General features: G+C 39.1%; 2 protein-coding genes across 2 annotated transcripts; one reads left to right on the top strand and one right to left on the bottom strand.

The window, feature by feature from the left end:
* The first annotated feature begins 81,261 nt into the window (after nucleotides 1-81,261).
* Nucleotides 81,262-219,389, top strand: GTF2F2 (general transcription factor IIF subunit 2). Its single transcript, XM_058548201.1, has 8 exons — nucleotides 81,262-81,543; nucleotides 94,304-94,377; nucleotides 105,448-105,466; nucleotides 106,648-106,792; nucleotides 162,294-162,375; nucleotides 193,727-193,826; nucleotides 205,587-205,730; nucleotides 218,720-219,389. Exons 1-8 carry the CDS (start codon nucleotides 81,478-81,480, stop codon nucleotides 218,837-218,839), a joined length of 750 nt encoding a protein of 249 aa, XP_058404184.1. The 5' UTR covers nucleotides 81,262-81,477; the 3' UTR covers nucleotides 218,840-219,389.
* Nucleotides 147,649-148,517, bottom strand: KCTD4 (potassium channel tetramerization domain containing 4). The gene has a single exon (XM_058548200.1). It carries the CDS (start codon nucleotides 148,515-148,517, stop codon nucleotides 147,738-147,740), a length of 780 nt encoding a protein of 259 aa, XP_058404183.1. The 3' UTR covers nucleotides 147,649-147,737.
* Nucleotides 219,390-242,683: the final 23,294 nt, after the last annotated feature.

Raw genomic sequence — 242,683 nt, 5'->3', positions numbered from 1 at the left:
ACTAGAGGGTATGGAGGTTTTGTCTGTTTTGTTATCAGTTTGCTTGTTTGGGCACTCAGGGCTTTTTATTTGTTGTTTGGGTTTTCTGGTTGTTTGTTTTTAAGCCTGAAAGAGGGACCTCTGTGTTATCTCATGTGCTAAGGAAAAACTATTTTGATTTTTCCAACTTTACTATGTATTTCTAAGGGAGGCAGTCTGAGGGACAAGATATGCCATCACCCATTAGCAGTGTCATGTCCAAGACTGCGTCTCTGTGATCTCAGCCAAAGCTTTCTAAGTCTTTAAGCTTTGCTTTGGGATGATCTTACTTCACCCATTTATATCTAACAGATTTTAGCGAATTTATTGAGGACAGATCTTTTGTATCAATCATGAATAGCCTTTTTTAAAAAAGTCAAACTCATAATCCCTGAATAGAAATGGAATGTCAGTAGGAACTCTGTTATTGTCACCACCCTAATGGGAGTCTGATGAGTTTGTAATGCTTTAAGCACTGCGTCTTAAGATGTTACACAGGAAATTCTAAATAGTTAAAGCCTAAATTCAAATTCTCTGGGTTATATTTTCTTACAGATGAAGCCCAATTGTTCTGCTAGATCTGTGTTCTCGTTTTGATGAAGCACGGGGTTTTAATGGAAAAAGATTCTGAGTCCTAGTTCATTTAGGCCTTATAAAAATTGAGTAAACTGTCCAAACTATGGTACAAATGACTCTCCTTCTAATCATATCAGTGCAACGATACTTTCCGTAACATCAATGTAAACAGTAGCCTACTCAAGGAGTGTTGCTATTAAAAAGATGAATTATTGGGGCCGGCCCGGTGGCGCAAGCGGTTAAGTGCGCGCGCTCCGCTGCGGTGGCCCGGGGTTCGCTGGTTCGGATCCCGGGCGCGCACCGACGCACTGCTTGGTAAGCCATGCTGTGGCGGCGTCCCATATAAAGTGGAGGAAGATAGGCACAGATGTTAGCCCAGGGCCGTCTTCCTCAGCAAAAAAAGAGGAGAATTGGCGGATGTTAGCTCAGGGCTGATCTCCTCACAAAAAAAAAAAAAAAAAAAAAGATGAATTATTCTCCTAAGCAAATTGAAAACGCTTCTAGTCTAAGCAGAATTGAACAGAGCTACCGTTTGCCTAAAGACGTTTTGTTTTGTTTTGTTTTGTTTTGTTTTGTTTTGTTTGTGAGGAGGACTAGCGCTGAGCTAACATCCGATGCTAATCCTCCCCTTGTTTCTTAAAGAAGATTGGCCCTGGGCTAACATCTGTGCCCCTCTTCCTCTACTGTATATGGGACACTGCCACAGCATGGCTTAACAAGCGGTGCGTTGGTGCGCACCCAGGATCCAAACCTGCGAACCCCGGGCCCCCACAGCGGAGCGGGCACACTTAACCGCTGCACCACCAGGCTGGTCCCAAGATGTCATTTTTAGTGCGTGATATTTTCTGAACACAGAACTTTGTACAAGAGCATCTGTTGCTTTCATTTAATTTTGTTATAATTTTTCACCTGATGGAAGGAAGAAATATTTTCTAGTTCCTCATCCTTATGTAAATTCTTAACATATATTTTTGGGAAATTTGGTATTTTTTAAGGTGAACATGTCATCTTTGGATACTTATTTTCGCTTTGCTCTCATCTCGAAGGCATAGGGATATTTCTGTATTACATATTTACTATTTCTTCCCTCCCCCCTGGAAGTGTCCATGACCTTAGCAAAAGGGAGAAAGGCCTCTCCTGCCTAATCCTTTCCATGAGTTACCACCTTACTGGCCCCTCAGGTCTGAGGCTCTTTCCTGCCCCCCTGACGACAGTTTTAACAAAATGGAAGGCCAGACTGGGGAGTTTTTGCCCCATGGAGAGACTAAACCCAATATAACAACATTGACAATAAAGAACAAAGTAGCTATTGGCACAGAATGAAAGGTGTTCTTCATTTCATCCCCTCCCCTCTTCCAAAGCTGCAAACTGCCTGATTAAATCAAGTCTCCTATCCACCTGGCAGAAAATTGGGATTGGTGACGTTTTCTAATAAGAACTTTTTAATTTCCTACACCTCTTGGCCAAATTTTGTAGAACTGATACCTCTTCTGAAACTTAAAAATGAAAAAGAAAAAAGAGTAACACTAAATTCAAAGGTTACTTGAACTGTTGAAGGTGACATTTAAGTTCATTGTACTGAAATTATGATTTTGTCAACTCTCTAAATTGTTATCTCAGATTTAGATGCTTCAAATAATAACCACATTACTGGTAAATAAATGGCGTTAGCAAGTAGAATTGGGAGGGGAGACAACAGGTGAGAGATGGTGGCTACACCCATAATAAGACTGTTTTATCAGGTAAATTAAATCCTTTTGTATTGGGCAAAACATCATAAATTAAGCCCTGCTCTTAAAAAAAAAAAAAAAAAAGCCATAGTCTTCTAAGAGTTTTTAATCTTGTTTGGATGTAGCAACCACTTGACATTTAATTTATCGCTTGAACATTTAATGGTTCTTTGAAGTAATGATTTTTTTTAGAAGTGAGGTTGAGATTTACATGGTAGTGAGGCTTACATGCTCCAGAATAGATTAATGGCTATTACGTAAATTATTTGATCCCAAAACATTATGGCACTTTTTGTTTCTATTATAAGGTGGATAATGTTAATATTATTACTCAGAGAAGTGGGATCATGGGAGATAATTTTTAGACTATTTACGAGAGCCCTTATCACTTCTCCTTTTGCTTTTCCATGGTAATGATGGGTATTGTTAGGAAAAAAATTCTCTGTTGAGTTATATACCTGTGAGGAAGAATTACCACAGAGGGAAGTGGTTAGAGATAGGACCCATGAACATCACCACCAAGTCTTCTGTTTCAGGATATTGATTTAACTTTGGCTTTTGATCCCATCTTGTGATTTAAGTCTGCAGGTACAAAGGTCATGCATTTCCTATTATGGGAGAGGTATGTTTTTTGCAGCTTGAAACATTAACTGTGATTATATTATGTACAAAATTAAAAAGCTATACCCTGCCCCTTTCAATCTTTTCATTTTGAAATTTACAACTAAAAGATGTTTTTAGAAAAGAAGAATTCCTGAAGTGTAATTTTTTTATGTATAAATAAAGTTTCGTCTATATCTGAAAAGTTGTGATCTTTTCCTTTTGTTTTGTTTTAATATTATTAGCTTATCTGAAGCAGGCAATATTGGTAAAGAGAATATCCTGTAAAGATTTATTCTGACCAACCAGATCATTGGGTTATTGTGAAAAAAAAAGTTCTTACCCCAACTTGCTTGCCAGATTTTCATTATCCCAGTATAACTGCAAATATTAACAATTTATTTAGAAATGTAAGCAGTCAAGTTGGAAATGCTCTTAAGAGTACGATGGCAAGGGCCGGCCCCGTGGCTTAGCGGTTAACTGCGCGCACTCCGCTGCTGGCGGCCCGGGTTCGGATCCCGGGCGCGCACCGACGCACCGCTTCTCCAGCCATGCTGAGGCCGCGTCCCACATACAGCAACTAGAAGGATGTGCAGCTATGACATACAACAATCTACTGGGGCTTTGGAGGGAAAAAATAAATAAATAAAATCTTTAAAAAAAAAAAAGAGTACCATGGCACAAGAGGGGCTGGCCCTGGGACATAACCAAGGTTCCACTGTTCTACATATCATAGGGTTATGTAACAGTTGGTGGGTTTTTTCTGGATTGGTTGATTATGAGCTTTTTTCTTTTTTTTTTTGCTTTCTCTACTTCCCAAATTCTTTCAGAAAGCATATATTCTATTATAATTCGGGGGGAGGGGGGGCCGAGGGATAGCCTCTTTTTCTTTTTTTAAGTCCTAATTTTTTATTATATAGGGTCAGAGTTAGAAACTCAACTACTAGGGAGACAGGACTGGGGGTTTCCCTCTTCCTTAACTGGGAAAGGGACTAAAGGAGATACTTTGCAATACAAAAGCTAAGCATTAAATGATTGGAATCTGAACATATGGGATCAAGGACAGAGAGCCCTTGAGTTTTCAGATCATTTCCCTATAATAAGTATTTCTTGAGGAAATAGTGTGTGTTCATTCATTCAGTAAACATTTATTAAATGCCTGGGTGTGTGCTAGGTGCTAAGAACACAGTGGTGAACCAGGCATTCATAGCCTCCTCCTTGAGAGGAGATTCTGTGCTAGTCTCTACAGGGTATTCACAGGTAAGTGCAGATTCCCTGCCTCGTGATATTATATTCTAGTGGGAGAGCAGAAAAAGAGCTCAGTAAAAAAGATCAAGTAAATGTACAACATGATGACTATAGCTCACACTGCTGTATGATACATAGGAAAATTGTGAAAGAGAGTAAATTCTAAGAGTTCTCATCACAAGGAGAAGATTTCTTTCATTTTTTCTTTTCTTTCTTTTTGTTGTATCTATCTGAGAAGTTGGATGTTAGCTGAACCTGTTGTAATCATTTCACAATATATGTAAATCAGACCATCATGCTGTACTCCTTAGACTTATACAGTGATTTATGTCAATTATTTCTCAATAAAACTGGGGGAAAAAAGATCAAGTAATTGCAAATTATAATAGGTGCTATAAAGAAAACAGAGTAGTGAGAGCCTGTAACAGGTAGTTGAGGGTGGGAATCCTATTTAAGTAAGGTGATAAGGAAAGTCTCTCTGAAGAGATGTCATTTCAGCTGAAACCTAAAAAATAAAAAGGAAGCTGGCAGAGTGGAAAATGACTGACCACATATGCCGAGGCCCTGAAGCATTAGTTGTGTGCTGTTTGAAGAACCGCACCAGTATGGGCAGTGTGGAGTGAGAAATGCTCAGGGTTGATCCTTGCTACTGACACTCAGAAGCCCATATGAGGGCATTTTAACCCAGTTCTAGAAGGTGGAAGGAGCCTCCCAGAGGAGAGTACTTCTTTGCCAAGTCATAAACATCACATAGGAGTTGGCTGGATTGGGCCTAATATCAAAGGTCTACCCTACTGGCTTTCCAGAATTCTCCAAACATATCTGAATTTATGCCTTAGGCCGTTGCTCTGAAAACCTGTATGTAACCCACTAATAATAGTCATCAGTTATCAGAATATTAGTACATTGAATTTCTGCTTATAGTTTATCACCAAAACTGCAATAATTTAAGTAGAGCTGTTTTGGGTTTTGTTTTGTTTTTCTTTTTTTCAGAATTTGTTATAAATTATTGTTCACTTCTTCCCCTTCGGCCTAATTATTGAGGATTATATACATTCTTTTTAAGAGCTGAATAGCACCAGATGAATTCAACTGATACGAATCTATTGGTTGACATCAATTAATCTTTAGAATTCTAGGACATGGCAAAACCTTTTCATTTAGGGCCTGGAGAATATAGTAGATCTGTTTCTTAATTTGTAATTGAACCTCCTCCATCAGAGTCACCTGGGGAGCTTGTTTAAATGCATGTTCCCAAACCGGGCTCTGTTGAATGGGGTGGGAATCTTTGAGGTTAGACTTGGGAAATCTCCATTTTTCACAATGATACCCTGTCGTTCTTTGTCAACTCCAGTTTGAGAATCACTGCACTTATTATATATGTTCCTATAAACAGTCCCCTCTCCTTTGTCTTATGTTTCACTTTGCTGTATTAAATATTCTCAAATACATGATCATTTTATGTTGCATAGCTACAATCACCAGTACCAATAATATTTGCATTATGAAGAGTGGATTATCATTTCTATCAAGTGAATTGATGCCGGAAGGTTTTCATTCTTCAAACATTTTTACCAGCTAGCTGCTACAGGGCTCAAGATTCTACTGTCAATGGAAATTCAGTTTCATTAGACTCTGCCTTCTCTTAGGCGCTTTTTAAAATGGAAAAGTCCCTGGGTGGAATGGTTAGGTTACAAGATCCTTGTCCTTGGCTGACTGGGGCCCCCTGAGGTCACTGAACACCCTGCAAGTGCAGAACATTAAAAGGGTGAGGAGGTGCAATGGGATGCTGAAGATGAGCTCCAAGGGTGGGCTCTGCCTTGTAACTGTTTTCCTTGGGAGAATTAATCAGTTGATGTTACTGAAGTACTCTGAGGTCTTTGGCAGCTAAGGTATTATTTTAACTAAAGAACTTCAAAAGCTAGTGAGTTTACCTTTAGGTGTCGGTTTCCGCATTTGCTAATAAGAGATAACAGATAAAAGAATGTCAAAAAGCAAAGGTACGTGATTGTTTTCAGACTCAAAGATTTCAAGGACCTATACTAGAATATTGACAAACATTTCAAAGCTCATTTTCAAGTCTCTCTGATGACCACCTTTCCACTGTCCAGCCCTTTATAGAGCTTCCATTTGGTTTCCTTAGGATGGGGTAATGTTGGCCAAACAGACCATATGGTAAGATATTCAGTCCTAATGTTTTCTCTTCAATCAGTGCTCTGAAATGAAAATAGACTTGCTCCTTTTATCCTCAGGCACAAAATAAGAAATGGAGTTGCCTATGTAAATAACTTACGGTAATTTTTATCTTTTGGGGTAATGGCTGAAAGCAACACGTTTTGCTCACCTAAGAATACATAGTACTGGGGGACGGCCTGGTGGCACAAGTGGTTAAGTGCGTGCACTCCGCTGCAGCAGCCCGGGGTTCACCGGTTTGGATCCTGGGCGCGCACCGATGCACCACTTGTCAAGCCATGCTGTGGCGGAGTCCCATATAAAGTGGAGGAAGATGGGCATGGATGTTAGCTCAGGGCCAGTCTTCCTCAGCAAAAAGAGGAGGATTGGCAGATGTTAGCTCAGGGCCGATCTTCCTGACAAAAAAAAAAAAAAGAATACATACTACTATAATACCTCATCCACACTACACACTTAAATAAAGCAATTTATTAACCTAAGGTTGCTACTTTTTATAACAGGTACAGTCATAATTAATTTGATATTGACCAGAAAATAAATCTCGAAATTGTGGCTATTCTTGTCTTCATTTTAACTGGATACTTTATGGTCTTTTATATTAGTCTTTTTTTCCCAACAGCCTTGTATACTGGTTAATAAAATTGTCATATTTGAAAACAGATTCTTACAGTTGAAAATGTTTGCCAATCAAACCAGTTTATCAATAAAGACAAGGTTAGAACTCACCTACCAATTTATAAGATGTTAGTTGACCCATTATACTGTGATGCTTCTAAGAAAATAACATGAAAAGATGGGATTCAGAGTCTTTCCATTTATCTGCTAATCATAAAGAGCTTTTTAAAAATCACATTTATGTTCTTTCCAGTGAGCACGTATCAACACCCAGAAGGACTGCATCTTTTGTTGGGCATTTACCAGAACTGAGTAATACCTAGGTTTAGAGGGATGAGGGACGATAATTGAACAAACATGGTGTGGACCAATTTAGTCAACAAAAACCTCTAAGTCAATGTTTTCCAAACTTTTGTATTCATCAGAATCCTCTGGGAACTTATTAAAAATACAGATGCCCTGGCCTTATTATCAGAGATTTTGATTCTATCTATAGGTTTGAGGTTGGGCCAGGCATCTATTTTTGGCAAGCTACCCGGGTACTTCTGATGCACTCCAAAGTACAAGACCCAAACTTGATCTGGTCCAAACATGGCATATTCATATTTCTAGAATCAAAGTCAGATTGCTGTCATGCTGTGGCCACTGAGCCTCTTGATTCAAAGGATAGAAGGCAGAACTCATTTCCCAGCCTCTCTTGCTGCTAGAGCACAGGTATGTGGCCTGGGCTCTGCCAATCAGATGCACCATGTGGGACTGGGATTCCAAAGGGAGAAAAGTGAAGAAACAGGCATTCCCAGAATCATCTGGTGGGCGTGGTGGTGGAGGTGGTGGATCTTCAATAGCAGCGGAGGTGGCACTTCTGGTACCCAGTCCCAAGCATCACTGGTATGATGCGCTATGTTGGAGACCCATGCCATGGTTTGGAGTGATGGTGATACTGGTGCTTCACTAGAGAAGCACTGCAGAGTGATTGGACATATCTCTGGTTACATAGCTTCCGGGCCTGCTTACACTGGCCAGATACATTATTTTGTTTGCAACTAAGAGCCCTGACTACCATAAGGGAGTTATACTGTGCTAGTTAAGAGCATAAACTTTGGAGACAGCAGCCTGGAATCAAATCCTGGCCCTGCCATTAGCTGTGTAAACTTGAGAACGTTTCTTAACCGATCTCACCTGTAATTTCTCTTGAAATGGTGGCAATAACACTTTACAGGGTGTTATGAGGATTACATGAGATGACACATTTAAGAAATTAGCACAAAATCCAGCAATAAATGATGGTTGTTATTATTGCAGACCCCTGGATAATAGGCCCATTCAGACAATTTTTATAGACAGACCCACTCATTTCTTATGACTTCAGAAAAATTCCCATATTTATTGGGACTCTTGTTAACAAGTGATAGAAACCTAACTCAGGGCCCCGCCCAGTGGGGTAGCTGTTAAATTCACACGTTCTGCTTTGGCGGCCTGGAGTTCGCCAGTTCGGATCCTGGGCGCAGACCTACTCACTGCTCATCAAGCCATGCTGAGGTGGCATCCCATGTAGAAGAGCTACAGCTCTACAACTATGAGACACAACTATGTACTGGGGCTTTGGGGAGAAAAAGGAAAGAAGAGGAAGATTGGCAACAGATGTTAGCGCAAGGCCAATCTTCCTCAAAAGTAAATAAATAAATAAAAATAAGCTATTAACTTCCATCATTCCAGACCCTTAGATTACTCAATTTAAAGCAGCACTGAAAACTTATATTAAAAAAAAAAAAAAAACATAACTCAAACTGGCTTAAGCAAAAAAAGATAATATATTCACTTATGTAATAAAAAGTCCAGAAGGTAGCCCTGGTTTCAGGTACAACTGGATCTGGATGTCCAAATTATGTCATCAGGATTCTGTCCTCATCCCCTCAACCTGCTTTCCTTTGTGTGGACTTCGTTTGGTGGCCTTCCCAGGTGGTGACAAACGTAAATAACAGCACCTCTAGAGCAACATCCTACCAGCTTAGCAACCCAATGAAAAGAAAGCTTCTTTCCCACTAGTTCCAGCCAATGCCCAAGGACTGATGCTGATTGGTCCCAGCAACTGGTCACTTGTTCACCACTGAATCAATCATATGGTCAGGAGACACAACACCCGATAGCCCAGGCTGGTTCACGTTCCCGCCTATGGAGCCAAAGAGTAAGTTAAATCCTGTCTAAACCCATGGACTGAGAGCTTGGGATGGTAGTTCTCTAAAAGAAAGTGAAAGTGCTATAATTGGCAACAAGGGAACACATGCTACAAAGGCATCCAATGCTTGCTCTAGCCTCCATCTCATTTTTTATTCCCACCAATTTTCCAATGAGAATGCCAGTATTTTGTTTACCAAAATGGGATATCGCCCACCTACCTGTTAGTTCACCCCCGGTTACCAATGTGAGTGTCTGGCCATGTGAATCCTCTTTTCATCAGGTATCTTCTAGTCCAGTTCTCATGGTTATGAGTCTTTGTGTGGAGGGGTATAGGGAGGGAGCATGCACACACTGATGTGCTTTAGAGATAACTTAGGGTGGGTTCTGCGAATAAGACAGTACTGCTTGTCACCTACTTATTTGCTTCCATCAAATCCTCTGACATCGGGAAGTACTTTTATCACAAAGTAGATGAGAAATGAGGCTGTCACAGTTTATTCACCCCACTCTGCTGCAATTTATAAATCACAATACAATCCAAGATGATTTATTTAGCCTCTCCGTTTACAAACAAGACAAGACAAAAGAAGAAAGGGAAATAAAAAAATATGAAGAATTGCCAGCTTCAACCCAATCAATAGCAAGGAAGCTTTCCTGACATTGCCAATTAATCATGTGTCTTGGATAGAAGGTGTCCAATCTCTGAACCAGCCCTCAAGAGAGGTTAGGCAAAGTCAGGGCCACCAACCACCAAATCACATAACTAGGTGGAAGCAGGAAGGGGAATGGGAGATTCTCAGATTCATTTCCTGAGCACCTAGAGATCTGGGGCTGGAGGAGTGCCAGAGGCAAGTGTAGTGGGCTGGACAGTGCCCCCAAAGACATGTCCACCCAGAACCTCAGAATTTAATGATCTCAAGATGAGACCATCCTGGATTTAGGGTGGGCCTTACATCCAATGACTGGTGTCCTTATATTATACGAGAAAGGAAAGGGAAATTTGAGATGCAAAGACACACCGGGAAGAAAGGCATGTGAAGAAGGTGGCAGAGATTGGAGTGATGCTGCCACAAGCCAAGGAACTCTACAAGCCACCAGAAGCTAGAAGAGGCAAGGAAGGATTCTCCCCTAGAGCCTTCAGAGGCAGCGTGGCCTTGCTGACACCTTGAGTTCAGACTTCCGGCCTCCACAACCATAAGAGATAAATTCTGTTGTTTTTAAGCTACCAAGTTTGTGGCAGTTTTTTGCAGCAGCCCTAGGAAACTAATATAACAAGACAGGAACCAAATTTGCCTTCGCTTCTTCAAGCCCAAGACAGGGCTTAGTGTTAGCAACTTCTAGTTAAGCGTCATCATTGACTGAGGGCACTGGTAGGCCACTAGATTCGTCAGGTGCTCTGCAGATGTCTAGTCTCTGTGCCATAATGGTTCCCTAAAGGAATCTGGAGGTATTGTCACCAAAAGAAAGGAATCTATTCCAGGCAGGCATAAATGTGGGGGAAAAAACAAAAACACTAGAATCAATTAAAAAAAGGCTGACATGGAGTAGTTAGAAATGGATTTTTTTAAAGTGTTATCAAATGGAGGTAGTTCTTTAATAAATAGTTGTTTAAAATTAGCAATCAAATCTTTTCCATAGTGCTCCTTGTATCATTCTGAGAGAATAAAAGGTGTTTTTTTCTCACATAGCTGACTATTCCTTCATAAATGAGCTTTGTTTGCACTGCCTTGCAAGCAATTGAGCTTCAGTGTGGGCAGTAATGACATTAATCTAGGCGTTAATAATACAAATTATACTTATTAGAGTATGAGCTTTGAGTTCTCAGTTATAAAGCAGAAAGGGGTTCAGGAGTCATTATACCAACTCAGTGTGTAGCTGTAGCCAAAAAAAGCTGGTAGAGTATTGGGTACTACAAGAGAGAAAAGAAATACAAGAAGAAAAAGTTGTGCTACATTTAGACAAGCCTATGGCGTATTTACCTAGAGAACTGTTTCCTGTTCTAGTTTCTGTACCAAGAAAAGACATAATAGAGAAGAAGGAGGTCTAGGGAAGAACAACTAAATTGATTAATTCCTGTCTACAAATACTTCTCGAGCTCCCGCAGTGTGAGAGACACTGGTCTAGGGATACAAAAACAAATAAGATGTGGTCCTTGACTTCACAGCCTGATGGGAGAGACAGATACACAGAAACGGCTATAATAACGCGGTGCGGCAAGCACAGGACAGAGAAGGCACAGGATGTTATGAGATCCCGGAGGAGAGGCACCAGGCCCCGCTGAGGGGTGAGCTGAGAACAAAACAGAGAGAGGGCAGCGAAAGGGCTTCAGGTGGTGGGGTTGCTGTTGTTATGTGTATGTTGAGGAGTGAGAGAGACCAATTTGATAGGAAGGAGCGGTAGAGGGCAGAGGTGGGGTAACTAAGAGAAAATAATCTAGCTGAAAGGCTGGAGCTGAAGGATGATGTATAGGGGTTTGGCCTTGAATAAACAGCAAGAGGAATCCCACGTCCTTCAAAAGGAGATAAAAAGCAAATGAGCCTGGTTATGGGTGTAGGTACATTTTTAGGTAAAGGTCAAAAGGTTAAGGGAGATTATACCCGGCATACTCAGTTTGCTGAGGTATAGGTTTTTTGACCTTTTGGGGTGTTGAGAATCTGATGAAAACTATGGATGTTTCACCTCTCAAAAATGCACATTACTCGAATTTTTACGTATAATTTCAGTTTCCCAACCTTCTGAATCCCAACCATGGACTCCAGTTGAGAACCTGCATGCCGCCCAAATGAGACAGGTCATTTGCTGGGGGCCAGGGGTCAGAGGCTGGAAGGTTTGGAATAAATACTGAGAGGGACCTAAACAGAGATGAGCAGAAGGCAAGATGAGTTGTAGCCTTGACCCAGGTTGGGGTGTTAAGAGAAGTAGAATGCCCACAAGGGAACACAAGGGATTAACACAAATTCCAGACGGGGTGGGGAAGAAGAGAGGCCAAGAGGGACTGACAAACTGGGAGGGAGAGCTACCTGAGTGAGAAGGGAAGCTACCTCACATTATGCAAAAAACCTGCCTGAAAACCCCAGAGCACATAGCCCCTTGCTGGAGGCTGGCACACTCCTCAGCTCCTTGGTTCTGCCATGAATTGTCCCAACCAATTTCCCTTCACAGCCCCACCTATGCCTCCTCCACACGTCTCCTTCGCCACTCGCTCTTCTCCCTCCACATACAAACATGCTCAAGTCTCCCCTATATTTAAAAATGAAACAACAATAACAATGAACCAATGAACCTTCCTTCAAGGATAAGGTCAGGAATGGAATTAAAGCTCATCTGAAACAGACACAATATAAAGAAGGCATTTCAAATCAGTGGTAGTGAGGGGGGTATAGATTACTCAATAAATGGTGTTGAGACTACTGGGTAGACATGTGGGGGAAGAATAGGTTGGATGTCTGTCTCACACTGTAGATTAAAATTAATTCCAGATAGGTTGTTTTTTTTTTTTTTTTGGTGAGGAAGATTAGCCCTGAGCTAACATCTGTTGCCAATCCTCTTTTTGCTGAGGAAGATTGGCCCTGGGCTCACATCTGTGCCCATCTTCCTCTACTTTATATGTGGGACACTTCCTCAGCATGGCTTGATGAGCAGTGCATAGGTGTGCCCCCAGGATCCGAACCTGCAAACCCCAGGCCGCCAAAGCAAGTGTGCAAACTTAACCACTACACCACCAGGCCTGCCCCAGATTAAATATGTTTAAATGTAAAAAATTAAATCATAAAAATGGAAGAAAATGTGGGTGAATTTATTTTTATAATCTCAGAATGGGCAAGGACTGCCTAAGGATAACATAACAACTAAAATAAAGCTCAAGGGGCCGGCCCCGTGGCTTAGTGGTTAAGTGCGCGCTCCACTGCTGGCGGCCCGGGTTCAGATCTCAGGCGCGCACCAAGGCACCGCTTGTCCGGCCATGCTGAGGCCGCGTCCCACATACAGCAACTAGAGGGATGTGCAGCTATGACATACAACTATCTACTGGGGCTTTGGGGGGAAAAAAAATAAATAAAAATAAAAAAATAAAAAAAAAAAACTACGATGTCCCTAAAAATAAATAAATAAATAAAATAAAACTCAATAAATCCAACTATTTTAAGGAAAAATTCCACATAGAAAGCATGGTCAAAAGAGAAATGAATATTTGCAACTCACGTCACAGACAAAACCCTGATTTCCTTAGCATTTGAATAGCTGATAAAAGTCAATAAGAAAAATTCAACAAGAATAAAATCAGTAAGGCGATAGATAAGTGGGCAAAGACATAAACACAGGATTCACAGAAACGAACTGGTTCTTAAGTATATGAAAAGAAAACTCAACCTTACCCATAGAAAAGAAATGCAAATTAAAACTACAATGAGAAACCACTTTTCACCTAATAGATTAACAGAAGTTAAAAAAAAAAAAAAAAAGTGTTAAAACACCAAGAGTGGTGGGAAATGAATTCTCTCATACACTGCTGATAGGATTATAAAGTGACGTGGCCTCTTTGGAGGGCAATTTGTCCATATCCGTAAAAATTACACACAACACAATTGTAATTCCACTGCTAGGAGTTTATCCTGCAAATACACTCACACAAGTGTAAAATGACCTGTCATTTTTAGTTGAACATTTTTTGTAATCGCAAGAGGTTAATGCCCCTCAGTAGCGGACTGGTTATAAAAAAAAAATTGTTGCCTCCATTCTGTGAAACACAACAGTGCTGTCTAGAAGAATATCAGTTCTATATATCCTGATATGGAACCATCTCCAAGACATATCAAGTGAAAATACTGAAGTACAGAGTAGTGTGTTACCAAAAGAAAAAACAGGGAGGGAGGGAGGGAGGAAGGAAAAAGAGAGAGTGTGTGTGTGTGTTACTCAGAATATCTTTGTAAATGTAATCCAGAAACCCATGAGAGTGATTGCCTCTGGGCCTCTAGGGAGGAAAACTGAATAACTGGGGTACTAAAAGGAGATACTTATTTTTCACTACATACTTTTTTGTACCTTTTCAATTTTGTAATTTTAATTCATAACTTTAAAAAAGAAACCAGTATATCCTTAGTGGATGAGCCCTATACTCTCGTAAAACTTTCATAATGTTAACATAAAAACAAACCTGCTTCAATTTGGCATCCCTAATCAGTCCATTAAAAGTGTTGTCATTAAGGTTTTCAGTGACCTTTTTGAGGCTAAATCTAAAAGTCTTTTTCAACTGGTATGCAACATTTTTGGAGTGATCATTCACTTCTTGAAACTCTTACCCTTTTGCTTCTGTAACCCCACTCTCTAGCTTTGTCTTGGTATGACAGGTATGCTTGGTCTAAGTTTTTACTAGTCGGTACTCTTGTTAGCAAGGGGGCAGAAACCCAATTCAAACTAGAAGATTTTTGTTGGAGAAACCCTGAGTCATTCAGAAGCTGGAAGGAAGACGTGAACACAGAGTTCAGGAATGGCAAGGATCCCTCTGGGCTTCAGGAGCCACTGGAATCAGGGTCTCAAGCCCTCAAGACTCTTTCTGTTCTAACTTGCTTCCCTCTAAGTTTCTGTGTCATCAGTCACAGTCCCCGCAGGCTGATCTTCTCCACGTCGTAGAGAGCATGGCCATTAACAGCCTTGAACTTGACATCTTGCAGCTTCAGCCACACCAAAAAGATTGGCTCTTTTTTCATTTCGGCATGAAAATTCCCAGAGAGGACAACCTGGCCCTCCTTCAGCTCTTCTCCAGGGCTTAGTTAGTGGTGCATTCCATCCATGCTGGTGCTCTGTGCTCTATGCTGTGGCTGTGGCTCATGTCACTGGCTCATCTCCCAGGCCCCAAAGACCTCAGATGAAGCGGAGGCGGCCTTTGGGAACATGCTGCAGAAAACTTGGCTGCTGGCAGATGAGGATCTCAGGCAGCACCTCCTCCATGATAAGCTTCCCAATTCCACCCTCCCAGAGGGCTTAGAGCTGTATCCCCAGCTGCCCCCCGTGCATCAGAAACACCTCCAGAAACTGACCTCAGTTTCTGGGGTGACCTCAGGGCTGCTCCAAAATGGGGTATCAGAGACCTGGTATAGCTGTTACATATGGAAGGAAGATCACGTTCTCCTGGGCTTCACCAACAGACCTGCCCACCTAGCCAGATGGAGGGCTTCGTGTCTTAAGAGAGGGCAGAAGACAAAGGACAGAAGGCTTGCCTTCCTGGGAGCAGGTTGTTTGAGCTTCTTTGGAGCAGAATGAGCCCTGATATCTGGATCCTGATGTTTGGAGCTCAGGATCTGGGCCTTCTGAGGTCTCTGCTGGGAATGAAAGGTGACTCAGCTATTTACCCGCTCCTTGTGGACAGGGCAAACTAAGTACACCCCCCTCTGTCCCCAGGCCAGGGCATATGAATGCTACAGCTGTGTATTAAAATTTAAAAATATTTCGTCTCCTAAAAAAATAATAATAACCCCTTGGGAGGACTCGGGCTTGGCCTGGGTCAGCTGCCCAGCCCTGGATCAACGAACCGTCCCTGGAATGGAAGGGGCATTTTTGTTCTTGTTTGTGTTAGGGGCCCACCAGGCTGGATGGGGTTGAGGGTGTCAATTCAAAATAACTTGGCACTTTTTGCGATAAACATGGTATGGGGGCAGTTCTAGAAGAAGGAGTGGTGTTGAACCACAGGTCCACTACAGGCATTCATGGGTGTCTGTTTGTCTACCCATCACTTAAATATAGATGTTCATCAAAGTTGTCTTCTCTTCTCATTCTGCTCATTCTCCTGTGACTTTGCTTTTCCTCTAGATACCCATGACCCTGAAAGCTAAATCTCTAGGCAGCCTGCTTTCATTAAGTCCAAATCCCTGCCGGCACTTCAAATACATGACCAAAATAGAATTCATTATTTGCTTTAAATCGAAATGTGCTCGTCGAAGCAAGGAATACCTGTGGGAGAACACACAAGAAACCAGTAGGTGTAGCTGTCCTGTTCCAGCCTCTCCTTGTATATCCCTCTTTCTGTGCATGGGCACCAACATCAATGAGGTCACCCAATCCAGAGCCCGGGAGTCATTCTTGAACTTGTGGATGTGTGAATACAATGCCATAAAAATGACCTTTGTAATATACACATTTGATTATATCACTATCCTACTTAAGAACTTTCAATGACTCCATAGCCTTCAGATTAAAGTGCCGTCTCTTCTGGTTAGCTCACAAAGCCCTCCCTGCTGGTAGGGAGGGGTATGTGTCCGTGCCTTCCTCCTAGCCTCTATTTGTGCCACTCTGCTCACACACACACCCCATCATCTGCCCAGTGAACAGCCTGGTCCTTCTAGGAGGTGCCTGTCATCTCTGCTCTGGGTACCCATAACTGTCAGCCAACGGTGCTGTGCTGCATTTAGTCTAAAATCGACAGCTTCTTCCCAGGTGTTCCCACCAGCGCTGTCTTCTGACTGCAGTACTGCTTTATTTAATTTTTATTTATTTACTTTCCCCCCAAAGCCCCGGTAGATAGTTGCATGTCATAGCTGCACATCCCCCTAGTTGCTGCATGTGGGACGCGGCCTCAGCATGGCCGGAGAAGCGGTGTGCCGGTGCGCGCCCGGGATCCGAACCCGGGCCGCCAGCAGCAGAGCGCGCGCACCCAACCACCAAGCCACGGGGCCAGCCCTGCAGTACTGCTTTGAAGGTAGCAAGCATATGGACCCAGGTAAAGATAGGTGTTACTACATTTTATACTTGGCTTTATTTTGATGACAGAATCCCCTGTTTGATGAAATATTGTCATTATTTCATCTTACAACCTTAAAGGACAGGATCTTTGAACACCCACCTCAAAAATGTCTTCTAGTTTGATAGCTTACACAGCTTCCCCTCTGTCACTCTCCCATGAGCTCTTTGTACTATCAGGAGCTGTTCACTTGTTTTGTCCCCTCCCCAGACCCAGATTGTGAACTCTGTGAAGGCAATAGCCAACCTTTTTATTAGTATTATTTCTAGGGTCTAGCTGAAATATAATAGATACCCAGTAAAGTTTGTGGGAGGGAAGGAGGAATGGATGGGTGGATACATTAGTCCATGGAGAAAGACCATTTTTGCTTCTTAAATACTAGCCATTAAAAATTCGTGTTTTTTTTCCGAGGGTGAGGTAGAGCTGGAAATGTTAGAGATACCACAAGGAGGCACTAGAATTCCACATGGGTTTCCTCTGCCAAGAAAAGCCAGATCCAACAAAGTGTCTTGACCTGGGCTGGTGCCTTGTAACAGATGTCTGATTGAGCCAAAATGGGCCAAGAGGGATGATTCGAAATGAGGACTGTGGGGGAAATTAATGCAAGGACGCTACAGCGCTGTTATGGCAAAGAGGAATGATCACTTTAAAGGGGCTCTAACACAGCCGAATTCCCCTCCACCTCTGGACAACATCCCACCCCTGCCCTGGGAGCCATATCCAATCAATAGCATATTGTTCCCTCACCCCAGGTTTCTTCCTCTGCTAATGAAGCGAAATACCCAGGCTCATAACATAGGGATTTCATTCCACTGCCACAATATCTCCCCCATTGAATCCTCTCTGCCTCATTCAATGATAGATTACAACTGCCGTAAATAGTTACTATTTCCCCCTTTCTTCCCAAGATGTCACTGAGACTTTCATCCCAGACTTTCGGACCCTAGATTTCTGTTAGGCTGGTGAGAGAGAAGAAAATCCTTTGAAATTTCGAATATATATATCTAACTCCTGTGAGGGACTGGGAAATGTAACCATGGAAACTAGAGCATGCCTGTAACCATGGAGACCCACCTAAACCAGCTGGGCCATTACTGTCTAGAAGCTGGTAGGGCTATGGCTGTTAGAAGGACAGTTAATACAGTTGAGGGATTTTGATTGTTTAGATGAGGGTTTTACAGACATTTAGGTAATTTCTGGGTATTGCTAATACTTTAAAATGTTAGAGAGAAAGCCTTTTGATAAGACTTCCTCTGTTAGACTGATTTCTAAAGGATCCCCAAATCTTTCTCCCTTACCACACCTTACCACACCTCCAGAGTTGTCACTTAATCAGTCATTCATTCAGCATACACATGCTAATCACCTTGGTGTGTCGGGCACCGTGCTGGATCCCACCATGAATGTAACCTAGATAATATACGTTATCTGTCCCATCAATATTCAGAGACAAGTCCCTGAATAAAGGGTCCCTTTATCAAAAAGCTTCTTTACCAGACTCCATCAGAATCTGGCTTTGTTTCCAGTAAGTGAGATGTGAACTAGCAGCCATTTTTCATTTTGAAGGAAACTTTCACTAGCCAATGTCATAGAAGAATTGCTTCACAAAGTCAGATCATTCTGTTTATCCCATTTCCTTGTTCTTTCCCTGTGCGCATTATAAGCCCATCATCACCGCTGCAATCACAGCTTCAAAAGCCTGATGACAGTCTGGTTGGTGACCTGCTCTGTGGTATGTTTTGTACAGGACTGTGGTTGAAGGCAGATGGCCGGAGTCAAATCACTTGTGTCTGCCTCTTACCAGTGTGCGACCCTCGGCCCTCTCTCAACCTCAGGTTTTCTCATCCGGAAAAGGGAAATAAAACCTACCTCTTTAGGTGATTCAGTGATAGCTTCACACGGCTGTGAAGATTTACACTGCTTCAAAGTTTTACCTCTGGTTGTATCTGTATCCCCCAGTATCATTCATTAATCTTTCATCTTAGTCTCTTCTCCTGTTTTACTCAACAGCTGGTCCAAATCTTTGCAACCTCCAACCATGCCAGAAACCTTTTGGCTCAGCAGATAATTAATGATAGTGGAGACAATGATAATAATAACAGTTGTTATATGGTACTTATTATACATCAGGCACTGTTCAAAGCACTTCACATATTTTAACTCATTTAATTCTTACAGCAATCCATTGAGGATTATTATCATCTCCATTACACAGATGAGGAAACTGAAGCACATGGCAGTTGGGTAAATTTCTCAAGGTAATAAGCTGGTGAATGGCAGGAAGAGAATGTGAACTCCAACAGCGCCCCTGGAGTCTGCCCTCTCACCTCTGGGCAATAGTCACCCTCTCTCAAATGATTATATTTCCTAGCTCACTGCGAATACAGAGTCCAGGGGCATGGACTTCCTCAAATGTCTCCTGTTAAACCTGTTCGCTCACCACTACTAACCAACATCTTCATCAGCACCCATCCCAATGGCCTTCCTTGACATTTCAGAGGAAAGGATCAGCCTTCCTTCAATCCCCCACCCCACCCCCACTTCAAGTTCCTTGCTCCTCAATTATCCCCTTTTTTCCTGATTCTCAGTCCTTCCTCTCATTTGGCACCTTCCTCTCAGCATGTCACTAGGTCCAAGTCTGTCCTATCTTATTAAAAAAAAAAAAAATGACTCTCTTTGCTTGCCACCCTTTCTCTCCTTTTACAGCCAACCTCCTAGAAAGTTCTCTACCTTTGTCTGTAGGCTTCCTGACTCACCACTTTACTGTAATTGCGCTCCCAGTGGCCTCTCAAAGTTCTATACTAAATGGTCCTTTTAAAATCCTGATCCTGCTCCTCTCTGCAGCATTTAACTCTATTGATCACTTTCGCCCCTTTAAAACTTTCACCGTGGCATAACCTTCTCCTGTTCTTTCACTCTCTGGCTTTTTCTCCTGTCTCCTTTGCCAGTTCCTCCCTCGCTACCTATTCCTTACATTTGGGCATCTCTGGAGATCCTTAACCTGTGTCTCCTCTCTCTGGGGACTGTCAGTGTTGTGTCTGTATCTTTAGCCAAAACTTTCTTCTGAGTTTCAGAGCAGTAGATAAAAATGACCATTAACCATCTTGGGGCCGGCCCCGTGGCTTAGCGGTGAAGTGCGCGTGCTCCGCTACTGGCGGCCCCGGTTCGGATCTGGGGTGTGCACTGACGCACCGCTTCTCCGGCCATGCTGAGGCCGCGTCCCACATACAGCAACTAGAAGGATGTTCAGCTATGACATACAACTATCTACTGGGGCTTTGGGGAAAAAAAATAAATAAATAAAATTATAAAAAAAAAACAAAACAAAAAACCATCTTGACCTGGAGAGTCCGTGGGCTCCTCATCCTCAGCTCATCACTGCCATCCACTCAGGAGCCCAAGTCTTCAAACTGGAAGTCATCCTCCAGTCCTTCCCTCTCACCCATAGAATCAGGACCTCTTACACGTACATCTTAAATATCTCTTCTCTCTTTTCCTCATTCCATCCCCCACCACTGCCTTAGTCCAGGCTTTCATCCTTTCTCTCCTAAAATACAGATCTTCCTTGACTTACGATGGGGTTACATCTCAATAAACCCATTGTAAATTGAAAATATCATAAGTCAAAAATACATTTAATACATCTAACCTCCTGAACATCATAGCTTAGCCTAGCCTACTTTAGATGTGCCCAGAACACTTACATTAGCCTACAGTTGGGCAAAATCATTAATACAAAGCTTATTTTATAATCAAGTGTTGAATATCTTATGTAATTCATTGAACACTGTACTGTAAGTGAAAAATAGAATGGTTACATGGGTGCAGAATCGTTGTAAGCAGATCAACAGTTTACCCTTGTGATCACATGGTTGACTGGGAGCTGCGGCCCACTGCCGCTGCCCAACATCACGAGAGAGTATCACACCACATATCACTAGCCCTGGAAAAGATCAAAATTCAAAATTTGAAGTACAGTTTCTACTGAATGTGTATAGCTTTTGCACCATTGTAAAGTGGAAAAATCCTAAGTCGAACCATCGTTAAGTTAGAGACTGTCTGTATTAAAATCACTTCCTTACCAGTCTCCTTCTACCTTAAGCCTCAAACTCCAACCATAATGATACCAGCAAGGTCTTTCTATTATCCAAATCAATCCATTGCTCAAAATTCCCCAAAGATCCTCAATTGGCCAACATAATGAAAACTAATTCCTTTGCATAACAAGAGTTCAAGACCTGACTCCTGCCTCTCTCTGCAGCCTCATCAGTTGCCTCTCTGCCTCGCTAAATGTTACTGAAGCAAAGTGGGTTTGCTTCTTGATGAGTTTAATCAAAGTCTTCACCAAAAGTAGTTGTCACACGAAGTAAAATTTAGTTGCAGCAGATAAAGAGACCACGGGGAATCACTTCCAAAGCCGTGGCCCCTGAGCAAGGGAAAACAGGTGCCTTTTATTTTTGGTAGGGAATGAATATTCAAAAGGGAATGTTTGTCATCATGTGCAGAGGTGGGTATTTGCTCACGCAGGAGCAGTTTGAAAACATGCTTCCACATACAACGCATTTATGTAATAAGGCCCAAGCTCCTCCTGGGGTGGAGATCTTAACACTAAAATGAAGCCAGGGGCTGGCCCGGTGGCGCAAGTGGTTAAGTGCGTGCGCTCCGCCGAGGCAGCCCCGGGTTCACCGGTTCAGATCCCGGGCGTGCACCGACGCACCGCTTGTCAGGCCATGCTGTGGTAGGCGTCCCATATAAAGTGGAAGAAGATGGGCATGGATGTTAGCCCAGGGCCAGTCTTCCTCAGCAAAAAAAGAGGAGATTGACAGATGTTAGCTCAGGGCCGATCTCCTCACAAAAAAAATAAAAATAAAATAAAATGAAGCAGAGATAACTCTTGGGCACTTCTCAGCTCGTCTGCACAGACATTGCTCTTGGGGTGGGGTTCAGATGAGTTCAGGGCAGTTGGTGATTGCATCTCTTAACATAACTAAAAAACAACTCTGAGAAACTATTAAGTGCTTTTGAAACCCCCTTTGAGTTACTTGGGGCAGTTAATCGGTGACATAATCACTGCCTTTCTAGCTCTGTGGCTACAATCCTGGACCAGATGTAGTGACCCCAAGCATTCTGCTCACACTTCCTTGCATGGCACATTCCTTCCCTTCTTTCCGGAACTGCTTTCCCAGTTTGTCCATCAGGAAAACTCCTCATCCATATTCTCCGATTCCTCTTTGCCACGGCCCCTCTCCTCCATCTCCTCGCAGGCCTGGCTTCCCCAGTGCTTTCTGCATATTCCTATCCAACAGTTATCTTATTGTACTATAATTGTTTGACTGGTCTATCTCCCTTCCTAGACTTACTTCCTTAAAGGCAAATACTATTTATTTTTTGTTCTGGTATTTCTGTCCCTCCAGTGCCCAGCAAAATGTCTTCACAATAACAGACGTTTATTAAATATTAGATATTAATGTTGTTATCTAGAGGATGGCAGAGAAATTTACTTGACAGCTAACACTTTCCACTATTAACATCAGAAAGCGCACACCAAATGCTGCTGATAACTGAACAAAGAGAGTTGACCATGTAGCAGCGGAGAGTCAGAGAGAGGTAACAGTATAAATACCCACATGTATGACATAATCCCATTGGCATACAGACTTCATCGATTCACACACCAGGTGAGAGGTTGCACTAGATGACTTTTAAGGTCTCTTCAAACTCTGACATTCTATGAGTGAAGGCATTAAACCGAGACATCTGGTCAAATCAACCACCAAATGAGTCCCTATTATATGCAAGCAAATTCACTAAATGCTGTAATGAATGGATAGGAGTGAACACTTACCAGTGTTTAGATCAAAGATAAATATAATTCAAGGCAATTTAGACTTGAGACTGGGGTGGTTAGGTAGGGGGAGACAAGGGAGGGCACTCATTCAATTTGTTCAGCTAACCTTTGTTAGGACCCAGCTCTTGGCCAGGTTCTGTGCAGGAGCTGGGATACAACAATGAAACCCTGTGCTCTGTGCCCTCGGTGTGCTCATGCCCAGCAAGGCAGACAGACAACCATCAAATGCAAAACACAGGGGGAAAGTGCTGTGATTAATTCTGCCTAGGGAGGGAACACAGACTGGAGCACAGGTCTCAATGAACTTCCCAGCTGTGGCATTTGGTCTGGCTCTTAACAGGCTAATGAGTTCTTTCAAGTGGAGAAGGGAGAGTAACACAGCGAGGGAACAGAATGAACAGAAGCACATAGAGTTTGAAGCTGAGGCACCTTGGAAACCATTGATTTTTCTCCAGGACACACAGCACCAGCTGAGCTGCTTGCCCGGAACTCAATAGGGTATTCCAGGGCCTGACTGTGATGTTGTTACTGCACAAAATTGGGGTTCTCTCACCTGATGCGCATTTAAAAAAGCAATTATTACGGCATCAGCTTTTAGGAAAAGAAAAGAGCTTTATTGCTAGATCAATCTGCAAGGAGACAGAAAGCATATGCTCTTAGATCTGTCTTCCCGATCCAGGGCTTAGGGCAAAATTTATGGATGAAGGGCAAGGTGGTCTGAAGTGTGGCGATAGATGATTGGAGGTAAGGAGAAATGAGGTAAGTGACGATCTGCACAAGCGTGGTCAAGCTTCATGGCTCTTCGTAGGACAAATGTTCATAAAATGGTGGTGCTGGTATGATCTGAAGGTGGAATTTTCAGCCTTTTGACTTGAAAAAGGTCCCTTATCGGGCATTTGCACAGGCCCAGTTGATGGGTTGGTGGTCTGAACAGGCCTGAAGTGGACAAGGAGTCATGTCTCAGTTCCTGAAAAACCACTCTTGATTACTCCGTTGATAGGATGGGGTCAGTTGAACTGGTCCCCGAGGGCCCCTGGTTACAATGCATGCGTGGTACGGGGGAGTGATGAGCCGTCTCATGTGATGGGAGCACATGATGTTGGTTGAGAAGTGGAGAAATATAGTAGGGTCACAAAAAGTTAACTCAAATCATTTCTCAAATAGGCGAAGGAAAAATAATTTTTTGATTTCCTCTCTCACTCATCTAGCCTTCCTTTCTGCCCTGCCCACAACTTTGCCAGGAACAGAAGTAACTAAATATCTAATACAATAACTTGACAATCCATGTAGGTAATATTGCACCTCTCAGATAGCTCACCTTGCCCTCTGCTTCTCTTCCCAAAGGAGCGTTGAGCACTATGGTTTTTACCACCTCATGATGGCTGGGAAGAGTTGGAGACTTCAAGAAGCTGGCACAGTATCTCTTTCCCCTGGGGTGCTGGCATCTGAGGCTGAAAGTCCATGCCCATTCTGATCTAAATCAGCTTGACCCAGCCCAGTGGCCCTCCCTGGTCTATCAGCTCTCACTGTTCCCCTGGCCCCTCACAGTTCTGGGGTCCCTCTGCAACACCCGATCAACCCTGGCTTGGGTGCTATTCCCTGCACAGGTCTTTGCTGTAGAACTACTTCTTCTCCACCCTATCAAGCTCCTCAGCTAAACTCGAGATTTTATCTGTGCCACACCGAGTCGAGGGAGGCTTTGGACAGCTAAACCACAGAGACTCCCTCTGCCTAACCAAGATGAAACGGTTGCACCTAAGAGTGATTCAAAATATTTAAAAGCCCTCGAAGAGATATCTGCACTCCTATGTTCATAGTGGCACTATTCACAGTAGCCAAGAGGTGAAAGCAACCCAAGTGTCCATTGAGGGATGAATGAATAAACAAAATTTGGTATACGCATACAATGGAATATTATTCAGCCTTAAAACGGAAGGAAATCCTGCCACGTGCTACAACATGGATGAACCTTGAGGGTATTAAGCTGAGTGAAATAAGCCAGATGCAAAAGGACAAATACAGTAAATATGAGGTATCTAGAATAGTTAAATTCGCAGAGACAAAAGGGAAAATGGTGGTTATCAGTGGCTTAGTGGGTATAGAGTTTCAGATTTGCAAGATTTATAAGTGCTGGAGATCTGTTTTACACAAAGTGAATATACTTAATACTACTGAACTGTACACTTAAAAATGATTAAGATGATAAATTTTATGTTATATGTGTTTTACCACAATTTTAAAAAATAAAAAATACAATGAAAATATTTAAAAGCCAGTACAGCACAAGCACTGTGCAATCCAAATGGACACCGGTCCTTACAAACCCCATCAGGCAATCAGAACTGGCTGCAAACTCCCGGAATGGCTCTATGAGCACACACTAGCACAGGAGCATCCTCTAAGGAGGCCTCTGTCTCCCCAAGTCATCCATCTTCCATCTCTTCAGGCACATTTCTGCCCCCTGTTCTCATGTCTCTCACTCCTCGGATTCCTCTCTCCACAATTCCTCACACCTGAGAAGGCTTTTATTTCATTTACCCCTCCTAATTTTTAGGTGCAAGGAACAGAACCGACTCGGATGGAGTGAAGGAGCAAAGGAACTCATCAGAAGGACATTGGGTAGCTTGCAGGCTCCCTGGGAGGGCCAGAACCGGGCACCGACACTCTGCAGCCAGGCACAATGCCCACGATGAGGCCTAGAAACAGTGCTGTTGCTACGGGCGCTGGAACCCACAGGTTCCTCCGCTGACAACAATACCGGACACTGGATGCTGCCAAGGTCACTGTCATCACCCATCACCAGAATAGGCGCTGTGCTGCACCTGCTTCTTCCAAATACTAGCTTACCAGTCAAAGTTGGGGCAGATGTATCTGAGTGGCATGTGCCCTATTTATATTCAAGGGTGGTTGGGAAGCAAGTATCTGGTACTTTCTGATTCTCTTGTGGGTGCAAGCTCTGTTAAAATAGAGAAAAGGGCTTCAAAGTTTGGATGGCCAGTATGACTAGCACGCTCTGTATTTCCTTCACATCTTATTCTCCTATTACACAGTAGTATACTATATAGTACTACTTGCCCAGCTGTCCTAGACCTTAGGGGTGGGACTGCCAGGTTTAGTAAATAAAAACACAAGATGCCTAGTTACATTTGAATTTCAGATAAATAGCGAATAATTTTTTAGTATATGTCTCATGCAATATTTGGAACACACTTATACTAAAAAAGTATTCACTGCTGGGGCCGGCCTGGTGGCACAGTGGTTAAGTGCACGTGGTCCGCTGTGGAGGCCCGGGGTTCACAGGTTTGGATCCCGGGCGCGCACCAACGCACGGCTTGGCAAGCCATGCTGTGGCAGCGTCCCATATAAAGTAGAGGAAGATGGGCACAGATGTTAGCCCAGGCCCAATCTTCCTCAGCAAAAAAGAGGAGGATTGGCATTGGATGTTAGCTAGGGCTGATCTTCCTCACACACAGAAAAAAAAGTATTCACTGTTTATCTGAAATTCAAATGTAACTGGGCATCCTGTATTTTATCTGGCAACCCTCCTTAGGAGTATCTTTTCTATACTACAGTATGCTTTTCTACACTATACCAGGACCTGGTTCCTGGCTATGTTGCTAAAGTACAAAATCTATATTCAAGACAACAGCCTAGCTCCCTAATCCTGGTTTTGAATGCACCAAATCAGAAATAACCCAGTCTTTCTCTCTGCTTTCTTCCCTTAACAGATTTTCATCTCCTCCAAATCAGATGTATGCCTAGAGCCAACTTAGGTGAAGGTTATGGCCTTGGGAAAGCAAAAGAGAGAAGCATATTAATATTTAAAAAACAATTACCCAGTTGCAATAAGAAGGAGAGCAAGCAGTGCAGAAAGATTTCACGATTTTTTTTATACTGGGTTCTCTCAAATTCTAAGACCTCAAGTTTACAATGACTCACACTTAACGGGGCTTTAATAGGAGGTGAAACTACAAAGTCATGAAAGTGATTTTCATGTGCAGTGTATGGAAATGGGTCTCTGAGTCAACAGTTGCCGTTGCTCTCACCTCCCACGTGGCAAGGCAGATCCATTACCCAACTGCCAATTTGTTCCTTTAATGCAAAAAGGCAAATGATTCTCAAAGCTACTGCATTTCAATATATTATAGAAAATTATGGGACTATTTCCTAACGTGACTTAAAATCATAAATAACACAAACACATAACACAAATCGTAATAACACAACTTTGCCAAATTCTTCTAAGGCAACACACACAAAGACTTTACTCATTTACCCAGGTCCTAGATGAGGAATAATTAGGCCTTCCCAAGCCAATGTCAGCATTCTCTGGGCTGCCAGACAAACCACAGTGGGATATTTCCAAGGACGGAAAATAAATGCTGTCTTTTAGAGCTGGTACGCACATTAGAATGTGTTTCACTAGCCAGCCTCATTACCTTGGGAAGAGAACTGATTTAAGTATTTGTTTAAATTAAACTTTTTTTCAATTCCTCAAACATGCCTTGTCCCTGCCATTTTGAGGCCTGTGTGCGTGCTATTCCCTCCTCCTAGAACCCTCTTCCTGGCTTCATTCAGTTAACTCCTTTAGATCCCTGCTCAAAATCATTTCCTCAGGAAAAAATTCAATTCCCTGACCCCCTGGAGTAGATCAGGGCTCCTTTTTATGCTTTCAGAGTTCATTCTACCATTCCTTCATAGGCTTTCTCACAGTTTATAAGGATATAGTTGTGTGATTTGGGGATTAATGTCTAGCTCCCTGTCTTCTTTAGTAATGGAAGTTTTAGCTGGGCACACAGCAGCCAGAGACCACATTTTCCAGCCTCTTTTGCAGCTAGGTGTGGCTGTATGACTGGAGTCTGACCAACGGGATGGTTCAACCTCTGAGTGTAGCCCTTAGAAGTAAAGGAGCATACCCTCCCTTGCCTTTTTCTCCCTCTAAAAGCCTGGAAAGCAAATACGTTGACGAATGGTCTTCACCCTTTCAGGGATGAAGGGATGATAGAACAGCAGGATGAAAAGAGCTCCCATCACCACAGAGCCACCAGACTAGCCCTCAACTAACGATCAGGATTATTACTTGGGAAAGAATTAAACTATTTTCTTGTTTAAGCCACTGTATTGTATCTCTTATTAAAGCAGCCTATATCCAGTAAATGCAAATTTGAACCCAGGGCCACTTGATCCTGGATTCCAAGCCTTGAACCACCACAACATGATGTATTTGCACACCATCCACCTCTTGTCTATTGCACACCTTACATCATATATCACAGATCATGTAGTAGACCATTTTGATGAAGGTGGTTCTTACTTTCTGGATCTATGTTAGATCCTAGAGTGAATAAAAAATGATACCCTCCAAGAATTTTTTCCATACTTTTTCTTCTCCCTCAATTTTCATACGTTTCTACCTCTGGAAGCCTCTTGTAAGGTCCTCAGGACCATCTTAATTTCTATTATTATAAATAAGTAATTTGGCTCCCCACATGCGAGGCAGCAGGCCCTTCCCCATCCCAGTTAGGAGAGGAAAACCAGCCATGATCAAGAGACTTGATCTCTCCTAGAGGTCACTATCACTCAAGGCTGTCTCATCCCTCTGCCATTAACATGAATGTTTCAGAGATGATGGAATCACAGCTAAAGAGCAGCCCCTTGACCTGAGGAAGGAAGTAGTTAACTTTTTCTGCATAATTTTTAACTTAATTTTTTCTATATCACATATAATTTTACATAAATGCAAATCATGTGCTTTTACTATTTTGGTGCAATGCTTTTTCTTTTTCTTTTCTACTTGGTTTCCTCCTTCCTTTCCTCTTCTCCTTCCTCCCCTCCAACACTAGCCATTCCCACACCAACACACACAGAAGCCAGATCACCAACCAAGTCTGCCTTCACCCTTATTTTTCTCCATCTTCACAAAATTGCATATAGAGATTTGGAGGATTTTTGTCATTTTTTTGCTTTGCAAAAGTGAGATCATATTATATACACTTTTCTGCATCTTTCTTTTCTCATTCAACAATACCTCATGGAAATCTCTCCAAGTCAACTGGTTTAGATTTAATTAAGTCTTTTTAATGGCTCAATAATAATTCCTGGGGTTGGTATGCCATAAATTATTCAGCCCTGGGCTTTGTTTCCAGCTTTTTGTCACAACAATAATGCTTCAATAGCATCCATGGACGTGTGTTTTTATGAACTAGTGGTTTTATCTCTGTGGGACAGATTCCCAGGTGTGGGCTTGCTGGGTCAAAAGGCACATGAATTTTTAATTTTAATAAATGTTATCTTCAATTGCAATTGCTTGCTTCCCTAGAGCCATCCTTTCTTTCCCCTTCACTGCCTACAATTCTCCTCTTTCCCTACTTCCCTGTTTCATCCTCTCTCTCTTTAATTTTCTACAACAAAAGGCTGACATATGCATTTTAAATCTAATCTAATAAGCTAAAATGTAAGTTATTTGTGCTAATCTCGAAAACACAATAAATATTATTAAATAAAATTCATCGTTCTTTTAAAAGGCTCAGTGGGAAGAAATCTTCTTCTGGAGGGGGCCAACTGATTAAGAATGTGACTACAAGTGTGTAACGGGACACCTATTTTTCCTCTTTCTATATTTAATCAAGATGTATGTTCACAAACAACCAAGTGCTATGGCAACTGAATATTATCAGTAGCAAATTACGCGATCCCCTGCCAATGTTTCCTAGGTAATTCATTATATGGTATACTGCTTTCCTGAGACATACTCTGCCCCCAAATCCCAGTCCCAGGATTATCTATTCACTTGACAAATATTTATGTAGTTACTGCTATGTGCTAGGCACTATCAGAGATGGTGGGCTTATAGCAGTGAATGAGATAGACCAGATCCCATTCTCACAGCTTCTCTTCTAGCTGAAGGGGAAGATATTAAACAACTAATTATAAATGTGTTTGGATAATTTTTTTTATTGTGATAAAAAACACATAACAGGGGCAGCTCTGTGGCGGAGTGGTTAAAGTTCTACACACTCCCCTTCAGCAGCCCGGGGTTTGCGGGTTTGAATCCCTGGCGCAGACCTACTCCACTCACCAGCCGTGCTGTAGAGGCATCCCACATACAAAATAGAGGAAGATTGGCACAGATTTTAGCCCAGGGCTAATCTTCCTCAAGCAAAAAAATAGGAAGATTTCCAACAGATGTTAGCTCAGGGGGAATCTTCCTCACCAAAAAAAAAAAAAATACAACTTGTTTAAGCCACTGTATTGTGTCTCTTATTAAAGCCGCCTATACCCAACGAACGCAGATTTAACCTTTTTTTTTTTTGAGGAAGATTAGCCCTGAGCTAACATCTGTTGCCAATCCTCCTCTTTTTGCTGAGGAAGATTGGCCCTGGGCTAACATCCATGCCCATCTTCCTCTACTTTATATGTGGGATTCCTGCCACAGCATGGCTTGACAAGCGGTGCATAGGTCGGTGCCCAGGATCCGAACCTGAAAACCCCAGGCTGCTGAAGCAGAGTGTGCGAACTTAACCAACGGGCTGGTCCCCAGATTTAACCACTTTTGTGTGTAAAGTTCAGTGGCATTAAGTACATACACATTGTTGTGTAACCATCAACAACATACATCTCTATAACTCTTTTCACCTTGCAAAACTGAAACTCTGTACCCATTAATCAGCAACACCCCATTCCCCCTCCCCTCCAGCCCCTGGCAACCACCATTCTGCTTTCTGTATCTATGAATTTGACTACTCTAGGTAGCCTCAAGTAAGTGGAGTCATACAGTATTTGTCTTTTTGTGACTGGTTTATTTCACCTAGCATAATGTCCTCAAGGTTCATCCATGCTGTAGCACGTGACAGGATTTCCTTTTTAAGGCTGAATATTGTCTTATTGTATGTATAGACCATATTTGTTTATCCATTCATCAGTGGACACTTGGGGCTGCTTCCACCTTTTGGATAGTATTTTTAGACTTTATTTTTCTTTAGTTTTTTTTTGAAAGAGGTTTAAGCTTCCACACAAGACTTATAGAACTGGTAAAGACTGGCAAATGATTTCTCCCACATAACTTCCACTACACATTCCCAGACAGAGTAAATATATGTTTGACCTACTATGTTAAAAATGTTAACCAGTGTTTTCTCTCTCTTGCTATTTCCTTTCCTCTCCTCGCTTTCTCCCTATCAAAATAGTGAGGCTGTGTTCATTGCTCGAGAGGAGGTGTGGCAGGGTAAAAAGCTTTTCCAAGGATCTCTCTGGCCGCTGTTGTCCAGTAGGCAAGGTACTTAAGGAAATAAAACCAGATAGGGCTCTAGGTATCTTAACAGATAGCCTCATGGACAGATAACACTAAAGACAAAGTGGTCACCCTCAACACCTTCCTTTCCTCCTCTTCCTCTTTCCGACTATAGAACCTTAGTCCTTCAGAACTGTAGAACACTTTGAGATCCCCAAATTGACTGAAATTATATTTCTACCACCAGGATTGAATGGGATCTTGAAATATAAATTAATTAAATTATATTTCTGGCCCCCCTGAGCTATGGACTAAGCTCTCTACTCCTATACACAATGAATGATTTAATTGCAGTGGTATTACATGCTGCGAAAGAAAGACTGGGTTCTATGAGAGCCTATGGCAGGGGCCTCACCTGGATGGGGGGAAGTGGACGGCAGGTGATCAGGTTAGGCTTCCTTGAATTTGAGCTGAGATCTCAAGGATGACTGTGAAGTACTTGATGAAAGATATGGGCCAGGCAGTCAGTCCCATCTTATCTCCAATGCAGCTAGCCCCCGACATTCCCATGTCCTTTCCCCACGAAAAATATTCCCACCATTGCTTTTTCATCAAGAAAACTTGTCCTGCATATCCCCTTGCAATAACCTTAGTGTCCCAATTCTTAATTGGTATTGTTCAGATGCCCACAGCTTCATGTGGATGTCATCATTTTCTAGGAGTTTTACATTGAGAATTCTCTAGATGTTTTAAGACGCTATCTTGATCTTTGCAGCATGTCTGCTAAACACCTGAGCATTCTTCATACAACACAGACATATCAGCTCACATATTTTTTCCCTTGTAGTACTTATATTTGCTCCTAGCATTCTATCCTTTATCGTACAAAGCCATCAGGTTGAGAAGCAAATAAAGGAAAAATATTTTTCCCACATTAATTACTCCATTTTTAAGCTGACACAAACACTTTTCCTCTTTGGCTTTGAAACAACTACTATGGCTGCCAGCTGGGACTCTTGGGGGCTTTAAGAGGGTTAATTACCAGAATAAGCTTTGTTCTTTTTAAGAAAAATAAGACTAATTTAAAGGCACACAGACATTTTTCTCCCAGTTAGAACAGACAAAATTTGGTGATTAATTTCTCATATACCCAGCAGTAATCTTTTTCCAGTTACTATAATTTTAGTAAATTTTTATTGAAATATAAGCAAATTATAATTTAACTATATAGCCTAAATCTATTTTCTGAGCTCCATTATCCATTATCTAGCTCATGGCCAATTATCTACTACATCTCCCCTTACATATCTTGTGGGCATCTAAAAGGAAAAGAAATTTTTTTTATACTCACAACACTTCTGACAAAAAATGCATGGGTTTTTTTTCCTCACCAAGCAATTTTCCACTTCTCTGCGGACACTACTGGGCGTCCAACAATTCAATTCCATTCTGACATTATCTACCTGGAGTCAGCATCAGATCCCACAAGTTAAGGGCTCAGTCCCACAAAACTGTCCCCACTTCAGATGCCCATCACAAGTCCCAGATTGCTACCTGTACTTCTGACCAACTAGCCATAAGTCAGGGGTTCTCACGATCTCCTCCTCAGGTTTGATAATTTGCTAGAATGGCTCACAGAACTCAGGGAAACATTTAACTTACTGGTTTATTATAAAGGATACAACTCAGGAACAGCCAAATGGAAGAGAGGCATAGGGCAAGTTATGGGGACTTGGGGTGGGTGTGTGCATGGTGCCAGCATCCCTCCCAGCATCTTCAAATGTTCGCCAACCCGGAAGCTCTCTGAACCTTGTCGTTTAGGGTTTTTAAGGAGGCTTCATTACACAGGCAGGATTGATTGATTCATTGGTCACTGGTGATTAGGATAATCTCCAGCCTCTCTTCCCTCTGTAGAGGTGGTGGGGGCTGAAAGTTCCAACCCTCTAGTCTTAGTTGGTTTCTCAGGCAACCAGCCCCCATCCTCTGAGAGTCATCTCATTAGCATAAATTCAGGTGTGTTGACAGGGGCTTATTATGAATAACAAAAGACTCTCCTCTCATCCCTATCACTCAGGAAGTTACCAGGGTTTTAGAAACTGTGCCAGGAACCTGGAGCAGAGACCAAATTCATTTTTTATTTATTTTATTTTATTTATTTATTTTTTTTTGGTGAGGAGATCAGCCCTGTGCTAACATCTGCCAATCTTCCTCTTTTTTTGCTGAGGAAGACTAGCCCTGGGCTAATATCCGTGTCCATCTTCCTCTACTTTATATGGGACGCCGCCACAGCATGGCTTGCCAAGTGGTGTGTCGATGCGCGCCAGGGATCTGAACTGGCGAACCCCGGGCCACAGCAGTGGAGCGCTTGCACTTAACCGCTTGCGCCACCGGGCCGGCCCCCAAATTCATTTTTTATTATGTCACAGCATCTCAAGGTAATCATGTCCAAAACTGAATTCTTGGTCTTTCTCCCCAAATTAATAAATATGGTCAATATCCCTTATTTGCTGTTTCCAGACTCTGGAAGGCTAGCCTCCTTCCTAGAACGCTTCTCCCCACTCCTTACCTTACTGGCTTCTACTCATCTTTCAAACTTCAGCTTAAATGTCACTTTGTCAAAGAGGCCTTCCTGGACCCTCTCCCAGTCTGAATGATATCCTCTCATGTTCCTTACACTTCTCCTTCATAGCGCTTTTCACGGTTTTAATAATGTGGTTGATAATCATTTGCGATTGTCTGGCTCCCCAGCTGGTGTCTAAGAGTGAAGAAATGGTGGTCCTGACTCTTCCTATGAGTGCCCAGCAGGGTGCCTGCTATGTGGTGGGTGCTCCTGTTTGTGGGAGGAATGAGTGAATTGTCTGTATCTGTGTTTCTTCAAGTAAGGGCCACAGAAATTGTTCTCCTGGATGATAATATATGTTTCCTAACAGAAGTATTCTGCTGTCAAATAAATTTGATAAATAAATGAGTTAAATAAGTTAAATGGGTTTCTGTACTGCAGGATTTCTCAGGGCCTATAATTTGTTAAGGAACACTGTGAATACAGTACTTGAAAGAAGAAATGAATGTGAGGTTTCTCAAACAAGTTAAATTGTAGAACCCTTCTATCATAGATTGTCTTTCAAGATGAGTGTTCTGTGGATCATAGCAGGGGAAATTCTAGCAAGCAGTAACTATTTAGCATTTAACTTAAATGCTCCTTTAAAAAATATATGTATATATACTCATTTTGTGGTCACTATCTAAGCCTTCTGTATGCGTTATTTCATTTACCTTTTTTTTTTGAAACAATTTTTTTAGAGCAGTTTTAGTTTTACAACAAAATTGAGAGGAAGGTACAGGGATTTCCCATATACCTTATGTTTCCCCACGTGCATAGCCTCCTCCATGATCAACATCACTTACCAGAAAGGTACATTTTTTTTACCAAAGATGAACCTACATTGGCACATCATAATCATGCAAAGTCTGTCTCCACAGTTTTGCCTTTTCCAGAATGTCAGGTAGTTGGAATCATACAGTATGTAGCCTTTTCAGATTGGCTGCTTCTACTTACTAATACACACGTAAGACTCCTCCATGTCTTTGCACAGCTTGACAGCCCATTTCTTTTTAGTGCTGAATAATATTCCATTATCTGGAGGTAGCACAGTTTATTTATCCATTCACCTACTGAAGGACATCTTGATTGTTTCCACGTTTTGGCAATTATGAATAAAGCTGCTATTAACACCCATGTGCAGGTTTTTGTGTGGACATAAGTTTTCAACTCCTTTGGGTAGATACCAAGGAGTAAAATTGCCAGATCGTAGAGTAAAAGTATATTTAGTTTTGCAAGAAACCATCAAACTGTCTTCCAAAATGGCTCTCAGCAGTGAATGAGAGTTCCTGTTGCTCCACATCCTCACCAGCATTTGGTGTTGTCACCGTTCCAGATTTTGGCCATGCTAATAGGTGTGTATATTTCATTTACTTTTCAGAACATCCCAAGATGGTATGTAATTTATGGACATCTAACAGCTTATAAGAGGTGGAGTCAGGATTTAAATCTGGTCACTTAGACTGCAAAGCCTGAGCTCTTAACTGCAACAATGCAGACTCTCAAAAACATCCTCCAGAATCTTCCACGTTATCTGTGCATATAATCTCCTGACATGGACACAGGTGCAGCCCCACATGCAATACAGCATGTCAGACACAACAGCTTTCTTGTATTATTATTGCTCTCTTTTCATGCATGTAGTAGTTTTCTGTTGCTGTGTAACAAATTACCACAAACTTAGCGGCTTAAAACAACCCTCATTTATGAGCTCACAGTTCTATAGGTCAGAAGTCCAGACAGGCTTGATTGCATTCTCTGCTTTGGGGTCTTATGTGGCTGATATTAAGGTGCTGGCCCAGCTGCATTCCTTTCTGCAGGCTCTGGCAAAAAATTCACTTCCAAGCTCATTCAATTTGTTGGCCAAAGTCTGTTCTTTACGGTTGTAGGATTGAGGTCCCTCTTTCCTCCATGGCTGTCAGCCAGGGGTTGCTCTCATCTCCTAGAGGCCACCCACATTCCTTGCCACGTGGCCCCCTCCGTTTTCAGTGAAGAATCTTCCTCACGTTGAATCCTCTTCACACTTTAAGCCTCTGACTTCTCCAGTCTCTGACCTCTAGACACAGATTTACAGGTCTGACGTGATGAGGTCAGGCCCATCTGGATAAAATCTCCCTATCTTAAGGTTAACTGATTTGGGACCTCAATTACATCTTCAAAGTCTCTTCATGGCAGTACCTAGATTATTGTTTGATTTCCTAACTGGGAGGAGGTGTGTGTACACCGGGCACTGGTATCTTGGAGCTATCTTAGATTTGTGCCTACCACAAAGCATGTGAGGTTTCTTCACCAGATGGTAAACCATCCAAAGGCAGGAAGCATATTTTTGTTCTCTTTGTATCTTTCCTGTTAGCACTTAACATAGAGAAGGCACTCACTTAACATTTTTTGATAGTTATCACCATCATGCTTAGGATCCTCATAGTAAGTTTTTTGCCTTTAACCTTTCCTTAATTTATTTTGCTATGAGTGATACTTTTCAAAATAATGACAGAAAAGTTGAGTTCTAAGATCTAAATTCTACTTCTTTCAGTAATAATTACCAGGAACTTTGGTGTCAATACTATAGGAAATAGGGAGGAGAGTTTCAAAACTTGATGAATTTTTCAGAGCATATCTGTGGACCAAGATCTAGAAAATTCCATAATTTCTTCCCTTGGCTATTTTAAAGTAAAAATGTCAGGGAAGAGGTGCACTAGTAATTACAAATTTCTCTTGGTGGGTAGACAAAATATGCCAATATAGGCAAAGACTGAAGTCTATGAATAGGTGATAAGTAGAGAGAAGAACACACTACGTGCTTCCATGATAACTTTCTGTCCACAAAATCTGGTGCCTCCCGCTAAATCCTGTGACACGCAAATTGATAGATGCTGCTCTGTTGTGACTGGGTGACTCGTATCCCTGAAACTTCTCTCTCTTCTCAAGAGTACTTTTCACGACAAGAGGAAGTGACAATAATAGCATCCCTATGTGACACATATTGGATCATCAGTACCTGACAGCGACTCTCCAACTGAATCTGGGAAAACTGAAACAAGAGACGATCTGATAGTAACTTTTTAAAGACTTAGCAAGCTCGAACAGCTGAAAGATTCCACATGGAGACCGCCAAATTTTCATACTTGCAATTTGTGGTTGCAGGCCATGCCCAGCCGTGTTCTGCTCCTTATTACAGAAATTAAGAGAGGAAGTGGAGCATGAAGCCAAAACGAGGACAGTTTTCAATTATGACAAAGCTAAAATGACTGAGGCGGATAAAGAGGTAAGAAGGGCCAAGAGGGGCCCTGAAAACTTCATCACAAATGTGCGCTACATGCTATCGTGGCTCCCTAGTACCCCTGAAGCTCAGTTTCTACGTTTAACCAAATGGCCTCTTTTTACCTCCACTCCTCACATTTCTTTGGTCTCCTCATACCTCTCTTTGGACCTGACCCAGTTCCACTACTTCTTTCACAGAAGCAGCACTGGAAGCCCGTTGTGCTTTCCCAGGAAGGCTAGAGGTCCAACCGGGCCTAGAACCATGTCTCCCAACTCCCAGTCTGTGGGCATTGGCTTGTACCAGGCCCCATGTTTTTCCCAGACCATATTCACTTCCCTTCACAGCAGCACTTTGCTCAGACTGTAGCCAGACATCTTCCGTTTCATCCTGATTCTTGGGAACTCGGTTCTATTTCAATCCTGCCGAGGAATGACGAAGAACATTAACATTTAGAGGGTAAGTAGAAGGAGAGGAGTCCATGAGAGTCACTGAATAAGAATAAATAGCTAAAGGGAAAGCAATTAAAACATTTTTTTTAACTTTGGGTGAAGAGAGAATTTTAAGGAGGGCGTGATCATGGTGTCAAATGCTACATTGAGTACAAGCAAAATGTGTCCATTGCATTTGGAAATTGCAGCATTACTTTCAGTAAGAAGAAATCAAGAGGAAATTAGAAAATACTTTGAGATGAATGAAAATAAAAAATTTGAGGGGCCGGCCCAGTGGCGTAGTGGTTAAGTGCGTGCGCTCCGCTTCGGCGGCAGGGGGTTCGCAGGTTCAGATCCCAGGCACACACCGACGCGCCACTTGTCAAGCCACGCTGTGGCGGCGTCCCACATAAAGTAGAGGAAGATGGGCACAGATGTTAGCCCAGGGCCAATCCTCCTCAGCAAAAAGAGGATGATCGGTGACGGATGTTAGCTCAGGGCTGATCTTCCTCACAAAAAAAAAAAAGAAAATGAAAAACTTGAGCTTGCAAATTTGCTTAGAGGGAAATTTCTACCAGTAAAAACATTTGAAAAAGAAGGGGCTGGCCCCCTGGCATAGTGGTTCAGCATGCTCCTCTTCGGCGGCCCAGGTTCGCAGGTTTGGATCCTGGGTGCAGACGTACACTGCTCGTCAGCCATGCTGTGGTAGCGTCCCACACATAAAATAGAGGAAGACTGGCATAGATGTTGGCTCAGGGCTAATCTTCCTCAAGCAAAAAAAGAGGAAGATTGACAACAGATGTTAGCTCAGTGCTAATCTTCCTCAGCAAAAAAAAAAAGAAGAAACCTAATAACCTAAGCTTTCACCTTAAGACATTGGAAAAAGTAGAGCAAACTAAACCCAAAGCCAGCAGAGAAAGGAAATAATGAGCATTAGAGCAGAAATTAATGAAATAAAGAATAGAAAAACAATAGAAGAAATCAATGAAACCAAAAGTTGGTTCTTTGAAAAGATCAACAAACTTGACAAACTTTTAGCTAGATTAACCAAGGAAAAAAAGTAGATTCAAATTACTAGAATCAGAAATGAAAGCAAGGACATTGCTATTGACCTTCCAGAAATGAAAGGATTATAAGGGAATACTGTGAGCAGCTGTATGTCAACAAATTAAATAACTCAGATGAGATGAACAAATTCCTAGAAACACAGGAAATATCAAAACTGTCTGAAGAAGAATTAGAAGTGAGGCTAAAAGCCTAATGGGTACCTGGGAGGTGGGGAGGTGCAGATATGCATGGACTATTCTTTGAAGAAGATTTGCTGTGAAGGGAAAGAGAGATATGTTTATTATAGGAGAGTGGGGCCCACAGAGAGTCAGGGTTTCTTTTTTGTTGTTCTGTTTTTAGGATGCAAGTAACTTAAACACATTTGCAAAAAAAAGACCAATGGAGAGGAGAGGTTGAGGACATAAGAAGAGGAAGAGGAACAGGGTGCCTGAGGAGACAGGAGGTCGGTGGTATCCAGAAGGGGAAAGCCAATACCCTGCCTGCCTGCAGCCAAAAGGAGCTGGGGTGTGGGAGGACTGTAGGAAGGCCGTGTCTCCAGGGAGAGTCAGGCTTCTGTTAAAGTGAGGAGGTGCAGAGGGTACAGACTGAGAGACTGCCTTTTCAAATGAACAGTAGTCTTGGAGGAAATAAAGAGAATTATTAAAACAGAGGCTGGTAGTAGCAGTAGTAGGTGGAGGTACATTTGGGTCTCATCACCATAGAAGCCAAACAGAACTGTATTTCATTTCAACCCTGGGCAGAGTATTGTCCCCCAGGGTCTTTCTTCTCCCTGGTACTCCAGACAGGGTTGAGCGACCCTCGCCTACACACAGACTACCCTGTGATACTTCTATTACAGAAGTTAATTGCATTGTATTATAAGTGCATGTTTACTTGCCTATTTCCCCACTAGACCATGACAGTAATTAGTATAATCTTTACATAACAGTTTTTTCAGTTTTCTTTTCTCACTTGTTTTTTTAGATCTCCAAGTCAGTAATTATAAAGAGGAAATTAAAAAAAAAAAACTTTTATTGTGGAAAATTTTTAACATATACAAAAGTGTAGGGAATACTATGATAACCCTCCATGTTCTCATCACCCCAATTTAACAATTATCAATTGGTGGTCATTCTCCATTTATGCTCCCTCTCACTCCCCCACACTGATTCTTTTGAAGCTTATCACAGTCATCATATCATTTCACCTGAAACATTTTAGTATGTTTCTAAAAGATAATCCTCTTTTTAAAAACATGACCACATACCATTATTTGTGTCTGGTGTTTTTACCATAAGCATCTTTGATGTAGACATTTTTGCTGCAAACATGTTCCCCACATAACTAATTGGCCATAAAGCAATTTAGCCATAAAAGATAAAATAACTGGCTGACAGTTTGGTTTCAACTGGTTGGCAGTGTGGTTTCATTTGTCCATTGACGCAGTACTCCCATTTTTATATTACAGGCATACATCACTTAACGATGGGGATACATTCTGAGCAATGTGTTGTTGGGCGATTTCGTCATTGTGTGAAGATCATAGAGTGTACTGAAGGAAAACAAAATTTGCCACCCCAAAATATTTCTCTTTAACATGAGGATTATTTTAGGCTGATTATTTTTAAGAAACAAAAGACTCAGAAATTTTTTCTTGCTACTTCCCCCTTAACTGCCTAAAAGAGTTCAGATAAAAAAACCTTTCTCAGGAAGTGAGCTATCACCTTAGCATAATGTGAACTAGGTGGTAGGCAGGGAGGAACCTAGAAAAGCCTGTTTGTTGGGCTCCCCTCTGTATTCTTCTGTTGCTTTGCGGCCAAACACTCGTTTTCCAAACATTTGCTCTTTTTCACCCACCTGTGAATTGCCTTCCTTCCCTTTGAAGTCCCTGACTCTCCCCACCCCCAACATCTTCTTTTGTCTTTAGCTAAGGATGGTATTTAAGGTGAGGGCTTCAGCCATTTTGGCAAGTTACTCAGTTTTCCTCGGTTTCTCCCATGTATACATGTTATTAAACTTTTGTTTTTCTCCTCTTAATCTGTCTCATGTCAATTTAATTCTTAGAGCAGGCAAAAGAACCTAGAAGGGTAGAGGAAAATTTATTCCTCCCCTACAGTACTTACACAAACCTAGATGGTATAGCCTACTACACACCTATGCTCGATGGTACTAATCTTATGAGTCCATGTTTGTATATGTGATCCATCATTGACTGAGACATCATTATGTGGTGCATGACTGTATCTAAATCTTAGCTCCACATTTCCCACAGAACTTTGGAACATCTATCAGTGAACATGTGACAACATGCCAAAAACAAACAACAGTATAGAAGACTTTTCACAATGCAATACAAAGCTCAGTTACAAATATGCAGCCCAGTTTTTGGAAACTGATACCTCTCTCAAAGAAGGAAGAAACTTTAGCAAAAACAAAAAAGTGTGATGAATGCCGAACAAGGAGACAAATCAACAAGCCAAAAAAAAAAAAAATGTATACTACTATAAATGAAAGACTTTGAAGACAAGCATCTAGGTACAATCGACCCACAAAATAAAATCAGTTATTTGTGCAGTATTGCCATGAATCAAATATGTTGTGTTTCACAATAAAGTCTTTTTAATTTTGTTATTGATTTTTTATGTTTCATTATGTCCTTTTTAACATCCCTCTTTCATTTTTCGTTATTTTATCTTTTATGGCAAAATTGCCTTATGGTCAATTAGTTATACAGCAAAAACGTTTCCAGCGAAAATCCTTGTGACAAAGATGTCTACGGCAAAGCTGCTTTTAGTGAAAGTACCTAGAACCACCGCTATTATATATTAAAAAACTAGCAATTTCTTAACATCATCAAATATCAAGTCAATGTTCAAATTTCCCCAATAGGCTTGTAAAAATGTTTACATTTTTTTTTTTAAAGATTTTATTTATTCATTTTTCTCCCCCCAAAGCCCCAGTAGATAGCTGTATGTCATAGGTTCACATCCTTCTAGTTGCTGTACGTGGGACTCGGCCCTGGGTTGGACGGAGAAGTGGTGCCTTGGGGCGTGCCCGGGATCCGAACCCAGGCCGCCAGCATCAGAGCGCGCGCACTTAACCGCTAAGCCACGGAGCCAGCCCTACATTTTTTTTTTTATCACCACAGCTGGTTGATATAGCTTTTAAATCTCTTTTCATCTGTAGGTTCCCTCACCCTTTCCTTATTTCTCTGTGCAATTTATTTTTTGAAAAAAGTGGACCATTTATTCTAAAGAGTTTCCCACATTATGGATTTTGATGATTACATCCCCATTGTGGTGTGTTACATATTCCTAAAGAGGATTTTCTTTTTAAATTTAGTTTACCCTGGGCCGGCCCCGTGGCTTAGCGATTAAGCGCGCACGTTCCGCTACTGGCGGCCCGGGTTCGGATCCCGGGCGCGCATCGATACACCGCTTCTTCGGCCATGCTGAGGCTGCGTCCCACATACAGCAACTAGAAGGATGTGCAGCTATGACATACAACTACCTACTGGGGCTTTGGGGGAAAAAATAAATAAATAAATAAAATTATAAATTTAGTTTACCCTGTTGAAATATACAGTTTAATCCTCATAATCAGTTATTGATATGTTATTTTAGGACCGTGTGGCTGCAAATAACAAGAAGCAACTCAAGCTGGCATAAGCAAAAGGATGGAACTTCAGAAAGTAGCAAACTAGCAGAGGCTGCTGCTCTCCCAGTCCAGCCCCGCCCTGATAAAACTGAATTACAATAATGATTGAACAATTTTACAAATTTACTAAAATTAAAAGAGCTTACATTCTAATAGAGGAAGATAGATAATAAATAAGTAAAATATATAGAATGTTCGATGACAATAAATGCTACAGAGAAAAAGTGCGTAGACCTGAGACCTACAAAGACTATGAGAGCTCTTCTCATCTCCCTCGAGGGAAGGCAGGGAAAGTGGTTGTGATCTGGTGCTGGGGGACAGGCTGAGGGAGGGCTCTTTTCTTTCTTCTGGTGATTGTAATCTAGAACTAAAACCAGGTGATACCCAGCATGTTGGGAGGGAAGCAGGGTTGACCAGAGACCAACCAGAGGAAAGTATCATACTTGTCTTATTTGGGGAGAAAATAAAGATTTTATTCAAGCAAGAAAGTGATGGGAAAAATAAATATAATTAAAAGTCTTAATTCAATCTACCCAGTGGAAGCCTGGAAAGGAGAGATGAATCCACAAAATTAAAGTATAGAAAATATAAGATAAAATGGCAAAAAAAAAAAAAAAAAACCCAAACCAGAGAGAAATAAATGCAAATGTTGAACTTACCATTCAGAAGGTAGAGACCCTCAGAGTCTTAAAAAAAAGTAATAAGATCCAGTAATGCTTTAACCACAATAAGAGACACACTTAAAACAAAAAAGATAGGGCCGGGTGGCCTAGTGGTTAAGTTCAGCATGCTCTGCTTCGGCAGCCTGGGTTCAGTTCCCGGGTGAGGACTTATGCCACTCTGTTAGCAGATATGCTGTGCTGGTGGCCCATATACTAAAAAATAGAGGAAGATTGGCACAGATGTTAACTCAGGGTGAATCTTTCTTAACAGCAACAACAACATCAAAACACATACACACACAGAAAAGGATAGAGACAGGTAAAACATAAAGAGATGGAAAAAGATTAAGGCATGGGAACTAAAAGATAACCGAGATAGCAATTTTAATACTAGAAAAAATAAGATTAAAAGTTAAAATATCATAGACAATAAAGAGGGATATTACATATAGGAAAAAGAAACAGTAGACCAAGAAGACATAATGATCATGAATACATTGTATACAGCAACAATAACTCCAAAATATATAACGCATCATTGGACAGAATCCCAGCTATATCAACAGATATATCAACAAATATATATATTTTTTTTATTTTTATTTTTTGTGAGGGACATCAGCCCTGAGCGAACATCCATGCCAATTCTCCTCTTTCTTTGCTGAGGAAGATTGGCCCTGAGCTAACATCCGTGCCCATCTTCCTCCACTTGATGTGGGACTCCTCCACAGCATGACCTGACAAGCAGTGCGCCTGTGCATGCCCCGGATCGGAACCCAAGCCGCCAGCAGCAGAGCGTGCGCACTTAACCGCTAGGCCATGGGGCCGGCCCCACAACAAATATTTTTGGAGACTTTTAACACCACATCTCTAGAAACTGATAAATCATACAGGCAAAAAAATTAAAAAAGTAAGATTATTTGAAAAGTTCATTTAACAAATATTTATTGAGCACGTTATGTGCCAAGTACTTTAGATACTGGGGACATACCAGTGAGCAAAACAGTCAAAGTCCCTCTCTTCCAAATTTATTTATTTATTTTTTTAAAACAGTTTTATTTATTTATTTATTTAAAACAGTTTTATTTATTTATTTATTTATTTATTTATTTATTTTTGTGAGGAAGATCAGCCCTGAGCTAACATCCATGCTAACCCTCCTCTTTTTTCTGAGGAAGACTGGCCCTGAGCTAACATCTATAGCCAATCCTCCTCCTTTTTTTTTTCCCCCAAAGCCCCAGTAGATAGTTGTACGTCATAGTTGCACCACCTTCTAGTTGCTGTATGTGGGCCGCGGCCTCAGCATGGCCGGAGAAGCGGTGCGTCGGTGCACGCCCAGGATCTGAACCTGGGCCGCCAATAGCGGAGCTCGCGCACTTAACCACTAAGCCACAGGGCTGGCCATCTTCCAAATTTATAAAGACAGAAGCAGACCAGTGGTTACCTAGGACTGGGGTGAAGTGGAAATTAACTGTAAAGGGGCACAAGGAAACTTCTGGGGTGATGAAAATGTTCTAGACATGAGGATGATTGAACAATTCTATAAATTTACCAAAATTAAAAGAACTCACATTCTAATGTGGGGAAATAGACAATAAATAATAAAGAACTAAAATATATACTATGTTTGATGGTAATAAATACTGCAGAGAAAAATGAAGCAGGGAAGGAGACCGGAGAGGGAGGAGTTGCAAGTTTAAACAGAGTGGGCAGGGAAGGCTGGCTGAGAAGGTGTCATTTAAATGACAATTGGAAGGAGGGGAGGGAGCTTTGTGGAGCTCTCTGGAAGAAGACTTTCCAAGCAGAAAAATAAGAAAACAAACAATCAAAACCAAAATACTGAAAACAAATGAGCTTAAGAAATCAGAAAACAAGCAACAGGTCACACTCAAAGAAATCAATAAAAATAAAAGCAGAAATTAGAACATCAATGAATTACACAACAGAGAACATTAACAAAACTAAAAGCTATTTTTTAAAAAAAGAACTGGCAAAATTAATCAAGAAAACAGTAGACAAGTAGCAACTAAATCACAGAATAGAAAAAGAAAAAGAACTGCAAACACAACAGAGTTTAAAATAATAATAAAATGAGTAGCTATTTGGCAACCTGGATAAAAGAGATACATTCTGAAAAAACATAAAATGTCCAAATTGATACAAGAAGGATAAGAAATTTGAAGAGACTAATAATAATTTAAAGAAATTGACATGATTATGAAGGACATTCCCAGCCTCACCCCAACGAAAAGGCGCAGCTCCAAATGATTTAAGTGTTGAGTTCGGACAATTTCAAGGAACAGAAAACAACCATTTATATAAATCATTCCAGAAAGTAGAAAAAGAGGGATAACCTCATTTTTGAGGCTGGTACAACTTTGATTTCACACCTAGACAGTGTCAGGACAAGAAAAGGAATTTATGGGCCCTTTGCACTTCTCAGTATGGATGCAAAAATCTAAATAAAATATTAACGTCTGAATCCAACAGTATATTACAAATAAGATACAATGTGATCAAGTAGTGTTTATCCTAGGAAGGCAAGAATGGGGTAACATTAAACCTCGATCAGTGGGTGGCTGCTTGGCACATGACAAATGCTCAGTAAGTATTAGTTATTTATTGGCTATAATGATGGTGGGTGTACAAACTAGTATAATGGCTTTAGAAAACAGTTTGACGTTATCTTGTAAAGTTGAACAACGTGCGTAACCTCCAACTCAGCAATTCTACTCCTAGAAATATATACCCTAAAGATTCTTACTTATGTGCAACTAGAGACCTATACAAGAACGTACTTAGCTTTCTTTGAAACAGTAAAAAAGGAAACAAAAAAAAAAAGGGAGCGACCCAAATGTCCATCCATAGGAAAACGGATAAATAACTTGTGTTATAATCACACAACGAACTGCTACTCAGCGGTGGGGTTGCCAGTAGCAAAGTGGGGGTTGAAGATGAAAGAGGAAAGGTAATTAAAACCAGGAGAGGGGATTTGCACTATCAAATGCACATAATGTGCTATAATGTGCAACTGAGTAGGGAAGAAATTAAAAGGTGAGGATTTATTATAATCAGACAATGTTATTTCATGGACTACAAGAACAGGAATGTAGCTGGGCTGTGCTTCAGAAAGGAACTGAAATTAAGGCCTGAGAAGCTTCCGGGTCTCTTTCTCCTTCTCTCATCTCTGCCTTCCATATGGATTTGTTACACTCTTTTCTCTCCATGGACTTCTTTCCTCTGCATCCCCTTCAGGGTCACAGTGAAGATGGCTGCTACACAGTTGTTAATAAGTTGCAGTTCAACCACATAATGAGAATGACCTAATTCTTCCTGCATCTCAATTAAAAATTTCCAGAAGAGACAATCTTACAGGGTGTCAAGCACTAGCCCTAAAAACTGTAGGTTCTATGATACAAATGCAGCTGCCAGAAGCCCGTTCCTCAGACCTGTGGGTCTAGGTGGCAAGTCCCAAAAGCGGGCAATCCTTGTGAGCTGGGCAGGTCTCTACTTGCAAATGGCCAATGTGAGAATCAAACTGACATCCATGTACAGGTCAAAGGACAGGAGCTTGGCTCGGACTCCCAAAATCTGGGTTTCCAAACACAGTCATTTTGTCTACACCCCCAACCCACTCATCATTTGAAGTGATCCAGAGGAGTTTTCTATGTAGAGTGGTAGGACAGTTTAGACAGAGGAAATAATATTGCTAAAAAACGAGGGGGCACTAAAATGGGCATCCTAAATAAGGAGTGGCAGGGCCACTGATGTGGCTACTGCACTGATTCCATATTGGGACCCCAAATAGGGGGAAGAAAAGCAGGCAAAGTAGGTGGGGTCACATTGTGGAAGATTTGTATGCCAGACATTTGAATTTAATTTTGAAAATAGAGGGAGCCACCAAAGGTTCTAGAGCAGAGAAGTGTCATGTGTCATCTATAATTAAGAAAAATAAATCCGGAGAACAAAGCATTAGTGCAGTGTGTAGTCACTAATGTTAAACTATTAAAATCAATCATGGTGACTGATGGAAATTATTCTTGAATTTATTCTGGTCTTCACTTAATTTGTACTTATTAGCAAATATCTCACAGATAAATCAGAGAAGTTGTGAAGCAATTGTTGCCCTGGGCAGTAAATAATGCAGTTTATTCACAGACTCCTCCTCCTCACCACCTGCAGAACAGAAGGCACAACACTGCACCTTCACCCATAGCATGGTTGGAGGACATTATAAATAGAGTCCGTGGGGAAGGTTCATTGTGCCTCCCAGGAAAAACCAGCACATTGCAGATTAAAGGCAGTCCGTTTACGGACTATGAATAGGAGATGCTCTGAAAGTGAGTGATACGAACGAGCCATACTTTAAGGAAGATGTTCTAAACGTGCTGCACTTCTTCTGTCTGAATACCAGTATTTCACCCTAACCCATTTATAAAGGTAACCTGCCCTCTCTATGCTGCTCATCTTTCCACACCAATGCATTTAACCAACATCTGGTTTCAATAAGGTTTTGTAGCCCATTGACTTTGATGAGCCAATCATACTCCCATGGTGATAATATGACCTATGTATACAGGAACTCTTCGTAGAGTCCATTTTTATTTCAACTACTACCACAACAATTCATGTGCAGCGAGTCGCTGGAACAGAACTTGATTTAATTGTGCGGTTCTAAGTAGCTGATGCACGGTCATGGTTCATCAAAGGGAAAAGAACCCGAGCAAGAACAACACATTGGTGGTCGGTGGACAAATAGGGCTGTTAAGACCCCTTTATGCACAGCTCTGCCACTTGTGCATGTGGTCGGCAAGAAACATCTCTTCCTTTCTTTTTCCCACGCATTTCCTCCTGTCAAAGGCAGGAGGGCAGTTTATGTCCCCTTAAGTAGTGAGGAAAGTCAAGAAATACGGATGTATTCTAAAAATGGAAATAACAACAGCCTCCTTTCCTTCCTCACTGAGTTATTGTGAAGATCCGATGAGAAGTAGTTGAAATTCCTTTGTAAGCTGTAAAGGGCAAAACTGCTCTGGTCACAGCCTTGCCTAAAACTCTCCCATGTCTCCCTCAGGACCTTGGAATGAAATCCAGAGTCTGTGCTCGGCTTGAAGATTCTTCCTGACCCAGGCTCACCTCTGCAAACGTCTCCTGTCTCTCAGCCACCTCCCACTTGCTGCTTCACCTTCTCAGATCCCTCACAGGCCCTGGTGCCCCATGGGCCTTTGCTGAGGCCAGTCCTTCTCTGTACCCTTCCTTCCCTGCTCCTCTTTTCACCTCATTTGGGCGGGAGCTCCTCCTAAAGGCTCCCTTAGCACCTCTTGCTTTCCCCAAGGCAGCATTTCTCAACAGCAGCACCACTGACATTTGGGGCTGGGTAGTCTGTACTGGGGAAGGCTCTCCTGTGCATTGTAGGGTGTTGAGCAGCATCGATGGCCTCTGTCAACTAGATGCCAGCAGCACCCTCCTCTAGTTCTGACAACCAAAAATGTCTCCAGACACTACCAAATATCTGCTGGGGAGCAAAACTGCACCAGTTGAAAACCACTACTCTAAGATACTGCTTATATTGGGGCCAATTATACTCCAGATACGTTCAGATGCTCCAAAAACAAAAAAGAAGCTTTCTTTATTTGCTAATAGTAATCTCATCTTGCATTCAAGCCCCGATCACACTAGTGAGAGAAAACACTTGATCTTGCTAATTAAAGGTACCTTGTTCTCTTCTGGTTGAAAATTCTCTCTTTCATTGTGTAAAATGTGAAAAGTTCTTCTCTGAAATTTGATTTCATGTTTACTCGTGAATAGCAGCTGCTTGCAAAAGTTGTTCACTTTAAAGGAAATTATGTTTGCCTCTGAGTACATAAATATCCTGAAGATTTATTTTGTTTTGTGTCTCAGGAGAAGTAAGTGGGACCGAACGAGCTGGCTGTTGATAAGGATGCAGACAGTAGCGCTGGGCAATGCAGGGAGAGGAGGGAAGGGGACTCTATTTCTGGCCCTCCCTCTGCCTAGATCCATTTGCAGCTTCCTGCCTAAGCAAGGTCATGTTAGGTTCAGCACTTTTCCAAGGCACTGAAAATTTCCCAATATTTCCCTAAAGAAGAGAGGAACAATATCCTCTATTCTGATATCCTCTATCCTCAAAAGTTTTGTGGTTATTTAAAACCTCTTCCTCTCCTCCCGCTTGGGGGAGGAAGAAGGTGGGGAAAGACAAGGGCATGTGGGTTGCCCCCTCTGCCTTCTTCTTCCTCTGCCTCTCCTCTCAGAACCAAACAGGGTTTGTTTTTCCTTCCTAGCCTGCCCGGAAGGGATTCCCCCCATGTCATATCCTCCCCCTCCCACATTCTCCGTTCCCTTCCCTGTGGCATAATGGCAGAGGGGCTGCAGTGAAAAAATCATGCTCACTGATGAAGAAGTGACAAGAGGAGTAATTTGAAAGTACTACCCCTTTACTCGATCATCAGACAGTAGTAGGTCATCTATTTCCTTCTTCCTGTTCCTAGCAGGGCAGAGTTGTGTTTGCCTTGTGACCATGGTATCCCCAGCACTTAGGGTGATGCTGCATAACAAATTTCCTGGAATATAGTGGCTTAAAATAACACACATGTATTATCTCACAGTTTCCACGGATTAGGAGTCTGGGCATGGTGTAGCTGGGTCCTCTCCTCAGGGTCTCACAAAGCTACAATCAAGCTGTCAGTGCCATGAGATGGGGTCTCATCTGGGGCTCCAGGTCCTCTTCTAACCTTACATGGTTGCTGGCAGAATTCATTTCCTTGCAGTTATAGAACTCATGGTGGCTTGCTTCAAGGCCAGCAGGAGCATCTTGCTGACACTTTCAAGGCTTTCATCTGATTCTGACCGACCCAGAATAATTTCCCTTTTGATTAACTCAAAATCAACTATTTGCAAAATTCCTTAAACTTTGCCATAATACACAGTCCCATCACAGGAGTGACACCCATCATGGTCACAGATCCTGCCCACATTCAAAAGGAGGGATTATACAAGGGCCTGGGTCACTGGGGGGTCATCTTAGAATTTTACCTACCAGAGCACCCCAAAATATTTATTGATAGAACTTATGAAAGAAAGAATGAAGGTATGCATCCCATTTGTCTCCACAATAACCCTGGTGTAGGTAGTATCATCTTTAACTTATAGAGAAAGTCATTCAATCTCAGAGACAGCAAATGATTTGCCTTTGTTCAAAGAGGTAGAAAATGCAGGATGAGGCTCCAGACTGAAGTCTGTCTGAGTCCTTAGTCCTTTATGCAGTAAAACACTCTCTTAAACCTCAGGCCTGCCACCCTGTCCCTCGCCAGAGCCCTGACACAAGCAGATTCAGCCTCTCTGCTGCCACTCACCCGGCTAGAGCAGGCCACGTGGTGAGGCAGGATCAAAGGGGCCAGGACACTTTTCATCCTCCCCATAGATGGAATCTCCAGGCACTGGGCCACCCAAGGGCTCCAGAGGCCAGTCTGGACTATGCCAGGGCTTCTGTGCACCGAGAGAGAGCCACATCAGCTTGCTCTTGCCCACAGGTTTTGCCGTCCAGTCCTTGCCTAGACTTTGGTACCTATAGATTCTCTCTGCTCCAGCATTCTCCCAGGATGGAGAAGGGGAAGCTGCTGAATGATGTTCTCTTCACTCCCTCCTCCCTTTCAGAGGCTGAGTAAGCTGTGCCCCTTCCTCTGGTGGGAATGGTGGTTTCCAGACCACAGAAAGGCAAGAATCCTGGAAATCCCTAGCAGAGGTTATGGGGCCAGTTTGGAGGGCAAATGATGGTATTTTATACAAGTGAAAAAACAATTTGTGGGAGAACAGTAACAAATGAGACTCCTCTTTTGATCTGCTTCCCAATCGCCCCTTCATTATGTCCCTTTGATTAGGCACCAGATATTCTGCATCTTCTCTGCGTCTGGCACACAATGACTTCTTTTTCCTCTCTCCCCTTGATTTCTCCAGTCTATTTATGATTCTAATAAGCAATACTCTTTTCATCTGCCCTTGTGGTGATAGACTTACATTTTTATTACATGGAAACTCCATACTACATATTAAAGTCCCTCCATTATAGAATAATATGCATAATGCATAGGCAATCATATCCTACCACAATTTCACAGCATGCCAGGCATAAATCCAAGGCAGAAGATGTTTGTATATTTCATAATCCACTTCAGGCTTTAATTACAATGAGGCACTAAAAGAAAGATATGAATACATCGATCTTGTGGCTGGCATCTTTGTCATTCACTTCATGTTGACAATTCCCATTGAAATTCAAGCATTTCTCCTCCTCAGCTGCTGTTCCTCAGTCTACTAAGAGCAACCAAAACAAGTTGTCTGCATCCTTATGAATATCCAGCTCATTTGGTCTCACTTACTTCTCCTGAGACACAAAACAAAATAAACCTTTAGGATATTTATGTGCTCAGAGGCAAACATATAATTTACTCAAAAGTGAACAACTTTTGAGAGAAGCTGCTATTCATGAGTAAACATGAAGTCAAATTTCAAGAGGAAACTTTTTACATTTCACACAAATAAACCTTCTAACTGCGATTTGTATAGCAGACGAAATGGTAAACGGACCTCTAGAATGTAGCTAGATTGTCCAAAAGAAGCTTTTATTGATGGAAATATGAACATCTGGAACCAGAGCCTGTTCATCTTATCCACTAAACCTGCTCCCAACGACCACTCTATTCGATTGAGTTTCTTCCCAGAAACCAACTTGATTAATTAAAACTGAAAGAGGGAACTGCATGTACAAAAGCATGGCAGCATGGAAAAACCTTTCTTGTGTAGAAATGAAGGCAATGAATCACACCTCGAGGTCAGGGGAATAGCAGTGATGGGAGTTGAAAGAATGTGGAGGCGTGATCATCAAAGGCCTTCAGTTAAGAAGCTGGTTTTCTTTCCCAGAGAACCTCTGAATGGAGTGCCCTCTGTTATAGGTTGAATGGTGGCCCCCAAAAAGATATGTCCAAATCCTAAACCCTGGAATCTGTGAATGTTACCTTATTTGGAAAGAGGGTCTTTGCTGATGTAATTGATTTAAGGATCTTGAGATGAGATCATGCTGGGTTATCCGGGTGGCCCTAATTCCAAAGACAAGTGTCTTTATAAGTGACAAAAGAGAAGGCCACATGAAGACAGAGGCAGAAATCGTGAGTGATGTGGCCACAAGCCAAGTAAGCTGGGAACCACCAGAAGGCGGAAGAGGCAAGGAATGGAGTCTCCCCCAGAACCTCCAGAGGGAGTGTGGCCCTGCCGATGCCTTGATTTCATTCTTCAGGCCTCCAGGACTGTGAGAGAATAAATTTCTGTTGTTGTAAGCCACCCAGTTTGTGGTCAGCTGTTACTGCAGCCCTAGGAAACAGATACACGCTTCCACACTCTGGTCTTCATGGAGATCTACTGTTTATCTTTCAAACGTAGCTCAGGTGTTGTACTCTCTTTGACGATGTCCCTGGCCAGCCCAAACAGAGTCAGGCCCTCTCTGCTCTCAGCTTGCCCAGGCTTCCACAGTGGCTCTCACGCTTCCCATGTTGATTCTTCCATTGTTCTTCTGTCATTTTCTGGTGACACTCAGCTGTCCTTGGTCTCCTCTTTAGCACAGCTGCACAATACCTAAACTCTTCAGGGACTGTAGGCAAAAATTCACAGACCCCTTTCCAGAGGCGTGACTAAAGCCTTGGGACTCAGCCTCACATTTAAGTGACCCCCTCACATGGGTTTTGAAGTGAGGGTAAAACAGATTTAGATCTGTTACCTAAAACAGCACCTAGAGCAAGCCTTTGGTTATGCTTTCTTATCCATCAGGGGCAGCCTCTCCTCACCTTCCTCCACTCTTGCCATCAGAAATTGGCTCTCCTGACTTCTCTTCACTGTGTTGAAACAACTCATGAAAGCTGTACAGCTGCCTTCCTGGGAGAAAGGCCAGAACTAATCAACTCACAAAATCCCTAATAAGAGGTTAAATACATATTTTGAGGCACAATTGACACAAAAAATGGAATTTTATGAACTCTAGGAAATAGTACATTTGCTTCCAAAATCCCTTTCTACTTGTACTGTGTTTACCTCCCTGTCTTTCCCCATCCCAGGCTCCTTATCACTGGCTTCTGGGGCCTTCCTCTTGGAGTCCCCATCCCACAGGCCAACTTCCAGTTCTCCCCTCTGTAATGCAGAAGGTTCAGTTCCGTCTCAGGGCTTATCTGAAATGCAAGCTCAGAAAAGCCAGAAGCCCATCCTCCTGGGGAGTTACTCATCTGAATATTCCAGGTGAGAACCATCCCTCACCCCACACAGCTCATCTACGTAGCTCATTTAAACACACACAGTGCTTTCCCTGATGGGTCAAGTGAAAGAAATTTTCTCCATCTCCTGAAATATATGTAACTTTTATAATCAGAAAAAAGAAACTTTACAAAAAATTAGACGACATATGTGAAAGTTTAATATGTATCATACTAAGGAAGAGATAAGTGTTGTTAAGGTATGGCTCGACTGTTGATAGAATTTTGGTGTCAGAACAATCTTGAGGAAGTTGGCCAGGATCTATCAGTGTTTGAATATACTCTCTCCTAGACCTGGAAATCCTCCTCTTAAGACTCTATGCCATAGAAAATCACTCAGAAGTGTACTTGGATATACGTACAGGGTGCTGGTGTAACAGCAAAGTACCAGAGAGAAGTCGTTTACCAATAAATAGGAAAATAGCTAAATAAATGACAGTTCATCCACACAAGGAGTGCTGCAGCTGTCACCAAGAATGCCTTAGATGTACATGTTCTGACCTGAAAGGATGTTTATGGTACATTGTTGAGTGTTTGTTTATTCTTCACCATGTCAGGGTTGTGAATTCACTCACACCACACTCAGGTGTATAAATAGAATGTTACGCCATTATGTCCCATTGCAGATCTGCTCCTACGCACTTTCACCATCTAGGGTAGCAAGGGTGAAAACTTAGTCCAAAATCACAATCTTAACCCAATCCAACGATCTCAACAACCATTTCAATTACTCTTTCTCTGCTTGGATAACTCAGGCAAATGCTTGGGCCTAGTTCTCTCCAAGAGGAGGTCTGGGTCTATGGGGAGGGGTGTGGTTTGGGGGACCTCCTAACACTGGGGAAAAGGGGTCTGGCCTCCTGCTGGCTTTTGTGGGGTCTCACAGAGTATCTGCTGAAGTATGGTGTGTCCAGCTCTAATCCCTGGGCTCTTTGTTGACATCAAAGGCTCCCCTTCCCTCCAGTCGGCACCCTCACTGCAGCCGGAGTGGCCTTCTCAGAAATGCAAATCTAATCATGTCGCTCCTTTCTATGGCAAACCTTAACACCCCCTCACTGCCCTTAGGAGAAAGCCATAAACATGAAGACCATCCCCGGACCTCTGCATGTGTCACCCCTCACTTTCTTTCCTGTCTCAACCTGCACAACTCACCCCCACCCCAGTGCTCATGGCCCTTCTTTCAGTTCCTTGAATATGTAAGGCTTTGAAACTTCCATCCTCCTATGTCCCCTTCCCTTTGTTAATTCCTGTTATTCTCTGATCCTTGCCTCAGGTACACCTTCCTTGATCTCCTTTATGTTCTCAATACCCCAATTACATGTCACAGTAGATCTCTCTTCAAAGCCCTTATCACAGTTGTAACTTTATATTTATTTGTAACATGTACCCCTGAGGGAATGCCTGTTATCCTGCCAGCTATTTCCCATTTTAGATTCAAAGATGAAATTCAAGTTTATAAAGCAGTTAGTGAATTTTGGTCAGAATGAGTCAGCTCCCCAAGACCCAGTTGCATATGACACTGCAAAGTTGTGTTAGTTTCCTGGGGCCATGGTAACAAATTACCACAAATTTTGATGGCTTAAAACAAAAGAAATTTGTTCTGGAGGCCAGAAGTCCAAAATCAAGGTATCAGCAGGGCCATGCTCTCTCGGAGGATTCTTCCTTGCCGCCTCCTAACTTCTGGTGGTTGCCACCAATCATTGGCATTCCTTGGCTTGAAGATGCATCACTCCAATTTCTGCTTCCGTCATCACATGGTGTTCTCTCAGTGTGTCTGCGTCCAAATTTCCCTCTTCTTATAAGGACACCAATCATTGGATTCGGGCCCACCCTAATCCAGAATGACCTCACTTTAACTTGATTAACTACATCTGCAAAGACCTTACTTCCAAATAAGGTCACATTCTGAGGTTCCAGGGAATATGAATTTTGGGGGACACTATTCAACCCAGTACCCATGCCCATAAGTCATCATTAAATATGCCTCTACAGGCATATTAACTTGCTACAACCAAAGGAGCAATAAACAAAGGATTCCTTTCTCTAGGCCCAGCACACGTGAGATAAGAGGAGATTATGAAGTCATGGAATAAATCCCAAAACAAACTGAACTCTCCTTTAGATATAACAGTAATAGCATTTCGCTGACATGAAAGAATGTTGGTGAAACGTTGGTTAGTATTTTTTCCCCTGTGTCATAGCTGTAAATTCACTCCTACTAGACTCAGATATGTAAATATAGTGTTATTCCATTGTGTCCTATTAACGTATCTGGTCTAACGAACTCTCACCCACAGCCACTGTGATACAAAAAAGAAAAAATTGAAAGAAAAGAATTGAAAAATAAATCAAAAGAAAAAACATCTTCAGTCTACAGACTTGTCTTCCTTGGTGTGAGCTGAGTACTCATTATCTAATTCCTTGTGGCTTGAGTTTTCCTCTTGTTTGCTTTAGACGTAATTTCTTATGGCAAGTATATTTGAATTTAATACTTTATATTTGGTTAATGATGAGCTTTTTCTTACAAACCCCGAGGGCTAGGTACTTTCTTATTTGCATTGCAAAAGAGAAAAATCAAAGCACAGAGAGGCCTTGTGCCTTGGCTAGAACTTGGCTGGAGTGATCTATAGGAAGAGCCATGTTCTGAGTCACCTGTAGTGGTCTACAGTGGTGAGGGCTCTCACTGCTGGCATAAGAATGACTCTAGGCCCTTGGCACCTAAGCCAAATATTTCTTCTTGACAGACTCCCAAGGTCAATGTTGAAGATTGGCACTTTCTTATCATACCATTTCTTACTATTCAACCTTATGAACTCTTTGCAATAAAAAGAGAGGGGACATAGCAGCTAGTTACAAATATCTGATTCTGGATTAAATTTTGGTATGGACAAATTAACTTGAGGACATTTCTGGGACAATTAGGAGAAACTGAATGTGGACTGGATGTTAGATAATATTAAGGAAGTATTATTAATTTTAAGGTGGTGATATTATTTCAGCCATGTAGGAAAATGTTCTTAAACTTGCAGCAATGCATACTGAAATAAACAAAGAAATTATTTTTAAGCCACATTTTGAAGTTCTAAAAATTCTAAAAATCAAAATGTTAAAAACAGTTATTTATGTTGAAGGAGTTGGAGAAGACTCAATTTTTCAATATTTTACTCACTTGTCTGTTTGAATTCTTTGCAACATGCATGTAATATAAATATTTAAAACTATCCCCTCAAGAAACACCCAGATAAATCCAGATTGAGAGACATCTTGTAAAATAACTGGCTTGCATACTTTAAAAATGTTAAGGTTATGAAAGACAAAGACAGACTGAGGAACTGTTCCAGTGAAGGGAGACTAAACTGACTTGACAACTAACAGCAACTTGTGAGTCTGAATTGCATCTTGGACCAAAAAAAAATATATTTTTATTTCTGCTATAAAGGACATTATTGGAACAACAGGCAAAATATAAAGTCTGTAGATTAGAGGGTAGTATGGCATCAGTGTGAAGTTCCTAAGTTTGATCATTGTATGGTAGTTAGGTAACTGAATGTCCTTGTTTTTAGAAAATACACATTGAAGGGGCATCACGTCTGCAACCTACTCTTAAATGGCTCAGAAGAAAAAAAAATACAGGGTGTGTGTGTGTGTGTGTGTGTGCGCGCGCGCGCGCGCGCACGTGCACGCGCGCGCACATATATATCTACAGAGAGAAAGAGAGGATAAAGCAAATGTGGTAAATTGTTAACAATTGGGGAATCTGGGTAAAGGGTACACAAGAGTTCTTTGTACTATTCTTGCAATTTTCTGTAATAAAAAGTTAACCCCCAAATCCCTTCTCTACCTTCAGAAAAGATTGGAAAAGTTGCTTCCTCATCTGCTAAATAGAAATAAATAATAGTACTTATCTCTTGGTCATATGATGATTAAATTAGATAATGTAAGTAAAGGACTTAGCATGTTACAAGGCAACCATTGAATTGTCAACTTCCAAGACAGTTGAGAACAGAATCTTATCTAGTTAGTTTAAGTACAAATGGGTTTACTGAGGGGTATAAAGAGTTCACAGAACTGTTACGAGGGGAAAAAAAAAAAAAGCCCAAAACCTATACTCACAAACCCAAACCACACTAACCAAAGAACTGGTCTTCCAAGATGGCTGCTGCTCCTGCTGCTATTAGGAAGCTGCAGACTCAGGAAGCCACAAGCACAACTGCTGTCTGATTATACCGCCTCCGCCATCATCCAAACCAGCCAAGAGATGATTCATAGCCTGCCTCTCCATAGTCTTCATTCCAAGTCAATGTTTCATGGGAGTTCATCTAATAAGGGAAACCTAAAATACACCTAGATGCTAGCCGCAAAGGATTCTGGGAATGCAGTTTTGTTTCCCAGGCTTTGCTGTGCACACAGCCATGCCAGCAGGTGGTTGAAATGGATGTGGAGAGTCAATATCTGCAACAGTCCATAGGTGTAGCTACTCAACCTCTGAACCTTCTTCTTACAGTACTTAAATTTCCAAACAACAAAATACCTGCTTAACCTAAATCTCTCTCCTTCTCCCTAAAATGGGAAGCCCAAAGTCCCATAAGTCCCTGCATCTATCTCTAGGGGATTTTTATTTCTCTTCTAGATTGATCGCATCCTGTCTTGATATCCTGTAGCCTGTGAACTAAATTAAATTTTTTTTTTTGCGTGAGGAAGATCAGCCCCGAGCTAACATCTGCCATTCTTCCTCTTTTTGATGAGGAAGACTGGCCCTGAGCTAACATCCCAGCCGATCTTCCTCCACTTTATACGGGAAGCCGCCACAGCAAGGCCTGACAAGCGGTGCGCCTGTGTGCACCTGGGATCCAAACTCCGGCCGCCAGCAGCAGAGCGCCCGCACTTAACCACTACGTGACGGGGCTGCCCCTAACTAAATTAAAATTTAACCAAAACCAAAACACATATAAAATAGTAGAGAAAATTGGGGTGGGGGATGGGAGGAAAATTAATTAATACGTATAATACATACAAAAATATATACCTAACAGAGTTAGCAGATACACAAATTAGCTGAATGCTTAGTGGCCAAATGTTGAAATAAATTCTTTAACAACAGCAAGACCAAAGCTAAATATTACAATCATAGGAAGAACTTCTGGGATATTAGAATAAATCTAAAATATTATCAAATGTTTAAATTATCGTTATACATTTTAGTGGCCTAATTAAAAGTTATTATAGTGCAGAACAATATTCTCAGCCCCTGGGTTGCTCCTGTGGTGACCATACCGCACAGTAGGAATACTAAATCGTCACTTGCTTTTCACTTGCTTTCAACTGAAGTTGAAAGAGGAGCATGACTAAAGTAAAGACTTATTTTCAACTCCTGGTCTCGAAGATCAGTAAATAGATCAAGATAATGCAATTTCACTGAAACAGTCTCACAGACTGAAGCTCTGTGTACTGCTTGGAAACGCTTTCTGCATATTTTTAGAAGTAGACATAAGACTGTAGCAGTGATATGTGCTCTCCCATTTCTAATGTTTTAGCTTACGCTTTCAGCTTCAAACAATCACTTGAAAAAATTTTGTCCTTAAATCTTGGAAGTAGAAATTTTCCAGTGGATAGTCTAGTTCGTTCGATTAGTGAGAACAAAACGTTTTGGATACTTCTGTTTCTCCACCACTTTCTTCTCTTCTTCATACTTTTTCTATTCTTTATCACACACGGATCACGAATGATTGTCATGCTCTATGTGATTTTGGGGGATTTTTTGCTTGTGAAATATTGAGGTGGCAAAGTTGATATTCTACTTTAAAATTAAAATTTAGCCTCACAAAATGTGAAGAAATCTCTAATAGAACATTTTAAAAATAAACCCATGGCCTAAACTTAATTAAATGCCAAAAAATTATGTAAATTCATAAATGCATTTGCCTGCCATCATGGTTCAGCCCATTGCAGGAGGGCAACATGAGAGAGAGGGGACAAAGATAGCCAGGGGACAGAAGGCAGCAAGGCAGACTTGGGCATGGTAGATGGTCAGACATCCATCCACGGGGAACCAGATTTTGGGAAGCACTGAGGTGCTGAGCCTGCACTTGAGAGTAAGTGACTCCTTAAATTTAGAGCCTTGAGCACCTTGCTTGCCTCACGGTTGTTTGGCATTCTGAGTTTCCATTAGTATCATGGAGCAAGGGCATAAGTTGTGAGACAATGGTCTTCTGTGGGGCTTGTTGTGGTGGGGCAAGGTGACCTTACAGCAGAGTCTGGGGATGTACTACAGGGAAAGGGTGTGGAATAAAGGACTTTGCAGAGATTCAGGGAATGGGAAGGGAGACTGAGCCAATGCTCCTCAAGAGCACTTTTTTCTCTTGGATTCTTCCCTCTAGCAGCCTTCCATCCTCCTGCTCCCATGTGGACAAGTCTCTCGAGCCACATGTAGAGTTGTCACTGTGTGTCTTTCCACACAAAATATTCTTCTGTGCTGGGGCCCCTCTTACCTGATCTCAAGTGTTTCCTTTTATTGGAGTACTAGTAGACAATTTTGGAGAATATTCTCCAATACCTCCCTGAGAAAAGGTGCATGGGAGGTTACCTCTTGAGATTTTTATATGGTTGAAATTTTTTAAACTTTATCATCAAATCTTATTGATAATTTGGCTGGGAATAGAACTCTGGGTTGAAAATTATGTCCTTGCAGAATGTTGAAGGCAATGCTCCATTGTCTTCTGTTTCCAATGTGGTGATTGAGGAGCCAGAGAACATTTTTATTTCTTGTGTTTTATTTGTGACCTGTTCCCCACCTCTTGCCCTGCCCCAGAATCTCTTAGAATTTACTCTTGGTATATACCATTGTATATTTATTTTGCTGGGCAATCTGAGAATATTAATTAAAATATTTAAAGTTTTCTCTTAAATTCCTCTTTTTTCTAACTATTTGTTTAGGTCTCTGTGTTTCATGTTGGAGGCTTTAATCAAATTCTTAGTGATCCCAAGCTGTCCATTCATATTAAAGAGTGAGGCACTAAATCTGATTGGCTTCCTCTCCTTCCAGCTACGATGAAATAACAGTGACTAAATTTACTCTTCTACTTGAAATAAAACAAAAAACAGAAAAATATATAAAACAATGGTTTTCAGACATTCAGCATCAGGCAGGAGTGGACAATGATTCCTGAGAACAAGAAAAACACATAATATAAGCCCTATAAATGTCCTACCTTATTGGGTGTAGCAAGGTTGCAGGATACAAGTTCAATACTAAAAAACCAATTGTATTTATATATACTAGCTATACTCAGAAATTGAAATTTTAAAACAATACCATTTATAGTCACTTCAAAAATATGAAATACTTAGGAATAAATTTGTCAAAAGTTGTGCAAGACCTGTATACTGAAAACTCAAAACGTTGGTGAGAGAAATTAAACACATAACACAAATGGAGAAATAAACTATGTTCATTGATCAGAAGACCCAATATTATCAAGAAGGCAATTTCTTCCAAATTTATCCATAGAGTCGATGTAATCTCAATCAATATCCTAGCAGATTTTTTGCAGAAATTGACAAGATGTTTCTAAAATTCATATGGAAATGCAAAGGGCCTAGAATAGCCAAAGCAATTTTGTAAAAGAAGAATAAAGTTGGAGAACTTCCAGTACCTGATTTCAAGACTTATAATAAACGGCAGTTATAAAGACAGTGAGATGTTAGAGTAAGATATACATATAGTTCAATGGAACAGAATAGAGATATGGTCATTATGACATACATGGTCAATTGATTTTTGACAAGTTGCCAAGGCAATTCAATGGGGAATAGATAATCTTTTCAATTAATGATCCTGGAACAAATGGATTGCCATATGCAAAAACACAAAAACTTTTATCCTTACCTAACACCATAAATAAAAATTTACAAAAATTAATCATATATCTAATGTAAGAGTTAAAACTATAAAGCTTCTGAAAGAAAGTGTAAGAGAAACTCTTAATGACCTTGCATCGGCAAAGAGTTCTTAAGAGACAAAAAGCATGAATTATAAGAGAAAAATTTGTTAAATTAGACTTTATCAAAATTAATGACTTGCTCTTCAAAAGACACTGACAGGCGTGAAAAAGCAAGGCACAGACTGAAAGACAGTATTCACAAAACACATATGTGATGAAGGATTTGTATCTAGAATATACCACGAACTCTTACCACTCAATAACACAAGACAATCCAATTGAAAAAAATGAGCAAAATATTTGAACAGACACATCACAAAAGAAGATATATGGATGGCAAAAAAGTATATGAAAAGATGCTCAACATCATTAGTCATCAGGAAAATGCAAATTAAAACCACAATGAAACATCATTACATACCCACTAGAATGGATTAAAGTATAAAGACTGATGATACCAAGGATGTAGATCAATTGTAACTCTCAAACAATGTTGGTAGGAATATAGAATGTAACAACCACATTGGAAAACAGTTTGAAAGTTTCTTAAAAAGTTAAACGTACACCCTACCATATGATCCACCCATTCCAGTCTTAGGTATTTAACCAAGAGAAATGAATGCTTATGTTCATACAAAGACTTACCCATGAATGTTCATAGTACTTTATTTCTAATATCCTGGAAGTCCATCAGTTGGTGAAGTGTGGTATATGCATATAAAGGAACACTATTCAGCAACATAATAGAGCAAATTGTTAATATATGCCACAACATGGATGAATTTCAGAATAATTACAGTGGGTGAAAGAAGTAAGACAAAAGAAGTGTATACTGTGCAATTCCATTTATGTAAAATTCTAGAAAGTACAAATTCATCTATAGGGACAGAAAGCAGACCCATTTTGCTTGGGCACTGGGGTGGGGAACAGAGAGGACCGGATCACAAAGGAGCAAGAAGAAACATTTGAGGATGATCGAATGTTCATTGTCTTGATAGTGGTCTTGGTTTTACGAGTGTATACATATGGAAAAACTAATCAAATTGTACATTTAAACGTGTGCAATTTCCTGTATGTTAATTATACTTCAACAAAACTGTAAAAAACAGCTGATGGGGTTCACTGTGTTTGCAAGTTGACTCAAAGGCTCGTTGTGTGGAACTGTCTCTAGGAATTTTCCTCCTGGAGAGGACTAGTCACTGTTACTTGCACTTTGTGTAATTTCAAATTTATTAATATTTCAGTAATTAATGTTCCTTTAAGTATTCACAAACTACTTATGCAACTAATAAATCAAAGTCATAATTTTACAAATGAGTTTTCTCTAAGCATTCAAATATTAGTTGCAAATTTAGTCAATTAAATTCTTTGCAAGTCTAATGTCTTAGATTCCTTTAAATGCAATAGTTACTTTAAAGGCAAGCAAAACATTTATATAATATTTCAATGATGAAACTGATCAAAATACTTATAACAAATAGGATGAAGGAGTACTCAGACTGCGGATTTAAATTTATTTTTTCATTATATCTATGTTTATTTATCCTTCTCCATACCTACAGCCTACTTCTTATTTTTATTTCTTCCCTGGGCACAGTTTTAATTATTTAACCCACAGAAGCCATGTTTATTCTCAGACAGGCCAAGCTTGTGGATTCAGGTTGATGACTGACATTTCAAGACTGGGAACACAGTGCCTGGGAGGCTCTCCCAGGATGATTCTGTAAATCCATCACCCAGTCATCTAGGTCCCTCATCACAGGCCATTACATCAGGAATTTTATGATTGGTCCTGACCGAACAGAAAGTGTTTGATTTTTTCAACCCTAGTCTTTTTTTTGGAAGGCCTTGTCCTGAACGTCTTCCCTAGAACACAATCTAAATAGCCTATTTCACCACTGCTTTTTTTTGAAATGGGCCTGATTTGGTTTGCTTAAATCTTAAGCCTTTGGTCAAGATGTTTCATGAAAATTCATAAAAGCAGTAAGTAGAATGGTGGTTGCAAGGGCTGGGGGGAGGGAGAAAAGGAGAGATGTTGTTTGATGAGTAGAGAGTTTCAGTCACGCAAGATGAAAAAGTTCTAGAGATCTGCCATACAAAAGTGTGAATATAGTTAACAATACTGTACTGTACACTTAAAAATTTGTTAGAGGGTATAAGTTTAAATTGTAAATATTTTACAATTAAAAAAATAAAATCACAAATTTTCTTTTTCATTAACACTTAAGATTTATAAAAATGACAGTGACAGGCAGTATCAGGAGATCTGTTCTCTGAGGATGTTCCTTTTCCCCAGGAAGGGAACCTTCGGACTCCTTCCTGGATGATATACATAGCTGCTGGCAATCCGGAAGCAGGGCAATCTCCTTGGGATGCCCTGATTCCACATGCAAAATTACCCTGAATCCTCCTCATTTTGGGCTCGGTCTTCACTCTTACCCTCTGCTGAGCCTGGTGTCCTCTGATCCAGAGCCTCTTCCCTTTCACCTTCTCTGGAGAATGGTTCCTGTCTCCATCAGGGAGAGAGGGAGCCAGGTTGAGTGCTGGCAGGATGGGTGTAAGAGACAATCTGCAGAATGTCCACCTGGTTTGGCAACAGGTTTTTAAAAAATTTTGAGGGTTTCGGCTTGCTTATCATCACTTCCACAGGACCCGATGCCTTTTAGGTAAATCACTCACCTTTTGTCAGTATCCACAGTCAACATTGTCAGATACCTACGCAATATCTAGTGCCCCCCGTTCCTTGCTAACAGGACATCAATTGCTTTTAAGATAATCAAGTGCCCATCCTCAGGTGAGGAACTTACTTTCTCAGCCTTCCTTGTAGCCACAGGAGACCACATATAACCACTTCTGTTGTAGGCAGAAGTCTGCTGGAGAGATTTAGAAAAGTATTTGTTTTCCCAATAAAAAGGGACAAATGTGACTGCCATGAGGCTTCTGCTTTCCCCATTCTTCCTTTGATGCAGACATGCTATCTGGAGCTGCAGGGATCAACTTGTGACCATGAAGCAAACAAAAGTCAACTAAGGATTGCTGAGCAGAAAGATAGAGCCCAACATAGGTGAATACCTGAACCACTACTGGCAACCACTTTCCTCTGGACCTCTTGTGATATGAGAAAAATATACCCTTATTTATTGGTGCCTCTGCTTGTTATATATTCCATTACTTGCTGCTGAACACATCCCTAACTGATGCAGAAGTCTCTTTCCCCAGGCTCTTAGATTGTAACTTTCTCCATGTTGGTGAGTTGTCTCCACTATTTTCTAGCTTCCAAATGGTGCTGAATTCTCCCTCTTTTGTTGTCTCTCCCATTAGTCTCTTTGTCCCTTTTTTTTAAACATGTGGCATCATTTTAGTAGGAATTTGGGGGAAGTAGAAATAGCAGATAAGTCTGTAGTTAATCTACAGTGTTTGACTGGAAGTCCTTCAATAACCTCCCTGCTTCTAGTCTCCATCTGGTCCACATTCTAGTTTGAGAAATCTTTCTAAATTGCAGGTCTTACCATGGTACGCATCTGCTTAAATCCATTTATTTTTGTAACATAAGAGTAGCAGTGAGGGCTGGCCCCGTGGCTTAGCGGTTAAGTGCACACGATCCACTGCTGGCAGCCCGGGTTCGGATCCCGGGCACGCACCGACGCACCGCTTCTCCGGCCATGCTGAGGCTGCGTCCCACATACAGCAACTAGAAGGATGTGCAGCTATGACATACAACTATCTACTGGGGCTTTGGGGGGAAAAAAATAAATAAATAAAATCTTTAAAAAAAAAAAAAGAGTAGCAGTGAGTTGCTGCACGACTTGAAAGGGAGAGTTTAAACTCCACATGGAATGGGTGTGATTAGCTGTTTGTTCCAAAATTGCAATATATTGCCCTGAGAGGAAGAATGAGCCTGTCTTCCCACCATTCCCACCTGGGGAAAGTCATAGGTGCAAAAAGCCACTATTTCTAATAGACATGTGTTGTATCCCTAGATGTCTTGCAGATAAAAAAGTAGTTAAGAACCACTGTTTAAAGAGATTTGTGCAAAAGTGAAGAGGAGTGGAGCCAAACAGAGGTGAACAAGTGAAATGTGAAGTCAGTATTGAGCTTGTTATTTCTGCCTGACATCAAATAGCTGGACAGAATAAGTTTTCTCGTTAGGGAGGAGCGAGAGATAATAGCAGTGATTGTGATGTCCACTGTGATGTGCTACCTGCAGACAGCCTTCAGTGAATCAGCTCCTGCAAGGATTACCTGAGTTGCATAGGCAAAGGTCGTGCCCTTCTCTGGGGCAGCCCACATCCAGTAACTGATTGACGGAGGATGTCTTAATCAGCTTGGGCTGTTATAACAAAATACCATAGACTGGGTAGATTAAACAACAGACATTTATTTTCTCACAGTTCTGGAAGCTGGAATTCCAAGATCAGGGTGCCAGCAGGGTTATGTTCTTGGGGAGGGCTCTCTTCCTGACTTGCAGATGGCCACCTTCTCCCTGTGTCCTCGCATGGTGGGGAGAGAGAGCTCTGATGTTTTCTTCCTCTTATAAAGACGTACTAATTCGATCATGGGGCCTGACTCTCATGACCACATTTAAACGTAATCACCATCCAAAGGCCTCGCCTCCAAAGACCATCACATTAGGAGTTAGGGCTTCAACATATGAATTTGGGGAAGACACAAACATTAAGTCCATAACAGAGGGGAAAAAAGCCTGACCATCTTAGCCCTATTTGGGACAATCCTGAAGGCCCATTATAGCTTCAGAGTGCCTCGTAGCGCTCACTGAGGCTATTGTTAGGTCTGCAGACATTCACAACTTGAATTTTCCTTCTACTCATCCTGCTTCCTTCCACGGGTGCTGATCCTAAGGGCTCCTTAGTAAACATGCTGGTGGCTAAACTCCTAAGGTTGGCCAGAAGGAACCTCCCCTGGAAGAGTAACTTACACCTGCTTTGCAATTTACAAGTAGCTTTTGACCACATGTTCTCATTACGTTCTTTAATCCTCAAGAACAACGTTGTGCGATATCACTGTCTTTCTGTTTTCAGGATAAGGAATCTGAGGTTGAGAGATAGTACTTGCTCAGGGCCATACGACTTGTTAGAAACAAGGCTAAAATTTAATCGTGATCTCCCAACTCTGACCTTTAGAGGGGTGAGTAGCTCTGGAAAAAAAAAAAAACAAGTTTGTGCCACAGGCTGAGTTGGAATTTGGTACCCAGAGCCTGACCACTCATGCTTCTATTTTCTATAACAAAGCTGCTTTGTTACTCCTGAGAGTGTACTCGTTTAGATGCCAACATATTCACAAGTTATACTCCAAGGCCAGAGGCACTCAAAACATTAAAGAGACCAGTGGAATCTTAAAATGTTGGCTGCCCTAATGAGTTTTCAGGTTTTCTCTCTGGGAAAGTAACAGGCAAAGCTGCTGTAATTCTTTCCAAGCAATATGGCACCCAGGACACAGAGATGCCAATAGTATCCTTAGCAACCACCCAAAATTGAGTTGCTGGAAGATGAAATCTTGATCTCTATTCAGGCAGCCGATCACATGGGGTCAGGTACTGTTTTTCTCTCCAGCAGAAACCACAAGTCACTGGGATTTTAATTGCATCCTTAAGATCAGTAAGAAAAGAAGTAAACAGGAGAAATGAGAGCAGTTACTAATGAGCATGGAGTGAACTTAAAACATTCAGCTGGCTTCTTTGAAGCATGTACTTTTGTAAAATATGCTTCAGAAGCCATCGCTTACACACACACACACACACACACACACACACTCTTCAGGGCTTCAAACACTGCCTTCTCTTCATTACAATTGTAAACTCAAATCTAGCTCATTATCTGAAAATTTGCTTTAGGAGGAATTTTCAGATGCATAGTCATTTGACCGTTATAGGTTTGCTTCATCCAGCATTGCTTTTAACAATCTCGCTTCCCAAAAGACCATAATATTGAGCAATCCGGGAGTCAAATCAATGTTATCCTTTTTCATTAAAATAGCCTTGCTGAGGTAGCAGGTGGTGACTGGTCATACAACCAACTGCTGAGTCCTTGTCAGATGGGGGTCTAAATTACATTTTCTGTTGTCTTTCTGAACACTATTTCATTCATTTATTTATTTAACAAATATTGATTAATGTGTTCTTGATATTAATATGTGTCAGGCGCTCATTAAGACTTAAAAGTACTGATACACAGTGGTATAATGAGTTTAAAGAAATTTCTCCACCAACAAATAACCTGAACCATATTGTTTAATCACATTTATGTAAATTTACAGGACTCGAGACGTTACAGCAGAATAGCATCCTGTTTCTCACACGCATAAAAAGAGTAATATTATTTGCAAGGGTGAAAAAAGGAGCAATTTTATAAAATTGACTAAGTATCTTGTCTTACAAGTCAATCTTTTCCTTCAACCTTTAACAGAGTCGCTTTGGAAGTCTGACCTCTGAGGGAAAGGAAATGCCATTGTAAAATAATAGCTTTAGCTTTTTCTTTACCGGCTGCTAAATGAAGGCGCTAGACCAAAGGCAGGCAGCCTGGGGCACTGGGGACCACCGAATAGGAGGGGAGCTTAGTCCTGATAGTTTTCTACTTCTCTCTTTCGTCTTACTTTCCTTTTTCTGTTCTTTTACTCTTCTCCGCATTTTCTTTTCTCCTCCTTCAGGTGGAGAAAATTCCTATTAATGGAATTTAAAAGATAAAAAGGTTTCTAGCTCATGGCTGGTGGCGCATATCAACAAGTTTTGGCTTTACCATCACAGATGAACCTCTGCCACTTTTTCTAGCATGCCCCACGGGTTATTATTAGAGATGCAACTTCAGGAGACACAACAGTGGATGCTTGACATGCTGTCAGAATCTCACTGCTTCCAAAATACTGTGAAATTTCCCAGTGATTTGTGGAGCAATTTTGAAAGTCAGATAACCTTGGAATCCTCACGGAGGCAATTTGTAGCAAGCTGTCGGCGGCAGCAATGGGTGTTTTAGTGTAGGCGCATATATTTCTACTCCAATTTTAGGTAAGTAGAGTTCTGATCTTAGGGAATTTTCCCCCCACTTTCTCTGGTACCTGTCTTCCTTTGCAAAGTTGCATGATCCTGTAACTACTATCATGTGATGGTAGGAGAAAAGCCACAGAAAAATAATTCTGCCTGTCAAGGAATTAGAATATAAAAATATAAAACTTTAGAGCTGACAGGGAATTGAATTTCTGATTTGCCTGGTTCACTGCTCTATCCCCAGTGCGATGAATATTCAAAGAATATTTATTGGGGCCAACCCGGTGGCGCAAGCGGTTGGGTTCGCACACTCCGCTGCGGTGGCCCAGAGGTTCGCAGGTTTGGATCCCGGGCGCGCACCGGCGCACTGCTTGTCAAGCCATGCTGTGGTGGCATCTCATATAAAGTAGAGGAGGATGGGCATGGATGTTAGCCCAGGGCCAGTCTTCCTTAGCAAAAGGAGGAGGATTGGCATGGATGTTAGCTCAGGGCTGATCTTCCTCACACACACCAAAAAAAAAATAAAAAAAAAAAATAGAATATTTATTGAATAAATGAATGTTATGAATTAGCCATCCCCACCCCACCCCATTTTACAGATGGGAAATTTGAAGTCAGAGGATGAATGACATACCTTCAGTTTCACAGTGAAGTGGGGGAGACTGATTTTAAACCAGGCTTCTCAAACTTGTGCATATGGATCACCTGGGAATGTTCTTAAAATTAGATTCCGATTCGGTAAGTCTGGATAGAGCTCTAAATTCTGCATTTCTAACAAAGCTCTGAAGTGATATAATATTGTTAATCTAGGAACCACACTTTGAATAGCAAGGTTCTAAACCATACATTTCAAACTTCCCGTTAGTATTTCCAGCTTAAACATACACAACTGAATTTTCCTATGGTAGCAGCTATTTTGTTCATTAAAGTAGAGATTTTAAAATTAGATTGTATTATAATTGGCCCTGTTGCATTACAAATGAGTATTTGTGGGACTGTATACTAAATAAACTGACTTATCTAGTTGCTAAGAGGCATGGTTAAAAGAAGAGGTTTAAATCTGTTTCCATGTAAGAAATTGTCATTTCTTTCATATATACGAAACTTTGGCTGGTTCAGATCTCTCTGGGTGGATACTCCTAGAGCAGGCACGCTTACTTTCCTAGCTACTATCCCACTTGCTTCTTGAGTGTTAGGAAGAGATTTTGAAGGAGCATTGGTGGGGGAGGTGTTTCTACCTACAGCAGTACATCTACACATGGAGAGGAAGAGCCTGTATTAGTTATCTGTTGCTGCTTGCCTCTGCTCTGTGATGGCTAGGGCCCCAGCTGGAGGCCTCAAAGACTAGAGGGCTGAAACCATCTGAAGGCTGGACCGAGGCCAGAGGAGCTGCTTCAGAGGGGAATCCTTCACATAGCCGGCTACTTGGTGGTGGCAAGTTGGTTCCTCTCCACGTGGGCCTCTTTATACATGAACATCTCTACATAAAGACACCTCCACAGAGCTGATGGAATGTCAGTATGGTGGTTGGCTTCTCCCAGAATGAGTGAGCTGACAAGGACAGACACAGATCTTTCCCCCTTTTACCTGAACCTGCTGAACAGGCGGGTCCTCCAACACGATCCTTCAACTTCCTATTCTTTGTCTCATGATCAATTAGCTAAGATTAGAACTGTTTGTCCTCCTGAAACCAACTCACCACAGAAAAAAACCTTTCCTCTTCAGATAAGTGATTGAGACTTCTCCTGCTTGCAAAAGCACCCAAACTGTAAACCACTCCTCCCTATAAAAGTCTAAGACAAAACCACCCTGCTGAGACACTATCTTCAGATCTAATTGTTCTCCTTATTGCAATAGCCTGAATAAAATAATCTCCTTATGTGTGTATGTGTGTGTGGGTATAAGACAGAGAGAGACAGAGAACAGGTGGAAAGCTATGCTTATTATGACCTAGTCATGGAAATGATATAACTTCGTTTTCACCACACTCTGTCTGATATGAGTCACTAGGTCTGGCCTGTATCAAGGAGGAGGGGTACTAGGCATTTTTAAGGAAGGAGTATCAAAGAATTGGGATATATCTTGAAGCCACCGCAGAGTCATAGTTAATGGCAGCAGTGGGAGTTACCCATGAAGATAGGCAGTAACTCATGTTTAATAGTAGCTTGTTCTGGCATTCTCTCAACATAAGTATTATAGTTTTCACATTTCCTATCTGGTGGAATTTAAATAATACATAGAAAAAAGTTTATCTAAATTCAAATAGTATTATACTAGATGCAACATATTTGCTCTAGTCTGCCTCTTCACACAAGAGGATATTAATTAAATCTGTCTAGATAGGGAGAGGAATTTTTATACTAACATTTGTCTCTCTACCACCTGCCAACCCCACCACCACAACCAATACAGAAAACTGGGACTATTAGGTACACTTTGCAAATTATCAGTGACACATGCTTTGTGCTGAACAAAGAATGAGAGAGATGTTTTAGTCACTGAGGGAAGAGATTCTTGGAACGAAGCCTCATACAGATAACCAAGATAATGAATAAGCTGAGTTTAAAGATTTGCAGTAATTATTTAGAAGATGTTAGGAGAAAAGAAAAAAAAAATCTCTTGAAAACAAATTTACCTTAGAGTTAAATTTAAAATGCTCAATTATAACTCTTGTAAGACTAATGGTTAATTCTTCATCTGAGTTCTTAGTGGCTGTTGGATTCGTCATATACAAAAATGATGTTTGACCCCAGGAAAAGCAATTAACATCTCTTTCACAACAAAGCATTCACTGCTCAAGGTCTCTGAAAGCTGGAAGGAGTTGTAAAAGAATCAATATAATAAAATCAATTTTAAAATGTGATTTACATAACGCTCTTTGGATTCAGGAAATAGGCAAATTCTGATTATCTTATTAATGAGGGGAACATAGGAACAAAAGAATATAAAATGATAAGTAACTGCTAAGGGCTTTCTCTCCAGCCATAGTTAAATCTGAGCCTTAAAGCCAGAAAAATAAATAGCAATGGAGCAGAAATGTCACTATCTACTGTCTCCTCTTAGGAGTCAACTCCATCTCTATCAGTTCTGTCCTCCCAAGTAGAGTTTGTTTGCTGGTCCTGAGGCATTACAGAGATGTATCCACATGAGGCAGCTAGTAACAGAGCAAAGACTTGTGACCCAGCCCAGTTTATCTCCACTTGGTGGCCACCCCAGTGAGGTGCCAATGTCCACAGAGGCTGAACTTGTGTGCAAACTGAACGGGGTTACTCGGCACTTGATTCTCTTCGTATAGCAATCACGGTAGAAAGACAGTACCTTTCTTCCTGGATGCTTGACAGGCAAATGCTATAGAAATACATTATATCTAGGAATAAAAACAGTTAGGCAGTCAGCCAGTTGCAAATTTGGAGGCTCCAATTTTAACAGGCTATGGGAGCTCTTCTTGATGGGGGATCAAATGTTGCAGTGGGAAAAATAAAACAAAAAAGTCTCTGGCTTTGAGGTTGAGAGATTAAGAAGATGTGAGCCTGGGAATCAGAATATTACTGGTGGATTGAGAGCTGATCTCCCCAGGGTACTCTTCCAGTGTTCAGGATGTAGTTTTGAATCTAAGTACTCTTGGCTACTCAGCCTTCACATGATGAAAACCTCACACTACCTTCACTCAGGTCTATGCCAGAATTAAGTCTTTATTGTCTATCTCATAGGAATGATGTTGGGAAAGTGTCACCAATGAAGGAATGACAGAATTTAAATAAACAGTTTTGCAATCCCTAATGAATTACTGGGTCTGTGCAATAATCATCAATGACTGCCGAAATTATAAAAAGAAAGAAAACCAGATGTAACATATCTCATGCTGGAAGTGCACAAGAGCATATGAAGTAAATAGTCTTCCCCTCCACCAAAATCAAACCTGAGTCTGATCATGCCTCATAATCTAATTTCTGATTTATGGGAAATAAAAGGGAAGGAGAAACATCATAAAATGACACTCTGGGGATGTAGTTAGCAACATCCAGAATGTAGAAAACTGTACAGGACAACTAATCTAGTCTTTTTTAATAACAATAGAGAGAGAGAGAAAGAGAGAGAGAGAACAAGATCTCAAACAGTCACAATGTATGGACCTTATTTGGATCCCGATCCAGACTACAAAAAATTTATTTTATTTTTAAAAAATTTTAGCTGTTTTTAAAAATTGTGGTAAAATACACATAACAACATAAAATTTACCACCTTAACCATTTTTGTGTGTGTGTGTGTGTGTGTGTGTGTGTGTGTGTGTGTGAGGAAGATCAGCTCTGAGCTAACATCCATGATAATCCTCCTCTTTTTGCTGAGGAAGACCGGCTCTGAGCTAACATCTATTGCCAATCCTCCTCCTTTTTTTAACCCCAAAGCCCCAGCAGGTAGTTGTATGTCATAGTTGCACATCCTTCTAGTTGCTGTATGTGGGACACGGCCTCAGCATGGCCGGAGAAGCGGTGTGTCAGTGCGCGCCTGGGATCCGAACCTGGGCCTCCAGTAAGTGCGCGCACTTAACTGCTAAGCCACGGAGCCAGCCCACCACCTTAACCATTGTTAAGTGCATTTTAAGTGGAAAAATTCAGTGGCATCAAGTACATTCACATTGTTGTGCAACCATCACCATGATCCATCTCTCGAACTCTTTCATCTTGCAAAACTTAAACTCTATTAGTTAAACAACAACTCCCCATTTTCCCCAAGCCCTTGGCAACCACCATTCTAGTTTTTTTTTCCTACCATGTTTTTCTGAATTTGACTACTCTAGGAACATCATATATGTGGAATCACACATATTTGTCCTTTTGTGACTGGCTTATTTCACTTAGCATTATGTCCTCAAGGTTCATCCATGTAGTAGCATGTGTCAGAATTGCATTCCTTTTTAAGGCTGAATAATATTCCATTGTATGTATCTACCACATTTTGTTTATCCTCATCTGTCCACAGACGCTTGAGTTGTTTCCACTTTTTGGCTATTGTGAATAACGCTGCTTTGAAAAAAATATTTTTAAGCTCTGGCCAAAGTGATGTGTAATCCTTTCCCCTTTCTCTTTTCCTGTTGGTTGGAAAATGCAGATATTGTGGTCCACCATGTAGACAAGGACAATAGCTCAGAGATGGTGAAATAAGACAGAAGGACCCTAGGCTCCCAACAACTTCGTGGAGCAGAGCCATCATCAACTCAGTCATTTACATGAGCGAGAAGTAAACAGTTCATTGACAAAGCTACAGCAAGAGCTCTACTTGTAGAAAAGAGTCGTGAACTGAACTTTTCTCGACTCCACTCATTGACGGGGCAGCCACCTCCTTGCTTTAGCTAATATTTTCACCTAACCCTGCATGTGAAAACTATCCTGCCCCTAATGTTTGTGTATTTGGGTAGGAAGTTTGACCCATCAATATGGAAGCCCCTAGCTTTTGCTCGTAGCAGGAATGTGGACATAATTCCTCATTGATATTCAGCACATATGGCTTCTCTGGCTTTGAAATCTGAACACTAGTGAGGATCCATCTGTTTAATGTGGTATTTTAGGACTTGCTGTTATTTGTGATTTTTATCTGGGCACTTTGATCAAGTATTTCAGTGCTGTTTCCTAACTATAATTTTATTTAATATATAAAGTATTATATAAATGTTTTGGTAAATTATGTACGAAAACAAATTGGATTTCATTACAGCAATGACAAATTAAATTTTCTCATGCTTTATTTAACACTTTATTCCCAGAGTAATCCCTAATGGGCAATTAAACTGACTTACTGAGAGTGAAGGCTTTTTGCAGGCCACAGCAGCCATATGTTACATCAGACATAAGGCACTTACCAAAAGCAATTCAACTGAATTATATCATCCATCAGGTGAAATATATGCAGAGTCTTGTCTGATCTCCCAGAAAGAGCAATGCTGTATGTGTGTGTTTTGCTTTATTTTCTTGTACTGAATTATCACTCGGTAGATGGTCCTATTTTGCTACACAGCAAGGAATCACGAAGCCTTGTCAATTCTATCTCCTAAATCTATATGTTTCCAATTCATCCACTTCTCTTCATCTCCACTGCCACCTTCCTAATCCAAACCACTGTCCTCTCCATTTGGATTCGTGTAACAATGTCTGAACTCATCTCTTGTTTTCCATTCTGGCCCCTTCCAACCCATTTTTTTCCACAGCAGCTAGAGGGATCTTTACAAAAATGTAAATATGATTATTTCATACTCTTCTTCAAATTTACATTTGCTCTGAACAAGGCCTCCAAGGTCTTTCCCGGTCTGGCCTCCCATTCCTTCTCCAGCTGGTGGCAGTGTCCCTGCTCCCCACTTACTCACTGTGCCTGGCCCACTGGCATCCTCTCTGTTCCCCAGACACCAACACTCAAGGTCCTTCTCCCTTCCGGGTTTGCAGATACTAGTCCCTTTTTCCAGAACACTAATGAGTAAATAAATTATATTTAACACAAAGGTAATTAAAACTCAAAACTCATCACTTCCTAATTATTTTATAGTTTTTTACTATTATCTATGCTCTTGAAGTTATTTAAGTCTAATGTATCCATATGGTAAAATTACTATGCAATGGTGTGTTACTATGCATTTCTTCCAACTCCGCATTCAGTGATGTCATGTTGGTATGATATGTTGAAATGGGCCATCGTAGGAGTACTTATACCACAGGAATTGGCAAACACTACAAAGCAGGGCTTTTTTTTTGGGCAGATGGGTGGGTGGGAAAGCCAGTTGTTAAGACATTTACCAGCACTTCACTAACTATAATAAATCTTTTGTACTTCCTTTCAATTATTTGACCCAATGTAATTAATGCAGTTACCAAATCATTTTCATATCATAGTGTTACATCCTTTTGATTTGTTTTCTCATTCAATCATGCAAGAACTCTATGAGGTAGGGATAATAATTCCATTTTATAAGCTAGGAAATAGGTGCAGAGATGTTAAAATAATTAGGCTAGGGGCCGGCCCCGTGGCGTAGCAGTTAAGTGTGCGGTCTCTGCTGCTGGCGGCCCGGGGTTCGGATCCCAGGCGCGCACCGATGCACCGCTCGCTTGTCAGGCCATGCTGTGGCGGCATCCCACATAAAGTGGAGGAAGATGGGCACGGATGTTAGCCCAGGGCCAGTCTTCCTCAGCAAAAAGAGGAGGATTGGCATGGATGTTAGCTCAGGGCTGATCTTCCTCACACACACACACAAATAATAATAATTAGGCTAGTATGCAGCAGAGCTGTGACTTGAAAATATGTTGGACTCCAAAGCTCATGCCCTCTACACTAAACAATATGGAAACTATTTTAGGGAGTATTTTTTTGTTTGTATATGACTGAGGAAACAAGGAATCTCCCAGGGAAGGTGACTACTCTGTGAAAGAGAACTGTTGGAGTGAAGGGGAAGGCAGGGAGAATGAGATGGGGTGTTACAGCCTTGGTGTGTTATCAAAGCAAAATTATCTACTTACGACATCACCAATGTAGATGAAATCTAGTTAATTACCACTAATTAATCTACTTAATTTGTAATTTTTGAATGAAAATCTTAAATTAGTGACTAATAAATAGTAAGTTTGCTTTATTAAGAAGGACTTTGTGGTGGTGTTTTTTGCCTATGTGAATATCCCTGGAGGTAATAGTTCCTGTTGCTAGAATGTTTCTGAGTGCACACGAATAAAGAAAATCTTTGGCCTGGAGAGACACTGGACTCGTGTGTTACAGCCAAGGACAAAATCTGAGAGCGGACTCAGCTACCTGTTAATATCATTCTAATTCCCTCAACTCACTTATAACATCTCCTTTAATGACTTTGCTGCTTATGGTCTAATGGCTACATGATAGAATTGTGGTGTTCTCAATTTACAAGGCTTGGGGGAATTCTAGCTGTCAGAAAAATGACAAAGAAAAAAATTTCTGGTAAACTTGTGGGCCTCAGACATTGGAGTCTGGCCCAGTTCTAATAAACTCTATCAATGTGGGATTAGAACAATGATTCTCAGATTTTGGTGTGCCTAAGAAATACCCAGGGAGCTTGCTAAAATGTCAATTTCCAGACCCACTTGCAGAATTCTGATTTTGTTCACATGGATTGGGGCTCAGGTGTCAGTGTTTTTAGTGCAGCCCTCAGAGGATCCTAATAAAGTTGTCTAGGAACAAGAGGCTGAGAACATTCATCTCGAATGAAGCATGTTTGGTGATACTTGGGGTTGTTGGGGGGGATTTGTTCCTGCTGCAGCTAGTCTAGAAGACCAACAAAGGAGAATGTAGTTCTGCATATTAAGCAGGTAGGGCTGCCTTGAGATCTGAACCAGAATCTAAGCCCTGGACTAACGGTGGAGTCATAGGTAGTTCTAAGAACTACTAAACTTCTTGGACAAATCTCAGCCAGTAGGGAGTTCTTGAGCCCTCCCTCCTTGACTTGCATTTATGCCTTAACACACTGAATAAGAACTTGACTAGTCAAGGGCCAGCCCCGTGGCATAGTGGTTAAGTGTGCATGCTCTGCTGCTGGCAGCCTGGGTTCGGATCCCGGGCACGCACCGATGCACCGCTTGTCACGCCATGCTGTGGCGGCATCCCACATAAAGTGGAGGAAGATCGGCATGGATGTTAGCTCAGGGCCAGTCTTCCTCAACAAAAAAAGAGGAGGATTGGCATGGATGTTAGCTCAGGGCTGATCTTCCTCACAAAAAAAGAAAAAAAAAAGAACTTGACTAGTCAATCATCTGGGAGAATAAAGAATTTTGGAGTTACATTTTTGGGCACTGACCTCTGCATCTGTGATGGTTAATTTTATGTGTCAACTTGACTGGGCCTCAAGTTGCCCAAATAATATTTGGTCAAACATTGTTCTCAGTGTGTGTCTGTGAGGGTGTTTCTGGATGAATTAACATTTGAGTCAGTAGACTGTGTAAAGCAGATTGCTCTTCCCAGTGTGGGTGGGCCTCATGCAATCTGTTGAGGGCTTAAATAGAAAAAAAAAAAAGGTTCAGTAAGGGAGAATTTGCTCTCTCCACCTAACTGTCTCCAAGCTGGGACATCAATCTTCTCCTGCCTCCAGACTAGGACTCAGGCTGGAATTTACACCATCAGTTCTCTTGCTTCTCAGGCCTTTGGACTTAGACTGGAAGTACGCCATAAGCTCTCCTGGGTCTCCAGCTTGACAGTTGCATATCTTAGAGCTTCTCAGCCCCATAATTGTATGAGCCAATTCCTTATAATAAATCTCTCTCTCTCTCTCTCTCTATATGTGTGTGTGTGTGTGTGTGTGTGTGTACAGAACTCTGACTAATACAGATTTTGGTACCTAGAGTTGTTCTAGGGGAACAGAATGTTAAAGATGAGTTTTCTGGCCGGCCCCATGGCTTAGCGGTTAAGCGCGCGCGCTCCGCTGCTGGCGGCCCGGGGTTCAGATCCCAGGCGCACACCAATGCACCGCTTCTCCTGCCATGCTGAGGCCGCGTCCCACATACAGCAACTAGAAGGATGTGCAGCTATGACATGCAACTATCTACTGGGGCTTTGGGGGAAAAAAAAATAAATAAATAAAACTATAAAGATGAGTTTTCTAAATTGGTTCTGGTGTTTCTGAAATTAGCTCTCTAATCTGATTCAATTTAAAGGTGATAATGACTCTATTTCCAGTAGTAAAGAGAGCACTGATAGTCCCTGATGTGATTGGGCAATAGAAACACATAAAATATCTGCATTGCATACACCTAATCAACCACTTATAAGAAGCAAGGGGGCCGGCCCAGTGGTGCAAGCGGTTGAGCGTGCGCACTTCGCTGCGGCAGTCTGGGGTTTGTGCGCACTGACACACTGCTTGTCAAGCCATGCTGTGGCAGCGTCCCATATAAAGTGGAGGAAGATGGGCATGGATGCTAGCTCAGGGCCAGTCTTCCTCAGCAAAAAAAAAAAAAAAGAAAGAAAAGAGGAGCATTGGCAGACGTTAGCACAGGGCTGATCTCCTCACACACACAAAATAATAATAATAATAATAATAATAATAATAATAATAATAAAAAAGAAGCAAGGATCTAGGTGACTGTGTGTATGATACTTTTGAACATTTTTGGAAAGCTAACAAATATTTGAACTCCCAGCCTCATAGGTTGTCTGCTGTTAAGGAGAGAACACTGATTGGGAAAGAATGGGATTCTATAAGTTGGAATGGGGACAAGTGGGAAGACTCGGATAAAGCTGGGGACGCTGAGACCCTAAATTCTGATGAATCTTCTTTGCCAGTGGAAGTGGCCTCCCCACCCCCAGTAGAAGCAAGCAGCCATCCCACCTCCAGTGGTACTGACTCTTCCCCCCTAAATCCGCCCCCACCATTAACCCTACACTGTCTGAGGACACTGTAATGGCTTCCTTTAAGGCAGTTGCCTTGCAAGACAATGCTAATTCTCCTCAAGACCCACCACTTGTGGCCGGCCCGGTGGCGCAGGGGTTAACTGTGTGCGTTGTGCTGCAGTGGCTGGGGGTTTGCTGGTTCCAATCCCGGCAAGCACTGACGCACCACTTGTCAAGTCATGCTGTGGTGGCGTCCCATATAAAGTAGAGGAAGATGCTCACAGATGTTAGCCTAGGGCCAGTCTTCCTCAGCGAAAAAGAGGAGGATTGGCAACAGATGTTAGCTCAGGGCTGATCTTCCTCACACACACCACCTCTTTTTGCTTCTAGACCTATAACTAGACTCAATTTCCAGCAGGCCCCAAGGGTGAGGTACAAAGTGTGACCCATGAGGAGATGTGCTATACTCCAAAAGAACTACTTAAGTTTTATAATTTATACAAACAGAAATCACAAATTTATGAGAATGGATATTAAGGTTGTGGGATCATGGTGGAAGGAACATACAGTCGGATCAGGCCAAAATTATTGATGTCTGGCATATAATAGGCCCTTAGGAGGGTGAAGAATCTGCCTGCAATGTGTTACCCTGTTGGTCTCCAGAGCATATCTGTGAATCTGCCAGAGCCCATGTCTTCCTTTTCTCTCCAGCTCCATAAACATCCCTCCTCAATCTGGAAGAGGATTTGAAAAGGACCAATAAGGGAAGTTTGTTCTTTGTTTAACAGTGTATGAGGAAAAGGTGCTCAATCAAGAGTTTTTCTTTTTTTTTCCTTCTTCCCTATATAATTTTTAAATCTTCACTCTTTCCTCTCTTCTCTAGCCATTGCTTCTTCTTTAGCCATTTGTTTTCCCCCAATCCCTGTAAACACACACACACACACACACACACACACACACCCACCTGCATTTTAAGGCTTCCCATGACCCACAGATAGAGGCCAAGGTCTTAATCCTTTAAAGTCCATTACAATGGTGCTCCAGGCTATGTTAATTCACTTCTCCCATGGTCTTGTATTTCAATTGATTCTTTCTATCTGATCAAAGCTTCAAGTAGCTCTTTTGTCCCTTCTATGTTTTAAGGCCCTCTCCCACACTGCGACACAAGAATGCAACCTTCCTTTTCAACATGTGCCTGGTCTCTCATTTGTCCTATCAGTTTTCCTAGCGATCACAGAAACCTCACGGCTTTTCCCGACCCTGTGCTGCACAGACACGGAATTTCTTCAATTATATACATGGCTTTGATGTGTGATTCAATACATTACTCGTCATTCTTACAATATCTTACTGTTTCTCTTCAGCGAGTGTTCCTTCAGCCAAAGCCTATTGAAATCTGACAGTGTGTCAAATACTGTGCTAGATGTTGTGGATATGAAGTGAATAAAACACTATTTCCACCTACAGGAGCTCATAGGCTAGAAAGCAAAGGCAGCATGTAAACATGTATATTATAGTGCAGCGTGCTAAGTATCACACACTGTGATGTGAAGAAAAATGAACTTCCTCTGTGGGAGTTGATAAAACTTCTCATAGGAAGTGACATTTCCATTAGTCTTGAAACCTAAGTAGGAGTTTGCCAATCAGTGGACAGGGGAGAGAGTGAGGGTAAGAGAAGAATAGGGCATCTGAGTAAAGGAAATTGAGGCTCAGGGCAGAGGTTCTGAAATAACTGAGGAAGATTCTGATGTGTTCATGATACTGACCCTCTTAATCTCAAATTTGTGTGCCGGATGTGCAATAAGCCAATCACTGAGACATCGTGCTTGGAGATGGAAAAAGATTTATTCAAAGTGGCCAAAATGAGAAGGTGGGAGGATAGGTTCTCTCAAATCCACCAAAGCCCCAATAGATAGTTGTATGTTACACTTGCACATCCTGCTAGTTGCTGTATGTGGGACACGGCCTCAGCATGGCCAAACAAGTGGTGTGTTCTGCGTCGCCGGGATCTGAAGCCAGGCCACCAGTAGCAGATGTGCACACTTAACCGCTAAGCCACCGGGCCAGCGCTCAAATCCACTTTAACAAGAGAAGAAAGCAGGGGGTTTTATAGAGCTAAGGGGCTTGGCAGGGGGAGTTTTGGAGAAACAAAGGGTAATCCCTGTTTCTTTCACACCTAATAAAGCCCCTGGGCAATCTGACTCCTGAGCGTCCACAGGAGCTGGGGGCTGGTTATCTGTTGATCCTTGAAAGCATTCTTTTTCTTCTGCAAAACAAGCTCATAAATCCTTGTGACCCCTGAATAACCCCTCAGGTAAAACAAGAAAACAGCAAATTGACAAGATTAAGTTCTTTTCATCTATGTCTGTGTTGGGAACAAGGTCAAAAGGTAATCTTATTGAACATTTACAGTAACCCTCAGGTACCCGGCTTCCTTCAGAGTGTTCTGATGGGTTCCGCGTTGTTGGATGTGTGCAGCATTGAGTGGCAGGGATCAAATTGAGAGGGCCTGGGTAGAGAGAATTGAATTTTATTCTAGAACTAAGAAGAGAGAGAGGAAACTATTTAAGCAGCGGAGTCTGACAGTCAGCTTTGTCTCTTATATGTCCATTGTCACTGCCCTAATAATATGGACTCCTGGTTTTGGAGTCTGAAAGGGGGTGTGGTCTGCTTGCTTAATCAGAGGTGTTCAGAGTAGCCTCTCAGTTGAGACATTGCTTTTTTTTCAGGTCTAGAAAGAGCTTGTTTTCCATATACCCAGGGCTATTCAGTCTAATCCCAGCCCTCACTTCTGCTAATTCACTTCCTCTATTTATTACTCTGACATTGTCCTCCTAATGCTGTTTCCTCTCCTTGGCCAGAGTTGGACTTATACTGACAGCCTTTGTCTCTTTGAATCCCATTTTTCTGTTTTGATACTTTTTTTCTTCAGTTAAGTCGACCTAGTCTTTAAACGTATTGGTGACGTTTTGGCCCATGCCACCCTATGTTTTAATCACTGAGACACAGCCTGCGCTAGTAGCCACGCCTACTGGAGAAGTTGCCAAACCAGGAAGTTTGTCCGCACTAGCGCGCCGTACTGACAGTGGCAGTGCGCAGGCGCAGTTCCCGGCTCCCAGCGGCGTGTTCCTTGTTCCCCAGGTTCCCAGCGTCCTGGCAGGTGGACGCCGAGTCTTCCAAGTCTGCCTCCGGCCGCGGCTTGTCTTGTGCTCCAGTCCCTAACTCCGCAGCCCCTCAGCTCCCTGGGCAGCTGCTGTGGCCCGGACGCCTCCACCGGCGACAGACCCATGGCCGAGCGCGGGGAACTCGACCTGACCGGCGCCAAACAGAACACCGGAGTGTGGCTGGTCAAGGTAATGTTCGCGCGGGTTCCGCTTGCACTCCTCCTAGTATAAATAGTTTAAGTGACTTGAGACCGTCCCATTCCGTGCGCCTTTTAAAGCTCTTTACTGCCATCTCGTTAGAGCTTCACATAACTTGAGAGGCAGAACTTACTGTTATGTTCGTTAGAAGACGAGAAAATTAGTTTAGGACACATAGTGTCTTTACTCAGTTAAGAGTCCGGACTTGCCTGGAATGGATCTCTTTTCCCCACGACCTGATTTTGCTGGGCCCCTGTCTTGGTGTCCCCCGACTTGAGCGGTGCATTTTACCCCACACTGAAGAATTTCTGCATCTTGTCTTGGTGAAACTGATTTTAGTCGTGAGTCTGTAGGAGGAAGTTGAGGGTCTGCTTTCTGTACAGTTTTCTCGGTCAGAAAGTAGAACTGGTTCCTGCGTACCCTTAAAGTGTTTCCTTTGGTTGATGGCCCTTAATGGAGTTCTCAGGAGAGCGAGATAGCTCTGAACTCGCGGAAGGAGAGGCCATTGGACTGGAGTGTTCTTTTAGGGCACGACTGGGTCTCGTGACACTGGCCGTCAATAAAAGTTTTTTTGTAAAAACAGCAATCTTGATTAGTCCTTAGCACAGTATTTGTGCTTTACTTTTTCATATTGGGGAGTGTTATCTCTTAGGGGAGTTTCATAAGACATATGTATGTTCAAAATGTGATTATGACAGTCTTTGAACCTCAAGCAGAATGTAGGGACCTTTGGTTTGTTAATTTTTTTAAAAACTTTTACCACACGGCTGAGTTTTCATCAATTAAATCTGAGAGGCCTTTCCTATCCACCTCTATAAATAGCTCCCTTATAATCATTCACTAGCATGTCAAACCTGTATTATATTCTTCAAAGCGCTTATCATACAGTGATTCTATGTTCATGTGTTCGGTGTTGGTTACTTCCTTCTCCCCAGCGCTTGCGCGTGCGCACACACGCACCCACCCACCCACAGTCACCTTCCATGAGAATAGGATCCTTGCCTGTCACACCCAGAATTGTGTCTGGCACATGGTAATTGCTCAACAGATATGTGATGAATGAATGAATACTCTCTTATTCTTCATCCCTAACCTTAGTCTCGGGCACTCATTTGACTTATCCCAGCTATATGAATATGACTTAAAAGGATGGAGTAAATGAGCCTTTCTCTCTCCTACTGCATGCTAAATGGAGGAGAATCGTTAAGGAGATCTCCCTTGCAGACTGAAAGAGCGAGCTTGAAAAAATGGTGGAATTTGAGACGATGCATTTGTGCTTGGAGCATTGTAGATGCTCAATAAACGTTTGCCTTACAGGTTTTGGATGGGTAGACAGAGGCATAGCATAGTGTACCATAGAGAGTGGAACAGAAATGCAAGACTGAAAATGCACATTAACATGGTATGTCCTGGAAAACAGATTATTATGCTTAGAGCAGAGGGTCTGTGTGAAAAAGGTTGGGACCATATACTCATTGTCATATCGTGAAATGAGGATGTCTTAACCTTAGTCTGCAGGAAGTAAGGAACCTTTTGGAGGATTTTGAGTAAGGCAGGGGTGCAAATGATTTTTTCAGGGAAAAAAAAAAAAACTTGAGGGGAAGATAACCAGAGTCAAAATTAGAAAATTATCACAGGATCATGGGTGTATGGTAATGAAGTCTGAGGAGGGAAACTTTTTCAGTGAAAGTTGTCAGGATTTGTTGACTAAATGAGAATGTGAAAGAATGTAATGAATCTAAAATGAAGAAGTTAAAAAATTTTAGGGCTCTCATATATGGCCATTTGAATACATTTTCTCTCTTTAAAAAGAACTCAAGGGGCCGGCCCCGTGGCTTAGCGGTTAAGTGCGAGCACTCCGCTGCTGGTGGCCCGGGTTCGGATCCCTGGTGCGCACCGAGGCACCGCTTCTCCGGCCATGCTGAGGCCGTGTCCCACATACAGCAACTAGAAGGATGTGCAGCTATGACATACAACTATCTACTGGGGCTTTGGGGAGAAAATAAATAAATAAAATCTTTAAAAAGAACTCAAGTGAAGCCAATGATTTGTTCTCGTTTTCTAAAGGTAGTTGTAATGTTTTGATTATTTATTGTTTGCATTGTCATTGTTTCCTCATATCAACTTGGCATACAGTGTTTCTTCTTTGTCTAATGTTATGTATCAAAGAAAATAACAGGCTTGCCAATACATCTCTCTGGGGTGCAAAAAGACTTTCTTGCCAGTTCTTGTCATCTGACAAGGACGAGGATTGCTAACAAATACTTTCTGTTCTAAAATCCATTCATGTTCCTCCTTTATTTGACAACTTTTATTTCTGCTCTAGTTAAAGGAGTCCCAGGGGCCAGCCTGGTGGCTCAGTGGTTAAGTGCGTGTGCTCAGCTTTGGGGGCCCGGGGTTCGCAGGTTCCGCTCCTGGGCGCGCACTGACGCACCGCTTATCAAGCTGTGCTGTTGCTGCGTCCCATATAAAGTAGAGGAAGAGGGGCACGGATGTTAGCCCAGGGCCAATCTTCCTCAGCAAAAAGAGGAAGATTGGCATCGGATGTTAGCTCAGGGCTGATCTTCCTCACACACACACAAAATAAATAAATAAAATGGAGTTTGATTTGCACATTTGTCAGATAGTTTGAACTTGTTTCATTTGCGCTAGGGTTAGCATCCAATGTGATTTTCATGCCCATATCTTGAGCATACTTGGATTTTCATCTCTGAATTGCAGGAATAAATTATATGAGTGAATCAAATCTTAATGGTCAGGCTCATTTTCAGCTTTTTTTGTGTGATATTAAAATATAACATGTTGCTTAGAAAGTGTCTTCATTCTTATCCAATCAGAGTTTGTGAATAGAACTACATACCAGTTTCGAGTCTTTTCTCTATACATTAATATTTCTCATTACAAATAATACCTTGAGTTCTGATCTTTGAGGATTGTCGCAAAATATATGAGTTTCTTGCTAGAGTATTTCAAAGTTTATGGGCCATCTTGTGCATATTTTATTAATTCCATCACTAAACAGGTATAGAACAGAATAAATACAGTAAGAGCTATACATATAAGATCTCTGAGAGTTTTGGACAGGAAAAAAATTGGCTAGCTGCAACAGGAAAGACTTCATGGGGAAGGTGACATTTAAGAAGAGCCTATAGAGTTGATTAGTTAGAAAAAACTTCCCAGCAGGGCCGGGGAGAACTAGAGTGTGTTCAGGTTTGGAATGTCTTAAATCTACAACAGAATGATGATCCGAACAAGTTTTGATAGGTAATAGACGTGATTGGATTTGACTTTACGATAGATGTCATCTGCCAAAACATACAGTCACAATTTTAACCTTGTTAGGGAGCTCGTCCCTTGTAGTTTGCATTACCCTATTCCTATTGGTCACTTGGTGCCAGTGTTAGGTTGCCAATTGGTCACACTGCTACTACACAGCCTATACTAAATCATGATTTAAAAATTGGTGATGTTTAAAAATATTTTAGCATAGTTCTGTTGTTTGGCTTCCAATATTTAGACTTCTGGTAAAATGATTGTCTCTAGTTAAGGTTGGCGGAGGTACATGATGGGGAAGAGGAAGAGATAAAGCTGCCAAGGTTGTTAGGAGCCGTGGGATTTTTGTAAATCGTGAGTATCATCCTGGGGCCTGAATTATAAGAAATGTTATTTCTTTTCTGGGAATGGACAGGTGGAGGTACTGACAAGAGCTGTGGTAGGTCTAACCAACAGCTTTCTAGCCAGCAAAAAGATGTGTTTCTAGTCCGCTCAACCCTCTTGTAAGCATGCTGACTAATGTTTGTGAGAGGAGAGGATCAGGAAAGGAGGGATGGACATCATCCCCTCTGAATGCTGTGTCTTTTATTCAACTCAAATGCCAACAGGCTCAGCTTTTTTTTTCACAGACAGGTAAGCAGTTGGACATTGACAGTCAAAGAGAAAGCTATAGAGAAAGCTATATACCAGGGAGAGATGAAACTAGAGTGGGTGATATCTCAAAGCCTTGCAGATAGTAGGGGAAAAAGGAACTTACATTTCTTATGTATGCAGTATTGTACAAATTAGTACCTACTTCATAGGTACTAATTATCTTTATTTTTCAGATGATAAAATTGAGGCTTAGCGGGGCTAATTATCTTGCCCAAGCGTGGAACAGTGATTCCAATTTAGGTCTGTTTGGCTACAGAGCTTATGCCAGGAATAGAAAATGTCTTTTTTCCTCTTAAGTCTTTTTAATGAGTTATCTCCCTCGAGAACAGAGACGAGGTGGGGATTTCATTTCTCCGTCCTTGGATCTTGTCAACTCCATATGTTGACCTTCAAGAGAATATGATAGAAAAAGCTGCCTGTCATAGATTGGGTTCCCTGGGAGCTGATTCTGAAATGGAGATTAGCATGCAGGGGTTTATTAGGGAGTGCTCTTGGGATCACCACCTGTGGAAGGAAAAGGACTTAAGCAGGATGGGGCAGAGGGTATGATGCAATCTCAGTGGAAGCTAAGGACGATTCCACAGGGAGCCCTCCGGAGCTATCCTGAGTTGGGGCAAGGTATACCCTGTGTCTACCAATCATTGCATGTGGTTTGCCCCAGAAGAGTGCGTGATCTTGGCCAAAGGGCCTCTCTTGGAGGCAATGCCAACGAGAACTTAACAGCTGAAGGCTATTAGCCACAATCCTGGCAGCTGAGGGAATAAGGCCTTCAGTCTTAAATGGGGATATGGGTGTCACATCACAGTGTCTACTACAGTGCCCTTAATTTGCTTGTATTCTGGGAGCTTGGAGACTGGTAGTTGGGGAACTGGATATTTAACGAACCAAAGTTGGCAGAGAAGTTTAGGGGAGTAATATCTGTACATATCACCTTAGCACCTTGACTTCAAAGGCGTAGTTGACCTTTCTTATCTGCCCAGCCTGAGTGAACAGGTGGGTGGATTGATTCATCCAACAAGCTTTCAATGATTGCCAGTCATTGTGCTAGGCTCCGAGAACATTATGATGAGGAAAAAGAGACATGGGCCGTGCTCTGTAAACTAGGATTTACAGTCTACTGCAGGAGACAGACATCAATCAAATATTAGTCCTAATGAAAACAGTTACAAACAGATAAAGACCCTGAAGCAAGGAATATTGTTCTGTGAGTGTGAATAACAAAGGAACTTGACCTAGGCTAGGGAGTCAAGGGAGCTTTCCCTGAGGAAATAATGCTTAAGTGAGTCATTTTCTATCACTTTCTCTGGTCTCTGGAAATCCGAGAAACATCCCATTGTACCTATTATCTTGTCTCCATTTGATTTTCTTTAATGAATGTGGAGACAGTGGAAACAACACAGATATCTCACAAGTGACGTGTTGACAAGAGTGTTTTGGGGAAATTTACTAAGAGAGTAGATTTCGAGTGTTCTCATCACACACAAAAGTTATTATGTGAGGAGATGATATGTTAATTAGCTTGACTGTAGTAATCATTTCACTATGTATGTCAAATCATCATGTTGTACACCTTAAATATATAAAGTTTTATTAAAAATAAAATGGTTTAATTAAAAATATCATTTGTCCAAAAAAAGGTATTTTGGAGTCTTGGCACCGTATATACCATTATTTTTTCTTCCCCTTCTCCCTACCTTTTTTCAGACTTAATGTTAATGGGCTAGAACTTCTAGGAAGCCCATTTATAAACTCTTGATATAGAAAGTTGTATATGATTAACATACTATCCTCATTGTAGTCTATTTTTCATTGCAAGGGTATAGTATTTTGGCAACCTTTTGAATTAAATAAGCTGGTGGGCTTACCTAGGAACCTACAGTTTTATTGTAATAATGATGACAATGCAAATGAGTTCCAAACTTGTTTTTATCAATTAACTTATGGAACGTAATCTTTTTTTAAGTTGGCAGTTGCTTATATTAGGTACAATTTATTGTACTGAATTTGATTCTTAAGTTTGTTTTAGTGTTTGATTTGTAGTTACTTCACTTAGAACTGCTTTCTTGTTGTTTGGCCTAAACTGTAGTCTCCAGCAGTTTTATCACAGAATCTTCTGACCTGGTTACTGTATTGAAGAAGTGTGGTCTCATTCAAGAGTTCTGAGTTCTAAAACATTGTCTTTCCTATATGTTAACAGCATTTCAAAGAACCAGCAGTGAAGGGACAGCAGCAGGTTGGAAAATGCTCCAGCATTTAGCGTTTTCCCCTCTTCCCCCTTATTTTAAGGTAGATCTCTGAAATAACGTTTCCCTCTGAGAATGCAATGAGGTTTATTAAAATTAAATTCTTTTTTTTAAAAGATTTTATTTATTTATTTTTCCCCCCAAAGCCCCAGTAGATAGTTGTATGTCATAGCTGCACATCCTTCTAGTTGCTGTATGTGGGACACGGCCTCAGCATGGCCAGGAAGCGGTGCGTCGGTGCGCACCCGGGATCTGAACCCGGGCTGCCAGCAGTGGAGCGTGCGCACTTAACCGCTAAGCCACGGGGCCGGCCCTTAAAATTAAATTCTAAATCCTAGGTATATCCCAATAATACCATTATTATCATAACATTAGCTGATGTTTCTTCAACAATATCCAGTCATTAAAATAATAACTCTGCCCCCACTATGTGCCAGGCTATTTTAGATGCTAGGGTTATGGCAGTAAACAAAACACAATATATCTGCCTCCTGCAGAGTACATTCTAATGGGGAGGGAGAATAGACAACAAATACATATAGAGCAGGTGATAAGTGCTCTGAAGAAAAATAAATCAGATTAAAAGGTATAGAAATAGAAAGCAGCTAAGGGTGCTAATTTAAATAGGGTGGGGAAGGACCTTACTGATAAGGTGGTCCTTGAGCAGAGACCTAAAGGAAATTATGGGGCATGCCCTGCAGATATCTGAGGGAAGAATATTCCAGACAGAAGTAGCAGTAAATCAAAGGCCCTCAGATGGGATGGTGCTGGGCATGTTCTCAGATCCATGTGGTTAGAGTCAAGTGAATGAGAGAAAGTAGGAACTCAAGGGTGGGTTTGGAAGCATTTTTGTTAAGGAGACACAACCAGCAACCACCCTGAAGCTAACCAAGCCTCCCTGCAAGAACTACGCCCATGACCTTGCCTTATTTTTAATGCAGAGATCTCTTCCGGAGGAGATTAAGCGTCATTACCATAATCTGAAGTGTGCCTGCCTCTCCCTTTTGAATATTCATTCCCCAACTGAAATAAAAGTTCCTGCTTCCCTTTGTTTGGGGATGCCATGACTTTGGAAATGATTCCTCATGGCCTGTTATTTGCTGCAAATACACTTTACTTTGTGAGACAACTTCCACTGGTGTAGAGTCTTATTTAACTCACCAGGAGGTGAGCCCACTTGGTTTGGTGTCAGTAGGAGATGAGGCCATGGGCTAGCAGGGGGCTGAATCATTTAAGACATTATAGGATTTTTACTTTGAGTGACATGGGAAGCCAGTAGCCATAAAGAGGCAGTGTGGCATGGTGTTTATGGAGCTAGATGCCTAGGTTAGAATCCTGACTTTGCCACTGGTAATTGTGAGACCTTGGGCAAATAATAACTTTTTGGTGCCTCAGTTTCTTCCTGTGCAAAATGAGATAATAATAGAGTTGTTATGAGGAATAAGTGAAGTAATATTTGTAAAGTGCTTAGAAAAGTACCTGTCACATAGTAAACACTATGTAGATGTCTGTTAAATTGAAAGGCTTTGAGCAGAATAGGATCATCTGACTTATATTTTAAGATGGTCACTTTGGCTGCTGTATTGAGAATAAACTAGGTATGGACAAGAGTGGAAGCAAGGAAGTCAATTAGGCTATTACAGAATTATACAAGAGATGATGGTGGCTTGGCCTTGGATGATAACCTGGAATTGGTGAGAAGGGGCTGGAATCTGGATATAATATGAAGGTGTTGCTGACAGGATATGTCAGTTGATTGGATGTGGAATGTGAGAAAAAAGGAGCTATTCAGCTATTCTGAACTCCAAGGTTTCAGACTGAGTGCCTGGAAGAATGGAATTGACTTTTACTGAGATATGGAAAATTGCAGGAGGAGCAGGTTTATGAGGGAGAAATGAGAGTTATAACGTGGAGATTTTAAGTTTGAAATGTCTACTGAATATTCAGTTGGAAAGTTTGAGTAGGCACTTGGCGATATAAGTTGGGACTTGAGGGGAGAGCCTGGACTTGCTGTAAATTTGGAAGTTGTCACTATACAGATGGTATTTAAAGTCATGAGACTGGATGAGATTACGTAAGGTTGAGTGTGGCTACAGAAGAGGAGAGGTCTGAGGACTGAAACCAGGGCCCTCAAGTTAAGACATCAGGAAGATGAGAATGTAGATGTGTGGAGAGCAAAAAAGGAGAGTCCAGGGAAGTAGGAGGAAAATTAGGAGAGATTGTGGTGATTTGAAGCCAAGTGAAGAAAAGTGTTTGAAGGAGATGGAAATAGTCCTTAAATATTGTTGATAGGTATGTAAGATCAGGGCTAAACATTGACCTGGCAATATGGAGATCTTTGGTAACCATAGTCATCAGTTTCAGTGGGGTGTTAGAGAGGAAAGCTGATCTAGAGTAAGACAGAATGGCAGAGGGGGAACTGTAGTCGGCCAGCAGAGACAACTCTTTCCAAGAGCTCTGCTCTAAAGAGAGACAGAGAAATGGGACAGTGGGTGGAAAGAGTTAAAGAGTGCCCTTTTTAGGTGTATGATCTTTAGCAATTTGCTAAACTCCTTGTGCCTCAGTTTCCTCATTTGTAAAATGGAGAAAATAATAGGATTGTGTGAAAATTAGATGTTTAATATATTTAAAATGTTTAGTGTACTTGTCTCTTAATATATTAGTTATCTATTGCTATATAGCATATTACCACAGGCTTAGAAGCTTAAAACAACACACATTATTATCATATCATAGTTTCTGTGGATCAGGAGTCCTGGCATGGCTTAGTTGGGTTCTCTGCTTCAGAGGCTCTCACAGGTTGCAATCAGGGTGTCAGCCAGGGCTGGATTCTCATCTGAAGTTGTGACTGGGGAAGAATTGTTTCCAGCTTCTGTCTTCCCTCCAGTGTTGTTGGACCGAGGGCCTAAGTTCTTAGCTGGCTGTTGGCTGGAGCCTGCCGGTAGTTTCTTGCCACCTGGGCCTCTCCAACATGGCCGCTTACTTCATCAAAGCATGCAAACTGAGAAAACAATGAAAGAAGCAAGAGAGAAGTTACAATCTTATGTAACTTAATTATAGAAGTAACATCTCATCACCATTGCCATATTGTATTGATTAGAAGCAGGCCACAGGTCCTGTTCTCAAGGAGGCAATTACACAAGGATGTGAATATCAGGAGATGGGGATCCTTGGGGGCCATCTTAGAGTCTTCCTGTCTCATTACTAAGCTCTCTAAGTGTTAGCTATCATCATCATCATCATCATTCTGGTGGGAGAAATGATTAAGTAAAAGGGAATGGAAGAGAGGAAAGGTAGAATTGAAGGAAAGATGTCCTTGATTAGACTACAGGGAAGGAAATTCAGTTTACAAGTGGAGGGATTGGCCATAGTTCATCTGTTGTTTTAAGAGGGGAAAGCAGAGTAAAAGGCCCCAACTGTGGCTAAGTGGTAAATTTAGAGGTTCTCTTTTGATGGTTTGTCCTCACTGCAGAGGAAGTCAGGTTATCAGCACAGAGGAAGGAGGAAGGAAGGGGTGTTATAGGTTTGAGGAGTGAAGAGAACGTGTGGTTCATCTGCAGTGGTAGAGTGGATTGACTGGGGAGATGGAGTTACAGTGCCGGGCAACTTGAAGGGCTTACTTGATGTTAGTAGCCATATATTTCAAGTGAGACCATTTAGCATGGTTGTGAGTTTTTCTTCAGTGCTCAGGTGCAAGTGTGGAGGAGGAGGAGGAATAGCACAATCAAATAAGATAATAAATAGATAAGTAAATAAATTAATAAAATAAGTAGTAATAGAGATTGGCTTTAATCGGGATGAAGGTTCTGCCAGGCAAGTATGATGGAGGGAGATAGGGGCAAGGGAATGGTTTTAGTGATGGACTGTGAAATGTAGGTCTGTTAAAGACAGAAGTGAGGTTAAGCATGAAATGTAGGTCTGTTAAAGACAGAAGTGAGGTTAAGCAGAGGAGCACAGTGTAAAGATGTTAATTAGAGTCAGTGATTTGAATTGTTGGAGTTGAAGTACTGAGGAGAGAGCCAGGAAGTTAGGAGATGGTGGTTGGAATGGTTGCTTGAAATGCAGATTTTAGAAGAGATACTGTTATTGATAATGAGAAAGTCTTACAGTATCCAAATATAGGTCTCATTTGATCCAGTAACTTGGAATATGATGAAGAAAAGACACCATCTTTCTGGAACCTAAGGACTTTCTTAGGGAATATAGCTTGTGATTGATTGGTAGAGTAGGCTGCTATCTGTAGAAGGTAATTTTCTCTTTGCATTAGAGAATTGTCATGAAGGTTCCCTGGTGTTAAAAATCAAAGATAAAGCAAGAGTCAAAGGCTAACTTGTTAGGCACTATTTCAAGATTGAGGCCATAAGGTAATAATTACATAGTCCAAGGATTCAAGGTTTTATTTGATGTTGTAACAGTATTTGTGCAGATTAGTTTTAGAGCTTTATTTAGTTCTGACAGGTAATGTTGTGGACATTTGCTTCTTTGACTAACCAGTATCCACTTACTCTGACACTGTAACAGCACCCTGGTTTTCCTTTGTGGAAACCACTGCTCTGTCTTTTCAGTCTGTGTGATTTTAATGGTGTTGACTACCCGTCCCCAAAGGTATCATGGACTCAGGCTGGGCAGTGAAAGAATCTCGTCTCTGGGTTCAGTAATAGGCCAACGAAGGACACATGACCTAGTCAGAGCCATGAGAGACAATTATGTTGTGCTGGGGACTTTTGAGAAGGAGAACTCTCGCTCTTCAGGAGCTGCTTTAGTCATCTTGCTACGCAAGGGGGAAGGCTGTCAAACAAGTGAGTCAACTTGGTGAGGAGAAGAGATAGTAGATGGTAAAAGAAGTCCTGGTAACATCATTTGAGCTCATAATTTGAGCCTCTTTAAAACCACCTCTGGAATTTTTAGTTAGGTTTGTCAATAAATCCTCTGTATGTCTAAGTGGTTTTCTTCTCACCTACCTCCTTTTTCATCAAAGGAGACCTAATAGGTAGATACAGTTATTATAAGGAGTTTGCCAAATCCTCTAAGCTTGTATGAGTAAGTGGAGTGCAGTATAGTTGAAACTTGGTTAAGATGTGGAATCTTCAAAACTCTCTTCCCCTTAGATCTCCTATATACTCTTCTTTAGTGGTGTAGCACAGAGAACATCAGACCAATCTGGAGTCAAGTCCTGGGTCTGATACTAGCTAACTGTTATTTCAACCATTTAAGCCTCAGTTTTCTCATCTATAGAATGAGAAGAATGAGAGCAATTTTGTGAGGTGATTGGGAGGATTAAATGGAATAATGGATGTAAAATGTCTAGCATGGTACCTGACATTGTTGGCTCCCTTTCCTCTTCCTCTTTTCCAAATTTTTAGCAGACTGTCTGACATGTAGTAGTTGAATAAATTTTAGTGTAAAGAGTGCATACATAATTGAACAAATACCATTTGGGTCTGCTTTTGTCCCTTTTATTCCTGAATTTTTACTATTTTCAAAGCACTGCAATTTGACTAATAGTCAGGTGGTTCTTTTTGCAGATGAAATCTTACTAAATAGAATTTTTTTCCTTTCCAGCTTTAGCAGCTCTCTCTGACCCAGTTATACATTCATGTTCATATTATCATTCCAGGATTACTGTGGGGAATAATAATGACACCTGACACTCATTGAGTACTTGCTTTGTGTAAGGCATTATGCTTTATGCTTTATAAGTAGTATCTCATTCCTCACGATAGAATAACCTTAAAGCTGTGTGCTGATTCCAGAGTTCAAACTGCTTCTTAGAAGAAATGAGATAAGGTATGTAGTAGAGATTCAGCATACATTCCCATAACCTTTTTGAGAATTAAAACCCTTCTGATTACATATATCTAGATAGTTACAGACACAATATAGTGTATTGGTTAATGGCATAGATGCTGGAACCAGACTGCCTGGGTTTGAATCCTGGCTCCATCATTTACTAATTATATAACCTTGGCTAAATTATATAATCCCTGGGTGCCCCAGATTCATCTTAGAGTGGGGGTAATTAATAGTACTTACCTCATAGAGATGTGAGGATTAAATGCATAAATGTATGGAAAGTGCTTATAACAGTGTCAGGAGAGTAGTAAGTATTATATAAATATTAGCTATTATATTTAATAATCTCTTTTATTTCAGCAGATATTGGTCAGAGTTACAATCTTATACATAATAAAACTTGACTTTTGAAATCATCTTAAACTCAGTGGTGTCTCTAAATATCTTGTCAGAGTGTTATGCTCCTCTGTGAAGCCTTTTCTGGTAGCCTTTGTTATCTCTGAATTTTTATTGGACGTTGGGAACATAAGTTAACGCTTCATTGTTAAGTTATTTGACCAGTGTTAGTTTGTGTCACCAACTCAATTGACTTTAAGCTCTTTGAGAACTAAAATAATTTCTTACGTATCTTAGTATCCCTTATAGTGTAAAATATATAATGAGAGCTTGATACTTAATGATCAGTTATTACAGGCAGAGAGTAAAATAGAAGTAGTATATCATTTTATGTTTAAAAAGATTTTTTAGCATCTAAAACATAGACTTATTAGTGTTTTACTTTGTTTTAGGTTCCTAAATATTTGTCACAGCAATGGACTAAAGCCCCTGGAAGAGGTGAAGTTGGGAAACTGCGGATTGCCAAGTAAGTTATTTATGTATTTTTGACATTTTAAAAAGCTGTGTTTTGGAATTTTTACAAGTGCTTTTAAATGTAGTTACAGTTCTTTCTTAGGTAAAGAATTTACCTGGAAAATGAGAAGTAATGAGCATGTCAAGGCTTGTCAACAGATGGTTAGGTGCCCTGTAGGGGTTGTGTGTGCACATGTACACACACACATGCATCCCTCCGGTGACAGGTATAAATGTAAAGTCAAATTTATTGGTAAAACTTACTGGCAGTGAAGCAGCAGAGTATATAGTTCTCTTTTCCCCCCATCCTCGCCACATCTTATGAGGAGGTGTGCTTGAGTTGGACATAACTGGATGCACCAAGTTAAGTGCTTCAGTAGAAGGATTTTGCCACTGTGCCACCATATCTATTTATAGAGGTGTTGGAAGAGGTAGGGAACACCTGGTAAACAATCTAAGTGTAGTTTCCTGGTTGAAGAAATGGCCTTGTTAGGGAGGGAAGCCTCCAGAGCTCAGCCCATGTCAGCCAGAGGCCTTGTGTTTCATTCTATCCATTCTTAATCCAACTTTAATCAGATTTCCATTCCTAGTACTCCATTGAAATAGCTCTTGTCTGTCACTAATATCCTCCTCTTTATCAATTAGCTTTTGCTTCGTAACAAACCACCCCAAAATTTAGTGGCTTAGAACAAAAACTGTTTTATTTGCTTATAATTCTATGGGGCAGTTCTGGTTGGGGCTAACATGGCTGGTCTTCCTGGCTAGAATGGCCTCACTCATGTGTCTAGTGGCTGGCTTGCTATCAGCTGGGGCAGTGGTCATGTGTGTTTCATCTTCAGCATGCTCATTCACATGATGGTGAAAGAGTTCCTAGTAGCAAAAGAGAGGGAAGCCGCAATGCACAAGCACTTTGCAAGCCAGTGCTTACATCATGTTTGCCGAAGTCCTGTTGGCCAACGCAACTCACATAGCCAAGCCCAGATTCAAGCGTGGAGCAATAGACTCCACCTCTTGGTGGGAGTTGCTACAAAGAATTTGTGGTTCTTTTTTGCAGTCTACCACATCCACATTCCTAAATCTTAAGAGTCAGCTAGCAGCCAGCCCTCCACTTAATTGACCTTCAAGAGAATTTCACGTAGTTGATCATGTCTATCCTCAAACCCTTTTTTTCATTTCACTTCTGGGACAGCACTCTCTTGATTCTCCTCTTCCCTCACTGGCTGTTCCTACTTAGTCTCTCTTGCTGGCTCTTTCTCATCTTCTCAGTCTGTAAGTATTATTTGACCCCAGGGCTTAGTCTTCAGTTCTTTTCTCTCTCTCTTGATTGACTTCCTAGGTGGTCTCACCTAGTGTCATAGCACGTACCAGGTGGTATTTAAAGATGTATCTCAAGCCTGGTCTCTCCCCTGATCTCCAGACTCGTACATCTGACTGCCTCTTTAGGTTTCCACTTGGATGTCTCAGAAGCATCTCAGACTTAATAGTCGCTATTCCTCTGTTCCTTCTCTCTGGAACATTCTTACTCTAGATATCCCCATGGCTTGCTCCACACTTCTTTTAGGTGTCTGTTCAAATGTTAGCTCAATGAGGCCTTTTCTGACCACCCCATATAAAATAGCACCCTGTGCCCTCTTATCTCCCTTATTCTCTTTTTTCCCTCTGTAGCGCTTACTACCATTCTTTCATTAGTTGATAAATATTTATTCAGCTTCTACTGTGCCCATTGATATACTGTACATTTGCTTGTGTTGTCCGTCTCTCCTGCTAGAGCACAAGCTCCACAAGGTCAGGAGTTTTGTCTTGGTGACTGTATAGCTCCAGGGTCTAGAGCAGCGCCTGGTGTAGTAGACACTCAGTAAATGAAAACTGCTATGACAAATTTAGTAACAATAGCTATTTTATTCTTTGATTTCCTTAGGCTATAATTCCAAAAGTGAGAGAGTTAGAAAATCAGAGCGTGACATTTTTCAGGCTTAAATTTTTCCTGCTTGCTCTCCCTAGACCTCTTTTTGCCTAAAATACCCACTATCTCTATGCAAAGCTTATACTTTTGGAGAGATCATTTTAAAGTTTCCTCATTAAAGCCAGTCAACTGTGGAGTTTGGATTTGGTGAACTCCTTTTGGGTTTTGTTCTTTGGAGGAGCAATGCGTATTCTTGGATGATGTCACATCTTTAAAGTAAGAAACTTTGATGCCTTCATGTGTTTATGCCCCAGGTATTTTGTTCTTTATCTTATTTGTCTTCATTCTAGACATATCTTTTCATTCTTCATTTTGTTTTAACAAGATATTGATTGGAAACAGGCATGCTTTTATATCCAAAGTTCTAAAGTTAGGTAGGGACAAGTAATATCTTCTTTTCTCAAGAAACAACAACACATTTAATAGCAGAACCAGGCTTGAATTCAGGCCTTTGAGTGATAAGAAAACTCCAGCAGATTCCAGTTCCAGCTCTGTCACTATCAGTGAGACTTTGTACGAGTCACTTAATCTTTTGAGTTTAGATTCCTTATCCCTAAAGTTGCCTATTTTGCAGGCCTTTTATATGAATTCAGTGAGATAATATGGAAATGGTTGTCATTTATTTGTATATTTAACTTTATAAAATGAACATATTCCTGGAAAGTTGTAGATAAATCTTTTTTTTTTTGAGTTGTCATACTTTTGTTGAAAGAAAAAAGGAATGCATACTTTTAATTGAAATCTGTGGTGATCTTTTTTCTTTTTCAATGTGGAATCCTTTGTAATGCAGTTAATTATGTACTTTTTCTGTTGTGGACTTCAGAATTTCTTAATTGGTTTTACTGGAAATGGGAGCCACCATTAAAATAAAATCTCAGAAGTGTGTCACTGAGGAAAGGCCAGCTAGAGTGTGTACATGATGAGCCATGTGGTATTGTGGAATGACCACACTAGAGCTCAGGACCTGGGTTCTAGTCCTGAGTGGCTCTTGATAGTTGTTTGGCCTTAGGCCTTAGCCGTCTAAGCCTTAGCTTTCTTGTTTCTAAAATGTGAGTAATAATGCCTTCCTGACCCATAGGATTTTTATGAGACAAATGAACTAGCTTAGTGTTTGTTAAAATGCGTTGTAAACTCAAATATTCTCCTTTCCCTGCCATGACTATTGCCTTCCTGAACCTCTGTGTAAAGAAAATGCCTGGTTGAGGAATGTAAAATTTTTCTTTCAGTGTGGGGAGAAGGGGCTAGTATGAGGAAATAGAGGAAGAAGAGCTGAGGTTCAGGGAAAATGTAAGCCCTAGGTACTACTTTAATCCCTAAAGTAAAATATTAAAGATAGCATGCTAAATAGCTAATAATGGATGTGCTGCAATTTTTCTTTATCACCCTTTGCTTGGTAGAAAATTTCAAGCTCCTTTTCTCCCTTAGTTTAAAGCAGATGGTTTACATAGTTGCATCTAATGTACATAGGGTGGCCATACCCCCAAATTTGCCTAGAACAGTCCCAGTTTACATGTTTTCCCTGTGCAATTAATAATGTCCCCTCTTTCACTCTTCAGAGTGTCCTGGCTTTGACCATAAACTATATGTTTGACCCTTAATATTAACAGATGTCTGTGTGTATTTTATATGTAGATCTAGTAGATTTTCTACCTAACATGATACATAATCTTGTAGAAGATCTAGATCCTTTTAATGATGAGAGCAGATTTATAGTTATTAGTAGTGTAAGATTGCTGTGGAAATGCTTGAAAACAGCCTGTTCCATAGTAGGTTGCTGGCTATTTTGTTTATGTTACTAATTTACTTAGCTTTCATTGCTTTTACTGAATTACTAAATTCACTGTTAAACAAGTATAGGATGAGTGAGGAATAGCTTAGCAGGGAATGTGACTAGATTATCAGGATTTTAGTTGATTTCAAGCTAAATATGAGCCATCAAGGTTATGTGGCTGTAAACAAAAGGCTCCATTAATAGGTGTTTGTTTAGAGTGAAGTGGGATGATAATCCCATTCTTTTCTTTGCCAGTTAGCTTACAATGCAAACATTATGTCCATTTCTTTGTGCTGCGCTTAGAGACAGGGACAAATAAGTTCATTCAGTGGAGTGAAACTAGGATAGGAGAAAACTAAAAAAAAATCAGTGTCCTATGAGGAACATAGAAGGTACTATGGCTGTTAAGAGAAGATTTAGGGCAGACCAGGTGAAACTGTCTTCAAATATTTTTAAGACTAGAAGATGTATAATCAACTACTGGTTCTTAGAGAGGCAAATTAACCAATTTTGGGGGGTATCTGTGTGGGTAAAAAAAGTATATTTGGGTAAAAAATGAAAATGACGAAGGTTTTAAAAAAGCAACGTGGCATATTGATTATGAGTATGGACTCAGGAGTCAGTGAGCTCTGGGCTTTTTTTGTCACTTGCTAGCTATGTGACTTTGCTTACCCCCTCTGTTTCTTTATCTCTTAAAAGGACGTGGCATTAATACCTCATAGGTTAAATGCATGTAAAATACTTATAAGTGTTCACCTACTGTCATGCCACACATACTACGCAGTACAGACAGTAGACCCTGCATTGTGTCTGATGTCATGGTGAGGGGAGGTCCCCTCCCCGTCACATCTCCCAGAGTTAAGCAGCAGCAGCTTGCTGTGCAACAGGCCAGGAGCTAGGAAGATCTACTTGGTGTTTGTTCATTCCAGCAGAGGCAGGACTGGGAGAGACAGAGGGGAGCGAGAAAACATGCAGCTGGGATTGCAGCTCTTCCGAAATTTGGTTCTGTTTATACCTGAGAAAAGGAGAGTCCAGTTATGAATAAGATGAGAGTTAACAGCTTATTTTAACAGTTGGTAACATTTGGGCCATTTTTGGCAAGCAATTTATGTGATGTTCTAAACCATTGTACTTGGATTATTTTTATACCTTTGGACATCTAATGTGTACCGCATTTTAGTTAGTTTATAATTTTGCTTTAGCTTGTTTAATTTCAAAACCGACCTGTCTACATCACCATCCTGCCTCAGAAAACTTCAGTTTTCAGTTTGATATATGTTGTATTTTACTGACAGTCATGCAGTCCGTACTAATGGCTTCTCTCAGAGACTCTTAGTTTTTAGCTTTATTTCTAAACACGTTTGACATTCAAGGTCATAGGGGGCCCACTAATAAAAAATATGCAAACAAAAAATCAATGAGATAATTTTTCTGTTATAAAATTAATAAGTTTATAACAGTGTTATACTATTGATAGGAGTTTAAATTGGTACAAACTTTCTGAAGGGCAGTCTGGCAACATACGTATGTATATATATACATATATGCATGATATAAACACACATAGACAACAGTTGCTCAGAACTGTTTTCTTCCCGTTAGCTCACAGTGCAAGCGTTATGTTCAGTTCTTGGTGCTGTCCTTATAGAAAGACACAGACGGACTCATCCAGCAGAGTAGGACTGGAATGATGAGAAGGCTAGAAAAATTAATAATAAAATATTCATGCTTTTGACTGAGCAGTTTCATCAATTTCTAGGATCTTAGCCCATGGAAATAAATCTTAGTGATGCAAAGATTGATTATACAAGGATATTCATTTCAGCATTGTTTGTGATAGAGAAAAATTAATAATATTCTCAAATTCCTTAGTATGGGATTAATTAAATAAACTGGGCACATTTTTAATTTATTTAATACTTTTATTTTAAAACAATCTGAAGCTACAGAAAAGTTGGAAGAACTGTATAAAGAACTTTTTTCCTACAAACAAAGACATTCTCCTACATAATCACTGTAAACCCCTCCAAATCAGTAAATTAACATCAAATAGTACTACTGCCTAATCCTTAGACTTCTTTTAAGGTTTGCCAGTTGTCCCAATGTTTATAGCAAAAAGATCCAGTCTACAATCTTGCATTGCATTCTGTTGTCAGGTCTCCTTAGTTTCCTTAAATTTAGAACATTTGGAAGTCTTTCCTTGACTTGTATACTGTATAAACACCAACATTCTTGATGTTTACAAGGCGATTATTTTATAAAATTTGGGTTTGTCAGATGTTTCTTCATAATTCGATTCAGGTTATGTATCTTTGGCAAGAATATCACAAAAGTGAATCTGAGTTCTTAACAGTATTTTAGCAAGGTTTGAATGTTTTCATTTTGTCCCCTTACTGGTAGTGGTAACTTTGATCATTTGATTAAGGAGTGTCTTCTAAGCTTTTTCACTGTAAATTCACTCTTTTCCCCTTTGTAATTATTAAGTATTCTCTGGGGTTGTACTTTGAGACTGTATAAATATTCCATTCTTCATCAAAGTTTCCACTTTATTTATCTATGTTAACATGAACTCATGAATTCTAGTTTTATTCAGTGGGTCACAATTTGTTACCATTATCATTTATTCTTATGTTCAAATTATGCAAAATTTAGCCAGTGGAAGCTCCTTTTACCTGGTTTTTGTGCCCTTTTTTTCTTTATTGTGGTAAGAAACACATATAAAATTTACCATCTTAATCATTTTTAAGTGTACAGTTCAATAATGTAAGTCCCGTGTCATTTTGACATGTCCTCATCATTCTTTGAGCACTTTCTTTTTGGCATAGAAAGATGTTTTAGACTCATCTTGTACATTTCTGTCTAAGCCCTGGAGTCAGTCATTTCTCTAAGGAGCAGTGGTTCCTTCTAGAGGAGAACAGTATTTAAAAACTAAGATCTAGATACCGCAGGTGCTCATTGCTGCTCCCAGGGCCTCTTGGGGCACAACTAGAGCTAGGAAGTGTATGCACACACACACTTTTACATCTATATTTGTTTCTATATCTACATATATTGAAAATCCTGAATTTACACCAATATCCAATTCTAGTTCAACACCATAGGGAGTGCTCCAATTTTCTCCCTTTTCACATTTGTACCTCTTTTCTGAAGGTGAGAAACCTGATCCTGTTATCCTTAAGATATTCACTTATTTGTTCAGACCCCTTCCCCCCCCACCAACATGTGAATGTCCTCCTCACCCTGCTAGGGCTCTAGCACCCCTCATTAGTCTGCTACCTTTGCTGTCCTCCACAGAGACACTCCTCAGCCTGTTCAGTCTTCCATCCATTGTTCTGAGGCTGCCCTCTCCTCATAGGCATGCCTCCTTACCTCCACTCCATGTGGATGCCCTCATCCCACTAGGCTCTGACACACTTCTTGTTGAGCCATTCCTTTATGGAGGATGCCCTTCTTATCCCACTGGGCTCTGAAACCTTGCCCCAGGCTGCCCCCTCTACCCCAAGCCCTTCCTCTCCACCCAATTTGGGCTGTGACCACGCTTCTCAACGCACTCTGCAGTTACTTACCTTGCTGGGCCTCACGTAATGGTTTTTGAGCTGAATTGTTTAGGAAGGGGACTTTATGAATAGAAATTAAAACAAAACAAAACAATAAAAGTCCCTGGAGAACAGTTAAAGGCTTGGTATTATTTGGTTGGTTTTCTTACCCCGGTAAAGGTGGTGCTTTATTGGCTATCAGTGATTAATGAAAAGTCTGGCTCCAGTGGTGTCAAATCTAAGAAGTATTTAAAAAGTGTAAGAAAAAGGAAAAACAAATGATTAATTAAAAAAAAAAAGGCAAGAAGAACAAGACTGGAGTCTAAAGACGTAGCTGTGTGATACTGAGAAATGGGCTCAGAGTAATGAAGGAGAAACTGCATGGTGTTAAGAGGCATTCAGTGAAAGGATGGGCCGGATGTTTACGTCATTCATGTCTGAAGATATTACTGTCTTTTACGATACTGGATGTTTATAATTTTAACCACAATTCATCATGGAAAGGGTGTATTTTAGTTGTAACGTAGAACAACAAAAGGTCATTTATACTTCACACTTTCACACACCAATGCAAAAGAATATGTAATCCTTTTTCAGCAAAGTCAAATACTGTATGATCTCACTCATAAGTAGAAGATAACAACAACAACAACAAACAAACACATAGATACAGAAATTAGATTGGTGGTTACCAGAGGGGAAGCAGGGAGGGAGGAGCGGGGAAAGGGGTGACTGAGCACATGTGTGTGGTGATGGATGGTAATTAGTCTTTGGGTGGTGAGCATGATGTAGTCTACACGGACATCAAAATACAATAATGTACACCCGAAGTTTATATAATGTTATAAACCAATGTTACCTCAGTAAAAAAAAAAAGAATACGTAATCCTTTTAAAATAAGTCTTAAGTCTTCAAGGATTAATTTTTTTCTAGAAAATTAATTCATCCAGAGCTCATCAGTCTCTTATCATTCCAGCTAAGATGCCATTAAATTATATATATGAAAATGAAGTTGTCTTCCCCTCCTGTGTTCCCTAATTATATCTGGGTGATTTTCTTGTCACCCAGACTGGAAATGCCAGCATGATCTTTAATCCTCCTTTTTCCTTTGCTGCCCACTTCCAGTCATTGGAAGCTCTGGCAGCTTAAAGGTGCTGCTATACACTCTTCCTTGCGTTCTACGACTACCTGGTTCCAGCCTTCATTACTTTTTATATGGGTTTTTGCGTTAGTCCCAATTCAATTCAGTAAACATTACGTAAGTGCCTTCTGCATTTTTGCCTTTGCTTTGCCTACATCACCTCTGTTTTAAAGGTAGCTAAATTAAATGCCTCTAGAATCCAAGTTCAGGGGTGACAGGGAAGGGCCCCTAGTGAATTCAGTGCCTGCCTATCTAGGCATGTCAAGGGGATTGTTGTCATGCTGAATTAGGGGCACACTATTGCCAAATCTTCCAGTCTTGTAAGAGAAGCTGGAGATTCATATTTTTATGTGAAATCTTAAAATTTTTTCACTTCTGTTCTAGATACTTCCCCAACAAAAAGAAGATTGACGTTGCATTTTAGTATCTGAAAGACTCTGAGAAGTCCTGCAGTAAACAAATCTGTTTAAGATTCTGGACCCTTTAGTCTGGCCTAAGAGGCTCTTTACCACTTGACTCCAGCCTACCTTAGTAAGAATATGCTAGATACCTTCTCATTTCTGATATTTAGTTGGATTATTCTCTTAGCCTGGAATGCCCCCTTGTTGTTGACCTCAGCTTGCGCTCAATTCATGTTTTCTTAGCTTTCTTGTCTGTATTTCCATGACAGTATGTTGTACCTCTGTCATAAAGTTATCCTGTTTATAGTTGTTCATGGGTTGGATCTGTCTTTCTTCATTAAACTGGAATCTTCTTGCGGTCAATGACCTATACTCATACTATATCATGCACTTAGCACAGTGCCTAGTGGATATGTAGTAGACAGTGACAGAGTGAATGATTGAGCAACTGAATGAAGGCAGACTGGAATTTAGCCTGGAGTTATGGAGAAACAGTAGTTTTCTAACTGGTCTTTATATCTGTTCTATATATATTTTCTGGTGCAAGTTTCTTGGAGCATATCTTTGTACTTCGTACTTATTCTTTTGTTCAAACAATACCTGTGGCTCTCCATTGCCTAAAGAATGAAGTCTGTCCTCTGTATTGTGATATTTAAAATCTTCCATGGTCTAGCCCCAGTTCTCCTTTATAGTATATCTCCCACTATTCCTTATTTTGCACTCTCCCTTCCAGCCAAATCTGATCACTTTTTCATGATTAGACTCTTCCATGGCTTTGCTCAACTATTTACTTCTGATACTATACTCTCATCTCAGTCTGTTGAAATCCCAGTACCCTTCAAGACTTAGCTCAGAGCTGCTTCTTTTATCGAGCCATTCCTTAACTCTTTTTTTTTTTTTGAGGAAGATTGGCCCCACGCTAACATCTGTTGCCAATCTTCCTCTTTTTCTTTTTTCTCCCCAAAGCCCCAGTATGTAGTTGTGTATCATAGTTGTAGAGCTGTAGCTCTTCTATGTGGGACGCCGCCTCAGCATGGCTTGATGAGTGGTGAGTAGGTTTGCGCCCAGGATGCCAACTGGTGAACCCCTGGCTGCTGAAGCAGAATGCGTGAACTTAACTTCTACGCCACCGGGCCGGCCCCCCTTAACTCTTAAAATGGAAGAAATGATGTCTTACTATCTGATCCTGGCACACTGTGGCTCTCTTAAACGTTAAGATTTATCTCTTTTTATAGTTATGAATGTAGCTTTTGTATCTTCCTCTGGTTGGGGACAGGGACCTTACATTCAGTATTTTGCATATAGTAGGTATTTCATACATGTTTGTTTGTTTAAATTAGGCTGTTATATAGGGTGTACATTGATTTCATATTTGTAAAAAAGTAAAAAATATGTAATTCAAATACAGTGATGCACCACATAACAATGTTTCTGTCAATGATGGACCGCATATACGATAGTGGTCCATAAGGTTAGTACCACGTAGCCCAGGTGTGTAGTAGGCTATACACTCTATGATGTACTCTCTATGATGTTTGCAAGACGATGAAATCACTTTTTTTTAGTCTATGTGCTGCCGAAGTGAGCACGATGAAATCACTTAACGATGCATTTCTCAGAACGTATCCCTGTCATTAAGTGACGCATGACTGTATACAGAAAACAGTCTGAAAGGATATTTATTGTACAAAGTGTAACTGGAATTATGGCTATTTTAAAACTTCTTTTGGCTTGTTTGTATTAATAATTAATGTTTGTATTAATGTTTGTATATGGGCATATATTTTTATAGTGGAAAAAATTGCATATAACTTAAAAATATTATTGAATTTAACAGTTTTTGATCTTTAAGCTTTTGTTAGGTAAACGAAACATTCGGCTAGACAAAATAAATAGTAAAGTTTGCTGAAGTACTATATATCTGGTGTTAAATATGCATTCACATGCTGCTGAATGCGAAATATGCTCAGAAATAAAGATAAGAATTGTAATAAGATCATTATTTGTATAAAATATTATTAGGACAGGTTATAATAGTGTTAAGTGACACAAACTCATAATATCTAAAATACTCATGTGGGATTAATGTGACTTTTTTCCTATAGGATTACAAATAGAATAATTGAGGAGAGCCAAGAATAATTATTAATCTCTATAAATGTAATATTTTATGTAAATATGAAGTGATGTTATTTCTTTGAGTGTTTAGCTTAGATTTGAACAACACATGAAATCTAAATAATTTAAAATATTTCCTTTTCTCTCTTTTAGGAATCAAGGAAGGACTGAGGTAAGATTATTTCTACGAAAATTTTATTTAAAACATGAGATTATTTTACTATGCATTAACAATAGTAAAGAGAGAGTGGTGTTTGCATTCTGGAAGACTCCACATCAGACTAGTGGCTGGTGGTCAGGAACACGTAATAGTCTAAATGTACCTCTTGTCTGAATGAGTGGACTCCTTTCTAGTTGTTCGTTCTTGGCATTTTTCTACTTTGACCTAAAATATCCCCTCTCTCAGTACTATGAAACTTAGTGTTGTTTCAGTAATAACTTTAACATTATTTCAGTGTGGCAAAAGGCATTTGATTTGGATTTTTGAGGGTTTTAGGTTTTGACCCATTAAGTCCAGGACTTAATTTGTGGTACCTATCACATAGTGGAGAGAGACTTAATAACTACTTAATCTTCCTGTGTGGTTGGGAGATCAGTGTTTTATAAATCCCTTTGATGTAAAATTTGATGTTCTTTTGGGGGATCTGGTATATAGTAAAAATCATTTTGAAAGAACACCGACTATGTCTTTTTATTCTAAACCTCAGTATTGAGTTATCTTTGTAAATATTTAGTTGTATTTGTTAAAATATTCAAAAATAAAACAGCACTATGTACTCATACAGTAGTCATTAAGACCTAAAAAAGAAATATATTCTCTGCTTATGGGAGTGTTTAAGCTTTCTTAGTAAATAGCTCACTTCCCCCACTTCACGTATAATTGTTTTCTTAGTACTCTTGAACTCTTCACTCATTCAGCAAATACTGTTTTCCTTCTATGTGCCAGGTCCTTTGCTAGGATATGTATATATAATATATATATTTAAGGATATATATTTATATATTTAAGGATATAAATGTAACAAGACATGATCCTGTGACCTCAAAGACCTTTGGAAAGTAAATTTCATTCCTATTTTGGAAATAGAATTTCTTCAGACCAGAGAAGACATTTGAAAGCTGTCTATCTTTATAATGGATTAGCCCTGTTATTCTGACAAATGGGAATAGATTCTCTTTTTATGACTAAGTATTAAGGATTTTTTGATCAAGTTTTAGAAAAATGTTAATAAAATGACTAGAAAAGATTAAATTTTTTAAAAAGTATTTGATTTATAATCAGAATTTCTATACAAATACTTTGAATACAAAAGTCTGTTGTAATAAGCTCTGGTTAATGTGTCTGTCTGTTAGGTGTCATTTACTTTGAATGAGGATCTTGCAAATATTCATGATATCGGTGGAAAACCAGCTTCAGTCAGTGCACCTAGAGAACATCCATTTGTCTTGCAAAGTGTTGGAGGACAGACATTAACTGTATTTACTGAGAGCTCATCAGGTAAGTGGGAATAGTATTACTTAATGTGATTCCTGTACATGTTGTATAGATTTTCTATCTCAGCATACACTGTAAGGTCATTACCAAGGCTGTTTTCACCTATTGTTTTGTCTCTCTCTGCTATTCATATCCTGTTACTTCTCTGCTCTAAGTACTTTCCTGTGATTGATGAAATTTTGGCTGTTACTCAAAGGATTTAATTTCCATTTGGGGCATGAAGAAACAGAACAAAGCAGATGGAACAGTGTGGTGCATCAAGCTGTCTTTTAGGATGTTGAAGAAACAGTATTCTGAGTTTTGCCAAGATAAGGTCATACTTGGATGTTTTGGTAAATTGATATTCAGCAACTATAAGTTGTGTTTTAAAAAATAACTGCTTAATATTAGGGAATATTTTAATCTGAATTTTTGCTCTTGTATGCTTTCTATATTAAGAGGGGCTTTTCAATGCATAGAGATTAATATCTTTTAATTGGTATTATAAATTTTTTGTGTTTGCTATCAGATATTCGAACAGTTCAGTGAATCAGGAGCAAGTGTTTCAGTTTGTGAATTAAATACGGAGGAAACTTTTTTGTGGCATATATATATATATATTTGATTATTTTCATTGTTTCTTGATTTTAACCTTCACTGAATTTAGACTATTACTATTAAAGCAGCAGGCCATTGCTGCTTTAATTGTAATGGAGCTAATTTCTCATATCCGATTCAGAAAGTTTATTGGTTGTATAAAAGAAAAAGATCTGTGCTTTTGTTGTATTTTCACTAAACATTACAAAGAAAGCTGTAAGAAATTATAGAATGTTAACAATGTTGTGTTTTTTTCTTTTTTTTTTTTTTTGTGAGGAAGATCACCCCTGAGCTAACATCCGTGCTAATCCTCCTCTTTTTGCTGAGGAAGACCAGCTCTGAGCTAACATCTATTGCCAATCCTCCTCCTTTTTTGTTTTCCCCCCAAAGCCCCAGGAGATAGTTGTATGTCATAGTTGCCCATCCTTCTAGTTGCTGTATGTGGGACGCAGCCTCAGCATGGCCGAAGAAGCGGTGTATCGATGCGCGCCCGGGATCCAAACCCGGGCCACCAGTAGCGGAGCGCGCGCACTTAACCGCTAAGCCACGGGGCCGGCCCAAGAATGACATTGTTTTAAAAAAAGGAATATGTTCAGATACATTTTTTGTGGTGGTTCTTGGATTACCAATAGCTGCGTAAACTAATCTTAAACAAGTTAGTCTTTTTCTGTTTCTCCTCTGTGAATGTAGAATCTAACAAAATGGTAAATTATAACTTTTCTGTCATGTGGTTTAAGGTGAAAGATTTGTTTTATTGTGTTATTCTGATGCTATAATAATTTGTAGTGTAGTAGTATGGGGGGTAGAAAATGTTAAACACATGAGTTTTCTCCTGGAGAAGATTCAACCATTCAGCAAATATTTATTGTATGCTACATTGTGCAGGGCATAGCATAGGCACATTCAAGGAGTCTGAAATTTGTCTTGTGATTGATGGGATTTAATAAGACCTGTTGAACCTGTGAGGTTTTCTCTACTTTGGTGGTTGTCCCTGGAGTGGAAGAGGCATGGCACCAAGATGGTAAAAAGGAGGCAGAGCCTTGAAAAAAGTTTGAGGTAGGGAAATTTGAACTTCCTTTGTAGAAAAAGGTACCCTATTTCAGATTTAAACTCTTATTAAGTTGCTGATTTTTCTAAAGCATGGTTTATTCACTGGTACTTATACAAAAGATAGTGATTTAGAAAGCTAAGGTTTGTTATCCTCAAAATTAATCTTCCATTTTTAATCTTGTAAATCCTTTAGTTAGTGTCGTGCTCTTTTTGAACATTTTGTGTTCACATTTCTGGTTACAATGCACTCCAAAGTCAATATGGTATTATAAGGATTATCTTGGCAGGGATATGGAAAATATCAAGATTGTCATCCTTCTTCCGGAGTTTGGACAATATGTTCTTGCTTTGTAGATCTGTGATAATACAAATGCAGGTCTAAATTGCTATTAGGTGGTGTACACTCTAAGGGAATTTTTAGCTTCTTAATGTCATTAATCATTTCTGTTTCATGTCATTGTTCCTTGACTCTCTTTGCACCTTTCTGTGCTTTAATTTCCTTATTTGTGGAATGGGGATAATAATTATTTACATTTATGTATAAATATGAATATATTTAAAACAGAACAACATTTGGTACATACTAAATGCTCAATAACTCTTAGCTGTTATTACTATTATTAATATTAGATCTTATTTTTAAACACTTTAGGTTTCAGGTTTAAGGCATGTGCATAGCTCTTCCTGGGTGTATAGCACTTGATAAAATTCAGCCAATGGGAATTTTTATATCAGTGTTTTTTGATTGCCTCAATCACTGAGAAAAAAGCTTTCCAGTTGTTATTGACCGTTTATTTTCTTTTCTGAGGAGCCTTACATCATTTGCTATTTCTACTCATTAGCATCAGTTCTACAACTGGGTTTTTTGGACGTCTGGGAAGTCATAAATAGCAAGGGCTGTGTGACTGCCGTGACTTATTTAAAATGCTGGATATATATGTATATTAGCATGTTTTTCTGTAGGACAGGACCATAGCTTTCATTGGAATCTCAGTGGGGTCTGTGACCCAAAAAAGCTTCAGAGTGACCGCTCTGGTGTTACCTTGGTTGATCGTGAACCTGCTAAAGTATAAGTAACTGAGCCATTTTACATTGAAATATACACGAGGCAAGCATTATCTTGAATATTTTTACATTTTCCCTCAAGCATAGAACTGTACCTGGTTATAAAAAATTGCTTTTCTAGGCTCTTCATTTCTTTTTAATAGTGTACTGGTCTGTAAAATGTAGACTTTTGTAAGAAAAATTAAAACTTCACTTGAGTTCAATGTATTAAGAGTTTAATTTTAATAACTTTATTCCTTCTGTTAACATACTTTTGCTGGTTTTTGAGAGACTCCTTTTGAGCTAGTTTTTTTAATGATTGAATTCTACATATTTGAGTATCTTTGGAGAAGATGGGATTAGAGGGAACTGATATGTCTTACAATGCTTTCTCCTTAATTAAAACAGTCTGCATTTCATGAGTGTTTTATGAACACAATTAATTTGTTTCTAGTTGAATGTTCCTGTCTGAGAGAACATGTTTTATTTTTAAGAGCTATTTTGGATTAGCCCTTCTTCCACCTCCACATTTCTCTATGAAATTCTAAATAATCTATTTCTCTGGTAATTATTTTCATGGGGATCTGTATTAGCTAGTACCCTTAACTAAGCAGAAATGCCTCATATGTTTAGCCTTTATTTTTTGCCCCTTTGGGTCTTTAGTTTATATTTTTATCGACTCTTTGTTAATTAGATAATTTCTATTTCTTTTGTCCTTCGCATCCCTACCTTTGTTGAAGCTTAGGTTTTCTTCTTTCTAATTGCCAATTCTAGACTAAAAGTTGTTCATTCATCTGTTCAACAGATATTTTTGGTGCTAGGCCCTGTGCTAGAATAAGATTAGACTCCTGTCCAATTGGGCAACTGGTATGTGAAAAAATAATTGTTACAGAAAGTGCTCTAATGGAGCTATGTACAAAGAAGAAAAAAAAAAGTATGTACTTTGCCTTAAGGAACTGGGAAAGGCTTCAAAAGTGGAGATAATATTTGAGCTGGACCTTGAAGTATATGAGTAGGGTGCATTGAATAGGAGGAAAGAAAGTGAAAATAAACTTCATTTTTCTTGCCTTCAAGTATCCTATTCTTCTTCACTTTGCTTTCTCCTGTCTGTCGTACTCTGTCATATCTATCTAAAATCCTTTAAATAGTCCTGGTTAGATCAAAGCAAAAAAGCTCAGTTGTGGACTTCATAGTCTAGTTTAGAAATGAAAAAGTTTTGAACTAGTGCAATGGGAGTGGAAAAGAGGGATCCTGTTCTAGAGATAGCGGTGGTTTTGACAGCTTTTGCTAATAAATTGACCGTGGGGGAATTGGATGAGTGAGAAATCGAGAATGATTTCCAATCTTTTTTGGCTTGAGCATCTGGATGAATGGTAAAACCATTACTGAGTTAGAAAATATTGGAAGAAATGGGCAGGGTTAGAGCTGGATAGAGGTTAGAGTGATAGAAACATGATGACCTTTTTGCTGTAAATTTTCATTGTCTTTGACCACTCTGTAGCAGTTCATTAATTCAACAAATTGATACTTGTGTCTACTTTTTGTAGTCCCTCTTTTATTTAGGCTTGGGATACTTTAGTGAGCAAAATCTCAGCCTTAATGGTGCTTACATTTTAGTAAGAGGAAACAGCAACAAACAATAAACATAACAAGTAAATTGTATCACAGTTTAGAAGGTGGTAAGTTCTCTGGGAAAAAAGCAGGAAGTGGGGTCAAGAGTACTAGATTGATGGTGGGGCTTGCAGTTTTAACTGGTGTGGTCATCGTGGGACCGGTTGAGAAGATGGGATTTAAACAGAGTCTTGAACTCGTTTAGAAGAGTTAGCTTTGTGGAGTTAGTTAGCCAACTAGGAGTTTTCAAGGCAGAGGGAACAGCAAGCCAGGCATGTTCCAGGCATAGTAAGGAGGTCAGTGTGGGTGGAATAGATGGGCAGAGGGGACGAGTAGTAGGCTGTTAGGCCAGAGAGGAAGGAGGTTGGTGGCAGCAGAGCATGAAGCAATTTGTAAACTGTTGTAAGAATTTTGGATTTTACTGAGTGAAATGGGAAGCCACTGGAAGGTTTTGAGCAGAATAGTGATTTGATCTGATGCTGTTTTAAAGGCTTGCTCTGGCTGGCAGCTTGAGAAGAGACCATCAGGGCAAGTGTGGAAGCTGGACGCTATTGTAGTAATCCAGGGGAGAGATGGCAGAGACTTGGACCAGAATGGTAACAATGAGAAAGGTCTAGTCTCAACTGATGTCATGTCTCATCTTTAGTTGTCTTAACAGACAATCCACTTAGATTTCTTATCACCAGAAACTCAGAAGATACAAAATCAAATTGATTTCTCCATTCCTTTATTCTCCATATCTCCCTATTTCCGTCACTGATACATCATTCTTCTGTTTTCTTGGCTCTAAGAATTCTTAGCCTCCTCTCACTCTCATTCATCAGTTGCCTCATTTGGTCATTTCTGTAGTAGAAATCACACATATACATTTCTTTTTTTCCCTCTTTTTTGTGAGGAAGATTAGCCATTGCCAATCCTCCTCTTTTTGCTGAGGAAGATTGGCCCTGGGCTAATATCTGTGCTTATCTTCCTCTACTTTATATGAGATGCCGCCACAGCATGGCTTGACAAGTGATGTGTCAGTCCGCGCCCGGGATCTGAACCTGCGAACCCCAGGCCGCTGAAGCAGAGCGCACAAACTTAACTGCTACACCACTGGGCCGGCCCCCATTACTTGGTACTGCTTAGTCCAAAGTGGTCCTCTGAAAACTTCACCCATCCTCTCCACCTTCCTCTAGTCTAGTCTGCTGGAATCCCTTATCTTTTACAATAGCTTCCTGGCACCTGCCTCTGGTTTTCCTCTGCCAGGGATTTGTTTGCCTTTTTCAGTCATAACCACCCTTACCTTTACTGCTCTAGCCTTTGTTGATTCTTCCTTCTCTGGCCTCATATGGCAGTAAGGACTCTAAAGATACTTGGCCCTGTGGTAACATCTATTGCCAAGCTTCCTCTTTTTCTTTTTTCTCCACAAAGCCCCAGTACATAGTTGTGTGTCATAGCTGTAGAGTTGTAGCTCTTCTATGTGGGACGCCGCCTTAGCACGTCTTGATGAGTGGTGAGTAGGTCCATGCCCAGGATCCGAACTGATGAATGCCAGGCCGCTGAAGCAGACTGCACGAACTTAACGGCTACACCGCTGGGCAGGCTGGCCGGCCCCTAAAGATAACTTTTTAGAGTGGTGTTTAAGTGAGGTGGCTTGTCAGTGACAAAAGGATGGGTTTTCTTCCTTCAGAGTTAATGATCTTTTTCTTAAGACTCTTGAGGTTCAAAATTGAATATAAATTCCTTTGTTCCCCACTTTATTTCTTCCTCGTTATATTTTTATTTTGGCACAGGTGCTTCTTGTACTTTCTCTTTGCTAATCAGAGTAGTTCAGTACTGTGTGCTGTGACACTTGGTTAACCACCATATGCATTATAAGACATATTCCCCAGATAATATAGCACCTGAGATAGTGGGAAGTATGTGAGAATTTATTTGGTGGTGACCTGCCTTATTTACTTTCCAGCTTGAATTTGGTAACATATACCAACAGACATATGTCTTAGAATGTATTAGTTTGTATTTGAAGAAAAATGTGTATCTATGGGAATGCTCTTTGAAGCTGCCGAATTACTAGTCATTTTGGAAACTGAACTTATATTGTAGAATTTATAATCTGTTGCGTGGACTTCCTGCAAATGTGGTAAATGAAGCATAAATAAATGTAGTGTTTTCATTTTTAAATGTTTATGGAAAGCATTAACTTGGTGCATTTCCCCCCTTTGTTGAGAATGGGATATCTGTTATATAATTTTCAGAGGTTTGAATTAAGCTTTATATATATGTATGTGTGTTTATTAGCGTTCAAACTACAGCTGTTTTTTTCTTCGTTGAATTTTTTTTTATCACTGCTTTTAAACATGAGTTACACCCTGTTGCCTAAATTATCACCATATGCTTATTACTAGTTGCCATGCACCGAGATTCTCTGAGATTTTATTTAGATTTATCTATCATAATTGTAATTATTTTGTATCACTTTAGTGTTGTGGTTCTCAAACTTTTTGGTCTCAGGGCCCCTTTATACATTACATGTTAAAAGAAACTGGGGCCGGCCCCGTGGCATAGCGGTTAAGTGCACGCAATCTGCTGCTGGCGGCCGGTGTTTGGATCCCAGGCGCACACTGATGCACCGCTTGTCAGGCCATGCTGTGGCGGCGTCCCATATAAAGTGGAGGAAGATGGGCACGGATGTTAGCCCAGGGCCAGTCTTCCCCAGCAGAAAGAGAGGAGGATTGGCATGGATGTTAGCTCAGGGCTGATCTTCCCCACAAAAAAAAACAAACAGAAATAGCATACTTATTTAAGAAAAAAACAAGCCCTATTTTCCAAAAAAAATTACTAGGAAGAGTGGCATTTTGCAAATCTCATTAACGTCTGCTTAAAAGACAAGCTGAATTCACATATTCATTTCTGCATTCGGTCTATAGTGATACGTTATTTTGGATGAAGTATCTAAAGAAAATCTCACCTCTTACAAATACGTAGTTAGAAAAAGCAGGAGTAATTAATAGCATTTTCATATAATTGTGGATAATCTTTTGATATTAGACCAAAACTCTACAAGTGGTAGTTTCTTAAAGGTTTGTTGCAATATAGAATCTGAAACTTTATCAGTGCGCTTTTTATACCCTGTTACATTGAAATCCACTGGTTTTATCTTGTACTTTGAATGGATCTTTCACCTCATATTGTGCGTCCATCATTTGGAGAATATTGGTTCACTGAGTTATGCAGTTCTTCCACATCTTGACACATTTCCTTATACAAATATCAAAATTTAGCATTCATTAACATCATTGATTTAATCAGAAAGTCTTTCAGTATTGGAGAGCTATCAAGCTTGTGGTGGGTACAAGTTTTTCAGAACTTCAAATTTTCATTTCAAAGGTTGAACTTTATTAATGGCAACAAATACTGTTAGTTGTTTCTTTGAAAGGGTGGGCTTATTGTGTTCATTTTTGAGAAAAAATTTTAAAGATATCTGGTCATAATAATTATAGTTTGTCTCAATCATTCTTTCAGGAAAAAATGATCTTCCATGAAAGAAGTAGCTAGTTCAGCTCCCAGCTCAATCACACAAATGCTTTTCTTTGAGACAGGCATTCTATGTTGGTATCTAGCAGAAGTGCTTTATGTGTACTTCCTATTTGATGTCACAGAACATTAAAGGATTTGTGTCAAGGACCAAAATTGAATAAAATATAATTCTTACTCCTCATCAAGGACATTCTTTTTTTTTTTTTTTTGGTGAGGAAGATTGGCCCTGAACTAACATCTGTTCCTGATCTTCCTCTATTTTGTATGTGGGACACCACCACAGCATGGATCGATGAGCGGTGTGTAGGTCTGCGCCCAGGATCTGAACCTGCAAACCCCAGGCTGCTGAAGTGGAGTGTGTGAACTTAACCACTACGCCTCTAGGCCAGCCCCCATCAAGGACATTCTTAGTGAAACTGGCTTTTTTTTTTTTAAACTGTGAGTGTGAGGTGGTAAAGAATGCAGTTTGGTACAGTTGGGTACCACTGCCTTGACTTGTAGTGGCCCCAGAAATTTTACCTACTATTGTTTTTGCACCATCAGTGCAAATAACACAGTTGAAAAAGGCAGTTGAATATTTTAATGAAAATAGTTTTGACCTTGGCGACACCCAGATGATCTTGAGGACCCCCAAGGGTCATACTCTGACAGGGTCATAGATCATACTCTAAGGAATGCTGATTTAGTGTGTTGTAATGAGAAAAAATTGCAGGTTCCAGTTTGAGATGTCCTGTGGTGTATCGAACCCTTTGTATTGGCTGTACCCTAATAGAGACACCTCTTCCCTCTAGTGCTTGTTAGGGCAGCATCATTCGTTGCAATGGATTGTACACTTGTTTCAGTGTTTGTAGCTGGTATTGAATATAGTACCTATATTTTTACTGGATTTGAACCTCTGTTAAACTATTTCCTTTAAGTATTTACTTATTACACTTATATGTTGGTGTATAACCTGCCTTCACATATACTATTTTCTTTAATTCTCCCCACAATCCCAAGAGGGAGAGACTTTTAAATTAAATCTCCATTGTGCAGATGAGAGAACAAAAGCTCTAAGAGAATGTGGGACTAGCCCCTCTGTATTTCCTCATATTTAGAAATACATTTTTAAAACAATCTTTTTAAAATAGGTAACAGAAATGCTGCTAGGTCTTCCTGGGTAAATGTCTGCTTACTGAGCTCTGATGAATTCTTGGCAACTCCAGGTTGTCTCTTGCCTCCCTGCACTACACGTGCAGCCATCTCTAAATCCCATGCACTTGAGCAACCACACCCGGCTTTCCAACGCTCCCAGTGAATTATGTGCAAAGGCCCCTGTGGAAGGAGTAAGGAGCTCTGTTTTTTGCTGACTGTAACAGCCATGCTACTAAATATTTGGAATCATACTAGTTTCTGGCAATCTTATACTTGTGAGGAAGAGCAAACTGAAACAAAAATGTATGACTTGACTGTTTTGTATATTTCCTGAACTGCCACCAAGGTTTGTGGCTGACTGCAGAGGTTCAGCTTTGAAGTTTACTGCCAACTGCCTGAGCCATGTCTACTCTCTGAAAAACTAAACCTAATAGCAGAAAATGTTCCTTTATTCCTTCATTCAGTGGCTGGAAAGAGAGTACAAGGCATGTTTATGCATACATACCTGAATATGAAAAGAGTATAAATACGTGGTTGGTGCTTTAATAATCTGGGATGAGGGTGAGAAGGAGAAGAAGAAAAAACTGGAGTGTAAGGGTAATATTAAGGTTTGGAACCACAGGTTAAATTCATTAAAACTAATGATTTACTCTTCAGTTTTTTTATAATGAAATATTTCAAGCCTATAGAAGAGTGTAGAGAATAGTGTAATCTGTGCCAAGCAGCTATATTGATCAGTGTTGATATTTGTCATATTTTTTTAAAGGAAATAAAGCATTTTAGCTACAGTGGACATTCCATTTTTCTTTTTCCTGGTCCCACCCCCACCTCTCTTTCCAGAGATAACCATTGTCCAGGAGTTAGTGTGTATTGTTGTGACTCATTGTGATGAGTCTGCAATTGCCTACAACAAAATCTTTGCAATTTAACTGGAGAAAACCAACAAAGTTCTTTAGAGATGATTTAGGCAGTGTCCTCCAAATTTCTAGCAATTACAGTGCTTAGATTGAGTAGAGATTTTTCAGTGTAGGGTATATCATGACAAGCCTTTTTTTTTGTTTCTCTTGTTTCTTTAGTATATGAATGGTTAAAAATTTCCTGGAATTTTAACATAAATTATGTGATCAAATGTAATTATTAATGAAAAACTTAAAAATTCAGCCCCATGTTTTCTAGTGAGAAATACTGAAGGATCAGTGAAGAGTATAGGGTGAAAGATGTTTGAATTCTGTTTCAGTCTTGCCACCCATGCATTTTTGTTTTGGTAATGTAGTCTTTTCTATATCTGTATTATAATAATCACACTGACAATGTCTTGAATATAAATTAGGTAATATTTATAGTACTGTTCCTCAGAAGAATTGATCTATAATTTATGCAAGGAATATGGCACATTTTTTTTTATCAGTTTTAGTCATTGCTATGACTTTATTAAAGTAATCTAAACTTCCAGTTGTAGTACCCATGAATTCCACTTAAATTTCATTGCCTAAAATTTACTCAAGTTTGGGTTATGATTTCTATTAAATAAATAACTTTATTTTGGACCTCTGTTTTCTGTATATCCTTGTTTGTGATTTTTATGGAGAATATCAGAAAGCATCATCAAGTGTTTACCTTTATTACATGTTGTGTTTGCCTATTCCTAAAATTCTGTGATACTCAGCTTTTATCATCAAACCTATTCATTTCCTGTTTTGTAAAGCAGTTGAGAGGAGCTTAGGGAGTTTTTATTGTACCTGGAGGGAATGACAGGCTGTACAAACATGTTTCTGTTTTTTCCTTTTGATTTTCTGTAGCTCCAGGTTGTGAAGTTTGTTCTTTGTTTTGATTCATGTGCACTTAAGATCTTAGGAAGAGCCTGGCTTCTTTACAAACCAAACACAGCATAGTAAAATCAAATCAAATAAATTACTTACTTGAGGTATTAAAACTAAGTCACTGAAACAATTTTAATTTAAAAATATTTTAATTTTTAATAACTCATTTTCTTTGGCTTTTTCAAATAACTTTATTGCTATTGTTTTTTTAAAACCTCATTCAGAGTTTTTGTTGTACACAGGCATGGTCTCCTCTAGTTTTTTGAGCATAAGTATATTATTCTTATATCAAAATTTAAAATGGAGAAAATGCCATGCAGCTGATTTTTCTTTCTCTGCCACATACCCTGTCATTGTAGAAATAGGAGACATGTTACTTGGTTGGCTTTATACCTTTATTGCTTGAAACTGTATTTTGTTGATATAAGGGAATAGTACTAATACAGTAATTCCCTACGGAAAAAAGAAGCTAAGACTGTAAAACGGTTTATTACTTTAAAAAGCAATACATATTCTGTATTTTAAAAAACACACATAGAGCATGGAAGCCTTTCATGTAAAAAAGTAGCAGCCCCTTCTCCCATAGCCTCACTAGTCCCACTGTCAAGTACCCAGTGCTGACAAAAAGGTTATCTGACAAAAAGCTACATCACAGCAGAATAGGAAGGGCTACTAAAGTGAATTTGAAGCCTGTACCTGAACTATATTCTTGATTACATTGGCTGTGATACAGAGTGCCTTGTATCACTTTTCATTCTTGTAACTATTTAGTTTGGAGGAATTGGAGGAACTTTTTATTAAGGCATATAAATTTGCAGTGTTTACATCTTTCTTATCGTTAAGCAGTGATAGTTAGCAGAAATAGGTAACCTATTGAGCACTTATTTTTGTTCACTATGGTGAGCACTTTACATGAATTAATTCATTTATTTCACACAACAAGCTTATGAGGTAGGCACCATTATTTTATTTTATTGATGAGAGAAATGGGGTTTATATAGGATATAACTTGACCAACATCATGCAGTTTGTAAGCCTGTGCCCTTAGTCATCATACCACTGGTTTTCAGAGTATGGATGCAAAGTCAATTTCATGAGTAATAGGCAGCATTAAAAAAAGAAAGAGAGAAATAGAGTGGAAAAAATTTAATTTTTATTTTGGAAGATTTCAAACATACACTGAAGTAGACTAATATAATGAACTCTATATGTTCCCACCCAGCTTTAGGGATTTATGGTAGGTATTTTAACGTACTGTTAGTGATTGAGAGCAAATTACTTTTGTAAAAAGATGTAATTTCACTTTATTCACATATATTTCTACCTATCCCCCATCATTATTGCCCTGCTGAATTTGATCTCCTAAGGCTCTATAAGGCTATATATCACTGTGATTTTATCCTAGTGTGGTGTGTGTGTGTATATATATATATGTATATGTATTTATCACAGTGATATATAGCTTCATTTATTATAAGCCTCAGTTCCTTCATAATTTCGTAAATTCCCTATTGGATTTGCCCTGCAGAAACAAAAATTGTCTGATGATTGCCTGAAGATTATGAATGTATTTTTAACTTGCCACTTTCTAGGTGTATATTTATATTTATATGTTGTCAACTGCAGTGGTTCCCACCTGGGGGCAACTTTAGCAGAGTCTGGAGACATTTTTTATTGTCACAACTGGGTGCATGTTACTGGCATCTAATGATTGGGGATGCCACTAAACATCCTGCTTTGCACAGGACAGCTCCTCGCGACAAAGAATTATCCAGCCCAAAAGGTCAGTAGTTCCAAAAATGAGAAACCCAGGTCTGATATAAGAGAAGCTGTTATTGTTAGTGGACAGGCTATTTGGTGTAACTACTGATGATATTAAAATTATAAAATAAATGTTTTTTTGAAGGAGCCAACAGGAGTGACCAGCTGTTCACCTCCCCAGCAGCTGTTTTTGTTCTTCTCCTGCTCTTCCCCTCCCCCTCCTCCTTCTGCCTTTTTTCTTTTCTTTTGTTGTATCAGAAGACATTTGTGTGCTCTTAGGAGACTACTCTTGAGGTTTTATCTTTATACTGATTTTTTAAATATCTACTCTTAAGCACCCTATTTTTTCACCAGCCATTGTTTGTCAGATTACTCCTTTAAAACAATTTGGGGTGTTTACCACAATCACAAAAGCACATTTTCTTATTCTGTGCTAATCCTGACTGAAGAAAATTCTTAGAGCAATAAATATGGTGTTTTAAACATGACTTTGTACTGCTCTTGAGAAAATTCTTACATCTAGAAAGGTTTGTCCTCTCTGCTTCTACCTCACCCACTTTAATTCAAGCTTGATTTAATTCTTTTTTTTTATAGTGATGGATAAGGTGCTGTTATTTAGTTTTTTTTTTTTAGGAAGATTGGCCCTGAGCTGACATCTGTTGCCAATCTTCCTCTTTTTCTTTTTTCTCCCCAAAGCCCCAGTACATAGTTGTATATCCTAGTTGTAGGTCTTTCTAGTTTTTCTATGTGGGATGCTGCCTCAGCATGGCTTGATGAGCAGTGAGTAGGTCTGTGCCCAGGATCCGAACTGGTGAACCCTGGGCTGCCAAAGTGGAGCATGTGAACTTAACCACTATGCCACCGGGCCAGCCCCCTAATTCTTTAATTTCAAGCTTAAACAGTCATATGTAGTAAGGAGAAAAAAGCAATATAAAATTGAAATGTGGCTTATTTCTCACCTATATATTACTAGAGAAGAATTATTTATAGAGCTTTTAATGATAAATAAAAGCTTATCAGGAAAGAAAAAATTCATTTGCTTTCCCATCCTTCCCCCCCCTTTTTTTTTTAACTTTTCATTGAGGAAAATTTTGAAGCATATACAAAAGTAGAGAAATAGTATAGTGAGCTTCCATGTAACTATTATCCAACTTCAAATTATCAACATATGGTCACTCTTGTTTCAGCTATACCCTAGCCACTGCCCTTTGTACCTCACAGGATTATTTAAAGAAAATCTCACACAGCCTATCCTTCTGTCCTTAAATTCTTCAGAACACGTCTCTATAAGGATTCGTTTTTTAAAAAAACATAACCACAATACCATTAGGATACCTAAAAAATGAACAATAATTCCAGCTTATCATCATAGATCTAGTTAGTGGGAATACTGAATTCCATTTAATTTAATGCTCAAATTCCAATGTTTCTTGATTTTTTTTTCTCTTTAAATATGTTCTGTTTTCTGATTTATGGTTCAACTCTATCTGATGTCACGGTGGTTTGCAATTGTCACAGTGGCTTACAATATCGACTTGTAAAGGTACCACTGGAGAAAATACAATTCATCAAGTCATTCCTATTATTCTGAAGGCATGAAGCAATCTTTCTGCAGAAGTGTTTGAGGAATTTGGCTGATAAAGAAGTGGCAAAATAGAAAATCATTCCTAGAGCAGTACCAAGGCATGGATGTCAAGCTTGACAGTGTTGAGGGGAAATACTTAAGCTGTGTTTACTGAATGTTATGGATTACTTTCAGATTGCATACAGTTAAAGTTAACAAACAGATACATTTAGAAAGAAGAAAACCTTGTCAATGCGTTACGACCAAACCCTAAGAAATGGAGTGCTTTTAAAATAAAAGTTAAGGGGCTAGCCCCGTGGCTGAGTGGTTCAAGTTCTGTGTGCTATGCTTTGGCGGCTGGGTTCGCGGGTTCGGATTGTGGTTGGACCTACTCCACTCATCAGCCATGCTGTGGAGGCATCCCACATACAAAATAGAGGAAGATTGGCACAGATGTTAGCTCAGGGCTAATCTTCCTCAAGCAAAAAAAAAAGAGGAAGATTGCCAACAGGTGTTAGCTCAGGGTGAATCTTCCTCACCACAAAAAATAAAATAAAATAAAAGTTAACAGTAAAATAGAAGTAGGAGGTATAAGAATTTATATGATGAATAGAATAAAAAATGTTATTTAATTTAATATAGTTAATATGGACAGGGAATATATCAGTATATCTCAATATAAGCAGTAGGGACATTATATATAATTCGTATACACACCTCAATTTAGAATATCCGTTTCTTAGTTGGGAAATAAAGAAATTGATCAAGAAGAATAGAGAAACCAATTTCATCTAATTTAAATTTAAGTTTAAAATAAATCTCTTGAAAGTTAGGTCAATTTATGTACCTTTAATGCAAAATGACTTAGTAAACATTTTTAAGTTCTGATATAAAACCTCATTCTTACATGTTCTTACCAACTGTTAGAAATAGACAGCTGTGGCCTGGCCAGAGGTGAAGCACTAATAGAGAGCCAGTGTGCTCTGAAAGGCTGCTGTGTTTGAAAAGAAATTCAGTGAAGTCTTTTTTTTTTTTAAGAACTCTATGTATGTGTATCAGTCCACAGTTTCCTGCTTATGCTGTATCATTTGCTGTTCCAAAAGAAGGGGAAAAAACCCTATGGATACATACCGTTTTCAGTTTTTTCTCTTCCTTCTAAAAGAGCCTTTCTTGAGACTATTTTATGGTAGGAAGTGGTGGCCTTCTCTGCCCATAGAGAAAAAAAAAAACACACCACCCAGGGTTGTTTATAGCTTTGGTTTCTTTTATATAACTATGCAGAACTTAATGACTATGAGGATTTGGTAGATTTTTTTCTTACCTTATAACTTATATACCATAGGTAAACAGTTTCTTGAGGACACCTATACTGTTTAGCAGAGGAAAGTGTCTGGTGATTTACAGCAGTTCTCAATCCGTTTTCTGCAGCTTTTGAGTGAAGGGTGCTGTTTCTTGCATTCGCAAGTTGGGGACAGACTCCCATGTGTTAGAGACTGTGGCTTAAACGCCACAGGTGCTCTCAGGGCCCGTAGTCCCTCAGCCCTGGCCATTTTTGTGCATGCTGGCCAATGTCTGAATCTCAGCATGTATGTGTCTGCCTGAGAGCTTTCTCTGCTGCCAGCTACTCTGCCTGCCTGGAGGTCAGAAATGTCAGAATATTAAACTCACTCTGGGAGTGGCCCTCAACCGATGTCTGACAGGAGTTGGTGAGTACATACTCAGCGCTCTTAACCCTCAGGTGGGGTAGCTCTGGCACATGTCTTCCACTGTCTTCCAGAGTTCTGCAGCAGGGTTAAGCAAGTTTTCCACAGTAGTGTGCAGCTGGTACCAATTTTGTAGACTCATCTCTTTATTGACTTCTTTCCTCTTCCTGTCTCTTTTCCCCAGTCCTCTTCCAGTGTTTCATGGGATCACCTGACAAATAAACTACCTGCACTTTAAAACTTTGTCTCAGAGTCATCTTCTGGAGGAATTCAAACCAAGATAGAGATAGTAAATTATACACCTTTACTCAGAAAGTGAAAATGATGTCTTTATAGGAATAACCTTGACACACACACCCACCTTTTAAAAAAATCATGGACCAAATTTGATATTATAATTCTTGTTAAATCACTTAATAATACCGTATTTCACAATTGACCATATACACTTAGACTAGTATTTTTGTGAGAGCACTAATATGCTCTTTGATCCTCAGTTTTCTCTCTTTGAGTATCTATCTGTGCATCCAAATGATTTTATACCCTGGTGTGATTCCTAGGGATACTGCACGTAAAGCATACTTTAGTAGACTCAAATATCCTAAGATTGAGGTTCAGGAAGATTTTAAATAGGAAGCCAAGACGTAGTTTTAGAGCACACCAGTTTTTTCATGGCTGTCACTGCAAATATTGCTTTCTCTCCTGTTATCGCTGCCTATTTCTACTGCTGTTCCAGCCAAGTGCCTGTTACCATTCCAACTGACCACTGTCATCTTCCTCCCCTATCTCTGCTCCCACCCAGTGTGACAGACCACGCTGCTGCTGCCTTCACTGGGCTCTCGGTACAACCTCCTCTCAGTCCCACTGGATAAACACGTTCTTTTCCTCCCTACCCTTCTCTTCATATGGACTTCCCCAATTCCTCCGTGAACTGTTGTTATGATCTCAAGAAGGTTCTCTCAGATATCACCTCTAATCCTTTTTCTGACTTCAGCCCCCAGTCTTTCATGTATGCAGATTCTCTATATTCTTCAGCTTTTTGAAATAACTACATCAAAGCCAGAGGACTTTTCCATTAGAATACAATTTACTCAGGAAGACAGTTGCAAAGGGAAAATATTCTGTGTACACAGTACCTCATCAGTGGAAAAAATATCATTTGTTGGAAACAATTTCATTTCAAGACTATAAAATTCATGAAAAGTCATGCAAATAAATTAACTGCATCACTGATTCAGCTGACATTCGTTTTCCACAAAAGCCTTTATTTGCCTCTACGTCTTGTCAGAAAAAAATACTAAAAGATGTTAAGTGGGAGAAAGAAAAATTAATTGGAGCCTATGTAATGATAAGTTTACCAGACTATGTGTTTCACAGACATAACCACAGTCTCTTCCTATTAAAAAACAAGAAAAGAAAAATAAATAAATAACAGGCTGGAACCATGACTCTGGTTTGTTTTTAACATGTTAGTCCTTAAGAAGTTTAATATTTTCTACAACTAGGATATACAACTAGGTGCTGGGGCTTTGGGGAGAAAAAAGAGGAAGATTGGCAACAGATGTTAGCTCAGGGCCAATCTTCCTCAAAAAAAAAAGAAAAGAAGTTTAATATTACAACATTTCTAAGCAATACTGGTTGTGTCCATGTAGGATTTATGCTTGAAAGTTAAAAAAAAAAACAAACAATCCATATTAGGAAGGAAACAAAGTGACTCAGGGCATGTAAGAGGTAAGTCTAGAAAATTCAATATTAATTCCATGAATTCAAAATCAAAGCATAGCGACTGGTGTTCTATATTTTGATCTGAGTGGTGGTTACATGGATGTGTTCACTTTGTGAAAATTCATCAAAGCTGTAAACTTATGATTTGTGTACTTTTCGTAAATGTAGGTTATGTTTCAATAAAAATTTTATTAACAAAGAAAGCAAAGCACAAGAAGAAAACAAATTTTTCTAAAAATCCATCAACTAGATCTCTTAGTTGGTTCAAAAAAATCACAGGTATTAAATCACATTGTACTGGTTTGCTAGGGCTGCCATAACAAAATAGCACAGACTGAGTAGCTTAAACAACAGATTTTTTTTCTCCCAGTTCTGGAGGCTAGAAGTCCAAGCTCAAGGAACCAGCAGGTTTGGTTTCTCCTGAGGCCTCTCTCCTTGGTGTGCAGATGGCTGCCTTCTTGCTGCCTCTTCCCATGGTCATCCATCTGTGCACACACACCCCTGATGTGTCTCTGTGTGATCAAGCTGCTGCTTCTTATAAGGACACCAATCACATGGATTAGGGCCCACCCTAACTGTAGAGTACAGTAACTGCAGAGTTACAGTTTACTATCTCTGTCTTGCTTTGGATTTTCCGAAGCTGACCCTGTGAGTTATGATATTATGACATTTGACTGGAAACCTGAGAATGATTCTGCAGCATAAGATTAAGGCTGTCCCATAGTTTGATGCATCATTGGAGAGTACTACATGGCTACTTCATCCATTAGAATCATATTGGCTAAATTTGTAGAATTAGGAGTGCTATTTAAATAGTAGTTTTCTTACTTTATTAGTGGAGGAGGAGACTTGCCTTTTGATGTAGCCCATTTCTGAATAGGAGGAATTGGTGTGTGTGTTGGGTGTGGCATATTGGATGAAAGAGAGCTCATTTTACACTAAAGGTACTTCTGACATTAAAGATAGTGGCTTTGCTGCACAGATAAAAGAGAGTATATTGGGAGAATAAAAAGTCATAGACTGAAGGTGGAGTTTTAAGTGCTAGACCAAAGATGCTTTAGGACAAGACATTCAAAGATATTGGTTCGTTATTAGAGTAAAATAGGGGCCAACAAACTCTGGCCTGTTGAAACTGATATTTCCTGGAAGTAGTATTCTATAATTTGGAAAATGTGGCTCTCATGGCCCTTTTCTTTGAGTTAAATTTTAAAGTTAGAAGAGGAAGTGCTTAAAGATTATCAGGGTCAGGGGTGAACTCAACAAATGTAACTCACAAATTTATGTGTGTTGTGGCTACTGAAATACTACTGGGGTAAGAATCCAGCCTTCAGGCTATTTTATTTAGCTTGCTTTTGGTTTTGTTTTTAATGAATATTGATGGTTTTAGGCAGGGCATTCATTCTCCGGATGGCCAGAATAGTAACCATTATTCTTTATTTCCTACTCAGTTGTTTCATGTAACTTATTTTACCTGCCCCATCCCTATAAACATTTGGATTTGAGACCACCTGATTTTAGTCTAGTTTTCTTTTTTAGATAGCAGAATTATTTTGAATAATTTTGAGAAATAGAGCTAGAGCCCAGTTTGCTTACACTGTGTCCATGTCCTTCCTGCCATAGAAAGAATAGGAAAGAGGTGAAGAGATGAGTAAAAAGCCAAATTATACCTCTTTGGACACAGGAGAGAATGATAATGTGCTCTGTAGTTCTTGCTGTAGGAGTCCAGACAAAACTTTAAAAGAAACAGGTTTAAGTAATTTGGTGGTCCTACGTGACTGTTGCAAAAGCATTCTGATATTCATTTTGCACCCCTGAAGCAAATAATAAGGAACCATATTGGAACACTATAGATTTTTCCTTTCCATCTGAAGTTAAGGGAAATTAAAAAAAAAAAAAACTTCCTGGAGGGGGTATCTTAATATTCCTGGAGGTTACTAGACCCATCTTAAGGAAGGAATCATATAGTTGATTTGGTTATGGAATTAAAAAATTCAACAGTAGAGCCTAATGGGGTGTTTATATTTCCCAACTATAATTTAGAATGAAAAGCACTGTGATTTCACTATCTAAAAAATAAGTATAGCCTATAAAAATTCATCATTTGTACAGTGCTTTGCAAAATACTTTTGCGGTTCTATCACATGGTCCTCAAGAATTCTGGGAAGAAAAATAAATAACATGAGGTGGGTTGAGTAGATTTAGTTTGACTACCTACAGTGAGATCATTATTATACCAAGCCCTGAGAAGCACATGCTTTGAAGAGACACACAGTTCCTGTCCTCAAAGAGTTAGTGTCTAGAAGGGAGGTACGAGGGGAAAAGGTTCAGTGGGAGCAAGAGAGAGGAAGCGACCAAATTATCCTGAATGAGTGAGAGAAGCTTCCCTGAGAACCTAGCATTTCGGTTAGGACCTGAAGTATTAGTTGGGGGTCTGCCATAAGCAAGCAAAGCATGCGTGTTACATATTGAAGCAGCATGTGCAGCGGTTTGAGCCCAGGATGGATTTGTAACATTGCCAGAGTGTAAAGGATGAGGCACTGCGTGAGGAGACATGGGACTAGATGTGTGTATGTGTTAGAGAGTGAATCGAAGAGGTAGGAGTGGTGGTGTAGATCATCTCAAAGACTGAACAGTGCTACTAGAATAAAGGTTTGGAGAAACGAGAGGACAAGAGAAGTAATATTTAATGCCTGGAATTTGTCAGACACCATCATTTAATTCCAAAGGCACCCATTGTTTTTTGGGCTACCATGTTCTCATAAGAGACTAACTCAGTATCATTTTGAAGTTAACTGTCATGCAGCTATGAATATTTTATATACATTTCTATTTCATCTTTTTATTGCTCATACTGAAGAATGAGGAATGTTTTGATCATTTTGGGGCATAGTATTTTTCAGAAGACAGCTGTTAGCTTTTTTCACTCTAGCAGGCAAGTGTCTCATTCACTAATAGTGACTTTTTCACTATTATCCCCCATTACTTTTATTCAGACAGTACACAGTACTTCTCATAATTTAGCACTTGAATATTTGTCATTCTAAAATTTAATTTAAATACTTTTGTGAAGGATTTCGCATTTTATGATCATTGTTCCATGTAATTACTCTTCAGTGAAAAGAATTAGCTTTAATAGTGTTTATGTTTAAGGTTCTTTCAGTTGTGTTAATTGTTAGCCCTCATTTGCAGCCAGTTTTTAATTGTCTTGGTTGATATATTGTCTAATTGACTATTACCTGAATATAGTGGTTTTATAAATAGTAAGAAACACATTTCATCTGCTTTAGATCTAATCAGATGATACATATTTGATAAAAGTTGGTAAGAATTTCCATTTTAAAGTGCTCTGCCTTATTTTGTAGGACACTAGTGCTATGTAAACTAATATTTAGAAAATCAGATTTATTTGAAAATCAATTGTGATACCATTTCTGTAGAATCACAGATATCTTTGTAAAACTGATTTTGCAGTACTTTAATTCTTTGTCTGGAAGTTTGGTGCTTAAGATTATGCTTTTAATTTTTTTAATAGAAAATTTCAAACATAGTAGAGAGAATAATATATGAATCTCCATATAACTGTTACTCAGCTTCAAAAATTATAACAATAAGTGGCCAGTTGTGTTACATTTGTATTTCCCTTTCTTACTCCTTTATCCATTGCTGGATTATTTTAAAGCAAATCCCAGGTATATCACTTCCTCTGTGCATATGTTAGTATGGCTCTCAGATCCTAGTCCCTCCTTAGAGATTGCTCTTTTCCCTCTCATTAAAAAAAATAATAATATAAAATAATAAATAGCTCTAAAATGAAAACTATTTTCTTCTTAAACATAGCATTGAATTTCTGAATTTTTCGTAGTTCCCTATTTCTTCTATAGGTAAATTTGGTGTTATTTAGTGGTGTTAAAAATGAAAAGTATTTGCATTATATTGCCTTTTATAATGTAAGAGCTTTATTGAGATATAATTCACATACCATACAATTCACCCATTTAAAGTATACAATTAAATGGTTTTAAGTATATGCACAGAGATGTACATCACCACAATCAATTTTAGAACGTTCTCATCGCCTCAGAGAGAAACCCCATACCTGTTAGCAGTCACCTGTTATTCTCACCTCCACCCCACAAGCCAAGGCAACCACTGATCTTTCTTTCTCTATAGATTTATCTCTTCTGGACAGTTCATATAAATGGAATCATATAATGTTTGGTCTTTTGTAACTGGCATTTTTCACTTAGCATAATGTTTCCAGAGTTCATTCATCTTTTAGCATTAAGCAATACTTCATTACTTTTTATTGTTGAATAATATATCCATTGTATGGATATATCATATTGTATTTATGCATTCATCAGTTGATGGACATTTGGATTGTTTCCACTCTTTGGCTGTTATGAATAATGCTGCTATGAGCATTTGTGTACAAGTTTTTTGTGAACGTAAGTTTTTATTTCTCTTGAGTATATACCTAGGAATAGAATGCTGGATTGTATGGTGACTCTGTGTTAAACCTTTTGAAGAAATGCCAGACTGTTTTCCACAGCACCTGCACCGTTTTTCGTTCTCATCAGCAGTATATGAGTGTTCTGATTTTCTCCACATCCTCACCAACACTTATTATTATTTTTTTGATTATAGCCATCCTAGTGAGTGTGAAGCGGTCTCATTGTGAATTTGATTTACATTGCCTTAATAATAGCTAATGATATTGAGCATCTTTCATGTGCTTGTTGGCCATTTGTATATATTTTTGGAGAAATGTCTATTCATCTCCCTTGCCCTTTTTTTTTTTTTTTTTTTTTGATGAGGGAGATTGGCCATGAGCTAACATCCATTGCCAGTCTTCCTCTTTTTGCTGAGGAAGATTGTCGCTGAGCTAACATCTGTGCCCATCTTCCTCTATTTTATATATGGGATGCCACCACAGCATGGCTTGATGAGCGGTGCATAGTCCACGCCTGGGATCCGAACCTGCAAACCCCAGGTCACCGAAGCGGGGCGTGCGAACTTGACCACTATGCCAACGGGCTGGCCCCCTGCCTTGCCCCCTGCTTTAAACTGGGTTGTTTGTCTCTTTATTACTGAGTTGTAAGAGTTGTATATATATATATATCCCTTGTATATATGATTTGTATGTATGTATATATGTATTTGTATGTATATATGTAGATATATGATTTGCAACATTTTCTCCCATTCTCTAGATTGTCTTTTCACTTTCTTGATGGTGTTCTTTAAAGCATAAAACTTTTAATTTTGATGAAATCCAGTTTGTCTATTTTGTTGTTATTGTTGCTTGAGTTTTTGGAGTCATGTTTAGGAAGGCTTTGCCTAACTCAAGGTCATAAAGATTTACTCCTGTATTTTCTTCTAAGAGTTTTATAGTCTTAGCTCCTTACACATAGGTTATGATCCATTTTGCGTTAATTTTGTGTATGGTATGAAGTAGGAGTCCAGCTTCATTCTTCTGCGTGGGGATGTCCTGTTGTCCCAGCACTATTTGTTGAAAAGACTATACTTTCCCCATTGAATTGTCTTGGCACCCTTGTTGAAAATCAGTTGATCAGAAATTATGGACTCTCACTTCTATTCCATTGCTCTATGTATCTATCCTTATTCTGGTACCACACAGTCTTGATTACTGTAGCTTTGTAGTAAGTTTTGAAATTGGGAAGTTGAGAGTTCTCCAACTTTGTTCTTCTTTTTTGTGATTGTTTGGCTATTCTGGGTTCCTTGAGTTTCCATCTGAATTTTAGGATGCATTTGTTAATTTCTGCAAAAAGACGAACTGAGATTTTGGTAGAGATTGTATTGACTCTATAGATCAATTTGGAGAAAATTGTCATCTTAACAGTTTTGGGGCCAGCCCCATGGCTTAGTGGTTGAGTGCGCACACTCCGCTACTGGCAGCCTGGGTTCGGATCCTGGCCGCGCACTGACGCACCGCTTCTCCGGCCATGCTGAGGGGGCGTCCCGCATACAGCAACTAGAAGGATATGCAACTATGACATGCAGCTATCTACTGGGGCTTTGGGGAAAAAAAGGAGGAGGATTGGCAGTAGATGTTAGCTCAGAGCCGGTCTTCCTCAGCAAAAAGAGGAGGATTGGTATGGATGTTAGCTCAGGGCTGATCTTCCTCACAAAAAAAAAGAAAAGAACAATATTAAGTTTTTGATCCGTGAACATAGATGTCTTTCCATTTATTTAGGTATTCTTTAATTTTTATAGTAGTGTTTTATAATTTTAAGAGTATAAGTTTTATACTATATTGCTTTTTAAAAAAATAAGTAATGACTTGTGATTTTTATAAAAAGAGAGATGCTCATTATAAAAAATTATAACAGTTCAGGAACATTTGAATCACCCAGTGTTCCACCATCAAGAAATAAGGAATTATTATTTGGTGAACATCGTTCCAACTGTACATCGTAGAGATACATTGATACAGAAAGAAAGGTGTAGATATAGGAAAAAAAATTGTGTTCTATTTTTTCAGTTACTTTTTGAAATAATTGTAGATTCACATGCAGTTGTTAAAAATAATACAGAAATCTTGTGTTCTCTTTACCCAGTTTCCCCCACTGGTAACATTGCAAAACTATAGTACAATCCACTGTACTGTAGAATCCACTGTATTATATACATCCCCTGACATTGATATTGACATCCATACAGTCCGCTGATCTTAATCAGATTTCCCCAGTTTTAACTTGTACTTATTTATGTGTGTGTGCGTGTGTGTGTTTAGTTCCATGCGGTTTTATCACTGTGGTTTCCTCTACCCATAGTCAAGATACAGACAGTTCCATCTCCTTTTGTTACCCTTTTGTATCCATGCCACCTTCTTTCCACCCCCCCTTCACTTTCCCCAGCCCCATTTTTAACCCCTGGCAACCACTGATGTGTTCTCCATTTCTATAATTTTATCATTTAAATAAGTATCATATAAATGTTATGTAAATAAATATTATATAAATGCTTTTTGCACTCAATGTAAATTCAGTGGAGATTTGTCCAAGGTTTTGTGCATATGAATAGTTCATTCCTTTCTATCACTGAATATTCCATGGTATGGATGTATTACGGTTTATCTAACTAGTCACTCATTGAAGGACATCTGGATTGTTTCCAATTTTTCACTATTACAAATAAAGCTGCTATGAACATTTGTGTATAAATTTTTGTGTGAACATAAGTTTTTATTTCTCTGGGATAAATGCCCGGGAGTGCATCTGCCAGGTTGTGTGGTAATCGCATGTTAAATTTCATAAGAAACTGCCAAACTGTTTTCCAGAGTGGCTGTTTTTAAAAATAAAAATATAGATAATTTTAAAAACATTTAAAAATGTGAACACTAACAAATACAAAAAAAATACATTAATGTAAATAGTTGAAATAGAACATGTCCCGCCCCTCAGAAGCTGGTAGGTGTCTTTCCTCCGTCATAACTCTCTCCTTCCTCCACAGAGGTAACCATTATCATAGCCATTTATGATAATCACTTTATTTTTCTCTCATAGTTTTAGCATTTAAGCCTTTACTCCTCTGCAATATAGTCTACTTTGCCTGTTTTTGAATGTTAAATAGAATCATATAGTATGTACTATTTTTTGATATGGCTTTTTCACCAAAGATTGTTTTCTAAGACTGATCCATGTTGTATATAGCAGTGGTTTATTTTCTTTGTTGTCTTACAAAGTATGTATTTAGTGCAGTTTATCCATTTTTACTGGTAATGGCTATTTGTGTTGTTTATAATTTGTGGCTTATTAACAGTGCTGCATCACTTTTTTGTACATTTGGCCTGCTACATAAATTTTTAAAAGGTATATTCCTAAGTGTGGACTTTAGTCACAGGGTATATTTATCTTCAGTTCTTGCTGATAATGTGAAACTGTTTTGCAAAGGAGTCATACCAGTTTATATTCCCATCAGCAGTGTACACGAGTTCTTTTTGTTTTAATTCCTCTCCAATAGTATAGTCCTTTTTTTTTTTTTTTTAAATGTTAGCTGTTACAGTGGTTGTGTACTGATTTCTTATTGTGGTTTGATTTGACATTTCTTTAATTTCTAATGAAGTTGAGACCGTTTCATGTGATTATTGTCCATTTGGATTTCCTATTATGTGAAATGCTTGTTCAGATTTCTTGTGCATTTTTTTATTGGGTTGACTTTTTCTTTTTGAGTTGTAGTTCTTTATATATTCTGGGTATAGCCATTAGTTAGATGGGTTGCAAATGTCTTTTATTCTGTGACTTGCTTTTTCTTTATCTTAAGGTGTCTTTTGATGAACAGAAGTTATCATCTTTGGTGCAGTCCAGTTTATTAGTCTTGTCTTTTCTTTTTTTTTTTGGTGAGAAAGATTGGCCCTGAGCTAACATCCGTTGCCAGTCTTCCTCTTTTTGCTGAGGAAAATCAGCCCTGAGCTAACATCTGTGCCCATCTTCCTCTATTTTGTATATGGGATGCTACCACAGCATGGCTTGATGAGCGGTGCGTAGGTCTGTGCCTGGGACCCAAAGCGAAGCATGCGAACTTAACCTCTACGCCACGAGGCCAGCCCGTCTTTTCTTTTATGGTTTGTACTTTTTGTGTCCCATTCCAGCTTCCACGATCATGAAATTATTCTCATACCATTTTCCAGAAGCTTTTTTGTGTTGTTTTTCACATTTAGATCTACAGAATACCTGGAATTGGTTTTTCTGTGTGATGTGATATAGGGATCAAAATATGGATGAATATCACGTACTTTTTTAAAAGACCGTCTTTTTCTCAATGTTATGTAGTGCCACCTTTGCCATAAGTATCTATTGAAGCCATAAGTGTTTATTGATCTAAAAAGGTCTGTTTTTAGACTCTCTATCTGTTCTATTAGTTGATTCATTTATCTTTGTGCAATATCACACTGTCTTTCTTATTCTGGCTTATTAAGTCCTGATATCCAGGACAGCAAGCCCTCCCACCGTGTTCTTCTTCAGACGTATCTTGCTTATTCTTGGCCGCTTTGCATTTCTATATAAATTTTAGAATCAGCTTGAAATTTTCCACAAAACACTTGACTGGATTTTTTTTATGGGAATTATGTTGAATCTGTATAGCAACTTAGGAAAAATTAACATCTTTTATTGACTCTTGCAATATATGAGCATTTGTGAGGTCTTCTTTAATTTTTCTCAATAATCTTTATAGTTTTCTCTGTCCTGTATATTTTTATTATTATTCCTAAATATTTGATATTTTTGACACTACTGTATAAAGTATCTCTTTAGAAAGATTATCATCCCTTTGTTGCTGGTATATAGAAATACAATTGAATTTTAATATTGACCTTGTATCCAACAATCTTGCTAAAGTGCCTTATTAATTCTAATAATTTATCTATAAATTTTTAAAAAAATTTTATACTTATATAATCTTAAAATCTGTGACTATAACCACAGTTTTGTGTCTTTCTCTCCAAATTTTGTACCTATTATTTCTTTTTCTTGCCTTATTGTACTAGCTGGGGTAGTGATGGGGTCATGTCTGTTTAACATTTTGTCTTTAAGTGTGTTTGCTGTAGGTTTTAGTTTGTTGGTTTTGGTAGGTAGTCCTTATCTGATTAAGGAGATTCCCGTCTCTCCCTAGTTTGCTAAGCTTGTCCATGAATGGATGATGAATTTTGTAAAATATTTTTTTGGTATCGAGATGATTATTATAAGATTTATCTTATTAATGTGGAAAACTATGTTGATTTTTTAATTACTAATCAAACTTCCATTCCTGGAATAACTCCAACTTTGCTTTGATTTATAATACTTTTAAATATTGCTAGATTTAGTTTGCTTATCTTTTGTTTAACAGAGTTTTACATTTATGTTCTTGAGTGAAATTGGCCCATAATTTTCCTTTCTCCTAATGTCTTTGTCAGGATTTGGTATTGGTATTGTTGTCCTCATAAAACAAGTTGGGAAGTGACCCCTCGTTCTGTTACCAGGAAGAATTTGTGTAAGACTGGGTTTATTTCTTCCTTAAATATTTAGCAACATTCACCAATTAGTCTAACTGGGTGTGGAATTTTCTTTGTGGTCAAGTTTTTAATTGTGGCGTGTTGGGGGCAATTCTATATGGTATTTCTACACATCTTGTGATAGACAGCCCTTATCCCAGAGACTGTCTTTTCAAGGATGTTTGTATAACAAAAAGCCTCGGAATATAGAAATAGGATCTCCCTATAGGGCAAAAGTTTGTTGGGTTTGCTAGCAGCCCCCATATAAGATTGGTTATATGGGGTTTTCTAAGCTTGGGGTTCCTCAGTGTGACACAGACCCTCTGTGTGCATATTATCCACCTGGGCCTCTTTGCTGCCGTGGGCAGATTGAGGGGGCAGAAAACACTGATCAAACGTGAAGATCTTGCTGCCTGCTTTACAGTGAGTAATAGAATCCTTTTTTCCCTGACCCAGGAGTCTCCTGTCTTCTGCCAGGGTCTGTGAAACTGTGGCAGGCTAACTTGTTAGTTTGCAAGTAGGGTGACATCTCAGGCCCTTCACAGTTCTTGACATGAAGTCAATTTATTTATTTATTTTTATTTATTTTTTTGTGAGGAAGATCAGCCCTGAGCTAACATCCATGCGAGTCCTACTCTTTTTTTGCTGAGGAAGACTGGCCCTGAGCTAGCATCTGTACCAGTCTTCCTCCACTTTATGTGGGACGCTGCCACAGCATGGCCTCACAAGCAGTGCGTCAGTGCGCGTCTGGGATCCGAACCCGGGCCGCCAGCAGCGGAGCATGTGCACTTAACCGCTACGCCATGGGGTGGCCCCATGAAGTCAATTTATTTATAGGACTATTTGGATTTCCTATATCTTCTTGTATCATTTTGGTGAGTTTTGATTTTCTTCATTTCATCTAAATTGTCAAATTTATTGGCGTAAACTTCCACTTGTTTTCTTTTACAATGTCTTTAGAATCTGTAATGATATCTTCAGTTTCATTCGTGATATTGGTAATTTGTGTTTTTGCTGTGTATAGGATTCTAGGGTGGCGGATATTTTCATTCAGCTTATTGAAGATAGTCTTCAGTTGTTTTTGTCATGGAGAATTCTGCATTTAGTTTTACTGCTGCTTCTTTGAAAGTAATCAGCCTTTTTATTCCCTGTGGCTACTTTAAATTTTTTTATCTTTAATTTTTACAGTTTTAATATGTTATTTCTAAGTGTAGATTTCTTTTTATTTAAGCTGCCTGGGATTCATTGAGCTTCTTATATTTATTGATTGCTTTCTTCAATTGACATTTTTCAGACACTATCCCTTTAAATGTTGCCTCTATTTCTTGTTCTCCCCTCCTTCTGAGATTCTGTTGAAACTAATGTTTTAAACATATGCTCAACCTTTTCACTGTATCTTTTATATCTCTCTTCTGATTTTTCCACCTTTTTCTTGCAATGCTATTTTCTGGAAAGGTGGTTTTTCCTGTATTGTAGCTCACTAAAGCTTTCTTTAGTTGTGTCTAGTCTGCTATTTAAACTTATGTAGTGAGGTTTAAATTTTACTTATTTTTTATTTCTAAATGTCCTATTTGGTTCTCTTTTGAATCTCTGACAGTTTTCCTTGTACAGGAATGGAGGAATTTGTTGGCAGTCATCTGCGGAGACAGTCTACCACAACCACATTAAACCGTTTCAAGGCTTGACATTTCTCTGTTAGGTTGGCTCGAGGATTGAAACTAGGTGATCGTTAGGATGACCATGTAACTTAACCAATTCAAACTGGAACATTTTTGGGAGTAAAAAGGAGTGTTAGAAACTAGACTGTCTTGGGAAATTAGGACTCTTTGGTCATCCTATTTAATGTTTGTCAGGGACATTTCCATGTCTTGTTTACCCTCACCCTGAGGGTACAGTCCTTTGGGATTTTAATTTCTTATGGTAAGGAACTCCTGTTAGGCTTTCCACCTTGTTCAGACTCTGGATTTTGATTTCTTTTCCTCTCCTTGGGAGACTCTCTGAATAGAGGGTCTCTTTTTCTCTGGATTGACCCATGACCTCAGGGATTCTTGTTTTCCCTTTATTTGGAGCTTGGCGATTACTGATTATCTTGTGGTCTTTTTGATACTTTTAAGATTTTATTCAGCCTTTATAGTTGTTTTCAGTGGGATATTTGATGTAAATAACTTAGCCCACCATTATAGGGACTAGGAACAAGTACAGTTAATTTATTTGAAGTAACAGAAGAAAGAGAATGGAAAGAATTGCTGAATACCAAATAAATGCTTTTTTTCCACAAGAAATATGAGTTCCCAAGAACTGCTTCTAAAGCCAGAGGATAGGGTGTGGATGTGAGGGTGGAGGACTTAAGGGACTAGAGTCATTATTATTTTTTTAACTCCAGGTTTCATTTTTTGACAATCCATTGATTCTGTTATGAATAATTAGGAAATTATTTTCCTCAAAACACAGTTTTTCAATTTTTGTTGGTTGTATTTTCACTTTATCAAGGCTTTAAAAATTAACATTCTGTTCTGCAACTAATTCCTCTGCTGGTCAACCTTAGTATTAATTGCAAACAGGTTTGTACTTTCTTTTAGTCTTCTGATGGTGCCAACTTATTCCTGAATTATTTGTTTTCATTTATCTCTTCATTGTCTCAATTTCAACATTAGATCCTTTTTTTTCAAAAAGGGTTCATGGGTGACTTTTACAAATATGCATAGTTTCTTTTCAGCTCCATTGTAGAATTTTAGTCTCCATTTTAGACTTGGTATTTTGTATCTATTTTAGATATATAGTTATAATTGTATATATAGAAAATAAATGGTATATCTTATATATGTATTTTTTATTCTTCAGAGTTCTAGGTGATTAATGTTTATTTTTAAGCTGACTGTACACTAAATGCTTTTATGGAAGAATTGATTTACTTATTGAATCATACTTTCCTTTTCTCTTCTCTCCACACTTCCTGTCTTTATTTCCTTTGATGTCGAAATCTAATTTTTAGTAAGTATGTTTTGTCTTAATTATAAGCTCTGATTTAATTTGGTCAACATTGCTTATATCATGTAAAAAAATGATTGGTTATTTTAGTTTTCTCTATTTTTGTGTGTTTGTAGTGAAATGGATTGAACTGTTATTTCTGCAGGCTTATATAATTGAGGCCTATTAATTACCTTAATGTATTGCTTTAATAAATCTTTATTCAATAAAAATTATTAAGTTAATTTTTCACATATGTCTTAATGTTTTCTTCAGAAAGGTGTAGTGACATGTGGAAGGCATGACTTTTTCTTTAAAAGAAGTATATTTTTGTTTTGTACTGGTAGGTTAAGGACCACCCTTAAGTTGCCCTTGCTGTATAGAATCATCAAAAAACAAAAGTGATATTCAGATATCATGGCATCATTTCTCTCCATGCACCTCCCTCTCTTTTCACTGCTGCCTCAAAAAGGAAAGAGTCATGCATTTGAACTAATGGCAGCTTGGAATTTATTTTCTTATTCATAGGAGTTTTAAGGAAAGTCATTTTTATTCCTTCAAAATAATAAATCGGAGTAAAAAAATTTGGCCCAGAGAGGTTTTGGGGGAATCTTTGAAAGAATATCTAGGAATGTTTTAAATGTGTCACTTACTTCCATATATAAACATTTCTTTCTGATGTTCTTAAAAAATTTTCAGGTGAGCTCAGTATCTTACCTCTGAATTATATTTGCATTATAAAGTTGTTTGATGAAAACTATTTTTCATAGATGGAGGAAGAAAACCAGTTTTCTACTTTTCATGCCTAGAAGGAGAATTTAGGTTGACAGAATGTGTGTTGCAGTAGGTGAGCGTGGTTCTAGAACCCGGCTGCTGAATTAAAACCCTCCTCAATCTCTCATTAGGAGCTCTGAAATCTTAGACATGCTTCTTTTCCAAATGGAGTTTCTCCATTTGTAAATTAGACATAGCAATAACAAAGGTGTTTATAGCAAAGTGCCTGGCATGAGTTAATGCTCAGTAAACATTAGTGACCTTTTATTCTTCTTTATTTTCTTCTTTTATTTTTATATTTATTATTATTATTCTACACATATAATATGAACCCATAATAATGTGGGCTAGGATTTTGAACAGAGATAAGCAATAGACTTAAAGGTAAGGATCTTAAGCTACAAAGACGGTTTTAAATGTGTGCAATGTAAACATGTTTTTAAAATGCGAGTCTAAGAAAATGAATTGCTTTGGCCTGTATCAGCTTACAATAAAATTTAAAAGAAATTTATCATTAATGTGAAGACAAGGAGAAGATATTATTAGTGACTTTAGTTAGGTGTGTGTTCAATCCAGAAAGATTGCCCAAGCACTGCCATTGGTCCTATCCTTCTCTATTTGATTTTATAAAAGATTGGTAGGAACTAGGTTAGCAGGCATGCTCCTTGAGTGCTTTACAATAAGAACATTTCTCTCTCTGCTCTCATCCTGTTTGGTTATTTGAGACGTCATAAGTGACTAGAAGCTAAAAGATGCCTGGGTTCCAAGCAACATTGGGGCTATTTAACTGCGTTGGTCTCAGTTGACGTCTTTCATTTATTAGTTTGCCAGTTTTCAAAATACTTTTTCTTTCCAGTGGACTCTTTTATATGTGTATTCTCGTGTTTAAGTCTTCTAATGATTTATAATTAATTTGCCTCTCAGGTGGCTGTGTAAAATAAGGTTTTAAGCAACAATAACTTTATATTTTATCTTTTAAAGCTGTGTAACACAAAAACAATTAGTGTGTATTTAGAAGTGAATATAAAATAAATCTATTACTATGTGGACAAGTGGATGTTGCCTCTTAAAGGATCATCAAGTTCGGGGTATATAACCAGAAAAACTCACTTACCGTTGTCCTTTGGGTTTTTTATTTGATTTTTTAAAAAAGCATCAGTGCCCAGTATTTTAACTTAAATGTAAAAAAGCTAGCCGTAGCTTTTCTTGATCCTTCTACTGACATGTTCTTGGGGAAAATGTCTAATTATTTGAATAGTTTACCACAAGCTTATTAATTTGGAGAATTGACAATAATAATACTAGCTACTTAGGGAACAAATGGCTGCCCTGCTGGTTAAAGACCCAGGCCCCTCTCTCTGTCTGGAGGTAGCTACTTAACTCTTTTTTTTTTTTTTAAGATTTTATTTATTTATTTTTTCCCTCCAAAGCCCCAGTAGGTAGTTGTGTGTCATAGCTGCACATCCTTCCAGTTGCTGTATGTGGGACGCGGCCCCAGCATGGCCGGAGAAGCGGTGCGCGCCCGGGATCTGAACCCAGGCTGCCAGCAGCAGAGTGCGTGCACTTAACCACTAAGCCACGAGGCCGGCCCGCTGCTTAACTCTTTCTTCATTCATCCCTTACTGTTTCTAGGAAGTTGGCCATATCTGTCTTCCAGTTTCCACCAGTTCATATTTTCAAACTATATTTCTCTGTCCCAGTTTGTGACTTCACTCCTTTCCAGAAGACTCTAAAACAGAGTGTACAAGTTGCTTTTAATCCTAAGTGTTTTTTTTAATTGCTTGATACTACAGGGAAACAGAGGAGGATTATGCTCTCTTCTGTCCACACTCATACTCCTCCTCCACCCCCAAAGTAGGGGAGGGGAGTGTAGTACAAAAGTTGACTATGTCTCAGAAATCTGTAAGGTTGTACCTTTGCTTACTTGATATGTAAATACCCTCCCCTGTCCCCCTATTTGCTTAAAGATATTCTACTTTTTCTTAGATGTTCTCATGGAAGAATTTTTAGTTCATTTTTAGAAACCAGTTGGGTGATTATTCCCAGGTAGCTATTCTTCTGGATTTAATCCAATAATGATTCTATACCTGAATGAGGAAAATCTGCCTGGTTCACAGAAATTTCTTTCCTGGTTAGACTTATTCCCTGACTTACCAGTCACTTCTTTTCCTCTCTGTGATTGTGTCCCCACACATCTCAGAAATGGATTCTCTATTTTTGTTTTTTCTTGCAGCAAACTCACCGGACTGGCTGGATTCTCTTTTGGTTAACTTCGGCGTCTTCCAGTGTGTTAAGCCAAGTCTCGGCCTGTCTAATGAGTAGAGGTGCCAGCCTTCCTTCACCATTATCTTGCCCATTTTCAAGGCTCATGTCCTCTGCCGAGTCTCTCGCTGAGTTCCCGGTGTCTAATCTGAAGGTGGTATCATACAGTAGTTAAGAGCTTGGCACTTTGGAGGTTGCTTGCTAGCTGTGTGCCTGCGGCAAGTTGCTTAACTCTATAGGTCTGTTGCCTCTTCTATAAAACAGGAGTTCTAATACTACCCATCTCTATCTGTTAGGATTAACAGACATCCCCCAAAATCAGTGACTTAAACACATTTTTCTTCTTTGTAAAGGAAGTTCAAGGTAAGAAGTCCAGGACTGGCATGGTGCCTCCGTGGTTATCAGCAACCATCTGCCATGGTTAGTTTGTGGCTTCCATCCTCAGGGTGATCCAGAATGACTGCTGCAGTTATAACCATCACATCTACAGCCCAGGCAGCAAAATGGAGGCAATAGGGCAAGGCAGGAAGGCTCACCTGGCTTTGTAACCCTTTACGGGACCATATCCAAAAGTACTGTATGAGTTTTGCTTATATTCCATTGGTCAGAATTTGATAACTGGCCACACCTAGCAGACACAGAACATTGGGAAATACAGGTTTTTATCTGGATACAATTGCCACCCTGAATCAGAGTTCGGTTACTAACAAAGAAGTTGCAAGAATGGGTCTTGGGAAAGTGACTAGCGATCTCTGCACAGAGATTTAAAGATAATGCATGTAAAGTACTTAGTATGGTGCCTGATACATAGTAACATCTCAGTGAATGCCAGGCGTTTTTTATGATCTCTGCTAAAGGGTCAGATTACCAGCACAGCCCACTTTTTCTTAATCCCTTCCATCCATTCATATACTTTCCTAGGGAAATGATCTTTTATAATATCATAACACCTGAATCTTAGAGAAACAACCATAGATGATTTCTTTGAAGGGAACAGGTAGGTAGGTAGTGGTTATTCCCTTGTTGGAAAACCATTAGTATTTGTAGAAGTTTCAGCTTTTTTACTTCATTAGCAATTTTTAACATTAGTGCAGTTGATACATCTGTTTTTGCTTTAATTTTTACATCAACTGCTTTTCTTTCCCACTACCTTAAACCAAAAGGCTCATTTTTTAAAAGATGAAGGGAATTAAAATTAATTCTACTTAAAAGTGTTTTTATTGCATCCTTTAGTTAAATGGAAAGTCTTAGAGTGATACAGAATGAAGATGGGGGATGATTTTACTTAATGCATAGCCTTTGGCTTCACTAAACACCTCAGTGTTAACTGCCATATATATATATATATATATATATTTTTTTTTTTTTTTTTTTTTTTGCTGAGGAAGATTGGCCCTGAGCTAACATCTGCGGCCAATCTTCCTCTTTTTGCTTTAGGAAGATTGTACCTGAGCTAACATCTGTGCACTCCCTCTATTTTGTATGTGGGCCGCCGCCACAGCATGGCTTGACGATGGGTGTGTAGGTCTGCGCTCGGGATCGAACCCATGAACCCCAGGCAGCTGAAGGGAGCGTGTGAACTTAACCACTATGCCACTGGGCTGGCCCCCTTAACTGCCACATTTCTTTTTTTTTTTTTTTTGGTGAGGAAGGTAAGCCCTGGGCTAACATCTGTGCCCACCTTCCTGTACTTTATATGTGGGATGCCTGCCACAACATGGCTTGATAAGCAGTATGTAGGTCTGCGGCTGGGATCCAAACCTGTGAACCCTGGGCCGCTGAAGTGGAGCGCACGAACTCAACCACTACGCCACCAGGCCAGCCCCTTAACTGCTGTATTTTTATATCAAGTTTTGGTTTTTCTTCTATGTAGCCATCATCTAGTGAATTTTACAATATAAAGTTTTTTGTTCTATAATAGCGAAAGATATAGTTGAACCTCCTTTTCTTGCCTCTTATTAAGTATAATCTGCTTTATATCCAAATAATCTAAATTTTGATAAGATAGAAAGAAGAGGGGAGGGAAATATAACTGGTCCATAACAAAATGACATGTTAATAAAGCCTGCTTCCGGTGTTCAAGGTAGCTGACTATTTATATACTGAGTCTCGCTGTGTTATATTTTGGCTGCTGTTGTAACAAGTAAACATATGTATCATAAATGCCTGCCGTTGCTTTTTTTGGTTTTGTTGTTTTAGAAGTCAGTCACCTTTGGCTTTTATATTCTTTTGTTTGGTGTTTCTCTTCAGTAATCATCCAGCTTTTACTAATAATTATTTCTGTGCACAGCTGTATATAGGCTTTCTTTTTTATTTCTATAGGAGTTTCTTTAAAAATATCTATACATAGATAGGAAAAATATACAGAAATCACAATAGTTTTGTTAGGATTTAGGATCATGGGTGTCTGCATTCCTACTTATTTTTAATGTTTTTAAAAAAATAATATAAATAAAAATTCATTAAATGGTATGATGGCTAAAGCAAATGCCAAATGGTCTAGTTTTTTGTAAAATCACATTAAGTCATAGAAGGTTATCAAATTCAAGCAACTGAGATTAAAGTTAGTATCATTCAGCCATTCTTAAGAACCTTAAAAATTAGTTAATAAACATCTGTTATAACCAGGCAAAATCAACGAGGTGGAATTAAGAAATCAGTAGACTTGCTCAATTACGCTTTAATGATGTAGAAAAACATCATTAAGGACATGGTGCTAAACATCTTAGAGGACAGTAATCAAAATTACTTTTGAAAAGGTGGGCCTGTCTTCAAGAAGGAATTTTTAAAAATTAACTACATCTTTAAAAAAAAACTTGCTTTTAAATGTAGTTGAATACCCTGGAATCTTGGATTGGGAAAAACCTGCTATGCTGTTAGATTAACTGTGCTATGTTTTATGCTGGGGGACAGTTTTTTTAGGACAGATTATAAAGAAGTGTATTATAATTGTATTTTTTCTAAAATAACTAGTGATTTAAATAAAACTAGAGTTTCTGCAAATTGCTCAATATTTTACATTTTTTGCATTGTTGGAAAAAATTCATTGTAGGTAATTTCTAACAGCTTATTACATTTATATCAGTGGTTTTTGTTTGATAGAAACTCGTGAACTATTTTATATTTTTGTCGAGAGAAGAAGTAGGAATACAGTTACCTCTTTGTAAGTTATTTTAGGCAAATTTTAAATTTCATCTTAGATATTTCCCTCTGCCCAGCACAGTTTCCTTTATCACCAGTCCCTTGGTGTTTGTTCACAGAAGCAAATTAATTTTAATATTAACTTAAGCAAAATATGTTTAGGAAGATAAGTCTGCTACAGAAGTAGCCATTATATATTTCAAAGCTAAATGCAAATATTTCTAAGATGCATGCTGTTTTGGGTAATCCATATTACATCTCTGCTTGATTAGCAAGGTTAATTATGATTCAGTTGCTCTGAGTTTAACCTTGACTGACATAATTGCAGTTTAAGGCATTTAATCATAATTTATTAGATAGGGGTATCTTTTAGATTGTGTTATCGCATATATTACTGCTGACTGGTTTTAAATTGCTGATGAAACAGCTGCAATGATTATTTTGTTCTTGTAGATTTTATACATGAAACTAGAAGTTAAAAGCTCCAAGAAACTCATCATGTGTATTTTTAAACTAGTACAAATAAAAACTGTGTTTGCCTCTAGCAGCTTAAAGTATATTCTTGTGTCTTATAGTATTCATCACAGTATTAAGCATGAGTTTGTTAAAAGTTCTCCATTCTGTTCATGTCTAAGTTGAAAGCCTAATTAATGTAAATGTGCATTTTTGTGCCTTTTATTCATGGTTATCTCATGAAGATACCTTTATACTGGATAAACTACTAACCAGTGCTTATTGCAAGTCTATGGTGGGTGAGGCACTTTACATAGATTTTAATTTAAGCCTTATAAAAGCTCTATCAACTAATCATCATTATTTCCATTTTACTATGAGGATGTTGAAGTTCAAAAAAGTTAAGAATCTTGCTTATGTCATGTAAGCAAGTTAGTGGAAGTTAATTAAATTTGAACCCAAGTCTGACTCCAGAGCCCATGTGTGTTTCACTGTGCCATACTTTTTCGTCATAGTTGATCAGTTTTCTGGACTGTACAAGTCATAGAATGTTAACTTCCTTTTCAGCAAACCTGATAAGTGAAAATCTAGATTTGCCAATAGACAAATTTGGGATATTCTTTACTCCTGTGAGATGATTTATCTCGTTCTTTAAATGACACAACGTGACATTAAAAATATTATTTGCTTTTCCAAAATTCAGTTTTTCACTCAATATTTTAAGAATACCTGTGTTGTGAGATTTTATCAAGCGAGGGAAACATGTATTTTGATATTCTGTATTCAGCACATTCTCATGAATGCCTATTTTATGCCAGGTTCTAGGTGTTAGAGATATAAGTGGCCTACAAAAGCAGACATGGTTTCTGCTGGCTCTGGAACTAGTATTTCTGGGTTGCAAATCTTGCTTATGCCTTTACCTGTTAATAACTGTATGATCTTAGCAAGTTCCTTAGCCCTCTAAGTCTTTGTTTCTTTATCTTTGAGAAGGAAAGAATAATAGTACCTTTCTTGGGTTGTCATGAGGATTAATTGAGATAATGCGTGTTTGTAGCATGGTACCTGGCATGTAATAAAACAATAAATGTTACCTTTTGTTATCCTCTTAAAAATAGTACTTGAAGTGTAAGTCATTTTCTTTAAAAAAATAACTGAACAAGCTTAATCAGTATCATCATCTTTAGTCTGGGATGTAGTCCTCCTTCTTGTATTATTTGGGAAGTCTCATAAGTGTTTTCTTTCATTTATTCTACTCATTGCTGTATATGTTTTAGAAATACAGTACACTATAAGCTATGTTTTTATTTTTCGCATTTTAAGGACAGTGCTAGAATCATACAAGAGTATATATGTTTAGCTCATGGCAAGTATAGCAACCTATTTTTAGTACTTTCTGAAAAAGAAGATAAATAGTAACTTTGTGATTTATTCTTTGGAGTAATATTTACTTATGAGGAAAGATTTGAGGAAGAAATCCTTCAGTGATTGCAAACAAAAACATTAGGACAGCTTCACTCTGACCTGTAAGTGGCATTTTATATGATTTCTTGAGTTTTTGAATGGAAAGTATTTGTAAATATTTTTAGAAAGTAGTAAAATTAAAAACTAGATATTTTCTGTACACTTACAGCACAATATTTAGGCAATTGAGTATGTAAATCGAAGTGCAAATAATTTTGAGTTTAAAATAGTACATTTATGACAGGTTACACAAGAGTAATCAATCTAGTCAAATTTCCTTCTAGATTAGTAAATCGTTTTAGGATATTATGATTTATCAAAAGGTTGAGGAGGAATTAATTGCATTCAGGTATGATTTTTTAGAGATGTACATAAAAATAAATCAAAGATTTCATTAAGTAGTGGTTTCCATTAATAATTTTGTTACAATAGTTAAATTCGCTTTTTGCGAATTGAGGCAAAAACCTTACTTATAATACTTCTAAGGAGAATTGTTCAACTATATCTCCTGTGAAAAGATATATCAGGGCTATTTTTATTGTCTGTAATGAAATCCTGTTAGAGAAAACCTTGCTTTGATGTTAAATCACTACCATTTTTTTCATTACCAAAGTCCAAATGCCAAGAAAAGTCAACTCAGAAGCTGGGAAGGTAAATCAACAGTTCAATTATAATGACTGCTAAAATAGATTTTACTATTTTTTTCTGTTTCATAGTTCCTTAAATCCTGATTAAGCCATTTTAAAGTACATAAGAGACAATTTGATGTTTTAGTAGAAACATTTTTTTCTTGTTATGCTTAAAAGAAGATTGTGTGGTTGATGTGGAGTTTTTTTGTTTTTAATGTGTATTTTTTAAAGGACTTTTAGATTTTAAAATATTTCTTTTAGTACGTACAACCAACATTTCTATTACCTTAGATGTTGTAACTGGAAGTCAGTTATAATTCTGAGAATGAATATTAGATTTGCTGCTAATTTATTCTAAGTTTTTATGTGTAAGCAAACTTGTGGCATATATGCTAGTTTATGTAACCTCAGTCAAGATTTTCAGAAATCTTTTGTTGAAGTTTATTAAAATTAAGATTTAGTTTCCAAATTTAATGGTTAAATTTTAAAAGAGCAAATTTAAGGTGTAATTTGTTCTTAGAAGCCCAAGAAAATAAGTGGCATAGAAATGATTTAGCTTTGCTTTGGGAGGAAAAAAATGCATTCACATTTAAGGCTAAGTTTCTGGATTTTATCATTGAGATAGCCATATGTAAAATTTAATTTTTAAAAATAACTTCTTGTTTAGCATGAAGAAATTAACACAACTCAGTGAGTCTGAGATTTAGCATCACAGGAGGTACTGAAAAGAATCAGTAAAGTTCTTTCATAAGAATAATGTTTAGTGATGCTCATTTAATATTTTTGAGCTTGAAAAATGGAAATTTAGAGTGATTCTGCAATGAACTCCTTTGTTATTCTAATACCACGTATCTGTTGAGACTAAGTTATCCATGCTGTGTTGGAGCTCAGCCTGCAAAGAAATGAATTTGCTGATTTTTGTCACTTGCAAGACCAGCCAAGGTTACTGTAGCCTGCCAGTTAATACATCAATTCATAATAATATTGTATGAAATCATCAAGTGGTACTGTTTGTTTCAAAAGTGACACATGTGACTTTTTATTATAATTATTGATACAAGCAAAGAAGCTAGTAGTGCTTTATTTTTTTTTATTATCATCAAGCAGTTTTCTAGGAATTTTCAGCAATATATCAATCCAGCTATAATTCTAGTATGAAATACACAAACTATGAATATGCTTTTGGTGCCTACCATTAAAAATTAGATCAATAGCTTTAATACCTTCTTACAGTCTCATTTGGTTTTACTATAGCTCTGTTGTAGTAGATCTGCACATTTATTTTGCTCTCAGTGGTTAGTTTTACCAGTTGAGTTTCTTTGTAGATTTTTGCCATAAGTAGAAAGGATTTTAAATCTTATAGCCTCGTCAAATATTTCATTACCATTTACTTAAATGAATGATAGATAATGTACATGCTTGTTCATTGTGCAAGTACCCAAGACATTCTGATTGAGAAAGACAGCTTAAGGAAAAATAAACAAATAGCAAAAGCACTCAGTCTTTATTTACAATATATAGAAGATTGCTGTTTTCATTTTAAGTTTCATTTTAAGAGTCTGATCAGCAGGAACACCCTAGAGAAGCACATCTTGAGCGATAGAATTTACATACCGTTAGCTCACAGTAATTGATTAGCAGCAGGGCTCTGAGTACAGACCTAGCTGGGCACGTTATTTGGGATGCCTTTGATGCTGTGGTTTTCCGAAGCTTGCTGGCTGCATGCTTGTTGCCTTTGTTCGTGACACAGGTCATTACTTGATAAAATGAAGTGCATCGCTGTGAACAATTGACCCTTTGGAACAATCCAGGCTGGTCAACAGTCTAAAACCACACTTTAAGGCCATCATTATAGCCTCAAACTTAAGAGTTTCCAAGGTACAGACAAAGGTGTTGTCTTCCTTTAGTACAAGTCGAGTGCCATTTTCAGATTTTATGAAGTATTTAAATTGAATGATATTTGATGATATTGAAAACTCCTCTGGAAATCCATCCAGCCTGCTTTTGGACACCAGGACAATGCGAGATTTTATTTTTGATATGAAATCAGGAGCATTGCAGAAGATTCTCAGTCCTTGTGAGCGATCGTGGTTATCTGTTATTTCCAAGAAAGTAGTCTCTCTGGGTGTTAGCTGTTCTTTTTCCCACCTGGATTTCACTTCCTCCGCCAGTCCCTTGAGCTGAAAGAATTCTGCTTCTTGTGCAAGAAGTTGATTTTCTCGAAACCCTTCAGGCAGTAGAAGTTCTCCATTTCGTAGGAAGTTTAGGACATGCCTGAAGAGGAGCCCATCCCTGTCTATGAAATAATGACCATCGGCATCAAACGGGCAGAGAATTTTTCCATTTACTATACCTTCAAGGAAAGTGTCTGGGTACTTGGTCAGTGTTTGCTTTTGAGTAATGTATAAATATCCACCAACGTTGAGAGTCATCAGTGTGGATTTGCAGTTCTTTCCTTGGTCAGCATCTTCCAGGCTGTTGTGTTTCCCTTCATACTCCTTTTCTTTTTCTCTTCTGTTTATTTTACGCTCCATTTTTGACAATGCTATTTCAGCTTGTTCTTCTTGGCTTTGAGATTTTTAAAAAAGAAACACTACCACACAAACACGCCTTTATTCAGCCCCAGCCTGGTGATGGAATGGAAATGCTGGCAGCGTCGCCTGCGCTGTCAGCTCAGTTTTGCAGTAGGTGGCGTAACAGCTATGTATGCAGGAGCTTTCTGGAGTAAGACGGAAAAGAGATAATTTGCATTTAACTGTATCAGGGAAGGAATTTGTTTTGAAAAGATTTTGATGTATATTCTTTGAAGTAATAAAAGTTACTTAGAATAAATTTAATTTCCTCTTGACAGTTAAGCAGTTACAAATGTTTAATTCTCCAGCTAAGTAGGAATTTTTATCCATTTCTAAATGTCTTTTAAGTTATCAGGCAGGCTTAATATTGAATAATATGTTATCTTTTGGAGAATAATGTATATTGAATTAGTATCATTTTTTCAAGTAAATCATAAATGGCAATCCTAAAGAGAAAGGAACTAGGTATATAGAATTTTCTCTCCTATAAAAAGTCCCACATTCCACAGTGGTGTAGTCATTTTAGAGACCCAAATGAGAGTATTTAAACCTGTTATTTGTGACATCGACTTGAATTTAATTGGATTTGCATGTGATTCTGACTTTGGGATCTTTAGCAAGGGAGAAGAAATTTTCTTAATGTCCTTTAACAAAAGGTTCTGTTATTTTATTTTATTTGTTTTTTGACCCTAAAGGTAAAAAATTAAATATACAGGCTCTGCAATAGTCATATCCTTTTTTTTGGTTAGGATTTCCAATGGAACATTCATAAGCTTGTTTCACCCTAAACCTGCTTCAGTGCTGAACAAAGACTTGGCCTGCTGTAGAACGTACTCTCGCTGTGTGAGTGTGTGTGTGTGTGTGTGTGTGCACGCGTGCGCGTGCTTGCACTTGAGAAGATAAAAGATAGATTCAAAATACCTACTATAAAATAGTGTCATGGGAAAGTTATTTATTTATTTATTTTTCCAGTGTTCACAAAGGGTGAGAGAAAGGACCAAAGCCTAAGGTCTTTTTTTTTTTTTTAACTTGGGAGCTGGAACAGTGTGAAGGTGGTGTTTTTCCCCTTTCTTTTTTTTGTCCTTCCTCTGTAACTTGCCTTCCAAAGTATTTTAGGGATCTGAGCTTTCATTTCTAGAATTTAAAGGCCCAGTGGTGAGAAGTGTGAACGTTGTCCCCAGTACACTATTGTTTGACTGGTCTATTTCCTAAATTATTCTGAGGAACTCCATTGTTTTCAGAATCAGACTTTTGATTTTATATTAAATTGATTTATATTTCTGTTACATTAAAGATATTTTTAAATTATTCAACTTCATGTCGATAGAAATATTGGAGCAGGTTCTTCTAAAAATGCTTACCTTGTATTTTCTCTAAACGATGTTAGATTTTCTTCAGATATAAAAAAATTATATCTTTAATTATACCATATTTTGAATTTAACATTTGTGTCATTGAGATTATCAAAAGTCCATTGAAATTAAACTACAAATCTAAGGCGTAACATTTTTAGGGCTGAGTTTTTGCTTAGAGACCATGAAATTCTACCTTCTCATTTTGCCAAAGATAAAATTGCATCCTAGAGAGTTTTTAATGTTTTATCTAGACTTTTACAACTTGTTAATGATAAGCCAACACTTGGACTACAGCTTCCTCTCAGTACTGCATCATTTAAGATGACTTTACTCTCACTGCACATGAGTAGCACTGTGTAACAGCAAAATCAGTAAAGTCATAACAATTTCATGTATAGCTCTACTCCCGTTTTAATGAACTTCATGGGACATCAGAATCCGTGGAACATAACTGTAGTATATTGGTGGAGACTGTGCTAGAATTTTCTTTGTGTGTTTAAATAAAGTGATGTAGTTGAATACTATGTAATACTTGGTCTGCTTCTTTATACCCTGTGTGGCCCATTTGTAGATGCCTTCATAAAGGAGGCCTTGAAACTAGTGCTGCTAGAGGATGGGCTTCCACGGGGCAGGCAGGTGAGGCAGGACTGCTGGAAGTTGGACCACTGACCTCCTCAGCACTCCAGGGCCACCTTACACTTGCTAACTCACTCATTTCTGGTTTCTTTCTTTTTTTATTTTATTTTTTTGGCGAGAAAGATTGGCCCTCAGCTAACATCTGTGGCCAATCTTCCTCTTTTTGCCTAGGAAGATTGGCTCTGAGCTAACATCTGTGCCCATCTTCCTCTGTTTTGTGTGTGGGATGCCACCACAGCATGGCTTGATGACTGGTACATCGGTCCATGCCTGGGATTCGAACCTGTGAACCCTGGGCTGCCAAAGTGGAGCGTGCAAACTTAACTGCTGCTTAACCAGGGCTGGCCCCTGCTGCCTGTTTTTTAAAACTAATGATGCATGTCTTTGTTTCTGCTGGCTTGCCTTGACAGACTCTGATCCATCCCATCATGTACCTCTAACCCTTGATTGCATTTTCTCACTCTAAACTTCACTCTGGTGTTCTTGGCTTCTGCAAACCTGACATGTGTGATTTGTTTGCCACCTGTGGCCTGGCAACAATAGTGTAACAGAAGCCTTGTCTTAGTGCCTGACTAGAGGCTGGTGTGAATCCATAGGACTTTTCTTTTGTGTCTTGTTGCCCCCAAATTGCAGTCTTAAAAAAGAAAAATGGCACCCAGTAGGCCCCACCTTATCCCCATTACTGCACATTATCCCCTATTAAAGCAAGATGATTGCAGTTTACAGAAATTGCAGGAGTTTGTTGATCATTGCCGCTGTTATGGTACACGTGCCCCTTAGGAGAACGCCAAGTTGTCTTCTTTTTAGTCTGTTCTGAGCTTATATTTATTTGCTTGGTGAGCAGAGCTAGAGGGTGGGGAGAGCTTGTGCTATGTAGTGTCTGTCAGGTCCACACAACCCTAAAACTGTAAAAATGGTGCTTCAGTACCTATGCCAAGGGAAACATCCATGGTGTATGTGATTACATTTCTCTGCCTCACTGCAGGTACAGACTGGAATTAATCAGTGAGGGCTTAACCCACACGTCAAAGGTTAGCTCAATTAGATCCACTTGACCACTAGACTTGAAGCTTTCATCTGCTTTGCAGGCAGAAAGATATGTATTTTAAAAAGGGAGGGACCCTGTTTTCTACTCAGTACCTTAGCCCTTTATTAGAGTTAGATCACCTCTGCCTTAGATATCTGTAATCACCCATATAAAAGAGCCCTTTAGCCAACTTGGAGGATTTAAACAATGCCATTGTCAGATTCTTCGTATGAGTAAATCCACTGGTTAGGCCCAATGCCTAAACAAATTCTAGCAAAACTTTCCACTATATGGTGATGTTAATCTTCCACTGTCTGCATTAGGCAGAACTTATTCCAGGCTACTGGGAGGAATTCCCAAATTATCTACCAACTCCTGATGGGAAATGAGGCCATTGTCATTACCATAATTGACACAGGGCATTATCATAATATATGCTTGCTTTGTATGCCAGAGATATTCCCATGCCATGGGAGGAAATGGAAACTTACCAAGAGGGTGCCTCTCCTGGTTGGAAGACAGAAGATTCGATAATTCCCCTAGACTCAACAGATCACTCTTCTGTGAAATACAGACATTGCTTTTCAAGGAAAGGGGATGGTCTTAGGAACTGCTTTTAATAAGAACACTGTACTTCTGTCTCCACATTCTCCACCTTTACCAAATCTTTTTGATTGTTTTTACCTGCCTGCTTTTATGTCTGTCTTTTAAAAAGATTATGTCCCATTACGTTAGAAAGACAGTAAAAGCAACTACAGCTAGAGCAGCAGCTGTCAATTTTTACTTAACCCTGGCACTGTGTCTTTGCCCTGGACTTCCCCACATTTTTTTCAAGCCTATTGATCTGTGTCTTTTTTCCTCACTTAAATTTGATACCGATCTACCTGACTCTGTGATAATATCTTTATCTGTTCATTTTCCAAAATCTGGCTAACCCTTGGCCATCTGACTTTCATGTCCTCTAATTCATCTCTGCCTTGACCTTGCTGTGTCTTTTGAAAGCTGAGCTTCTCCTTTTTTATGTGTGGCTTGCTGCTTCTTCATAGCCTCCTATTAATAGCATTGAATGTGAGAAACATTCATTTTGATATTCAGCTGTAATTATATTACTTTAGCCTCTTGTTGTGTGTTAAAAAATAAAAATGAATTGCACAGTGTAATGTAGTAACATACTTTGAGAATCAAGAATTTTTGTGTGTTAATCTAATTCTGTTTGAATGTCAAAACTTTTGTTTTGAAATATAAATGTCATCTGCAGTAGATATTGTCTGGTACTGGGATTGTGCTAACACAAGTACTACCTCACCTACCTTATGGAGCTGATTGACCACAGTATCTCACCAGCTCGGCAGAGTACTTGAATCCTCCCAGGACGTGTGGGATATAACCTCTGACAGGAAAGTGATGTGGATATGTAATTCCAGTAAGATGAATACACTTGTAAATGTTTTGCAGTGTTAAACTGAGTCTTCAGAGAAGCCCAGGAAACTTTGCTACATTAGCAAATTTTGTGGAGTGTAGAAAAGAATAAAGCGCTATCTATCAAAAGGACCACAAATAAAAAAGACAGACTAAATGAGAAGTTAGGTAAAATTCCATTCCACATTTCTTTGCTTTTCATTATAGCGGTAATCTTGAAAACAATTTGCAAATCTTATTAATTCATATTTTAAATGTAATTTGGCAGATGAGTGTTTCAGGGAAACCTGTGTTTTATAATTCTGTAAGCAGAAGTCATTTAAGTTTTTTAAAACGAGTTTTTCTTTTTTGAAGTGTAGCCTCTGCATTATTATTCACTGGAAAATTTTTTTGTAACCAGATGAGCAGAGCACTTTTGTGAGCCATCACGTAAACACTGAAGTTATATTATTGTATAGAACTCATTTTTATAGTGCTATTTGGCAAAATGGAATTTTACCTTCTCTTTGGGAAGATGTTTTAAGTTAGTTAATAACCGCTATCTACAATCTCAAAATGAGGGACGTGACTTTAAAACCTTGTAAAGGTAATATTGTTATGAAATCAGTGACCAAAAGGGTCTCTGCTCCAGTGCTGGCTTCTACCACTGTTGCTTCTGTCAACCTCTTCTCTTCAGATCCTATTGTGTCTTTAGTGATGAGATAGTGTGGAGGACAGAGAAGGAGGCCTGAACAGCAGGACAGGATATGATGGTTCATAGGAGCAAATACAGTTTCTTACTTGCAGAGAGTAGAGTGATTGTAAATCAGGGATGGCGAACTCTATCATATTGCACATTTTTTTCACATTTAACATTTCTGAAATCAGACTATGTCTTAAAATCATTGGGTTGTAAAAATTTCATGGCAGTATTTTGTCTTTCTTAGTGGCACATAAAATAATGCCAAATATTACAATTGATGGTATCTTAGATTTAATGAAGTATTTGAACAGTTCAGTGAGCTGTTACCCATATACCACCAGAAAATAAAATTAACAGGGATACATGGAGAGGAAAAGAAGGTGAAGGTTGGAGGAGAAGAGAGAGAGAGAGCGAGACAAGGAGGGGAGGGAGGGAAGTGAGGGAGAGACAGAGGTAGGGGGAAGGAAAAAAAGTGGGAGGAAATATGCAGAGAGAGAAATATCATGGTAGCACTTCTCAACCCTGGCTGCTGCATGTTAGACTTATCTAGCGAGGTTGTAAAAATATCACTAGCTCTTGCCCACACAATGCATTTGGAGTAGAATTTCTGGCCCCAGTATTTTTTTAAAAAGCTCCCAGGTGATTCTAATGATCAAGCAGAGTTGAAGAACCACCATATTAAGGAAATTGATGAGCCCAGGAAAGGGAGCTTATTTCAAAGGAGTTCTTAATGATGATGACATAATTTCTACCCTGTAGTTGTGAGGGTCACTTACTAGTAAAGTAGCTTGAAAAGCATGAAGAACTAAACTAGCGTATGGTATTACTACTGTTACTAATTAAACATGATGAAGAGAACAGGAGTTATTGAGGATGAAATTAATGAAACGAATCATATTCAGTAGATTTAAAAATTTGTGCCACCAGATTGTCTATAAGTATTTCACTAATATTGTATCCGCCAGCTATATTGCAGTCTTTCTAGGCACAGGGATCTGCATTTTTCTTCCTTTGTACCCCTCATCATATCTAGCACAATGTTTGGCACTGTTTAACTATGATATAGCACTATAGTAAAAGTATTTTCCCCAGGATACTTAATCTTTTCTGGAAGAATTTGTTTTTCTATCCATTTAATCACTTTTGCTGTTGTTTTGAATTCTCTCTGATTTCAAGTGCAGCGGCCAAAGCTGGCCTGCGCCCTTTGATGAAGGTTTAACTAAAACAAACTATTATAGTGCAGTAGTCTCCCTTATCCATAGTTTTGCTTTCCACGATTTGTTACCTATGGTCAGCCTTGGTCTGAAAATGTTAACTGGAACATTCCAGAAACAAACAATTCATAGGTTTTAAATTGCCCACCATTCTGAGTAGCATGATGCATTCTCAAGCCTTCCTGCTCCATCCCGCCTGGGCCGTGAATCATCCCTTTGTCTAGCACATCTGTGCTGTGTAAGCTACTTGCTACCCATTAGTCACTTAGTAGCCGTCTTGGTTATCAGATGGACTGTTGAGGTATCCCAGTGCTTTTGTTCAAGTAACCCTTATTTTACTTAGTAATTGCTTCAAAGCACAAAGGTAGTGATGCTGGCAATTCTGATATGCCAAAGAGAAGCCTTAAAGTGCTTCCTTTAAGTGAAAAGCTAAAAATTCTCCACTGAATAAATATTGAAAAAAAATCGTAGGCTGAGAGTGCTAAGATCTATGGTAATTTTTATTACAATATATTGTTATAATTTTTCTATTTTATCATTAGTTATTGCTGTTAATCTCTTACTGTGTCTAATTTATAAATTAAACTCTATCATAGATATGTATATATAGGAAAAACCATAGTATATATATAGTATTTGGTACTATCTGTGGTTTGGGGCATCCACTGGGGTTCTTGGAACAAATTCCCTACAGATAAGGAGACTACTGTACTATGATTTTCCTGCTCCTTTTCATTTATTGTTACAACATAGCGTTATTTGATGTTTTTTATAAAGCTGTATTTTACTTCTGGGTTTTATTCACCCTCTTCTTCTTGAAAGTAGTTTTGAGATTAGGGATTATATCTGTTTATACATCATCACAACATAATGCCCACATCTGTATTTAAGAGGTTTTTATATTGATAAATTATATATGTGATGTAACAAGCAAAAAGGAGACTATAGTGTGAAAATGTAGGAGGAATGATAACTTGTGAACTTGCTTTGTAAACATTAACACATACAAATGTTTGTTTTTAAAATGCTCATTCACTAATTAATTCATTGATCAAAAGTTTGTTATGGCGGGGCTGCCCGGTGGCACAGCGGTTAGGCACGCGCGCTCCGCTGCGGCGACCCGGGGTTTGCAGGTTCAGATCCCGGGTGCGCACCCACATACCGCTTGTTAAGCCATGCTGTGGTGGCGTCCCATATAAAGTAGAGGAAGATGGGCACGGATGTTAGCCCAGGGCCAGTCTTCCTCAAGAAAAAAGGGGAGGATTGGCATCAGATGTTAGCTCAGGGCTAGTCCTCCTCACACACACACAAAAAAAGTTTGTTATGGCTTCTGTGGCTCATAGAACAATCCAAACTCCTTTGCACATTTAAGGCCTCCACTTTCCTTTCTACTTCTGGGCAACCAGTCTTATTATTCACAGATACTCTTTGATCAGCGTTACAGTGTATCTTATGTAGGAATATACATACAGCCTTCTTTCTCCCAGTCCATAGAGGAAAAGTTGAAGAGCAGTACCATGAGTAAGGAAGTTGAGATGTGTTCTAAATCCTAAGTCTAGTCCTCAAATTATGATTTCAGTATTTGGTTTAAAATTGGGAATTCCCAGCACATTAGACATATTTGTAATTTGAATATCGTTATAAGAAAACATATAACACACAGACAATTTTGGGGAGTACTTATATGATTGCTCATTTGTTTTGAGGTAAATGAATGCTAACTCTGTAGGTTTACTGAAATCTGAGCATGATCTTTTATTCCTAATATTCCTGAAGATTAAATAGAGATCAGGACATCAATTCGCAAATTTGAATAGAATTAAGTATCTCCTTCTTAATAATATAGGGCTTATAAGTTTGCCTAACTGGTTTGTTAAGATGCCAAGTAGCTTGTATTAATAGGCCTTAACTGTGAACCATAGAGAAAATACTGCCCGGAAGAAATTTTAAATGAGAAGAATGGAGACTAGTAGGAATATTAAAAATGGTTTACCTTTTAAATGCACCCGCTCTGTGGAAATATTATTTCTTCATTCCTTTTCCAGAGAGGATAGACACAGATGTGATGTAAGTAAGAATCAGGAAAGTAGCTTCAAAGTCTCATGGATCAGTGCAAAATCTTGGTTGTAGCCCGCTTGTTTGTGTTTTAACTTCAGTTGCAAGTGCTCTTAAAGGCCACCACATTGAACTGGATCCAGAGTAGTCTTGTGGAAATGAATACCTATAACTTCCTGATGCCTAACATCTTCCTTACATACCTGCTCTCATTGCTTACATGCCAATGCTAATAAGCACCCCTCCTGCTTGCTTATTACTTTAACTTGTTCAAACTAGGCATGCCCTTAACTTGTAAAAAGTGCCAGTCAGTTATTTCTCTTGAGTTCTTCAACGCAGAGTATATCTCCAGTTGAGATAAAGAGTAGAAAGTCCAGTTTAGAAGTTTGTATATTTTCAAGTTTTAGCCAGCTTCTCAACATTTTGTTGTTCCAAGAAACAGTTTTTCTCTAATTTATAACTCAAAGAAAATTTAATTATATCTAGATCTTTAAAAAGTATTAGAGCAAATGAAGTAAACACTAATGAAATCATAAAACATTCCCAATTGGAAGAGAAGGCCAGTTTTTATTTTGTTTTAGTAAAAGAGAAGTAGAAGAGATCTCAGCGATTTCAGTGACTTCATTATATAGATGCTGAGGTCCAGAAATGTGAAGTAATTTCTCCAAAATAAGACTGCTTAGTGGCAGAATCAGAAGAACAACTCTTGGATTCTTTTCATAGGATGTGCTTTGTGTACTTAACCTTTAAAATTTTTTCTGAAACTAGGTGGCAGGATATAGATAAATTAAAATACTATAACCAAAGTTGTGTGTTCATACTTAATAAGATTCTTTTGGTTACAAGTGGCAGAAATCAATAAGTAAACCAATCTAGAAAAAAAATGTGGGGGGGGGGGAGGAGGAGAAAATTTAGAAAGGATCCTAGAGTATTTCCCAGAATCCAAAAAAGAGTTGAACAAATGGCCAGGCTTAGGGAAAGATTGGAGCTAAGCCATTCCAAGGCTTTTAGTTGGATGAACTTATGTGGCTTCTCTTCAGAGTGCTGTTTCATGACCATGTCTGTCCTTCCAGTGATTCTGGTGTGGGTCCCTTAGTTTAAAATTCCAAATGAGAGAGAGAAAGAGAGAGAGAGGACATGAAAGCCATTGCTGACGCTGTCTCCCCCCCACCTTCAGTGCCCTTCTGCCTCATCGCCCGGTCTAAATCCTACCCATTTTTCAAAGTCCAGCACAAACATTGCTTTCGCTATCAAAGCTCTTCTCGATCCGCAGCTAGACATAATCTCTTTGTGTGTGTTAATCCCAATACTCTGTGTATGTCTCTGTCTTATAACCTTTATAAACCTTAAGTTGTGCTTTGTACTGTAAAATCCCACAGCCCATTTGGAAAGACCAGTAGTCAGTTAAATTCAAAGGTAGGGAGTCATAAAATAGTATCAATATGGATTCCTACTGCCTTAAACATTTTGTCTTAAAACTTATAAAGGTACATTGTTATCAATGTACATGTAGGACAAGGCTTTTGCTTTGAGTGTAGGATGCTGATTGAGCCATCTGCTTTCTCTTTCTTGTGAAAAACCTATAATTTAGTTTAAATTTTCAATTTTGGTTTCTTTAAAAAGGAGCAAGAATTTAGATGCTGTGCAACAATACGAATGCAGAATCCTTCTAGGCTTTTATGTTTCTTCTAATCTCCAGTTGTCTCTCCAATACCTAATTTGACAGTAGTTTTTTTTTGCTGAGGAAGATTCACCCTGAGCTAACATCTATTGCCAGTCTTCCTCTATTTTGTATGTGGGTCACCGCCACAGCATGACCGCCGACGAGTGGTATAGGTCTGTGCCCAGGGAACTAAAGCTGCCAAAGCGGAGTGTGCCGAACTTAACCACTAGGCCATGGGGCCAGCCCTGACAGTTTTTTTAGCAACTTACCTTTATATCAAGTCTTACCAAAACATTAAACCTAGTTTTCATAGGTTTAACTCCTATGTTAAACCTCCCTCCTCCATACTTATAATTAATGGGATTATGCAATATATTATCAAATTGCATAATTACTAACAAAGTAAAACTAGCATAAACAAGTTCTAGCATGGTTTGAGCAGAAGTGTGTGGGAGTACTAGAGATTAACCTACTACCCACTAGCATATAGCAAGCTGTAGGCATCTGTCACTGTATTTAAAAGAGGAGAATTGAGAGCCTTGGTAATTTAGAAGGGGTTAAGTGGAGATCTGTCAAAAGTGTTTCTAGTGTATTAAAATGATTTATATGCCTGTCTTATCATCTTGCTAGACCAGCAGCTCTCAAAATGTGATCTGGAAACCACTGGGTAGAGGGATCCCTGAGGTCCTTTCAAGGGGTCTGTAAAATCAAAACTACTTTCTTTCTTTCTTTCTTTTTTTTTTTGTGAGGAAGATTGGCCCTGAGCTAACATCTGCCAATCCTCCTCTTTTTGCTGAGGAAGACTGGCTCTGGGCTAACATCCATGCCCATCTTCCTCCACTTCATATGGCACGCCACCACAGCATGGCTTGACAAAGCAGTGCGTCGATGCATGCCCGGGATCCGAACCCGCGAACCCTGGGCCGCCGCAGCGGAGCGTGCACACTTAACCGCTTGCGCCGCTGGGCCGGCCCCAAAACTGTTTTCATAATAATACCAAGTCTTTTTGCCTTTCTCACTCTGATTTTCTAAACATTTCTCAGTTTTAGTTTCTAATATGGTAAATATCAATAGATAAAACCCGCGTAAATACCAGACTGTGCTGCTTGAGGGCAGGAGCCATGTTTCATTTATCTTTGTTATTCCTGATGTGTTCTTGCATTATCTTTTACATAAAAGGCATTTAGTAAATATTTGATAAATGGTATGAGCAAAAAAAAAGGATTATTTTTCAAGTATTTATGGTCTTTCCAACTGGTCCAAAAAAGTAGTTTCAAGTAAGGGTTCCTGTATTAATGAATGTGATCTATAATTAACAGCAGTGGTGTGCAAGTGGGTGCCTTCAAATGCTTTAAAAATAGAATGTAATATTTAATACCTTTCCTTGAAAGCTTAAGCAATGTTTTGAAGAAGAAAAGGAGCATGGTTTAGTGGAAAGAAAATGAAAACATGCTCCTGTGAGGCTTCAATAAGTGTGCAAAGGCTTTAAATCTTGCTTAGGGGCTGTATCATAAGTAAATTGGCTTTTCAAAATTTCTTTAAGAGGAGAAGGGGGAACAAGTGAACAGAGATGTGGGGTTATTTAAGAGAACCAACTGGTAGAAAAATTCATTGCTGTTGATTAAGACTTTTCCTTTTACTTGAGAAGCATTTGAAAGCTATTTTAGGCTTGAAAAAAGGATATGATGGACAGAAAATTATGGTTTGGGGAAGTGAATTTTATTGCTTTATTTTAGTAACCTTGATTGAAGAATAGTGATGTGCGTGGTGACCAAGTTGAAATGGACAGGTGCTTGGCTGCTGCTTACCCTTTCAGGTGTTACATGGAGACCTTGACAGCAGAAAACTTGAACTAAAAAATAAATTCAGCTTGCCCACTGGAGTAGGTACTGCCAAATAAGTGGGGGACATTCACAGGTGGTGTTAAAAGGTAACTCTTTTAGTATTCAGCATTGGTAAACACATGGATATAGAACTAAATTATTATCAGAGATGGTATTCTAAATTTATTTTGTTTTTAAAAAAGGATTAATTTATTTTTCAATAGCGGACTTTTCTCATGCATTTAAGGTACTTTATACATGAAAATTTCCCAAATCTTGCTATTGTTATGACAAGTATTTTTCTAGATAGAACTCTCAGCTTCAGTGGAGAGGCAAACTTGAATATAAGGTTTGCTTTTACTATAAGAAAATTCAAATTTTAATCTTAATCTTACTAAATTCACTAATGAGACGAAATTATTTTTAGATGTTTAAACTTAAATTTAATATAAATATTTATGGCCTTTTAATTCTTTCCTTCCTGGTATATTTTGGTATAAGGTAAGCATGCTTCTCATCATTGCTCTTTCCAGTCATCTGGTAGCCTATACTTGAGATTTGTTGCATATTTGCATTGAGAGACCCTTGAACTATTGAATTACACAGTGTGTTCACAGTTGGTACTTAGGGGCTACAATAAGGAGTCCTCTAGGTTTTGGAGATAACATCAAGAAAGGTCACCATAAGAAAGATTTTCTAGTGTAAATCACGTAGGCATGGTTCTATCTGCACTCTTAGGTTTTGGTCAGTTTATCTGTCTCCCCCAGTGAACTGTATGCTTCTTGAAGATAGCACTGTATCTTAATCATCATTGATTCAACAATGCCTAGATGGTACCCTTCACGTAGTAGGCATTTAGTTAATGTTAGTGGAATGCATGAAGTCATTCACCCTGAAGTGATGAATCGTAAATGCATTGCTGATGAGCCAGAGGAATCCCTGAGTCTCTTCTCAAAACCTGGGTGAATTCTCACGGCAATATGACTGAACCATAACTATTCCTAACCATAGTTGTATATTTCCAGACTTTAGTAAAGCTGATGCCACCGTGGACAGTCGTATATGTATTATCAAATAAGATAAAGTCTGTAAAGTGACTTGACCACAATGCTTGGTGCCTGGTAGGCACGCAGTAGGTGCTAACTTTTGTTTCCCTTTTCTGTTTCTGTTGAATTTTGTGTCAGAGTCACTGTAAGAATTCTTACTAATGGTAGGAAAAATTGCCCTTCTGTTTGGATAAATATTCATAGGAGTTAAAGCTCTAATTTGGACACACCCAAATTAATAATTCTCCTGGAGAATGTAAGTGACAGCAGCTGGCAGGCAGAACTGCTGGTACACAGTATAACTTAAACAATAACATGCCCAGTTTCACAGTATTTTCTGTTCTAGTCAGTATAAGCTGTTCTAGTCACAGTGTATTCTAGAATTTTATTTACGTGTGTGTGTGTGATTTAGTGGTTTAGACTAGCTGTGTTTTCAGAAGTTACTTCTCTGTCAAAGATGATATAGCCTCCACACTCTTCAAATTTTTTAAATTTGTTTTTGTGCTCTTTAAAGCCACTCTCTTTAGAAAGAGCTAAGTGTACAAAAGCTGTTGTTGGCAAGGGGCTGCGGCAGCTCAATAAACAAACCTGACAGGAGCCCAGTTTTTTACTAGCCGAGAGTAAGGTTCTTTCTTTTTTTATTCTGACCAATGATACTACTATAAACTTAAAAGTATTCCTTTTGTTTCCTTGATTTTTTTATTAATTATATTTGATTGTAATCATTATTACTGTGGTTAGTGTGTCAAAATACAATCTTGAAAATGATACATGTTATCTCTGAATACATTTGTTGATTTTTTTCTTTCCATTCAAGATAAGCTTTCGTTGGAAGGAATAGTGGTACAAAGAGCTGAATGCCGACCTGCTGCCAGTGAAAACTACATGAGATTAAAGAGGTTGGTGTTTTTTAGCTTTAAAATAATACCTGATATTTCTTTTTTGGGATTGAAATACATATATTAGATTGCCTGTTGATTGCATGAAAATTATGGTTATTGTTGCAAATATTTTCTTCAAAGGCTGTTTGATTTTAAAACCAAGTAAGAACAAACTTCCAGTTATAAAATAAATAAGTCCCGGGGATATATTGTACAGCATGGTATAGTTAATTATACTGTATTGCATATTTGAAAGTTGCTAAGAGGATAGATCTTAAAAGTTCTGATCACAAGAAAAAAAGTTTTGTAACTATGTATGGTGACAAATGTTAAGTAGACTTCTTGTGGTGGTCATTTCTCAGTGTAAATAATTATTGAATTATTATGTTGTACACCTGAAACTGATATATGTCAATTATACTTCAATTAAAAAAAAATCCAAGTAAGAGTTTCTTTAGCAAGGAAACTTTCACAACTTGGGCTGTTTATTTGGGATATTTTAAGCTACTGTGTTAATATAACCTGAAATCAAACTTTTAAAACTTCTTTTTCTAGTTGCCCTTATAAATCTTGATTCGGTGATGTTAGTACTATTTTATTTTCAGAGACTATAATTTTCCCATAATGAATATGTAACTAAAATACTGTACTGTATAAAGCAAGTACAGTTGCTAGAATATCATCCTTTCCTCTTGATGTACGGAGAACTTGTTATAAACTAATTACCTTGTTAGAGAGTTTGCTTCAGGGTTCCCCCTCTCCCACTTTTATATGTGGTTAACATTTTGTAATTAATATTTACAGATGATTGCAAATTCTTGATACTCCAAATTTTATGACTTTCAAAGAGTCAAGAATTTTTTAAACCCTGAAAAATGTATTATACTTGTTTTATAGTTTATATTGAATGTATTTCAACCCCATATAGTTTAGAATTAGAAGTTTGTTCCTTCATTCAGCACTTAATGTGTGAAATAGTGAACAAAACAGCAAAAATCTTTGCCTTGGTAGAGCTGACATTGTAGCAGAATGTAGCTACACAGAACTGGTAGTTGAGAAGACACTGTTCAAGTGATAGTAGCAGCCTCTGCATATCAGTGTTCTCATCTATAAAAGAGGCTGGTTGAGCTAGATCATCTCTAAATTTCACATCATCTTTTAAATTTTTCCCCTTTTCTCAATTAGATTAGAGTCTGTCTTTCGGGAATGAAACAAAGAGATTGATTTTCTTGTCCAATAATTCCTCTAATTTAAATGCCTCCCCAGGGCAAGTAAAAGGATGACAATCAAAAATTTTATAACAGAAAATAACTTTGGAACACAGGCAGAAGATGTTTCTCCCTTTGTCTATAAAGTTTATTGCATAATACAAGTCTTTTTGAAGATTTATCTTCTTCAAATAACTACTGAAATTGGAAAATACAAAATCTGGTTACTGAGATGCTTGCCAAGATCTTTTTCTGTGGTCTTAATTTTCTTTAAAGGTTTCTGAAGATTTCTGATGATGAGATCAGGCAAGTCACCTACTGTGTTTATGAAATGGCTGCTTTTTTCTTACCAAAAAAGAGGTTAAACTTGTTTAGCCTTTGGAGTATGCTAAAAGACCAGCCATTACATATTTCAGTTACTTAAGTGACTTGAAGAAACAGGGTGATTCAGGAAATGATATTATGTGAGTTTCATAAAATAGATGCTACATGATGTAAGTCTTGAAGGCTGAGATTTTTTTGACTAAGTGGAAAAAGACAGGAGTAAGAACACTCCAAAGAGAGAGACATGCAGGTACAAAGACTTGGGGAAGACATTAGGGACCTGCGTGTAGTTCTGCAAGCCTGGAATGCAGGATTTATTTGAGGCAGAACAGACAGAAGCTCCAGCCCAGACCTCTCTTTTGAACTCCAAACTTATATATCCAAAAGCTGGTTGAATGTCCAACAGACGTTTCAGATATGTCAAAAGACGAACTCCCAGTCTTTCCCCCAAAACCTGCTCCACCAGTAAGTCTTTCTCATCTGAGCTAATGCCAACTCTGTCTTCCCATTTTCTCAGTCCAAAAACCTTGGTTACATTCTTGACTCTTCTCTCACATTCCACCTCCTTGTCAGAAAAATCTTATTGACCCATACCTTCAAAATATTACACATCTACGTCTGACCTTTTCTCACCACCCACATGATCTGCCATTATTTCTCACCTGGATCACTGCAGCAGCCTCCTAGCAGAGTTCCTGCTTCCACCCTTGCCCCACTGTAGTCTGTTGTTAGCACAGTGGCCAGAGAAGTTCTTTTAAAATATGTCAAATCATGGCATTCCTCTGCTCGCATGTCACTAGCTATGCTTCCTGTATTACTCGGAATAAAATCCAAGTCCTTACAGTTGTCTACAGGGGGCCTACATGATCCTCCTACAACTGCCTCCCCATTCTCCCCATCCTCATCTCCTTCTTCCCTCCCCCTCATTCGCTCTGCCCCAAACATAATGATATCCTAACAGTTCACGAGCACTCTAGGCACACTTCCATATTAGGACCTTTGCACTGGATAGCCTTTTCTGCCTGGAGCATGCTTTCTCCAGATAATTGCATGGCTCACCTCCTCACCTCTGCCAAGTCTCTTCTCAAAATCTCCTTTTTCAATAAGGCCAACTGTGACCACCCTACTTCCTTCTATACTTGTTTTTTCTTCATAGCATATATCACCTCCTAATATACTATATAATTTGCTTACCTATATTCATTACCAACTTTGCCCTGGTGCAGGTTAAGCTCCCATGGTTTGTTTCTTGCTTTGTTTTTTTTTTTTGCATGTGCCTGTTTTTTCACTGACATACACACACACAACCCAGGTGTCTAGAATGGTTTATCACGTGGAGTAGGTAGTCAATAAATGTTTGTTGAGTGAATGAATGGCAGGAGATAATGTTAGAAATGTTAAAGAATCTTATATACTTGTTAAGTTACTTGTTAAAGAGTCTTATATGCTATACTAAGACATTTGGACTTTGTGTGCTATAGCTATTAGGGAGGGACTGAAGAATTTTAAGCTGGATGGAAGGCGAAGGGATGTGTATTTTAGCTAGGTCATTCTGGCCATAGTATAAAGACTGAAAGCAGGGAGATAAGCTAGAGGCTGATGTAATAACCCAGGTACAAAACGTCTGAATGACCAAAAAAAGTGGTTCTAGTCAGAAGGGAGATGAGAGACCAGGTTTTGAGGGTATATGGAGGAAGAGTCGATAGGACTTGATGAACTCATCTCAAATTTCAGTGGTTGTGGGACAGGGAATTTCTCTAGGACCAGACTGATGGTGGTGGCTGTTGTGTTGTGGCCTGGGTGCACTTCCTGCTGTGAATCCCCAGATTGGCTCCATACCATCTTGTGCATTGCACAGGACAGTTTACACTGACAAAGGGAGAGGGATTGGGGAGTTCTTGTCCCCATGTCCATTTTAATCAAAATCCTGCTTGACAATTTATGTGAAAACTTAAAGAAGCAGAAAGTACTTAACCTGCAAGAAGAGTACCAATGGGTAAATTATCAAAACAGGAAAGTAATCTAAGTCATAAGTGGTATCTCGTGTATTTTGCTTGTCATTATTCAACATTTTTGAATGCCTACTGTGATCACTCAGGTAAGACTCAATTAAAAAAAATTCACTAGATACTATTCTTGCTCCAGAGAGCCTACAGTCTTTGAACCTGAGGAAATAAACACACACACACAGGATTGTCTAAAAAATCTATTTCCTGGGCCGGCCCCGTGGCTTAGCGGTTAAGTGCGGGCGCTCCGCTGCTGGAGGCCCGGGTTCAGATCCCGGGCGCGCACCGACGCACTGCTTCTCCGGCCACGCTGAGGCCGCGTCCCATATACAGCAACTAGAAGGATATACAACTATCTACTGGGGCTTTGGGGAAAAATAAATAAATAAAAAAAATCTATTTCCTGACAATATAGTAGGGGGAGGAATAGAAATGTGGTGGTGATGTTGATATAAAATGGAAAGGCAGATTTCCGGATGTAGGTGACATCAAACTAGAAGTGTTTGAGACAGAATTGGCAATTCAGTACTTGAGACATCCTATACCTAGATATTTCACACATATGCTCCAAGTTTTTCACAGCCTGTTTCTGACTACCTACTCCTTAATGACATTAGAGGGTTTTGATAATCTGGCTCTTGTCTCGCTTTTCTCATTTTCAGCTACTCTCCTTTACATAGACATGAGATAGTTATATTGCACTACAAGTTGTTATTCCAGATGTGTAGGTACTTTTACCTCTTAGGCCTTTGTTACGTGCGCATCTTCTGCCTAGAATGCCTTATCTGCCTTCTGCCAAGATCCTTCTGAGCCTTTAAAACCAACCCAGGTGTCACTTACTCAGCGAAATCTTTTTATAGCTTCCACTCTCCACTCCAGTTAGGATCTGCCATCTCCTTTTCTACATTCCACATACTTGTTTATTCTTCTTTAATGGTATATATAAATGTCCGTTTTCTACCGTTTAGGTCTACATAGTTGCATCTTCTACAAGATTATGAACTTCATAAGAACAGGGACTATGAGTTTTATTTTTCTTCCTTCTTTCTTTTCTACTCTCTCTCTCTCCTTTCCTTTTTGTATTCTCAGCATGTAGCATAGTGCGTTACAGATAATAAATATCCAAAAGTATTTGTTGAGTTGAAATGGATTGAAATAGAAAGGAATGGCAAAACTAGGTACAGAAACATAAGAATCAACAGCATTCAGCTTCTTTAATTTTTTTTACTCAGAACTTCACTTGAAACCTGAACTTGATTTTTCAGTTCAATTACACATACATATGTCTGCACGCACACACACACATCTTGCTTTGAGAAGGTGAAAGTGATTATAAAACAAATATAGAAATGTTTCATCAACAATAAAAAAGTTGTTCAAAATATCAAGTAAGAATTGAGTAGTCTTCTGTTTACAGAGGACTAGAAGAGAAAGCCTTTTTATCAAAGAAGACCTTTCTTTCCTTAACTCAAGTGAATTTTTTTCCTTTAATCAGTGAGTTTTTACTATATTATATTTTAGCAAATGGCCGCTGAACTACACTGTTAGTAACATAAATGGGTATATTACAAAGTGTATTTTATGTTTATAAATAATACTCTTTAAGAATGATCAGTGTTACTTTAGTAGGAATTTAATTTTAGTAATAAATTCTTATTATAGGTCTATGCTATTACATTTTAGCTGATAAATTAGCCAAATGTTATAAGAATTATAACTGCCATATTAATCAAATGTAAGATTCTGTTAGTTTGTAAGATTCTGTCATTTATTTAGATAAAGGTGGAAATTAGTGTTGCAGTAAACCCGAGAAATGTGTAAGCCCTTAAATCAATGAAATTCAGGCCAAGAAAGAAATGAATCCTGTGCTGTAATCTTCTTTTGTCCAATCCTATCATATAATATAAAATCCTGCAAGAATCCATTTAGCCACCGAGAAAACCTAAAAAACAAAAGGAAAAAAATTCTACTGCTTCTGTCTTACTTTCTCTATTTGACATAAATTTGGATGGATCTGAATGGTATTTTATTAGGAGGAAATTTATTTTGAATTGGTAAATGTAAGTGTATTTACTATCAGCTCATATCTGATTTACTAAAGTTTATTTAATTTGTGTTGTTTTATTAAGTGTAACTTTATTTAAGCATCTTGAGTTTTTCCTTAATAGTCAAATGATAAATTATATAGTCACCCTGTTTATAATTCATATTGTACTTTTTTAAATCTAAAGGGACATAAATATAAAACAATCATCCTAACGTGTTTCCTTGTAGGAAAGTCATAGTAAAAAGAAAATATATGGCTTTTTAAATTCTGTATGTTCATGTCACCAACTCATCTAAAAATAGTTGTCTCAAAAGTTTTTATTTTTAATTCTTTTGGTGTTTGTGGATTTTCTTCAAAAACCTGAGAAAAAAGCCTTTCTCTTTGGGAACAGAACATTGGCTGTGGAGGGGTGGAGAAGAGAAAAATCAGAATCTTTTCTATTCTAAGATACCAGACAGTAGGAAGCAAGTTTTGATTCACATTCTTTCCTGGGGAGGGGTTACCATGCTGTACCTGCCTAGATTCCTGATGTCTCATATTATGGTAAAAGATGTCTTAAAATGTCTTATTATAAGGGAAGAGGAAAAGGACCTTCTCATTCAGTAGATCTTTACGTAATTTATGGGTGATGTGATTCATGTGGGTGAACTAGATTTATGCCGAAAGAAGTCTCTGCAAATAAAATTTTTGCTTAACACAATAACAACACTGAAGCATTTTCTTCTCACCACATTTAAACTAATATTTGAATATATTTAGTACTTGTAATTTTGACTCTTCTCCAATGTAAATTTCATAAAGAATAATTATTTTTATAAGTGATCTTTCTTAAATATTAGGATGATTACCTTATAGCTATGTCTCTTTATGTTTAACGAAGTGCAAGATGAATTATAAATAGGGTAATCATGTAATTTGTTTTTCAAAACAGATACTTTTGAAAACGAAAGCAGGCACTAACCAGAGTGGATGCCACACTGAAAACAGTGTAAAACTGTTCCAGATTAACTGGGATGTAAGATCACCCTTGTTATGAATAGCTTGGATACACTAAAATACTAACCTTTTAAAATGAGATCTAAAAGATGAGTCAAATAGTGAAAGTGCTGGTGGTTAGGAAACGTATGCTAGAAATTCTAGACTAGAGCAGACTGCTATGACTGAACATAAACTGTTGTGTGCTTCCCAGTAGCCACACAAAGTTGAGCATGTAATAGTGCTGTGTTAATGTTTTCATGTAAATTTTTATATGAAGTTTATTAAAGAGCAAAATGAATAAAATAGTTTTATAGAAAAACATTTTTCTGTTAATCCTCAATAAAACTTGAGGTCATAGCAGTAACTCAAAATTCCATAAAGATTATTTTATGATCAGAGAAATGTAGTATTGGATTTTAGTTTTCTAGTAATCTTATTTGAAACAGAGTTTTTGGCACATGTTGAGGTTAATGGTTAATACGCTTGTATCAGTTAGAATGCTTTCACTTGCAAGTATCAGAAAATCCAATGCAAACTGTCTTAAAAATAAAATTCATTGACTCACATAAATCGAACCCACTGGTATTGTGGGCGTTAGCTATGGCTTTATGTAGAAGTTCTCAGTGTCATCAGTGCTCTAGCTCTTTTTCTAATTTTCTTGGGTCTGTCTTTCTCCAGCTTGACTATCCTCAGGCTGTCTTTTCTCCTGGTAGCGAGATGGCTACCTGCAGCTCCCAGGATTATCTACCTCTTTATTCATATGGGGCCCCAGGAGTTAAGTGACCTTGTCTTCAACCAACTATTAAACAGAACCCTTCATTTCCTTCAGCAGGCCAACATGGGTTCCGAGTCTCTCTGAACCAATAAATGTGTCAATGAAAATGGGATACATGGACTAATGGTTAGGGCCCACCTGTGGAAATGTGTAAGTGTTAGGGTTAATCCCATCCAAAGTGTGTACCTGTTCCTCAGTAGGGAAGAGGTGGAGTGGATGCGAGGGAGGCAATCATAAGATCCACTGCAAAACCCTTTTACCGGAAAGCATCTTAGGGTTAGGAAACACTCATCGGGGACATTCGTAACCTTGATTGCTTCCCTCTAAGGAGGGTCAGGACTTTTATTAGAAAGGAATTCTGGAGCTATGAAGATGCCTTACTAATAGGGTGAGGTAGTTAAGAGGTTGAGCTCTGGAGTCCGATTGCCTGGATTCAAAGACTGGCTTCCCTATTTACCCAGTGTATGATCTTGGGCAAACTAATGAAGGCTTTTCTGTGCCTTCATTTCCTCATCTGTAAAACGGAATAGTTACATTTATTTCAGTGTTATGATAAAGATTAAATAAAATAATACTATATGATACATGAGGTATCTGAACCAAGGTAGGCACATAAATATTAACTGTTATGCTTATGACAATTACCTGAGTAAGACCTCCTGTCCAAAAACTGCTGGAGCTATTCCCAACCCCGACCTCTTTGTCTTAGTCATCATGATAGAAGAGGCTTGCACACAAAGATTCATTTTGAATCCCTGCCCTGAGGTAGATAAATTTGTTTAATCAAGTTTAAATTAGAAATGCAGCAGAAAGAGAACTAGAGCTGAGGGAAAGAATCTGAAGATTTTTTTATAGAGTCCATGATAATAAGCCTCTTTTCAAAACAGAAATCGTAAAGTGGTAGTTTAAAACTACCTAAATATTATCCAGATCCAGACCAGGGAACTGAGGTAACTCTCTCGTCACAATCTTTTCCTCTTCTCTGTCCTCAAGGACTCCTTGATGTGGCCACCGTCAATTTCATGTATATATCAGAAGATCATAGATTTTTAGTTTATAAATCTTCTACTGGATGTTCGCAATCTTTCTGGAAAGTATAAAGGATCATAATTTTGAAATTTTCCCAAGATGTGTTTGGAAACAGTTTTACCATCCTCTCCTGCAGTGATACTTTGGCTGATGAGTCTCCTGAGGTACCCAAATGTGTGATTTTTAAAATGTGGGGCTATAAGTCAAAGATTTTTTTAAAGGCCAGGGAACAGAAAGTCCTTCTGAAGAGCTTACCCAAGAAGACAGCTAGCCTTCTCTGCCATAAGCATACTCGTGTTCTCATATTCTTTCCTCTTGAACTGCTCTTTTTAAATTACCACTTAAAAGTGAAGGATTATATGAAAGAAGCTTATGTCTTCATTAAAATACAATCATTTTAAAATGTGTTATAAATAGATAGCTGTAGTAAAAGTGCAGAAATACCAGTGGGATAAAACTACCATAAAAAGGTGTTTTACCCAGAATTTTTTAAAAGACTAAAACTTTAAAAGGACCAAAGTTCCTCATAGGGAATGCTATTTGGCAAGGAAGACTTCAAAGGGAGGTTGATGGTAAAGATTGCCCTGTTTCCTCTGAAGAGCCAGAGCATCTGTCCTCACATCCGTTGAGCTGTGGACTGACCCTGAAGATTTACTATTCTGATGAAATAAGGATTTCTAAACGATTGTGAAAGATACTAGTAATATATATAAAGAATATATATAGAGGCCAGCCCAGTGGTGCAAGCGGTTAAGTGCACGCACTCCGCTGTGGCGGCCCGGGGTTCACCGGTTCAGATCCTGGGCGCGCACCCACGCACCGTTTGGCAAGCCATGCTGTGGTGGCCTCCCATATAAAGTGGAGGAAGATGGGCGCGGATGTTAGCCCAGGGCCAGTCTTCCTCAGCAAAAAAAAAAAAAGAGGAGGATTGGCAGATGTTAGCACAGGGCTGATCTTCCTCACAAAAGAAAAAGAAAGAATATATATAAAGAATTAAAGCACTGGCATAATTAAACATCAAACAATGGTTTTATATAATTTCCTTTTTTCAAATCCTCTGATATTTTCACTTTAAGATGGGAGGAGGAGAGGAATTATTTCAGTATCTGGGTACTATCTCACCCTAAACATCATTGTCTTTGTAGTTCCCCACCTTTTCTGCCTGCTTTCTTGGTGTTTTGGGGTTCTGGCCCCTGCTTATTCTGCTGCCATTCCAACTCAAGTGTGCACTGTATCAAAACCAGTCATTTTCACTCTTCCCCAGACACAGGGTGTGCTTTCAGGTCCCACTGTCTGCAGTGCTCTTTCTTTGCTTTTCTACTTGCCAAACTCCTATGCATCCTTTAAGATTCAGCTCAAATGTCAAATCTCCCCAACTGTTTTTCTCCACAGGTTAATCACCATCTCCACTACACTTTTTCTATTAAATCACTAATCACATTTTGCTTTTTATTTTACTTTTATTACTTTTGTTCATGTCTCTACTAGGTAGTGAGCTCCTCAAGGTCAGGAACTGTATCTTGTTCATCTTTGTTCTAAAAGCTTTATGTTCAATAAATGCTAGTAGAGTAATTGACCAAAAATAAGCATTTTAAAGTTAAGAATTTATAGTTCTATCTTGATTAATGAATCTCTCCAGAATTAATGCTCTTAAAAATGCATTTAGCTGTGTTTTAAGATTCAAATTATAAGTCCTGAGAGGCAGTATTGGCATGTGGTGGTGGTTCTGCAAAGCCTCACAGCTTTGTAGGATAAAAATACCTCAGTACACAATTTCTCTTTGTTCACTCACAGTTGAAAATCAACGGGACTAACCTTAGGCAAAACTGTGAAGTGTGGAAAGTTTCTTTATTATCCGGGCATCTCCTTTTTTTACTCCTTTTCCCCTTAGGTAATGTCTATCTTCAGGCATCTACTTTTTATCCTGTTCTGACCCTTTTTATTCAATTCTGAATGCTCTTTAAGAACGAATGGACGTAAGTCAAACTGGGCATTTGATTTTAAACCTTTTATTACTAAATGTGAAATAATAGCCATTAGGTTACCTGTTCAAGATATTTGAGTAGGCAGATTTTTTTTCATGGGAAGGGAAGGATAGTCATTGAAATTATACCATTTGTAGATTGGCCCCAAACAAAAAAATTGAGTAATACTTTTAGTTTGCAGGGGGCTTGTCACCAGGACAACCATCTCTGCTTCCTGGGCCAAGTGGGTAGATTGGCCTGGCTGCATTTGTTGGAGATCTGTTCTGAGAATTTAAAACTTGCTGCTGAATGTGACCCACAGAAGTGGCCAAATTCCCTTAGGCAGGATCAGGACCATCATTACTAGTCCATATGGTGCCTTTGTACAAATTTTTAAAAGGTGGTCATTCCTCAAGTGTTGTTATCTTTATCTGTCAGAAAATAATGGTAATTTTCAGATTTTGTTAAACAAGACATTACTGCCATCTGCCAGAAAATTGTCACAATAATTACACAAATCTTCACTGTCTCTGTTGTGAATGTGCCCCTTCAATGTGGCACCATTGTGTACTGCAAAATGGGCAAACCTCTCCAGTTTACTGCAGGCCTGTATGTCCTATTTTCTTACCAGTTGGCTTAAAATTTAAGTTGCTTGCCGGGTCCTGGCAGGCACTGGAATTTTCAGCCCTTGATCTATGATTTCCTGAAGTACTTGAAGACTAAGGAAAGATACCACATGTTCCTTTATTGGGAAATGAGGGTCCCTTTTAGTACATTGAATCAGTAGGAATGATAATAAGCAAGTTTTTAACTTACTACTAGGAGGAACTAATTTAGACTTTGCAATGATCAGGCTTTAACTATTCTTAGTAGTTTGTCAAAGTACAAGCAGACCTGATTTATAAACATCTTATATACTATCCCTCTTGCTTGAGACTAATGCAATTGCCATGGGATGTATTGTAAAGAAAACTTAAATTTTTAAAAAGAATCCTTGAGTTTATAAGAAGAGAAAGAGAAGGTATTGTTTAAAATTTTTAAAAGACTTCTTAGGGGAACTGATTTTCAGGCAGGACAGGTCAGCCTGCATGGTAGGTTGCACACTCTTAAATGGGTTCATATATTAATTAGATGTTCATTTTAGTTACTTTCTTTTTTAAATCTTATTTCCATTTTCACAAACGAGAAAACTGAGTCATAGAGAGGCTAATGATTTGCCCATGCTCACAATTTGTAAATGGCAAAGCTGGAATTTGAACCCAGATCTGATTGATTCCAGTGCGTTAGATGACAGGCTGCCTCTTCTGACCTTAATAGTTTCAAAAAGTTGCCTGGCTTATCAGTAGGAAAAGGGAAGGGAGCATGTTCTCTTTCTCTCCTTTCTTGTATTCGATGATCCTTGCCCTAATGCCCCACAACTTAAACTGTATTGTTAGTACCATGGTGCTGTTACCATGGTGCTGTTACATTATACAATAAACAGGATAGCACTTATAGGATTTATATAAGGTATATAACTGCTTGATTGTTTCAGTTTAGAATTTTTATCCAGTTTCAGATCCTATAACTTAAAAGTGAACTTTGATAGCATAATGTAATTAAATTTCAAAGCTCCATGTATCTGCAGGAGAAAGGTAAAATATTAAGTGATTTTACATGTCTATGGAGTTTACTATTTTTCTTTTGTGAAGTTTATGTGAAATCTGTAATGCTTTTGGTGGTTTTGATGAACTAGTAATTGTACCATTTTGAAGATCTACTTCTCTTTAGTATACCCTGGTATTACAATTGTCATATACTGTGTACTGATTTTTTTTTATGACTTTGAAGGCCTTAGAATGTCTAAAACCCTTTTCTTGTAATGTGTTATATATTTGAGGAAAACTGAAAGGTTGGAATTAATAATAATAATAACAATAATATTCAGGCAGAAACTTTTCAAACTGAAAAATAGTTGACATATGGGAAAAACAGGAAGGTGTTAGTAAGCTTATACAAACAAAATATGCCAGTGAATGCTATTCCCACTGAAATGCAGCTCCATGAGGGCAAGACTTTTTGTTTCCTTTATTCACTGGTGTTTCCCAGGACTGGAAGAGTGCCTGGCACAGTAGGTACACAGTAAATATTTGTTGAATGAAGAAAGGAAGGAATGAAAGGTATGAAGCCTAGGTTTTATGCCTTTTGTCTTGCAGGGTGTCCAGGACTTGGATCACAATGAGTCATTCCTTTTTAAGCTGTTGCATGCCAAGTTGGTTTATCTACTTCTGTTACTTCCCCATATTTCCTAGCTTCAAAGTATCATTTATTACTCATTTGGTTAACAGATATTTATTTGGCATCTAACGTATACTGAGCAGTGTAACACTAAAAAGCAACCAGAGCTTATCTGTTTTGGGAAATGGATCATACGTGGGTTTTAAATAACAATTTAGGATATTATATTATTATATGCAATATGAGAGGTTGACACAGGCGGTAAATACCAGGTTTCAGAAAATGCTGATTTGGTAAAGTCAGAGCAAGGAGTCATAAACTTCGAATAAAGAGGGGGAGAGGGGAAAGATTCTAGGAGGAACTAGGAGATTCTAGGATAAATTTCCTACCCTAATCTGGGATAAATCAATAGAAGTGTTTTAGGAAATGTAGTAGATTGGCCTGGTAGGTAGAGTAGACAGAGGGATGATTGTAGGGTATTTTAATGTTAGACCAAACAGGCAAATGGTCCAGTGAGTCACTGATTGTGCATATTTCACTCTGAGGGAGGTTCTTAGGTCTCCTTCAGGACTCTGTCCTTGACACACTCTCCTCCCTTGGTTATTGTGACTCTCTATAATTTTCCTCTTAGTAGTCTTTGTAGCTCCTGTTTATCTCTTGAACTCTTTCTCCCCTACATTATCTAGCTAAGTGATCCCATCCACCTTAAAAACATGTACATGGCAACTTCAGAATTTGTATCTCCAGCCCAGACCTCTCTCCTGACCCTCATGCTCACTTATGTACAACATTCCCCTGGATAGCTTCACTTGGATGGCTCACAGGTGTCTTAAACTTCACATACCTGAAATTGAATTCTTTGTTGTTACCTACCCTCCTACCCCTAATGCAGTTCTTCCCCTGGTCTTACCCGTTTCCGCTCAGTTCCTCAGGTAAAAAACCTGGGAGTTATCCATGATTCCTTTTTTCTTGAGGAGACGCATCCAATCCATCTTCAGGTTCTGTCAGCTGTAGCAACACTATACGCCCTGACCTGCTACTACACTAGACTGAGCTGCCTTCTTCACTTACCTGTACAGTATTTAGGACTGACTACGTAATTTGCAGGGCCTATTGCAAAACAAATACAGAGTAAATAAATTATTCACGATTTCAAAATGATGACGGCATTGCTTTAAATCAAGTGCAAGGCCCTTCTAAGTGCAAGCCTAGTGTGACTCTACAGGGCACTTGCCCATGAAGCTGGCCCTTCCTCGACTACTGCAGTAGCCTCCTAACTGGTGGCTTCCTGTTTCCCCTTACAGACGATTCTTCACATAGCAGTCAGAGTCATTAGTGTAGATGAGCTTATTCCACTTCCGCACTTAGAATTTAAGAGATCTGCATGATCCGGACTTCCAAAAACTATGTGATCTGATCCTGAAGCTGCTTCAACCTCTTCTACCACACTCGTCTCTCATTCACTAGGCAGTAGCCAAAATGGCTGCTTTGTTGTCCTTCAGATAGAACAACAGTCCCATCTCAGGGCTCTTCTTTCAGTCTAGTTACAGGTCTTTCACCAGACTTAAAGGGTCAGCCTCCTTTCCATCATCCAGTTCTCAGGTCATATGTTACCTCCTCAGATAGGCCTTTCCTGACCACTCCTAAGTGAAATAGTATAGGCTTCTTCTCACCACCACCACCTCGTTACTTGCTATGCCGTTACCCAGTTTTATTGTATTCTTAGCACTTATTATTGTGTGGCGCTATCTTAATTAATTATTAATTATGACTTATTGACGGTATTCCTATCACCTAGCATAGTGCCTGCCACATGATAATGCTCAATAAATATTTATTGCATGAATGAATATTTTTCATAATCTTTTTAGCCTCTTACCTTTTGGAGATTTATCTGAAGATTAACAGGGTTTTTTTTCCTTTGTTAAATTTTAATAATTTTTTATTTGTTGAATTAACTTATATTTAATTTATGAATACTTCAGAGTTAATTTTAAAATCTCAAATCATTTTTTCTTTAAAATGTTATGTCTTTGGTATGACACATACTGTATGTATTTTAGCTTGGACAAGGAATTAAAAATGCTGTTACCCAATGAAACTAAAGTTAATGCTATAGGGTGAGCAGAGTTTTCTCCTCAGAATCAATATTTTACACCAAAATATCAAAGGTTTCATAGCCCAACCTTCATAAATTTATGTAAGCCCGCTCGTTCATTGAGCACCTATTATGTACCAGACACTCAGGAACAAAAAGGTAAGACATTTTCCCTGTCCTTGAATTGCTCATTGTAGATAATTTGTTCTTTGATATGCAACATTCTCTGTAGTTTCAAAAAGAAAAGTACTAAATCTGCTTCATGAACTACACTTGATCTTCTGCCTTTTAAGACTTTACCGCATAGACCAAAATGATAGAGTTGTATGGGAGAAACACTTGCATACACGTACACTTTATGAGGCTAACATGAATGTGAAATATTTAAAATTAATTTATGAATCTGTTGTTTACCAGTACTGTCTGGTACACACTAATTTTGGAGGAGGTGGGTGTGGAGACACCAAATGCTATTGTTCACAGAATTTTCAATACTTATTACATAATTACATTGAATGCCATATGGCGTTTTATTGCAGCTCATTAAATTATTAGGAGTTTATACTTCTATTTGTGTTTTCTTTAGTGCATTTCAGTAGCACTATTTTTTGTAATATAAACTTTAGATATTCTTTTTTCGTAAAAATTTATCCTTCAAGATGAAAATAATTCATAGAATACAGCACCCTAACTTCCAGAAATAATCCTCATGTGGATTCTAAATCATGACTAAGTGACAGTATATATGCTACACAGTCCTTCGAATAGAGAAAATAAAAATCACTCTTGCATGTCAACAAAGAGATAACTGAAATTATTTTTTTCAAGGACATTTTGTTTTGAAAATTACCTCTTTGAGTTTGGTACATTAGTATCTTTTTTCTTCCTGGAACTCTTGAGAAATGAGTTGTTTCTTATAGTTGAGTTTTCCAAATAGCTGTTACAAAATTCTTAAAAATTTGTCACTTTAAAAATTTTGTAATTAGCTTTAATGCATGAAAATCTTTCTAAAAATGTATTACCTATCATACCTATATCCATACCTCATATACAAAGTTTATTGAGAACATGATTTAGCCTCCTCTTTAACTTGGTTTTTCTTGTAAACACCAATTTTTGAATTATGTATAGATGCCTTCAGATACTGTCAAGAAGAATAGGGTTATTTACCCTTTCACAAGATGGCCACTGAGGGTTATGCTTTGAGTTCTTTTGATTGTTTTCTGTAATTTTTCACTCCCCTCTTAGCAGCTATCATTTTGTCATGTTGATTGTGTTACTGTCTGTTGCAGCCCCTCTCTTCGTTCTGATTTAGTGTTTTTAATTTCCTGTGAGCTAGGAAACCAGTTTTAAAATTCTGTTAGAATGAATAATGTGTGTAAAAGAAGACTGAATAGACTCTGAGTGAAGGTCTGATGGGTTCGCCTATGAGTCAAGTGCCCAGAGCTGTCATACTTGGCCTTGTGACATCTGTTTTGGTTGCTGAGATGCTCTTTTTTGCTTCTTTCCTGGTTCTGGTTAGGGTAGATGTCACTATATTTAATAAATCACAAAATAGAAATATGTAGAATATCTCATTTTGGAACTCTTCCTTTGGGTCACTTGGTCCTTGTTGTTAACATGATACACTTGTACCATCTATCTGAAACTCAGATATATAATCAAGTATTGCTAATTAAATTCCCTGACATTTTTCCAGGTGCTTTGCTGTGAAACTGAGTCATACAACCAAATGAACTCTCTTAAGCTGTTGATTGCTAAAGCTTGTTTCTCTGCTCTTTATTCAAATTTCTATCATGGATAAGGCATGCTGTTTCAAATCAGTTGAGTGTTGGCAACATGCCAAGATATTCTGCAGTCAGTCCCAATGTACATGCATTAAACTTTCAGTATATGTTATGGGATACCTTCCTTGTCAGGCATTGTGCTAGGCACTATGCCTACAGTGAACAAGAAAGACAGGGTTTTTGTGTTTATGGGGCTTATATAGTAGCCAGTTGTTCTCAGACTTTGATGTGTGTATACAAATCACCTGGGAACTTTATTAAAATTGTTGATTCCAGGGCCTGGCCCCCAGAGTTTTTGACTCAGTAGGTCTTGAGTTGGCGCTAGAAGTATGCATTATTAACAGGTAATCCAATGATTCTGATATAAGTGGTCCTCAGAGGACATTTTGAGAAATACTAGTCTGGCAGATAAGGAATTCTTTTTTTTTTTTTCTGCTGAGGAAGAGTCCCGCTGAGCTAACATCTGTGCCCTTCTGCCTATGTTTTGTATGTGGGTCACCGCCACAGCATGGCCACCGCCAAGTGGTGTAGGTCTGTGCCTGGGAACTGAACCTGGGCGGCGGAAGTGGAGTGTGCAGAACTTAATCACTAGGCCACAAGGCCGGCCCCAGGAATTCTTTGTAAGGAGGTGCAGTTTTCAAATAATATATGAACAAGAACAATATAATGCTATATTTAACCCAATTGCAATTTCATCTATAATCTGAACTATCTCAGAAGTCTATTTTCTAGATCATTGGTTTATGTTTCTACTTATTACCTTTATGTTGAGGTAAAATGACTGAAACTATGATTAAATCTAAGTATGGTAATTTCTTGTCTCTTAAATATTCCACCAACAGTTAATCTTTTCCATGAGAATAACATTGTCCTATGACAAGCTGTCTCCCAAAGACAGCGGTTATTTGAGAACTAGAGCAAAGGCAAAAACATTTCCATCCAGTGATTTCTTTAAAACTGAGGTGTCTTCTAATGCATCTTGAAGTATACACAAGAGATTGTGTCAGTGGTTGCCTTCAGGAGAAGATCTGGATGTTTGGGGGAGACTTATTTTTAATCATACATCCTTTTGTACCCTATGAATTCTATACCATGTGACTGCATTACCTAATCAAAAATAAATTTGAGAATGTATGTTATGTTGTAACTATAGCTCTAAAAGTACACTGTTGGTTACTATTTCACTGTAGATATCTCTTAAGCCTGCCTTTCCCTTTGACAACTTTCCCTGTCAGCATATCCTAGAAGGTGGAGCTTTTCTTCTTTTCTCTTCCTTTATTCAGAGGTTTGTGATAGCACTTTATCATAAATTTCATTCTTAGACATCATAGGATCTGTTTCTAACCAGTCTTTTCTACTTCATTATTCTAGTTTTATATCAGAAATGTACCTTTTTTGTGTGTGTGTGAGGAAGATCAGCCCTGAGCTAACATCCATGCTAAGCGCCCTCTTTTTTTTTTTTTGCTGAGGCAGACCGGCTCTGAGCTAACATCTATTGCCAATCCTCCACCTCCTCTTTCCCCCAAAGCCCCAGTAGATAGCTGTACATCACAGTTGCACATCCTTCTAGTTGCTGTATGTGGGACGCGGCCTCAGTATGGCCGGAGAAGCGGCGCATCAGTGCGCGCCCGGGATCCAAACCTGGGCTGCCAGTAGCGGAGTGCACGCACTTAACCGCTAAGCCACGGGGCTGGCCCAGAAATGTACCCTTTTTATTATTGTGGCTTAATAATATATTTTAATGCCTAGAATATTATGATCCCCATTATTGTTCTTTTTAAAAATTTTTTTTCTTGGGGCCGGCCCCGTGGCTTAGCAGTTAAGTGTGTGCGCTCTGCTGCTGGCGGCCCGGGTTTGGATCCCGGACGCGCACCGACACACCGCTTCTCCAGCCATGCTGAGGCCGTGTCCCACATACAACAACTAGAAGGATGTGCAGCTATGACGTACAACTATCTACTGGGGCTTTGGGGGGGGAAATAAATAAATAAATAAAATCTTTAAAAAAAAAAATTTTTTTTCTTAATTCTTCTTACCTGTTTAGTCTTCCATGTCAATTTTAGAACAATTTTTTTTTCCAAACTCAAAAAATTCCAGTAAAAAATTTTTATTTTAAACCTATAAAATTATTTGGGAAGAATCAGCTTCTTAGCATATTTAATCTTCCCGTTCAGAAACACAGTTGTCCTCTCCATTTATTCAAGCCTTCTTTTTATATCTTTCAGTAACAATGTATCATTTTCTTCATATAGGGTTGAACATTTTCGGTGAGGGTTGCCCTGTGTATTTATTTTTGTTGCTATTGTAAATGCTTTTCCTTTAAAAAAATATATTTAGCTGGAATATAGGAAAGTTACTTTTGTATATTTGCACTATTTTTAGTCTATCATTGTTCAGTTGTTTCTCTTTTCTTAAAGTATATAATTATATTGCTGGCAAATCTATACTGACATTTTAAAATTATTTTATTAGCATATGAAATTTAGAAGAGTTTTATATAAACGTATATATCCATAGTTATCATTCTATTAAAAGTGTAGAATAAAACTTCTCTGTCCTTAAGTTCTTGAGATTACTGATCAGAGATACACAGTAACTTTTTAAAAAATATATTCAGTTAGGGTTTATTGATTCCTCCGTGGGATAAAAAGAATTCGGCACTGAAGGACCTAGGTTGTAAGGCTGGGCAGTTTTTCTACATCAGTTATCACATGGCTTCACAGGTATATACATATGTGAAAACTTGTTAAATTTTACACTTGCAGTATCTGCAGTTTGTTTTGTGTCAGTTATACCTCAACATAACTGTTTTAAAAAACCAGTATTACAAAACTTTTGCTTGAGTTAGATTTCCTCTCTGATAGTATGGTCTTCGTTTGCTTTTATTGAAGATTTCTATTATAATTTTTGCTAATGGACTTTAAAAGGAGTAAAGATCAGTAGTTAATGTGGTCCCTGACAGTAATAGACACTCTGTGCTGGGTGGAATGTAATTGAGTGACATATTGGATGGTTTGTCCTTCTGTAACACGATGCTTGCCGCACTCGCTTTTTAGGTGGCTGTGGGAATACTGTAGTCCTCTATTGAGAGTGGCAAGAGAGAGATGAGTAAGGTACAGGGGACATGGAGCAACCACCTAGGGAGGAAGGGATGGCTTTGCTGGGGAGGTGATGGCCCAGGGAGGAGTTTGCCATGCAAAAAAGGAGGAGTGGAGGAGAGAGAGGAAGGTGGCAAATTCCAGGAATAGTGAGGAGTCCTCAGAAGTTCAAAAAGCTCTTTTGTGTGGGTATTAGTCTGTCTTGCCCACGCCTCCACCAGCTTGTAGCTTTTTCATACTGGTTTCTCCCCCAGTATCTGACACTGAGCCTGGCTTATAGTAGGTCTCTAGAACCCTCTTGAATTCAGTGTCGTATGTACTGTACACACACATCGTTCACTGGTGCCATGTAGTTTCTCTCCATCCCTTGTTTATTGTTCTCCCTGACACCAGTCTCTCCTTACCCTGGCTCATTCTTCTTATTGCTGCCAGAATTAATCTTCATTTTAAAGTGAGCCTTTTCCTGTTGCTGCCCTGTTTTAACAACTGCCTCCTAATAGCTTAGTTTGGCATACAAGAGCTTCTGTAGTCTGACTTAACAATCTTCTTAGAATATACCCATCACCTCTTCTCCCTGCCTCCCTCCTCTCCTCTTTCTGCCTGCCTTCCTCACTCTCCTTCCTTTCTTTCTCTCCTCTCTCTCGGTCGCTTTTACTTTCTCTTGAACTTTGGAGAATTCCTCCTCATTCCTGGACTCTCCACCTTCTTTTCTGCCCCTGACACCACCCCAGAAAAGCCTTCCTTACTCCTCCTCCAAGCAATTGCCCTGTCTTCCCATGTACTTTACTCATCTCTCTATTGCAGCTTTTACTATACAGTATTATTTACCTCTTTGTATGTTTGTCTTCTCCATTAATTGATTAAGAGCAGGCACTTGTAGGATACCGGGTGACTTGCCTCTGACAGTCTGTTGAGAGATGGTAGAGATGTAATAGTGTGAAAACAGAGGCTTTTGTTGGGGGTGGAAGGTGGCTGGTGAGAAGACGGTATAAATATATATTTAGTATAAATTGAAGATATTGTTTATAATTCAGTATGAGGAACTAGGAAGGTGAGGTAAGAAATAGATTTATGTGTAGGCATTGGAATGGTGAAGGTGAGAAGATGTTAGAGAGCTATTGACAAAGGAAACCTGGTCAGAAGGGCAAAATAGTGATGTATGGAATGTTTTTGCTCATCTGTTTTAGAAATAAAATACCTAATTAGGCACTATTCTGAACTCTACAAAGAAGATGTAAGATACAAGTCACCCTCCCCCGCCCCACAAAAACACCAAAACAAACAAACTTAAAATTTAACAAGGAAGGTAAAATAGGTACATAAGAAATTAGAGTAAAAAGTTTAACAGTGACAACCCATGTGTGGTAGGGTACTGAGAAGGGTAGGAGAGATGATTCCAATACTGATTTGTATGTCTTGAGCAAAGCTAATGAAAAAGCCATTCAGATAGGAAGTAAAGGGAAGTGTCCGTTGTGGTGTAGTAGTCACTGGGGTAAATAGGAGAGGATTAGAGCGTCCTAATAGAAATTTAAGAGGATAAATCAAGGTGTTTAATAAGTGTGGCTTTTACACTCTGAGGTTTACACTAATCAAAGCAAGGACAAAAGCAAGCATAGCATTGCTTAGTATTTACTAGAAGTCAGAAAGTTTTGTATATTGCCAGTCCTTTTTAATAGTAATGGTAGTTTTGCAAAAAAAAAATCTAGCTTGAGCCAGTACTGCCAATGTATTTGTCCATCTTGAGATGTTGTAATTGTTTATAACAATATGTTATACATAACTAGTTACATGTCATGTAATTATAATAGTACTTTACTTTGAACTAGGACTTTATTTTTGTCATTGTGTCATCAAAAGGTCATAATATAAGTAGCATCATTTATATAACTAACATATTAATATAATATTTATATAACTAATAATATAGCTAACATTTAGTAGATACTAAAATATAAACATATCTTTGGTTAGTTTCTATATAGTGTCAGCTCAGAGTTCTTAGTGGCAATTTAAATTCATGAGGAAAAGACAAAAGTGTTTGGGTTTTTTTAGTTTGCAGCCTTTGTTTTTATGAAGTTGGAGTAAGAGTATGTGGAATGCTAGATAATTGAACTTCCTTGAGATAAATCTAATTCTAGCACTAATATTTTGTCACCGTGTTACAGTTTATATCCAGCTTTTATTTTCCTTCGTGAATCTAAAGTTTAAATTCTTCAAAGTTGAAACATGTTCAGAAATCTTCCTCACCCCTGTATTCATCCTGTTGATGGAGAAGAAGCGAAACCATATGGCCTAAAACCCCATTCACAGTGGAAAGTCTGAAGCAGTGAATCAATAGGGAGTCCTTCTTTCCCTCTCTGCTGTCTAAGTGGCTTGCACTCTTTAATATCAGTATCTGTACCACAGCAGCTGATCCTAAACAGAGCACTCTCCCTTGAGCCTAACCACTCCTCTAATTTTTTTCCCTGGCTTGATTTGCTTCTAGTTAGCATCAGAATCTCTCTTCTTAATTTTTCAAAGGTTGCTAAAACAGCATATTAAAATTTACCTCATTTTTTCAGAAATTCTCTCTGAATCCCAGCCCACATTGGTGGCCGCGTACTGCCAGGTAGTTTCCATCTATTATTCCAGCATTTATAGTTTCATGGAGTCACTAATGAAGTAGCCATTTGCTATATTTGCTTAGTCACCATAGCAACAGTGTCTTGGTTAGTGTACGCCTGGGTAGCTTCCTAGAGTTTGACATGATATGCAGCTAATAATTCTGATTTCTACTCAGAGGCAGCTGGAATTTTGCAGAATGATTTTAAATTTGCTGAATAGAAGTTGTTTGATCCCACTGTTGTATTCTGTTGGCACCCATCACATAGTCATAAGATCATAGAAATTTTAATTGGGAAAAATGAGTCATACTTTCAGTATGTGTCACAGTGGCTGGCTTCTGTCACGATAAGCAGCTTATTTAATCCCTAACCTAAATATTTTTAGGAGTCAAAAAAATTGATCAGAGACTTAGCAAGTGGGACTACTTAAAAATCTTGGGTGCTTAGCTTTAAACCATTTTAAATAATTCTAGGTATAAGCCTTCAATTTGTGTTATAATAAATATGAAAATTGGAAAGAACTTCTCATCACAGTAATTTTTCCATTCTTTTATTGTCCAATTTCTGTTAGGTCAACCCCCTTGAATTATATTACCTCGTTGATTTCCCCTCCTACACACCCACTTTAAGTTCCTCTAGTCACTACTTAAACTAAGAGTTACATAAATCTATTTTCACTTTTGAAATGTGTTTCATTCAGATTTTACAAGGTAAACACGTACCTTACAGAAAATACACATTCTCTAATATACATTTTTTGGAGAAGATAGTGTAGCCTGTTCATGGTGATAGAGTTCACAGTTTCAAGAATCTGATGTAATCTTAAATGATATAAAGATTATTGCTGTACCATCTGTGATAAAATATGTAAAGGCTCACTTTAAGCCACCAAGTTCACTTGACACCTAAATTCCTTCCATCAAACACACTCCATACTTTAACCCCTACTTTGTGTATTAATTAAACCCACAGAAGCCTGCTTCCCTCTAGTCATCTATAGTCACATTTTGATTTGTATAAAAAAGGAGCAAGCTCAAATACTTACTAATTTCTTTCTTGTTTCTAAATATTGAACCAGGAGAAACATGGGTATGTTTTAGAATGTGCTCATTTGCATATATATATATATATGTACATATACGTACATACATACATATTTTTTCATTTGCTCCTGCCTAACTCAGCTGTTGGATGGATTGTTCTAGGAGATCAAGGTTGTAGGGTCAGTTGCCTGCTGAGCATGTTACCTTGGACTGTTCCATGGAAACAGACTTTGCCCTTGCCTTCAGTAGCAACACTGCAGGGAATTGGGGAAAAGAGCTTTATATAAAACCATTACCACAGCTGGAAAAAATAATATAGTCGTTTATGCTTTCTTACTGCTATTAAGCCTCATCAAAGATGTCTGCCAAAGCAACATTTACGAAAATAAATGAGCCAGATCATCATATCAACAGCTTAGCAAGATAGAATGGATTTTGTCCATCACCTCTTAAATATGCATCATGGCTATAAGTAGGCTATATGTTAATTTGTACCATCCATGTATGTTGATGATGCAGAAAACATTTTTATACATTTGTTGGGGGCCCGTTATAGTAGTCATTCTGTGACTAACTAGAGCTACATGTTATGCCTAACGTTTTATAGGAGTTATAGGTCATAAAATAAGTGACTAAAAGGTGAAGCTGCTTTTAAATAGAGCTAGCAATGCAAAAAAAATAACACAGAGTCTAAATTCGTAAGGCATCAGGACTGTTTTTACCCATACCTTGTTTAGAAACCTTTTCCTATATGCCGGGTTTATTGCCTTTGTACTAAGACCAGCTATAAAAAAGTTATGTTTTAATTGAACCAGGTAGTATTTTATATATTTAGAAAAACCAGACTGAAACATTTCTATAATGCCTTGTTCCTTCTACTAATAGCAAGAAAAAATTATTTTATTAAACTCATAAAATGATATATTCAATTCTTAGTAAATCCATCTATAGGCTCTATGTAAGAGAAAAGCTACATGTTGGCCAGATAACTTCATGTCAGTGTTGCACAGTTCCCTGCCAAATGATACCAACCAGAAGTCTATTTATCAGTAGGTGGGTAAGCAGTTTTGGGAACTTACAAAAAAGTAGTCGTAGTTGGATATCTATCGAGAGGGCTGGCAACATGAACTGACATAATTGTGAAAATAGAAAATCTTAGTGTAATAATTATTCTCAGCACTTTGTCGATATGGTGAACATGTAAGCATTTGTGTTTCTGTTATGAAACTGAGTTAATTTTATTATATTAATGGTAATTTCTGGCACCTTCTCTTTTAATTTTTAAAGAATTTTGCCCATAAAGGTAAAACCTATGTGAGACTTTCAGCTCTCAAAACCAAATTCCAACCTTAAATTAATGAATACATTTCAATCCTTAATGAAAATGAAATACTTTTGCACTCGATCTTACAAGTAATGCATTAGAGTTTATTATTTTGGCATAGTGAAAGGCCTAACTTGAGTTTTCTTGAGGAAAAAAAAGACACTCATCTTTATTTTTATTTCCTATGTTTCATTAGCAGTTTCAGATGTTAGTGAAACTAGCAAATTAAATGAGAATTTTATTAAATTATGTCCATATGCTTTAATTTCTGTATTAGCCAGAGTCTTTGCTATAATTTTTATTTTACTATTTACCATAAAAATTACGAAGCTAAAAATTACAAAAATAGAAAAATGGTACTGAAAGGAACCCTTATTGTGGCAGTCTTATCCCTAATGGCACTATGTAGATTTCATTTCAATCCTTCTCGAGAAATTATCCAATTCTCAGTATTTCTGTTCAAGATGTATATGATGTGATTCGAAAATACAAGGGTTTGGTAGTCCCCAGTACATCACACTGAACTGCCACAGTGACTGCTTGGCCTGCAAATCTCTCATCCAGTCACTCCTCTGAGTCACAAATCATAGTGGGATTCTGTGGACTCTAGTACGTGGGGAATCCTCGAGGAAGAAGAAGGTGGGAGTGAGTTACTTAGCTGAGTGGAAGAGTTTAAGCAGCAGGAGTCCCTAGAATTAGTATTTAGTTAAAATTCACTTTCCAATTATGAAAGTAATCTGGGAGAAGAAATGGATGGTGAGATCTCCTGAGTTGCACGTAGTGAAATGGTAGTGTCAAGAAGATCTCTAAATGCTGTCTAAATTTATCACCCCCCAACACGCAGAAGTTTATAAGGGTCAGTGTAGGTAAGTGTTAGGCAAAGTATTTCAAGGATATAAAAATCTAAACTAATCCTTAGGGATTAGGGGTAGAAAGGGGCCTAAATGTTATTGATTAATGTTCCCTGAAGACATTAGCCTACTTGGCCATTGAGGTAAAATAATGCATTGTGAAATAATCCAGAGCTATATAAAAAATCTAGAGAATATCAACTGAAAAGATCAAAGAGGTGAAAAGTAGGGACACTAGCTAAAGTAAAATAGATATTCACAATAAAGGGAAGGAGAGGAATAAAACAGTTATTACTTCATTCACTTGCACCCACTGTGCAGTTTGTCTGAAGGTGACCCTGTCTCCTGGGAAGAAAATTATATAACCTCCTTGAATCTTTTTAATATGAGGAAGATGAGGAAAGATAATTTTTAAGACTAGTAGTTTAAAAATGGTCATCAATCTATGTAATTTAACGGGATGTTCTGCTTAAATGCATTTTGCTACTTGTATTAAACTCAGACACATGTTTCTAGTCACTACTGCCAAAGTCATATATGAGAAATTGAGTGCCCTAAGGAGTAAATTCAAAAATATTTTGCCTACATCTAAAATTCAGTGGATTTTTTTTTTTTTTTTTTTTTTTTGCTGAGGAAGATTTGTCCTGAGCTAACATCCACTGCCAATCCTCCTTTTTTTGCTCAAGGAAGATTAGCTCTGAGCTAACATCTGTGCCAGTCTTCCTCCACTTTATATGTGGGATACCACCACAGCGTGGCTGGCAAGCGGAGTAGGTCCGCACTCGGAATCCAAACCTGCGAACCCAGGCCACCAAAGCAGAGCACGCGGAACTTTAACTACTCGACCACGGAGCCGGGCCCAAGTGGATTTTTTGAATCAGATTATAAATAATTACCCAAAACTATAAGCTACTATATTTTTATATGTCTTTTGGTGCTGTGGTTAAATTATAATTAGCATTAATTAATTAATGCTAATTAATTAATTAATTCTAATTAATTAGCACTTGCATGAACATTACATGTTTTACCTGCAGCTGAATGGCATTTAGAAAGAAATTTTCTTATCCTTAGAAACATCAGAGGAGATCAAAGAAAGTGCTTTTAATCTTATGTAGCCAAGTATCCTCCATCAGAATAAATAAAGAGTGAACACAGATTCCATAAGTTTTGGTTTTAAAATCCAATTGGTGAACCAGATAATTATTAAAAATTGTGTTTATTCAGCTAACTCCCATACATTTCTGTTCAGTGTGGCTACTTGAGTGAAAACAATAACTACAGTAATAGCTAAAATGTACTGAATGCATAATATGGGACAAGTCATTCCCTAAGTGTTTTATAAAGATTATATCACATATTTCTGTTGTTATAATCCTCATTTTTTCCCATCAGAGCACCAAGGTGTTAAAGAGGTTGACTGACTTGACCAAAGTCACACCTAATGGTAGAACTAGAAATTAAAACCAGAGTCTGGTTTCGGACCCTGCTGTACCATGGTATGGTACATTCTTTCTAGACTAAGCATTATTCAAGGTCATTCTGTATGCCATAAGTTTGCTTTAGTCTCTGATTTTATTTCTCGGGGGCTAAGGAAGATTCGCCTTAAGCTAACATCTGTTGCCAATCTTCCTCTTTTTTTTCCTTTTATGTGGGCCACCGCCCACAGCATGGCCACTAACAGATGAGTGGTATAGGTCTGCACCCGGAAGTGAACCTGGGCCACCAAAGCGAAGCATGGTGAACTTAACCACCAGACCACTGGGGCTGGCCCTCTGATTTTTTTTTTTTTTTTGTGAGGAGATCAGCCCTGAGCTAACATCCGCCAATCCTCCTCCTTTTTTTTTGCTGAGGAAGACGGCCCTGGGCTAACATCGGTGCCTATCTTCCTCCACTTTATATGGGACGCCGCCACAGCATGGCCCACCAAGCAGTGCGTCGGTGCGCGCCCGGGATCCGAACCAGCGAACCCCGGGCCGCCGCAGCGGAGCGCGCGCACCTAACCGCTTGCGCCACCGGGCCGGCCCCTGATTTTTTTTTTTTTAATGTGAGATTATCGGCATGATTCTGAATACAAAAGATGTTTCTTTGTTCCTTTTTCAAATATTGAGTTATAAATATTACCAGTCCTTTTGATAGATAAGCTTTCACCCCCCTACCCCTAGGAACCATACCAAGTTATTTAGGCTTTTTACTTTTGTTGGAGTTTGAAGAAGGGAAATAAAATGAAAAGTTCTTAAAGACTGAAACTTAAGTATTTTTGTTATTCATCGTCGGTTGGAGTATAGGGTAATTTCATTTCTAGCATAGAAAGAGCAGCTACTTGGTCATGTATTGAGAAGTGATAAATGGTCCCTGATCAGCTAAACATTTTTTTTTCCTCATGTATTTCTTTATGCCTGTACTGAAATAGTGATTAGAGTATTTGATTAACAGGAAAAGCCTAAGCAGTAAAGGGTTTATTTAATGCTTAGAATAGTGCCATGTACAAAGTGGGAGTTCAAATATTTGGAGATTATTACACATATATGTCAATTTATCTATGTGCCATAAGTGGGTAATAAAGTTTTTTTACCTTGCTCAACGCATACCAGAAACTTGTGTGTGGCTGTTGTTTCTAACAAGAGTCTAGGAAAAAACAAAGTCCAGTGTAAATCATCCTATCCTTGCTGGGTGCAGGCCCTTCTGAACACCTTGCTAGCTAATGTAATGAACATATTTTTGACATCATATATTTTTAAAAATATTTTAAATTGGGATAGTATACACTTACCAACTTGAAAAGAGATCTAAATTGTTTCGTTATATTTAAGATGCAATTATGATATAGGTGAAGAGCACTGGGCAAGGAATCTTGAATCTTTTTTCCTTTTCTGCCTCTGACAAACTGTATCTTCATGGGCAAGTCACTCATACACTGGGACTTCATTAGCACTTTGAATTATGTTAGTCTCATGTAGAAAAATTCAGCTCAGTGTTAAGTCTTTCATTAAGAGGGAGCTGTTAAGTTGAATCACATGAAATTGCTGGTTTTATAGAAAGCCAAAAACAATCAAATTTCTGTATTATATAGGAGATATATTTCTATTCTTAGTCTGAGCACCAAATGGAATGTACTCCCCTAAGAGCAATCTAGAAGAGTCAGTCAGCCAGCTCATGGATTCTCCTCAGGATGGGGGTGTGGGAATGGAGGAGGAGGAAATTGCTGGTCCTTCAGCAAAACTATAGTCTTGATGCCAGTGATTATGACACACTTGTGTGGTGACTTTCCTACTTCAAGTAATAATTCTTAATTCTTTGTTGCTGCTTTGCTTAAAACAAAAAATAGATGTAGATATATAGATACAGATATAGGTATAGATATAGATATAGATATATAGTTCAGAAGGCTGCTGACTATTGGCCTGGTATAGCTAGTGTGTGTGTCTTGTTTTTGAGGGGGTGTTCTAAAATCTGATCATGGCACAGCTGCAGCCTGATACAGATGTGGGAGAATGGTGGATAAAGCTGGAGAGAGAAGCAGGGACTAGATCCCAGAGGGACAGGAAGTCATGTGAAGGAGCTTGTGCTTCATCTAAGAACATTTACGAGGACATCGAGGGGCAGGCCCGGTGGCGCAGCAGCTAAGTGCACGCACTCGCTTCCGCGGCCCGAGGGTTTGGCAGGTTCAGATCCCGGGCGCGCACCAATGAACCGCTTGTGAAGCCGTGCTGTGGCGGCGTCCCATATAAAGTGAAGGAAGATGGGCATGGATGTTAGCTCAGGGCTGATCTTCCTCACACACACAAAAAAGGACATATGAACGATTGTTAAGTCCAAGTCCATCTTTGGGTGGACATCTCCCTTCTAGATCTCTAGCTAGTGCTTTCTTCATGGTTTATAGAAAGTATATTTGGCACATGAAAAGCAAAAGCAAAACCATAAATCATTGGACATATGATTTATGGTTACATATACAGTAAGTTTTTAAAGACGTTTCTAGAGTACTTTTCTTACACTTTATAAAATCATTTTGTGTCTTTAAAGGATAGATATGAATTTATAAATGGAAAAATTAAAAGTTTCCTAATTCAGTACAAAAATGAGTATACTGAATTTGGGGGTCATAGTAAAAACAAAACCCACAGTATTTGTAGCTTTCAAATTAAAAGAGCAATTGGTAGATATCTTATATCTTCTAAGTAATTTGGTGTCATATACCTAAAAATAGGTAAAAATAGAGAATTAACTTCATCCAAGGAATTAAATAAGAATGTTATAAAAACAGATAGCTTTTATACTGCAAGTTGTGCTTTTGAAGAAATTTTAGATGAAAATTATTTTTAGTTCCTATTCTATTGAACTAAAGAATTGAAAGTCCTATTCAAGTAAAATAATGTATGATGTTGAACTGTATTACTTTTAAATGACCAACATCTTTATGGCTTTCAAACTAACCTTCCACGAAACGATATTTCTTTTTTCTTTAAGAAAGTATACTTCCTTTCCTGATTATAAAAGTAATAGATGCTTATTGCAGAAAATTTAGAAAACATATAGAAATCTTAAAATCAGATTAATTCTGATCTCTTCCTTCCCATCTTTCATGTTAGTTCCACTTTGTTTTTCAAAAAACCACCTTCTTTTTCTGTATTTAGTAAGCAGGTAGTATTCTAGCATGGTTCTCAATTCCTTTGCTGTGACCATTGCATCCTACTAGTTCCCTTTGGGTTCATTTTCTTTCTTACTGACATAAATCCTTGAGTGGTTGTCTCAGTGAGAATCTATGAGTGATATACTTTGATTTTGTCAAAAAATACTTCTATTTCACTCTTACTCTTTTTTTTTTTTTTGTATAATTTTATTTATTTTTCCCCCCAAAGCCCCAGTAGATAGTTGTGTGTCATAGCTGCACATCCTTCCAGCTGCTGAATGCGGGTCGCGGCCTCAGCATGGCCGGAGAAGCGGTGCGTCGGTGCGCGCCCGGGATCCGAACCCGGGCCGCCAGCAGTGGAGTGCACACACTTAACTGCTAAGCCACGGGGCCGGCCCACTCTTACTCTTCAATTGTAATTTAGCTAGACATGATTGACAGTTTTTTTCCTGTAGTGCTTTTAAGTATATTCTTGTATTCTGATATCTTGCTGGTGAGAAATCTAAAGGTACAATGGTACCTTTTGTCTCTTTAAAAATAATCACCTCAGAAAGCTGCACTTTTTTCCCTCCTTGAAACATTTTTTAGATTTACTGTGCTGATATACCAAATGAATTATCTCATTTTTAAAATAAAAATAAATGGTTGAGTATGAGTCACTAAAGATGGTAATGTTTAGTCCAAAACAAAATCTCCTAAAATTGCTACTTGACTATATATGTACTAGTCAAATATTTTGTTTTGTAATATGCTGTACATAGTATCATATCTTTTTTTATGGCTTTTTTCCAAAAGTGCTATTTTGAGTTATATTTTAATTTAGTTGGAGTCCAGCAGTAGTTCTAGACCAGTGCTGTCCAATAGAAGTTTCTGTGATGCTGGAAATGTTCTGTATCTGCACTATCTAATAAGGTAGCCACTAGCTGCTAGACCCTGAGTGCTGATGTATTATCTTTTTGTTTGCCTTTATCTCTTATCAAGTGGATAGAAGTTTTGATAATAACTTGATTAGTTTCAGACCATATAATTTAAGAGAATTCATTTTTACGTGCAGTTTTTTTTTCCCAGAAATTTAAAGCTGATTAGCTTCTTTGTTTTAGTAGTTAGGGTTTGACTATATAGTATAGAACTTACTAGAAGTAAGTTATAGAATTATAATGAGAAAGTTTGTATGTTTAGTTTAGGGTCTGGTTTCTACATTATAATTATAGTCAGTGTGTTTTTAAAGTATTAAGGCTGGTATATCTTCTGAGGTTAATTTTTTCTATATTTTAATTTTTTATATATTAAGTATTATTTCTTGAGTAAGAAGAGTTACAAGAATAACTTCAGATTTCACTCTAATAAACAAGTAAGTTTGTTAATAATGCCTTCTATTTTTCAGATTGCAAATAGAAGAATCTTCTAAACCCGTAAGGCTATCACAACAACTGGATAAAGTTGTGACAACCAATTACAAACCTGTTGCTAATCATCAATACAATGTAAGTCTTCATGTCTTTCTTCATTCTGTTATATCTTTATTCTTTGCTGTGTCACAGACTCTTCAGTTTTGAAAGGACCCCAGCAGTCATGCACCTTGCCATCAGGTGCTTGAGTTATCCAGACTTCATAAGGAATATGGCAGTTTGCCAAGTATAGAAAAGATGCTCCCTCTGTATCCTAGTTAAACAATAAGAAGAAGGCAACCACTGTTCAAAGTAGTCTTGATAAACTTTTCAAAGAAATAAAACACTTCGTTTTTCAGTATTTCTTATGTTTTAAATTACAGTATTCTTAATAAATATTAGTTTTACTATTTTTTTCATTTTTTCTACCTTTATAACTGAGAGTTTTTAGTGTTTTGACCAAAAATTTTAAAGGTCATGGAACAAGGGTAATTTTCCCCGTTGATTATTAAGATTACATAGTTTCAGCTTTCGCAGGCATTCTTATGGTCTTCCACTACCTTGCAAAGTGAAGACTGCCCATATATGTTTTTTAAACCTTTTTTATTGAAGTATATCATATATAATATAATATATTATATTATGCAGTATAGAATACACACATATATTGTATGCATATTGTGTATACTTTGTGCCAGGCTTAGTGTATCATAAATAATGAGACATTTAATCTTCATACTTATCCTGTGAAGTAACTACCACTGTTATCTTCATTTTACAGATGAAGTAACTGAAGACGCAGAGAGGTTAGCTTACTTGAGGTCACACAGGCAGTAGTTGACCAGTCTAGGTGTTGAACTCAAGCAGTCTGGTTTAGGAGCCATACTCTTAATTAACCACTCTGCTCTGTTGCTGGAGGTCATTAGCAATGCTAAATGGGCTAAGGGTTTTGGGTCTTGAAATATCTGTAATATAAGGAGAAATGTGATGACATTCTGAAAGTAAAATGAAGCCTAAGTCGAGTAGCAATTAACAGTTGATATCTGATGTCCTACTTTGTTGCTTAAGATTCCTCTTGATACGGAGTTTATGAAGAAATAAACCCTTCTTAAGACTGGTCTTAAGTATCCAAACTTATTAAATGACACAGAATGGGATCTGCCAAACCACTACTTTATGATATTTGAGTTTCTTATGGTTATTTTATGTGAGAGGTAGCAGATGCAGATGCTTACAACAGGGCCAAGCAGGCATCTTGAATCAGCAGAATGCTGAAATTTAAGAAGGTAAAATGGTAGGGACTGTGTTGAAGTGGAGTGCACATGCTCTTCCTAAAGACATTCAGATTTTAAAAATTGCTACGTGATGTGGGTTAGGTAACGCAAGTGAAAGTTCGGCTGTATCCTGCCAGGCTTTCATTTTACAGCCTCTGGTTATGCTCTAGGGGAAAAGTAAAGTAAGGAAGAGGACAGGCAAGATAACTGGAGACAAAAGTGTCGGATAATCCAAGAGAGATATTTTTATGTTGTCTGTTGATTGAGACAAGATGAAAGTCTACTTCTTTGTCCTCTTCTGTTCTCATCTTTTCTACCCTTAGATGGGAATATATACAATTTTCTGGAGTCAAGTGGAAATAGAGAAGTAAAACAGTACAGGTCTTAATTGACTTTGTCTTCTTCATTAGTGTGCTTCTCCTGTAGCCGCTGACTAGGCTTTTTTCTTCACTTATGGGCCAGGCTTCTGTGTACAGTTTCCACTCTTGCGTATGTTTTTTATCACAGTGAGGACATGAAGGACCACCCTTTCCATAGGCTATAAAGAGATACAACCATTCTGGAGAGAAGTTTGGGTTTGTGTCAAAAGTACTGTAAAAGGATATATGCTTTGACCTAGCTGTCTTGTAAGAATTTATCACAGTAAGACAAGCGCCCAGAGATGTATATACCGTAGTGTTTGTCTCTGTTGTTTAAGATAGGAAAAGATTGGAAACACATGTCCAAAAAAGAAAGATTAGTTAAATAACAGTTGATATTTTTGGATAGTAGAAGCTAGAGTGATTTTATCCTGATTTTGTTCATTATAAAATCTTTTTGAGTTGTTGGACTTGTCACAGCGAGCATGTGTTGTCTGATTTGTTGTAGTGAGCAGTCAAGCTTTTCTGTTGGGATGGGAAAGGGAAGAAAGCTAGGGAAGAGTCTTAGTACCTAGCCAGGGCAGTATCCTCCCACAGTTATCTGAGATTTTTCTCTCCACAGCAAATATTTTTTAAATGCTTGCTTTGTGTCTGAGATACCTGCTCCTGGTGAATCAAACAGATAAAAGTCCTGTCTTCAAGGAGCTATCACTTCCTTCAGTTCCCTGGTCATGCCTTTTCAAACCCCAGTTGGAATATAATCTAGATTTCCTTTGACGTGGTGAGTCCACATTTCTATACTATAATCATTTTTTCCTAAATTCCACTACAAGGGTCGCCCTTGTTATACTGCTACAGAACATCATTTCTGAGGCAAAAGGAAAATCTCTCCTAGGTTGATCAAAGCTGACACTTTGCTAGTATCAAAGCTCTGACCTCTGTCTCGTTCATATTCTTAGTGACATTGGAGCTGTAATCTACCTGGCAGATATAGAAGATAGATTCCAAATGTCATATTTTTAGGATGTTTTTATATCATTTTCTTTTTACTACTAAAATAAGTACGAATACATTGTATTCTTAACTCCTTGTTAGGATATAAAGCTATAACATCCACTTGAAAGACTCTTTTTAGCAGTAAGTGACATTTCAGTTCATGGTATCAATTTGTTAAGGTTGTCATAGTGTGAATGAGTCATATGTAATTATAGTGAGTCATATATCGTTGATTAAGATTTTGTTTGCATAAAAACAGGTTGACTGATGTTGACTATAATCTGCGAAATTGCATTATTTCAACGTTTAGTGATTTTTTTCCGTGGGAGTCTATCAGAATGGATAGAGGACGCATTCCATAACTTTTAAAAGCATGTTCAGTGTTACAGCATAATACCAACTATAGGAAGAGTATAAAACTTTTGTTATTGTTATCAGAAAGCGACATTGATTTTTAAAAGACTGAGAAACATCACCATAGTTCAACAAGAATGACTTAGAGGTTATGTAGTCAAGACGTTCAATAAAAAATTTTAAACTCAATGTAATGTTGAAACGTTTTCAAAGTTTTGCCAGGTAGAACTTTATTATAAACATGAAGCCCAGTATTTCGTTTTTACATTTGAGATTCTTTGAATGCATTTTCAGGATAAAAATAAGAAAAAAATTTTGTGCAAAAAGTGAAAGAGGGAGTGAAAATGGCATATGTATTTGTAAAACTGTATCCTTACATTTGATCAGAAAGAAACTAGCTTGCATTTACCCCAGAAACTTTATTACCCACTTATGGCACATAGATAAATTGACATATATGTGTAATCATCTCCAAATATTTGAACTCCCACTTTGTACATGGCACTATTCTAAGCATTAAATTCAAATTTATCTCTTTAGTTCACAAACTATCTGGGATATAATACCTACTGCACTTGCCATTCAGAAAGCATTTATTGGGCCCAAAAGAATGATATGATTAGCATTATCTCTTAGAATACTCCTTCCTTGAAAGCTTGGCCCTGAAAGTTCTCCCCTTACTAGGATATGACAGTCAGGTTTCTCCCTTAGTGGCCTTTCGTATTATATCTTCATTAAGTTTCTGAAACTTGAACCAGTTCACGTAGGTCAACATTTTCCAAAGTAAGTTTTTTGAAACACTAATTTTGTGAGAGTCTCCTTGAAAAAAAAAGAGTTGTGTAAAAAGGATTCTCTGTTGAAAGAACTTGTAGATTCTAATTATATCCCCTTCTTCAAATTGACACTGCATTTAATATATTAAACTTGGGAACCGTTAGGAATTTGTTTAATACTGCATTTTGCAAGCCTTTGAACATCATATTTCCGTTCCCTCATCTTTTGAAGTAGTGAAAACAAACTTTGGGAAATAATGGGTTGTCAAAGTAGGATTTATAAGAGGGCTCACTGAGTGGGGGGGGGGGATGTTGGAACTTATATTTATATTGTTTTTCACCTAATAAAGGAAAGAAATTGAGCTTTAGAAATATTTACTATGTAGATGCAGTCTTCGTGCTAGTCAGTCATTTTTTAGCAGAAGAGTAGAAATTGTACCACACACAGGGGTTGACAGTGGTGCTTTCAGCACCTCACATTTTCAGCTTTCAATTTGGTGCTAAATTCAGGGATTTACAGATTATAGTATCTATTATTAACAAAACTCAATCTCAAAAAATGAACAAATAGCTTAAAAAGATTCCTGCAAAGAAACTGTACATTTAAGATAATACTAATAAAGCAAACTATTGTGAACAAGAAAGGGGAAAAACTGACACTGCTCTTGTTTCTAAAATGATCAGTCATTTTATGAGGTAGAAACAATGATGATGTAATTGATCTAACAAGTGCTTGGCCCTTCCAAAAAGGAAATTATCAGTATCATTTTAAATATGGCTTATCTTTAATGATGATTCAGTAAAGTGTCATGAAAACAAAAACAACTCTAGATATTTGAGTCAGAAAAGGATTTACCATGGGAATTGATTACAGATGGTTTACGAATACAAAATGGAGGGGCTGGAGTTGCCAAAAGGAGAAGGGGGTTGGTTACCAGAGATCAGGAAGCTGTTGCCAGGGGTGCTCCCAGAAGCACACACACTTTCATTCTCCCATTGGCAGAACCCCAGCTGGAAAGCAGCTGGCAAGGGAATCTTGGAAGTGTAGCCTGCAGGTCCCCTGCTGCCACCACCCCCAAGGCCTGGAGCTGAAGGCTTGTCATAAATAACTGACATGGTGACCCTTGACCTTTGTATGTGTTGTACCTTAAGTTATATTAGCTATTGCTGCTATAAAGCTGTTACAGTTTGCAGTTCATTTAAAAGCTAAGCATCCAGAACGTGAAGACAGATAGTATTTTGAGAGCAAAACATAGAAGTGTTTTATAATTTTAACAAATTAAAACTTACTATTAAAATGTTTTGTTTCATTTCTTTAAATTTTTTTGTGTGTATGCTTTATAAAATCCATACATATTAATATAATAGTACATTTTTACAATTTACAAATAGATATACATACAGTTCATGCTTTAAATTTTTTGCTGACAGAGGTGTATAATCAAAATATAGAGTCAGCTGATTGTAAGATTCCTTCCAACTCCCTCCATCTCTGATTGCAAGTAAGGGTGCTTCTGTATGTGTGCTTTGGTTGACTTTGTGGACATCATTATCTAGCCTGTGTACATTTCACAGCATTCTTATATGTAGTCCACAGTCTAATGACCTTTCTCGTAAGGAATCCCTTTTCTCGTGAGGAATCATGTCCTCTGTTGTCTGGATAGTGGTTCTCAATGGCTGTACAGGAGATTCACCTGGGAAGCTTTTAAAAAAGAAAAATACCTCTAGAGATTGATTTAATTGATCTATTGTGGAGGCCAACTGTCTTAAATTTTTCAAGTTAACTGGGTAATTCTAGCACGCAGTCATTCATCCAAAAAGACAGGAACTTTTTATAGCTCTGTCTGCCAGGGAGTGGTGGCAAAAATGATACCTGAGAGGAGACCAGGAAGTCTCTTTCCACCAAACCTAAGGTTTTTAAAAAGAATTAGTATCTTCTTGTCTCTTTTATCATCCCCTGCCCTACTGAGCTTGAAAAAAGATTTCTCTCTCCCTTTTTTTCCTCTGAAGAGCTCTTGCTCAGAAAGAGAGAGAGAAATAGAAAAACTTAACTAGAAAATTATTGTTGGAGGGAATAGAATTATTACATAAAATCTTGAGGTAAACACCCAGGAACTAGAGAGAAAATTCATTTTTGTGTATACTCTGTTTCCTTCAGTATGGCGACCAACTGTGTTAGTCTTCAGAACTAAAGTTGTTGGGAGTTGTTTTGGTTTTTTTTTCTTGTTATACATATAAATTTGAAAATTTTGCTGATTAAAATAGATGGCTGCAGGACTATATCATAAAGGCTTTTCAGCAATATTTACCTAGGGTAATGTATATTCTAAGTATACTACATGCTTTGTCCATTTGAATTTGCACACCAAGGACTGATTCTAAAGAATTAATTTCCTCCCAAGAGATAATGACTAGGCAGAGATAGAAACACTGGGGGTGGAGGAGTTCTTTCCTAAGGATTTAAAATGCAAACCATGATATTCAAGGCTGTCATGCTGACTTCAAAAGTTAGAATAAGGGGCTGGCCCAGTGGCATAGTGGTTAACTTCCCACACTCCGCTTCGGCAGCCCAGGGTTTGCAGGTTTGGGTCCCAGGTGTGGACTTACGCACCACTTATCAAGCCATGCTGTGGCGACATGCCACGTGTAAAATAGAGGAGGATGGGCACAGATGTTAGCCCAGGGCCAATCTTCCTCAGCAAAAAGAGGAGGATTGGCAACAGATGTTAGCTCAGGGCTAATCTTCCTCACCAAAAAAAAAAAAAAAAAGTTAAAATAAAAGCCTCCACAAAGACTGCCTTGACAGAGCAATCAAAGTGTTTCTGCAAACAACAATCTAGAAATTTACAGACATCTGTATTATAATATTTTAATTGGCAGTGGGTGGCATTTATAATTTTAGTCAGTGATTAAGGTTTCAGTAATGACGGTTGAACATCTCTATAACACATCCACAATGGATTTTTGACATTTGGTTGCATTTTAGTCTTGAGTAATTTATTTCCTATTGTGAAAGTAAAATTAATTGTGTATGATAGATTTTTTGGATTGTAAAAATTTGTAACTGGAGACTAAATTTAAAGTTCTTTCTGAATTGACATTTATTTCTATGCAGCTAGTTATACAGTGATCTGTGCTCATGGGGGCCAGATATAAGATCGGTAATTAAGATTCACATAATATGAAAGCTATTTCTAGTCCAGTAACTATCCTACTAATATTTTGTAGTAGCTGCTAACAAGTTAGATATCTGATTGCTTTGGAGTATCATTTCCTTACAGTGCCAGTGCGCCAGTGCAAAACAAAATGCCCAAAGGAAAAAGAGGTAAAAGAGGAGAAATAACATTATCTCAAAACTATAGTCTCCTAAATAGAATAGTTCATATTTGTAGAATTAATTTTATTTGTGGCACAGAGTTGTAAATACAATGTTAAGATCACCATTTCTACACTGCTTAGTTTAGAAAAGAAAAGTTACCTCAGGGACGTTAGTTTTGTCCTGAGTATAAGATTAATTATTAATAACTTAATGACCATGGAAATCATTTAAATCCTTTTTTATAATTACACATACATTGGAACTACCTGATACCAAGAGAGCAGAATTTGAATTCTGAGCCTGTTTTGGACCTTATCGAAAAATATTTAACTAACGCTGTAGTACAAAATTTTTGTTTTAAAACAATCTTTTCTACAGGTTATCCTGTAATACAGGCCCTGAGGGCATTGAAGAGATTTGCACTTTACTTTTTGTTTTTAAATAAGTGTAGGGTTAAATTTCTAGTGCTTAAATTTCTCTAATGAGGAATATTATTTCCATTTTTGTCATTGCTGTTATTATTTTATATGTCTGGGTTTTCGGATTACACTTTTTTTTGTGTGAGGAAGATCAGCCCTGAGCTAACATCTATGCCAATCCTCCTCTTTTTTGCTGAGGAAGACTGGCCCTGGGCTAACATCCATGCCCATCTTTCTCCACTTGATGTGGGACACCGCCGCAGCATGGCCTGACAAGCAGTGCCTTGGTGCACACCCGTGATCCGAACCCGGGCTGCCAGCAGTGGAGCGCGAGCACTTAACCGCTATGCCATGGGGCCGGCCCCTCAGATTACACTTTTTTTTATATATATATATATATAATTGTATTTATTTATTTATTTTCCCCCAATGCCCCAGTAGATAGTTGTATGTCATAGTTGCACATCCTTGTAGTTGCTGTATGTGTGGCGCGGCCTCAGCATGGCCGGAGAAGCGGTGCGTCGGTGCGCGCCCAGGATCCGAACCCGGACCGCCAGCAGCGGAGCTCGTGCACTTAACCGCTAAGCCACGGGACCGGCCCTCAGATTACACTTTTAAGTGTTTTTATTTCGCTAGTCAAAAGGAAAGTTAGGCTGCACTACCCCCCGGTATGGAGCTAGCGATAGACACAGTTAACACAAAAAGATAAGCATACATTTCTAGTCTGTTTTCCCCCTAATTTAAAGTAGGAAAACACCAATGCTAACCAATGTTAAATGCAGTATTTTTGAGATTGAAGCATGTAAACCAAGATTGAAAAAAAGAGATTTGGGTAGCATTTGGTACTTTTCACACTACTCATTAACATTACTAATCACAACTTAATCTGACCTTTAATCTTATCCTTTCAGTATTGATTTTAAAGTTCCGTTCTAACCTATTCTAAATTCTTACCCTGATTTGGACCCTCTTGGGTCTGACGTATGTCTCTGGGGTTGAGACAACTTGGTAACAAACACTCAAAAGTTTTTCTCTCCACTGCCGACTAGAGCGTGTGGCCTCTCTGCAGTGGGCCATCTCGCTTTACCAGCAGGTTTCTTTATTTAAAAACACTGTTCCTCTTAATCTTCCTAGCTTCTCCAGTCATTTTACACAACACAGAGACTTATAAGGGTGGAAGCTGAATATACCTTCACTGCTTCTCTTTCCTATTTCCTGAATTTAATTTTTTTCATCTCCTTTCAGCATAAATTAAAGCTGGGAAGGGAAGGCAGACAGAATATCAAGCAACTGTAGCTCCATACAGAGAATACAAAAGCCTTTGTTTTGTTTTGTTTTGTTAGTGCTGTCAAATCAATTCTGACTCCTAGCAACCCTGCATACAGCAGAACGAAACCCTCCCTGGTCTTTTTTGCACCATCCTCTCACCTTCTGAGACTGTATCAGACAATGCTCCACTGGTGTTACAGGGTTTTCATGGCCGATTTTTTCAGAAGTGGGTGGCCAGGTCCTTCTTCCTTATCTGTCTTAGTCTGAAAGCTCTGCTGAAACCCGTCCACCATGGTGTCCATGCTGGCATTTGAAATATTGGTGGCATAGCTTTCAGCATCACAGCAACACACAGCAACCGAAGTATGACAACCGACAGACAGGTGGGTGTGGTTCCTTGACTGGGAAAGGAACCCTGGGCCTTGGCGCTCACTGAATCTTAACCGCTAGGGCTGGCTAGTGGTTAAGCCGGGGCGAGCTGCAAAAGTCTACCACTGGTCTTTTGCTAGGTCCCCACTTCCTTTGTATTCTTTTTCTTGAGGACCAGTGGCCTTTGGCTGAGTGAAATCCCACAGCCCACTTAAGCCTGTGGGAAAAGAAAAGGCTTTCTCCACTCCTCCTTAGTCTGATTCTATCTCCCTCTCTTTTCTGCATCCCAAGTTAAGTTTTTCTTATCCCACACTTGACCAGAGTAAAGAGTTATAACAGCTTTATCCCCTGGTCCAGAGTTTTTCTTACTTTTTTAACAGGTCCCCTTTCTAGACTGTCCGTGGCAATACAAAACGTAAACCCGTTCAAGTGCAGTGCAACAGTGGAAGGGGATTTCAGGATGGAAACTAAGTATAATTGTAAATAGGGAAAATATATTTTAGTCATTGGTGATCAAAGCAAGGCTTAAAATATCAATTCCTTAAGGCATTCCATGATATCATTCTTCTTTTTAATCCAAAGACCCTCTTGCTTGGATTTTGTCCTGCTCTATCATGCTTGCTTTCTCCTTTATATAGCCATTCTCTTAGTTCTAGTCTTCTTTTGATCCTAGAGAAAGGAAATTCTCTCTTGAGTGGACCTCAAACCCTCTTTGGGTCTTTGCTATCTCTTGCAGCCTCCTTTCTTGCTGAATTGTGGCAGACTCTGTACTTCTGCCTTTGTCCTTAAATGCATTTTTTCATCTTTTTCCATCTTGCCCACATTGGGAAAACTTGGATTTCTCTGTGGTCATAGGTTTTTCTGATCTCTCCCCTCTCCCGTCTTGCTTCTAGCTCTTCTAGTCACTCTGCTCTTCTCTAATAAATCCTTTTTAGCTACCCATAGTTGTATCCTTTCATGTTCTTCCCACCCAGAAAATTTTGAGACTGGCTGAATTTCATTCCTCCCCAACAATACAGTCTGTGTCATGCATTTGCATTTTTTTCAGCATCATGATCTTGTCCTATGTACCTCTGTGGTCTACTGTTACTTTATTTAAAATGCTCAGGCCCTCTATATACTTTTAATACATGAGCCATAAGAAAGTGACACTTTTTGAAAGAGATTATCTTATTTGCCCCATACCTTAGAGCAATGCCAACCATATAGTCCAGCTTAATCTGTTGAAGAGATGAATAGCTTTTTTTTTTGATTGAATTAATTTGACACATAACATTGTGTAAATTTAAGGTGTACAATGTGTTACTTTGATAGAATTATATATTGTAATGTGATTGTCATTGTAGCAATATTTATCACGTTACATAATGAATACAGACAACAATTTATACTATAATATACTGTGCATTAGATCTCTATAGCTTATTTACTTCTTGTGGCAAGTTTGTACCCTTAAACAACATCAGTTTTATCTCCCCACCCCCTAAGACAAATGGATTTTGAGTTTTACTCCCAGGGTGTACATATCAAAAAAATTAAGACAATTGTTAGTTCTTTCTCCTTGTCTAGTTCCTAATTTTATTTAATTGAAAAACAGAGACTCATTGTTGTCACTTACCTCTTGCCACTAATTTGAAAGCTTCTGATTATGTATAAGATATATTTTTAGTCTTAACGTCAATAGAAACTAAATTTTATCTTTTTGGTGACAAATCTCCATTGTTAAAATAGAGAGAGTAAGCCTAACTATGTGAGACTGAAATTTATGCAATAATTTAGTTCTAAGTTTTGAAATACGTTTTATTATTTTTGAAGTGACTCCCTAGATTATAGTTATTCCAGTTGATGCACAAGAGATTGTTCTCTGGCAGTTTTCACCCAGCCTGCTGATGCTTTATTTACCAGGTGGGCTGCTGCAGTTATATATATATTTCCTCCAACAAGTTCCTGATGTTTTATCAAAATAAAATGTTTCTAAAAAAAATTAAAGGTTTCATCGACTGAAATGAAAGAATGTAAGTTGCATGTTTTCAATAAAAAGGTAATTTTTTACAAATGAACACGTCCCTGGGTGGTCAACACTGGCAGAGAGTTTGTGCGTTCCCTTAGTGCCGTGGCTCACTTCATTTAATAGGAAAAGAAACAAGGTCAAGGAGGTCACACAGAATTGGGAGGAGAAACGGCCTCCTGTCGCTGCCCATGTTCTTTCCTTTGTACCAAAGCTTCCCAAACTTTTCAGTTCCTAGAGAACCTGTTCTGTGATCTGCTAGCCTCTCAACCCTCTGCCTGCCCCTAAAAACCCCAATGTTGAAAGATGTTACCTGCCAAACTGCATCTATTAGATAAACTTACTGTATTTGGGGGAATTAAAAACAAAAGAACTGCAAGTTGGACTTTCTGATCAGTCAAGGTAACCAGTAGCCACACTGAATTGATAGAATTTTGGCAAAGAAAGGCTTTTTGGGGGGAAATGGACACATTACATAAAGCTCTAGGCAATAATGAAAATGGTTTTCAGATTGGCAGTAATACCTTCTTATAGCCTTAAAGATCTGAGGAGCCGTGGGAGCAGTGAGAACCCTAGGTTCCGAACCACTACTCTTCAACCTGCTGCCTTGCACTTTAAAAGCTAATGGTTATTTGGATGGCTAAAAAGAGAATGCCTGTGTTTCAGAGTGAGCATGTTGAATTGATGCCTTTATTTCTTTTGCTTTTTGCACATAGATTGAATATGAAAGGAAAAAGAAAGAAGATGGAAAACGAGCTCGAGCTGATAAACAACATGTTTTAGACATGCTGTTTTCGGCTTTTGAGAAGCATCAGTATTATAATCTTAAGGACCTGGTAGACATCACAAAACAGCCTGTGGTATGTATATGCTCTCCCTGACCCTTTAAATATGTCCCGCTTCATTAACATGGCCTCACTGAAGAGAAGTATATCATATACCATCAGCGTCGCTTTACAATGGGGATACATTCTGAGAAATGCCTTGTTAGGCAATTTTGTTGTTCGAACATTATAGAATGTACTTAGACAAACCTAGATGGTATAGCCGACTACACACCTAGGCTGTGTGGTGCTAATCTTACGGGACCACATTATATATGTGGTCCATCGTTGACCGAAACATCGTTATGCAGCACGTGACCATGTGAATAAGTTAACATGTACCTCTGCTAATGTCAGGTTTTATTTCCACGCTCAGAAAAGATGTTTTAATACAGCCTTTTTTTTTTTGTAACATCGATTTCATTATTTTAGATTTCAAAAACGTTTAATATTAATGGTTCCATATGAAGAAAAGGTGGATTTATCCTCCTTTTGACTGATCCTTGACTTTAAGCCTGAAGTCTTTGTTTATATCATTTCTAGTCTTTCTTTTGTTTCCCTAGCTCCTTCTAAAAAAGCTCAACTCCATTCTTTTTTTAAATATGCCTCATAGAAGAATCACATTCTTTTAAGAGTTGTACTGGTCTGTCACAGTAAGAGTGTTTATCCCTGTCTTGTGGGCTATTGTCTAATGAATTTTTTTTTAATCAAAATCTGCCCTAGCACTGGCATTAGGTCCTTTTAAACTTGAGCTGTACTGCCTCACAATGCTTGTTGAGATTGTGGTTGGGTTGGCCTATTCTTCATTTTTTAAGGAAAAATTTAATAAATTGATGTTTTAGAAAGTTTATGTTTGTTCTATAAATAATCATTTTTGATTACTTCACCATACTTTTGTGCCTGTTTGCTAGTAATTTGTATTTCAAATGCTGATAACAAGTAAGGGATGCAGATCCTTTCGCCAGCCTTTCAGTCACATTCCTTCCATTTAACTTTCTCACATCTAATGTTAGCAAAGTATCAAATTGGTTTATAAAAGTATTTACTTACAGGTTTTAAAAAATTAAATGGAAAGCCTTTTATTTTCTGTCCTTTTATCTAGTTTTCTTTATCATTTTGTTCACTTTGCCGTACACTCAGGAATATGTTGATTCTAACTGCTCCATTTATTTGCTTCAGAATATGTAACAAGATGACCAGTTTTTAAAAACATTTTCACATAAGCAAATAACTGTTTATTAAAGGATGTGGTATATGTTTTTTCTGATTTATTCAAAGCTTTAGGAAATGATTTGTGAAACTTCAGTATTGATTGCACAGTTTCCCACTTCTGCAGAGATTTCTTTAGTGTTACGCTTTAACCTTTCACTTTTTCGTTAAGAAATTAATTTAGGGGCCGGCCCGGTGGCGCAGGCGGTTAAGTGGGTGAGCTCTGCTGCGGCGGCTCTGGGTTCGCCGGTTCGGATCCCGGGCACGCACAGGCACCGCTGGTCAGGTCATGCTGTGGCAGCGTCCCATATAAAGTGGAGGAAGATGGGCACGGATGTTAGCCCAGGGCCAGTCTTCCTCAGCAAAAAAAAGAGGAGGATTGGCAGATGTTAGCACAGGGCTGATCTCATACACACAAAAAAAGAAATTAATTTAAATTCCAAAAGATCTAAATACTTTTTTCAAATAGAGAAAAGTGCTCATGCTGCACTGTTATCAACTCATCCTCGTGACTTCACTCCCTTCAGCATCAAAGCCTTAGAAACGGCATTTCAAGCCAGATAAATTTGAAATAGAATAATTCATTAGCTAGGCTGTGTTTCTTCTGGTTTTAATGAAGTTTTTCCTTGTGTTTTATATATATATGAAAAGGCCGTTTCAGAAGCTCTGATTACAAACGTTATAGTCTCATGGAGTAACACACACACAAAAATTAGATATGGGAAAATAAGGATTTGTAGAAGGACATTCGGATGACACTAAGGAAAGCAGTTTCTTTGCCTTAGCGTGATGATATGATATGATGGAATGATATGTTGTTTTTAAAGTTTATTTAGGGGCCGGCCCAGTGGCGCAGCAGTTAAATGCACGTGCTCTGCTTCAGCTGCCTGTGGGTTGGCAGGTTCGAATCCCTGGTGTGCACCATTGCACCACTTGTCAAGCCATGCTGTGGTGGCATCCCATGTAAAGTAGAGGAAGATGGGCATGGATGTTAGCCCAGAGCCAATCTTCCTCACAAAAAAAATAATAAAGTTTATTTATTTTGCATCAAAGAAAAGGGATAAATAGTATTTCTCTCAATTTTGGTTCTTCAGATAATTTTTATGTATTGGTACTCAGTGAATCGCTTATAATAGAGCTTCTTTCAGTTCATGGACTTTAGGAGACCCAGTAATCTGAAGATGTGCAAAAATGTGTGAATTTTTCTGGAGATCAGATCGACAGTTTATATCAGATTCTCATCGAGGGCCTAGGAACCTCAAAGAGCTTGAGAACCACTGATTAGAAGTTGAATTATGTTATAATAGTTTTATATTTAGAGACTAAATTGCCTTGACAAGCATAAGGTTCTTGAAGGCAGGGTTGTATATTATTCACATCCCTAAATATTTATATACTCTACAGCACAAACATAGTAGAAATTCAGTAAATATTAGATGAATTGATTTGAAAAAAAGGAAGTGGTCGCATCGTCAGTGTCCAAGGGCCGCCATATTTTCCTCAAATGGATTTTGACAGGCCTCGTGTCACTTATGACAGTAGTGGGGGACAAAGAGCCAGTCTCAAGAAAGTGTGGAATGCCAGGGGCTACAGCTATCCTTGCCTAGAAGAGAGGGCAGGAAGTGGTCAGCATGAGCTCCAGTCCTGCCATTTACCTGGGATCTGGAGAAGTCACTTCCATTCCTAAAATCAAGGGAGTTGGACTGGGCAATCTTTGTGATCCCTTCCAGCTGTAAATCTGTGATTCTCTCCCTCTCCTATTTTGTCGTCTTCTGTCCACCTATCTCTCACATTTGAACCAAGTTGGCAAGGCCCATTGACCTAGAAAGAAAGTGGCAAAAGCGCAGCTCTCCATGTAGGTAACTATCCTCTTTAAGAGGTTCACAGGACATAAGTGAGTCTGTACTAATAGTCATCAGTACAGCCTTACTAATTTGGTTTTAATCTGAGCAATAATAAGAGAATAAAGGAACCCAGTGTAGCATAAAGATCAATGATCCAGGAAAGGGGCTTCCTGGTATGATGGAAAGAACGCTGGATTTGGAGTAATGGAATCTCAGTTCAAGTCCAGCCCTGCCATTTAGCCAAATAGTCCTGGACAAGATACTTAAATATGTTTAATGTTTAATACATTATTTATTTAATGTTTGATTTACTTAACATATGACATACTTAATATAAAATTTACCAATATGTTCAAATTAAATGTTTTATAATATAAAATTATATGTAAATACATTTTAAATAATACCTAGTTCATAGGATCCTTGTAAATAATTCTTTATGAAAGTTGCATTGTCAACTGCAAAGTATTTTACTAATATTTTTTAGTAGTATTATTATTAAACTGATTTTTGAGCCCTGTATAAAAGGGGAGAAAAGAGATCTTATTCATGTTGATCACCTCTTTAGTATATGCTTTAATGACATTCTCATTTTCTCATGGCCCCCAGTGCCACTTTTGATGACAAGCTTCTAACATGAACTGTATCACTCTAACAGTCCTCTTTGTCGTTAGCACTACTCCTATATTCTTAAGTTGCCGTCTGCTTTCTGACCTTTAGAATGTCATTTTTGACATATTCTGAGTGAATTTGAAGTATTTATTTTTCCAGTTCCTCTCTTTCTGTATTCTTCTTTCTAAAAACCTTCACTTCCACAAGCAAAATTACTGATTAGAGAAACTGTCCTTAGGGCCGGTCGGTCGTTTTCTCTCATTCACCAGTATGTGACTTGAATGTGCAATCCAAGAGTTACAGGTTACTCATCCAGCAAACAAGCCAATGTAAAAGGCCAAGCTCTGGTGACTGATGTAAAGTCAGAAGCACAGTATCCATTTAAAGGGATGTTTTCATACATTTTGAATTCTGGCTTTTTTTCCCATCTAAAGTGAAATATGAGAGGAAGCCTGTTATTTCTCCCCTGGCAGGCTTTGATCTTTCACCCTGAATGTGTTATGTCTAGTCTGTCTTTATATTTTATTATATCTGTAAGATAGAAGCATATACAGCATTTCCTTAAAAAACACAAACCATTAGAAACTTTATCTAATTGCTCCCTTTGAAACCCCAAACTGCCAAGACCATTTCGAGCCCTAACACACTGTTGTCTAACACAGCACCCATTTACCAGTGTTCCTGTTCTTATGTGTTGTCTTTATTCTTAGGCAAGATCTTGCCATCTGGTAGCCAAAACGGCCTCCTGAAGCACCTCAGCACCTCGCAGCTAGCAACCACTAAGCAAAAAGAGAGTATCTGTCCTTATTGTTCCAATAAAAGCCCCAGGGAAGATTTTAATTGACCTGGGAAGGGTTATGTGCGCCTTCCTCAACCAATAGGATGGGGTAGGAGTACTCTGCCAGCCAGGGCTCATTGCCTCTCCCACCTTTGTGCCACACTGCCTGGGACCTGATCAGTGTTACTCATATTGTAATCTCAAATTTAGTGTGTTCAAAGTAGAACCTTGATTTCTACACCCCTCCAGAGCCTCCCCCGGCCCTCCCCATTTCACAGAGATTATCTAGTCTTTCTAATTTATAGACCCAGAGAAAGGAGTTGCCTAGTGGCTTGAACCCAGTTGTCCTGACTTCAGTCTGGGAATATCTCTTACAACATTGCCCCTTGTACATTCAGACACGTGTATATATCTGTAGACAAAAAAGGAAAATATTTTTCTGACAATAGGAACCACTTTTTAATGAAAAAGCTAATTTTTCTCTCAGGAAGGCTGCTTTCTAATTTCTATATTATTAAGAATCATCATAATCTAAGACAGGTGCATAGATAATGGAATCTAAGCTTTATCTTAGCTCATTCAGTTCTTAATTCAAAGTAAAAATAGCTATTTTTAATGTGTGAAGCTCATTCCCAAATTTACTGAGTGCTGTTTTTAATTGTAATATTTTGTTCTGACATATACTTTCTATTTTTTACTTGATTCCTTTTTTTTCCCCTAAATCTTTATCATTTTCTTTCTGTTCACATATTCATTTTTTCCTTCATTTTTCCTATAACTGTAAGTTTTTATTTTTGAATGGTACTACTAAAACTAAAAAGACTACCAGTTTTTCGGCAGAGCATATTAATTAATGACAGCCCTTTGTGAGACTTCTGTTTTAAAAACATCATTTGCTAACTTAGGAAGTGGAGCCTTAATTAAAAGTGTTAGAATATGAAATGTCATACTAAAATAAATTATTAACTATATTGAATATAAATGGATGAAATTTAAACACATGAAATTTTATTATAGGATAGTAACATTTTCTCTTTTAGCTTATTATATGGTTTGTTTCAGCCTTTTTTTTATTCTTATTTCTGAGTGAGGTAAAATTTGGGGTGAGTTTACTAACATAACCAGTTAAGTCCAGATTTTACATGAGATATTATAAAGATGAAAGCAATGTCTGACATAGGCATCCAGTAAACAAGATTGGGCATTATTTATGTACAGAATTTACATAGAATTTTTAATTAAGCAGTAGGCCACAAAATTTATATTTAATCTGAAAATTGCCATTACCTATAAAATCTCCTTCCCCACCCTTCCAGTCATATTTGATTTTAAAGGGAAGTAAAGTAAGTTTTTAAGCTTATTTCCTGATTTCTTTATTTACTCCCTGAAGAAGCCAGGACTTGATTTTAGGCTTACCATGCTTATGGAAATTGTCTCAGGAAAGAAATCATTTTCTTTGCATTGGTCTTCTCATTAGAGAAAACATTACTCTGTGGATTTAGATAAGTGTTTGAAGCCTCTCAGTTTCTCTCTCAGTAAGAGAATCGAGCTACCAGAGGATAAGCCTGTTGGTGTAAGACCTTGTAGTGCCAGCCTGGCCAGCCTTCAGTTCTGAATTGCAGCATTTTAGAGCCATTCTTTCCTTCTGCAATGTCCCAAGGCAGATATTCTAATTCTGTCATATTTTCCAGTTCGTGTGGACTGATACACAGACCTAGCCACTGTTTATTGGAAATGTTACTTTACCCATGATGATTTGGCAATAAAAAATGGTGTTATCTTAAATTTGTTGTTAGGAGCTGGAGAGGTCTCCTTTTTTTCCCCCTCAATTTAAAACCCTTATTTTCAGTACAAGTTATATATATATTTTTTTAAGTTACAGTTCAGTGGATTTTAGTATATTCACAGAGTTGTACACCCATCACCACAGTCAGCTTTAGAACATTTTCTTCACCCCAAAAAGAAAATCCATACCTATTAGCAATCACTCTCCTTTCTCCCTCTACCCCCACCTTAGAGAACCACTAATCTACTTTCTGTCTCTGTATAGATTTTCCTATTCTGAATGTCTCATATATGATCTCTTATGACTGGCTTCTTTCTTTCAGGCATAATTTTTTCATTCATGTGGTGGCGTGTATCAGTATTTCATTCCTTTTTATTGCCAAATTGTATTCCATTATATGGATGTACAACATTTTGTTCATCCATTCACCCATGAATGGACATTTGAGTTGTTTCCACTTTTTGACTGTTATGAATAAAACTACTATGAACATTCATGTAGAAGTTTTTGTGTGAACATGTTTTTATTTCTCTTGGGAGTGGAATTGCTGGGTCACTTGGTAACTCTGTTTAACCTGAGGAACTGTCAGATTATCATCAATCCCTTTTTAATCCTTAGCCAGCAAAAACTTTTTATCTACTATTGCCCTAAAGTAAAATTTTACTCTCTATTCTAGATATTTTAAGGATGAATAATGCTTCATCATTGGAAATGCTAACTAGTTTACTGAAAATTCTCTATTGGCAAAATATATACCATCATAGTTTCATTGCTTATCATTTAATTTCTAGCAATATTTTCAAGTAGACTGATGATAACTGTGCCAATTGATATCTTATTTTTTGTACATTCAAAACTGTACCTCACAACACATGCACTAGTAGATAGTTGCCATGGTTCTAAATGCAAGAATTCATATTTAAATTTCAAAAGGAATTTTTTTTTTCATTTTCACTAAGTTTTGGATATCTCTGATTGTATTTTCCTAGTTAAGAATTTCAGCATTAACTGTGTATATTTTTTCCCAATTGGAAGCCATCATATCCCAGCATTGGAATACCTCGCAGTATTCCAAAGTTATGTTCAGCATACAAATACACTAATACGGTTTCGAAAGCATATCCTTAAACAAATAATTAAAAGTTTTGGCCCAAAGGATGTAAACTTTATCTGAAATATGCAAACATGTGAATCATTTGCCAATGCCAGAGAGATGAAGTGTAACTAAAAGTGAGATGATTTATCAGCACACAAATTTTAATGCAATAATAAATTGCTTTTTAGAATTTGGATTATAAGGTCGGGCTGAGGGGTGGGGTAGGTTTTATGCCTTGACCATTTCATTACCCATCATCTCTCTGCTTCTTAGATTGTTACAAAGAGAGGAATGCAGCCAGTGGGACCCTGACAGAAAGACAGGGAGCGGGGTCTAGTAGGAAAGCAGAGGTGAAACCAGAAGAAGGGAAAGAGGAGAAAAATGCTGAGATGGCCTGTGTTCCTGAGAAGTCCCCAGCATCACCCTCCCTCTCCTGTTCGGTTTTCTCCATCGAAAGGAGTAAAGACGTGTGTTGCCTTTGTTTACAGCTTATGCCTAATGTGTAGTTTATTTCTTTAATGAAAGAATTTTGTGCCCTGGAGCCAAAAACATCTTCATCAGTAAGTTCTCTGTTCTGTTGACCTTGCTTAAAGGAGTCACAGTCAGTCACAAAAGAAGCACATAAACATGAAGTGATACTTTGAAATTATCACAGAACTGATAATGCCCTTACTGTTGATCACTTTATAAAAAGCTTATAGCAATTTCCCTTTAGTGACTGCATTCACCAGTGCCATCTTTGGTATAGATTTGCGTATTGCATATTCTTTTTTTTTTTTGTATTGAACAACTATGACTTTATTTTATCCAACATTTCCCAGAAAATATTAGGTCATATGGATCTGTTTTCTTCTTTTACATAAAGCCTACAAATTTCTTACAGAATTAATATATCCACAAATGTATTTGGCAAAAATAAACAGAAACTCCTACAATTTTGTTCGTGAACAAAAGAACTTGATCCCATTAAATCAAAATTCACATATGAAATATCTTGATTGAGCGTCATATCAGTTCTTGCATTTTCAGTGTAGAAGAGGAGGAGTTCTGATAGGCCCTGAGTGCATCTCGGTGAGAGGTGAGACCTCTCCAGGGACTGGGACGTTGGTGGCGGCCATTGTTGTGGCCTGGTGTGTCTTGTATTGCATATTCTGTCCAACCTTTCTGGGAAGATTTTGTGAGTAGAAGTCTAGTGGGGTCATATTATTAGCTTACCTAAAGCATTATTACTTGGTGATCGGCTCTCTGTCAAAGATAAATGTTTTTGATCAACTTCTAGGAATTTAGATATAGTTAATTTATTATTGTATATATAATACTTAACACTGAAATTCCTGATAAAATGAAATGCAGATAAATTCTCCCTTTGGTTGGCAGAGCTGTAGAGGAAAAGATGATATGAGAAATGGCAGGGGAGAGGGAGGGAAGGAGAAAAAGAGAGACTAAAATAGAAGGCTGCTGTGCCTTGTGACCTCTACGTAGGTTTGTCTTGATCTTGGGGTGGGGCGGGGGGTGGTTAGGAATTTGGTCTGTGGATTTCTGGCTTTTTGGCCACCACAACTTTATCTTTACCCACAAATGCAAGCCACATCCTAATCACCTGACTTCTTTGGTCTAGTATGTGCTTTGTCTTTTCCTTCCAAGGAAGCTGTAATGTTCTGTTCCTTTTTTTCTCTGCGTTCAGACTCACTGTAAATACTCTCCCACACATCCCTTTGATGAAGAATTGCTAGACCAAAGCCAGTTTATAATTTCAGATCTTGTTCTGCAACACTGCACGTGGTCAGTAATGAGAAATCTCTCCAATCCTGTGTGACGTAATCTACTCAGTTCTAGAATCTTTTGTTTAAAATACAGATGGTCAGGCAAAAGATTAAATTGGAAAGTCAATGTTCAGAATAATTAAGAGAAGAACTGGTTTCTCTTCATCTCTGCACCAAATGCTGTTCAGTTCAAATGATCAAATATACATCCTCAGAGAACCTAACACTTTGACTCAGGCTGGGTTAGGTGCCCCTTTCAGTGCTTCCATAATATCCTGTATATATGTCCTTATTACTATGCTACTGTTTTATTTTATGATTGCTTTCATATACGCCTTTGTCTGCCCCACACACACACCTTAATCTTAAACTGTGAACTCTGTGGGGATGAAGACTGACTGTGCCACTCTACCTGGCACATAGCAGGTGCTAAAATAAATATTTGTGTGAATATATGAATTTTTTAAAAAGAAAGATTACCAATTAATATTCAATCTTGTTAAAACCTCTAAAATTTCCCCCCTAGTTGGCTTGGTCTCCAATATTTTAGCAGTATATAATACAGATTTTAGTGATAAATGTCATTCAAATTCAGGTAATACAATTTAATCAGTCAACTTTGATTTCTCAAACTAGGTCATTGCCCTATAAGGTAATTAGAACCTGAGTTCTAAAAATGAAAAGAACTAGAATTACCATAGCTTGTTCCTGTGGACCTTCTAAGTGATCTCCCCTCAAGCCCCTCCTCCGCAATCCTCTTAGCTTCCTTGTTTACTCTTAAACACACCCCATTCATTCAGCAAAAGTGCACTGAGCCTCTGTGATGTGCAGGTGGGCACTGTAGTAGGAACATGTGGTTTGATGGGAGAGACAGACATGTAAATAAAGAGTTATAGTATGAGGGCTATCGTTGAAGTCCATACAATGTGAAATGTAAATCTAAGAAGTGAGACTGTTAGGGAAAGTGACATTTGTGCCTAGTTTTAAAGAATGAGAGAGGAGTTCAGATTTGAGGGAAAGGGGTAAGCGTTACAGGGAAAGGGAACAGCATATGGAAAAAACTAGAAGCATGTAGACACAGAAATGGCAAATACATGTAAAGGGAAGTATCAGAAGATGAGGCCAAGGGAAAAGGCAGACCTGAGTGGATGTCTATGGAGGAGTCTGGAATTTAACCTCTAGGCCCAAGGCAAAGTCACTGAAAAATTTTAAACAAAGAAATGACGTGATCTCACTGTTCTCTACCTGTGTCTTTCCTTTAGGGATTTTTTGACCTTATTCTTCCCTGTCATTACCCCTTCTTTCCCTGGTAATGCTTTGTGCCAAGTTAATTCATTTGGTGTGAGTAAAATGGTCTTAGGTTGCAGTTTGGAACATCCTAAAACTCCAGAAGTTTGCTTCCCTCTCAAAAAAAATTTCTGTACCGTAGCTAGATATTGTGACCCTAATCCCATCTTGTTACCTGACAAATTGACAGAATGTGAATATCTCATTCCATTCTTATTGTTAAAAAGGAAAAAAGAGTGGCATCTTTATAAAAAATAAAATATTCCATAATCTTATGATACTAGATTAACAAAATGAGGGTGGACTACACATGAAAGCAACTGAATTTGTACACTTAAGATTTTCTTAATATTTTGTTTAACCCTTTTTAGGCTTTTTATGTTCTATATCTAGATTATAAATGAACACACTAGACTTGAAGTCAAGAGAGCTTCTATCAGGCAACCAAAATGCTCCTGGCAATTGCTCTTTTCATTTTTGACCCATGGCGATGAATTTGCAGTTATATGATTGTTTGTGCACAGGGTCTTAGCCAGTCTCACAATAAACTGTTCTTTAGGAATTTTACAAAGATGTCATTCTTGGCACCTAAACTGAAAATCATCTGTGCCCAACCCATTATTTTCCATTTATGAATCCTGTTCAATTAGAAAGTAGTTTATGGACAGTGTCCCATTTTTTAATGTAATTTGAAGTAGCAGATGGCAGACATGCGTATTACCTGGATGTCTCAAGCCTTTATGCTTACTCATTCACATGGATCCTTTAGTGAAGCCAACTGCAGAAGGTGTGGGAGGCAGGCAAGCCTCTTCCTAGAGAAGCCCAGGGCTCATTTGATTCATTGCTGCCACCTGCTGGGGTTTGGCTGCTGGAATGGGAAGGTGGATTCCAAGTGAGAGAGCTAAGCCATCTAGGGCCTTATAAGGAACCCATATGTAGTTCCAGTGATAATAGGCTATTGTTTCTAGGTGACAACCTACCCCTAAATAAAAGGACTTTATAAACTGTTGAGCATTATACCAGTCAGCGTAAGGTGGTGTTAGGTTATGTTGGTTAGTGCATAATCTCCAGGAGTGGTGAGGATTGGAGAACTAAGCAACACACCGACTCAAAGATCCTGGATTCTCAAAGATCCTAGAGTATTAGAGCTGGAAGAATCCTTCAAGCAGGTGCTGTGGAATTTTAATGTACTTAAAGGAGTCACCTAGGGGCTTGTGAAAATGCAGATTCCCAGGCCTGGCCCCTGAGATTTTGATTCACTGGGTCTAAGATGGGGCTTACTTAACAGGTGTCCCACAAGGTTCTGATGCAGATAGTTTAGTACCACACTTGAGAAGGGCACTGCCTTAAACATCTAGGTAAGAGCTTCTCAATCATTTTTCTAATTAGTGCCTCATTTCAATAAATAAAAAATTACATCTGAGGCCAGCCCAGTGGTGTAGTGGTTAAGTTCACATGCTCTGCTTTGGCAGTCCAGGATTTGTGGGTTCGGATCCTGGGTGTGGACCCACACACCGTTCTTCAAGCCATGCTGTGGCAGCGTCCCACATACAAAATAGAGGAAGACTGGCATAGATGTTAGCTCAGCGACAATCTTCCTCACCAAAAAAAAAAAATTACATCTTGCATCAATGGGATGAGTAATACTGTAACTGGTTCTTTGAAGCATACACCCAAAAATTATAGTTGGTTTGTTCTGCCACAAAAAAAAAAAAAAAATCACTTTTAAATAATTAACCTTTCTCTCTTCTCCAAGAAGGAAGTACTATAATTTATATTGGTCGGTTTATAGCGGAATGCTTTTTGGCCTTGGGCACTGGCAAGCAAAGGTGGGGTTTAGTGTTACATTTATCACAGCCATCGTTTCCATGAATATAGTAGTCATTTGGTTAATGTCTGTTGAATTTTCAGGGACCTAAGAAACCATAATACAGAGTTCTGCTGTACATCAATGCTCACCTCTTTCCTTTGGAGGAGCCAAGCACAAGAAAGCTGCAGCCTTCATGGTTTTTAGCATGTCTTATTATCATTTCTTGGCCCTCACCCTGTCTGGCAAGCTTGGCCAAGATACAAATAATAGTAAACACAAATAATAACTTTCCTTATTACACAGGAAAAATAAGTGACTTGATAGCAAGTGTGAGAACTCACCTTAGAACTAAGAATTCTGGATTCCTGTCATGTGCTTGCTTCATAGAATATTATCATCCCAAAAATATTTGTCATTTTTTATATCTGCTACTGCTTCTGAAAAGACTGCTTCTAATCCAAGAATAACCTTATCTGACTGTGAACTGAGAGGCCACTCAACTGAAGGGCAGATTACACTTGGTATACTCTGTGATCTTAATAACTGAGCACCAGTAATTTTCTGGTGTATTTTCATCTAGGCCTTTTGTTTTTTAGCTCTCAAATTGTTGGCATTCAGGATTTCCAACCCCTTTAATGCAAATGATCATATATTTAATGCAGTTATCCTGTATTGCATGTGTAATCAAAAGGTAGTTTATTGAACTAAGAAATCTTGTTGAGCTTTCAGGATCATAATTTTTATTACTCATCAATATACTTTTGCATATCATTTTATTTTAAATTTCATTTCTTGCCTTCATAATCTCATCTGTTGGGGTTTTTTGTTTTTGTTTTTTAGCTGTACCTGAAGGAAATCTTAAAAGAAATTGGTATTCAAAATGTAAAAGGGATCCACAAAAACACATGGGAGCTGAAGCCAGAGTACAGACATTATCAAGGAGAAGAAAAGAGTGATTAAGAAGACTGTAAACCAGCACACTAACAGAACAACTAAAGGGTGATGTGCTAAACAAACGGCATTGATCCGTGAATCCTTGAGTACCATCTGTTATAGGGGTAAAATGACTGGTACTTTAATTTCTCTAGGTAAATTTTTTAAACCTATAATTCTTATAAAGTTACTTAAGTGTTTTTTGAGGAGAAAGAACAAATTTATTTATAGACTTAATTTGTTATTAAACCAGATTATTCATGATGGGATTAGGGTTTGGGGGGTTAAGAGAGTTTTTCTTTTTAAATATTAACTTTTAAAATGTAAAATTAGGAAATGTTTTCTAAATGTGGACTCTCTCCTTGTTTTATCTCTGAGGAGCTGAGGTAATACAGATCCAAAGTGAATGGCACAGCAAGAAAAAATAGTCAACTACAGAAACTCTTAAAAGAAATAAAAACCCAAAGTTCGTTATTCTGAAATTGTTGAAGAACGAAACTGTCTTTTTTTTTTAAAAACAGGTGATCATGTTTCACATTCACACATATTAATAAAAGAGCATTTATGTTTATACTAAGATAGTGGTTCTCGTCATCAGCTTATTTTACCCTACTGATAGTGACATGAGAAATGGAAAAAATCATGGTCAGTTGGTGTTTCTTTTATTTGCTTTTAAAATAATTCAAAATTAAATACTTTTCCAAAAATTCAAGGCACGTCTCCCCCATCCAGAATGATACTGACAAACAAAAGGAGGGTTGTAGGGGTGAGGCTGATACGTATAGACATTAACATATAGAAAGGTTAACGTCAATTCCTGGGGAATGAAAAGGTTTCTTTTGTCTTTCTTTTTACTAATTTTATTATTATTATTATTTTTTTGTGTGTGTGAGGAAGATCAGCCCTGAGCTAACATCCATGCCAATCCTCTTTTTGCTGAGGAAGACCGGCTCTGAGCTAACATCTATTGCCAATCCTCCTCCTTTTTTTCCCCAAAGCCCCAGTAGATAGTTGTATGTCATAGTTGCATATCCCTCTAGTTGCTGTATGTGGGACACGGCCTCAGCATGGCTGGAGAAGCGGTGTGTTGGTGCATGCCCGAGATCCAAACCCGGGCCACCAGTAGCGGAGCGCATGCACTTAACTGCTAAGCCACGAGGCTGGCCCCTCTTTTTAACTAATTTTAAATAAAAGCAATACATGTTCATGGTTAAAGTTTTTTCTGGCACAAAATATGTATTAGGCAATCCAAAATCATGCCCACAAACAACATCACCAAAACAAAAGAATCTTTAGCAAACTAAACACAATGAAAAGTTGCTTTTTACGTGTTCATTTTGTCAGCTGCTTCTGTTGCTTGCAACCAAGAAGTAGCAAATGCCAAAAATTTAAGAAAATGTTATGTAATTAAAACAGATCAAGAAAATATCTATCCATTGAGATAAATATTTTTCTATATTATTTGATTTTTAGCAGCAGAACACCAGAATGCTGAGGGTGAATACCACTGCATTAAGAAAATTTTTATCTTTGCATCCCCACTGTAAACTAAAATTCTGATTAAGGAGGGTGGTTGCATTCTCCACACCACCTCCAGTTGTCTTACTTGACCTTGTTCTGGTGCAGGAACCAAGTGTCCTATCCCCATTCGCTTCGAATTCCTGATGCCTTGAAGCTCAGTGTTAGGAAGCAAATGGATAATGGTGTGATAAATCTATATAGAACTGAGAATTCTGGATACCTGTCAAGTTCTTGGATCATAGCACGTATCTTCCCCCAAATCTTGTCTTTTTGGATGTATGATACTGACCTGAAACAGACTTGCGTCTCCTTTCCCCCTGCCTTTTTTTGTGTGTGTGTGCTGAGGAAGATTCGCCCTGAGCTAACTTCTGTCACCAATCTTCCTCTTTTTGCTTGAGAAAGATTCACCCTGAGCCAACATCTGTGCCAGTCTTCCTCTGTTTTGTCTGTGGGTCACCGCCACAGCATGGCTGCTGACTAGTGGTGTAGGTCCACGCCCAGGAACTGAATCTGGGCTGTCCAACTGGAGTGCGCCAAACTTGACTACTAGGCCACCAGGCATTGTGGTGACAATGCCTGCCAGATTGAACTTGGTGGCTACCAGTAGAGCTTTCAGGGCTGTGTCTCATTTGAAGCTCTGCTTTGGTATTTCTGTAAACCTGGTTTCTCCAGCTTATTTTATAGTTGCCTTTTACATCATCACACCTGAGCATATCTGCTTGAGTCTCATAAACATTTCTTATCTGTTCTGTAGGATAGCTAATCTAGGTGGTAGACTGATTAATTTTTTGCAATTGCTTTCTTATTTAATACTAAAATAGGGCTATTGGTCTTGGAGGAGACTCTCCCTTCTACCCGGTTTCCCTTTTATTTCAGGGCTCTCTTGCTCTGATAAACATGATCTTGACAGCGAAAAATCAGGGAGTAGGAATCCTAAACCTTTATAGCCCATCTGAGATTGAGAGAGAGGAAGGCTGATAAGGGAGTTATACATCTGGTAAGATGTCACGTCATAAGAGGACAGGAAGGCCATATTTAATAGATGAGATTGTTAAACTCAACTAGTACACACACTTGGGAGATATTTTAATTGACAAAATGTAATAAGATTATGGTTGCTGGGCATTGGAAAGATTTGAAATTACATGTTGCCACAGCAACTTCTAAAGTGATATATCTTAAAAAAGAAAACAAGTTTTGGGCCGGCTCAGTGGCACAGTGGTTAAATTCATGTGTTCTGCTTCAGCGGCCCAGGGTTTGCCAGTTCGGATCCTGGGCGCAAACCTACTCACAGCTTATCAAGCCATGCTGAGGCGGTGTCCCACATAGAAGAACTAGAGGGACCTACAACTAGGACATAGAACTATGTACGGGGGGCTTGGGGAGAAAAAAAGAAAAGAGGAGGATTGGCAACAGATGTTAGCTCAGGGCCAATCTTCCTCAAAAAAAAACAAAAGAAAACAAGTTTTGCTCTATTGTATCATAGGCAGCTCTTACAGATTTCAGCAGAATTGAAGTTGTTCCTAATGGTCTGTGAGTAAATTTCCTTTGAAGCTTATTTTTCACCATTGTTGGTATGGATCAGTAAAATAATAGTAAACACTTACCAAGTCCTTATGTGCCTGGCAATGTGTTAAATGCACTAAAATACTATCTCATTTAATCCTCAGAATAGTGCTGAGAAGTAGGTAATATCCGTTTTATAGAACCATTTCCTGGGGGCCGGCCCCGTAGCGTAGTGGTTAAGTGTGCACGCTCCGCTGCTGGCGGCCGGGGTTCGGATCCCGGGTGCGCACCCATGCGCCGCTTGTCAGGCCATGCTGTGGCGGCATCCCACATAAAGTGGAGGAAGATGGGCATGGATGTTAGCTCAGGGCCAGTCTTCCTCAGCCAGAAGAGGAGGATTGGCATGGATGTTAGCTCAGGGCTCATCTTCCTCACAAAAAAAAAAAAAAAAAAAGAACCATTTCCTGCCCAACATACTGTCATGAGTACTGCTCCCTATTTCCAGGAATTCTACCCTTGGGGCAAAGTGAATATCAGAGTGTACTTTCCCAGAATTTTTTCCCCCTTCTCCTCCTCCCTGAAATCTCACCTCCAAACCAGGAAAATGGTGTGGACCCCAGACAAAGTTGTGAAGGAGAGGGAGTTTGTCTTTGGCATCCCTACTTGAATCCAGACACCCAAACCTCTCTACCGACGGGATGAAGACTTAACTCCCTCCTGTAAAGTCAAGATCCTTTTACTAAAATTTTAATCCCTGTTACACTTCCAGTACCCGAGTAGGGAGTGTGACTTCAGAGTTTACTCTCTTATTTAGACCTCTGTAGGAGCTAAGGATCCCAGTGGAATGTGCTGGAGGCGGGAGCACTGAGCAGAAAGGGAGCTGCCATAGGCTCAGACTTCACTTGCTACACACCCACCTTTCCTCTCAATACATGGACCATTTCCCCTAGCATTTGTGTAAGAGTCCAGGAGATAAGCTAGTTCTCTTTTTGATTCAATTTTCTTTCTGACATGAGTCCAGAGTAGGTTCCTGAACTTAATATTATTTTCATAACGTGTAAGAGGAGGGATCAAGGGTCACTTTTTAACCTTACTTTTTTTCACGTACTCCCATCCTGTTTTCTTCCTACTTCCTTTCCTTTGAGCAGGTACTGCCATCCATAATACAGTAGTATGATCCAATGTCGGACAGATGGACCAGCAGTATAAGCCTCTAATAGTTTACTGTAGGAAAATCAACACCTTTTATCTGATTTTATTAGAAATCATCTCAATTTAAAAGAACTTTTTTAGATGCTTTAGCTTCCAGTTTAAACTAGATTCTGTCGAGTCATTTAATCTTAAATTTTAGGGTTTTTAAGAATGATTTTCTTTCTCTTTCTCTCTCTTTTTTTTTTTTGTGAGGAAGATTAGCCCTGAGCTAACGTCCATTGCCAATCCTCCTCTTTTTGCTGAGAAAGATTGGCCCTGGGCTAACATCCGTGCCCATCTTTCTCTACTTAATATGGATTGGATGCCGCCACAGCATGGCTTGACAAGCGTTGCGTCAGTTCACGCCCAGGATCTGAATCTGCAAACCCCGGACCACCAAATCGGAGCTCTCAAACTTAACCGATATGCCGCCGGGCTGGCCTAAGAATGATTTTCGTAGAGTGTGCCATATTTCTAAATGTTGAAGCTTTTATTTAAAAGGTCTTAAGAGGATATGAGTTTTTATTGTTTTGTGGAAATGTAAGTACACCAAAGAGTATGTTATTGGACCAAAAATTTTAATCTGGTGTGGTCATGGAACACGGTGGCTGTTTATTTATTTGGCAGGTCTTTATTGAGTGTGAATACATCCTAGGCCCTGGGGTTACAAAATTCTAGGCATAAGAGGCTTTCACAGTCTACTGGGAAATAAGAGAATGTAGATGGGTAACAATGCCGTGTGGGTACAGAGGTGTGAACTGAATGTTGCAATCAATCAGAATATGCCAGTTAAATCATCGCTGCCATTTATGCTCTGCATGGATTTCTAATTTTTAAAGCATTTGAATGCAGTAATATATATTTAATTTTAAAACTTCTTTGAATATAATTTAACCATTGATAATTCTTATGACACAAAAGGATTTATGCAATGCCTACGAGTTATTATTACGAACATATACAGTGGATGCCTATAATACATTAATCTTGTTCTAGAAGCTAAATTAAAGAATTTAATGGGCTGGTCCTCTTGACGTTTAAGCCTTACTTCTGATTGCCATTCTAGCTGCTCTCCTTGAACAAAAGCCGGTCAACCACATTGGCCATTCGTTCATTCAGTGAAAACCCATTGATGCCCACTGTGTGCCAGGCACTGGGGTAGAGGTGTGATGGATGTTTGTGATAATGTGCCTTACATGCCAGCAGCTCTCTGCCTACATTACTAAATAAGCAGGAAGAATAATAGCTTGTGTTTATTGGATCCTTACCATGTGCCGGACACTGTGCTAAGCATTTGACTCATGACTCCTCATATAACTCACTTAATCCTCATAACGACCCTACAACATGGGTTCTCTTCTTACCTTTGTTTTATAGATGTGGAGCCTCGGGCACTGAGAGGTTGAAGAACCTGACCGAGGTCATACAGTAGTCAGGGGCAGAGCCAGGTTCAAATCCCAGAATAGCACTCTGGAATGCAGGCTCTTAGTTACTATTGTGTGTCAGATAGTGGGTGCTATGCTGCTGATTGCCCACAGCTGCAATTCACCTGCCTAGAGTCCCTCACGTTTGTTTGCTTTTCTTGTTTTTCTTATTGAGATATAATTGACATCTAACTCTCTCCTGTCTGACTTCTCCTCACTGAGTAATGGGTAACAAAGTCTCAAGAGTTATCTTTTCTGAATCAGAAAGAGTTGTGGATTCTGCCTAGTTGTTTTGCCGTAGAGATTTGATTTCCAAATTCTTGTTCAAGTTCTGGAGTTTCTTAACTTGTGGAATGAGGCTCCTTTTTTTGCTCTAGATTCAGATGAGATATTTACCAGGAATGACTGCAGATGGCCATTGTACTTGATTTACTCACATCCTGGACCACCCAGTGGATGTTCAATCCCAGGCTCATGAGAAAGTTGCTGGCTTGGCTGGTCACAGTTGAGGGTCTCTGCCATGGCCTAGTGAGCACGAAGGAAGTCCATCAGCTTGCGGACTGCCAAGGAATGGGGATACAGAGATGAACAAATAAGACCGGTCCTTGCTTTCAGAAACTCACAGTATTGAAGAGGACTTGGAAACAAATAAATGGCAAAATAGTGTCTTAAGTGCAGCAATAGCATTACATGGCAGAATGTTTTAAGAGCTACCTGGATTCAAAGCCTGTGACTTAGAGCAAAGTTGCTTACCTTCTCAATTTCCTCATCTGCATAGTAGGAATATTAAGAGTATCCCGGGGGTGGCCCCGGTGGCGTAGCGGTTAAGTGGGTGCACTCCGCTGCGGCGTCCTAGGATTCGGATCCTGGGTGCACACCGACGCACTGCTTGTGAAGCCATGCTGTGGCGGCATCTCATATAAGGTGGAGGAAGATGGGCACGGATGTTAGCCCAGGGCCAGTCTTCCTTAGCAGAAAAAAAGGAGGATTGGCAGATGTTAGCTCAGGGCTGATCTTCCTCACATACAAAAAAAAGTATCTCATGGCATTGTGATGAAATTGAGTCAATATATGTAATGCACTTAGAACACTGCATGACACATATAAAGTACTTTATCAGTACTAGCTTTATAAAAATGTGTAGGGCCGGCCCCAAGGCTTAGCGGTTAAGTGCGCGCGCTCCGCTGCTGGCAGCCCAGGGTTCAGATCCCGGGCGCCCACTGATTCTCTGGCCATGCTGAGGCCGCGTCCCACATACAGCAACTAGAAGGATGTGCAACTATGACATACAACTATCTACGGGGGCTTTGGGGGAAAAAAAAAGGGAGGAGGATTGGCCATAGATGTTAGCTCAGAGCCAGTCTTCCTCAGCAAAAAGAGGATTAGCATGGATGTTAGCTCAGGGCTGATCTTCCTCACACACACAAAAAATGTGTAGAATATATAAAATATGGAGGTAGCACAGAGAAAGAAAAGATTAATTCCATCTTTGGGGAATTAGGAAAGCCTTCTTAGAGGAGTTGATATCTGAACTGGGTTTTGAAGGGGCCTAGGAGTTCAATAAAAGTCAAGAGGCAGAAAATACAGGAAGAACAAGAACAAGGGCATTAGGAAGCAGCCTTACTTCACAAGTTGGTTGGAGTGAGAACCCACACACACCTTCAGTGTACGTACAGATATAATGGATTAGTAAATGACTATGGCTAGACAAGTTGAATGCAGTCTCAGTCTGATGGAAGAACTTGGGGGTCAGGTCATCTCACCCTGGGCCCAGGTAGAATGGATGACGAGCTAGGCAAGGCTAACCTCCTTCAATTTTGCACGCAAGTTCAAAATGATGCAAACAACCCAATTACACCGTTATTTGCAGCGTGCTTTTTCAGTCTGATTCATCTCTGAACGCATTTTAATATAGTCCAATTAAAGTATCAGTCAAAACCAGCCTTAATGATTCATGTGTTAGAGATTTGAGGTCCCATTTACCTCTCTACCACTGCAAACTCTAATCAGTAAAGCTAAATAGGGAGCAGGAGCTAAATGGAATCAAACAATTTGCTGTATTAATGGAGGCCCAGTAACTCCTAGCTGGACTGCAGGACCTACCCAAGAGCTGAGGCTAAAGTAGAGAGAGCTGCTTATTCTTTCCCTCAGTTAGTGATCAGGCCAGCCACTGGTGGGTGGTTGGCCTGACTTAACCATTTGCAGGTGAAAACTCTGGAGCAGCTGGAAGAAGACATCCAAGTGGTCAACAGGTACATGAAAAGGTGGTCAGCATCACTAATCATCAGAGAAATGCAAATCAAAACCATGGCGAGATATCACTTCATGCCTGTTAGAATGGCTTTCATTTAGAGGTCAAGAGATAACAAGTGTTGGCAAAGATGTGGAGAAAAGGGAACCCTTGTGCGCTATTGCTGGAAGTATAAATTGGTTCAGCCACTGTGGAAAACAATATGGAGGTTCCTCAAAAAATTAAAAATAGGATCCAGCAATTCCACTTCCGGGTATATACCCAAAGGAAATGAAAACAGGATATCGAAGAGATATATGCATTCCTGTGTTTATTGCAGCATTATTTACAATAGCCAAGATATGGAAACAACCTAAGTGCTCGTCAACAGATGAATGGATAAAGAAGATGTGGTGTGTGTGTATATACATATATATATAATGGAATATCATTCAGCCACGAGAAAGAACAAAATCCTGCCATCTGCAACAACATGGATAGACCTTGATGACATTATGCTAAGTGAGATAAGTCAGAAAAAGACAAATTCAGTATGATATCACTTATAGGTGGAATCTGAAAAAGCCAAACTTATAAAAACAATAAAAGGGTGGTTACCAGGAGCTGGGGGGTGGGGGAATAGGAGAGATGTTTAAGGGCACAAACTTGCAACTAGTAGTAGATAAGTACTAGAGGTCTGATGCAAAGTATGGTGAATATAGATAACAATATTGTATTATAATCATCAAACTTGCTAAAAGACTAGATCTTAATCCGACCCAAAAAAGAATTATGTGATGTGATAGAGGTGCTAACTATTGCTACAATGGTAATTATATCACAATATATAAATGTATCAAATCAACATGTTGTATAGCCTACGTTAACACAGTGTTATAGGTCAAATATATTTCAGTTAAAAAGAAATAAAAAATCTGGAGCAGCTGGGTTTCCCAGAGCAGGTACAGCCTGGTGTATTCACTCCATGAGGAGTGAACATAGGAGTTCAAGAGCACAGAGAACATAGGATGGGAAAGGGATGAAAAAAGCTGTGTCAAAGCTGTTTGATAGACTGTTACGGAATCTTGGTTAATGCAGTGGAAATAGAAAAGGTTGGCTTTGGAAAAGTCACATATGATTGAAAGCTACTAAATGAGTTCTCAAATGCGTCCTTTCCTTAAGCCAGCCTACTGCCTGATTCCCCTCCAGACCACCAGTGACCTCCTCCCCACCCCCAGGACACAGCTGAGACATTAGTGAGCATTGCAGCATGCTGTTTCACTCTGATTCATCTCTGAACGCATTTTAATATAGTCCAATTAAAGTATCAGTCAAAACCAGCCTTAATGATTCATGTGTCAGAGATTTGAGGTCAATTATGAGGTCAAATTTTCTGATAGCGCTTCAGAAATAAGTAATGATCTGTCATCAATGATGTTGAAAGGGAAACTTGAGAAATTCTACAGAGGAGAAAATATTTATAAAACACATATAAAGGACTTGTATCTAGACTGTATAAAGATCACTCAAAATTCAATAATAACAAAACAACCTAATTTAAAAATGGGCAATAAATGTAAACATACATCTCACCAAGAAGATAGAGATGGTGAAATGAGCACATCAAAAGCTGCTCAGCATTGTTGGTCCTTAGGGGAGTGCAAATTAAAACCACAACAAGATGATGTTAGATACCTTCCAGAATGGCTAAAATTTTAGAAACCTGACAGCACCACTGATGAGCATGCAGAGCAACCAAACACTCACACATTGCTCATGGGAATGCAAAATTATACAGGTACGTTGAAAAACAGTTCGCCAGTTTTTTGTAAAGTTAAACATACCACTGTACAACCCGGCAATCCCACTCCTAGGTATTTACCCGGAAGAAATGAAAATAATTATTATCTGCACACAGAAACGTGTACACAAATGTTTATAGCAGCTTTAATCTGAATTGCCAAAAACTGGAAACCACCCAAATGTCCACCAACCTGTGACTAGATAAAACAAACTAGTGTAGTCATGCATTGGAATACTACTCAGCAATGAAAACAAAGTACCTAGTGATACATACAACCGAGAATCTCCAATATATTGTGCCAAGTGAAAGAAGCCAGGCTCATAGGGCTACGTACTGTATGCTTCCATTTATATTACATTCCAGAAACAGCAAAACTATACGGATAAAAACAGGTCAGTATTTGCTGGGGCTGGGGGTGCATGAGGGGTTGACTACAAGGAAACACAAGGGAACTTTTTGACATAATGGAAATACTGAGTGTGGTGGTGGTCACGTGACTGTTAAAAAATTTTTTTTTAAATTTTTTATGGTGAGGAAGGTCGGCCCTGAGCTAACATCTGCCAATCCTCCTCTTTTTGCTGAGGAAGACTGGCCCTGGGCTAATATCTGTGCCCATCTTCCTCCACTTTATATGGGATGCCGCCACAGCATGGCCTGACAAGCGGTGCGTTGGTGCACGCCCGGGATCTGAACCGGCGAACGCCGGGCAGCCACAGACGCGGAGCACACGCACTTAACCGCTTGCGCCCCTGGGCCGGCCCTGTGACTGTTAAAATTTAATCTGCACATTTTAAAAAGTGAATTTTAGTGCAGATAAAGTATACCTCAGTAAACCTGGCTTTAAAAAATTTGATTGAAAACTAGAAACAAATGTCCCTCCCCAGGGAAAGTCTAAACTATGACTCATCTGTATCGTGGAATGTCTGCAACAGTTAAAAAGAATGAGGAGAGTGAATGTACACTGACGTGGAAAGAGTTCAGTATTCCTAAGTATAAACAGCAAGTTTCAAAACAGTGTTAATAGTAAGGTCCCATTTGTATTAACAAAAACAAAAAATATATATTTCTACATGAGCACATATGTATATAAACATACATGAAAAAGTCAGGAAACACAGCAAACTCTTAACAGTGCTGCCTCTGGGGAGGAGACTAGAATAGGGAGGCAAGGTAAGGGGGAATTTCTCTTTATGTGTATATTTTTACATTGAGACTATGTTAATGATTTGAATATTTGCATGTTTATATAAATGAAAAACCCAAAAGGAAGCATGCCTTTTATGAAGTAAACTAACTGAAGGCCCCTGCAGAGAAGTGTAATGCTCCATTCCTACTCCCCTGTGTGTCAGGACTAGAGAATACCTAAAGGCCTGCTGTCAAGAAAGCACCTTTCCCTAGACGACTAACGTGGGAGAAGAGGATAGACTGCACTTCATCAGACATTTATTGAATTTCACCCTGCTGTGTCCCAGGTGCTGGGGCGGGGGAGCCATGGGAGCTGGGCGAGACTCAGGCCTCATCCTGCGCTGCACACCTTGGAGGCTGCAGATTGCTCCCAGTGGGGCAAGAGGTGAGAAACCAGTCAGGGCTCGTTGACGGTGTTCGTGGCCTGCTCTGTTGCCTTGACAGATTCTCCTAGGATTAGCAGAGGTAATTTCCACCTCTGAAAGGGAAGAAAGTGCCTGGTATGTATAGCAGTGGAGGCTTTGAATTAAGTCCATTGGGAGGGTGTCCACAAAAAGCCAACAATGGAGTCATTTATACACCTACAATAAATTTGGGAAATGAGTGTCACGGAGGAAGGAGAAACCCATCACTTCTTTGATTTGCTGAGAAAACAATTTTGAGTAATTTTCCACTGTAGCAGGGGAGGTGAGAGATCTGCTTTTTTTTAAGGCAGAGAAAACCAAGGTAAGTTCTTGACCACGTCGCAGTGGAACTGTGGAAAAGCTAAGGCCAGAACTCAAGTCAGCTTGAGCTGAAGCTCTTGCTAATGTTCCTAGCCCGCAGCATCCCCTTTCTCATGTCTCATGCCCTTGGATGAGGAACCGTATCCCTGCATGGAGCCAAAGACCTGAGAGGAGAGCGAGTATGTGTTTCCCTTGCTTCATGCTCTCTTGGGCATGGGCCAGCCTTGCAGTGAACTCGGCCAAATGGGCCTGTTCAATTACCGCTTTTGGAGATAGTAAGTCCTTATTACTCACCCAGCTTTATATCCTCTTAAAAAATAAAACTCTTAATCACCTTCAGAAAGCATTGGCAAGTGAAACCTTAACCACGTCAAACAGTCAGCTCTTAGATCACATTCTGTTAACCACCTACATGAAGATTCATCCGAAAGCCCACGAACCTTAGCCTGCAAGCTTAATACATTGAAATGAAAACATCTCTGCATGTCGATGTCTCAAGTTGCATGCAGTTGCAGATGAATACCAAGTAATCAACTGGGAAAGGACAGAAAAGAAAAACAGGATTATTTTAAATTTTTTGTAAAAAAAAAAAAAGCACTTTTCAATTGGGCCCAGTTGGTTGATTTCCTCATGAAAAAAATGAGTATGTTGATCAAGGCGAGGACGTCACATGTGTTAGAAAAGCACAAGGAAAGAAGCCAGGAAGTTAGAACTGGGTTTTCATCATATCTGATACTTATTTTTGCCAGGTGTTTTTAGGCAGTTGATATCGCCAATAATCTGGGATTGAGAAACTTTTGGTTTAGGGGAGGTGGCTGGAGAGAGGCTGGTCAGCAGAAAAGGGTATTTGTATTTGGTGGGAGGATGGCGAAGATGATCTCTCATGTCCTTCCCAGTTTTAAGAATCTGTGATTCTAAACCGTGGGCCTGGCCGGGCTTGCCTGTCAGTCTTGCCCATCCTAAGACTGGAGAGGGGGTTGCTTTATTGTTCTTCTCATTGAGCTGCTGCATATGGCACAGGCCCAGCTGCAACACCCGCTGAGTTGTACACATCGACGTCCTGCTGTGGACAGGATAGCAGGCACTAGACAGGCGTGCGTGTTCTGGAAAAAGACCATTCACTGCTTGGCTTCACAGCATCACCTGCCCCCTGCTGGGGACCCCCTTGCTTCTATACACTCTTGCATGCACCCAGAAATACTCATCTGTCATCCAGTCCTTACTCGGCTCTGTCCTACTCAAGGCTCTTTCAGTTGTAAGAAGGAGAAATCCACTCAAGTTGGCTCGAAGGCAGGAAGGACAGCCCTCCCGGGGACTGGCCCTTCCCTCTTTCTCTTGGGAGTGACATCGTCTTTGCCATTGGCCTGCTTCTGTGCATCTGCTCCATTCTGTTCTCTGCAGATTGGCTTCCCTGGCTCCACAAGGTTCATGCTCCCCCATAACTTCAGCATGCACTTTGCTTTGTCTGACAGCGTGCCAGCTTTGGCGTCAATTTTATATGACTTTAGCTCAGCTTTCCACAGCAGACTGATGCTAATTCTGGGTTCCATCTTGAGATTTTTCAGAAGAATCTGATTGCTGCCTGTCTTGGGTCAGGTATCCAGTAATCTGGTCCGTGAGGGGAAGCATATATGGCCACAGAGACCCCCTCCAGTGGTGGCTGTAGCTGCAGGGGGCAGGAAGAGTTCCCAAGGAAGGATTTATGTCTAGCTGAGGACTCCAGAAAGCGACCGCAGTACCCTCCGAGTCAGTGCCTCAAGAACGCACACCTGGGAATATAAGAATCCTGAGGTCATTGTTCCATTGTATTCCTCTCCAATAGGATTCTGTACCTCGAGTTCCACAACTGAAGAGACAGTAAGAGCATCAGAGAAAAGATTCACCAATGAATTTCAAGGTAATGGTGAAAATTATGAGAAAAAGGCCCTTCCAGTTCTAAAATGCCTATGATTCCCATATAAAGGTAAAAGAACAGAATACTCAGCCTGTAGAAGAAAAGAGTAACGTGCTTCTATACAAATTCAGCTATATAAAGGATGAATCTATTGGGTGCATAATAAGAGGCAAGAAACTAAATTGCAGTGAGAGCAGCAGTAATCACCATTTCACACATACTATTAGCAACGATTTAAAAAAAATTTGTGGGCCGGCCCCGTGGCTTGGTGGTTAAGTGCGCGCACTCCGATGCTGGTGGCCCGGGTTCGGATCCCGGGCGCGCAGTGAGGCACCACTTCTCCGTCCATCCTGAGGCCGAGTCCCACATACAGCAACTAGAAGGATGTGCAGCTATGACATACAACTATCTACTGGGGCTTTGGGGGGAAAAAATAAAAAAAATAAAAATAAAAAAAATTTGTTTTCTTTTTCTTTTTGGTGAGGAAGATTGTCCCTGAGCTAACACCTGTGCCAATCTTCACCTACTTCACACGACCTGTTCGTGGCAGAGCTGGGGCCAGTGTCACTCACTCCCTGTGCCTTGGCCTCTCTCCAGCCCCAGGATTTTGAACCCACCTGATCATGGGGGGCGGGGGGGGTCGTAAAATGCAAGCTACTAGGCACTACCTCAGAGAACTGAAGCATAAAAATATGGAGCCCTAGCTCTATATTTTTATCAAGCTCCACAGTTATTTCTGGTGACCAGCCAGGTCTGGAAACAACTGTACTCCTCAAAATTTTCAACCAGAAAACTAATAAAAAGGGTGGTATGTTTTCCTGGCTGTGAACAGCTTATAGGAAAGTTTCAGGCTTTCCTGAAAAAGCACAGTGGTTCTAGCTATTATGCATCACACCCCACAGCCTGCCCTGAGAACTCGCGGATGAATCCACACTGACAGTGTGACCTGGATGCCTTATGAGGCCTCCCTGCTCTCATCTGAAGCCCAAAGATGAGCATACCTACTCCCTGTGGGGACTGGGAGGGTTAAGTGAGAAGAGCTTGCAAAGTGGCTCAGTGCCTGCCACATAGTGTATGTTGAATAAACGTCTATTGTTCACTCTGTTTCCGGAGATGCTGTCACTGAATGATAAAGGTAAGCTGCATTTCACAGCTTTCATTTCTAGCCGTTTCACAGGAAATGGGCTTTTGGCCACTCACAGGGGCCAAAAGCCACTCACAGGCTTTTGGATGAAAAGCTGAGAACCTGGGAAATCCAATATTGGATAATGGCAATTGTTTTTATCAAACAGACCAAATAGTGACTCCAGTTTGGAACAAAACAAAGGCAAATATTGACTGGCCCTGGAACCCTTGCTAATTGGTTTAGAACCCTGTGGGTTCAGGTGCCCCAAGGCTAGGCGTCCCCCCTTCCCTACCCCATCCCAGGGCCACCAGAGCAGACAAGCCAGTTCTGACCACCCCACATAGCCAGCCCTGGATCCCCCACTCCTGTCATTTTCCTGATTAGGTCCCTTCTTGGGGTGAGTGTCCCAATGTAAACAATGAGAGGAGGAAGTACTTGTTGCTGTGGTGTGCATAAACTTACCCTTCAAAATACCAGTCCAGTCTTTGGGGATTTAGGTTCCTTGGTTCCTTCTTACATTGTCTCTTCCAGTTTCCTTGCCCTTCGAGGTCTGACTTCTACATCTGAGGAGATAAAAGCCCTAAGAATAGATGGAGAAAACACCTCTTCATGGTCACTCCTTGGAAGGCGGGCATTTTCAGTTATACCCTTAAGTCCTACACACTTTGGGGTACACAGCAGCGAAAAATAGAAGGGCATACAGGCATACCTCATTTTATTGTGCTTCGCTGTATTGCGCTTTGCAGATATTGCATTTTTTTACATATTGACAGTTTATAGCAAGCCTGCGTCAAGCAAGTCTATCAGCACCATTTTTCTGACAGCATTTGCTCACTTCACGCCTCTGTGTCACATTTGGTAATTCTCACAATATTTCAAACTTTTTCATTGTTATTATATTTGTTATGGGGATTTGTGATCAGTGATCTCTGATGTTACTATTATCATTGTTTTGGGGCGCCACAAACCACGCCTATATAAGACAGTGAACCTACTTGATAAACGTGTGTTCTGACTGCTCACCAACTGCCCACTCCCCCACCTTTCTCCTTCTCGGGCCTCCCTATTCCCTGAGACACAACAATATTGAATTTAGGCCTCTTAATAACCCTACAGTGGCCTCTGAGTATTCGAGTGAAAGGAAAATTCACGTCTCTCACTTTAAATCAAAAGCTAGAAATGATTAAGCTTACTGAGGAAGGCATTTAACAAAGGCATTAACTTATCAAAAGTTAAGATAGGCTGAAAGCTAGGCCTCTTGCACCTAACAGTTAGCCAAGTTGTGAATGCAAAGGAAAAGTTATTGAAGGAAATTAGAAGTGCTACTCCAGTGAACACACGAATGATAAGAAAGTGAAACAGCCTTATTGCTGATATGGAGAAAGTTTTAGTGGTCTGGATAGAAGATCAAACCAGGCACAACATTTCCTTAAGCCAAAGCCTGATCCAGAGTAAAACCCTAACTCTCTAGACTCTGTGAAGGCTGAGAGAAGTGAGGAAGCTGCAGAAGAAAAGTTTGAAGCTAGCAGAGGTTTGTTCATGAGGTTTAAGGAAAGAAGCTGTCTCCATAACATAAAAGTGCAGGTGAAGCTGCAAGTGCTGATGTAGAAGCTGCAGCAAGTTATCCTGAAGGTCTAGCTGAGATAATTTATGAGGGTGGGGATGCTAAACAGATTTTTTGATGTAGATGGAACAGCCTTATTTTGGAGAAGATGCCATCTAGGACTTCCATAGCTAGAGAGGAGAAGTCAAGCCTGGCTTCAAAGCTTCAAAGGACAGGCTGACTCTCTCGTTAGGGGCTAATGCAGCTGGTGACTTTAAGTTGAAGCCAGTGCTCATTGACCATTTCAAAAATCCTGGGCCCCTTAAGAACTATGCTAAATCTACTCTGCCTGTGCTTTATAAATGGAACAACAAAGCCTGGATGACAGCACATCTGTTTACAACATGGTTTACTGAGTATTTTAAGCCCATTGTTGAGACCTCTGCTACTCAGAAAAGAATATTTTTTTCAAAATATTGCTGCTCATTGGCAATGCACTTGGTCATCCAAGAGCTCTGATGGAGATGTACAATGAGATGAATGTTGTTTTCATAACTGCTAACAGCATCCATTCTGCAGCCCACGGATCAAAGAGTAATTTCGACTTTTAAGTCTTACTATTTAAGAAATACTTTTCGTAAGGCTGTAGCTGCCACAGATAGTGGTTCCTCTGATGGATCTGGGCAAAGTAAATTGAAGAACCTCTGGAAAGGATTCACCATTCTGGATACCATTAAGAACATTTGTGATTCATGAGAAGAGGTCAAAATATCAACATTAACAGGAGTTTGGAAGAAGTTGAAAGAAGTTCTACTGTGGGTAAAATGCTATCGAAGAGCATCGCATGCTACAGAGAAATCATTCATGAAAGGCAGAGTCAATCCATGCGGCAAACTTCACTGTTGTCTTGTTTTAAAAAACTGCCACAGCCCCCCTAACCTTCAGCAACCACCATCCTGATCAGTCAGCAGCCGTCAACGTTGAGGCAAGACCCTCCACCAGCAAAAAGATTATGATTTGCTGAAGGCTCAGATAATGGTTAGCATTTTTTAGCAATAAAGTATTTTTTAATTAAGGTATGTATATATTTTTTAGACATAATGCTATTGCATACTTCATAGACTACAGTATAGTGTAAACATAACATTATATGTTAACTTTTATATGCATTGGGAAACCAAAAAGTTCATGTGACTCGCTTTATTGCGATATTCGCTTTATTGTGGTGGTCTGGAACTGACCCTGCAAAATGTGCAAGGTATGCCTGTGTGATGCTCAGAGTTCTGACTGGGTTTGTGCCTGAATTAGCATTTGAAACACACAGGGGGATGTAGACATCTCTGAACTGATGAGACCCTCACTTCATTGGATAAAAGGAGTCTGGGCACATTTTTGTTTTGGTGCAACAGTTGGTTTCTCATACCTTGAACTAGCTTGATATGAGAACTTGTTCCAGCTCTTTTTTGTTGTTGTTAATGATGAATAAACCTTATTTTGAAAACAACGATTTGCTGCCTTCCATCCTCAGCTGAAATGAGTGCTCGACTCTGTTATTTATCAAAGTAGAGGCTACACCTACACAGGATCTACTTTTGGGCTTGGAGAGGGTGGTAATGCCACAGCTCATGAAGACTGACTTGCCAAGTTAATTTAAACTGAGTGGAATAGCAATTCCAGCACGCAGGCTGAAAACACTCAGACTGACCTGGGAGCTTGGGATGGTGAAAAATAGCATTATACGGTTGAGAGCAAGCAGTGGGGTCAGCCTGGGGGCAGTCTTTCTAAGCATCTTTTTCAAGGACCTGACAAAGGAAATTGAGAAGCTCTGTCAGTCAGACCTGCAGGAGCTTCGTCTGGCTTTCCTGGCATCTGGCCCTCTTCCCACTTGGCTGCAGAGAGGCTTGATGATGGATGAAGAAACAGCTCGTTCCTCTGGAGTGGGGAAGGATGAAGGAAAGCAGGGAGGGAGGACTGTGCTGGGCGGAGAGGTTGCGATTACCTTCAGGCTTTTGACTACTTGTGGAAAGAGAAGTCGGGGGGTCTCACAAAATTACTGTATAGTTCAGGCCCCACTGTCCATAATTTGAAAGAAATCAGAAGGACCTAAAGAAACCAGACTGTGGAAACATTCAAGTTAATGACTATTCAAAACATAACTCCTAATGACACTACTTCAGTTTATCATGTATAAACAATAGGAACCACACCCATTCCTGGAAAAAATTTGAGATCACTTCACGCTTCCTGTAGAGATGAAGGGAGTTTGAGTGGAAAGAACAGAGGCTCTGGGACAAGAACCCTGGCTCAAATTTCTCTGCATTTATTTCTCTGCATTTTCATTTCTTCTTCCTTGTAAAGGGTATGACCAAAGTGCCTACCTTACATTGTTTATTGTGAGGGGGAAAACACTACTTTATAATCTGTAATATAATATGCAAATGTTAATTATTTTATTAGTGTGGGCCCTTTGAATTGCAAATGACAGAAACTCAAACTGGCTTAAGCAAAAAATAGAATGAGTCTGCCCCATGAACCTTGATATAAGGAATAACAATGCAATGGCTGAATGATGTAGTTTATAGGCCCGTTTCTTGAACACTCATTCCACAACGTTATAATTTATTAAAGGCTTATCAATAAGGAACTAAGCTCAGGCTCTCCAGAACACCACATTCTGAGACTAATTCAGTGCAAGTACTGAGCTTACAAAACCTACAGGACTGGTGGTTAGCATCCCCTATCTTGTCTTTCTCAAATCTCTGTGCTTTTATTTTTATTTCTTTGTGTGTGAGGAAGATCAGCCCTGAGCTAACATCCATGGCAATCCTCCTCTTTTTGCTGAGGAAAACTGGTCCTGGGGTAACATCCATGCCCATCTTCCTCCACTTTACATGGGGTGCCGCCACAGCATGGCCTGACAAGCGGTGCCTCGATGCGCGCCCGGGATCTGAACCCAGGCCGCCAGCAGTGGAGCGCGCGCACTTAACCACTACACCACGGGGCCAGCCCCCTCTCCGTGCTTTTAGAGCTGTGTCATCCTCGTTAGTGGTGTCACTGTGCTAGCAAACATGCTCAGGGGGACTCATGAGAATTCTTCTTGCTGATATTTTAAATTTCCTTCTTCGAGAAATGGTACTAGAGTAACAGGTTATAGGGAGATGTGAGAATTATGAAGTAGTGGCACTGCTAAAACTCATAGGCCCTTGGGAAGAATTTATGTGACTGCAACTGCTCTTGAAGCTCAGACCGCCTGGTCTGGCGGGTCAGCAGGGCTGCAGGAGGGGGCAGACACCATGCTGCCTCATATGAAGGCCACACGTGTGTGGCTTCTCCTACCAAGTTGGACAGGAATTAGTGTTTGACCCTGTGTCTAGCACAGTGCTTGGCACACAACATTTGATAAATACTTGTTAAATGAATAAAGTGTTAAAGAACAAAGTTGAGAACTAAAATGGAAATGGATAAGAAGAGTAGAACAAAGATGTTCTGAAGAAAGAAATAACCAGAGTTAGTAATGTACATAGGGAATGAAGAAGCAAGCTCCAAAATGAAATGATGATAATGGTTTTTTATTTCTTTCTTCACTGTGGATTGATAGAGAAAAGCATTGACAGTTTCCCTTTGGACATGACGGGTCTGAACTGCAGTCAGGGAACTAAAGTCGAAGATGTGGAACTAGAGACTGGAGGTCTGGAGTTAGCAGTCAATGACATGGAGGTGACAGTTCTTGGAACTGGGAGAGATGAGCCAGAGGAGTGAAATTGGAAGAGTTTGGCAGTAAACTGAAGCCACCAGATAGGTGGTGGTGGATGATGGTGATGCTATTTCTATGTAGAGATGCAGGAAGCCTGGGCATGGTGGAAATGGAGTGGAAACATTCCCCCACTCCTCCTTCTGAAATGGCGCCCTGGGCTCACTGCCCTGCTTTATGCCAACGTGCCAGAGCTCTGCACAAGAGTGACAGGCACACTCAGACCCACGTCAGCCCCAGAGCGCTCTGGATGGGTTTCTGCAAAGAGCAAACCTTGGTCTCCTTTAATTTAGCTTGAGGAACTGGGGCCCACTGTGTTTCCTGGGTGAGAGAATATTGGGAGTCTTGGGCAGGTTGAAATTTAAAAATCCAATTTAGCTATTGTCCCCTGTGCCCGGCAGCTCTTGTAGGAGGTTAATTCTTCCTTCTGTTGGAGGAAACTGAGGCCCTCCAAAGGGAGATGAGTCCTTCCCGCTGCCTGCCCATCAGTCCCTGAACTGAAGGAATCCAGCCATGAGCCAGTGGGCAGCCTGGGTCAGGGTGGCCGAGCTTGGCATCGGTGAGCAGCCGCTGGCTGTCATCCAGGCCCTGGCCAAAGCCCCTTCTCTGCCTTCTGCTCCCTTCCTGGTCCGTGTCTGTATGTAGCTCCTCAGAGCTTTCTCCCTCAGTGCTGTCGTCAGCTTCTGCTTCTCCCCCGCCCCAGTGTCCCTCCCCTCAGCCCTCACCTCCCCCAGGTCCCGGCTCCTCCAGCATCACGTTAGTCCTTGTGCTCAGCTGCATGGAGAAACTTCCCGCCCAGAACCTCCCCTGATTGGAACTTACCGGGATATAATTTAATTTTTAAATTGATTCCTCACCTCAGCCAATCAAGAATGGCTGAGAAAGCATAGAAAAGTGTAAGCATAGAGAATTGTAAAATTGTAGAAAATTGGAAAGCATTACTCTTTTCAGTGTAAGAGAGGCAGGAAAAAGATCATCCATGGAAAAATAGATAGTAATTAAGTCTTTAAATAGAAGTTAATATTTGATCTCTGATTCTGAGCTCTGCTTCTTACTACAGCTGTGTGACCCGAGGCCAGCTACCTACCCTCTCCAAGCCTGTCTGCATCATAGTTATGTTTGCATCTGTCTTGTAGCACTGTCTGGAAATAAAATGAGCTAATACTTGTATTAGCTCAAGCACACGGGAGGGCTTAACAAATGATAGGCATTGGTATCAACTAAGTGGTAGCTATTACTATGATTTGATGCTCAATGCGTGGGAGCTGTGACTGTTACTGTCACCCACTGCCAGCTCCGCACCCCGGGAAGGTCTCTCCAGGCAGGACAGCACAGTGACACTGCTGCTGAGCTGCGGTGCTGGGAAGGATGCCTCTGGATTTGAACAAGCTCCTGGTGGAAGATGGACAAGTAGGATTGGGTCCCACAGTGCTGGTGGCTTCCCTCGGGGCATAGTGCTCCTGGGGATCCTTTTCCATCTGCTCATCCTTACTAACCACTGTACTTCACTGTCAGTCTCTTTGCCAGTTCTTTCTGCTTCACTGACCAGCCTTCCCTAGCCTTTTGTTTTTTTTCCCCCGACCTTTTAACCTTGCCTCATTGCTTTCCTGACTCCCTTCTTCACTCCCCAAAGAAGCTGATGACAAAAACGAGAGGGCTCATACGTTTTATTTTACTAACTAGTTTTTTTCCATCATAAAAGTACATTTTGCAGTGTATATGTATACATATGTTCAACACAAATAGACTTACAGGGTATACACTCTTCTGCAACTTGCCTCTCTCACTTACTTTTTGTTTAAAATTGCCTTTTTTGTTCGCCTCTAAATCTTTACCTTCAAGTTTTTTTAAGTTCTCAATAATGCTAATAATAATGCTAACAATTCTCAATAATGCTAATAATTTCCCATCTGGAATCCTCAGTCATCTTTCTCCAAACTGGATTATACTTCTGTCATCCTGGGAGTTCTCGTATTACTCTTTTTTTGGTTTGGGGGGATTATATCCTCAAGTAACTTCCTAAGAAAGGATACATAGGAAGTAAGTGTTCTCAGTCTGAAATGTCTGAAAATGCCTTTATTCTTCATTGATAATGAGAATCAATGCTTCATTGATAATCTGGCTGGGGATAGAATTCCAGGTTGAAGTAATTTCCTTCAGAAATATTAAGACACTGAGCCATTTTGTTTCAGCACCCACTGTTGCTGGAGGCGGCTGCATCTTTCTTTGCAGGTGAACTGCCTGCTGAGAGGCGGTGTGTGTAGTGGTTAAGGGTGCAGGCTCTAGAGCTAGACGGCCTGAGTTTCAACCCTGGCTCTGACCATTTGCTGGCTGTGTGACTTCAGTTTCCTTGTCTGTGAAATAGGAATGATAAAAATACCTATTCCTAGGGCCGGCCCCGTGGCTTAGCGGTTAAGTGCGCGTGCTCTGCTACTGGCAGCCCGGGTTCGGATCCCGGGCGCGCACCGACGCACCGCTTCTCCGGCCATGCTGAGGCCGCATCCCACACACAGCAACTAGAGGGATGTGCAGCTATGACATACAACTATCTACTGGGGCTTTGGGGGAAAAATAAATAAATAAAAATTAAAAAAAAAAAAAGTAAAGGGAGAATTTAAACTCAGATTTCTCTAAATCCAAAAGCCATATGCTCCTAACCACTGTGATGAACCATCCTGCATGATCCTGTAAACGTGGTTCAGAGGTGGACGGTGTTGGTGGAACTTGGCTTTCCCTGTCCCTACCCCCACCCCCACAGAAAGACCCTTGTTACTGGTGCTACATAGAAATTGTAGGGTCTTCATGTTGAGAGGGTCACTGCTTTTAGCCTCTCCATGCAGCCTTATTCTTCGATCTTGAAAGAAACAACCAGATTCCCTGGATATTTGTTGAGCTTGACTTTCTTGACACAAAGAAAAGCTCTTGGCTTGGAATTAGACCTTTCAGACCCTTTCCCACTGAAGGTCATTGCAAAGGGTATTGCACTTGGGTATGTTTCTGAAGCCAAGGGCCACTCTCTTGGCATTGTTGCAGCGTTAGTATTGTGTTGAGTCAATGACATGGCTGTTTGATGCCTGGGCACTGCCTCTGCTGTTGACAGAAGTGGAGGCTCTCTGCTGAGTGATTGTCAGAGCCTTTCTCCTCTTAACTTTTTAATGTCATCCACAGTCACTGTGAGTTAGAACTATGAGTTCTCAGCCATTCCCCAATTCTGAAGTTGCTTAAAACCTCTCTGCCTTAGAGCCTTCATTTGTGAAAAGAGAATATAAGAATCATTTCAGCTACCGTTCAGGGATGGCTAGTGTCAAGTCGTGCAAGAAAAGTCTTGGGATTGTTGATTATGAGGCAAAGTGATCCAGTAACTCCCTGAATGACTTTTATTGATTTTTATTGTTTAATATAACTTGTCATTTGCTAGAAGGTTTGCATGCAGAAAGGAGGACATTCCCACCTGAAAAGTGGACAACTTCTTCACCCTAACACATCATTCTTCACAGTTGTGAGATACCATATATATGTTATTGAAGACAGGACATCCCCCCCCCAAAACACACAACTCTTCAGAAATTGTTTTCTGATTTGCAGAAAAGGGAAGGCTTTGTACTCACAGGAACGTAAACTTCTGGTATACATTTTAAAAGTGGCTCAAGTTCACTTTTTTTTTTTGGTGAGGAAGATTGGCCCTGAGCTAACATCTGTTGCCAATCTTCCTCTTTTTGCTTGAGGAAGATTGTCTCTGAGCTAACATGGTGCCAATATTCCTCTATTTTGTATGTGGGTTGCTGCCACAGCATGGCTTGATGGGCAGTGTATAGGTCCACGCCCGGGATCCAAACCCGCAAACCCCGGGCCGCAGAAGTGGAGCATCAAGTACACATTTTTAAAACAGGAAGAATAATATTAAATAAGGTAAAATATACGTTCAAAAGGAGGTTTAAATATGCATTCTTGAAAACAAGGTGAGTGGTAGC

Source organism: Diceros bicornis, chromosome 9, assembly GCF_020826845.1.
Source record: "Diceros bicornis minor isolate mBicDic1 chromosome 9, mDicBic1.mat.cur, whole genome shotgun sequence".
Taxonomy (NCBI): Eukaryota; Metazoa; Chordata; class Mammalia; order Perissodactyla; family Rhinocerotidae; genus Diceros; species Diceros bicornis.
The sequence above is the reverse complement of the archived record's forward strand: the minus strand, read 5'-3'. Positions and strand labels throughout refer to the sequence as shown.

Bases quoted from the DNA above. Each gene is read 5' to 3' on its own strand.
- KCTD4 (XM_058548200.1), bottom strand. From the start codon at position 148,517: ATGGAGCGTAAAATAAACAGAAGAGAAAAAGAAAAGGAGTATGAAGGG.
- GTF2F2 (XM_058548201.1), top strand. From the start codon at position 81,478: ATGGCCGAGCGCGGGGAACTCGACCTGACCGGCGCCAAACAGAACACC. The intron at 106,793-162,293 runs GTAAGTGGGAAT...TTTCCATTCAAG, and splicing joins ATTTACTGAGAGCTCATCAG to ATAAGCTTTCGTTGGAAGGA. The intron at 162,376-193,726 runs GTTGGTGTTTTT...TCTATTTTTCAG, and splicing joins AACTACATGAGATTAAAGAG to ATTGCAAATAGAAGAATCTT.